The sequence below is a fragment of the Pangasianodon hypophthalmus genome, chromosome 15 (assembly GCF_027358585.1).
Source record: "Pangasianodon hypophthalmus isolate fPanHyp1 chromosome 15, fPanHyp1.pri, whole genome shotgun sequence".
NCBI classification, from domain to species: Eukaryota; Metazoa; Chordata; class Actinopteri; order Siluriformes; family Pangasiidae; genus Pangasianodon; species Pangasianodon hypophthalmus.
The window spans coordinates 21,174,750-21,388,094 of NC_069724.1; the positions used below are offsets into that span (position 1 = coordinate 21,174,750).

Genomic DNA, 213,345 nt, shown 5'->3' on the forward strand with positions numbered 1-213,345 from the left:
ATGTAAAACATTTCATTTATTTCTTTGTAGGCTATAATTGCTTTTATTTCTTTGTAGGCCATAATTGCTTTTAGACCCTGCAACAACAGAGTGAAGAGACAGTTCCTCTGAAGAGACATTGTGTGTACCAAAGATAAAGTCGTGTTTCATTTTTATGTGTACATTCCACTTGTGTGCCTAATTTCACATAGCTATGCAGGAAATGCAGCTCAGTTTAACTGTGGTGTTTGTCAAGATGCAAAATCACGCTGCAACACATGTAATTCAGTTTGAGGAAATCAGACCACAAGTTATAGAGATAGAGAGACAGAAGTATAAGAGTCCATGTCTAAGATATAAGAGTATAAAAAGGGTTTTCTTCCAAGGTGAAGAAAATTACTTTCTTTGAGACAGCACGTTGTCTGTAAAACGAACCCACTCAGAATTTCTCAGAAATTCTTAACCAGATTAATTTCTATTTTAAAGTATACAGGATTTATATTCATATTTTACTGGTTTTTTTTTTATAGTGGATTTGCTTAGGTTGTTAACTAGATTCAAGTACAGTATGTGTAGCCAAGTTACTGATGGCAAACTACAAATTGCTAATGTAACAAATCATCATAAGATTAAGCTATAATCATAATTTTGCTTGTTGGGTTTGTTGGTTCAAATGCAATGACAAGGCATCTTTTATCACCTGAAAAGGCTGTCTTTTTTGTTGCTGGTTGCTGTAAAGCAATTTTTGATCAAGCCTTGAACAAAAATAAGAATCATTTCTTTGCTGTATGAGAAAAGACTTCCTCATACCTGCATTGCGAACATGAAATATATGATATGTCAGAAGCGGACCATGACACCCTTATCAAAAATATGTATATTTACTGAAGGAATGCGGAATGTATTCAGGAAGGGAAAAAAGACAACAATGATAAACTCGGTCGGTGGTGCCTGATTGAACTGAGTGATGTTACACTGAGATAAAAGGTGAAATAAAGAAGCAAGGTGAAGCTCAGTGTTTTGCCTGAAACAGTGCCTAGAAATCAAACCTGGAAATAAGCAGCTAGACAAATTCATTAATACATCCATTCATCCATCCAAAGCCATAACTTATAACAAACACACACAAATATGTAGCATCTCATAGAATCTTTCTGAGTAAAGAATACAGGTTTCCTCAGGAAATTGTGGTATAACTTAACAGAAATAGGAATAATAGTTAGTGTGTGTATACAATATATAATTGTTTTAGTTTTGACGATTAGTTCAATTACTTTAACTAATATCTTTATTGTGATGTTAATGTTGCTGCATTAAATAACCAGTCTTTCTACATATGTTCAAGCCCTTCACACGTGATTTCAGTCCTATTGCCAGTCAGAATTCTTATCTAGTCATGCTGAAACAAAGTCGACTGACAAAAAGGTGCAAACAGGAGACAGCAGACATACATGAGACTTAATATGATTTTAGCAATCTGGCTTTTAAAAAAAAGTTTCAAAATATAATTGCATGATTTACTCAACTGCTTCTATTAGTTGTACTTTTTTTCAAATGTGTCTGTTAATCGGTCTTTCCGTATATAGAACCGGAGTCATGTTTCGACTTTTGCTGCTCATAGGTGAGTTGTATGTCTTTAATACCAATATTAGTTCACATTATTAATTTGTTTGCTGATTTAAGTGTTTAATTGTTTGTAAGCATATAATATTTGTGTCTGCTTTTTACATATGTACTTTTGAATATGTGAACTGAACAAGAATGTCTATTAAGATAATTTGCACATTTGACTGTCCATGCGGATTCTGTGATTCTGTTGGAGTTGAGCTGTTTGCCTCGCAGCTCCAGGGTTGGGGTTTTGATTCCCGTCTCCACCCTGTATGCACAGAGTTTGCAAATTCTCCTTGTGCTTCAGGGGTTTCCTCTGGGTACAAAAAAAACCTATGGCTTCAAGTGTGTTTTTCTTAGGTGTTTTCATAATAATATATACATTCATTTTCCTTCCTTCCCCCATTTCATTTCAGTGTGGTCAGTTAGTTATTACTATAAGCTAATAGCTTGATAATAGCTTCTTTATGGAAAATATACTTATATCTATAACATGTAATAGGAAAAAGTGAGGCAATCCAATAACATAAGAAACATTAGTAGATTTGTTTTAACAAAGGAAGAAACTTGTTTTTAATTCACAATGTTTTTTAAAAGACTACTTTAATTTCATAATTTCAAAAGTCTTTTATTTAATAATACTACATTTATTTCATAAAAAGTTGTTTATTTCATTCTGTTTTAATCCTTTAGTCAACATCAGTGGGGCGGGGCCAGAGATCATTGTTTGCCCATACAGTCTGGCCAAATCAACAGCACACCAAACACCAATCATTACATAGTCTGTATTCTTTTCAAGTAGAAGTGTGAGGAAAGTGTAGGCTGCTTGACTATATGGCTGAAAAGACTATTTCTGAACTTCTTAAATAGGAATAGGCTGCCAACCTTCTGGAAGGCATTCCTTCATTTCAGGACCAAATACTGTCAAAACAGCAGTCTGTCCTTAGCAAAGGCTTCCATATGAACTTCCATATTAACTTCCATATGAACATGGTGCTCAATCAGTCTTAACTGACAGTCCAAATGACAACTTCATTGTCAATGTCTATATCTTGAAGAGCACTCATCCACCCAAGCACAGGCAGCTGAAGGTGATATTAGATGGAAGGATAAAAACTAATATCTATCAATATCTTTACAATGAAACTGTTAGTATTATTAAGTATTACAGACACACACATTTAAAAAGAGATAGGGAGTTGCATTAATGATTTATAATTTTTAGTGTTTCAAACCTGGAATGCTCTACTGACATAATGTTGTTTTTCCTCTGAATACCAAAGACGGTAAAAAGAAAAGCTCTAAAACTTTTATGTTCAGACCAAAAAAATAATCACTTCTGTTGTCTGTTGATTTGTGTAAATCGTACTTTGTTTGGACAATGTGTGCTTGGCCCATCAACTTTTAATTTTAGTTTTAGTATCAACTCAATACTTTTAATTAGGAATGCACATAGGTGCACCTCAGCTTGTATGAACATGTCTGGAGAATTACAGCATTGCACTATAGAAGATACATTCTTCGATTGATGAAAACAACACCATCAAAGACCCATGGCTGTATTTATTAATGTGTATGAAGTGTGAAAGATTCACAAGGTAATGGATGCATATTTATGTCAACATCTAAAGCAAGTACCAATTTAAGAACACAAGTAATGGTGGGTAGCTCATTATCTTTTTTGGTTATGAGTGTTGATTAACTAGCTATGAGGGTGATTGCGGTAGGTGTTGAGTATTTTCTGTTGGATGAATGTGACAAGCAGTGAATTATCAAAATACATAACTATTATACTATTATGAAAGAGCATGACAGCTGACCTCAGGTATTTATAGCCTAATAGCTTGCATCAGCCAGTATGAAATAACAAGCAATGATTACAAACATTATTATTCATATTGCATGAAACACCATTTAATTCAGTGATATGTGGATTAGCGTGTGCCCAGTCACATTAACTAGCTACCTGGTTACTTCCTGAAACAAACTGAACAGAGAGTGTTAAAGATTGTTACATTACATTCAAATAATGTTAACTGTTACGAAAAGTGGTTTACAAATAGAAGAGCAAAATCTCCTTGTTATGACATACTCTGGCCAAAGCAAGTATATTCTTATTTGGTACAATAAATTAGGGATACGATAAAATCATATCACAGTTGATTTTCCTCAGTTTAAAAAAGTACCTGTTTCTTAGTATCTTGTATTGTAGTTAGCTACTTTATCAAAAGAGTAGTTCAGCTATAACTTAGCTACTTGGAAGCTTGTAGCGTTTCCAAAACTGCTTACCAATGGCTATTATGAACAATTAGCCCAAACATAACTTTTTTCTATGTTTCCCCCCACTTTTGAATCAGTTATTCTTAAATCACCTGTAAATGCCCACTGACTACACACATGGAAATTTGATTTCAAATTAGGGCTCTTTATTTTTTATCTTAATAAATCAGGGCCTCAGTGGTAATACATTTAAATTTACATTCAACATACAAAAATGTTATTGTGCTTTTAATAGGGTTTTTCAGCCTTGGCGTCTGTCTCCCTCGTCAGTATCACTTCATCAATGAGAATAAGACCTGGGCGGAAGCACAGAGATACTGCAGAGAGAATTATGTTGATTTAGCCAGTATTAATAACACTGAGGAGGAACTGACCATTACCAACATGTTAGACATCTGGAACAGCAGCCAAACCTGGATTGGACTGTATGATGATCTGTCCAGCTGGAAATGGTCTCTGGATGATGATTCTTTCTACAAAGAGGGAGAGAGAAGCTTTAGAAACTGGTTTATACAAAAACCGAGGAACTGGAATGGAAACGATTTGTGTGTATACTTTTCAAGTTATTCTGCAGTATGGTGGGAGTACTCTTGCTCTTGGACACTTCCGTTTATTTGCTTTGATGGTGAGCATAGCAGTTATGTATATTCTAAAAGAAAATAGCTCCAAACAATATCTTTAGAATATGTTTTTTAGTCATGAACTTTTTTAGGTTTTACATATTTTTAAAATTTTACATATTGAAACTGTTTGTTTTAGGAAGAGTGAATGCCACTGAAAGATATGTCCTGGTTATTCAGAGCCTGAACTGGACTGAAGCTCAGAGATACTGCAGAGAGCATTACACAGACCTGACCAGTGTGAGGAACGAGGCTGAGAACCAGAAGATCAGATCATTATCTAGTTATGATTATTACAGTGTTTGGATCGGCCTGTACAGAACTAGGTTTTGGTCAGATAAAAGCAACTCTTCATTCAGCAACTGGGCACCTGGACAACCAGATAATTATGAACAGAATCAATCCTGTACTGCTGTGTCATTTAATAGTGATTATTATTATCATTATTATTACTATAATCAGGGTCCTGGGAAATGGACAGATGAAAACTGTGGAGACGTTTTTCCATTCCTCTGTTACAGTAGTGAGTAGATTTCTGCTTTGTGATTAAAAGAAACCCTGTCAAATCACATTTCAATACAAACTGTACAATGTCAGTCTATAGTACCAATACACTTTCATTAGTATTATTTACACTTATTCAATGCAAACCACCTTTTGAGCATTAAAACTAACATTGTTATTCTTCTCTAGCATTGTCATCAACATCCACTCGTCAATATCATCTTATTAATGAGAATAAGACCTGGACTGAAGCACAGAGATACTGCCGAGAGAATTACACTGACCTGGCTACCATTGATAACATGGAGGAAATGAACACACTCATTAATACAGTAAATGGCAGCTACTCAGGTTTAGCCTGGATTGGACTGTATGATGATCTGGACAGCTGGAGATGGTCTCTGGATGATGATGCTTTCTACCAGGAGGGAGAGAGAGACTTCAGAGGATGGGAACATCAACCTGATAACTACAATGGAAAACAGCTGTGTGTTTCTATTCGATCTGATGGAAGATGGTTTGATGAAGACTGTAGAAATAGTTTAACTTTTGTCTGCTATGATGGTGAGAATATAACAACAACAACAGTAATAATAATAATAACATTTATTATTATTATTATTATTATTATTATTATTATTATTATAGAATAAATATTGCTTTTTTTTCTATGTGTTATGGGGCACATTTAACTTTTCAGGAAAAAATGGAACAGAAGATTACACGTTCATTTACTGGCCCATGCCCTGGAGACAAGCTCAGGATTACTGCAGACAGTATTACACAGACCTGGCCAGTGTGAGGAACCAAACAGATAATCAAAGAATCCTCAACGTCACAGGTGGCTCTAATGCTTGGATTGGTCTATACAGGACCAGACTCTGGTCAGACAAACAGCAATCCACATATGAAAACTGGAGACCAGACACTTCGTATATACCTGCACAGCCAGACAATGGTTTATATGCTGAGAGGGAAAGCGGTATTCAGCACTGCACTGCTGTATCATTCACAGATTCAGGCCACTGGACAGATGAGAACTGCTTGGCCACATTCCCTTTTATCTGCTATAAAAGTGAGTTTATCTACTTTTCCTTTACTCACTGATTATTGCAAAAATATTAAGAGATTTATCCAGTCTAGCAAATTAAATGTCACATAAACATGTATTTATCAGCCTTTGTATTTTTTTATTCATATTTTCCATTTTCTTTAATGGTAAAAAGGAACAGTTGCGGGTTCCGTTTCAAATGAATAAACCTGCAAGAAATCAGTGATATCTTCCTTCCACACCTGGGCTAAATTATAATTAATTTTTTTTGTGTAAATTCTTAGAAATTCACAGTTTTCAATACAGCTGCATGTATTTACTATGTATATCTCGAATATTACAAGAACAAAAAGAAATTAAAGAGATTAATAATTTTGTCATTTTTAAGACACTTCCTAAATTGCACAGAATTGCTCAACCTTTGATGATTGGTCTTATCCAAATGTCCAAAATAATGAAATGTTACGGCTACTTACATTATGGTTTATTCACATAACATTTGATTCATACATCCTACATCATACAGTTCATTCATACATCCTTATTGATGTACAAATAATGTAGTTATGGTATTCTGTCCTTTAAAGAATTCTGCACAGGATCATCATGTACACTCCATCAGTATCACTTTGTTAATGAGAATAAGACCTGGACTGAAGCACAGAGATACTGCCGGGAGAAATACACTGACCTGGCTACCATTGATAGCATGGAGGAAATTAACAAAGTCCTTAACACAGTAAATGGCATCTACTCTGGTTTAGCCTGGATTGGAATGTATGATGATCTGAACAGCTGGAAATGGTCTCTGGATGCTGCTTCTTTCTACAAGGATGGAGAGAAAAGCTTTAGAAACTGGTATATAAACAAACCAAAGAACTTGAATGGAAACAATTTGTGTGTATACATTTCAAGTTTTGATGGAGTATGGCAGGAGTGCCCTTGCTCTTGGGGACTTCTGTTTATTTGCTTTGATGGTGAGCAAAGCAGTTATGTATAAGATACCTTTTAAAAAAAAAAAAGCTTCAAACAAAATACATTTAGAACAAATTATATATAGTACACATTTTCTGTAAAAGTACAGTTTTCCCAATAAAATGTTATGTTTTTATAACTGTCTGTTTTAGGCAGAGTGAATGCCACTGAAAGATATGTCCCAGTTTATCAGTACATGAACTGGACTGAAGCTCAACAATACTGCCGAGAGCATTACACAGACCTGACCAGTGTGAGGAATGAGACTGAGAACCAGAAGATCAGATTATCAATATCTAAATTTTTTTATTCATACTATTATTATTATAATTATTATCATAATACTCCTCTATGGATTGGCCTGTACAGAACCAGGTCTTGGTCAGATAAAAGCAACTCCTCTTTCAGCTACTGGAACCCTGGACAACCAGATAATTATGGACAGAATGAATCCTGTACTGCTGTGTCATTTAATGATTCTGGGAAATGGACAGATGAAAACTGCACTCAAGCTTTTCCATTCCTCTGTTACAGCCGTGAGTAGATTTCTGTTGTGTCATGAACAAAACTGCAACAGCACGTTTAAATATGAACTGTACCGTGTCTGTTGATGGGAGTAATAGTACCGATAGTGTTGATAGTGCCTATATACATTAATTTCTGTTACTTACACATAATTGGCCTCATTTATCAAGCTGGATATGAACAAATTTATTTGTAAAATGTTCGTACAAGCATTTACACAAGAAATTTAGTGAGTAGTTTTCTGTTTTCTGATAAAGAAAAAGTACAGCGTATTTCAGTACAGTGTCTATGCATTGCATTAATATACTCTACATTCCTTCATATCACTTACAGTCCCCTCCGAAAGTATTGGAATGGCAAGGCTAATTCATTTGTTTTTGCTATGTACTGAAGACATTTCGGTTTGGTTAAACAACTAGGCACCTTTTGTCAGAACTCACTTTTCAAGTGATCAAAAATATTGAAACAAGTGACTGCCAGATGTTTCTTGCTGTCCAGGTGTGCCCTGTTAGATTAATTGTTTAAAGAATTAATAGCTCTGAATGTCTACTCTTGATTTGAGCCCTGGGTTTCACCTGTGAAGACTGCATATGTTGTTAAAAATGATAAACCAACAGACCAGAGAGCTGTATATGGGACAAAAGCAAGCCATTTTGAAGCTGAGAAGAGAAGGAAAATCGATTGATTGATCTCAATCCGAAAAGTTTTCAGTATATTGCAAAAAACACTTGGCCTTAGGGGACTGTGTACCTAAAGAATGCACTACCTATAATTTAATACTAAAATAAAAATAAAATGAATATCTAACATTTTGTGACCCTTCTCTAGTAATGACATCATCTTCTCGCCAGTATTACTTCGTGAATGAGAATAAGACCTGGACTGAAGCACAGAGATACTGCCGAGAGAATTACACTGACCTGGCTACCATTGATAACATGGAGGAAATGAACACACTCCTTAACACAGTAAATGGCAGCTACTCAGGTTTAGCCTGGATTGGACTGTATGATGATCTGGACAGCTGGAGATGGTCTCTGGATGATGATGCTTTCTACCAGGAGGGAGAGAGAGACTTCAGAGGATGGTATCATCAACCTGATAACTACAATGGACAAGAGCTGTGTGTTTACATGAACTCCAGAGGGGAATGGTTTGACAGTCCTTGCACTGAGACAAAGTCATTTGTTTGCTATAATGGTAAGAATGATATATCAGTAAGTGGCAACATTCATCATTCATGCAGTGATTCTAATATGCTACTACAGCTGAAAATTACTCATGAATATAAACCATGATACAGCTATTGTTTGTAGGAAGTTGTGACTTTTCCAATCCTCCCAACCTTAGATACGAACAACACATATGTGGGGATTTATTACGCAATGACTTGGGAAGAAGCTCAGAGATTCTGTAGAGCAAATCACAGAGACCTGGCCAGTGTGAGAAATGAGACTGAAATTCAGCAGATACTCAGCATCACGAACGGCTTTGAGGTATGGATAGGTCTGTATAGGAACCGATTATGGTCAGATCAGAGCTACTCGAACTTCACATATTGGAGACCAGCGATTCCACAACAGACAGAAGAACCTGATAACGGTGTAAATTCACCTCGACAATACGGAAATCAGCACTGCACAGCTGTGGATCATTCCGGCCAATGGACAGATGAAAACTGTTTAGCCAGTTTCCCTTTCATCTGCTACACTGGTGAGTTTATCTCCTTTCTGAGTAAAATGAAGAAAAATAAACTGTAATCTAAAATATAGTATTAATACAATATAACACAAGTACAAGAATTTAATTTAGTAGTGCTAGTTAAAAGAAACATGCTAATGAAAGTTGAGAGTACCTATGATTCCAGATGTTCCATGAGTTCCAGGTGTTTTCTAATCTTATCTCTGTCTTCCTATTACTCTGACAGCATTCACTCCAGGTGAGGAAAAACACTATATGTAACCTTGGTGTAGATAGCTATGATCATGTTGTATATTAAATTTCAATAGTTAACTAAGTTAATATATATATATATATAAAAATAATTCATTTCAATTCATACGTCAATAATCAAAATTTAAGTATTTTCAAAAGTGTTGGAGATACGCTGCATATCTCAGCTGTATAAAGTTGCATATGTATAGCATACATGTGAATGTATTTACTTTATTGATTATAATGCAAAACTTTTTTCAGGTGCTGTGACAGGATTGCGCATGAAAGTCAAAGCTGAGGAAAGTCTATTATACTCTGAGATGCAAAGATTTTTGTTGATGGAAGTGAGTAACTGATCTTTATATAATGTCTTCCTTTATCTGTAACAGGCAGATGCTTATTCAATATGACTCAATGTTAAATGCTATTATTAACAAGGGTATAAGACATTATATTATGTTTATTTTGTAGATAATGTGTAGACATTTATGTAGCAATATCTTAGGAAATATTTGTTGTCCAACATGATGAAGAGGTATACATTTACATTTGTTGAGATGTGGCATATTTAAGTGTAAAATAGTTTTACAGTACTTGCAGGATTTCTTACATTTCACATTTTTTGTCAGCTTCAACAAGAATTGAGCAGACTGGGACTTTCAAGCAACTTCTCTGTGAATGTGAGAAAAATCCGTAAGATCAGTCCATGAAGGAGAAAGACCACACTGATGTTCAGAATATAACTGATTTTGTTGTGATTTATCTTTCATTTATTCATTTATTCAGCAATCATTCATTCCTAGAGCAGTTGGGAATGTTGTAAAGTTACTCCAACCCCTACATTACTCCATGTATACACAGATATTTAAAATGCAAATCTAAATCACAAATGCAAATTAAATTAAAGACTAGAAAAGCCTTCAAAAGCCTTGAAATGCCTCCTGGCTTTGACCATAACAGTAATAATGACTGTAATTATACTGATTTGTGAGTGAGCATGATTTTCTTAGGTGTAATATTTTATTTGGTTTATTGGAAATTTATTACTGCTTATAAGGGATATTCTTAAAATGAATGTCAACAAATAAAACACTGTACTTATTTCTGCTTGGTGGGATTTATAGAAAAGTTTAATATGTTATATTTTCTGCAATAATCAAATCATCAGTTGGATATGTGTGTTAAGGGATACTATCTGACTTTCTTTTTTTGAATTTTTAAATTTTAGATTAATGTAGTTTTGGCTGTGTTGATTAAATTTTGATTAAAGACTGTTCTAATAAAACAAGCACTGAATGAAGGAATGTGTGAAAGTTTTTGAATTTATCTAATGTGTAAGTGTAAGTGAAGTAATGCTATTGAAAAGGTAAATTAGGGATTTATATTGTTGAATGTTTTTTCTTTTAAATTAAGAATTTAGAAGCGGCACTGTGGTGTAGTTAGTTAGTGTGGTGATTACTTGCTGCACGCTCCCATGGTGACTGCTTATGTAGTGTGCACAGTGCATGATTTTCTCCGCTACAACACCAAACAAATGATCGAAAGCTGCCCCTGTCAATATCATATAATAAGTGGTAAGGAGATATACTAAATATAATATACTAGTACTATACACTAAGTAATCATGAGTATGTAAGAAGCTGGAAGCATCTCATAGACAGTACACCTTGTCCCTGTTTGCTCTGTGGTACAGCTCAGATGTCCCTAACCCAATCACTCCAGGCCATTTCACATAATGAATTGAGAGAAGTATTGAAAATGAATAACTGTGAGTAAAATGTACGTTTAATTAATAAACAATGTCACAGATATTGCATGCAATCTTCCACACTCACAAGCATAAGACTAACCGGTCCTACCACATTTAGAGGAACATACTGAATGAGGTGATCATAATTTATCTTGTTCTCCAAGATTTCTGCCTTGACATTAACATACTGGATAGGAGTACCACATTCGTGGTTAATGTAAGTAGCTTACATATAACCGGTTTTACTGCATCTTACCAAGCCCTTCCCAAATGCTGTCAATCCTAACATTCAGAATTCTTATTTAGTTTCGCTAGTACAAAATTAATCGGCAGAAACGTACAAACAGGAGACAAGAGCAAAGATCCATGAGGTAAGGTATCTGAATAAAACTTTACCATCACCAGAATTAATATGATTTTAGCAATCCGGATATAAATACTCAATTTCATAAGTCATGTAATGTATGATACTTTTGTATGTTTCTGTTAAAGATATTCTGTTTTTAAATATTCCACTAGGAGCCATGTTTCAGTTTTTGCTGCTCATGGGTGAGTTGTATGGTTTTGTGTTATTTTATACAGATTATAATGTTTATAGTTATATATAAAGACTGCACATCAGGTCAATTAATTTAATAATAATAATAATAATAATAATAATAATAATAATAATAAATGAACACAGATAAAGTATTTATATAATCTTGCGGTGCTGATTTACTTGTAAAAAGACATGCAAATTTTATAACCTTTAATGAAAAAACTTGCAAGCTGACTTACTAATAAGGTATATGGAGTATTGTATCATTCAAACGAGCACGTGCCCTAGCAGCCACATTGAGATGTATCACACCCTGAATATTTCTAGAACAAAAATTGTGTGCAAATGAATATGACTGAATGGCAGGTACTAAATTTGCATAAACATGTTTTCGCCATTTTAAGAAAAATACAATAATTGTTTTATTAAACACTCTCAAAAGTACTTGAAAGTACATCAAAATACTGGGAAAGTTTACTGAATTTTGACTTTTTTTTCATGGAAAAGTTAGTTTCTATAACCGTTTTATGTGGGGGGAAAAGGTTTAAGTGTATCAACCATTATCGTTCTAGTATATCCCCAAACACCTCCTTCCCAGTGCAACCCACATTTCCTTTCTTGACATACTGTGGGGTACAAAAATCTGAGACCACATTAAAAATCTGGGATTATTTTTCCATTTACACCTTGAAATTTTTAAAGACAAAATGAAAACAAACAAAGGAAATGTTCAATATTCAAGATTCTGCACAACTTGTAGATCACTGTTTAAACTGAAGCACATTTATGACATGACATTTGTATCTACTTTGTACAAAACTTCAGATTTTCTTTGACACTCTTTCAGACAACACTCCCATGGATTTGATCTAACATAGATCATCAGGTTTTACACAAACTTGTGGAGTCCATGCCAGCTCAAGCTGTGCAAGCTGTCAGTAAAGCAGAAGGGGATAAACAAATAACTAAGATATTGTGAAATTCATGTAAAAAAAAAAAATTCTAAGATTCTGTTTTTCACTCAAGAAGTTCACCAGCTATTACTGATAATATAATTTAATTCTCTTTTTAAAATTTAAATTAGCAAAGTATGCGAAATAGAAGCATTTTCACTTGTAGTCTCAGACTTTTGGACCCACTTTATACTTCGTCAACAGAACAATCACTAACAGAGGGTGTAAAGTGGTACACACAAATACATGGAGTTATGAGGTTAAACCTCCTAATGGGCAAAGATCCGATTATGTCTAATGCTTCCATTGCTAAACATTGTGAAAATTTTACTAGAGCATGTAAAGCAGGCTCAGAAAATATATAAAGCTTAGATGAGCAAACCTACAACTAATAATATAGTCAACATGCCAATGTGTTAGTCAAACTCAAAATATGCTTTTTGATTGATATTGAACAATTTAGAAAAACAGTTCAGACTGTGTGTATTTCAGTGTAAACCACAGAGAACAATTTACTCTAAGCTAAACAACCGAACAAGAGTGTGTAATAACAAAATGTGCACATTTGACCATTCCTGAAGCTTCTGTTATATGGTTAAGACAGTAACCCCAAGAATAGTTACTTTACTTTTCCATTTTTTAAGTAAGAAACCAGAATAGTTCCAATTTCTGTACTTGTGGTGTTTGTTCACACAACAGAAGAGAGTTAATTAACCTAGAACATGAAAAACTGGATAGTCAGTATGTCAATCCAACACTGGAATGCACCAGAAAATCCACTTCCCAGAATACACCATGGCCTATACGCATGCCCACCACGGACTACAATCCCCAACACCACTCCACTGGCACGTTCACGCTCACCTGAATTCTAACCATGCACCCCTGATTCCAATCACACCCTCACCCTATATATACACAGACTCTCACAATAACTCTTTGCAAAGTAACGCTCAGTGTACGCTTACCTGACTTACCAAGCCTTTCGTTTCTGTGATTGCTATTCTGGTTTTTATATTTTGGATTTAGCCCTCATAGAGCTGTTTGCTTATCACCTCACCTCTTGCCTGATTCTGTTTATGATTTTGCTTCAAGTTTTGGATCTGTCTGCCAGTTTTAATAATAATAATAATAATAATAATAATAATAATAATAATAATAATAATTCTAAACAGCAGTTTCATCCGCATTGCATAATGACACTTTTATTTCATTCTGTTGTAATATCAGTCAACACCAGTGGGGCCGGTTCAGAGATTATTGGTAGTTCAAGAATTTCAGTCGGAAAGGAATTTCGAGTTGAACGGTGGGGACAGTGTAGGTTGCTTGACTACATGGGTGAGAAAATGACAGCATTTGGACAGCATTCCTTCATCTCAGCCTCAAAACCTGTCCCTGCCAAAGGCTTCATAAAACTTCCATAAGAACACAGTGCCCAATCAGTCTTAAATAACGACTTCACTGTCAACATTTCTATCTTGAAGAGCACTCATGTGCCTGAGCACTGGCAGCTGACGGTGATATTATAGGGGCCCGAGCATTACTACAAATCTCCAATACAGGTCAAAATAGTACCTGCTGTTAAATCCTGTCTATCTATTTTCGAGCTCATTGAGATCTTCCATATGCCACACAACTTTGCCAGTAGGTAATCTTGCACTAAAAAAAATGTCCTGCCCAGTCCAAGCAAAATAACTGATAGCAAAGGATTAGCCAATCACTCAATATGTTCAAGCCCATTTGTGCTGACTGACAGACTAAAACAGAATGAAATAAAAGTGTCATTATGAAAGCAATGTGTAATTAAGAAATGAAAATGGGAATTATGAAATAAAACCTGTTAAAATTAAATAAAACAAATTAAAATGAATGAAAATACTGTAAGTATGATTAAAAAATATTATATAATAATGAGCAGTATTATTTATTTATTGAATTATTTCACAATATATTTGTTCATCTGTGTATTTATTTATTTATTTATTTATTTATTGTTTATAAAATTAACACCAATAAACAAGGCTCGGAAAGTAGAACAGAATAGGACAGTAACTGAGCTAGAAGACGCTTGGTCAGGGAGGTGACCAAGAACCTAAAGAGCTTCAGAAATCCTCCTCAGGATGGGAGGATACCGAGTTTGGCTGGACAGCCAGCGCCAGGACGATTCTTGATGGTTCTCACTCTGCTCCTTGGAATATTCTAAGCTTTAGAAATTGGTTTTATACCCTTCCCCAGATCTGTGAGAGTTCTTTGGACTTCATGGACAAAAGACTTCTCAATATAATTAAAACAAACAGGATGCACTTGACCTCAGTTTGGAATGCCTTCTCTAAGGGTCTGAATATGTGGTAGAGAAACTTAATGATACAGACACATTTTACTATAATTATAAGCATTATTGTTGTTCTTCTTTTTTATATATTATACCACTGGGTAAAATATTTAAACATTATTATGTTATAGATCAGGCGTTATATTGATAGCATTGTCAGCTACTGCAGGATTACACCATACACTATTTTGTCTATTTTACAAAACCAGTTCAGCATTTTTTTTAATCAAACCAATGGCAATGTGCAAACAATTACCAAGTTCAATACTTAATTACATAATTAATGTAAAAAATGCTGTTTTGAAACTGTTTGGAGAAATACAGCAGTGGACTACAGAGGATGCATTCATCTAGTGACGAAAGACAAAATAATCAAACTACCATGGCCATATTAATCAATGTTTATGAGTGTGAGAGATTCGCATGGTAAGTGATACACATTTGGTTGTAACCTATGCAAATCTTTTTTTTTTCAGTTGAATTCATTTGATAAATTAGTAAATTATCAAAATACGTAACTGTTTTGACAGAGCATGATGGCTGACCTCAGGTATTTCAGCTAATAGCTAGCATCAGCCAGTATGAAATGACAAGCAATGATGACAAGCATTATTATTATTCATATTAATGATTGCATCAAATAACCTTACTTTATTTTTGATCTTAGTAAATCAGGGCCTCAGTGGTCTCAAGTTATATTCAATATGTAAAACTTGTTGTTTTTGCCTCTTTCATAGGGCTTTTCAGCCTCGGCTTCTGTCTCCCTCGTCAGTATCACTTCATTAATGAGAGTAAGACCTGGGATGAAGCACAGAGATACTGCAGAGAGAATTATGTTGATTTAGCCAGTATTACTAACACTGAAGAGCAACTGGCCCTTACTGACATAGGCATCTGGGACAGCAGGCGAACATGGATTGGACTGTATGATGATATTAACAGCTGGAAATGGTCTCTGGATGATAATTCTTTCTACAAGGAAGGAGAGAGAAGCTTTAGAAACTGGTATATAAACAAACCCACAAACTGGTATGGAAACAGTTTGTGTGTATATTTATCGTATTATGACGGAGTATGGCAGGGGAACTCTTGTTCCATAAAACGTCCGTTCATTTGCTTTGATGGTGAGCACAGCAGTTATGTATATGCTTAATGAAAATAGCTTCAAACAAAATAACTTTAAATTTAGTACATAGTTTCTCTAAATGTGCAGTTTTCCCATATTTCATTTGTCTCTTTTAGGCAGAGTGAATGCCAGTGAAAGATATGTCCCAGTTAATCAGTACCTGAACTGGACTGAAGCTCAACAATACTGCAGAGAGCATTACACAGACCTGACCAGTGTGAGGAATGAGACTGAGAACCAGAAGATTGTGTCATTAATATTTAATAATACTTATTATTATAGTTTTTGGATTGGCCTGTACAGAACCAGGTCTTGGTCAGATAAAAGCAACTCCTCTTTCAGCAACTGGAAACCTGGACAACCAGATAATTATGCACAGAATCAATCCTGTACTGCTGTGTCATTTAATGATTCTGGGAAGTGGACAGATGAAAACTGCAGTCAAGCTTTTCCATTCCTCTGTTACAGTAGTGAGTAGATTTCTGTTCTGTGATTTAAAAAAAAAAGCTGACAAAACACCTGTTTAAAACATTGTGTCTATCTATAGTGCCAATTTTCAGTAGCATTACTTGCTCTTAATGAACACAAACCACCTATAATGAATTTTTCCAAAGTAATGAACATAAACAACATTTTTTTTTCTTTTGCTCTAGCAACATTATCATTATTCTCTCATCAGTATCATTTTGTTAATGAGAATAAGACCTGGACTGAAGCACAGAGATACTGCCGAGAGAATTACACTGACCTGGCTACCATTGATAACATGCAGGAAATGAACACACTCCTTAACACAGTAAATGACAGCTACTCAGGTTTAGCCTGGATTGGACTGTATGATGATCTGGACAGCTGGAGATGGTCTCTGGATGATGATGCTTTCTATCAGGAGGGAGAGAGAGACTTCAGAGGATTTTACCATGAACCTGATAACTACAATGGAAAAGAGCTGTGTGTTTCTATTAGATCTGATGGAACATGGTTTGATGGAGACTGTAGAGCATATTTAACTTTTGTTTGCTATGATGGTGAGAATCAATTATAATCAATTTATGATGATTGTGTGATTGTGTGATTTTTGGTTTAGGTGTTACTGAGCACATTTATCATTTCAGGAAAGAATGGAACAGAAAATTACACATGGATAAGCCAGCACATGCCTTGGACAAAAGCTCAGCATTACTGCAGACAGTATTATACAGACCTGGCCAGTGTGAGGAACCAAACAGATAATCAAAGAATCCTCAATGTCACAGGTGGCTCTGATGCTTGGATTGGTCTATACAGGACCAGACTCTGGTCAGACAAACAGGAATCCACATATGAAAACTGGAGACCAGACACATATGAACAGCCAGACAATGGTTTATATGCTGAGGGGGAATACCGTAATCAGCACTGCACTGCTGTATCATTCATAGATTCAGGCCACTGGACAGATGAGAACTGCTTAGCCACATTCCCTTTTATTTGCTATAAAAGTGAGTTTCTAATCAGCCTTACCTATTGCTTTTCGCAAAACCTGAAGCTTTATTCAGTCTAACAAAATAAATATCACAAACATTTATCATTTTTTTATTGATACATTATATGTCAAAAGTACTGAATGTGGACACAAAGTTGCACAAATATTTCCCTTCACTAGAACTAAGAGGCATAGTCCAAACCTGTTCCAGCATGACAGTGCCTTTGTGCACAAAGCAAGATCCATAAAGCCAAGGTTTGCCAAGGTTTCTGTGGAACAAATCTAGTGGGCTGCACAGAGCCCTGAGCTCAACCCCACTGAACACCTCTGGCATGAATTAATGCTGCCTGCACAACAGACCTTCTCTCCTATCATCACTGCCCAACCTCACTAATGTTCTTCTGGCTGAATGGGCACAAATCCACACAACCATGTTCCAAAGTCTAGTGGAAAGCGTACGCATTAGAGTGGAGACTGTTATAGCAGTAAAGGGGGAACCAACTTAAACATTTAAGGGTTTAATTTCATATGAATAAACTTATAAGAAAATCACTGACATCTAATTCCACCCACAATCCAAACGTCAATTATTTCATAATTTTCCTCTGGAAAGTTCAAACTGATTTGGGCAAATTCTTAGTAATTTACAATTATGCATCTGTGTTGACAAGTCATAGAATTTTCACTAGTCTAAATGTGTGAAAAAATAGCAGCATGAATTTGATATGTACATCTCCATAATTACAGGAATATAAACAGGAGGAAATCAATATTGTGATTTCTAAGACACTACCTAACTTGTATAGAACCTCTCAACCTCTGATACTTTGTCTTTAAAGCATATCCAAAAAGATGAAAAAATATGGCCACTTTAAATATTTTTTGTTTATTCACAACAATATTTGCATAGAAAATGTTGTTTATCTGCAGAAAATTTTATTGTGGTGTTTTGTCCTTTAAAGAATTCTGCACAGGCTCATCATGTACACTCCATCAGTATCACTTTGTTAATGAGAATAAGACCTGGACTGAAGCACAGAGATACTGCCGGGAGAAATACACTGACTTGGCTACCATTGATAACATGGAGGAAATGAACAGTCTTCTTAACACAGTAAATGGCATCTACTCTGGTTTAGCCTGGATTGGACTGTATGATGATCTGAACAGCTGGAAATGGTCTCTGGATGCTGATTCTTTCTACAAGGATGGAGAGAGAAGCTTTAGAAACTGGTATATACACAAACCATCAAACTGGTATGGAATCAGTCAGTGTGCATACTTTTCGGGTTTTGATGCAGTATGGTGGGAGATCTCTTGTTCTTCAACACTTCCATTCATTTGCTTTGATGGTGAGCATAGCAGCAATGCTAAATGAAAGTAGCTTCAAACAAAATAGCTTTCAAAATATAATACACATATTCTCTAAAAGTACAGTTTTCTCCCACAAAATATTCTATATTAATACTGTCTGTTTTAGGCAGAGTGAATGCCAGTGAAAGATATGTCCTGGTTATTCAGAGCTTGAACTGGACTGAAGCTCAGAGATACTGCAGAGAGCATTACACAGACCTGACCAGTGTGAGGAACGAGACTGAGAACCAGAAGATCAGATCATTAATATCTATTTTTTATTATTATAATAGTTTTTGGATTGGCCTGTACAGAACCAGGTCTTGGTCAGATAAAAGCAACTCCTCTTTCAGCAACTGGAAACCTGGACAACCAGATAATTATGGACAGAATCAATCCTGTACTGCTGTGTCATTTACTGATGATTATTTTTATGGGAAATGGACAGATGAAAACTGTAGTGAAGCTTTCCCATTCCTCTGTTACAGTAGTGAGTAGATTTTTGTTGTGTCAGAAATAAAACTGACAAAGCACTTTTAAATATAAACTGTACAGGGTCTGCCTATAATAGCAATAGTGTTGATATTGCCGATATTCTTTCTTTACTATTACTTACAAATAATGAATACAAACTACCTTTAATGTACCTTTTGAAAAGAATGATTAAAAGTTATAACTAACCTTTGTTGTTATCCCTCTTTAGCGAAGTCCTCAACATCCTCTCATCAGTATCATTTTGTTAATGAGAGAAAGACCTGGACTGAAGCACAGAGATACTGCCGAGAGAATTACACTGACATGGCTACCATTGATAACATGGAGGAAATGAACGCACTCCTTAACACAGTAAATGGCAGCTACAAAGGTTTAGCCTGGATTGGACAGTATGATGATCTGGACGGCTGGAAATGGTCTCTGGATGATGATGCTTTCTACCAGGAGGGAGAGAGAGACTTCAGAGGATGGTCTCATCAACCTGATAACTACAATGGACAAGAGCTATGTGTTTCCATGGGGTACAGCGGGAAATGGTTTGACAGTCCTTGTACTGACAGAAAGTCATTTGTTTGCTATAATGGTAAGCTCTCAGTATGTGGAAACATTTGTGCTAAATTCTTTTAGCCTGCTATTGTAGCTGATATGGTCATCTGAATCACAATCAGACAGCTAATTATAATACAGCTATCGTCTGTAGGAAATTGTGATTTTTATAATGTTCTCAACCTTAGGTATGAACAATACGTATTTGTGGATTTATGATCAAAAGACTTGGGAAGAAGCTCAGAGCTTTTGCAGAGCGAATTACACAGACCTGGCCAGTGTGAGAAATGAGACTGAACTTCAGCAAATACCGAGTATCATGAACGGCTATGAGGTATGGATAGGTCTGTATAGGAACCGATTATGGTCAGATCAGAGCAACTCAACATTTACATATTGGAGACCAGCGAGTCCAGAACCAACTGCAGAACCTGATAACGGTATAAATTCACCTGGACAACGTGGAAATCAGCACTGCACAGCTGTGGATCTGTCCGGCCAATGGACAGATGAAAACTGTTTAGCCAGTTTCCCTTTCATCTGCTACACTGGTGAGTTTATCTCCTTTCTGCGTAACTGGAAGAAGAAGAATAAACAAAAAAACACAACATAATACTAATGCAACTAAGACAGGAATACAGTTTAGTGGTAGCTGTATGTCTAAAGATGCTTATGAAAGTTGGCAATAGCAATGTTTCTAGATGTAAAGATTACCAGATGTTTTCTAATCCTAACTGTGTCTTCCTTGTGCTCTGGCAGCATTCACTCCAGGTAAGCAAAACCACAATTTATGTGATTATATAAAATTAATAGAGATATCCATGATCCTGTTTTACATTAGAATTCTTCATTAACTAAGTGAATGTTATAAAAAAAAATGTTAATAAAAAAAATCTGTAAATTTAAGAATTTCCAAATTTCACTTTATTGGTTGTAATTAACACTTTTATCACAGGTGCTGTGATGGGACTGCAAATGAAAGTCACTGCTCATGAAAATCTGTTAAACTCTCAGATTAAAAGATTGGTGCTGATTGAAGTGAGTAAACTTTCCTGCTATAATGTCTTCTTTTACCTGAAACAGACAGATGCTTAATCAATGTTCCTAAACATTAAATATTATTAAATATTATTTTTAAATGTGATTAGTAACAGTGTTATGAAGCAGTATACATTTATTTTGGATGAGATGTGGCATATTTGTTTGTAAAAGAGTTTTACAGTACTTGCAGGATTTATATAAATATTTAATATTTTTGCCAGCTTCAACAAGAATTGAGCAGACTGGGACTTTCAAGCAACTTCACTGTACGCGTGAGAAACATCCGTAAACTCAGTCCATGAAGGAAAAAGACTACATTCAAGCTGAGAATATAATTGAGTCATGTTCCAGATTCTGTGGTGAATTATCTTTTATTTATTCATTTATTCAGCAATCATTCTTTTCCAGAGCAGTCGGGAATGCTATAGAGTTCTATTAAAACAAGGATATAGATATTAAAATGCAGATATAAATGTCAAGTAACAAATAAAAAAATTAAACTTTCATTTTTTAACATTTTTGAACAAAAATTTTCCTGTAAAAATATTTACAAACCTTGAAATGCCTCCTGGCTTTGACCATAACAATAATAACGATTATAATTACACTGATTTGTGAATGAGCATGATTTTCTTTGGTGTAATATTTTATTTGGTGTATTGGTAATCAATTTATACTGTTTATGAATCCTATTCTTAAAATGAATTTCAACAAATAAAACACTGTATACACACACTATTTGTGCAAAATGTTGCTATGGGTGTTAAGGGATACTATTTAACTGGGATTAATGTAGTTTTGGTTGTGTTAATTAAATGCTGATTAAAGGCCATTATAATAAACAAACACTGAATGAAGCAATGAAATGTTTCTGAATTTATCTTATGTTTTATGTGAAGTAATGCTATTCAAAAGCATAAAATAAGGATTTATTTTGTAAAATTGTTTTTTTTTTTTTACTGAAGTTAAATGCTCTAATTAAAACCAGAGTTGGCAAGAAGCAGAATCTCAGACTTGGGCCAGATTAGAGATTATATTATTTTAACAAAACAAAAGAACAAAAGAAATCTTCAAATAAAGTTAGATTCCTAAAGTGTCTTTGCATATTAAAGTGACATTTATTACACATAAATGTTACAACTTATAAAACATTATTTATATATATATATATATATATATATATATATATATATATATATATATATATATATATATATGTATATGTATATATGTGTGTGTGTGTGTGTGTGTGCCCCAGAATAATAAACATGTATGATTCATTAACTTTTTATATAATTACATATTTGCCTATAGCCTAAATACACATAATTTTTATGAGCTATTTCATGCAGTCAGCTGATTTTACTGCAGTGTATTAGTGTACTTTAAGTTGTCAGTGTGATCAGTGTGCATATTTTTGGTTTTGCAAAAGATTAACAAATTGATTCTGAACATCATTTGTCTTCCAATGGAAAATTATGTTTGAGTTTTCATTAGGCATGGCAGCCATCCATTCATCAATTCTCTATACCACTTATCCTACACAGGGTCACGGGGAACCTGGAGCCTATCCCAGGGGACTCAGGGCACAAGGCAGGGACCACCCTGGACAGGGTGCCAACCCATTGCAGGGCACAATCGCACACACATTCACACACTATGGACAATTTGGAAATGCCAATCTTATGTCTTTGGACTGGGGGAGACACGCACACAGGGTGGTGGCGGGATTCGAACCCCCAACCCCAGAGGCAAGCCACCATGCCAGAATCAAGAGTTTAAAGAATTTTTTTTTTAAAAATCAATTCCTGCAGTCTGTAGTGAATTAGACTTTTTTAAATTGGAATTCATTTTTGTTTTTGACTGTATTCAAGTACACTGGATTTGAAATGAAATAATGAGGTAAAACTGTCTGAAGTGACAGTCCACTTTAACTTACATCTAAACTGTTCAGAGGAAAAATAACATCCTAAGCATCATAAAAGAAAAATATTGAAAATAAAAACAAATTAGAAGAAAAGATTAGGGAATTTGAGAGACCCCAACAGAAAGCACAGTAACGGAATTAAAGAAACTCAACCTAGAATACGATGGCCTCGTAAACAAAAAACTCAAGTCGTACTCCAAAGACTCAGGCATGAAAACTTTGAATATAATAATAACTCTGGAAAATTCCTTGCAAACCTCACCAAATGAAGAGTGCCAGAAAGAACAACAATTCCAGTCATCAAGAACTCAGCAGGAAAGACCATACAAACCCCAGGTGTTCCTGATGTAATGTCTTCCTTAATCTGAAACAGACAGATGTTTATACAGTGTTAGTAAACGTTAAATTTTATCAAATGTCATCATTAAATGTCATTATTAACAATTAAACTTTACATTACGTTTATCTTGTAGATAATATGTAGCAAGAAGTCTTTGTTGTTTAACATGATGAAGGAGTATACAACGATATTTGACTAGATGTGGTTTATTTACATGGAAAGGAGTTTTACAGTATTTACATGAATTATTTCACATTTTTGTCAGATTGAACAAGAACTGAGCAGACTTGGACTTTCAAAGAACCACACTGTGAATGTAAGGAACATCCTTAAGATCAGTCCATGAAGGAGAAAGTCCACATTCGCGCTCAGATTATAAATCATATGTTTCAGATTTTGTTGTGAATTATCTTTCATTCTTTCATTTTTCAGTGTGACTGTTCTCTTTAATTTACATCTAGAATGCTGACCCATATCTCAGTGCAGTGCTGTTAATGCTTACCTACTCTTAAAATCAATATTTAATATAAATACACTCTTCTTTTTTATTTGTAAAGGGAAAATGCTGCCACCTTGGGACCTTCAAACTGTATAAAATTTTTCGTATTTAATGGTCCTGGCTAATGTTAAACTTTTCTTTCCAAGTTGTGCTTTTATATCCTCAGGAGAGAAAAAAACAGGGCTGTGGTGTATTTCTTCTTCATGAAGAATGCTTTGCAGCATGTATCTTCTCTCCAGGCAGACCTGAAGTCTTCTCAGTAAGTTTAAGCTCACATTCGTATGTCATGAAATGCCACTGGGCACGCCGTTTAATATTATATGTCTGTATATATATACAATACTGTGCAAAAGTCTTAGGTGGTCATCATTTTATGAGTATGTAAGAAGCAAGTGCAATAGTCTGCAAGATTCTCAGTAAAACTCACACCTAAGACTACTAGGTATATAATATATATATATATATATATATATATATATATATATATGTGTGTGTGTGTGTGTGTGTGTGTGTGTGTGTGTGTATATATATATATATTTTATTTTTTTTTTTTTATCAAGCAATGACATTATATTTTTGTCCACGAAACAAGCTGGGTACTGTTTTCACTTACATTATGTCAAAAACTCTTCTTCTCAGGCCTGAAGACAGTAAGTGGAAAACACTGACTGTTACAAAGCACTGACACTGGGGTCTCCTTCCATAAATATTACATAAACATCTCCTTATGAAAAGAAATATTCATATGATTCATATTCATATTTGTTCATAGGGCAGCGGTAGCTCAGTGGTTCAGATGTCTGACTTCTGATCAGAAGGTTGAGAGTTTGAATCCCAGCACCACCAAGCTGCCACTACTGGGCCCTTGCGCAAGGCTCTCAACTGCTCAGTTGTATCAATAAGATAACTTCACTCTGTAATGTAAGTCACTCTGGATAAGGGTGTCTACCAAATGATGTAAATATGAATGATTACACTTTTTTTTTTTTTTTTGCAAATAACATATTTTTATCCACTTATTATTAGCTTTACATTATGTTGAAATTCAGCGCTACAGGTCCCTGTGAATGAGTTGTTTCTATAGAACTGGTAACTTACTAGAATGTGCGCATTATTATAAACCTGTCATTTCAACTGCAACCAGAACTACTCTCAGAACTGCTATTATAGAAAATTACTAAAAACCTTCTGACCAATTAGATTCAAGGATTCAACAGCATACTGGTGTAATAGTATAATAATAGTATTTTGAACTTATTCAATATTTAACCTTCAAGAAATACAAAGGATTATTGTTTTCTTCATGCAGTCTCCAGCAGATGGTGCTTAAGTGACTGCATTTGTGTGAATGAAGTCCTTAAATATACTGAGAAAAACACCAAAAACAAAATGACATCATGACCAAAGACAGGACAAACAATTCACTCGCATTTACTACATTGTCTTACACTGCTGATTATTTAAGAGATTTATTCATATACAAGTAAAGACACCAAACCTTCCATATATATATATTTTTTTTCCAGATTGAATCGGTAAATAAACTAATCTGTTTAGAGCAGTGAGGAAGACACTGGGCTGATTTTATACATCACTTAGTAAGTAGGCCTATCTGTAGAAATTTCCACAGCTTCACTAGCAACCCATGTCTCTCAACCAGAAGATGCTTAAAGGTGCATTAGGTAAAATTTGTCTTTTTTTTTCCAAGTCCCTAACAGTTAGGTGGGTTTGGCATTTGAATGATTCCCACAACGATTCCTGCAGTGATTGAATTATTCGAATTGTTCACAAAGCTCCATCTTCAGAATCTTAGTTGGCCCATATAGCGTCTATGAAACGACTGACAAACACAAACAAGCATTCTGGACTGGAGGTTAGTTTTCCAAATGGCTTTTCTCAGCTACTTAATACACTTTTGCTAAGCACACGGCTTAATCCATTGTTTTTTTATCACGTTCTACATATCTTCCAGGTTTTTTGTACAAGTAACGAATTTTAAAAAATTTACTATTGCACCTTTAATTCAAAAGATGTATTGTCAGATGTCAAGTTGGAGTTTTAATGGTTTGAAATTTTTATGGTATGATAACCTACTCTAAAATTATCACAATTTTGCTGTATCATGGCACTGCCACAGAAACCAGTGGGGAAGTTTAAAGGAAAATCTAAGGTTTTATGTAATCTAAGTGACTTTTTTCCATCCTTAACAAAAACAAAAACGAAGCCAAAAGATCAAACCCCCTAATTTTTTACATCTTTCTTAAAAAGTTATTTCTGAGAATGACTCTTCCATTGTCAGTATTTATCACGTTGTTGGTGGCACACTGATAAAGACAGGAACATGCTAGGACTGGCAGCAGAGGTAGCAATGTGTTTATAGCAGTAGTGCATTACACAGCCAAAGTGTTTTCTGTCACTAATGAACAGTTTTGACCACCAGATTAATGATTTTTGGATTTGTTTGCCTGATCTCCTGAACCTCTGCCTGCCTCTGTGCTATGATTTTTTGGATTTTCCCTTTGGATTTGTTTGCCTTCATGCTTGAACTTATTTTTGGTGCTTTTTGTGTTGGCCTTTAGAACCTTTTAATAAATCTTATGGACACTACCTGTTTTGCTCTGCACTTGAGTCTGTATTCTCCAATAGTCTAGTGGATAGGTGTTAGACTATCCCGCCAGAGACCTGGGTTCAATCCCCACACTATGACAGTTTTCAGTGCAGTCAAGTCCTGAAGGATGGGGTTGCGAAATCTCAGGCAGACACAAAAAAAAGATGAGAACCACTAGTGTAAAGAACTTTCTCTGTATAAATAAATAAAATTAACAGATAATAGAAGGAAATGCATTTTAATCGATACTTTGTAAAAGTCAGTGATGAGGTAACTGTCAAAGAGAACAAAGCATGCAAAAAGACTTTTTGAACAGAACAGCAGGCTATTAGAGAAATAAGAAGAATAACAAAAAGGAAAAGAAAAGGAATTAGGGGGTCATCAAACAATTAAAATTTTACAAAGAACGTTCAATTATTTTTTTTCCATTACATTTTTGCAACTATTTTAATGTTGTAAGAATGTTATATCATTATGAAAGCCCCTATAAAGAAGTGTTTTTAGGCATTTGGTATATGTACCAAAAACTATTTTACACATTTCACATTTTCTTTGTAATCAGTGTATGAAATAATAACATTAAGGAAGTATTAGGCAACAGTTACAGTAATGACTTGATGTCTCTGATTATAATGGACCAGGAGTTACAACAGTAAAAGTGATTGCTTCACCTTTTATTACTCTCGTCTTGTTATTCTCGTTTTACTCCTGTAAAATGTAATGAGATGAGACTGAAGTGCAGCAGTGCAAACTGAACTTTTTATCCTTTTGGAAAATAACAGATTCAAATAACACTAGTACATTTGAATTGAACACAAGTAGGTAAGAAGCTGGCAGCATCTCACAGAGAGCACACCCTGTCCCTGCCTATAATTCATGTGTACAGATACACATGAATCATCCTATTCATGATTAATAAACGGAGAAATAAACGTTTGTCATAATTGTTACATGTCATAAATGTGTCTATTACATAAAAAATGCCTAACTAAATCACTCCAAACAATTTCACATGATGAATAGAGGGAAGTATACAAAAAGAATACAGGGTTTCACTAAGTTGTGCGGAAACTAGTTTTGAGCATTTATGTTTAATAAATAAACGATGTCATAGATATTAGGTGTAATCGTCTACACTAAAGCTAACCAGTCCTACTACACTTAGAGGAAACCACTGGGAGAGGTTATTATAATTAATCTTATTTTTCAGGATACCTGCCTTGACATGAAAATACTGGTTAGGCAGAAAAATCAGTGACTGATGCAACTGGGTGTATTCAATTTTGTCAGAGAGACATGGACAAAGCCAAAACTTTATGTAGGTGAAACTATTGATAACACGTAATATTGTACAATGCATATAAAACTCTACACACCCCTGTTAAAATAGCAGGTTCCTATGAAAAAAAAAAAAACCTAAACCAAGATAAATCATGTCAGATTTTTTCTACCTTTAATGTGATATAACAACCAACAAAACTCCAGTGAAAAACAAATAAAAATGTTGTAGAGAAAAGTAGAAAAAACTTTACAGTAACCTGGTTGCCCAAGTGTGCACACCCTTTTATCATGGGGCATGTGTGCAGAATTAACCAAGCATATTCAAACTCATGTTCAGAAGTAATTATCATACAGCTGCCATCAATGGAGTGATTCTGATTAACCCCAAAGAAAGATCAGCTGTTCCTGTAGAATTTTCTTGACATCTTCTTAGTTTCATCTGACTGCTGAAGCCATGGCTCTTAAAGAGCTTACAAAGCATATACAGGATCTCACTGTAAAAGAATTTCCAAAACATGAGATGTACCATGGAACACTGTGAAGGCCATCATCAATAAGTGGAGAAAAATGAGCACCACAGTGAAATTACCAAGAACAGGATAGACGAAATGCACAAGAAGAAAAATTCCCCAAGAGATCTACGGCAGCATTAAAGGAGCTGCAGGGATATCTGGCAAGTCATCAGTCCCTGTTTATGTCAACAGTTTTCTGTATTCTTCACATGGCTGGGCTATTGGGTAGGGTGAGGGAAACCCTTTCTCATGATAAAAAAAAAAAAAACACCTAAATCACCCAAAACCATGTAGCTAAATGTGTTGTAATTCTGATGAGACCAAGGTAGAATTTTTTTTAGAAAAATTCTAAAAGATGGTGAAGCATGGTGGTGGCAGCATCACACTTCTCTTCACCTGGGACTGGGGTTTAAATTAAGATAGAGGGACTCAAGGATAGCTCCAATTTTATTCCACTATTTTGGCACAAAACTGCAAGCTTCTGTTAGACAGCTGAAGATGAGGAACAATTTCACATTCCAGCATGATAAAAACCCAAAACACAAATCCAAGTCAGCAAAGAAATATCTTCAGAAGAAGAGGATCAATGTTTTGGAATGGCCCAGTCAGAACTCAGATTTAAATCTTATCAAAGACATGTGGAATGACTTGAGGAGGGCTGTGCAAAGGATATTTAATAGATCTGGAGCATTTTTCAAGGAAGAGTGGAATAAAATCACCAAATCAAGATCAATGTTGGTAGACACTTACCCAAAAAGACTGAATGCTGTGTTACAAGCAAAAGGTGCTTTAACAAAATATTAGGTAAGGGATGTGCAAACTTGTGCAAGCAGGTTATGGTAAGGTATTTCTTTTTTGGTTTTTTTCCCCTAAAATGTTTCTATTTGTTTTTCTTTCACATGAATTTGTTGGTTGCTATATCACACTAACAGCGGAAAAAGATCTGACATGATTTCGCTTGGTTTAATTTTTTTTTTTTTTACAAGGGTGTGTAGACTTTTTATATTGACTGTACTTAGACATTAAGCAGTACATAATTCCATTCCTATAGTGTTCTAAAATCACTAAATCAGACTTGAACCTTGGAGCAGTTGGATAATGTCATCTATGTGTTGGGTAATAATGCACAAGTACTGTCCTGAGACAAAATAATGATCAATGATCAAAATCATTAGAAAGTTTACTGAATTATGACTTAATATTATCATGTTAAAGCTGTCCTGAGACAAAATAATGATCCAGGAAAAGAGACTGGCATTATGTTATCTGCTGTCCAGTCAAGGATGTACATGATGGTTTGGACCAACGTAGTAGATGCAAATACTAACAGATATCAGATGTCAGACCTACCTCAATATGTCATGGATGGTTTTGTGTCAGTTGACACCTTGACTGTGATTTCCATGATGTTGAATTCAATAACCAGTCTTACTACATCTTACCAAGCCACTCCCACATGCTGTTAATCCTATTGTTCAGAACTCTTATTAATTCTTGGTAGGATAAGATTTGTTGGAAGAAAGGTGCAAACAGGAGACAAGAGCAAAGATCTATGAGGTAAAGCATTTTAATACAAGACTTACATTTCTGTACCATCACCACAATTATTATGATTTTGCATAATTCCTGTAATGCATTATTTTACTCATACTTTGGTTTCTAATATTCTCCCAGGAGCCATGTTTCATCTTTTGCTGCTCTTAGGTGAGTTGTATGTTTTTCTGTATTGTGTTATCTAAAGAAAGTTTTAAAAGTTATTTATAAAGATTGCACATGGTACCGTATTAGAACATTATTTGAAGCAAACTTTGAATTTAATAATAATAATAATAATAATAATAATAATAATAATAATAATTTTACTTGTTAAAAATTTTACGTTTGCCTTGATCAGTTTTTTCTTTAGGAAATTTGTAACTCCTTTATACAAAAAGTCAAATATTCCTTGAGATTTGTCCCTTCCACTGAAGAACATGTTCAGATGACACTCCCATGGTTTTGATCGAACATGAATCATCAGGTTTTACACAAACTTTTGGAGTCAAAACAGCTTGAGTGCAAACTGTCATTAACATACCAGATACTAAGAAATTTTCAAATTCATGTAACTATTCTACAGTTTCTTTTTTTTTTATTTTCACTCAAGTTATTGCTGATAATATAATTTGTAATGAAAATTTTTTTATTACATTTGTAAAGCTGGCAAAATAGAAGCATTTTCTTTAGTGGTTTCAGACTTTTGGATCCCAGTGTATACTTTATCAGCTGAAAAGACACTCACGTGGCTCTGGCAAAACTGACTGGTTGATTGGGATGGTATGCAACTTTACACACAAATACTGTACATGGACATAACCCTGACTCTTTTAGGTAAAACCTCATAAAAGACAAAGACCTGATTATATCTAATCCTCCTGTTACCAAACATTCTGAGATTTTCACTGGAACATGTAGAGCAAGCTCTGAAAAAATCCAAAAGCTTTTACTTTCTTTTACAAAACCAATTACTTACAACAAAAAACAATGAGACAATGAGGCAGGGGACTATAGTGAGATTGTAGTGATTATTAATACTAGTTCACACTACCAATGCACATTTGTTGGCTGATTCAAGTGTGTCACCCATGACTATTGTCAACAATTAGCACAAGCAAAACCTTTTTTTATGTTGCTTCTTCCTGCTATTTTGGTACTTCATTCACACAGGTATTCTTTGAAAATCACCTGCAAAACTTACTACTAACTATACATCTGCAATGTATCTGATTGCACGCGCAGAAATTAGCACTCTTTATTTTAAATTTTAGGGCTTCACTGGAAATACATCTCAAGTTATATTCAACATGCAAAATTGTTATTGTGTCTTTCATAGGGTTTTTCAGCCTCAGCGTCTGTTTGCCTCGTCAGTATCACTTCATTAATGAGAGTAAGACCTGGGATGAAGCACAGAGATACTGCAGAGAGAATTATGTTGATTTAGCCAGTATTAATAACACTGAAGAGCAACTGGCCCTTACTAAAATAATAAACATTTGGAACAGTGGCCAAACCTGGATTGGACTATATAATGATCTGAGCAGCTGGAAATGGTCTCTGGGTGATGATTCTTTCTACAAGGACGGAGAGAGAAACTTTAGAAACTGGTATATACAAAAACCAAGTAACTGGCATGGAAACAATTTGTGTGTATACTTTTCAAGTTATTCTGCAGTATGGTCGGAGATCTCTTGCTCTTGGACACTTCCGTTTATTTGCTTTGATGGTGAGCATAGCAGTTATGTATATTCTAAATGAAAATATCTTAAAACAAAATACCCTTAGAAACAAAAACATATACTACACTTTACCTAAACAAGTACAGTTTTCCCAATAGAATGTTACATATTACATCTGTCTCTTTTAGGCAGAGTGAATGCCAGTGAAAGATATGTCCTGGTTACTCAGAACATGAACTGGACTGAAGCTCAGAGATACTGCAGGGAACATTACACAGACCTGACCAGTGTGAGGAACGACACTGAGAACCAGAAAATAGAATCATTACTATCTAATAATAATAATAATAATGATGATTATATTTATTATAGTGCTGTATGGATTGGCCTGTACAGAACCAGGTCTTGGTCAGATAAAAGCAACTCCTCTTTCAGCTACTGGAACCCTGGACAACCAGATAATTATGCACAGAATGAATCCTGTACTGCTGTGTCATTAAGTGATTCTGGGAAATGGACAGATGAAAACTGCAGTCAAGCTTTTCCATTCCTCTGTTACAGCAGTGAGTAGATTTGTGACCATTTCTACTTCTGCACAGTATCTGTCCAGAGCACTAATATAGATTCCTTAACATTATTTATACCTAATGAATGCCCACTGCCTAACCTATTAAAATAAAAATAAAATGAACAAACATTATAACTAATTTTTGTTGCCCTTCTTAAGCAATGTCATCAACGTTCCCTCGTCAATATCATCTTATTAATGAGAATAAGACCTGGACTGAAGCACAGAGATACTGCCGAGAGAATTACACTGACCTGGCTACCATTGATAACATGGAGGAAATGAACACACTCCTTAACACAGTAAATGGCAGCTACTCAGGTTTAGCCTGGATTGGACTGTATGATGATCTGGATAGCTGGAGATGGTCTCTGGATGATGATGCTTTCTACCAGGAGGGAGAGAGAGACTTCAGAGGATGGTATCATCAACCTGATAACTACAATGGACAAGAGCTGTGTGTTTCCATGAACAACAGAGGGGAATGGTTTGACAGTCCTTGTACTAAAAGAATGGCTTTTGTTTGCTATAATGGTAAGAATGATATGTTCTGTCAGTATGTGAGAACATTCGTGCAGTGGTTCTAACCTGCTACTCTAGCCGATCTGGACTTATAAATATTAATGATGATACAGCTATTGTACCAATGCTCTCAATCTTAGGTACAAAGAATACATATGTGTGGATTTATTACACAATGACTTGGGAAGAAGCTCAGAGATTCTGCAGAGCAAATCACACAGACCTGGCCAGTGTGAGGAATGAGACGGAACTTCAGCAGATACTCAGCATCATGAACGACTTTGAGGTATGGATAGGTCTGTATAGGAACCAATTATGGTCTGATAAGAGCTGCTTGAATTTTACATATTGGAGACCAGCAGGAAAAGAAATGATTGAAACTGAACAGACCCGAAATCAGCACTGCACAGCTGCGGATCATTCTGGCCAATGGACAGATGAAAACTGTTTTGCCCGTTTCCCTTTCATCTGCTACACCAGTGAGTTTATTTCCTATCTGGATAGTACAAAGAATAGTCTTTCAGACACTAAATCTATTGGCCACTGCTAATGTGAGTTTAAAGTACTAATGTTTCCAGACATACCATGAGTTTCAGGTGTTTTATAATTCTAACTCTGTCCTCCTTTTTCTCTGGCAGCATTCACTCCAGGTGAGTTAAAACAGTATATGTAATTGTTCTTAAACCTTAACAGAGATAACCATGATCCTGTCTTATATTAGATTTAATGAATGTTAGTGAATGTTAAAAACTATTAATTTCACTAACCAGATTTTCTAAATATCTGATTTTCCAAATACATACACTTTTAATTTAGGTTTAAACTTACACAACGCTGTGTATCTTTGTGCATGTAAAATTGCATATGGAAAGCATACATGCTAACGTGTTAGCTTTATTCATTATAATGCAACACTTTTTTCGCAGGTGCTGTGATGAGACTGCAGCTGAAAGTCAAAGCTAATGGAAATCCTTTGAATTCTGAGATAGAAGGACTGGTGTTGATGAAAGTGAGTAAACTTTCCAGACATAATGTATTCTCTCTGAAACAGACAGATGCTTATTCAATGTTCCTAAACTTTACATATTATTAATTACTGTGATTAAATTATTATGTAATTATAGAAACTATAAATTATATATAGAAACTATAACCTATAAATAGTATGTTATTAAATTCTTATGTAATTTAAACTTACATTTGATGTGTTATATTTCTAAATGTTCAATTTATCATTATTAATTTGATGTCTGACATGATGAAGGGCATTTGATGAGATGTGGCATATTTATATGTAAAAGGGTTTTACAGTATTTGCAGGATTTATATAAATATTTCACATTTTCGTCAGCTTGGACAAGAATTGAGCAGACTGGGACTTTCAAGGAACATCACTTTGAATGTGAGAAACATCCATAACCTCGGTCCATGAAGAACAAAGCCTACATTCAGCTAGGTTGTTGATAAATCTGCATCTGTATCTGCAAATACAGTTATTCAAAATGCGGATCTAAATGTTACATTACAAATAAGCTAAGTAAATTAAGGATTTGTTAAATGAAGAAAAAAAAATTGAACATTTTACCATAACTAAAATATTTACAGCTCTCAAAATCCTTGAAATGCCTCCTGGCTTTGACCATAGCAATAGCAAATCACTATAATTACACTAAGTTGTGAATGAGCAGGATTTTCTAAGGTGTAATGCAAGGAACTGTTAAATGTTTAGTGGTTAAACACACTGATGAGCTCCTCTTCTCTTAAAGCGTCCATTATCATCCTGTGCTGCGTTTTAAACTGAAAGCTCTGAACTTACATTCAAAAATATTTACTAATCTAGGAAATCCTGAAGACTAGTATGTAAAACAGACCTTTCAGAGCTTAAGGTGACATAAGAGATTTTTAAAATTAAAATGCTAAATGTAATAGGAAAAGTAGTTAGTGTTAGTACTCAATAACAGTCTAGAATAGTACATAAGTATGTGATTTGAGACACAGCAGATGTTTGTTTAGTGGAAGTAGATATACTAATCTATACTATTGCAGCATGTCAGAATAGTGAAAAAATACTAAAATAACATGTATCATAATAGTTTAAATGCAGCGTATCTGAATGTGATTTCAAGTAACATTTCAAAAATTAGCAAAAAAAATCCATCTTTGATATTTCTACTATATTAATTTGTAAAATAAATGCATGAAACAAAAAAGGAGATTGTGAGTTTCTCTTGCGAACCCATTTGTAAATAAAGTGACCCCTACTTTTGGAACCTCTGGTGTAATATTTTATTTGGTGTATAGGAGTAAAATTAATACTGTTTATAAACTGTATTTCCTAAAATGAATTTCAACAAATAGAACACTGTACTTATTTATGCTTACTGTAATTTACAGAAACTTCTGATGTGGTATATTTTTCTGCTTTGCAATAATGATATTTTCTACATTACCTACTACCTAGTTGTGTTAAGGGATGCTATGTGGCTTATTTAGTAATTATTTTCTGTATTTGTAGTTATGGGTATTTTGATTAAAGCCCACTCTGATTACACCGAATGAAGGATTGTGTGAATGGTTTTGGAATGCAGCTTATGTATTGTGTGAAGTATTGCTATTTGTAAAGGTAAACTGGGGAATTATACTGTTTAAACAATTTGTGACCTTGAACAGTTTTTGCCTTATCAAATTGAAAATTTGTATATTACTATACTTGAGTACACATTTGAGGTTTACTAGCCTACATTACAGTACAATTTATGGCATTTGGCAGATGCTCTTATCCAGAACTACTTACATTTATCTCATTTATACACCTGAGCAGTTGCGAGTTAAGGGCCTTACTCAAGGGCCCAGCAATGGCAGCTTGGGATTAGAACTCACAACCGTCCAACATCTTAACCACTGAACTATGACTGCCACCATAAACCAGCCTTTAATTATAGCACTACCTGGATTTTTGACAATAAAAATAAAAAATGTTGACCGCACAAGGTCCCTGACACTAACACTGCTTTCAAGATTGATATGTAAGAACTCATCACCTGTGTCCTTACTAGCTTGTCTCCATCTACCATGTAGATCTAAAAAAACAAAACAAAAAAAAACTTGTTGCTAACATACAAAGGCTCTATGAAATTAATTCTTGAAATAAAACAAATAATGCTGAAGACAAATCTGTGAAAGCAAACAAACATGAAACGCGTTAACATCAAGCGAGCAGAAGAGCTAGCAAGAAAATGGCGACGCCCAGAGTCAGCGCAAGGAGGTACAGCCTGCGCTCGAGCGCGCCTTCTGACGTCACCGCCTTCATTGTCTTATCGCGAGAGTTGGTGGAGGTGTTCACGCGGCCAGCGTGCACGAGCGCCGTGGAGACGCTCTTTTCTGGTGAAGCTGCAGAGAGCGAGAGGAGCGCGTGGAGCACAGACACAGCCTCAACATGGTGAGGCGTCTTTTTACTTTATTATTTTTGTGTAAAAATAGACGTTTTATCGCACAAAAATCATGAGTGTGAGGTTTAAATGTACTAACAGGAATGTTTAGCTCACACTGGTCAGAAATAACTGCGGTTTAAGTTGACCTGTAGAGTTAGTTAGCATAGCAGGCTAGTTAGCTAAAGCTAGTTCAGGCCTGTTTGTAATGTAGCGCTGTTTTTCTTTCTAACATAAAATAATAATAATTTTTTAAAAAATTGTGTGTACTTGCCACATACTAATGCCTTGTTTTTGTTAATTCTTTTGTTGTTGTTGTTTTGGATATGAAAATAAGTTTTATAGTGCAGGCCTGGAGTGTTAGTGAGGCCTCTTCCTGGCTGACTATTTTTTTTTATCACTTAGAAACCGTTATCTTCAGTTAAATACAGTTTTTATTTGTAATTTCTCATAAACAAAACATATTTTCCATTTTGTGTGGTCTGTGACTTTTAATCGTTAGCTTTATTAATTTAAAAAAAGGAGGGGTTTAGCCCCGCGTGCGTGTTTAGCTCTGCAGGAGGAGCACGTGCTCTAATTGCAGCTCAAGTTAGCTGCGGCGCTAATAAGCAGCTTCTGTACAGGACAAAGTTAAATGAATCGCTTTAGATCGCTTATGGTGACTTGTGCGCCGAGATCAGACTTTATTCCACATGCTTTGGGAAAAGAGAGCAGTTTTGCACGCTGTGCTGATGCTTTGTAACGCTGGGAAGCAGTTCGGCGGTGACGCCACGTGGAGCTTCCTGTGGAAGTCATGGATGTTGTCGTTTTTTTTAATAAACATTTCTGAAGTCAGACGCGTGCTGGAATTTTGAGATGTGGATTTATTTCTCCTGTCTGTAGGTGCTGCTACACGTGGTGTTTGAGCACGCCGCCGGATACGCGCTGTTCGCCGTGAAGGAGGTGGAGGAGATCGGCATGCTGCTGCCGCAGGTCAGCCCCAGCGCCATCCACACCACCACCCATGCTTAACCTCATCCACTGCCTTCTCACTGTTAGACCATCAAAAACAAAAATGTAGTTTTTATAGTATCCAGAAAACTGCTAAGAAAGAAACATCTATACATCTTTGTTTCTTTGATCCATCATGTTTTTACTGCATTTCAGCAAAGGTTGTATTACATTATATTATGTCCAGAATGTGGCATAAGATTAATTCTAATCAACATTTTTAACATTTCAGCTCTGTTGAAATTTGTGTGCTAAAATTTAAGCTGATGAGTTTCAGGTTTTCTGTTTTATTTATATATTTTTTTTTTATGGAATAGACTGTCAGATCCATACAACATAAACTTTGTTGCATTAGGGATACAATACAATAAAATTTGTTGCATGTAAACACCTTAATTTAGAAAATCCACTGAAAGGCAATTTGTGTGCATGCTCAGTCTGCAGGGAATTGTGGGTTCTAACAGATGCTTAGCTGTAGGCTAGGTGTTTATGGATGGCAACTCGGGCATAATTACAGGAGTGTTCTAATGCCTGTACATGTATAAACATCGTATCAGGAATATGACTGCAACCCGACTATAGACGGAATATTAAACGGAATTTGATGTGCATGTAAACGTAGTCATTGTTGTGCTGCTGTCCTGATCTGATCTGCGTAGTTAAAGTTAAAGGAAAACTTCACCCTGTATATATTAAAATATTTGTAAAAAGCATTTTCAACGCATTCTATTGATTTTTATTTATTTCCCGTTACGCATGCTCTTAATGATGAGCTATTTTCTGCTCAGGTGGAGGAAAGTGTCCTGAACATCGGCAAATTCAACAGCGTGGTAAAACTGAAGGCTTTCTTCCCCTTTAAGTCTGCTCAGGCCGCCCTGGAAAACATAAACGCCATTTCAGAAGGTGAGTCTTTATTGGCTTGTGATTTCAGAATCATTCATGGCTCAGATGTTGTGATGTGTCAATAATCTGTCAATCCACTGAGTCACTGTGCTGACAGCATTTCATGAAACTGAACACTTGAGAAAAAATGTGCACTGAAAGCAGCTTGAGTGGAAGAGCTTGGCTAACTGTCAATGCCTGTTTTTTTTTTTTATTTGTAGGAGTTGTCCATGCTGATCTTAAGCTGTTTTTGGAGACCAACTTGCCTTTAGGAGGCAAGAAAAAGGCAGTGTTGGGGGTGGCTGATGGCAAGATCGGCGCGGCGCTGCAGGAGGAGCTGGACTTGTCCATCCAGACTGGTGGGGTGGTGGCGGAGATCCTCAGAGGTTTGCTGAGTTAATGTGAATCTGATAGTGTTGTAGCAGTACTGCCTCTGTAGTGATGTGACTACATCCGCTGACATCTGATGCGTAATACTGAAAAACTGAACACTTGGCTGTACGCTATAAAAGCATGACTTCATCACTGTCTTGGTATGGTGCTGATGTCCTGATGTATTTTCTGTCCTTAGGTGTGCGCTTGCACTTTCACTCTCTAGTGAAGGGCCTCACGGCTCAGGCTGCGTCCAAAGCACAGCTTGGTCTGGGTCACAGTTACTCCCGGGCTAAGGTCAAGTTCAACGTAAATAGAGCTGACAACATGATCATCCAGTCCATTGCTCTGCTCGATCAGTTGGACAAGGACATCAACACGTTCTCCATGCGGGTTCGGTATGTCGAGTAGTTTGAATTGTGGTGTTACGCTGATGAACTAATCCAGGGCTCAGCTGGTTGTCTCTGCATGGTGTGTGAGCCCGGATACTAACCGGTTTAAACTAAACCTAAACGGCTGCTTAATATTTAACATAGAATGTGGTTTGCTATCCCTCCATACTCCAAACAAATGTGTTTACATGTGATCGTCTGATATTTGCCAGTTGTAAAACTACTTAATTGGTTGTGTAAACCAGTGGTTCTGAAAGTGGGGGGCCATGAAGCATAGCCCAGGGGGTCAGTTGAATTTATTAAAGGAGTTAAAGGGTTAAACGGTTAAAGGAGTCCCTGTGCTTAAGTTGTTAATCAGTTTATTCAGTGTAATTTGTGACCATAAATTCCCTAATACCGTCCAGTAAAGCAACTTGAATGTATTCATTACCTGAAGTAAGAGTTAGCTGATAGTTTTTCCAAAAGCATTGCAGAACAGAATTCATTGGTTAGTATTACATTGAGTTCTCTCTCTATACCCACTGAACTGATCTTGGACCACAAAATGGATAAGTGTAGATGGTGCATGTTCTGTGTATTAAAAAAAAAAAAAAAAAAAAAACACACAAGGAAATGTTTATCAACTCAATTCTTCTACTTGGTTTAAATAGTTTAGCTCCTTTCAAATAACTGGATGTGCTACTGGAAAATGTTCTGTAAAGTTTCAGTACTCGTGCGTCATTAATCTCCTTTATTTTAGAAGAAATCCGATTAACCATCTCCATGATCCTGATTGTTCCATTTTCAGATTACTTAGTTCCTTCTAAATGCATTGACTGCCAAAATTGGATCAGTTCAGTTATCAGGGTTTTTTTTTGCATGTAAACACATTTACTGATAGAACCTGTGTGCGCATTGCGGTGTTGTGTGATTGGCAGCCTCCCAATGCTTACCACAGACAGCGTCCCCTATAGCGCTGGCTGTATAGGAAGAGGAGGGATACCAAATGCCGTTCTTGGGAACATTCAGTCTGTCAGAGAGGCAGATCACCACCTGAGGGCGGAGACAACCAGCCTGGTTTGGATTTCCTACTAAATCTCTGCCTATGTGGTGATCAGCTCGATTTGTTTTAACACGTTGCCCTCTTATTTTGTGTTCAGTGAGTGGTATGGCTACCACTTTCCTGAGCTGATCAAGATAGTAAGCGATAATGCCACTTACTGCAAGCTGGCCAAGTTTATCGGGAACAGGAAGGAGCTGAGTGAGGAGAGCCTGGAGCCTCTGGAGGAGATCACAATGGACAGCGCTAAAGCCCAGGCAATCCTGGAAGCATCCCGCTCATCTATGGGTGAGATGAATGCGTCTTATTTTTTAGGGATATCATCCGACTCAGAAGTCATGATGTTTTTATAATCTGTCAATCCACTGAATCCATGTGATGACCGCTTATCATTTCACTGAACATCTGAGCAGCTTTAGAATATCACTGAGAAGCTGAGAAACAAGTTTGTTAATTTTGTTTCTTCCTCCCAGGAATGGACATCTCCCCCATCGACCTGATCAACATCGAGAGTTTCTCAAGTAGAGTCGTGTCCCTCACTGCTTACAGACAGGAGCTGCAGGAGTACCTGCGCTCCAAAATGTCTCAGGTGGCCCCCAATCTGGCAGCCCTCATCGGTGAAGTGGTGCGTGACTACAGTCACTGGTCGCTTTAAGTTACTAGAGAGTTACTTTTTACCAATCTGTAGAGTCCATGGAGGAATTTTCCCCAACATGTAGTCGATCAGCCAAGACTGTAGTTTTGCTTTGGAGAGAATGCTGAGAGAGATTTTCAGTCTTTTTCTTGCTAGCTAGATTAGCCTCTTCACTCTAGTGCACATCAGGCACCCAATACATATAGGAAAATTTATGTAAAATTGAATCCTCCTCTCAAGCTATTTTTTTAACGCACTTGCTCTTTGCCTTCAGGTTGGCGCTCGTCTCATCTCCCACGCTGGAAGCCTGACTAACCTGGCCAAGTATCCGGCCTCTACAGTGCAGATCCTCGGAGCAGAGAAGGCCCTGTTCAGGTACTGGGGCTCCCCGTCCCTGCTGGGGTTTCAGGCGGCCGCTGTGATGGCAGGGCAGGGGCAAAGCCGCAGCGGTTGATTTGAGTGTGCTTGAACACACCAAAAGTGATCCCGCTCTTCCATGCTAACCCCCCCAGTCTGAGCAGCCGCCCAGGGCTCTGAGAGGTAGTTACAGTAGAGTTAGTGCCCGTGTGGCCACTGCGTCGTGGGTGGTGTTTCATTTAGCACAGTGTTTCAGTGTGTAGTGTGCTGTAACTTTTTCCCTAAATCCAGGGCACTGAAGACGAGAGGAAACACACCAAAGTACGGTCTGATTTTCCACTCCACCTTCATCGGCCGCGCTGCTGCCAAGAACAAGGGACGCATCTCCCGTTACCTTGCTAATAAGTGCACCATCGCCTCTCGGATCGACTGCTTCGCCGGTGAGACTCTCTCTCAGAGCAGTAATAATTAGTGATGGGTATTTTTAGGAATTCTGAATTAGTTATTGATTCTTTGATATTTAATATACAGTCTGATGCATGAGTTAATTTGTTTTTCTTACTGGACAAAATAGTGCATTCGTGGCAAAAGCGTAAATGACTCGAAGTTGAGTTAATGTCACCACCTCATAGTTTATTAATTTCTAATACTAGCAACTGTTCTGTTCCTCTTAAATCACATTAATTTGCCTAGTTACATTTTCCCTGCAGGCATTTTGTGTCAAGTGGAAAAATACCTTATGGGAATATGCCCATCACTGGTTGTAGCCTGGATTTGCTATGATGTCATTATTTTTCGTCAACAGTATTCCACCCTGTTAGGAGTGGATGTTGAAAAATTAAACTGAGCAAATTCAGCAGTCAAATACAATTGTGTGCTTGGCTCAGTCCATTGCTAACTCTCAAATATCTTTATTCCAGAGGTTCCTACGAGTGTGTTCGGAGATAAACTGAGAGACCAGGTGGAAGAACGGCTAGCATTTTACGAGACCGGTGAGACGCCGAGGAAGAACCTGGATGTCATGAAAGAGGCGGTTGCACAGGTTAGTTCACAGTTGAAGTTTCTTTTGTGACTCTCTGCTGTGAATGATGACTCTTTTTATCCTGACTCTGACGTGGAGGCAAAAAACTGATTTAATGAGCCTGACACTGCACAGCACTCAGCAGTTCTAAAGACTGAACTTTATTTTTGGTGGTAATGAGTTTTTTTTGTTGTTGTTGTTGTTCTCCACAGGCTGGTGAAGTGGCAGCAGAGATCAAGCGCAAAATTGAGAAGAAAGAGAAGAAGAAAAAGAAGCGTGAGAAGAGAAAACTGGAAGCTCTGTCCACAGCTGAGGGAGAGGAAGAAGCGGTTGAAGCCAAGAAGGCCAAAGCTAACTGCAGTGCTGAGACACAAGTAAGTGAGCTGTTTCTCTTGTGCACTCAAAACTGCATGACTAGACTAGAGGCAGGATCTTAACATGGAACTGTCTCTGCAAAGGCCATGCCAGAGAAACGCCGCTCCGAACCATTGACAGGCCCCTCGCAGTGGGTTTGATCACTGAAGTGAGCAGGACAGACTTTTTAGGAGGAAAGGAACTCGTTGGCAGTGTTCTGGGTTTGTTTCTAACACATGGTTTGTCAATCTGAAGGAAAACGGAGACTCTGAGGTGACTGTCAAGAAGAAGAAGAAAAAGAAGGCAGAAGGGAAGGAGGAGGAAGAGGCAGAAGGGAAGGAGGAGGAAGAGGTGACGACAAACGGTGTGGAAGAGGCAACTCCTCAGAAGAAGAAAAAGAAACGAAAGAGTGAGACCGTCGAACCTGAGCCAGAGGTGATGGAGGAAGCTGAGGCTCCTGAACCTGAGCAGACTGAGAAGAAAAAGAAGAAAAAGAAAAAGAAGGCAGATGAATAAGGATGAGACATCCTTTAATAACGAACAGTTTTTTTTTTTTTAATACTGTACAGCTTTTTTTTTTGTTTGTTTTTTGTCTGAATCTTTTTCAGAATGTGCTGCAAAATCTTTCAGTTCTTTATTGCTTTTTCTTTTTTCATTTAAGACTGAGTATAAGTGAGCGCTGTGCCTTGAGAGTTCAGATTAAACAGTCTGCTCGTTTCAGTAGTCCACCTCTTAGCTGTTCTAAATGTTGTATCGTCCACGCTTACTGTGAATATTCTGTCTAGCAAAAAAAAAAAAAAAAGGGTCTTGAGTAAATGCTTCATAATGAAAACATGCATTAAGAGGGTTCCATTATAAAAAATCTATCTTGCTTTTTATTGGTCTGTGACTGTAAAGATCACTGCAGCTCTTTGAACCACCATTATTTAATATCGTCTTGTACAATATTTTTAGATGAAAATAAAATCTGTACAATTTCCCATACCTGAAATGTAGCCATTCATACTAGAGGTCTTGATGTTTGCTTCTTTAAGTTGGCTTTACACTAAGATTTTGCTCTCGCAGGTAAAAATCACACATCCCAAAATAACTCTTTGGCTGCGTGTTGAGAACTACAGCCAGTTTAGTGCCAGTGTGGACAAAGCTGTTTATTACAGTGGCCCTGCTATGATGCAAAGTTAAAAGCCACCAGTAGACAGAGTCTGAGTTTTAGTGACATTAAACTCTTGGAACAGTTAAAATATAGCAGTGGCAATGGGGAAACATAAACGAAACATGCTAATGAACAGGATGAATATCCTTATTACCTCAGGCTCATGTTGGAATATGTTTATGCAAGCCTGGATCATGCTGACTGATGTAAGCAGAGTATAGTAAATTTTGTTTAATCACAGGTCTATCTTTAGTGCATCTTCATTCTATAATCATGGAGAATATGTCCTCATACAATCCATTACAGATTTTGCCCAAGAATTCTCTTTAATGAATTTATCTAATTCTCATAGTGTTAGTCTTACAGGATGGTTGAAATTGCACAGGGTATTTTTCAAATGACTGCTTTATACATAAGGCATAAAAATATGTATAATGTTCTGTTTTCAGATTGTCCTCCATCCATCCAAGATTGTCATTAAAACGGTATTTCAAGAATGAATGGTTGAATGTATGTAGGATTCATGTGGAATTATGACTAACCACCAGATGAACTGATTGGATCAATTTCAAAATCTAATCAAGCAGGGGCAAGGTCAAATGTCGGAAATAGTTTTACTTCAACAGCTTCCTTGTTTGAAGTATATTTTAAGGGTACTTCTGCCATACAAATTAGTAACTAGAAGGAATAGACTTGGTGGTATCGAGTTCTACTTGTTCATAAATTTCATTGTGTAAGAGATGTTCAAGAATCCACTTTTTAATAAAATCTACTGCAAAAAATGAAGTGTCCTGTTTAGTAACTCACAAGAGACGAAAAATAAGACCTGGTCAGATATTTTATTTTGACGACAAGGGTAAAATCAATATTAAAATGATGCTCAGATTCAAAACAATGTTTAAGCCAAATAACGGGATAAAGGAGGGATTCACAATTGAAGGGGATGTGAAAATAAAGTTGGGCACTGAACTTAAAAAAAAAAAAAAAGCCTCCTCAAGTAAAATAAAAATTCACAGGTCAATGAGGTGCATGGGTACAATACAAAAAGAGTTTAAAAAAAGGCTTCACCATCAAATGATGCTTAGCAATAATGTACACCATTGTTAAGTTCATGTATGTATACAAAAAAAAAAAAATCTCCCACATTGTCATGAAGTTGGGTCATGTTCAAGTAATATGCACCTTCCATTTAGTACTTAGTTCTCATCCTCGTATCATAATCCTCTTTTGAAATGAACAGAAACGGTCCTTCAAAGCAAAAAAATGCCGTAAACCACATTTCATATTCTACCAATACATATATACTGTATAAATACATACATAAATATATTTTACATACAACAGCCAAAACTTTTAAAAGGGGTGGATGAGAACTAGGGGATGGGAGATGGTAGTGTGTGTGTGTGTGTGTTTGTGTATATGTGTGTGTGTTTAGCTTGCTGCTGTGCAGAGACTACCTCTGCTCTGATCAGAATGGGCCAGTAACTTGGTATGCATCAGATGGCCAAAGGGCTCTCGCACTATTTAATTGCCCCAGTAGGGAGAGCTGCCGTAGTTGGATTTGTTGACCTGGGTCTTCTGCTGCATGCTGCTGCTCTGGTTCCTCTGATTCGGCCCACCCTGCACACACGCACACAGCACTTAATTATCTCGCATCTAAACATTCTCCACACTACACTGAAAAAAAGTCTTTTACTTGCCATTAATCAAGAGCTGCAGCTTACACAGTCAAGTGATGTTTATGTTCTAGTGTTAGTGTTCTTACAAAAAGCTGTGCTACTCCATCTGAGCAACTGCAAGGTCATGTACGGGACACGACTTTCCCAAACATTGAAATTCCCATCAGAAATTAGCATTGTCTATGTAAACAAAAGTTACATAGAAAGTCAATTACAAGGTCTCGGCTTTAAACGAGTTGCAAATTAATCTTTGTGAGATCTTAAATGGCATCCAAGATTTATTTTGTAAGGAGATTTTTTTTTAGATTAAATTTCTTTCACGGACATCGTTAGTCTGCTTTCGCTTCAGTTAACGGTTTCCTACATTACACACTTTGCTGTTTGACTACCTGCTGATAGTAGAGCCAGTGGGATTTAGCCTTCACTTCTACCTGAAGCAGTGCTTCCATGTGTGTCCACATGCACTCTAATAATCCAATAATTGTCTGACTTGGGCAGTTAAACCATGTTTGGGCTGCGTGTGTGTTTGTGACTGACCTGTCCGTCCTGGGTGAGGTGGTGGTGCAGCAGCTGAGAGTGGGGCTGCTGGTGAGCAGGCAGGATATGCAGGAACGGAGCTGGAGCGTAACCAGGGGCACCGCCGGGGTTCAGAGGTCCTGTACCCCCTAGAGCCGAGGGCAGGTTGAAGGGAGGTGGTGTGCCAGCATGGAAACCCTGTTTATCAAAGGACTGTAACCAGAGAAAGAAAAAAAGAATGCAAATTCTGCTAGGTAAACACTCATCCTAGAAAAACTTATCAAGCATATCAAACCAAACGCGTGACATGTGAGGTAACAGGTGTGGTCACTACCTGAGTCTTGTTGTAAACAGTTCCGCTGATGTCGGGCACGCCAGAGTTACTGGATGTCACTGAGACACCTATGGATATACAACATAGAATATTAATATTTAATCATGGAGGTGATAGGTAAAACTCTAAAACCATGTGTGTGACTTTTAGCACCTTTTCCTGGGCCAGAAGCAGCAGATTTGGCCTGTGTCTGAGAGCTGTTGCTGTACCCTTTACTGTATTCTGCTCCCGCTGGGCCTTGCGTCAGGTCATCATACCCTGAACATGAATTAAATAAATACATAAGACATGTTTATTTCAATGCACACAAAATATTAGTGATTCTGATTGTGCATGTCTACGACTCACCTGAGCTAAAGGTGTGCTGGCTGTAACCACTGGGCTGCTGGAATGGTGTGGAGGGGTTGCTCAGGCCCATGCCATGCTGCTTAGCAGAAGCAGGAGGTACAAACATGGTGGGGCCGTACTGGAAGGCGCTGGGCATGCCGGGCACACCTGGGTAGTAGGGCAAGCCCGTGTAGCTGTAGCCAGGGGGCAGAGCTGGGTTGAGGAAGGCCTGCTGGGTGCTGTGGTGGGCCTGCGGCTGAGGCTGGCTCTGGCCTTGGCTCTGCGCCTGTGGGGGCTGAGCTGCCTGGGGAGCGTGAGCTGCTGACAGGGTAGTAGGGGGTGCAGGTGAGGTGGAGTCGCCCCTGCCAAACTTAGTCACTTCACCTTTATGGGAATGAGTGAGCTTATGTAAGCTTGTGTAACACTCTTTTTCTAAACCAGTGTAACATCTGTATAGCCAAAGTTTGACAAAAAAAATAGCTCATATGAAAGTAAAAATTCTTAATAAAAAGCACAAATGGCACTGAGATGGAAGACACCGGGATACCTGAGTAAGGATTATTGGCTAGGCTCCCATCTCTGCTGGACAGGGTTGCGGTGGGTCCTGGAAATGTGATTCCGTAGTAATCCTGCAGGATGTGGAGCATGATTATAGTGAGACAATTATACCAGACACAAAATCACACAAAACACATCACCTTGATATGATACTCAGTATCAGTCACAAGTTTGGACATATACTTAATACTACCACCTAATAAGTATATCATTTGCAAGACATTTTGATCTAGAGGCTTAAGCTCAAACTTTGTTTCCAACCTAGAATTCACACCAGATGCCACGTGTGTGTAGTAAGCGACATCCAATCCACACTGCTTTTATAAGCACAAGGAGCTGGAATAACATCTTTCAATCTGTAGTATTCACGCTTATAAATGCGAGTGAACCATTATAAACAATATAAATGTGGAAAATAGCAGTTAAAAAAGAAATCCCTCAGACTAGGTGTGCAAGCATTTGACTGGTACTACTTTATACACACCACCAGAAAGAAACAATAATAGTGCTTCTCCACTGAACAGCCAGCTCAGCAACAAATGTGAACCCAGGACTATCCATAACCTTGTTTACTGCGCTCCCAAACACAGCCAAGTGTGCCAACACTTTAATCTTTATTGAAAATACAGAGGAGTATGAATGCAAGCCTTGGGGCTGAATCTCCGGTGTCTTTCTACACCATTTGTGAGGGCACAAGGTTCAGCTCTATTATTGCGTATCCCATGTAGTGCACAAACAAAGTGAATAGGAGGACATTTGGGATTTGTCCTAACTAGAAAAAGGCTGATTTTCCTTGGATCACAGGGAAGAAATGTAACATAGATAAGAAAACATTATTGTGCATGAATAAAAATGAATCTGAAACATTAAACTGCAGGCCTCTTAAATCCACCAGAAAAGGATTTTTGAAGTGATACATTTTGGCAGACACACACTAGCCAACTACTGAAGATTTTTTGCCAGTTCCAGTCAGTGATGTTAACCAGGATTATGCGACTATGTTTCATCCATGGTCTTCCCTATTTTTAACTCCACCCCTGCTCACATGGTACCTGGGTATCTAAATTCAGCACAAGTATCTAAGTAGGGCACAGGTTTGCTTGGAGGTGGAAATAGTAACAATGTGGAGGATTGTGGGCAATTTGGCAAATCGAGTCGTGCCACACCATCTACTGGAAAAGTACTGTAAGCTACTCCTCTTATCAATATTCAGATTTCAATCTCAGCAAAATGCTGAAAAAGATGGGAAAGGACTCACCATTGGTAGCCTGGACTGCAGCATGTGGAGGTCTTCATAGCCATAGATTTGCTGTAGGACACAAACGGAGCTCATTGCATTACAACATTACCTTCACACACATACACACTTAAAAATCACTTTTCTGCAATACACTCCCCATGTTACAGAACTCCAATGATAGTATGACAAACACACTAATACCAATAGAGTATCAAGAGGTTAATACATAAACAAGCCAACAAACAGCCAGACATTATACAGTGTACAGGAAAAGTGAAAGCTGTTCTTTTTTTTTTTTTTTTAAATAAAAAGCCTATAATGGTTACCGGGTATGCAGGCAGGAGGCCTCCAGGCCCCATGATATACTGGTTGGGTAGCAGCGGAGGAACCCCCTGAGACAAGTTAGGGGGCGCTTTTCCTGTAATGCAACAGAGAAAACCACATTAGCAAAGACGAATGGATCCAATGCAGGAAAAAACCCTCAACAAGAAAACTTATTCAGCTAGCACTGTTGCCTCTATCTTCCAACTAATGCATGTGAAGTCAGACCAGTAGAAGAAGAAAGCAGGGGTGCGGTCCTGATGGCTGAGGGTGCGGTGGTTCCATTCCCACTGAGCCCGAGAGCTGCTGAGTGCAGGCTGCTGCTTCCTGCACTGCTCACACTGTTACTGGAAAGAGCCGAGACTGACGCGGAGGAGAACGCCACTGACGACGCAGCCAGAGAATTCACACTGTCCACATTAGTGTACTGCAGGTACAAACAAGTTGCATGGGGATGTCAGAATAACAGCTGAGCAACTGGTTTCATATGGCAGAGAAGAAGATTTTATGACAAACAGCACAGTGGCTAGCCAGACCAAAACAGATAAGTCAATGCATGGTCATAGCTTTACATAATTTTATCTCTGTTATTAATTCAATAGGTAAGAAATAAAACATGAAAGTGAGTTCTGTAATTGGAAAATAATCAACAACAGGGCGGCGATGTGGCCCAATGCTAAGCAGAAGTTGATTATTTTCCTATTATAGCACTCCTCATGGTGTTTCTTATAAAGGCTTATAAAGACCATCTTGTCTTTTCTTAGCAAGAATCCATTTTGTTTTTTTGTTTTTTTTGTTTGTTTTTTATTGTTGTGCAATAAAGGGCTTGATGTGGAGTTATGATGCAACAAAAATAAATAGTATGCAAGTATTTTTGTGACAGGTTTGTGACAACTGGGCGTGTGTGTCTGTGTGTGTTTTACTGTCATCACACTCACCGTTAGTGAAGAGCTGGTACCGAGGGCTGATACTGAGGAAAGCCCACTGCTCACATGGCTACTAGGGAAAAACAGAGGGGGACAAAGAGAAGCAATGTGTCACTCTTCTGCTTCCATTTTGACATGGTGTCCCAGAGAAGAGTCTAAGAGATAAACAAGTTCACCTGCTGAGAGATGGGAGGGTTGCAGAGGGCAGTTCAGGTGCCAGGCTGGATAGAGTTGAGCTGTGGGGCGTAACTGAAGGGGGTAATAGAGACAACGGGGCAGAAGGTGCAACACTGGTGCTACTGCCTAAAGACGGAGACTCTGGCTTTGGAGTGGAGGAACTCGATGTGGCTATATGCAGAACAGAGGTAGAAACGCTTATGGTGTGCTGATGCAGAAAAATCACATCCAAAGCAAAATACAGATAAAAGAGAATCCACTTACAGTCTAGAGCAGCAGAGGTCCTTACACCATTAAAACCATTCTGTTCAAGAAGAAACCAAAAACACTGTCAGCTTTTATCTAAAAGAATCCAAAAAGTCATCTAGAATGCTGAAAATGAGCTATCTGGTGGCATTATCTACTGCGCAGCTAACGGGAAGCAGACACTCTTACTTACTGTCACAGGTCCAGAGGACTCCTTGCTCTGGGAGAAGGTCAGTCGTGAGTGAGGAGCCACTCCACAGTCAAAGCTGTTCCCAGCTGAGGATGCCACTGATGAAGATGAAGAGGAGGACGAGGAAGATGAGGAGGTAGAGGTGGGCACTGAGGCAGCACTGGGGGTGGTAAGGGAGGGAGCGAGACTGGGTAGAGGCACAGAGGGAGGTGGGTAGATGCTGTCAGAGGAGGCCAGAGGCAGCAGCAATGGGACAGGACTGGCCAGAGATTCACTGCTGGGATGAACAAGCAATAGTGTCAGTGTATATACAGGATCATTCAGTATGCTATATTCAGATTAGGTTTTTAAAGACCCTGACTGATGTCTGTGGACCTCCAGGGGTCCGTGAATATACTCAGAGAGAGTTTCAATAAAACTAGCATAAGGGCATTTTAACACTGTAACTCATTTGGTTTCTGTTAATGGAGAATTTATGACTTCAAGAAATCAGTAAAAGGGTGCACATTTGGCTAAAGTGCCTACAATTTAAACATTTGGATTATGTTCACCAAATAATTGGGTTATGCTAATAAAATAAATCTGTGCTGCAGTCAAAGGGGGTCTGAAATGGTTCCCAAGCTCCAGAAGCTTGAGAACCACTGTGTTAGCTGAAATACAGTATGCTCTTCAAACATAGGATTATGTCAGAAAAATTGCACTTGTCCTAACTGACCTGATAGGTTTGGAGTAGAGGCTGCTTTGAGTCTGAGCAACGGGCACAGCAGCTTCTCGCGTAGCTTCACTGTTGCAGTTTTCAGCCTGGCCAAAGTCTGGCAATGCTGACTCCGAGCCAAAATCCAGAGCGCCAAATTGTACATTGAGCCCAGAAACATCTGCCGAGCCAGGCATCTCCACCGCAGTGGACGGAATCTGTATACACAGACAATATTTCCTTTTACATCACAACTATATGATTACTGTTGCAAACTGAATCACTGCCACAACAGAGGCGTATTATTGTTTTCTATTTTTGTAAGTTCTTCATAAATCTATGAATTCAATCCACAGGAAGTGCACAGACTGTGTGCTCCAGAGGCACACAGAACACTGATCTACACTGCTCTCAGAGCGATAAACTGCACTCGTTTAACTTGAACCATACAAAATACTTCTGAAATACTTCTCATTACTGCACAACTATTTTTTTTTAAATCCTGGTGACGAAAGCACAAAGGAGTTACAAAACACACTCACCTTAGATGTGGGAGTTATCCTTCGTTTCTGTGTCTTAATCTGCCGGTGCTGCGTGCTGTTGACCTGCGAGTCTGCAGCCTGCGGAGGGGCCACGTGGGATTGAGAAGGCTCTGGTGCTTTGGAGAAGGCCTCCAGAGTAGCCTGGTTGGCCGACGGGCCATTCTGCGGTGGAGGACTGGGCTGCCTCGCCAGCGATAGAGATCCCGTGTTGCTCAGAGAGCTCTGCTGCCGCTGGCTCAGCTGGCTTAGCACCAACGAAGGCTCTGGTTGCATCTTAAACTCCCCTAGAAGGCACAAAGCACAGTGAATAAGGAGCTAGTTGATTTGATGGTTGAAAGCTGAAAATGAATAGAGGCATAAATAATAGAATGCTGTGCTACTGGTTTGAAAATGATGAAAACTTACGACTGAATTGGGAGGGCAGTGAGGCAGAGCTCTGTGTTCCAGGAGGTTTGATATCCCAGGATGAAGAGGGAACAGACATACCTGTACCCCCCAGTCCCCCTACAGGGGCACAGTTGTCCCCCGAGCTAGGAGGCTGGGATGTAAGCTGCCCAAGACCTGGTCCCTTCAGTTGTTCCAGTATCTGTTGTCCAGCAGTCTGTCCCAGCTTAGGGCCACCCAGCTCCCCAAATCCAGAACCCAGAACTGAGGACTGTAGATACAAACAAGACTCAGTGCAAAAGGACACTTTCATTACTAATAATACTAATAATACTAGTTACAAATAAAAATTTAATTATTATATGCCAAATGATACAAGATAGTTCAGTTTTTCAGTCTATGCTTCATCTACATCTGTACTCTACGCATGATTATCATGGCCATTAATATTAAGGATTCCCAGTAATCAGAAAAGAAAATGTAATTTCACTCACTAATATTCTAAGTCTAAGGACGTACTCATAAGAAAATACTCATATATCTCAAACACATTCAAGTGTGTTGCCGATACAAAGTGGCTGTGTCTGAAATTACTCCAGTGTTTGAAAGTTGGCTAAAATCCCAAGACCATTACTGTGTCATTGTGTAACAGAACTGAATTTGCACTATGAAGCACATTTTAAATGTTTATTTAAATAATTCAATAACTACCCTTAGGCACGCACTATAAGTGAGTTTAAAGCATTTTTAATTAAAATTGTCTGTGCACAGATCTGAAACCCCCTCTTTCTTGTTTCCAGTGGCTCACCAGGGTGGCATGTGCGTAGCTGGTAGTGCCAGTGGTGGTGCCTCCGTTGCGTGTGGGCTGGTGGTGGGAGTTGGTGAAGACGAGGCTGTGGCCGAGCCCTTGAGACGAGGCTGGCTTCAGATTCTCCAACTCTTCCCTGCCAGCAGGCTTCTGCAGCAGAGACGCCAGGTCCAGACTGCACAAGACAACACACAAACACAACTGTTCAGCTGTCACCATCATTACAGGATCTAATCACAACAGCAAAAGCAGCATGGGCTGGTTATAACAAAAGGTCATGTGTATTTGTCACCTTTGGCCAGGTGTGATATGGTTCTCAGCTGGAGGTGCACATGAGGAGGTGAACACTTTGGTCTCTGCGAGCTGAAAGGACAAACCCTAATCATGAGCCACTAGCTGTCAAGCTCTTAAAATCTCTTAATATATAAAAATAAATAGCTACGCTAATAGACGGCTTGACCTACACTCACATCCTCAGTCCAATCTTCAGCTGCCCAGTCTTCCAGAGTGTTGCGCCATGCCACTGTAGAGCCATGATGAAGAAAGCAGACAAGGGTGACATCAGGGAAATCGTCTGCAAACTATTAGCTAGATCCTGCCACTAAAGTAAAAGTGGGTGTGGTTAAGTGACTGTCTCGGTTACCTGTTCCATCTGAGGCATCGTTGGTCCCGGATTCCCAGACGTCAGCATGCGAGTTAGTCGTGCCACTGTCCATAGTGTAGTCCGCTGGGTTAAAGGTCCTGTAGATTGAACGTAAATAAATAAATAAATAAATGAATGAATGAATGAATGAATGTGACAAAAAGAAAATCTTAAATGGAGAGTAAACCACCGCAAAGCTGTGAAGGGCCAGTTGATGTGTGCACATATTATCATACTGACCCCATTCCCTGTGCTGTGAACCTGCTGGCCCCTGGGGCACGGCCTCTCCCTCTGCCTCCAGACACTGCGCGCGCGCACACACACACACGTAATCATTAACAAACTACCTGAGAAACTACAAAGTGAGTGTGTGTCCAAGTTTGCATTTGTGTACCTCGTCCTTTCCCCCTGCGGCCACGGTCAGATCCTTTATCCACCGGTGCGGAATCCACTCCATTCTCCTCAACCCTCACTGACAACCACAAATTTACACATGCAGAGACAGCAAAATATAGGGTCTTCATATGTAAGTTTTACACATGCAAAATCAATATGAATGACTGCAACCAAGAATTTTGCTTAACAACACAAAAGATTCCACAATGACTCTTTGTATAGTTTATTGTATTTGTGCCCTCAACAAAATAAACCATGTGTGAGTCTTTAGCTAACATTTAATCGAATAAATAAACAGACAAGGAATCCTGCTATTCATGCATTAGCTTTATCAGTTATTGCTGTTACTTCGTGCTAGGTCCATTCCCAAAGCATACGCCCAACAGCTGAGTCCACACAATACATCAGTACAATACAAACAAACATCTAGGAAATGTCTAAAAACCATCAGCTTCCTACCCGGCCGATTACGACTGGCCCCCTTTCCTCTCCGGTTTGCTCCTCCACGAGCTTTGCTGCTCTCTTTCTCGCCTTTCTTCTCCCGATTCTCCTTGTTCTCCTTGCTCTCTGAGGAAATGCCGTCTTTTCCAAGGCTTTTCTTCTTACCCACCGTCTCCCAAGAGGTCTAGAGGAGTGCAGAGACAACTTTCATCAGAAAAGACAAATATATGCAGGATCATTAAATAAAGTGTCACGGAATTACATATGCTACGATATGTCAAAGTTATGCCGAATAACGTTAAATTCTATTTGATACTACAATGTAAACAACGTTGCAAACTGCAAAACTGTGATAAAGCAGGAAGAATATTCAGCTAGTCACGCAAACGAATTAGTCAGTTCACACCTATGAGGCCAAATCAGAGTGAAATTAATAGTTTCGATTCATTCGCACATAATTAAACAAACCAAATATAAAATAAAAACTGCCAAGTGCGCACAGAAATCACAAAATTCATCGGAGCACAAACAACATTGCAAATGATTAGGAAAAAAAATAACTGATTAGACAGTTACATAAATAAGTAGATTAAAACATATTGTGTATCACATCCAGTGTTTGTTTTCTCTCTTTGTTTATTGGTCAAAATATCCAGAATACTTCACGTTTCTGCAGTGCTATGCTCCGCATGTCCTCCGGTTCAGTTTGTGTCTCGCAGCTTAGTTTAGAAGTTCGCACCTACAAATAAACACTGCAGCAAAAGTACATGGCATGTTTGGTTCACTTCCTGCACTTCTTGAGTCGAATTGCTTTCTCACTGCAATCAGACTCCACTAAAGTTCACGTGGTGAGACCAGGACCACCGTGCTCAGGTGCTCTCAAATTGCTTGTTTTTGTCCAAATGTGATTGCTGTGTTCTCACCTGCCTGAAAGAGGACAACATGCCACGGCCCGATTCATATGGGCTGAACACTGCATGTGTGAAAGCACTCTAGGAAATATTTGAGTGTCGTCCATTTATTAAAACCTTTAACTGACTATAAACAGGGTAGGAGTGAGTCGAAACCAAGAAATGAGAAGCACGTGAATGTAATTGTAAATGATATTAAGCAGTTCATGATTTGAAACCGCGGCGCAGACACGAGCCTGTTATGACCCAGGATTACCCACACATCAGCTCACAGAAATGACCCACTTCCTATTTTAGAGATTTCCCAGAAATCAAACAGTCTATAAGCATGGGCCTCTCACATTTCACCAGGTCTGTTACTCACATAATGTTAGTCTCAGAAACATCAATCCAATAAGAACTAGTTGTAAAGGCAATTTGATATTAATTCTGAGACCGGGAAGTTCTGAGTATTTCTAATTATAAATAAGAAGACAGTTTTCTTTCTTGTTTAATATCTATATAGACTATATAGCCAAAAGACTAAATTTGGTGTGGGGTGTTCAAAAAGTACGTAACACTTGTATCCCATTCTAAATGTAGTCACCCACTCTTCTGGGAAGGCTTTTCACTAGATTTTGGAGTGTGGCTTTGGGGATTTGTGTTCATTCAGCTACAAGAGCATTAGTGAGATCAGGCACTGATGTTGTGTTGTGCTGGGGTTGAGGTCAGGGCTCTGTGCAGGACACTCGAGTTCTTCCACTCCAACCTTAACACACCATGTCTTCATGGAGCTCGCTTTGTGTACAGGGGCATTGTCATGCTGGAACAGGTTTGGACCTTTTAGTTCCAGTGAAGGGAAACGGTAATGCTATAGCATACAAAGACATTCTACACAACTGTTTTTGTGGCAACAGTTTGGAGAAGAACCACATATGGGTGTGATGGTCAGGTGTCCACATACATTTGGTCATATAGTATAACTTAATTCTCTAAAATAACCCTTAACACTAGTGTGTGTGTGTTTTTACCGTGTCAGAGGTCCCCTCCAACAGGAAGTTGATGGCTCTGTTGACATCCTCATTACAGTCATGAAGAGCGACCATGCACTCATCCTGGTTCTTCCCCGTCACCTCCATGAGCTACAAACACACACAAACAGACACACACACACACACACTTAAATATACAATGGTAGTATTTAAAATACTGACTTTGCACATGTTTATAAAGCTGTACACAGCTTTCTGGTGTTGATGTGACAAACGAAGGTTTAAAGATGAACCCGTGTCTCACCTGGTTGACTTTATCTTCAAAATCTGCATCATTCTTATCGTAAATCATCTGGGCAAGTCGGATCTGTTCGACTGTAGCCTGAGAAAAAAAAAAAAAAAAAACCACACACACAACAAGAATAACAACAAAAATTAAGAAATGACAGAGAAAACCAAGTTCGTGAACACCTCTGCTCATTAACCTAGCCTTTTGGGGTTAAAATTTCATGTATATTTAACTCTTATTCACGGACTTGTAATAATGTAAATCATTAAACCCAGCCTGATACACATGTTGAATGCTGGTCCATACAATAACACTGTGTGTGTACCTGAAGCTGTTTCTGTGGCTGTGTGGTCTGTGTGGATGTGGGCAGCACTTTCTCCCGAGTGCCCCGGGCTCGGTCGCCGCCCAGCGAGGTCATCATATACAGTATATACAAAAGAATGTATGTACAAAATAGAAAAATCTGGAAAACAAAACACAAAAATATGTGGTTATACTTACATACTATACAATCGCACAGGCTGGTTAGCTTCAAATGTGGCCACGGGAGATGTCCATTTATATCATAAATACACACACACTATAATAACATACCATACAGCCACTCCCTGAGTGCATGTGCACATCTGGAAGGAGAGTTCAAGTTATACTCCACTTTGTTTTTTTTTTTTTTGTTTTTTTACATCTAATCTCTATCCATGACATCTGTAATGTATTTGCGATTACCATGGCTAAGAATTTCGACACACTCCCCTGCACAGAGAACAAAACAGAAAACTTGTTCCCCCAAAACTCACTCAAGGGCAGGGGAAGTTGTTGGGGTAGTCAAAAAAAACATGCATTTCTGTCTCCTTTGTCTTTTCGGAAATGGGACTAATTCTTCTTTTTTTTTTTAAAAAAAAAGGCAAATTTGTAGTTAATTGTTAGCAACATAGACATGATGAATATCAACATAGTCACCACAAATATTTAGAAAGTCTAAATACCTGGAATGACTTTGTATTGTATTGTTCCAGTGTTCGAAATTTAAAACTACATTCTCTTATCCCTGTCTCACCCTAAGTCTATTCAGTGTAACTAACAGCTGTAGTTTTAAATTCGCATTATATAGTCACATATTTGGAACATTTATTGACTTTAATAATAAGCCTCCATTATCTAAGGAATAAAACACTTCATGGTGAGCTGAAAAATAATCAACGACTGCTCGTTTCTGATGGTGTTACCATCCTGAAATTGATTATTTTCCAATAACAGCATGTTCAGAAATTATTTTATTCCTCTTACACCACAGCAATTTTACAGTGACATACAGTGACATTTTTGTATTAATAGAAGAACAACACAACATTTTATCTGTTAACAGTTACATTTAATGTTGTGGAACTGTAAAACAAGATAGTGTTTACTGTCATTACTGTACTTTTTCTTTCTTGAAGTATAATAATAATAATAACAATAATAATAATAATAATAATCACAGCTTGTCATGTTACCGAGAAACCAGAAAGCCCTCCGTTTGGAAGACGGAAAACTGACCATTACAAAGCTTTGACACTGGAGACTCCTTCCATAAATGATAAAGAAACGTCTCTTTACAGAAGACGTCACCTTATCAAAGATAACACATTTTTCTTTAATGATGTAGCGCGTCCACCATACAAATCCCTGTGAATTATCTGTTACGAACGAATGCATTAATATAAACCTGTGACAGACCTTCTGACCAATCAGACCAATAATTTTCAATTATTTTACAAATTAATATCGAAAACATTCTAATATTTTGAAACATCACTGGGAGTCACATTCAGACAAGCCATGCTTAAATCAAATCAAATACTTAGGTAGCCTACTAATCTAGACCGCTACTGAGTACTAACACTAACCGAGTTTCCTGTTATACTTAGTGTTTGAATTTAAAAAACTCGTATGTCACCTTCAAACTTAACGAAAAGTCTGCTGAATGTAATTTTGAATGTAAGGTCAGAGATTTTTTTTTTATTTGAGATCATAACAGTAATCAAGACGACGGTGGAAAGTTTTAAGAGAGACAGAGCTTGACTGTAAACACAGTAAATACAGTTTGACTTTGTTAACCTGACGGATAAGGATGTTTTGGCTCTAACGAGCCGTTTAGTGAATGCTGCTTTTAAATCTTCCAGATGTACATAAGATACGCGGCGAGTGTGTGAATAATCATGCTGCTCGTGTTACTGCTGCTTCTGCACGTGCACTCGAAATTGTGTGTCAAGTAAAGCCAGGGGGCTTCGCATCGTGCCGTATCACGCCACCTCGGTGTGGATTGTTTTCCTAGAACACAACACTTCTCAACAGACTGGTAAGTCACTGCAAGAAATATTCCTTTGTTTTTTTTTTAGCCACTTATGTTCCACATACTGGGATAATAAAATATTCAAATGTTATAGTAGTCTTATATTATAAAACTAGAATAAAAAAAAAATTAAAAAATCATATAGTGGCCAAGGCTTGGGGTTGCAGAAAATGTCTAAAGTCCATTTGTCCTGTGATTTACTGTACTATTTATAGAACGGTCTAATGGTTTAATAGCCATTTTTAATAAATGGTGTTTATTGCAGTGTCATTTATCTCAAAGGCATCAAGAATTAGGCCTAAGTCTGGAAAAAGTCACATGCAAGAGGATGGTAAATATCTGTTAGTGGCTTAGCTCAGCAATTTATGATCTTCTACATTTCTACAATTTATGGTCATACACACCCCGCCTTAATGTTCAAGCACATCACGTCATATAATTATGTCCTTCTGCAGCCAAAGTTCCTGTTACCAGACTCCTCACTCTCTAATGAAAAGCCTGTTGTATGGAGGATTACAGGAAGTGACTCCACTGTGAAGCATTTAACCCTTCCAAGTCACATAATGCACATCAGAATTCAATGTAGTATAATAAATAAAGAATAAAACACTTCAGGGCATGCTGTTAGGAACTGTAGGAAAATAAACGATCAGTGACGAGGGAGTGTCATACAGAGTTCCTGTTACCACCCGGAAGTTGATTATTATCCAGTAATAACAGCGCATCCTGAAGTGTTTTATTCCTCTCATACCAAAGTCATTTGCAAGCGAGTACAATTCTGAATTTATTAATGACAATGAATGACATGACATGCTTTTTAACCATTTATAGTTACATTTAGTCTGCAGGACTTGTGTTATAAAAGCTATAAACTGTTGTTCCCTCACCTCACCAGTCTCTCTTTTTGTCTTTCTCCTGAAGTTAATAAGACCGAATAATAATCCCTCTGTCCTGAAGACTTTCCGGTGTCTGAAAACTGACTGAACGTTACACAACACTGCCGCTGGAGACTCCTTCCATAAATGCGAAATAAACGTCATCGTGTTTTTCTTGGTCAAATAACACCACATTTTGTTATCCATTTACAAGTCCCTGTGATTTAGTTGTTACTATAGAAACGATAACATATTAGGACAAGTGCATTAATATAAACCTGTGATTTGAATTACAGCTGGAAGCACTGCCAGAGTTGTGGTTATAGAAAATTAATCACTTTCAGACCAACCAGAATCAAGAATTAAACATCGCTGTGGTACTCAAATACATCTCAAATACATCTCTAGGTTTATCATCAAAGGTTTAAAACAGAAGATATTCCAACATGTCTATGTGCAAAGTACCGGTCCGATACCGAGGTGAAAACCTGGATCAGTACTGGATCAGATTTGACCAAATAGATTGGCTTTATGTCATGAACATCCGAGACAGAATTTGCAATGAACATAATTCACAACCTTCCCGAAATCCATCCTTTGTGTTTCACCTAACTTGCAACAGAAAGTTGCATGAAATTATTTTTGGTTACAAAGAGCTTGGATATTGTAATTGTATCAAAAATATATTTAAAAAAATAATAATAATAATAATAAAATACTGGATATTCACCCTTATAAAAGTTAAAGATACATATCCTAAAGCCTGACTTAAAGCCTCAGCTTAAATGGAACTTTATTGAGCCTCATGTCTCTAAGTATTCACTTGGGATAAATCTGTTAGATACTTTAATAACTTTCACTATAAAATCTAGAAAATCCTCTGATTTCTGCCAGAACTAAAGGAAAAAGTCTCGTCTGCCAAAACAGAGTCAGAAGCAGCTTTGGTAACTCACTGGGCCAACGCAGATTTAATAGTCAACACTTTTCTACACAGATTCTTTTTTATAAACATGTTATTAAGTAATATTTATATAAAGCAAAGCTTGTATTTTGTAAGATAAAACAGACAAATGAAAGCTGAAGCAAGTCACGATTCAAACAAAGGATGGAGTTTATTATTCCATCTAACATTTCTACGAACCGACTCAGCAGACTAACTCATTCTTACCAGTTCAATTAAGAGTCGACTCACTGAGTTGACACACTGGCAACGCTTTGTTTTATAATACATATATATTTTTTTAATGTAGCTTATAAATATGTTTCAACTGCAATTCCGAAATGTAAACAATGTTAGCAAAGCTAGCAGCTAGCTAGGAAGCTAAAGCTAGCTGGAATTCAGGAGTCCTTTGTGTCCGGGCTGGTGCTAACTCGCTGCTGCTAGCTAGCTAGCTAGCTAAGTCTAATTTCCTTTTCGGTTGTTGGGGTTTAGCTAACTAACTAACTAGCTAGCTAACGAAGTTGAGTTAAGCCAGCTCTGGCTAGGTCGTAAAGTCGCGACCGAGTAACGTCCTTGCCATAACTGTGGTGTTGAAATGAAATGAACTGCTCGCTAATGAAGCGAGGGGAGAAGCGCAGAGCGAGACTGTGACAGGCCTATCAGCGGCATTATTCAGAAAATGGCCCCCCACACACACACCGACCAGCCGGAGACGATGCTAGCACTGTGCCGGGAGCATGCTAACATGAACGGCGGAGAAGCTACACACAAAAACACACACACACAAATATTTCCCATTATTAATTCCTTTACACACTGAACAATACAAGAAACATCCCAATCAACGCGTCATCGCTACCCTATATCCACATGCCTAAGAGATACTTTTAAAAAATGTATTTGAGATTTGTTTGATATTTTTTTTAGATATAAATCGATATAAATATATTATTACCTGCTAACACGCTTCCCTCAGCCCAGCAGCAAGCAGACACGGTCACGTGACACACCGGGCGCGCGGCCGCCGCAGAACAACAGCGCCGGGAGCGCGCGCACAGTTTGCAAGGAAACAATACAAAAACAGAGAGAGTGTACAGTACAGGCTGTAACACCAACACTAACACACACACATACATACATACACACACACACACACACACACACACACACACACAGTGTATGCTGCTTATCCTTATCCTCCATAAATACAGTGTATGGTCAAAAAAAGAAAATGCACCGACACTGATGAGTTAAAAAGGACACGATCATGGGTTTTTGATAATAATTTTAATAATTACTTATCCGTTTTAACTAGATAATAGATGCAGTTTCGGAAGTAAACAGTGGAGTTTGAATGTTATTTTAGGTCTGTTAATGTAGAAGACATGTATAAAAATATATTAATATATATTTCCATATTCCATTATTATACTATGCAATATCTCTCTAAAGCTGTGGAATACCTCTTCGTACAAATGACGTTCTTTTAAAATAACTAATAACTATATAAGTCTTATTAAACATGAAGGTGCATGCACTGCAGCTGCAGAATGGCAGTGTGGCGTGCACGCGCATTGCTGAACTGCGCTGTGCGCGTTCACGACACGACTGTCGAGTGCACGGCGCCCCCAACCTTTAATATCCTCCTTATGCTACTCTACTCTGATGCAAAAAAATAAAAAATAAAAATAAACCACCAGCAAAGCAGCTCTGTGCACATAAATAAAGACACAATCCAAAATCAAACATGGAAGAAAAATACATCAATAGACTTTTATTCATTATTTTCTCTTTAAACAGTTTCTTGAATTGGTTTGCCTTGTATATTTTTTTCACACTCAGCAAGTTGTAAAAACACTCAGGTAGTGTGTATAAAAAAAGAGGGCACCACCAAAATAATGACGGTTAGTCCACACACACACACACACACATTTTCAAACATTTACATAAAATGTATTCTCTCTCTATAAGATTTCCAAATATGTGTACACATTTATATATAAAATACATTTTAAAAGTGATGGTTATTCGTTTAATATAGGGTCTTAACCACAATCTGTACTATTTGTTCTAGTTATTTTTCTTAGCAATGATCCATGAAGGTTTCATGTTTAAAAAGAAAAGTCGACTCGCAAAAGTCTTTCACAGAAAGACTAAGGAAAGGCAACAATGTAACGGACTACTGCCCTGCCTCTGCTCAAAAAGAGAGGAAGAGGAGCTGAATCGTCTTCCCCTGACTGGAGCTCAGAAGCAACACTGCTAACGAAAATGATTGTGCTTCAGCAGCATGAGCGCTAGTGACATACAAGGGCAGGAAATAAATTATCGCTGCTGAAAGAAAAAAAATAAAAAATAACAGCATTACCAATGTGATGTGTGCGTTAGTCTTACTCACAAAGCAAAAAGACACAATCCAAATAAAAATCATACTTCACCCACTATCAGAGGAAACAAACAAACAAACAAAAACGATATCCATTGACGGCAATGTAATGTGGTTCATTCAGACATCATCTCTGGGCTTTTGTCTGTTTGCAATCATCAGTCCCTCTGTGATCATCATGGCGTAATATGGCACAACAAAACTAAAAGTTAAGTTCTGCTACCAGACAGTCTTTTTTTTTTCCTTTTTGCTCTTCTTCTATGTACTTCAGTCCACTGCAAGCAAGAGCATGGCAGATCACGGGCTCATCGAACAGTCCATACTAAAATAACAGCCTCCAATCTTCGAGACGCATTACACCAAATGCTACAAAACAAAACAGTACAAACCAAGCGAGCATCCAAGGTCCTGGAGAGGCTGTTAAATAGTTTAATATCTTTACACTTTGTCAGAGTTCTGAGGCGAGTCTCCGACCGAGGACTAGGTCTGAGCACAGGCCTCACTGCTGCTCAAAACTCTGCTTCATCACACACTTAAAACAAATGAGCCAAGAAAGACAGCACATGAATGAGAAAAAAAAGAGGCAGACAAATTTTTACTAATACACAACATGTAAAAAAAAAAGATGAGAAGCATTTTGATGCTCTTGAGTCCAGTGAAAACAGAAATGGACAGATGAAAGAAGACAGACAGAGAGATGCAATGATGATCAGTATGTATAGTGAAGTTTAACAGGGACAGCGAGAGAGCGGAGAAAGCTAGCTCCAGAGGCCTGCGTAATTGCCATGTAGCCCCGAGCACAGAGGTCCACCGGCCACAAACAGCTTGGTTCCAGAGTCATCGTAGCAGTGTGTGTAGACGGCGTTGGGAAAGGAGCTGATATCTGAGAAATAGCTTCTCCACGTTTCGTCATGGTTCTAGGACACAAAGAAAAGAAAGAGGACAATGTTACTCGTGACCCTTATCCAAAATGTCCTGGAGGCTTCAAAACTATTCTTGATAGCTCAAATAACTCGATTTTGAACTCTGAGAATACCTTAATCAGAACTCATCATACAGGCTCAGGTTTATTTCGCATATCTAAGCTGCTTAAGTTGTTCACTTGTTAATGAAATGACTCGTTCTTCAAGTTCCTCAGTTTCAGAGAAGCATGTTTCAGTTTTCTTAAGAACAATTCTGCAAGCCAAGAACTGAGACTACCAGATTTGATCTTAAAATTCCATTGATTTGTTATTGTGTTAAAAGTGACAAAAGACAATCAGAGACAGAAACAGAAACAGACAGAGACAAAAACAGAGAGAAAAAGAGAGATAGAGGCCCTGTTCACACCCTACATTAACATGCATCTTGGGTAATCGGACTGTAAGTAGTCAGTGCTAAGTACGGGTGTGAACGGGGCCAAACGGGCCTTGAAACAGATTGTGATCCAATCCCTCAAACCACATTCGAAGGTGGTGTGGGGATGCATATGGCCACATCACATGTATAGTGTGAACACAGATGCATCTTGATGGACCAGCTAATTGACTGCATCACTGACCTAGATGGACAGTATGCAATCATTGCAAGACTGTTTGGAAATCGTACTCAATGGTAGAGCTTTCTGCTGCTAGGCTAATGGATAAAAACGATGCTATAACAGCATTGACGAAAGCAGCTGCTTTTTCTAGTTTCATTCGTCATCTCATCTCTCATTCATTTATAAGCTTCCTTAGCAGACCACGCACTTAAAATGTTTGAAACAGTTCATACAGATATGATTTGTGGCACATTTCTGCCTGAAACTAAATGCAGCGGAAGGCTGCTGTAATAAATGTACGTGACAGCCTTTCTCCAGTGGAAACGATGTATGAAATCTGATCACAAGTGGTCACTGGAGACTCGTTCATAATGCCAGGTGTGAACGGCTATGCGTCTCGGCTGTCCACTTGTGATCCCATCACCCAGGACGCATGTTAATGCCAGGTGTGAGCGGGGTGAAGAGAAAGAAAGACAGAGATAATCACACAGAGATAGACAGAAAGAGAAACAGACAGAGAAAGAAACATACTGACAGACAGTGAGAAAAGAGAGAGAGAAAAACAGAGAAAGAAAGAGAGACAGACAAAGAGAGGGAGAGACAGACCGAGAAAGAAAGGGGGAGAGACAGAGAGACAGACAAAGATGAGAAAGATGTCCCCCCCCCCAAAATGTTTAAATCATGTTCTAAATACTAATACTGTCAGTCTAATATTGTTAATTACTATTTAGGGTAATATATGTGGAAAAAAATGAAATAAAAACACAAAATAAAAATGCTCTGCAGTCTAATCAGTCATGTAATGTTGACGAGAATGTCCTCCTAGAAGGCAAGAACAGCCATAGAATTTCACCATGCCCAGATTTATGCCTAAGAAAGAAACAATGTGAATCTATGTCTATGTCTGTATTACGTATGCACATGCATATGTATTACATAAGATTATAATACAACAAACAGCTCTGTACCAGCCAGCCTCTCCCCGTGGTGAGCTTGAGGATGCCGTCTGCAGGGGTCTTCCGGTACCCGCCGGGTGAATTGGATGGACCATCAAGGAAACGCTGAGCCCTAATGTCGTAGAAGAGCAGGGAGCCTTGGCCTGTGCCTACTGTCACTATGTGCTCGTAGAAGCTGACGGAGCGAATTCCTGTTCACACATTACACATAGACAGCATTTAGTGATGACATAAAGACTCTGATAAGAGAGAGTGAATGAATAAGAACGATCGTGGAACGTACCACTGCCACGTTCTCTGGAGCTCACAGACTTTATGTTTTGGGAAGACTGCCGAGGATCAAGGAAGGACACGTGTGCCTGGGAGCCGACCGCATACACAGACCAGTCCAGTCCATACGCCAGGCACACGTTCTCCTTGCAATAAGGAAGCTTCGTAGAGAGCTCCTGAAAACCAAGAACAGCATAATAATAAGAATGAGATATTTACATGTTTACAGGTATAAACGTAGGAGAGGGCTATGATGCAGAAAGAAGAATACTCTACCTTACACAGGTTGTCCTCTGCCTTCCATAAATGAAAATATCCATCTAGAGAAACAGCACCTAGCTCCTGATAGAACAAAAGCAATGTATATTTAAAAAAATGCTAAAACATCATTTACATAAATTATAAATCAAGTAGAAGTGATGAGGACGGAGACTGACCTTATGGCTGTTATTGAAGGCCAGGGCACGCACTTTGCAGTTATACGGGTGGGTGTACTCTTTAGGGATATCTTTAAGGGCACGGTGGGAGATGTGGGCGTAGCTGGGGACCCCTTCCTCAACCTGCTGTTTCTCTGCTAGACTTAGCACCTCTTCAGAGACCTCCCACAGACCCATGGAGCCATCCCGAGAACCTAACATAAAACACACCAATGAGAAAAGATTTGATATGGGGTCGACAACACAATAAAACAGATAATGCATCACAGAATGTCAGAAGAATGTATTGGCCTGGGAAAACTCAAATTTCGACAAAAAACATTTCAGACTTTCTTCAACTGAAATATGTTTCTCTTCTGCATGCATCTTAATCATGAGTCTCAGCACTTTAAATGTTCTAATCCCTGAAAAGTCAAAAGGGACAAAACTGCATTTGAAGATGTGATTCGAACTGCGGCACAGGAGCATCACAGACACTGACAGTCTATCTCTGATTACACACTGAACTGATTATGCTTGACATTCACTGTGTGAGAAAAATCACACTTAGCTTAGGAAGGTTAGAAAGCACAGATTTTTTTTTATACCACATATATTCTAAATATTTTATATGTTATATATTTATTATACCTTTCAAAAAATAATTATTCAAAACAGAGACTGAACAGCACCTACTTAACTTACATTGCAACACACGGCCATGATTAATAGTTAGATTTCGAGCAAGCATTACATTTTCTTGACTGAGATTTAGTATCCTGTTGAAACACTGAACAATGGGCCTCATTTATCAAGCTGAATACGAACGGGGTTTATGCGTAAATCATTTGTACGCATAAATCATTGAGTTTACACAAGAAACTCGGTATTCATAAAAATCCCGTAAATTTGAAGGGGGGAAAAGAAAAAAAAAAAAAAAAAAAGTGTATCCCACTTATGCTCCTGAGTGTGTGCAAATTTACACTTAAGACTAACTAATGTAAATCTTGACTCGATCGACATCAAATCATATAATTTGCAAGAATGACTTTACTTTTACATATGGAACATACTGGCAAGTTTAAGTTGCTTATTTTTATGATGTTTACAGCATTTAGCAGAAGCCCTTATCCAGAGCAATTTATACAAGTGCTTTGGAGTCTCTATCAAAAACACCTCCTCATGCTAGTTCACAAGGTCAGGGACCAAGGCCAAGAATACCATCAAGAACATGTTAAACTCAGTCATTTTATATTATTGGCATTAATTAAAGAACATGTAAAATAAAGAAACCAACACAAACCTATAAATTAAGAAAAATCAAACGAATTATTCAATTAGAACAAAAGAAATCCCGCTGTATAAACAGAGAGGATTTGCCGGTCTGTCTGTGCAGAGCTGTAAGCCGTAAATAAATGCCTCAGCTGATAGAAGAGTTAGCACCTGCTATTTATTATTAATATTATACACCGATCAGCCACAACATTAAAACCACCTGCCTAATATTGTGTAGGTCCCCCTTGTGCCACCAAAACATCTCGTCGCAGCATGGACTCCACAAGACCTCTGAAGGTGTGCTGTGGTATCTGGCACCAAGACGTTAGCAGCAGATCCTTTAAGTCCTGTAAGTTGTGAGGTGGGGCCTCCATGGATTGGACTTGTTTGTCCAGCACATCCCACAGATGCTCAATCAGACTGAGATCTGGGGAATTTGAAGGCCATATCAACACCTTGAACTTTTTGCTATGTTCCTCAAACCATTCCTGAACAATGTTTGCAGTGTGGCAGGGCTCATTATCCTGCTGAAACAGGCCACTGCCCTTAGGGAATACTCTTGCCATGAAGGACTGTACTCGGACTGCAACAATGTTTAGGTACGTGGTACGTGTCAAAGTAACATCCACATGAATGCCAGGAGCCAATGTTTCCCAGCAGAACATTACCCAGAGCATCACACTGCCTCCGCCGGCTTGCCTTCTTCCCATAGTGCATCCTGGTGCCGTCTCTTCCCCAAGTAAGCGATGCACACGCACCCGGCCTTCCACTTGATGTAAAAGAAAACGTGATTCATCAGACCAGGCCTCCTTCTTCCATTGCTTCATGGTCCAGTTCTGATGCTCACATGCCCATTGTAGGTGCTTTCGGCGGTGGACAGGGTCAGCATGGGCACTCTGACTGGTCTGCAGCTACACAGCCCCATATGCAGGAAGCTGTGATACAGTGTGTGTTCTGACACCTTTCTATCATATCCAGCATTAACTTTTTCAGCAATCTGTAATACAGTGACTCTTCTGTGGGATCAGACCAGACGAGCTTGCCTTCACTCCCCACACGCATCAATGAGCCTTGGGCGCCCATGACCCTGCCACCAGTTCACCGGTTGTCCTTCCTTGGACCATGTTTGGTAGGTATTAACCACTGCATACCAGGAACATCCCACAAGACCTGCTGTTGTAGAGATGCACCGACCCAGTCATCTAGCCAAAGTCACCCAGATCCTTACACTTGCCCATTTTTCCTGCTTCCAACACATCAACTTTGAGAACCAACTGTTCACTTGCTGCCTAATATATCCCACCTCTTGACAGGTGCAAATGTAACAAGATAATCAATGTTATTCACTTTGCCTGTCAATGGTTTTAATGTTATGGCTGATCAGAGCATATATATTTTTTGCATAGTAGTGATTCAATATAATTTCCACTTCTGCCTTTCAGGGTTTACCCTAAAAATCATTTCGAGTCAAAATAAAGTCCACTTCTGCCTTTTGGTGCTCCCAGAACAGGGAGTTTTGTGGCTTTCAATAAATGCAAATGAGTTGCGTGGAAACACACTTTGCACTTTATGGGTGATCAACATCTGCATGCAAATACGGAGAAAATCAGCCTTTCCAAAACTTGTATATCTGTCCAAAATTATTTTGTTTGGTTTACGCAAATATTTACACACAACTTTAACTGTTGGGAATTAATATAAAATGTTATTTTTATCTTGGATTTGCTAGAAGCGACGTATAAAGAATGGGGCGCAGATCTTCGTGGACTTTGCGTCACTGTATACATTTGCATTACTGAGCAGCTTACTTAAAGGAGGCAGCTCAGAGCTTAGTGAAGCTGGCTTCTTAACACTGCAGATAAATGTTGAGGAAAAATTGGTTACAGTTGACTAGCCGTCATAATCATATACAAACAATAAGCATTCGTAACCTGTGAGCTGTTAAGTACATGTCAGCACAAACAGTGCTGCAGGCAGCGGTTATTTTTTACTCAAAAAAGGCCACGGTCAGCTATTAGCTGCTGTTCTTCATTTTCTCCGGTACATAGATTTGCTGTATGAAGGATTAAATCTGCCGGGCAAGCAGCCATTAAACAGGCTGAATGCAAGCCTGTTACCTGATACAGCCATGGTGTCACTGATCCAGGCAATGGAAAAGATCCAGTCATTGTGACCATCCTGAAAATAAAAAATAAAAAGGAGTAATATTTCTCATTCTAATTAAGCTTAAATAAAATGCATAAACAGGTAACATAAAATTCGAACATAAATTTTTCATTTAGCATTTGTCGATAAAGAAAAACTGTAAGATGTCGACTAAAGACAGACTCACATCGCCGACGCAGACGGGGTCAAGTGTGGGCAGTCGATAGACAGCCAGGCTGTTCGGGTTATCTCCTCCGGTGGCCAGTAGGGTGCGTGAAGGGTTGAGCTCGATGGCGTGGATGCCACAGCCCTGCTGGGCATCCAGTCCACCAGCTAATCCTGGGTTTTGAAAGACCGGGTTGCCTATCACACCCATGCCCAGGGAGCCTCCGCCCTGTCCCTCTCTGTCCTTCAGCATCGGGATCCGGGTAATCTGGCCCGTGAGCACGTCTACCACAAACAGCTGAACAAACAGAAAACAAATCAACTTTCAGTATTCTTTTGGTAAAAAAAAAAAAAAAAAAAAAAAAAAAACAATTATAGTGACAAATTTCAACAAAATACATCAAATACTGTGACAAAAATGGAGGAGCTAAGAAGTGAGGACAGGAAGTAAGACAAAAAAATAAAGAGGCGCAGTAACAGAATTGAGAATCATCCTAAATGTTACACTGATTATCATCTAGCGCTGCTTTCCCAGATTTGCATGTTGCCGGAAATGGGAATATTCAAATCTCACCGTGTTGCACTTGGTCCCGCACACCACCTGACGCTGATTGAGCCACTGAGAGGCAAACACCTTGTTGAGGCAGCCCAGGGAGAACTCGCGCTCTCTGAGGATTCCTGGGATGCGCCCTGCTGCGAAGCCACGCAAGCTGCGCTGGAACCCCCACTCGTGCTGCTTCTGTGGACGAAATTCCCGTCCGCGGATGGCGGACACCATTGACTGACGGCCCTGCCACCACTGCTGGGCATGACGTGATGAAGAGGATACACGGGCACGCTTATACACAGACTGGCACCAATCAAGCTGTCAAGGGGGAAGATAAAGACATGGTTAGTGAGCCTTTATCCTCCATTAATGAGCTTCATTCATATCACACCTTCGTTTAATCCAATGAATATTTTTACAGCAATGTGGCAAACACTAAATAAACTTGTAACAAAAACAGATGGCGTTAACAAAATTTTAACAAGAGGCAACTGACTGCTATACAGCAAGTAAACAATTTACACATTTAGGGTAAATAACTGCCTAAAATAAGATATCATTAACATTTTGAGCAAACCTAAACCTAGTGGTGTTGAAACATTACTTTTTTTTACTTGAACATTCTATAAGAATGGGTAAAGCTTGAGACCTAATTCATGTGATCATGTACTAGTACACACTGACCAAAATAACCAACAACAGGAGCTGATATGGGAAGAGCGAAATATATAAATATATATAAATATATAAGCTCAGTGTATGGCGCAAAGTTATACAACATACTACACAACTATATATTATACAGACAGTCCCTTAAAGGTGTGTTATTTAAGATTAGTCTTTTTCTTCAAGATTAGGGAAAAAATGGTTAGGTGGATTCGACATATGAATGATTTGTGCCCATGTCCACGAAGCTCCGCCCCCAGGATCTTAGGTGGCCCATATAGTGTCTATAAAATGATTGACAGGAGGTGCATCCAAACACAAACAAGTATTCTGGACCGGATGTCAGTTTTCCAAACGTGATTTCTCAACCACGTAATAAATTTTTTGCAAGGGCTTAACCCATTTATTGTATTTAATTTTTTTTTTTTCAATTTAAGTTACTGGTACAAGTAAGGAAATTAAATATATACATATCAACCATTGCACCTTTTAGCTTTGTATTAAGAAGATATCACACAGTTCCACGTTTATGTAAAAATACCATATTCATGTGTTATTCAATCATTAGACAAGAACATCTTTAACATTTAACAGTTAACTATCTTCATTAATGATGCCACCGAAATACGTATTTTTGACCATTTTTGGCCGAAATAACATTCTGAACCTATAAAGATTAAACAGATTTACAATTAAGTCTCAAATCTAACACTTTACAAATAACGTTAATGGTGGTGATGATCATTAGACAGTGACTGTGATGCGCTCAAACACTGAGCAGCAGCAGAACAGTGAAAATGTCGCCCACATGATCTTTAGACAACCGATTTGTAAAAGGACTATATATCGAAAATGTACTGTTGTGGGTATTTTTCACTGTTCACTGCACGTTTCTGCAGAATCACTTAAAAATGTACCATCCCGCTGAGTTTTTGTGACTGCAAACAGTTAGGATTGCACAGCTGGTACAATTAAATCATTTATCAGGGAAGCAGGGAAAAATAAATATTGCACAAGCTCCTATCTTCCAAAACTAGTAAAGCAAATCCACTCATTGTGCACATATCCTCCTTACTGACCTATATCCAAGCAGCCAGGTGAGAATCTTAAGCATGCTTTTAAAAATATTAAGCATGCTGTAAAAAAAAAAAATTTAAATTAAATAATTACTTAATTACTTAATTATTAAATAATATATATATATATTTATATACGTACACAGATGAACGTAATGAACGTGGTCTAATCCCAGTATGAGTGTGTATAATGTGCTGCCACGTGGAACATCCAGTCAATAAACAACTAAAAGGGCTCAGGGTGGCTTTGAGACATTTTTTCCCTCTTCTGCAGACACCAGTTACTGAAAATGCCAGCGCTACAATGCCAGAGCAAGCAGTCTGTGATGAAGTCATATGCAGTTCATTTGAAAGCACTTTTACAGTACAAATAAAAAGATATTTGTGGTTACATCACTGTATGTCGAGTCTGCAAGACAGTGAGTAATCAAAAAAATCCACACTCAGTGTGTGTGTGTGTGTGTGTGTGTGTGTGTGTGTGTGTGTGTGTGTGTGTGTGTGCGCGTGTGTTTTCTGCCACAAAACACCACTTGTGAAAGAAGCATGAGCTCTCAGGAGGTTATCAGGTGATTACTGATGGGCAGTGTCTCCCTTTTAGTTTAAAAAAAAAAAGAAGTTATAGTGTATAGAACGTGACAAATAGCCAGTGGTTCAGAAGAAACCCTGTGATGATGACGCCCTTTGAACACAAACAAAACAAAAATGCAACCGGAGTGGAGATTCCAGTATTTGGATAAAGGGCTATATCTCTGTATTGTGTCTGTAACATACTTGCATATTTTGTACATCCATTTTTTTTTTGTACGTTCTCTGCTTATTTTGTACACCCCTTTTGGCAAATTCTTGTCCATATTTTTCTTATTCATTTCTGATTTCTTTTTTATTTAGTATTTAAATGCACAGTCTAAAGAGGAGTAGCAGGTTTTCATTTCACTGCAAGTTATGTACTGTATATAACTATGTATGTGACAATAAAAATCTTGACTCTTGAATCTTGAGACCAAACAGAATTTCCCAGATAACTCCAGTGTGCTGAATTCGGCTGCTAATTTTTATGACTAGAAACAAATACACCCACACACTTACGTGGCTGAACATCGCAGAAAAGGGTGTGACATTTGAAAGCTTCTGGTACAGCGTTATGTTGGTCCAAAATTGCACTTGTCTCACCTCTTAATGAGAGTTTTAGCTTAGATATAAAAACAAAAACCATCTTCCTGATTTCAATTAGGCTTCAGGATTTTAGGCTTTACAGCTATTAAAAGTCATTCACTCACTAGCCTCTCTTTTAAAGTTAATTGCAGGGGTGTAACGATACGTCATGACACGATGCAAGAATGTGACGATGTGCATCGAGGAAATGTGCGATATCATCATTCTATTAATTATGGATTTAATGAAGGGGTCCAAATCTACACAATCAGAACAGTTAAAACATATAAAGAACATGCTGGTCACATGATCGCGTTCTTCCATGGAGAGCCTGCGAGAATCACCAGCACTTGTGAAGTGACTGATAGCCCGATAGCTCCGGATTGCAACAACCAACACGCATTATATATTATACTTTATGATCATGTTATAACGGTTAAAAAGTAGCTTTCGAACAACACCATCTCCACGCTTCTGTGATCTACGCTGCTGAGAAAGAGGCTGCTGGAATCTGCCATTTTAGCCGACTTTGGAGCTCTTTTTCTGCTACGGAGCTCATTATGTTTCAAGTTCCTGTACCAAACACTTTGTTTATTCAATCAAAATCTTTGGAATTTTTTTTTTTTTTTAACATTTATTTTTAAGGTATGGTAAACCTGTAGTACATTTTGTTTACAATATTAAACTTTTTTTTACTTTATTTAGTTTTACGCAGACAAACCTGCACAATGTTTTGTATTGTTTATGAGTCATAATTCTTCTTCATTCAAATTTCCTGAGAGTCGAATTGAATCGACTCCTGAACGCGATATCGTGAATTGAATAGTGACCGGAGTGTATCGTTACACCCCTAGCAGCTTGTCATGCAAAGCAAAAGTCCTCAGTCTTGAAGAAAACCTACTGACTGTTACAAAGTACTGACACTGGAGACTCCTTCCTTAAATGTTAAATGTGTTAAAAGTGTCTCCTTACAGAAAACTTTGTCATATCAACAATTAGATGAATTTTTGTGTTAAATATATAACTTTGAGTCAAAACAGTGTCGATTGAATGTCACAGTAAAGTGGTGAGTGTTTTTAGGAACTTAAACTTTAGGAAGTACTTCACAAATATTCCAACAAAAACAAATGTGTTTCAGGGTGGACTTTCACTTTAAAACAGACTTAAACATAGTAAAAAATGGCTCAATTTCCCTCTTCATGTCTTTTTTTTTTGGAGGGGGGATAAATTAAAGATCACTGATTCACAAACACAACATTTACAAATCTAAAGATCACCACTGAATTTATACCAAACTAGCAGGTTGTAATCAACACTAAACCTAGCTAACGTTAGCTAGCCACCACCAATTATCTGAGAATGACCTGAAAAAAGCCCACATATTATTCCTTGCTCAGCTTTTTTTTTTTTTAAAGCTCTAGCTAGCTAACTACAGAGCTAACTCAGCAGCTTTATTATTTATTAACTAGCTTCTCAGGTATGTTAGCACGTTAACCTAGCTAATCAGGGTCAGAGGTGTTAGCCTAGTTACATAACCTTTAGCTCAGGTATTAAGCGTTGGATTCACTCGAGGTGTCGCTTTTACATGAAGAGTCGGTTATGTTTAAATGTATTTATTTTTAACTTGTCCACAAGCATTCAGTGAATTAGGAGAATGCCCGAATAACACTCTAGAGCTAGCTAGCTAGCCAGCTAGCCGGTCACTGTTAGCAACAGGACAAGGAAACTCGTTGTTATTAGTATGGTGTAGATAAATTGGTCAGTTTTAGCTGTGTGTTTTCAGCTAATAAACGTCTTTAGAGAGCTGTCAGTTAACGGTAAGCCAGGTTATAGTTTACAATAAGCAGCTAAAAACAGCGCTAATGCTAGCTAGCTAAACAGCGCTAATGCTAGCTGCGCTATCCAGTAGCCCGGTTTAGCCGAGACCTACCTGTTGTTCCTTGAGCTCCCCTGCCTTCCTTTTCCTGCTAACTGTTTTTCTCGCCATAATCCGACACACACAGGTCCCTCACCCACATGGAGGGCAGTTCGGGCGACGCTGGGAAGTGGGGCATATAACGGCGCTGGCGGCGGAGGGGTTTATTTAAGTGATGTGGATGTTAATGTCCTCTGAGGCCTTGTGTCAACTAGCCCAGTTGCTATGGCTGAAATGTTTGTGCTTCGTTACTCACTCCTCCCATCGTTGTGACGTCATCGCCCTCTGGTGGTGTTTTTTTTTCTATTCAAACGTCATCACCAACGGCAGCGCCGAACGTTATTCAGGTCAAACGTCAGCAAAAAAAAAAAAAAACTAAATAAAGGTCTCCCCATCCGTATTGAGATAAATCCCGCTCATTGGCTGACAGCTTGCACTGATGTACATGCCTCGCTCTGATTGGACAATTCATCGTCGAGGACCAATTATTAACCAATCGTAGAGTTGAAGGCGGGTCATTTCTTTTAATACAGGTGGGAAAGAGACACCGTGCGTAGAAGGCTTACATGTGCATTTCCCAGTGTTTACCACAGTGATAGATGTATTCATTTAAAGGAAAAGGAAAGGAATGGGATGTTCATAAAGCACATATGGATGTGATGGTCAGATGTCCACAAACTTTTGACCATATTGTGTGTGTGTGTGTGTGTGTGTGTGTGTATATATATATATATATATATATATATATATATATATATATATATATATATATATACACTCACTGTCCACTTTAATAGGAACACCTGTACACCTGCTCATTTATGCAGTTATCAAATCAGAGAATCATGTGGCAGCAGTGCAATGCATAAAATCATGCAGATACAGGTCAAGAGCATCAGAATGAAGAAAAAGTGTAATCATTAACCGTGGCATCGATGTTGGTGCCAGATGGGCTGGTTTGAGTATTTTAGAAACTGCTGATCTGGGATTTTCACACTCAATGGTCTCTAATTTTTATACAGGAAAAAAAGAAAAAAAAAACATCCAAGCATGGCGAGAATGGCCAGACTTTTTCAAGCTGACAGGAAGGCTACAGTAACTCATATAACTACTCTTTACAACCATGGTGAGCAGAAAAGCATCTCAGAACACACAATATATCAAACCTTGCGGCGGAGGTTACAACAACAGAAGACCTTAGTCTTAGTCTTAGTTATTAGGGTCCACTCGTGTAACCCAAGAACAGGAAGCTACAGTGGGCACAGACTCACCAAAACAGGATAGGTGGAAATTTAAAATAAAATAAAATTAAAAAAAAAAATCATCACCTGGTCTTTTTCCAGTCTAATTTTCTATAACAGCAGCTTTGACAGTAGTGGCAGCTGTAAGACAAATCACATTTATATTAATGCGCTCGTTCTCCATATGGTGAGCTTTCTGTTAAGAAATATTTATCTGAAATTTATGGAAGGAGTCTCCAGTGTCAGTGCTTTGTAACGGTCAGAAGTTTTCCTCCACAGGAAAGTCTTCAGGACAGGACACCCTTTGCACTTTCTTGGTTTCTCTGTAACATGACAAGCTGCAGTTTTTTTCTTTCATGTTCAAGAGAGAGAAAAAAGGGAGTCTGATGAGGGAACGACTGTTTATGAGTGACAACAGGAGCTAACTGGATTTGATTAAATATATCTATAAATGAATAAAAAGTATAACTTCTTGTTCTTTGAAACCTCAATTTTCCATAGAGCCAAGAAACTTGCCCCGTTAGATTTAATAGAGTTTATACATCGGCCTCCATTATGCCAAGATGGAGCTTTCCAATCAATAAATCTTATTTCTAGGTATTGAAGTTGCAGAACTGCTCAGCAATACTCTTAAAGATACTATCTGATAAAACACTGGTTGTCCTGATGAATAAACATTATGAGAAAACAAATATCCTGAGTACATTAAAGGAATATTCCAGTGCATTTCAAACTAAACCTATATTAACAACCTCGAGCACAAGTGATAAAGGTCAGGTTTCGCTACTAGTTCCCTAAACGATAGCACAAGAGCTTCTTTTCTCTTCTCTTTTCTTTTCTTCCCTTCCATCATATTAATGAGAAATCCAGTGTAGAAGTAATGGAGACAGCAAACATCTGGAATCAAAGTCCCAGAATGCAATGCAGCTATACGGTGCAGTTGTGCTGACTTGGCTCGGCTAGTTACTGTACATGATGATTAGCGCGAGCACGTTAGTGTTTAGCAGCGGTATTAGCATGAAAGTTGATGCTGTGGAAGTTTGAGCAGAGTGTACAGACAAGGAGCTGAGAGAGCTGGACAGACTAAAGCGCCGCTGCATCAACCTCAAACGGCATTGTGGGTAATATAAGAAACCATTGACCAAAGTTAAAATAGACCAACATGTTGATGAAAATTTAAATAAATAAATAAAGTCAACTTGACTTGCAAAACAAATCTTGGGCGTCACTGAATTCTAAAATCCAGGGTGGATTTTTTCCTTTAAAGCAACTATAGCAAACAAAAAAAAAAAAATGTGAATGGTTGTGTCTGAGCATTTGAGTGTACATTTCATATCCTCGAGATAATGGCAAAGAATTTCCAAGTCTTTATTACAGATTGAAGGTGTCAGTGTATCTTGAACAAATTTAAATACGTTTATATTAATATCTGTGATTCTTTGTGCCTTTTCAGCCTTGCAAGTCATTTGTACGAAGAAGCATTGACACACATAAATATTGCATTTCCAGGAACACACCAGTTTCTCTTTCCATTCCAGTGTAAAAGCTGTTCGGCTGCAGTTTTCCATTCTCACGTTTTTCGTCTCATTTCTCTCAATGCACTGTGGTCATTAGTTCGGTTAACGCAGTTCCTATAGCAGAGGGCAAATAAACCAGATCTCTAACAAAACGGCTGTTTTTGCTTTTTAAACAGCTGAACAGATGAACATATGATTAAAATGATGTACAGCAGAGACAGGTGGAAGAAAATCAAATGAAAGCCAGGCGGTAGCAAGAACAGAAAGGGCACTTCAAGGTCTCTGGTCAGACATGGCATGTGTACGAGCGAGTATTAAGTTCTCATGACTTATGAAAGACATAGCAGCGCTGTAGCTGTGAGTCCATTTCTTGTGGAATCGCGCTCCCCTTGCACTCCTCTCAGGCCCGTGTCCTAGGCACCGCCCCACGTCCGCCTGTTTCTACGGTGATGGTGAAAGAAGGACGGCTCAGTGTCCTCTTGCCCACAATCACACAAAGATCACTTAATAGGGTCAGAGCTGAGGTCGGATGAATGGTCCGATCGAACCCTACCTTGAAGAGCATGGTTTTTTTTTTGTTTGTTTGTTTTTTTTTATGGGATATGTGTTCACTTGTCCGGTCTCAGACACCCTCACTACACTCCTTCCTCTGCTGCTCTTACTCACACACTCCCCCCTACCTCTCTCCCTCTCCCTCTCTCTCTCTCTCTCTCTCTCTCTCTCTCTCTCTCAGTGGACGCAGTATTGAGGAGTAAAGGAGGGGCGGATCAAGGAGGAGACACTGCTCTGGTTCAGCTTGCAGCCGCACGAGCCATTAAGTCCTCCAGAGCTTTGTCCTGGTCATTATTGTGCACTAAAAGGACCTCTTTAATGGTGTCTCTCTCAAAGCCCATCTCACTGAACCGAGACATCAACTGGAGAAACTGCAGAGCCTGAAAGAGGAAAGAAACAACACAGTTAATATTGCGAGTGCACACTTTTAAAACTCTCAGATGTCTTTGAGGTGCAAGTATATACCTTAAAAGAGCTACATTATGTCCACTTTATGTACATACCAAAAGTTACAAAAGACACTGTTCAGCGTATCAACCAGTGACGAGTCTTTGTACACTGAAAAGTACAGCTTACCACCTTTTTTACCAGCGTGTAAACAAAGAATAAAACACTTTGGGAAGTGCTGTTATAGGATAATAAATCAGTGATGGAGTGATGTGATGTGGCCCGATGCAAACTGGAGTTACTTTTGTCATCCTGAAGCTTATTACTTTCTTATAGCATCATGTCCTGAAGTGTTTTATTCCTCTCATATAGCAGCACTTTGCCAACAATAACGATTTCTTAATTATTAAATAAAGACATGCTATACTTTTCATCAGTTTATGGTTAGGTTTAATATCTGTAAAACACGTTTTCGGGTTACTTATCAGATTATCAGGTTATTTGTATTGCAGAAAAATGCTGTAGTTCCTTCTCTTCATATTTTTCGCAGAGCATAGTTTACAGTCTGTTCTGCTTTGCATCATTAACTGTGAAATAATCCAGATTGCTGTCATTTCGTGTTGTCTGTTCATTAGCGAGACAACACTGGAACGGATGGAACGGATTCCGTCACATAGTATCAGAGCATTTTTTTTATGAGTATGCGTAAATGAGCATGCTGTCAGACTGATACTGTACCAGTTTCTCTAATGATGTATCCTACACTGCCAAAATTTCTATTTTTTGTAGTTACCAGATTTTGTACAGTGTAAACATACTCGCTATGAAATGACTGCAAGTACACAAATAAACTGGTTATCCACAAAGGTATTTTATCTTTTTTGCACTAAATCCTTTGTGTACAAGTGTGACAACAGACAAACCTTTTCCTCTGAGCACTGGTACATTTCCAAACATTCTTCCACCGCTGTGGCGTCAAAGCCTCGCTCACACAGTCGACTGTGGACAAAAAGATACTCCAGCACCTGAGAATGGAGGACAAATCCTTTAGAAATCAGCCACAATAGCAAAACAACAAAGTTTTTTTTTTTTTTTTTTCCACTGACTAAACCAGGGATAGGATCCCATACATGAATCACTTCCTGTTTACTGGAGCTTTCGAAAAGCTGAACGTAAGCCAACCTGTTCGACGTTCTGCCCTTGTCTCTGCATGGCTTTGAGGACGCCTTCGTAAGAGTAGCCCATGCCTACTACCGTCTCCACACACTGACGCTCGCTGGGAGAGAGACTGACCAGGGCTCCACTCACAGGTGCCGGGTACGAGGGAGGACCAGCCGCAGGGATCGACTGAGAGGATAGAGAGACAAACAAATCAACTTTAACTGATAGTAAACCTACGTTCACATTATCAGGTGGCAAATAACTTGAGGTGCTTCATATGGTCATGGTATGGTATGGTATCAACTACACAAAGCTTCTAAAGCTAACTAGTTAAACACTAATTAAATAATGCACTAATTGGTGTGAAAGTTGGTTGTTTGAATTACAAGGTACATGCTTGGCTTCATACTAACTTCATTCCCTGATTAGCAAAGCAAGCCAACTCTCCTAGCTGCATACAATCACCAGAGGCACCAAATTTAATGTGGATGTACATGACAGATGAAACCACGGTTACATGTAAAGTTATAAATTGGGAACTGAAGAAATGTCACCACACGCTGTAGGATTGGTCCAAGGAATCATCTGAGTCAGTGTTTGTCACAGACGTGAGAAAATTGAAATTCAAATGTCGCTTTTTTGCTGAAATTGTGGCTCTGTTTCATGATAGAAGCAAAAGATCGTCTATCAAACGTGGTCATTTGCTAGGTTGAAGTTTGTAGTCAGACTACACCAATGATACAGAGAAGAAACGACAATTCTTGCCCAGTACCTGCTTTGGTGTGCCATTTGGTGCGCCATTTGGTGCATGGCCTGGTAACTCTACAGGTAGTGTAGAACTGGTATGTGGTGTGGATCTCAGCAGGGATAGTAGAGTACCATTGGGTAAGCTTCGTTGTGGGGCTGCTGGATATATAGCGAAGGGAGGGTCTGAGGGGGAATCTCCTGGGTCCGACAGCTTGGGAAAAGTCAGTGAGCGAATGTTACAGGGGCGTTCAGCATCGATCTGTCCCCTGGAGGTTACCACACCACCAACACCTGCTTGCTCCAAGTCCAGCAGTCCCACCAGGCCGTTGGGTTTATGGAAGATACCCACTTTGGCCTGCTGAGGTGGTGCACCACTGTCTTCTGCACCAGTGCTTTCAGGAGTCGAGACAGACACTGATGTCTGCGGCTGGCTCTGGAGGATGCTCCGGAGCTCCTCTTTGTCATCCAGAGTTTTCAGCTCCAGCTTGTCGAAGGGGTCCTCCTCCCGCTCAAAGTCGGCTAGATTGAGGCTCTGAGGTGCAGGGTTGCTGGCTACTGGTTGTGCTGGACCGAAGCTCGGGGCCGGGAGCGGGGTCAGGATAGCGTTGTGCCGTAGACCTGCCAGGACCGGGTTCAGCGCCGGTGGGAGGAGGTCCTGCTCCTCAGCGGGACGGGCTTTCTTTCCACCAGCCAAGCCAGCATCACTGTCCTGTACGGCAGCCTGTCTGTCTTTTTCGCTTTCTGCCCGGCTGGATTCGGCTTCCTGAGCCTCAGCAGCTCGCGCCTTGGCCACTTCGTCCCCCCAGCGCACACTCAGCTTCTCTAGACCGAAGTCATACTGTTGGAGAGACAATGTGATATGATCAGCTACAGAAATGTTACCCAAACACTTTAGGAATTAAACTTTACATATGGGAAAAGAAATAAAGAAAACACTTTGAATTTTTTGAATTTGAATTTTTCTGTTTTTGTTTTGATAACTTTAAAAGAGAGGGAAAAAAAGGCTTCTGTTTCATGTATCCACAACTTTAAAAATAACTATGAACAGATAAAAATTTTTAAAATGTGTACAAAATTTAAAATGCAATCATTAACAACCTGTTGTGGTATAAGAGGAATAAAACACTTTGGGACGTGATGCTATTGGAAAGTCGGGGTGGTGATTATAACGCTGCTTCTTATGAGGCTGCATTCTCACCACTCCACTGTTGATTATTTTCCTATAAATGCACAACTTTAAGCATTTATTCCTTATATGTTGCCCAGATCGAATGTTAAGCATAAGCTACTGTTATTAATCACTTAAGCAAAAATAGACATTAGAAACAAAACAAAACCTTCATGAACATTATCATTTCTCTCAGATGTGTTGGCAAGTTACTGATAAAAAGCTCGATATAACTAAAATGACACTGGCATTTACGTAACCACTTCCTTGATTAGTTATCTATCAACTTGTTAATGGAACGCGCTGCAGCAGTTTTGCGAAACACCTTGACTCACTGTCATCAGCCGTTTATTGTGTAACAAAAACAGGAGCCAAACTAACCTGCATCTCCGATAGCAAAGCGTTACAGTCGGGCAGACAGAAGCCAATGGGCAGACCCACTTTTGCCGGGCAGCGAAACTTCTCATTGAGCTTGAAAGGAACATCATCAAGGTAGCTGACAGGTCCTAGATATGAAGATGATAAGGGGAGAAAGTAGGAGAAGAAAATAACTAAACAGCCAAAAAAATCTCACAGTGAGAGACTGAGAGCTCGGTAACTCACCATTGTTGTGGAGATCTGATCCAGACTTCCTCGCAGCCATTTAGAGTATCTAAAAAACAGAGTGAAAAGACAACGTTTCAGAAATTCAACCTAAAAGTCAGACTCGCAGCCTTAGATCATGTGTATCAGAAACACACTATGACCATAAAAGTCACCAATAAAGAGCCTCCTTTATCAAACAGGATACAAATAAATTTACTTGTCAATCATTAGCCAGAGCATTTTACACAAAAAAGATTTTCAGGAAAATTTTGTTAGTTTGGAAAAACCTTTGTATCATATGTTCACTCCTGAGTTTGTGTAAATTTACATAAAAGGATATTCACTAATACGAACACCAAATGATCTTCAAATCGTATACATGACAATGATTTACTACAATTTATAAACGCATTAAGATGCTAAATCACTTATTTAATTCAATTAATTATTCAGTTAAATAATTATTATTAATGATTAAAGACTTGAAGGAATGCAATCCAAAACGAACCCACAAATTACGACAAATATGACTCACCATTCCATTACCATCAAACTAGTGAATTTTTATCTTGCGAACATTTCACTGGCTGATTAATAATAAGCTGATTGTCATGTCAGCCTAGCATTTAATAATAATAATTTTTTTAAAAAATCATAAATTGGTTGACGTGCGCATTTGTAAACACCCTGGACAGAAATCAAAAGCTCATCAGTCCCAAAGTTCACAGGTGCTGGTTGATCAGAATCCAAACCCTGCTGCATAAAGATATACGACTCTACACAGATGTGTTACTCTATACAGATCAACATCAACTACAAAAGAAGTTCTTAGAGTTATTACACTTTTACACCTAATAGACTGATCACTTAAATTGTATGAAGTTAAAATGATGATAGCTAAGTAACTTAAAAACCTAATATGAATAACGAGAGCCTGTGAAGGTAATAGGGTACAGAATATTTTGAAACTTTTAAGTCTGTGTTACGGGTTTGGTTGCTGTGGAGGAATAAAAATAAATATAGTGGTACGCATTTGCCTAATGTGCCTAATATTTGAATAATTGGGTCTCGTCCATTATTGTGCTGTGATCATAAACCCTGCTGCACAAAGATACCACTCTACACAGATGTGAGGTTTGGGGACCTTCAGGAGTTTGTAGTGTATAATGGAGTTTAAAATAAGAAGAGCTAAATAATTTTAAAAAGAAAGTATGATTAATGTACACAGAGTACACAAAAAAACACAAGAAAAATGATTTTAAAATGCTACAAAATCTTCTGAATATTTTAAGACAGTATAACTGGTTTGGGTTTTACGGGAGGAAGCTCTCAAGGCAATGGAAAATGCACCACACGTCTCACCACACATATCAGCGGCACGTTTTCAGTGATGTATACAGTACAATCACTTTCACACATCTGCAGCACTACTTGCACTACACTGTATGGTGTTTTTTTTTTAGCCATATTACACAAGTCTATGTTCATGAAGTTAAAATGATGATAGTTAAATAACTTAAAAACCTAATATGAATAACGAGAGCCTATGAAGGTAATATAGTACAAAATATTTTGAAACTTTTAAGACAGTGTAACAGGTTTGGTTTCTGTGGAGAAATAAAAATAAATACATAAATGTGGTACACATTTGCCTAATGTGCCTAATATTTGAATAATTGAGTCTCGTCCATTAAATATTTGTGCTGTGATCATAAGGGGATCTGTCTGTTTTTTTAACAACTGAAGAAGTCCATAGTTGCAAAAACATTTAAAATCCCTGATGTAAATAAATAACATCTATACAGTGTGGTCATAAATTTACATACACCTTGCAGAATCTGCAAAATATTTATAATTAAAAAAAAATATTACAAGTATCATTAAAAATGTCCCAAAAAAAAAAAAAAGGACAACTGAGAGACACAAACACAACTATTACAAAAGGTGCAAACATTCACTGATGCTCAAGAAGGCAACACACTACATTAAGAGCCGGGGGGGTGTAAACTTTTGAACAGGATGATCGGTGAACATTGTTATTCTTTTGTTTAAAGATCTTTTTTTTTTCCATTTAGTGCTGCTCTTCAGCAGCTATATAAGACATTTACATGTTTCCCAGAAGACAAAATAATAACAATGTACACCGATCATCCTGATCAAAAGTTTACACCCCCCATTGCCTTCTTGCGCATCAGTGAATGTTTGCACCTTTTGTAATAGTTGTGTTTGAGTCCCTCAGTGTGAAAAGATGGATCTCAGCATCGGAGAGCCACTGTTGGAAAGGAGTCAAATATGCAGAAGATGCTGGAAAAGAAAAGAATGTGCAGGAAACGGAGGATTTTTCTGAAGAACAGTGGGCAGTTTAACTGCTCAGGGTGAACAAGGGACTCATGAACAACTATCACAAAACATAAAAACAGTCGCTGATCATCTAAATAACAACATAGTATTAAGAATCAGGCGTATGTAAACTTTCGGACGGGTTCATTTGTGTAAATTCAGTTATTATTGTGTCTTGTGGATTATATCTAAACATCTGTGATGTGAAATAGCTTATTCAGGGCAGTAGTAAATAAAAAAATAAAATGATATTTTTATGATACCTCTTATTATTTTTTTTATCATTATTATTAACATTTTGCAGATTCTGCCAGGTTTATGTGAACTTATGAGCCCAACTGGAAATTGCACTCAGCTGAGGCAGATCAGGTTAATGAAATGTATAAGTTTTTAACTCTCAGATACTGGAGATCCAGGTCACTGGGAGGGATCTCCAATAGCGAAAGTGATAACAAACCCTAGTGAGTCACTATGTAGCTTGTTTACGTGACATAAGAGGCCAAATCATCACAGGTTAGCTAGCCAAGCTGGTTCCACTTGTTCCTTTACATATATAGCTAGGCAATTCCATTACTCTCAGGACTAAAATAAACATTAACACATCACTACCAAAGCAGGTAAATAAAATATCACTTTTAAAGTTAAAACCGTGTCAAAGACCAAAACGGACAACAGCTGACTTTCTGCCTTTTGACTCGAAAGCGAAGTCCAAACTCGCTAGCTATCATCCAGGCCTGTGGGTTATGTTTTACTACCCATATTCCGACCAATCCCGAGTCTCGCATTCCGATTGGCTACACCACGAGCATTTTCCTCGCGAGCGTGAACTACTGGCCAATCACAGCGCGATATGACTTGCCACGCGCAGATTGCGGAAATGACCCGAATACAGGTAGGTTAAAGCACTAACACTGCAGGCCTACATAGAAGGCTCGCTAACTAACAGTAGCACCTTCACTTCCTCCGCCACCGCCCCTGACTCCAACTGTCAGCGTAGCATTAGCAGTTTGTTTTCAGTACCTGCTCTGTCTTTAGTCGCCAGTAAATCCGTTTCAGCCTTCTTCAAACATACAACTTCCAAACAAACCTCTCCAGTCGCGAATATTATTGAAAGCGAAATATATTTCCTGCTTCATCGCGGGACGCCATCTTGGGTTTGTGTACCTCCCCTTCTCTGGTTCCTGCTTGAGGACACGCCCCCTGCGTGATTTTCAACCAATCAACGGAGACCTATTCAGAACGTTATGTGGCTCAATAGCAGAGCTCATTGGTTAAACATTAGCTTAGGTGAATCAGTATAAATTATAATCCAGTCTTATTTATTGCCTACAATGTGAAGTTCTCAATATTCACTAAAAATACAAAAAAGAAGTAGACTTACTTAATTAATTCTATTAATAAAAATTACGTTAAGACAGTCATTCTATAGATTTACCACTAGGTGGAGCCATTTCATCATAGTCAGTCAGTGCTAAAAGAAAAAAAATATTCTAACAAAAAATTGAAATACTAAATTAATAGATAAATTAGATGTTAAGCAAATATAGTCTATTCATAAGACAATTAATCTCTTTTATTTGTCTCTTTTGTAGCCTACACAGGAATATCAGCCTAGTTCAATATACACTGCCATAACATTAAAACCACTGACAGGCAAAGTGAATAACATTGATTATCTTGTTACATTAGCACCTGTCAAGAGGTGGGATATATTAGGCAGCAAGTGAACAGTTGGTTCTCAAAGTTGATGTGTTGGAAGCAGGAAAAATGGGCAAGTGTAAGGATCTGGGTGACTTTGGCTAGATGACTGGGTCGGTGCATCTCTACAACAGCAGGTCTTGTGGGATGTTCCTGGTATGCAGTGGTTAATACCTACCAAACATGGTCGGTAGGTGGCCATGATGCGTGTGGGGAGTGAAGGCAAGCTCGTCTGGTCTGATCCCACAGAAGAGTCACTGTATTACAGATTGCTGAAAAAGTTAATGCTGGATATGATAGAAAGGTGTAACAACAACACACACTGTATCACAGCTTCCTGCATATGGGGCTGCGTTGCTGCAGACCGGTCAGAGTGCCCATGCTGACCCCTGTCCACCGCCGAAAGCACCTACAATGGGCATGTGAGCATCAGAACTGGACCATAGAGCAATGGAAGAACGTGGCCTGGTCTGATGAATCATGTTTTCTTTTACATCAAGTGGAAGGCCGGGTGCGTGTGCATCGCTTACCTGGGGAAGAGACGGCACCAGGATGCACTATGGGAAGAAGGCAAGCCGGCGGAGGCAGTGTGATGCTCTGGGTAATGTTCTGCTGGGAAACATTGGCTCCTGGCATTCATGTGGATGTTACTTTGACACATACCACGTACCTAAACATTGTTGCAGACCGAGTACACCCCTTCATGGCAACAGTATTCCCTAATGGCAGTGGCCTGTTTCAGCAGGATAATGCGCCCTGCCACACTGCAAAAATTATTCAGGAATGGTTTGAGGAACATGACAAAGAGTTCAAGGTGTTGAAGTGGCCTTCAAATTCCCCAGATCTCAGTCTGATTGAGTATCTGTGGGATGTGCTGGACAAACAAGTCCGATCCATGGAGGCCCCACCTCACAACATACAGGACTTAAAGGATCTGCACAAGGGGAAGCTACACAATATTAGTCAGGTGGTTTTAGTGTTACGGCTAATCGGTGTATATGTGAAGCTCTTATTTATAATGAACGGAGTAAAATAAAATAAATAAAGTAAAGTAAAATCCTCAATCCACTTTTGGTCATTGCCCTCGACATTCACGAGAATGATACAAAAATAGTAATGGACCTAATTATTACTGATAATAAAAAATGATGTTTCTTTAAGTGAATAAGTGAAATAAGTTATTATAGGGATTCACCACTAGGGGGCACCATTGAGGCCTGGAAATCAACAAGCAGTATAACCCATCCCAGACAAGTGCAAAAAACATTTAAAAAATGTAATAAAATAAAAATTATTAACAAAAATGAAAATAATCAATGAAAAATGGAATTAGGAGCTGATGTTTTGCATTTAAAATGCAATTAATTTCTAGTTAATTTATTTGTATTCACAGGAATAGCAGCCAAGTTCAATGTGAAGCACTTGGTATATCTAGTATATGTTTATATAATGAATTTAGTGTCACTGCACGAGGAGGATAATTACCATTGCATATTTAATAAGTCATTATCCAGAATGTAATTTATTTGTCTGTATTTTTCTGTGCATTCTGATACGCCCATGTTGGGTGATTATATTTATTCATACTACAATATAATATGACAGTATAACCATAATAACACATTTGTAACATAAATCTGACAAACAGTGCAAAATGAAATTCTTTGAAATGTAAGAATTTGTATTATATATGTATTGCATCATTGTATTGTATATTCAATTATATATGATGATAAACATGTATTATATGTATATATATGTATGTATGTTTACTATAAATGGACAGAATAACACAGCCAAGAGGTTACATTACACAAATATTCTGCAAATTGTTCGAATGTAGATTACAATTCACTCTCCAGCTTAACAACTCTGAACAAATACTTGGCAATATTCTATTTTTACATTTATAAAGATTACACTTACCTGAAATTATAATTGGGCTAATTATACAATCATCCTTTTCTCAATTCGATATGAATAGTATTAATATTATAATAATATCTAAACTGAACAATTTTCTTTTTCCATACATGGGACCAGAGAAAAACTGCATGAAAAGGCTATTAGTGACTTGCAATTCTTAAATTCTTCCATGACATCACATAATGACCGTCCCCGAACAGGTGACGTGAGTATCTAATATCTTTAATATATCCAGCTTTATTAAATAATGAATTTCTATTGCAAAGTACAACAAACAAAGAGAGAGAGAGAGAGAGAGAGAGAGAGAGAGAGAGAGAGAGAGAGATTTATGACACTGTTACATTTATAAGCCAATGACAGAGGGGACTATATAAAGGCCAAGAGGAATGTAAACACATAAAATAATTAAAAATAATAATAATAATAATTACATTTCTACCATAACCTGCAGTAGGCAATAATGCTTTCATATAACACTCCACAAAACAGTGATTTGATTTTCAGTACCTTTACTTTATCAGTAAATAGGATTTCATCAACTCAAGTTTTCCATTCTTTGTCATAATTAATAAACACATTTATACATCACATTACACCACAGATGAATTCTCCATTCTGATTGGTCAGGAATTGAGGATTTATTTTCCATAACAGCAGCTCTGACAGTAGTTTTGTGCGATTGTTCAGCAGCAGCTCATTCATAGGGACTTGTATGGCAGACATTCCATATAATCTAAGACTAATAATAAATGCTTTTTTAATATAATTGTTGATATGGTGAGGTTTTTCATAACATAACACATAAGTTTTCAGACACTGGGAGAGTTTTCTGAGGACTTTCTCACTTACGTAACAATTTGCGTTTATTTTTTGTGTCTTAACTTCAAGAGAGAGGAAAAAGGGAAGCAGATGTGACAGTGATTGTTTATAGCTGCTATAAAATAAGTGATAACAGGAATCATTTTATGAATGTCCCACAACATTAAACGTATCAGTTAAAAGTACAACATGTCGACCTTTAATCGATTAAAAACTCAAATTGCTGTGGTATAAGAGGAATCAAACACTTCGAGACGTGATGTTATGAGAAATAATCCTCTTTGGGGTGGTAACAGTAACGCCACTTCATATCAGGCCACATCACACCACCACATTGTTGATAATATTCCTACATCAACATGACCCCAAGTGTTTTATTACTTACATCCTGGCAAAAACAGAACATCTCCCTAATGCTGGCAATCTTTTGAGAAACTTTTCATAACTTTCTAATTTGGTTAACAAAGTTAGTCATGTTCCCAAAATGTTCCGGGAACTTTAAGACACCTTTCTCTCAGGTTATATGACAAGGAACTGACAAAGAACATCTGCCAAAGGTTGCTTTTAAGTCTTATTTTTGTAACTAAAAACTTGCGGGAATGTGCCCGTAAAATTCTCATAAGGGTGGAAGTTGCTTTGACATCTTTTAAGTTAAAGATCTTTCAGGTTTAGATCTTTGAAGTTTCGACCTTTCAGGTTTAGATCTTTTAGGTTTAGATCTTTCAGGTTTAGATCTGTTAAGTTTAGATCTTACAGATTTAGATCATATAGATTTAGATCTTTTAGGTTTAAAACTTTTAGGTTTAGATCTTTCAGGTTTAGATCTTTTAAGTTTAGATCTTACAGATTTAGATCTTTTAGGTTTAGATCTGTTAAGTTTAGATCTTTTAGGTTTAGATCTGTTAAGTTTAGATCTTTTAGGTTTAGATCTTTCAGGTTTAGATCTGTTAAGTTTAGATCTTTTCTCATAACGTTTCAAGAACCAAAAACAAACATTCTGGGAACTAATACTTATTAGTTTGAGATAATACATTTTCCAAATATAGTTCAGTTTTGCCGTGGAAAGACTCCAAAATAAAGCCAATTTGTCATCGTCCTTCTAGTGTGGTCACAGAACAAATGAAAAGTGGTCTCCGGATGTGAGTCACAACAAAATTCACACCAGTTTGTAAAATCTGCCACCACTGGACAACATTTTCCATTTTAATCCTCGACTGTGGATTTGTTACCATGTAAACGTCATGACGCACAAACGTCCAGACGTAGCGCGTCACGCGTCCTGCTAACCGGAAGCATCGACAGGGCGATTGTTGTTTAGGAACGGCGAAAGCGATGTTTTAAATGTGGAGTGCGTTATTGTAAACCGTTTTGAGCTTGTAATAGCTACCCACAGCACGGCTGTAGAAGACAGAAATTCTCTAAATCATGGCTGAATGTTTTTAGTCGTTTTTTCCCCCCTGGCTCTGTCTTTAGCGCGAGCGGAGTGTTTTCGGAGGGTCGCTAGCTAGCTAAGCTAATCGAATGTAAACAAGCAGAGGATCAGCTGTGCGATCGGAGAAACCAGGGCGAATCGGAAAAGTGCACTGATGACAGCGAATGATCTGATTTACTCCATCTGTTTCGCATTAAAAGCTCCAGTTGCCATTGTTATTTAGTGCAGATAGAAGAGATTGGGTGTAATATTGGCGAGGACACCTCCCTCCCTTGGCTTTCCGTTTGCTAGCTGCAGTAGTTAGGGCTGATAGCGTTAGACAACTTGTGCAGTTTGGGCTATTTATAGCCTGAGGTTCTGATGAAAAACATTGCAATCAGTTGGTGAAATACACAGAGCATTTCACGCCTATGTCACGTTAAAGAATGAACTAAATACATGAAGAGATTCTGAAGTTAAAGCTGCAGGAACATCTTGTATTTCTTGGGGTGTAGAGTTGAAAGGTAATGACGCAACAACCCTGAAAACAACACTTATTACGTCATTGCTCTTTTTTTGCATTCAGTTGTTGCTAGCCTTCTGCAAGACTTTTTGCGAATAATATTACATATTTACAGCTCATACAGTCAGTTTTGTCTTTATGGCTCAGCAGGTATTACATGTTATGCAGTGACAGTATGACTTTCATAACAGAGTCTGAATTTCTGTCCAAACAGAAATCATTTTTAAATGATTTTCCCCCCATCTTTTTCTCCCAGCTGTTGAAGTTTGGAGAAGGTTGGAGAAGCACGCCTGTCATGGCCCATCAGCAGATGCCCAGCTCTCAGAAAGCCCTAATGCTGGAGCTCAAGTCTCTGCAGGAGGAACCTGTCGAGGGTTTTCGCATAACACTGGTGGCAGAATCAGACCTGTACAACTGGGAAGTGGCGATATTCGGACCCCCGAACACACTTTACGAGGGGGGATACTTTAAGGTACACTGTATGCACGATCAGGGGCAAGACAAATGGATGAGAGAGAGAGATCAGAATGTTGTTTCTTATAGTGGTTGACCAGCATGTCTTTCAGACTGACATTTAAAAGGGCGTACTGTATGCAATTAAAAGGCAGGTGTAGAATTTCAATCAGTAGGTTAAGACAAATAGTACTTAAAGGAGCAGGTTGTCATTTCCAAATCTCACTAATTCTCAGTGGATAAGTTCAACAAACAGACTTGATGTGAAACCTGTGATGAATTTCCTGGTTACACAATTGCACTATTTGTTCATACAGTACACAGTTATAGAAGGGATTTATTTATAATCGCACTCTCCATTGTCACCCAGGTGAGGATGGGTTCCCTTTTGAGCCTGGTTCCCGTCAAGGTTTCTTCCTCATATCGTCTCAGGGAGTTTGTCCTCGCCCCCATCGCCTCTGGCTTACTCATTAGCGATAAACTGTACATTTAAAATTTATATCTTGAATGTATTTATTTCTGAAAAGCTGCTTTGCGACAATGTCCGTTGTTAAAAGCGCTTTACAAATCAAATTGAATTGAGTTGAATACGAAATGCAAAATATTAATTAACCAGACTTTGCTTTTCCCAAATATCCTCGTTAGTTGCCTTTTAGGAAAAGACCAGAAAACAATTAACAGAAGCCTGAAAAAAAAATTTGTTACCCAATATTACAAATCAGTCTTTTATAAAGGCAACTTTGAAAAGATTAAGTAAGGAATAAAACTTGTGAAGACATGCTGTGATGTGGCCTGACTCAAAGAGGAGTTACCGTTATTATCCTGAAGTTGATTATTTTCCAATAACGGCGCACCTTCAAGTGTTTTATTGCTCTTATACCACTTATGGAACGCCCGATAAACAAGTTCGATCCTAGTTATCATTTACATTACAGCAGCTATAAACAGTCATTCTTACACCAGAGTGTCTTCGGATTTTTTCTTTCTCTGACAAAAAAAAAGCAGTTTATCATGTTACCAAGAAACCGCAAAGAGTCTCATGTGGCGGAAAAAAGTCGCTGACTGGCACTGCTGTCAGAGGTGCTCTTATAAAAAATTAACACCTCCTGACCAATCAGAATCGAGAATTCAGCAGCACTGTGGTGTAAATATAGACAAAGTGTACACTATTAAAAAGTGATATGCTGCGTGATGGCATGGAATTTGGTCAGTGTCCTGAAATTTTCCATAGCATTAAAAGATTCGAATATACAGTGATTGTGCAGCTTGCTGTGTGATTTTCACAAGCAATCCCAAGATGAACTTCATACCATGGTGCTTTAGAGTACGTGTCCTGTCGCAATATTACCAGGCTGCATGATCGCGAATAGAGAGCTCCACTTTATACAAATGAGTGCAGCTGCTGCATTGCATTAACCATTTTGAATATCCCACAACCAAATTAAAGTTAAGGTCATAAACAGGTCTGCGTGTATGTTCACTTTGCTTATGCTGACCATCATACTGTAGGCAGCACAATAGTACATTATTTGTCATTAATACGAAGATTTCATGCTAGAAAAATGCTAGAGTTCATTTTGTTGTATGAATAGTAACACATTCTGTAAATTTACAATCCTCTCTCCTCTTTTCTGATTACAGCCACACCCCCAAGTACACCTTAGTGCTGTGTTTGGACAGTGATTGCTTTTCAGCGTGGCACGACTGCAACACAGTGATGAAAGTGAAATGCAGTGCAGTAGGGGAATTCAGTTCACTTCTGCTCTGAAGTCAGCATTTAATTCATAAATAAATTCCCCTGTCGATTGTTTTTAACTGATGAGATAAAGCAATGTAATGAAGGTTTTGCTTTTCAGTGTTGCGCGTTGTCAAAAGTAGGTAGATGGAAACCTAGAAATAATGTAACATAGAAAGTAACATTCCCTAATTTCTTTGATGCAAACTCGATCCGTAGCTCATATTCCAGTGACGTTAACGTTAAATGGCTGTTGTCTTTTGTGTCACAGTCTCAGACCAGTGTCAATCTGCAGTATAACTCGATTCCAGTTTCCTAAGAGGACTACAATGATTGCACTGATAGGAGCAAAGTATTAATAATAGCTTATTTCAGACTACTTATATGTATAAGATGTATCAGTGTGGTTTTTTTTTTGTGTGTTTTCTTAATCCTGGTGTCGCATTTAGGGTGTATTCCTACATTTTCCCGGGATAGACTCCAGATTTGCCGTTAATCTGTTCAGGATAAAGAGACTACTGAAGAAGCATGAATGATTTTATGAATTAACTTATTGCTGTTATGGCTTTATTATATAGTTATACAGTGGCCCCCTTGAGGGGCGTGGCCCTGAGACATAGCTCTCATAGCTGATTGGTTTAACGTGGTCCGAGTAAAAGAAATGATCACTAGCTGTAATCAGACAGAGCTTTTCTGGTGGCGTGAGGTAACACGTGCAAAAAGTGGACACATGCTGCTAGAGCACTAACGGTGAGATCAAGTGATTGCTGGACATTATATTAACACAAGGGGGTGCATGAATATCACATCTTTCACCCAGCCATGTCAGTGCACTGAGTCTGACGTTGCTCATGTGAAAGTGATTCACTCAGCGACGAGTTTCTCATTACTACTCACGTGGGCCACATCTGTCATAGTGCACACGCCTGTACTGAGTCAGGATCTTGACTGTAATGGGTGTGCTCTTTCTATTCTGTCATGTTTGTGATCTATCTTAAGTCACCCCCAGGCCATTTATCCTCCTCCCCCTTCCATTTATCATTTGTTCTTCTTCCTCTGTCCCAGGTGATGTGATCCTTATTCAGCTATTTATAGCGGTGGCAGATAAATGGCATCTCAATGGGAGAGCTGAAATAGAGAAGGACATAGTTAGTCTCTCTCAAGTTTCCCCTCTCAGTGCTCAGATGAATAAAAAAAACCCTGACGAACATCTTATTTTAGCTTACACCACAGCACTGCTGAATGCTTGATTCTGATTGGTCAGGTAACTGTCTATAGCTGCTATAACATAAGCGATAAGAGGAGCTAACTTGTTTCATGGACGTGCCACAACAATAAACGTAACAATGAAAAGAACTGAAAAGTAGGACATGGTGTTGTTTAATTTATAATTGTTGGTAAATTGCTGAGGAATAACACTTCAGGAAGTGCTGTTATAGGAAAATAATCATTTTGGGGTTGTAACAGTAACTCAGCTGCACATTCAACCACCGAGGTCAGAATATGTGCATTATTTTCGTAAGAGTTAGAGAGAGAAAAAAGTAAGACTGGTGAGGGAATGCCTGTTTAATCACGGCTATAACGTAAGTGAGAACAGGAACTAACAGACCTCTCGGACGTTCTGAAACATTAAATCTAACTATAAACCGTTAAAATGCGCTATATTTAGTTTAATAAATAATAACTATGTTTAATAAATGAATCATTTCAATTGTTGGCAAATGGCTGTGGTATAAGTGGAACAACACACGACAGACCATGCTGTTATATGAAAATAATGCACTCCGCTTGCACGTCATACCTCATCACGACCCCTCCTCCATCACCCTGAGCCGTGCGTTACTGACTATAACAGCAGGCGCTGTCGTGTGTTATTCCTTACATTACAGTGTACCACATTGTGTTTTATTCCTTACATGATGTACGTTTGTTGGCTGAAGTACAGAAGTCATTGCAGGAATGTGTGTGATATATATTGTGTGTGTGTGTGTGTGTGTGTGGTCGTGGTCTTTAGTGATTTACTGATATACTGTTCACTCTATGCCAGTATAAAGGGCTCAGTAATATTTTAGTGCGTTTAAATATTTAATCTTTCAATTTGATTTAAAATTTAATGTTTAATTTATTTTTGGCATATTTATTTTTCATCCAAAATATTTGCTTTGACTGCCATCCAATTATGACTCCATGTGCTGAAAGAGAGAATCGTGAGGCGTCTAGTCTTTAGAATGAGTTTACTGTATAAAACATAATAAACAGAAACACCAGTACTCTGCCTTTAAGGGATCTGTATTGTAATTAACAGAAGCTAAAATGAATACTGGAATTAGACTGTAGTAAATCATCAGCATTGCACTGCTGTCGTTGTCAAAGCGTAGCAGCATCCTCCTCATCTGCTAGTATCTGAGCTGTCACTGTTGTATCGTGCACCACGAGTAGTGCTGTAATGCTGTGAAAGCTCTCAGCGATGTTCGAGTGTGGGAATGGAAGCAAGGTTAGGTGACGTAAGCACTACTGAGCGCTTGGACAGGGACAGTGATAGTGGTATCTGTGCAGAAACAGACTCGTGCTCCTCCCATAGCAAACTAAACACACACTGTTCCGTTTTTTTTTTATCAGAAATGAAAAGGCAGTATCCCAATATAAAAGAGGAAAGATCAGTAGTTCTGGCTGTAATTCAAATCACAAGTTTACATTAATGCGTGAGTTATAATACGTTATCGTTTCTATAGTAACAGCTCATTCACAGGGACTTGTATGGCGTATGCTCCACATAATCCAAGACTGTTAATACACTTTTTTGCTGTTATTTAACAAAAAAAAAGTATAATCATTAATATGGTGAAGTAAAAAAAAAAAAAAAAAAATTTTTAAAACATTTATGGAAGGAGTCTCCAGTGTCAGTGCTGCGTAACAGTCAATAAGTTTTCCGCCACGTGGAAGTCTTCAGGACATTGTGGTTTCTTGGTAACCTGAGAAGCTTTTTTTTTCTTGTCATATTAACTTCAGAAGGAAGAAAACAGAGAGGCTGGTTAGGGAACAAGTAATAGCTGCTATCATTTAAGCGATAGCAGGAACAGATCTGTTTTGTGCATGTTCCACATTACATGTAACTATAAAGAGATTAAAAAAAAAAAAAAGTACAGCATGTCACTCTTTAACAAATACAAAAAAGTAGTTGTTGTTAAATTGCTGTGGTATAGGAGTAATAAAACACTTTGGGATATTATTATTATTATGAGAATAAGCAACTCTGGGGTGTTCACAGTAACTTTGCATCTACCCGCATCACACCACCCCATCGTTGATTAGTTTCCTGTAACAGCATCCCCTGCCATGTTTTATTTTTTACATAGCTGTGTTCCTCTTTCATGAAAACCCTGAAACATGGCTTAAATACCTTTTTGACACACATTTGATGGTGTCAGGGCTGAAAGACTGCCAGCCTCTTCGCCTTGTCTGACAGAGTCAGCTCATTAGCACTACGAATGAACAGAAGTGACAACACCACTCAGAGGAAAATCTTGACACCCACATGACACTAACATAACTGTAGCCATAACTGGCTTTAATCCTAATTCTGTATGCATAAACATTGAACGTCTTCCCGAGCTCTGTTTAGAGCTTTGCATACATTTTGTGACCTTTCATTTTTTTTTTCAAATTTTTGTTTATTAACATTTAAAATAATCCTGCTGCTTCTCTTTCTCTAGGCCCATATAAAGTTCCCCATCGACTACCCATACTCACCACCAACCTTCCGCTTCCTAACCAAGATGTGGCACCCAAACATATACGAGGTACGCAACACTACTTTTCATGCATATTTGTTTCAATTTATATTTGAACTTTGTAGAAGAAACGACTGTATATATTAGAATAATAATTTTTTTTTGCGTCTGTACCAGAATGGTGACGTGTGCATTTCCATCTTGCATCCTCCCGTGGATGACCCTCAGAGCGGAGAGTTACCCTCAGAGAGGTGGAACCCTACACAGAATGTCAGGTAGAACTGTTCTCCATTGAAGTGCATGTTTTTCTTTTTACTTTCAGTATAACTTGTATCCAACAGCCTGTTGTTTTCTTTCTTTCTTTCTTTAGAACTATCTTGCTGAGTGTGATCTCGCTGCTGAATGAGCCCAACACGTTTTCCCCGGCTAACGTGGATGCTTCCGTCATGTTCCGCAAATGGAGAGACAGCAAGGGGAAGGACAAGGAGTACGCCGAGATCATCCGGTACGAACATTTCTCGCTAATAACACATACATGCAAACAGACAAACTGCACAGGTTCACACTAGAGAAGATTAGTGACATCCAGCAAATGTTACACACTGAAAAGCAAAACATTACATTGTTTTTCCACTGAAGAGATATAACAATCAGCAGTGGATTTCTTGTTAGGAATTAAATGAGTGTAAATAAAGAAGTGAATGTAATTCCGTGTTGCACTGGATTTCATTTTCATCAGTGCGCTACAGCCGTGCCACACTGAAATGCAATCATTGTCCAACAATCACAGCCTCACTTGATTATAATTGGATGTATTTACAATCCTAGATGGAGCTGAAAGTGTCTTTGTGTGTAGGAAGCAGGTGCTGTCCACGAAGGCAGACGCAGAGCGGGACGGAGTGAAGGTGCCCACCACGCTGGCCGAATATTGCATCCAGACCAAAGTGCCTTCCCACGACAGCAGCTCTGACTTGCTCTACGACGACCTGTATGACGACGACATCGAGGAAGAGGACGACGACGACGACGAAGCAGAGGCCGGCGGGCCGGCTGGGGACATGAGCGCAGACTGCTACGGCGATGAGGAGGACTCAGGGAACGAGGAGTCTTGATGCCGTGAAGTTGACCCTTCCCCCTTTCCGCCGTACTCCACTCTGTGTCTGTTTAAGCTGCTGATCTTTTACAGTTTGTCTGAAACATCATTTCTCCCTCCTGCACACTTGCTGTGTGAGGTGTAACCCTGCACTGGGTTTTTAGAGCCCTAATAATGAGCCCTGGCAGAGCCTTTCAAGCAAGAACAGCACTCTAACACCACTTTCATCACTCTCTTTTTTTAAAGGTAGTCCTGGGGGTTTAGTGTTTAAATGATTTCTGATCAAGAACTTAAAGGAATAGTTCAGTAACAGAAATCAAATTCCCTCTTTACCACAAATGTAATTGATCAGTTTGGTGTCTGTTTGGTGTTCTTCTTTAGCTTTGGAGCGGAGCTGTAAGGCTAATGTGCATAACCTTTACCAAAAGTAATGGCACACAGACTTGCAATTGTAGTTTAGGACACAGTATGACTTCTGTAAACAAAACTTCACGGTGTAGATGAAAGTCCGTATTAGAAAACCAGAATATTTTTTTTTAGTACTTTGGTACCATTCTTCCTCTTAGGTACCACCTTCCAAAATGTGAAAGAAGAATTGTACAAAAAAACTGGATCAGGTATACAGAATACAGTTCCACAAATTATTATTATTATTATTATTATTATTATTATTATGGATTACTTGCTTTTTAATCTAAATAATTTATTTGAAGGTCAGATGACGTATCTGAATGATTTTATTTGAAGCAACTACATAAAGCTTTGCATATGCGTTTATGGATTAGATCATGGATTGAGAGTTTACTTGTTAGCTATACGCAAAAACTATAGAAGCAAACATCAGACACCAAACAGTCCTGGCTGATCAACCACATTTTGGGTAAAATTTCATTTTGAGAATTCTTGCTTTAAAATAAGTCCATATTAATAACCACAGACCTGTCACACTTTCCCAGCATTCATCTTCCTCAGCCTGCCTCAAAACCTCAGGGCTTTTGGATACTCGCGCCTCCCAGTCCAGTCATTTCAAGTGTGTTTTTCTCGTGTCTCCACTGAAATTCCCTAACATTCTCTCCAACGTCTCAGTTTTGTCTCCTCCATTTTCCCTTTTATGTTCCTGAACTGTCCTAGCAGTAGCAGGTGAGGCTAATTCCTCCTCTGTTTTCCTATTTCAACAAACCTGAGTGCTTGAGTGCCACTCAACCACCTGTGTATGATGACTGATTACTTTGCTTTCATATAGTTTTCCAGGTAAGTATTTGAGATGGAAGGAGGAAATGGTGAAAAAGGGTTTCGTTGCATGCGAGTCGCAAGTCTTTTGAGCCATTCAATTCCAGTGTCAAAGGTGGTAATGAAGTTGCTTTCAGGTGCTACTGCAGTATAAACTCAAAACGATCGCAGCATCAGCATGGACACCGGTATCTCAGCTACAGATGGATCATGAAGTCACTGACTAGGCAGACTTTTATTATAATGATGATGCTGTTAAGTGAATACATCCAACTTTTGGCCCTTTTTAAAAAAAAAAAATACATGATTGTTGCTGGTGATGATTTAACTGTGCACAAATTCTAAGTATATGCATTTAGTTGCACCGTGGATTGGTTGCACCTAACCATCGCTATGTTTCATTTTCTCTTGCTTTGGATTTTGTATCAGAGCTGACTCCGTTCCAGTAGTTTGACTATGAACTTGATTTTACCAGCTGTTCAGGTCTGGGGTTGGAGATTACAGACTGCCAAGGACACTTGGCTCATCATGATGTCTTGATGAGCCTTCTTCAGTCCAGACCTAAAATTTTGCTTTGACAGAGCTTTTTTTCCACAAGCATGCATGTGTGTTTGTTTTAATGTGTTTTATATAATGTGTCTTTATGAATTTAGGGCACAAACTGTGCCCTCACTGATAGGCTGGAACGTGGACTTTAATGCACATGGTGTCTCAGGCACACCCTTGCTGAATCCCAGCAAATTAGCCAAGGACGCTGACGATGTTCCAGTTCATAGAACCTCTAAAGAGGAGACGTGCAAATCTGAAAATCAAGTGGGACAACATTCAGCACTCTGAAAATTAGCCGGAGCTAATGGACAACCTTTCAGCCTCTTTATTGTTCTTGGAATAAAGCGGCATGAAAAACGTTTGCGTTCACGGTGGGATGACTGGAGATGCTGCGTACAGACAGTACAAAAAAAATGCAATTTTCAACAAGAAGGTGATCTAAATCCCTGTGAATCATCTAAATGACTCCTCATAACCCTCGAAAACTCTCGTGACGTTGATCAGCCATGGATCGTCTATTATAATTTGTGTGTCATGGGCGTGTTTTGGAAATGTTCACCACTGTTAAGGATCTCTCATCACACTATGGACATGGACGTGCAATCCTTTATCATGCCTTATTAAGGATGCTAAATGATTTCATCATGGTTTGCTTTAAATTCCTTTTGTTTCTCTTATTGTAGTGTTGTAACAAACCGAACCACATTAAACAATTATTCACTTAAGAAAAAAAACAGCAAGAAAGAGCTACAGTTATTATTACTACCTGTACTACTACAGGTGTGCATTGCAATATATAAAAAACTGTAGAGTTAGTAAGGAAGGAATAAAACACAAACTGGGGTGTGCTGTTATAGGAAAATAATCAACGACTGAGTAGGGTTATGTGCTACTACCACCTCAGTGTTGATTATTTTCCTATAACACCAGGTCCCAAAGTGTGTTATTCCTCTACCACACCAATTTGCCAACAATTACACATTTTGTATTAATTAAAGAATGACCCGTCATATATTTTTGTCCATTTATGGTTACATTTAATGTTTAATGGAATATCCATGAAATAAATTAGTTCCTGTTATCATTTACTTCAAGTTAATAAGACATTTGTCTATAAAATGTACGACATGTAGTTCATTAATAAATAAATAATCTAAGCACTGGCAAATTGCTGTGGTGTGACTAATAGAGCACTTCAGGGCAGAGAAAAATAATAAACTTAGGGGTGGTAAGAGTAACAGTGCATTACACCATTGATCATTTTATTATTTTATGTTATTCGTTACATATTTAAATACTAAATTTGGGAAAATTTGTCTGATGATTGTATATGGTTGCATTTATGTTTAGAGGAATACAGCATTCTTCAATCTAAACTCTGTTCACAGCATCTGTAACATAAGTGTGATTATATTTCTCTGTATTGAGAAAAGAACATGATGCCTGTTTACTCGAAACTCGCACATAATAGAAGTCTAAAGGCAACTGTGTGGACGTCAGTAAACCTTTAGCAGACCATTTAAATAAATTCTTCACATACAAAGTAAAAGGAATTTAAAGGTATTTAAAACTCTATGATTAAACCTCACTTTTTCCAGATGGAAGAATTTGAGTTTGCATTGCCAATGTGGACACAAAAACATATGATTATTTGTAGAAAAATAATCAACGATTATTACGATTATAAAGTGGCGTGATACAAAGTGGAGTTTCCGTTACAACTCCAAAGCTGATCATTCTTCAGTAACAGCATGACAACAATTTGCCGTCGATTACAATTTTTATATGAACATGTCCTCCTTTTTATCTATTTATAGTTACATTTAATGATGTTGGACACCCAAAAACAAGTTATCATGTTATAACAGCTATAATCAATTGTTCCCTCACCAGTCTCTCTTTTTTTTTCTCTCTTTTTTAAAAATCAGTTTATGTGGAGCGTCCTTGTGTAAGTGGTTACCTTGTAGCTGGCTGGACCTCCTGTTCGAGATGTGCTGTTAGAGAAAATGAATCAACACTTTCTGACCAATCAGAATTGAGCATTCAATAGCACTATGGTGCTAAGATACCTTAATTTCCACCTGATGGTACATACTACAAAATCTCTGACAAAGTGAATTACTTTTATTTGATTTCTGCAGTATTTGGACCTATGATGAAACTACATAAAAACACTGTTATTGAGACATTCTTAGGGGTTACAGCACATAAAGCATTCACAATTTATGTGAAGAATAGTAAGGGCAAATTAAAAACAGTCTTGACTATGACATATTCAATATATACAATATATCTGAAAACACATTTCATCTCATCAGTGCAACAATGTGGAGTCAGCAGTCACTGTTTCTTTTCTGCCTTCTCCAAAAAGTGCTGCACTTTTTTAAGAGTGTCTTGCAGATCCGTGTACTTCGCAAGCCGGCACGCCTCGTCCAGCTTGACCCAGCGGTAGTCTCGGTGCTCAGCCGACAGTCTGACCTTGATGCCGGGGTCACGAAGCTCAGCCAGCCAATACAGGACCTCCTTTTCCTTACCCCGCACTTGATAATGCAGTCTCTGCAGAAAGCCATCAACCACACGCAGATGCATTTCACCCAAACCCGCCTCCTCCTGCGTCTCTCTCCATGCGGTGGTCAGGTCGTCCTCTCCAGGATCAACATGACCTAAAGGACATACAGAACTGTCAGACCTGGAACGAAGCAGAAATCAATCAATATGACATACTAGCTAGTAGATCGCATGATAGGTACCTTTGGGTGGAGTCCAGTGGTGTTCTCCGTATGAGGTTTGCAGGAGAAGGTACTCGATGTTGTCTGGGGAAGGACGTTGTGCCAGGCGGCGAAATATTATAAAGCCACAAGCACGGAGTGTCATGATCTGAGGAAAAGAATTCAAAATGGGTAGACTTTATCAAAGGAGACACATATACAATCCATGAGTAAAGGTATAATCAGCCGAAACATGATCGAAAGGTAAGTAAACACCAATTTGTTCTGACTGTTCTGATTGTTGGTGGTGCACATTATTTGTTTCATCTTTGTTTACAGAGCCCAGGACGCCACAGAAAACAGAGTATTTCCCCAGGATTGATAGTTTATTAACAGATTCGGGAAAAAAAATATTGCAAAATATTACAAGAAAGTATCCTGACTTAAAAAGGACTGATCACTCCTTAAATGGCGTTCATTACTCTGTTAGTTTTAGCCACATTATAGCAGGTGAAATGGATTTGTTTTGCTTTGTGACGCGCACAGTTTCAAATTCAACTGTAAATGTTTTAAGCCCATTTGTAAATTTGTAAGCCGTAAATACACGTTACGGGAAAAATCACGTCCTGAAAGAACTGAAGGCTATATAGGTTTGCCTACGCTGTGCGTCAATGGAGAGGGAAGATCATAAACCTCAGTGGATACTCTCACCTCGTAGACTGTAGACTTGTACCTGGGAACTGCTGCTGTAATCATAAATCACTGCCCTGTGCTCATCCCAGGACTTATTCACAAAATGCTCATCCAGAACTTCCTTACAACACACATTATTGTTGTTTCACTTTACAGTATCCACTTGTAGAAGAGTAATAATTTGTAATCTCACTATCCAGTGTCACCCAGAAGAGGATGAGTTCCCTGCTGAGGCTGGTTGCTCTCCAGGTTTCTCCAGGTTGTCTCAGGGAGTTGTTCCTGGCTAGATCAGATTTCTGTAAAGCTGCTTTATGACAATGTCTATTAAACTACACTGTCATTTAGTTGTTACTTTTGAAACACTACTAATACAGCTGAATTTGCTCCTAAAACTGGACATTTGAAGAGGTAAATCCCAGTGAGCCACTCAAAAGTCATTCCTTAATGACAAGTCAGGGAACCTGCCCACTGTCAAATAAACCTGCTTCTAGGCTCCACAGAGTGATCAGATCCCTCACAAACACCTGGAAACCTAAATATACAGCCTGCTCTCCTAGATCATCAAGCGCTTCATTCATTTCTGATGTTCATTATTATTGATACCTTTCACTAAACACTTGGCTAGCTGACTAGCAAGAGTCTATCTTGCTAAATCCTTTTTGTCCGAGTTTTGGTGTCCTCAGACAGGATTATTTTACAAATATAATAGTTTACTTACGTCAAAGTAGCTTTGCTGTATTATATCTGAAACACTGTTTGCCTAGTTCAGAGACTAACCGCACGTTTAGGAAATGTACTTCCGGGTTAGAACCCGTCAACTGCGCAGATGCTGTGATGTATTGATGCGCACGAGTGCTTTATTTCCTTCGCTCTAATATGCGCACTTGAGTATGTAGTATGGAGGACAAAAATGACTGAAGTATATATTTAAACAAACAAACAAGTAAATAAATGAATAAATTAAGTCCAGAAATAAATAGATAAATACATGCATACATATATTTTGGTCATGAAAAAGGGTCAACGGTCAATAAAAAATTTATAATTAAATTTCTACAATTTAATACATCATCATTTATTTGGGCTATTTCTGTATTTTTACATTCATTCATTTCATTTATTCATTCATTTCTGTATGTTTGTGTGTGTGTGTGTGTGTGTGTGTGTATATATATATATATATATATATATATAAGTTATAATAAATAGGCCATGACTCTATAATGTATTATATTACAGTATATGAGTACTTAAGCGAGTATCTGATTGGCTGAGGAGAGATCAGTTACTCACAGCCACTGGTGCAGAATAAAAACCCATAGTGCCATGAAGATAAATAGATAAATAAATAAATAAATAAGTAAATACATACATACATACATACATACATTTTGGTCAAGAAAAAGGGTACAATTAAATGAATGCCTTGAATATATTTTTACCTTTCAATACATCAACATTTATTTGGGCTATTTCTTATTTCTGTATTTTTACATTCATTCATTATTTATGTATGTATGTATGTATATATATATATATATATATATATATATATATATATATATATATATATATATATATATATATATGTGTGTGTGTGTGTGTGTGTGTGTGTGTGTATACATCCATACATCCATATATGTTATATATAGTATAATAAACAAGCCATGACTCTATAATGTACTATACTACGGTACTTATGAGTGCTTAAGCGAGTATCTGATTGGCTGAGGAGAGAAAGGTTACTCACAGCCACTGCTGGTGCAGAATAAAAACCCATAGTGCCAGTGAGTACAGTGAAATTAACATTCAACAACAGAATCATGATTAATTGATCAAAAGTGTGTATGATGAGAACCATTTATTGCTATAGTCTATTTTATGCTAATTCAAGATATATACAAATGCAAACAAGGTTACAACATTTAAAATATTTCCCTGGATGTGTGTACGTGTATGTACGTATGTGTAAAACCCTTAGTGTTGAAGTGAGATAATGTCAGACAGGCGGAGAGGGTGATCTGCAGGGTTGATAGGGCTAACTGCTCTTCACCGGCCTGCTCTGATAACAGCTGCATTAGACCGCCGAGGGTCCACTTACATTCATCATCCACTGATACAGCAGGCTGTGAACCAGTTACAGGTAAAAACAACACAAAAAAACAATTTTTTCTAATGAATGAAACAAAAATCTACATAATGCTACAAATGATTTTAGTTTTGATAGTTTGTCAAGCAGTTTGGAAGACCAGCTAGTGGGGCAAGCACTGCAAATTTCAAATCTCCTTTCCTTTTAAACAGGGATGGAAAATACTTGAGTACTTGTACTTTGTTACTATACATAAATATTATTTTGGGTTATTTATACTTTACTTGAGTGGTATTGAATTTGAATACTTGTACTTTTAATTACATTTCCAAGAAAATTCCTTAGTTTTTACTTAGTTTCAATGATCTCTTCATCTCTCATCTAGCCTGTGACTGTATGCTGTACATCAGTAGAATGAAATCCATGCATTTTATTTATATTGCATTTATATTTCAGTTTACTGCATCTGAATTCATGAATCAAATTCATCAGTGAAAAAAAATTATGCCAATTCATTTTCTGCTGTGGACTATTTCATTTCATCAGTCAAAATATTTACTTTTTAATACTTGATTTTCACTGGAGTGCATTTATGCCTAAAACTCAAGTATAATTATCAATATAATATAGAGATATTTTACTGTATTTGTTGATCCCATTTCCAGCTGAACACTATAAGCTTCTTTTAAGAGAGAACTTCTTAGAAAAATACTCTGTAGTGTATTAATGCTTTACTATGGCATGTTATAACACACTAAGTTTGTTATATTCACACGTTATACACACAATACCACAGTAAAGTAATGATTTTACTGCGCTACTTACTGTATGTAATTTTTATGTTACTAATAATACAACTACGGTAAACAGACCATATTTAAAGAACTATATTATTCTTATTACTATATTATTTATTTCAAATTACCTCCTGTGATCTTTTGATCAATTTCATTGCTTAAAAGTGAAGGAGCTGGCAGCTCAAATAGGCATTTCTGTGGAAAGTAGAAAGTAATATACTAAAATTCAGTGTCAGCAGATTATGAGCTCAATACTGGTAGTCAGTTAGATTAATTCAACTGCAAAAGAAAATACCATATCTCATATCTTTTCATTAATTATATTTCAGATTAAATGCAATTAACCTCTAATTTAGGCTCTGCCATGTTCTTCTTGATCCCATTCATTGCTTACTAATATTTTAGCTACCAGCCAAAACAGGGTGGATACACCTGATAGAAATAATTATATAGGCATTTCAGAAATTAGGTGACCATGAAATCTAGTGAAATTGCTTGTTTGAAGAGTATTTAAAGCAGCAGTAGCATTTAATAATGCATGTAATAATGAGCATTTAATAATGAGCTTAGCATTTAATAATGAGCTTAATTATATTGCAATACATCTGCATGTAAGGTTATGAAAGATTATTTTCCCGAACAAGCATTCTCACACTAAGATGCGAGATCTTCCTAATAGACGCTCTGCCACCATGTCTGAAGAGGCAACTGTAGAATCTGGTAGATCGTTCTTAGTGGGGAACAAGAAGGACCTCATCGAGGCCAAACGTACCAGCGTCACCTTGGGTGACAGGGTCGTAGTCGTCATTCATCATCAGGGAGTTTTCTACGCTATGGACCAGCACTGCTATCGTGAGTACTTCTCGTACTGAAACTTCATATGTGTGTATTTTTCCACTTGGTGATGTGCATCATGCTTTTTATTTTTACTCCCTTATTCCTGGAATTCAGTTTAACCAAGAGCAAAGACAGCTGAATGGGTTGAATGCTTTACAGCGTGCTGTACAGTGTACATATAAGCTTATGCATCAGCAACCTTGTTGCTCCCTGAAGGATTCAGAGTTTCAGCTTCAACCTGACGAGATTAGAATGTCAAGTAGGGGTGAGTGGGTAAGAAAGATTCCCATAATACAAGCTAATATTATAAAATTGGCTGTATCATGGTAGGAACTTCATATTTGTGTGTGAAAAAAAAACTACAATACTTTTGTCAATACTATTAACATTCCACGACTGCAGTGTTATTTAGCCCTTGTCTTAAATATTATATTTAAATTTTTAAAAATAATTTTTCCAAAATTGAATCCAAGGAAACGTGCATTTAACCGTTCAACATTTCAGTCAACAAAATTTCATTTTTTTCTCCACACAAGGTTCTTTTTGCTCTTCAGTGAACAACAAGGTTGAAAGAAATATGGTTGAGACATGCAAAAACGTGGTTAACTAGCACCCATGCTAATGATCTGAGGACATTAAGGATATCCTAATGATATTCATTCTTTAAAAAATAGTTTATTTTCAGTTTATACCTGTAATTTGGGTAACACAACTGTTCTTTCACAGTGATCTCATCACAATATCGTTGAAAATAAAATGGAAAAATTTAAGAATGTAGCTTTCTTCTGATGATGATCTTCAGGAAATTCAGATGATGCAAATTCCTGCTCAGCATGTGACTTGTGGAATATTCCAAATATTTCTAAGGGGGTGAATATGTTCAGATACCAGTGTTGAGTGGATTTGAGCTAAAATGTACATTTTTTTGTTATATCCTGTAACAGATGACTTCTGGAAAAAAGATGTTTCAAGCATGAGATGTTGAATGGATTCACACATCATTAATACAAAAATAGTCTTTTGAAGTATTTGAACCCATTCTTGCAGTACACTGGTATTCCATTCTGCTAGGGGAATGGAGATTGACTTATCGGATATTTTCAATCAGTATAAACAAATGAATTATTTTATCGCTGCAAGTCTGTTATAAGATTAGTCAGGACACTGTTGGGTTTCTGTGTGTAGAGTATCATGACTCTGTGTTTAGTTCCTCGAGAGCAGGGCGATGGGAAAAGGGGAGGGATGTGAGCCCGCAGCTGGGCAAACAATTCACCCCTCTCCACAATAACATGGTACAGAGATGAAACAGACAGCACAACTAAAGCGTTATTGATAGTAAAACACCGTATACAACTGCCACAATAAATTCTAACATTTAAATCTAGAGGGCCAGGTTAAAAAAAAGAAATACTTATGAAAATTTGCAAATTCTTAAAACCCTGAATGTGTACTTTCATATGAGCCATTAATGATAATTAATGATAAATAATTTCACATGAGCCACTACTGTGAAGTGTGACATCACAAATAAATTCAAAAAACGGGCATAAATTTACAGTTATTTGACAATTTTTTGGCCTCTGGTAAAAGAGTTTAAAGATTATACTGTATTTCAATGTAAAGTGTAGTTATAGTAGGCTGGAACAGGCAACAATGGTGTTTTCTGAATGTTGTGTTCAGGTTTGATTAAAAATGAAGTTATTTATCTGAAATGTGCTTGTTGTTGTGAAGGACACTTTAAAAACTTTTACCTTTACTTTATATACATTTTGTAAATGTAATATCAGTGGAATGCGAATGGCACCCCATTTATGGAATCACACTTTTACAGTAATGATCTCAAAATGACTTCTTAAAATGATTGCTCTTAGCCCTTTAGTTTAGAAATAATCATCAAATTTATGTCTGTTTTTTTTTTTACATTAAAAGAAGATTAGTTTGTTTTAAAAGAAAGTGAAATAATGAGAATTTTGTTCTGATCTTCCCTCTTTTGTTTCATATTTTATAATTTTAACTGATAATATAATATAATATAATATAATATAATATAATATAATACTGTAATATATAGAGTCTGTATTTTTTAGAAGTTGTGGTCTGACAGGGTTTTCTGTAAGACCTATTCTATCACAAATGGTTCTATTAATCAGTCACGGGTGTCTTTATGTCTCAGAGAGGATGTTTTTCATATGTTATGACCCAATAACACGCCATCCTGGGTCATGTTGACAGGCAACCCTTAGATTTACCCTCAGGGCTTTTTTTTTTTCCCCGCAAGTTATGGTCCAGGATCATTTTTAAAATGTCTTTTTTTTTTGAGGCATAGAGAGGAAGTGAAAAGAGAAGCCCATGAATAGAGGCTCTTGAGAACTCAGCTGGGGTGTTTTCATTTTTCAGAGAAAATGCAGGCCTTCAGAGACTCTCTTGAATCTATTTTTTACCTTTCTTTTTTTTCCTTTCAATTTTTATAACCTAATATAAACCAGTGCAAACCTATTGCCAGATTAGTAGCTGTATCTGTCCTGACTGTTACAAAAGTACTGATCCTAGAGACTTCTTCCATAAATGTCAAATAAACCTCTCCTTACAGAAAGCTTCACCATATCAATGATTAGATATTAAATAATTACACTTTAAGAAAAAAAAAAAAAGTTTATTATTAGCCTTAGACTATTTGGTGTGTCCACCATACAAGTCCCTATGAATGAGTTACTATAGAAAAAAAAATGCATTAATATGATCCTGTAATTTGCCTTGCAGAGCTGCTGTTATAGAAAATTAATCAACACCTGCTGACCAATCAGAATCAAGAATTCAAGAGCGCTGTGGTAAAAGTAATATAACAATATGCTTATGATGCTAGACTGTTATGTGGTTACAGTATATCAGCACACTCCTAATGTCAATAAATATTTACTCTAGCCATTTGGGTAGTCTTTTTTTTTTTTTTTTTTTTTTTTTGCCACAGTGATTGATGGTGGAGCTCAGAGTCAGATTTCAGGAAGGAAGTTGTCCAAAGATTCTGGCAGGATTTTGCACATTTATATAAAAGCATCTGTTTGTATTATGTGATATGTAGAGATGTTGGAACACTCCTAAGGAGGTGGACAACATGAGGTTAGGTCTAGACCTCAAAAATACACATGAATAAATCTGTGTATTAATACATCTCTGTTCTTAACAGATGCAGGTGGATCTTTGTTAAATGGAGATATTGAGGTGAGTTTTCATTAACATAGATTACCTTTAAATGCCAAACTAGAATCAAGTCAGGATAGTTGTTTTTTTTTAGAATTCATGACTTTCTGACTGAGAATTCCTCTAATGATTTTTTTTACACAGGAAATCAACAACAAGCTTTGCATTGTGTGTCCGAAGCACAAGTACAAGATCAGCCTGGAAGAGGGCGAGGGGATTTACAACGCCTCTAATCCAAAAGACAAAGACCAGCCGCCTTGCTGGATGTCCAAAGGCATAAAGCAACGAGTACACAAGGTGACTGAGGTGGACGGGAACGTCTATGTGACGCTGTCCGTAACCCCCGGGTGGATCGAGTCGGACTATTATCAGACTGAGAAGGGCAGAGCGGAGCTGAAGAGAGTGAAGGATTCAGAAAAGAATAAATCAGCGAGCAGCTAATTGCCTGGCATGACCAATGAGAGGAAAGCTTCTGAATGCATGAGGAGACAGTGTGGGGGGAAAAACAGATATTGAATGCTAGCTATTTTACTGATATTTCTTAATTTTACAGACTGTCATTTATTTAAGCGTTACATATATAAGGAATAAAACGTGATAAGGTGTGCTGTTATAGAAAAATAATCCCTGATGGAATGGTATGATGCGGAGGGCTGTTAGCACCCCAGAGTTGATTGTTTTGCTGTAACAGCATGCCCTGAAGAGTTTTATTCCTCTTATACTTCAGCAATTCACCAATGCTAACAATTTTATTTATTAAAGATTAAAGATTTATTAATTGCCTATATAGCCTCTCTTTTCTCTCTCACATCATACCAAGAAACCACAAAGACCGTAGGAAGAATAAGAAAAATTAGTCATGATGGGTAAATATGAAGTTGCCAGACTTTCTGTAAGTGTAAAACAGGGCAGTTCTAGTAAAGTAGGTATTTTTCTGTTTACTGTAATGACTCTGATCTCCTTTACAAACACAACACTCCATTCACAATCACCATTCTGAACCACACCACTGTGTTCTTGAAGTAATTGTGTGTACTGTCAATGTAGTAGCCACTTCTTACATAACTGTATAAGTTTCAATATGAAAATCTATTCTAGCTTAAATTATTTAATAAACTTTGAAAGAAATAATTGATTTTTTTGGTGTTTGGTACAGAGATACACTGTTGATTGGCAGACGGAGCAATTCAAGGACACACTGCCGTTTTATTCTGATTGCCGTTCGGTCCAGATTGAGTGACTCCATGACTGACATATTTTAGTATCAAATACTAATCCTTCACCTTCACAAAGTTAATCGCTCTTCCACTGTAGCATTCCTTCCACCTACGCAATGCTCTTGGGTGCATATTTTAGAGATGAGACACAATACTTTTTCAGCTTTGAGATGAAGTACAATAACTTGACCAAAATAGGCAAACAGAATGATTATTGGCTTTACAGATAGTAATTAATTTCGTAAAGATGTACAGTGCACTAATATAAAGTAATATACATATACACTCACCAGTACATATGCTCAATCATGCAGTTATCCAATCAACCAATCAACCAATCATGTGGCAGCAGCACTGCATAAAATCATGCAATTACAGGTCAAGATATTGGATTGGATATTGGATATTGCTTAAGTTCATTTTCACATGAAACATCAGAATGGGAAAAAATGGGATCTCAAATATTTTGACTGTGGAATGATTGTTGGTGCCAGATGGGCTGGTATGAGTATTTCAGAAACTGCTGATTGCTATGGATCTAGGGATTTTCCCACACAACAGTCTCTTGAGTTAATACAGAATGGTGTAAAAAAAAAAAAACCTCCAGAGGAAACAATTTGTTAATGAGAGAGTTCAAAAGAGAATAGCCAGACTGGTATGAAGGTTATGGTAACTCAAATAACTACTCTTTACAACCATGTTGAGCAGAAAAGCATCTCAAAAGCAACTGACAACAGTTCAAACATTGAGGTGGATGGTCTACAACAGCACTCTTCCACTCCTGTCAGCCAAGAACAGGAAACTGAGGCTACAATGGACAAAGGCTCACTGAAACTGAACAGTTGATGATTGGAAAACCATCTCAGCTAAGCTTTTGTCTCAACACTGCTGCCCAGATTCCAGTTCTTGGCTGATATTAGGGTAGGACAGGAGTGCATCAATGCTTTCTCTCTATCGTCGTCATCAACCAGGGACGTTAGTGTGTATTATTGGGTCAAAGATTCATGTTCTGAATGTGCTGGATTTCATATCCTGAAGCCCAGCAGTGAATAATTCCATGCACAGTTTGTGTGATAATGGCCTTTTTCTTCCTGTGGAGTGGGAGAGTTTAGTGGGTCGAAGGAATGCTGTGAGAAGGAAGTGAATGTGCTCTCATGCAGAAATAAGGCCACTCTTGACACTAACCCACTATGCCCTTCTCTTTAACATGATTCTACTAAAAGTGACCGCAAAAAAGCACCTAGAAGGCTTAAAATTCCTAGTAAATCAAGTCTAATTGCAGATGGAGTGCGTTTTTCGTAAAATCTAACTAGTAAATATTAAACACTCTTGACTTTCAAACCAATTTGGATTGCTATCAGAAAGAAATTGTTAAATAAACATTACAGAGTGTAACCATGAATCCTCATCAAAAAAGCACTGAAGACTCTTATTAATTTAAAATCTGCCTAGCAAAAACACGGAACGTTTCCCTAACATTAGCATTTGGTTCCCCTTTGCTTATTTGTTTGGGAACCGTTTCTTAACACCCTGTGTACATTCTACTTTGGTTATAATATTGGATAATATTCTTATTATGCATGTTATAATAGAAAGTGCTCATGTCTGTTCTGTTTTATTAACTACAAACATAATGAGAACCTTATGAAGACCTACTAGGCTTGTATCAGTATAGTAACATATGTGTATAGGGGTTGTACAGATTGTTCCCATAATGTTAGAGGACCGTCCTCCAAACCACCTGATGGTTCAGAGAATGTTCTTCTAATGTTAGGGGAATGTTAATGCAAGGTTCCTGAGAGGTACAAATGTTATGTGCTCTTATGTGTCACTGTCCTTTACTAAACGCGATTTGAGTCTTTGGATCACAAAGCATTTGTTTTGAACAGCAGGACGAATCTGATTCTGATGTCTCCATATTGAAAATTACAAACAATCAAATCCAATTTGTTTGTTCAGATCGTAGTTCTTTTTGTGTGCAGATCCATTTTTGTAGTTGTACAGTAATGACATGGTGCCTGGTACAGGGCAGGTGAAAGTTAGCCAGTTAATCTTCTACTAACATTTCGCTGTGGATTACATCTAGACATGTTTCTAACAGACTGGTGACTGGTGGTACAGTTATTTGACATTTTCTTTACCTCGGTTTTCATGCACTGCTAAAAATGATACATTTCCACCTTGGGCCCTGGGATGAATTCATTCTTATCAGGCAGATGAAGCATACTGCAAATAATAAAAAGCGTTTGAATTATTTTTGTACACATAAGCTCTGAACAAGCCCACTGAGGGCTCATGTGGATTTGTATATGTAGATTTACTTCCCTCCTGGCCCATGTGTAAACCCATGTTCACTTGGAATGCAAATAGCCCTGTTTTAACCCACGTGGGCCTCAAAATGGCTGGGAGGGTATGCGGTTTGGGACAAATCTTATCTTGTTCTTGTTGTCCCACACACCAAATGATGGAAGAACACATGAAATGCATTTTTTTAAAAAAAAAAAACACTTGTTTTTAATAAGACATGTTTATTTGAGTTGTGTGTTTTAAAAAAAAAGCCCAAACGCATTCGACTCCTTGTTGATAACAGAGGTCAGAGGACAATAGCCAGACTGGTTCAACCCCACAGGAACTCAGATAACCACTCTTTACAACCGTGCTGAACAGAAAAGCATCTCAGAATGCACACCATGGTGAACCTTGAGGCGGATGGGCAGCAACAGCAGAAGACCACATCAGGTTCCTCTCCTGTCAGCCGAGAACAGGAATGCGAGGCTTCAGTACACGGGTACAGATTCACCGAAGCTGGACAGCTGAAGACCGGAAAAACATTGTCTTTCTTTTTACAATCTTCTCCTTTGCAGTTTCAGTGAGTCTTTGCACAAAGCCTCACATTCCTGTTCGGGGCGGATGTTTGAGGTGACCTGTATCTGCATGATTTTATGCAATGCAATGCCAATGATTGGCTGCTTGGATAAATGTGTGAGGTGTACAGGTATTCCTTTTGAGTGATATTTTTAAAAAGTCATAATTCATATGACATCTGAATCTGGACAGCATTTCTATGCATTTAACATCTCTTTGTGTTTTTTTATTTTTTTGCCTCCAGGTTTTGGTGGGATAAGTACATTTTAGTGGAAGCTTTTCAGCTGGATAGAGCAGTGAAATGTGCAGAGTGCAGTTCGGGTGGCACTGAGGTGGTGGGATTGAGGCGGTTGTTTGGATGTGTTGCAATAGTTTGAGTGCTGAGTCAGGAGTGCCAACTCAGAGCTGCTGCTGTCGGTTCATTTCCTCCTCTTATTCCTCTGGCATTATTCAGCAGGCTCCGAGGTGATTCGGGGTTGCATGTGTGTGTGTGTGTGTGTGTGTGAGCGCTGGATTTTTCCACGTTGCTGTGTGGTGAACTTGTGTTTCCCCGCGCTGTGGCGCCGCGCACTGCGGGGGTCTGGACGCGGGATTTTGGGGGCTTCTCGTTTCTGGTCTGCTCACTGGAGCATTGCGCACAGCACACTTTTTTTTTTTCCTGTAAGCGGCTTGTTTATAAGAAGAATGAACACTGAAGCGGGACTGGAGACGGCGAGACTCGAGCGGTTTCGCGTGTAATGTGCATGTCGATGGATTTGTGTTGTCGAGCTTGATTGCGGAAAAAACCGTCTGATGGCAAAACGTGGCGCTTGAGGACGTGCTCACTAAGCTTCATGCTCTCAGCTCAGGGGACCATGTAAGTTAGACAAGGCATGACTATAAACCTGTGCTGCCTTGTATTATAATAATAATAATAATAATAATAATAATAATAATAATAACGAAATGACCCATTGGCACTGTCTTGTCATTCCTTCAATGACACAATGTGATGCAGTTGCATTGTGACAGAAATAGTTAATAATTAAGGCACAGCTATTTGGTCTTCTGTGTAAACCACATGACCGCCTGTTTTAATATGACTATAAGTTATCCAGCGCAGGACTCCGACAGTCACCGTTGTTGTCACTGTTGCCTCTATGCAGGTCTGTCCACATAGTGGCCCTGGGCAGCGAGTGTCCTGGGGGAGTGGGGACAGGCGAGGAGAATGCCGCTCCAGCACAGGTGCAAGGAGGGCTGCTGTGGAGCTACCTGGGCCGTGGAGCCAGAGAGCTGGACCCCACGTCCACCACTCCTTCCAGACACCCGCTGAACCCAGCCTTTATGGAGTACCAGTCTAGAGTGTTCGGAGATGTCCGAGTGATGGTGCGCGACTGTCCTAGCTGGGTGAGTCAGGCAGGGAGAGTGAGCGAGTGTGGCGTGTGGAGAAGTGAGTTAAAGAGCGAGTGATAGGTATAGTCTGGTGGATGTGTGAGGGAGTGAGCGAGTGAGTGGAAGGGTATGGTGTGGTGGAAAAGTAAGTGAGTGGGAAAGTGTGGTGTGGGATGAATGAGTGAGTGAGTGAGTATGGTGTGGTAAATAAGCGAGTGGGTGAGAGAGATGAGCAGCTAAGTGAGTAATTATGGTGTGGTGGATGAATGATTAAGTGAGTGAGTATCATATGGATAAGTGAGTGAGTGAGTATGGTGTGGTGGATGAGCGAGTGAGTGAGTGAGTATGGTGTGGTGGATGAATGATTAAGTGAGTGAGTATCATGTGGATAAGTGAGTGAGTGAGTATGGTGTGGTGGATGAATGATTAAGTGAGTGAGTATGGTGTGGTGGATGAATGATTAAGTGAGTGAGTATCATATGGATAAGTGAGTGAGTGAGTATGGTGTGGTGAATGAGCAAGTGAATAATTATGGTATGGTGGATGAGAGTGGGATTGAGCAATTATGGTGCGGTGGAGAATATGTGAGAGTGAATGAGTGTGTGTTGTGAGCAAGTATTGTGTGGTGGATGAATGAGTGAGTGAGTTTGTGTGGTGGATGAATGAGTGAGTGAGTATTGTGTGGTGGATGAATGAGTGAGTGAAAATTGTGTTGTGGATGAATGAGTGAGTGAATATGTTATGGTAGATGAATGAGTGAGTATTGTGTGGTGGATGAATGAGTGAGTGAATATGGTGTGGTGGATGAGTGAGCGATTGAGTATTGTATGGTGGAAGAATGAGTGAGTGAGTTTGTGTGGTGGATGAATGAGTGAGTGAGTGAGTGAGTATTGTGTGGTGGATGAATGAGTGAGTGAGTTTGTGTGGTGGATGAATGAGTGAGTGAGTTTGTGTGGTGGATGAATTGAGTGAGTGAATATTGTGTGGTGGATGAATGAGTGAGTGAATATTGTGTGGTGGATGAATGAGTGAGTGAATATTGTGTGGTGGATGAATGAGTGAGTGAGTTTGTGTGGTGGATGAATGAGTGAGTGAGTTTGTGTGATGGATGAATGAGTGAGTGAGTTTGTGTGATGGATGAGTGAGTGAGTGAGTGTGTGAGTTTGTGTGGTGGATGAATGAGTGAGTGAATGAGTGAGTGAGTATTGTGTGGTGGATGAATGAATGAGTGAGTTTGTATGGTGGATGAATGAGTGAGTGAGTTTGTGTGGTGGATGAATGAGTGAGTGAGTTTGTGTGATGGATGAATGAGTGAGTGAGTTTGTGTGATGGATGAGTGAGTGAGTGAGTGTGTGAGTTTGTGTGGTGGATGAATGAGTGAGTGAATGAGTGAGTGAGTATTGTGTGGTGGATGAATGAATGAGTGAGTTTGTATGGTGGATGAATGAGTGAGTGAGTATTGCGTGGTGGATGAGTGAGTGAGTGAGTATTGTGTGGTAGATGAATGAGTGAGTGAGTTTGTATGGTGGATGAATGAGTGAGTGAGTATTGCGTGGTGGATGAGTGAGTGAGTGAGTGAGTATTGTGTGGTAGATGAATGAGTGAGTGAGTTTGTATGGTGGATGAATGAGTGAGTGAGTATTGTGTGGTAGATGAATGAGTGAGTGAGTTTGTATGGTGGATGAATGAGTGAGTGAGTATTGTGTGGTGGATGAATGAGTGAGTGAGTTTGTATGGTGGATGAATGAGTGAGTGAGTATTGTGTGGTAGATGAATGAGTGAGTGAGTTTGTATGGTGGATGAATGAGTGAGTGAGTATTGTGTGGTGGATGAATGAGTGAGTGAGTATTGTGTGGTAGATGAATGAGTGAGTGAGTTTGTATGGTGGATGAATGAGTGAGTGAGTTTGTGTGGTGGATGAATTGAGTGAGTGAGTTTGTATGGTGGATGAATGAGTGAGTGAGTATTGTGTGGTGGATGAATGAATGAGTGAGTTTGTATGGTGGATGAATGAGTGAGTGAGTATTGCGTGGTGGATGAGTGAGTGAGTGAGTGAGTATTGTGTGGTAGATGAATGAGTGAGTGAGTATTGTATGGTGGATGAATGAGTGAGTGAGTTTGTGTGGTGTGCAAATTTTGTTTTAGAAAATTCATACACACATTTTCAAAATATATTATGCCATCAGTCACAAACATGAATTCAGAATACTTCTCCTATTAGAAATTCTTCAAAATGCGAAAACATTCAAATGTGTATATTTTGTTTTGAATTTGTACATTATGAAACTGTGAATAGGTTTGTGAACAGTAATATTTGTTCGAGGAGCTGTACTGTGGATGAGTAAATGAGAGATCAAGTGATTAAGATACTGAGGATGGAGGATTAAAAAGGCAGAATTAATGGGTTTGGAGGCTTTTGAGGGATTTTGGAGGAGACTTCTTCAGTCCATCACTGCAGCTTGTTAGACTCTTCAAGAGTTGTGTGTATGTGGGTTCTTTGAATGTGAAGATGTTTTGATGTTGGAAACCCTGCTGCAAAAATGCTCTTCTTTATGCTCTTTGTTCCTCATCTTGATTCTCCCCTCAGGACTTGCTGGACAGTGACTGGGCCAGCGTGCGGAGTGTTTTGGAGCAAGCTGATATTGTGGTCATTAAGTATTCCGTAAATGACAAGCTGGCCTTCCAGCAGGTCCGAAATGGCTACGCCCCTCGACTCCGCCCCCTCCTGCGTCACTGGGGCATGCCTGTCATCCTGGTAGCAGTCGGGGCGCGGCTTAACGGTGAGAGATGATTGGCTTCTGCTATTCTGCTGACTCTATGAGGTTTAAATTATCATGATGGTTCTGTCTCTTTGTCCAAAGTGTTGGGCTGTGCACGTATATCCCGAGGCCCTGCAGCTTAACATATTATTACGCTGTAAATTATTGTTTTGCAGGAGTGGCATCTTGCGTGTCTGCTCATGAATTTTTCATATTTGTCATACGCTAATCTGTTAAGGATTAGGGATCAAAGGCACGCTATACGTACCTGAGCGTGTTGGTGCCGAGGTTGTGCTTATGCTATTATATGGCGTTAATATACTTCTGCACTGCAGCTTAAAGGTGTCCTTCATGAGTCTTCAAGAACACACCAAAGGAGTACATTTTTAAAAATGAAATAAAAGGGGCTTAGGATGTACAGTGAATGCATTTCAATGTATAAAGGCACAGCATTGGCTTGGTTTTGTGTTGGTAAAAAAATTTATTTCCAGCATTTCAATCAACTAAAACTACTACAGGACTCTTAGCCAGACTTAATTAATTAACCAGTCACCCAAATTAACCCAGACTAACCCAGACTAACCTGGTCAAACAAAAACTAACTAAAAAAATCCCGCAAACTAACATAACGTCTTCGCTACCCTTTTGTTGGTTCCACACATTTTTTGCAAAATATTTCAGTGTTTCTGAATTGATGACTTGACCAACAACATGTATTATAAATATATGTTGTGTATGTTAAGAAAATTACATTATGTACTGTTTATGTAGTGTAATGTTACTTATAAGCTAATAGAGTCAAATACTGTGCATGCCACAGTGTGCTTCAAATAATAGACCAATTAATGGAAATTATTAGTTGTTGCAGCCCTGTTTGTGTGTTCTTAATTGATGGGAAGGTGGTACAAAATAATAAATAAGCAGAGTCATATGTCCCTCATCTGTGTTTTTTTTTCCAAAGGACAAAGTTTAAGTGAAGTTAAACACTGAATCCCCAAACTTTAGCACACTGTAATAGCTGAACCATTCAACACTGCAGTACAAAAGTCAATCTTATACCTGCTCTAATTTTAACTAGCAGTTTGCAGATGAAGTATTTGCACATTTTCAGAGGTAACCATTTAAACAGAATGCACCCAGCGCCATCAGCTTGAAGACTGAACTTGAATTAACTGAGCAGCAGCAGCTCTTTGTGTTCTCTATATGACCTTTAAATAAATAATCTATCAAGGTTTGATACTAATCCTCCACTGCAGTGCTGTTTACGCCGAAAGGCTAATAGTCTAGATTTAATGAGATGCCAGGTTAGTGCTAGACTTGAGGAAGGTCACTGTCCTTCATCTGCTAAACTTGGACAGTTGATGAATACTGAGGATGATGGGAAATCTGCAGTGTTTCCTATCAGTGTACGGCTGTAATAGGCCGAGAGCAGTCACACAACAGCGGCGTCACACACATACATATACATAACAGTGGTTAAATAGGGTAGAAGTGGAGCTCTGGCACGTCTGGTTTATGTGACTGCCAAACAGTGATGAGGTCCGGTGCTTTAATTTGATGGGAATGTAAATCATTCCTAATATAATTTTTGTGAAATTCGTTTAACTATTTAACATGATAAACTGCTCTGACAAACAACCCATAGCTTCACTCTCGCCACATATTCTCTCCTTCTAACATTCCATCCATGATTATTATATTTTTTGGCAGTGCAATTTTAAATGGCTTGATGAAGTGACACATCTTGTTCTGTCTTTCATGCATCCTAATGTTTTATGGTGTGTCAGTTTGATGCATAGATTAGCCTTCCTTTAAGGAATCTAGATGATCCCCATTGCTTCTTCATTGTTGTAACATTATAGCTAAATCAAACATTTATTTATTTATTTATTTATTTATTACTTTGCAAAAGGCTTAGGTGCACGCAAAGAAATGCTATAGAGAAAGATGCCTTCAAGAATAATGAAATTAAATGTTTCTACATTTAAAAAAAATACTATAAAGAGCAGTAAACAGTAGAAAAAGAAACCAAGTCAGTATTTGGTGTGATAACCCTTTGCTTTAAAAAAAGTAGTCTCAGGTACAGTTTGTGCAGTTTTATAAGGAAATTAGCTGTAAGTTTTACTGAGCATCTTTCAGAACCAGCCACGGTTCTTCTGGAGACTTTGACTGTTGCGCTTGCTTCTTATTTTTGCAGCAAAACCCAGCAGCCTTCTTTTTTTTTTTTTATTTTGTCTGAAAAGTGGTCTCTTATGTAACATGCTGCTTTCTTTGCTGACATACAAACCTGTTTTTGTACTGACTCAATAATGTAGAAGTCATAAAATAAAAATCTATTACAAAGTTTGTACTGAAAAAAAAAAGTAGAGTGCCTAAACTATTGCACAGTACTTTTTTTTTTAATGCAGGGTGCATGGAGCCAAGAGTTACATTCCTCACTGCATAGCTTTCCTATTAGATTCACTGTAGCTACTGAATAATTCATAGTAGTTACTGAGTAATAGGCTTTAAAATCAATAACAAACCAGGGGTTTATGGGTTAACAGCCAACTTGTAAGTATGTATAAGTATGTACTATAGATATAAATGCTTCTGTTTCCACATTGTTGGCACACATGAAAAACAATAACCTGCTAAATCTCAGTGTAGCTTCTGCACATAGACGAGTGGCAAATTAAAGGGAAAACCCAACATAATGTGTGTTAGTAAGGTGTTAGGCCACCATTAGCCTCCAGAACTGCTTCAATGCACCACAACACAGATTCTACAACTCTCCTGAGCTGTACTGGATGAATAAAACAACATTATTTCAAAAGCTTTTCTTTTCAGTTGGTGTTTTGGTGTTGGAGAGCGCTGTCTTACACAGCAACCCAAAATCTTTCACAGGTGTTCGATTGGGTTGAGATCTGGTGACTGTGAAGGCTTTAGCATATGATTTACATTATTTTCATCCTCATCAAAGTATTCAGTGAGCCCTCGTGCCATGTAGGTGAGGGCGGAGTCATCCTGGTAGAGACCACGCCCATCAGCATAGAAATCTTTCATCAACGCATAACGGTGATCAGTCAGAAGAGCTTTGTACTGAAGCAGAGCATCCAATCATGCAGTACTTTCTATGTCATGGATCACATGACTGTAGTGTGTGGTGTAAATCAGGCAGCGTTTCAATTTTAATGTGTCGTATAGCAACAAGCCTTAGTGACTTTAAGCGTGGTGTGATAGTTGCCATAAGGTGTGCCAATTTTAGCATCTCCCAAACATTTTTTTTTGCGTGTAGACAGAAAAAGCTTGTGGATTAGATCGCACCACTTATCAGACTTTGTTTCCAATAGCAGCCAAAGACAATGCCACAGTGTTTTCAGCCAGGAACAAGTGGGCAAAAAACCATCAAAACTGGACCATTAAAAACTCCACTCTACAGTATAGCGATGTACAATCCAGGCAAAATGATGTCCAACATTTCTTACATAACCTTATTTTAGCGTTATTAATTATTTGAGAAATACTGTTCAGAACGTAACTTAGTTTATTCATTGATTTGGTGTGGTCAATAAATAAACATCTGCAATCTTTGTACGCAGACAAAAGAGCATCTTTGTTTTGATTACCTGATTTGGACTGGGACTTTGCTGCAATCTATTACTGATCACACGGCCATTATTTGACTGCTAAAGTCTTCTCTAGTGCACTATTTGGGCTTGGGGATAAACCAAAAGCTAAATACAATATTTTTTAAGTTGAGGAAAAGCCCTTGGAGATGGAACTGATCGTTTCAGTACGTTTCTTTATTATACATATATTAAAAATATAATTCCTTTGCCTGTGTTTCCATTCTTAACCCCCTCTCTTAGTCTCAGGGATAAAGTTATTGAATGTTATATGGATGCTGTTTCCTCTGCCTCTTTGGTCCATGGACTATAAAAGCTTAATTCTGTTAATTAATTAATTAATTAATAGTGTTATATTTATGTATTGATGTCTAGCCTCGAATGGCATTCCATAGTTTATTTGAGTCTTTTTATAGCCCAAAATATAAATTTCAGCATGACATATTGTGGTTTCATCAAACTGTCAGACACTGGCTCTGGACTCAATACTGCTCCTCGCTCGAGCCGATATTACACAAGATAAATGGGCTTAAGTTCAAGGTCAGAATCGCACATAACTACGACACGGCTTTTTTGTTTTGGCAAACTCCTCACTACACGCACATAACTCAGCTCTGAATACTGAACACAGCTACTTTCTCTAAAATAAATACAGTTTCATCCCTTGACATATTATTGTGACAAAACCCAGACATTGTCCTGTAACATCCTTCACTTATTTTGCATCCAGCCTTCCATCTGGCGCATGCCTCTATTTCCATCACTTGCAGAAATTTTAGTAGGAAGTCTACTTCTGTACCTGTACTGCCTAATTTGCCTTTCAAATAACGGCCCTGGATGTTTTGTGCCTACTTAAGTATTAAAAGTATTCCTGATGAAGACGCTCTGAGATATATTTGGTATAATCTGGAACTGGAAAATCCTCAGTGCAGAATTTCACTGAGCTTCATCTCAGGATTGTCAGATTGAGTTCAAGATCTTTTAAGATCTTTCTCACCTTAACTGTCTACAAGATCTATCCCTCACTCAAGTGGAAGTGAGCTGCCAATTATTTCTTCCTCCCGCCTTTTGTCTCTCCCTCTCACTGTATCTCTCTCCTTACTTTCTCTCCTTGTTGTTGTTTATTTTCTTCCCTTGGGTCCTCCCTTCCCCTCCCATTTCTTATCCCCCTCCTCCTTGCTGTCTGCCTTTCCATCTCTTCTTCTTCCCTCTCCTGCTCCCTCTCTTCACACACACACACACACACACACACACAGACTCATGCTTGTATCAGGTGATTTATATTCGGGGTGGCACTGTGACGCAACTGATTCTCCTGTCTCATATGTTTGCATGTTTGCAAGTCCCAAGATGTCATGTGTTTTCACAAGTAGAGATGTGTTAGCCTTCATCAGTGTATGGGCGAGATGTTCTTAGAACCTTGGATTTGCACATAAAATTAATTCAATATGACCAGTGCTGTATGCAGATGAGATTCTGCTTATATGTGTCTCATTTCTGTCGCTGGTTGTCACTGCATCCAGATGAAGGGCCGCCATGCACATGTCCCCTGTGTGCGTCCGACTGGAGCACTTGCGTTCCTCACGGCGAGGGGCTCCAGCTGTCCCGAGACCTGGGCGCCACCTACCTGGAGTTACCTTCGCTCAATAACTTCTTTGTCGGTCGCTACTTTGGCAGTGTGGTGAGTATCGTTATATGCCAGCCAGTATAATGCATTTATGATTGTGTATATGAGTACATGAATACTGAATATTTAGCATTCAAATGCATTTGATTCTTAAGCTTTTAATTTTATACTGAAAGATACATTGCACTGATTGATGAATTGATAAACTGATAAATTAAATTGTCACTTTGATAACATTTGTCAAGATAAGAAAAATGACAAGGAAACAAAATCATAAACACTATACACCATAAACTGTAATGCTTTCAGGCTTTTAGTGATTTACTGACAATAATGTTTTTGTGAACGATATTTAACTCAATCTTACATTTCTTTTTTCTCTAATATGTCCACCATGTTCAATTTTTCCACGCAAGACTTTTCACTCAGACCTATACAATATTTCATTTCAGCCTCTCTAACACAGTTTTCTATATACGCTCACTACAAAGGGTGCAACTTAATGCTATTGTGGAACCTATGTGGTTCACTGCATACCCAACAGAACAGCATTGGAGATTCAGTCACAGAAAAAATGGAACACCAAGAAGTGCCTGTCTGATATTGTTAACTTCTTACATTTATGATAGATATTTAATAATTTTTCTTCTATAATTAGAAAATTGGTACATAAACCACTTGCTGTAAATGACATGTATTTATTCGAACCCTTTTCCTACATCAAAAGATGTAAGAAAACCTCTTATTGGATAGAGTAATATTGGGCACCTAAAACAGAACACGGGACTGTAGACATTTAGACATGTATTTTCACCTTAGGATATGTAAATATTCTGTAAATCTGAATAGTTATCAAACACTGAAATGCGTTCTGACAGCCCTAAAGCAAACACTGTCTGTGTGTGCTCATTTAGCTTGAATACTTCATGATTCAGTGTCTGAAGCAGAAAGCCAAAGAGAGACCTGACAAGAGGCGGGGTCACCGGTTTAATGAGCCCCGCCCTCCACACTTGGACCAACCAGGTATGAATATGAATATGGAAATACTGTATGTACACTACATCTTACACTGCTGACAGGTTGTGTATGTTCATATGGAGCTATTATAGAAAAAACAATCCATTACATGACATAGAATAGAATAGAATAGAATAGAATAGAATAGAAAAAACAGTAGAATAATAGAATGGAATACTGGAATAATACAACAGAATAACTGTATTGTCACTATAGAAGTACAGTGAAATTTGGTTTGCATGTAGAATAAAACAGAATAGAATAAAATAACAAAATGTAATAACAGAATAGAACAGAATAAAATAGAATGGAATAGAATAACCTAGACTAAAACAGAATAAAATAGAATAGAATAGAATAACCTAGACTAAAACAGAATAAAATAGAATGGAATAACAAGAATACAACAGTAGAATAGAAGAGAATAATTGAGTAAAGCAGAATAGAACAGAAAAAAATAGAATAGCTGTATTGTCACTGTAAAATTATATGTAAAAGAATACAATAAGAGTAGAAGAGAATAATGAATAGAATGGAATAATAGAATAGATAAATAGAACAGAATGAAATAGAAGAGAACAAAATAGAATGGGATAATGGAATAGAATATGAATGTGGTTTAACAATAGAATAGAATAGAATAGCGTCATTATACAAGTACAATGAAATTTGTAAATAAAATAAAATAACAGAGTATTAAAAAAGAACAGAACAGAACAGAATAGAATAGAATAGAGTAGAATAGAACAGAATAGAATAGAATAGAATAACTGTATTGCCACTGTACAAGTACAATGAAATTTGATTTGTGTGTGCCGGTAACTGATGTCAACATACAAAATGACTAACTATTATTAATCATATTTCTATTCTTTTGTATATAAGCACTTTTTAAAAATAATTTTTAATACAGTACCAGCATGTTCAATATCTCTGAACTGTTACTTCAGAGGTGTGATAGCAGTAGTGTTGTATTTAAACACATAGCGATGGCTCACTGTAGTAGTAGAGTAAAAACGAGGTAAAAGTGGTGCTCACAACACGTTCCCTTGTTCCTTGAGCGTTTTTCAAAAGTGTTACTCCTTTTATTCTACTTAACTGATGTTCAATGCCGACATGTAGGTTATATTTACTAACACATAGTGAGAAAGCAACCAGTAATGTAACTAATACTGAAGCCTAGACTGAGCTGTAAAAGAAGATTTATTGTGTGTAAATGGCTAATTTGGCTTCTTTGATTTAAAAGGTGGCATATTGCAAGCAATGCGAGGACTCAAGCTGTCGATTTAATCAAAATGCACATTTCTCGGCTCCGTTGTTAAAATGATTTGCATTTTGTTGATGAGTACTGTGGACTTCAGTCAATGTAAAATATATTTAATAATAATAAAACATTAATTTATGTATTTAAAGGGTTTGTCGTGAGCAGTCGTTGCTGTAACCTGCAAGTGGTTCGTTTGTGTTGTGTCAGTACCTGTAACATGTTTATGGTCTAAAATGTGTTAGTTGATTAGATCTGATGTGATACTGATCCACTGTTTACGGCTCTGACCCTGATATTTTAATGACTCAGAATGTGTAAGTGTACACAAAGAAATATGAGAACATTATTAAAGTATGAGTGTCATAGTATTAGTTTATAGACTGCAAGCCAGAAGAAAAAAAAACACCTGAGATTGGAGCCAAATGCTTTCGGGTAGTTTGTTGAAGCTGGTCCAACACCACTTAACTCTTTTTATGGAGCCTAGGACATTAAATATTAAGGCTACAGTATCCTAGAAAGCCCTGCCAAAATCAGATGGTGCTAGAAACTGATGTGATGATTTATCAAAAGCATGCTTACTGCACATCTGAGTAGCAATTTGATGTTATCTCGACTAGCCCTTCTGTACAAATACTGACTTCTTTATGCTTTCTTAACCTCAAGCCCTCTTTCTATTTTACACGTTTCTAATCCTCCACACCCTATTACACTCGTTCACCCTTCACTTGCCTATCTTATCTTTTTCTTGTCCTCCCTTGACATTTTCATCCCTCTTGTTTCCTCTTTCTCTCTGCTTCCACTCGCATTAACTCAACCCTCACTGAAATCTCTCTTTTTTTCCCGCTTTCTACTTCCTCCCTTGCTAATTTATATGCATCACCCCACCATCCTTTCATCTCTGTGCTGTCTTGCAGCGCGTCTTCCTCCGGTGCGAGTGGAGGAGTCCAGCTTCTCTCAGGACCTGCAGTGGTTGCTGGAGCGTGGCGCGCAGTTTGCTGATGTGGTCTTTTATGCCGGGGATTCTGGGAAGGAGCTGGGATGGGCGCATGCAGCTGTGTTAAGTGCTGTTAGCCCCTATTTCAAGCAGCTGCTGGTGGGGAGGCAGGCGTGGGAGAGGCCCATGTCCCGATGTGCCTGCCGGGAGAGAGACAGCCCCCACTCTCTGCTGTCCACTTGGGATGGTGGTTTGGATGACCTGACCCGGACAGAAGGGCATCTACCTGGGCAAATGTCCCGGCTAGTGGTGAAGGACCCACTGCTGTGTATATGCATGTGGGAGACGCTGATGTTTCTCTACAGAGGTGAGCACATGCAAATACTTGAAATTATATGGATGGGTCTCCACCACTATCAGGACATTATGTGCAGATTTGTTTCATAGCAGCTGCATGGCAGAGAGTTGTTGCTGCTTTTTCTCTTTCTTCATTGCTTACATAAGAGAAGGTTTTAAATGACAGAGACCTTGAAAAAGCACCATGAAAAAGCACCATAAAAAAGCACACTTTGCTCCTGTCCATTTTTCTAGCAACTGACTAGCTTCTAATATTATGAAATCAACTACAGTTAAGACATCAGTGACAGCAAATCCAAGAGCAGAGGGGCATGATGGCTTAGTGGAAAGCCCGTTTGCCTCGCACCTCCAGGGTTGTGGGTTTGAATCCCACCTCTGCCCTGTGTGTGGAGTTTGCATGTTTACCCCGTGCTTTGGGGGTTTCCTCCAGGTACTCTGGTTTCCTCCCCCAGTCCAAACATATGTGTTGTGGGGTGATTAGCATTTCCGAATTGTCTGTTGTGTGTGTGATTGTGCCCTGCAACGGATTGGCACCCCGTACAGGGTGTACCCTGTCTTGTGCCCCAAGTTCCCTGGAATAGGCTCCCCGTGAACCTGTGTAGGATAAGCAGTATGGAAAATGGATGGATAGATGGAGTGAGAGCAACCTAGAGTTGTTTACAAGCTAGCTTTTATGAGTCTGAGTCAAATCATGAGTCGTCCACTATGAGTCAGCGTCAAGTCCCAAACTCTCAAATCAACATTTGTGTCCCAGTGAATTTATGAGTCTTAAATTATTCAGATAAAATACAGCAATATATTGCTGCCGTTGGTGAAAACTGTAAGATAAACTGACAAGATGCAACATGGTACCGTATTTTCTTATGGTACTTTATTTTAATACTTAGGCATAACCACAGCTTGCTGCATTAACTAGCCCTATTCAGAGCACTAACTTGTGTTAAATTGTTAAACCTTTTCAAGTTACTGGTTGTGTCAGTTATTTTGTCACCCTGTTTTGATGCAGCTGCTTTTTTCTTATTTCAGTATCTTTGTATCTAAAGGAAACAACTTCCTCAGTCATGAGTCATAAGCTTTGAAGTCTGAATCGAGTTGTGAGAAATAAGCTTTTAAATCCTAATTGTGAGTGACAAGCTTTGAAATCCTATTCGAGTTTTCGTAAATCGTAAGTTTTGAAGTTGATTTGAGTTGCACATCATAAGTTTTAAAGTTCAAATCAAGTTGTGAGTCATATGCTTTGAAGTCTGAGTCGAATTATGAGTCATAAGCTTTGAAGTCGGAGTCGAGTTTCAGTCATAAGCTTTGAAGTCTGAGTCAAATTTGAGTCACAAGCTGAGTCAAATTATAAGCTTTGAAATCCAGTTGAGTTGTCTCGCTTTGAAATCAGAGTCAAGTCAGGAGTCATAAGATTTGAACACTAAGTCAATTTCCAAGTCATAAGCTTTGAAGTCTGAGTTGAGTTGTGAGTAATAAGCTTTAAAATCTGAGTCATTTTATGAGTCTTAACCTTTAAGTCGAAGTCAGTAATTTAGGGACTTGAGTGCAAATTGAGTTGCAAGTCTGAGACTCAGGTCCCCATTTCTGACAGCACAACTTTTATTTCTCTTCTTGCCTCTGTCATTCTGTATATTCTTAAAGAGACTCTCTGTTATATCTAGTACAATCAATAACTCCCTATCGAACGATGCAAATTCGAATGTCTAATCTACAACAGGTGACAAGACAGGTTAGATAAGGCCTTGAAAAAACTGAATTACATTAAAGCTTACATTAAATACTTACAAAGAATTCAGTCTTAAAACTAGTCACATTGGTCGATCATATAATCACGTAGAAGATGTACTCTCTGCAGGACCAAAATCCTGCACCGCTCCGATCAATGTTGTTAAAAAGTTTGAAAGCAGATTTTCTATTGTTTTCAGTTGAGGCGTAGCCTTAATTAATGCATTCTGTACAAATGTTAATTATTTCATAGCCATGCTGAACTTAGTCAATAGTGGATAAATGGGAAAGGAAATTGGCATTGTTTTAAGGTGCATTAGTTAAAAGACGCATCCTGAGATTTTCACAGCGGGGAGTCGTTTGCCACTAAATCACTGTTCTAAAAGTAAAAATACCACTGGCAAGCCTCCCTTATCTCCTCCATGCCATGCCCGGATTTTTCTTTTGTGTTTCAGCAGAAGGACTTTTTTTTTTTTCGAGGCACTGTTTCATTACTGGGAACATTCTATATGGCTGCTTGTGTGTGTGTGCATGTGTGTGTGAGTGTGTGTGTGAGCGTGCACGTGAGATTCACAGCACTCTGTGTACATGTGATAGTACTCCTGTAACCTGGGGCTGTAAGGCTGATTAGCATGGTCCAGAGGAGAGAAACACAAACATAAACATACTGCAAAGGGGAGAGGGCGGTAGAAAGAAAGAGAGGATGGAGGAAAGGGGTAAAATTCTGATATGGAGAGAAAGGAAGAGGAGAGAAAGAGAGAGGGATTGGGGGTGCAGAGAGAGAGAGAGAGAGAGAGACGTGTCTTCATGTGGGATGTGTTGCGTCTATAGATGTGTGGTGCTGAATGCATAATTGTGATTTCATGCTCACATTAGCTGTATATAAGCCATGGCTAGAAATCTGTCCCAGAATCCAAGATCAAGGAGAGGAAATATCTAATATCGCTGCTATAAATCGTTAATGATCAGGGATTGAGTTGATTGCAGCTCAATCAGAGCTAGAGTCTGGGTTTATGACCGGCAGAATTGAAAGACACATTCATCAGTGTTACGACACGTGTAGCTGTGAGAAGGTGAGAGTCATACCAATGCGATTCAGCCTGCACTGATATATAGTGTCATTGTGCACAGGCTCTTTGTATTCTTTGCTTCAAGGGCAGTGAAAACGCTCTGAAACCCTGCAGTTGGACAGAAAAATCCTTCCACACTGCAAACAAACACGACGAGCCTAAAATGACAATAAGGGCAATATGGGATGCGATAAACATTCCTGACAGGTTGTTGTTCTAATGATTGTCAGTGATAGGGGGTAAAAGGCAAAATCTGCTGCAGCCAGCACAAGCGGCATAAAAATTATGATCAAGCACTTTTTATTCAACATATTATTAAAGCTGTCATACATATGAGGAGCCCAACAGCTTCGCAGTAAGCAGTTATTTCATATATAGCCAGGATACAAGGTTCAGACTAATTTGAGAGTCTAGACAGCCAAATCATGATGCAATGAAGTATGTTAATAGATTGGTGCAAGCAAATGTGTGTGTTTCCACACAGGGGCCTGGGAGTGGGAGTTTTTGGAGGAGGCTTTGGCTGAGAAGCTCAAGAACCCTTTAGCAGTGGCCCAGCTGATGGATCGAATACGCTCGTTTGTTGGGAGAGAAAAGGTAACAGGAATGAACTTACTAGAACAAGTAGATTTGCGAGGAGCTCTGGGCAGCAATGCTGAAATTTTTCTGCTGTATAGTGCATTAAGGCATATTATGGTAAAAATCTGTAATCCCACATTTTGGCATTATTTTCTTATAAAAATACACTAGCTAGCTTTTGTACTGGACAGTACAACACAGCAATTTTCAGTAGCAGAAGGGCTAAAAGCTTGTATCTATCAGTAGCTCGACAACAAAACTATTAGGGTTGAACAATGCATTGTATCACAAGGTCTCATCTATGGAATTCTAAGAACGATGTTGGGAACTAGTAGCCATTATAAAAGGCAGATAGGCAACTGCATTCATGATTTCTAATTTTTTAAGTGTTTCAAGTCTGTAATGCCCTAGTGGGTTCATGCTGTCTTTACTCCGAATACAAGATGTGGTAAAAGGTTTAGTTCAAACATTAAACATGAACTTATGGTCCTGCCATCTGTCCTTTTGTGTAATTTGTACCTGGACTGAACAATATATGCTCACTCGGTATAGTCACATGACACGACTGTCAGTGATAGGCTGCATGAATCTACAGTCTGTGCTAGAAAGAAATCAGCCCAAGCCTCACTTCTTCATATCATTCTGTGTATTTTTCTTATGACCATTGGTCGTGCTGTTCCACAAACATCCAAATTAATCCACTTTCAGACATTTGTTTACTGCACTGAATCCGATGTGGATACCAAAAATAAAACCTTAAGGCTTAGTGCTGCTAGATCATTTATACCAACCATCCCTGGTAGTGAGTAATAACATTCCCTTGGAGCAAAAAAAAACCACATAAAACGCACAAAAATTGGAAAACTGTTTACTCAGCTGAAGTAAATGTAAATCAGATCTTTTTACTACTATTGTTCATAATTCCTGGTATGAACCAATTCCTGGTATGAACCAGTTCATAATTCCTGGTATTCCAGCCTCACCTGGAAAAGGTGAACATCCCACAACCTTTAAAAAACGTCTCCCATTTTCATTAGAGGGAGTGGGAGTACGGATATTTTCGTACTAGAAAAGAAAACAGATATTTTTCTGCTAGAAAAGCGCAACAATAAGATGATTGCTAGCTGCCATTTTCTTTGTGCAGGCCCTCAGGGACACGGCTACTCCGCGCTCCCAGCCTGGTCCTCAAACACTGGGAAACATCTTCAACTCCCCTCTCTACTCTGATGTCATTTTTATGGTGCAAGGCAAGTTCCTCAGTTTATTTTTCATATACACATACCCATGCTGTACATACTGTATTTCCTGGACAATAAGAAGATTTTTTTTTGCCCTTGCTGCAACTTAAAAATCAGCAAAAATGTGTGTTATCATTTGTACATTAGCCTAATTATAATATCAGGACATAATCAGCACATGTTGTGGATCCTGGATTTTTTTTTTTTTTTGTAATATGACAAAATCAGGAGAACTGAGCATAGAACCACCTTGATGGATCTAAACTGTCCACTGAGTAATTCCTTTTCCCTACATAAAGCCCTTGATTTCAGACTCGAACCATGGAAATTAGTGTAATTAATAGAGACTATTGTTCCAAAGTGGGAAAGTGGGAAACATATGGTTACTCAGAGGTATTTTTCATGAGCGAGGAAGAGGAACATCTGCAATAATTAACAGTGTTTTGTTTTGTTTTTACACAGAAGATATATAGTCTTCTTGTATGTGATTCTGGTCTAGTATCTTATATTTTATGTTGCAAGTATTTGTGATCATACTAAAAGGTATATATAAATTGTGGTTAGTATAAAGCACGACTGTGAGATAATATTATTTTTTATTTTCTATTCGTCCAGCCCATTTGTTAGCAGGCGTACTACTCCAACAGTTATGGGAAGGATTTGGGAACATGAAATTGAAAAAAAAAAAAAACAATGCTGCACTGGCGGAAATTAGAATTATCTCAGCATTGGACTAACAAAAAAAACCTTCTAAATTAAATAAGTTTTCAGCAATACACAGTACAAGATAATGACTTCTTCATAAGGATGTACTTACAGACATTTTTCAGGCCAAGCAGTGGGATTAAGATAAGAACTGGAGGAAAAGCTTACACTCAGGAAAAAATACAGCATGAAATGAAGCAACACTGAACAAAACGAGCCAAAAACTTAACTAAACTACACTGATAGAGGTTTCTGAAGTAGCATTTTAGAGGCATTTCATACATTTTGTAAAATAAATATGCTTGGAACATTAAGTATTAAGAATTAAGAATAAAACATGACAGATGCTTATTCCTCTTACAGTATATGACAGCAATTTGCATACGAGATTCAATACACAGGCTGGCAGCAACAATCTAGGATAATCCATAAACAAAGTCCAAATAGGCAAAGGTCAAAACCAGGAAGTAGGAAAAAAAACAGAACTCGGAAAATAAGACTCTAGGAAAGATACTATTACTAACTAATTAAGGACTAAACACAGAACAGGTGAACACAATCAGGCAACAAACCAGTGACAGGACAGAGACAAAAACAGAAACAAAAGCACATGGCGACATGAGAACACGATGTGCGCTGAGAGGGAATTCATGACAACATCACTGTGTTATAATGCCACTTATACATAAGCAGAAAGTGTTTTTTGATGGGGTTGGAGACATCTTCTACCACAACTTACTGTCCAGAAAATACCATATACACATGTATAGCATTCAGTTCATGTCGGTGTATGTTATGGGCTTTTCAGGGAGTGTCCTGCCTGCACACAGAGCCGTGCTTGTTGCTCGCTGTGATGTCATGGCGGCCATGTTCAGCGGCAAGTATGCAGAAGCCCGGAGCCGAGTAGTACCCATACACGGGGTCTCCTCCGACACCTTCCTCGCCTTCCTGGAGTATCTCTACACAGACAGCTGCTGTCCAGGTCAATCTGCACCCTCTGCTTTTATTTTGATCCTCTTGTCTTGGATCATTGCATCCTCAGTTTCTAAGTGTGGAGGCTTCTATAAAAGGTTCAAACCAGAAAATCTTTTTTTCTTCTATCTGACAAACACATCCTCAGACTGAATTAAATAAAGGATGCTTAACTTGTCTTTATTGTACCACTTGTTCCATCATAGCGGGGCGTTGATGGATGTTGATGGATGTTGTACTTCTTGTACTGAACATAGCAGGCAGCAAATATTCTTTCATAGAAAACTGATTCAGATTTGATTGCCAGTAGATGAATATGAGCACCAGTACAATGTGACACAGGGGTCCGACAGCTGCCAGGATGACTGATGGCAGAAAAAAAGAGAAGCTGGAGATGATTGACAGACGCATGTGTGTGTATGTGTGTCTGCATGTTTAGCCAGTGTGTTGCAGGCTATGGCGGTACTCGTCTGTGCAGAGATGTACCAAGTGAAGCGTCTGCAGCACCTCTGTGAGGTGTGTGTGTGTGCGTATTTGCAGAGCATGCCCAGCCGGGAGCTGGCCTCCACCAGCATCAGTGTGATCCGGTTACTGAGGAGAGCAAAGGTGGGTTCAACCCTACTTCTGAACTCCTTAATTAACATCCTGCTGCAAGAATTGCATTAGTGGCACTATGGCCACTGCATTTGTAGCATATGTCTGATTACTACGGATAATAATTTCAACACATTAAAAAATTATTTCAGCACATAAGAAACTTGCATATCATTTAAGTGTCACGGAGGTCTAAGAGCACTTGTGGATTTGTACTGATAAACACTTAAAGTCTGTGACTATATAACATAAATTTACTACAATTGCTACACTTTTACAACAAAAGACTTAGGATGAGAAAAACAAAATCACAGGGTGACCAGCGGAAATTTGGTCTAGTGCATTATTTTGATAAACTGTAAGTGGATTTCTAATGAAACCTGGGTTATTAAAAAAACGTGGTTGCCGTCAGCCAATCAGCGTTCAGCAGGGATGAGCAGTATGTTCATCTACGGTCTCTTTAGTGTTGTGTGCAACATGGCAAGAACTGGCCACAGGGGGCGCTACTTGTGAAAAGTGCTTGGACCCCACACATCGCTACTTTCGGCTATATTCTATATTGATGATTATACAGATGCTTACTTGCTGGATTCTGACATCAATTTTTTTTTTTCATAACTTACGCTAAGCATTACTAAAAGTGATCATTTTACCTGCCGGTAGTTAAGTGACCCAAAAAGAACATAAAACAGAAAAAAGCACAGAAACACGTCTAAACCATTGTGCTCATCAAGAAACCCACATTCTATGAATAATCAAATAAGAAACATTACACATTCCCAACTCTTTTGCCTTGTAAACTGGGCTGGCATGACCTGTGTTTGCATACTCGAACATGATTGGCTCTTATACTTTATGATGCAATAACACTTGCCAGTCATGTGTGCAGCATTAACTCAGACTTTCCAGTAAGATCTTCCAGGGGCATGACTTAACAGAATGCTGTCTTCTATTTATTTTTTCACATAGTCAGTCTTTCCCCCTGTTGCATCACTGTAGGAATAGCTGTGACAGTATGTTTCAACCACTTCTTCCCTCTTCACACAGTGTCACAATGCTGACCAGCTGTATGTCTGGCTCCTGCACTTCATTGCCAATAACTACCTGATCTTCAGCCACAAACCTGACTTCCTGGAGCTATCAGGTGAGCTGTCTGAGACCGTCTGTAAAGCTGTTCTGTTAATTACTACAAATAAGGTGTCCTTGTCTAAAAAAAATCTGACCAAATGCCCTGAACAGATGTTAAAGTACATAAACCCTTATACATCACCATATGCTAGTCATGACACAACAAGAAATGCTAATGCAGGTTGAACCCCGGGGCATTCTGCTGTGTTGTGAATAATAATTCAAGGCAGAATAGTATAGGCAACTCTTAAAGTACCCCTGAATTTAAGATGGGATTTATGAAATGGTTAATTCCTCCTGAGGATGGTACTCCTCACAGCTCCAGGGTCCACTGTTCGATCCTGAGCGAGGACGCCTGGGGCACAGTCTGCCTAAGAGTTGATGTTCTTTATTTTTAGCAATATCTTTAAGAATATAACATTGTTTTAATACTGATCTATTAAAATGTGTATCATATGATCATTGAGTAATAAAACACAACATTGTGTGGAGTTACTGTTACCACCCTGAAGTTTTCCTATAACAGTAAATCCCAAAATGCTTTGTTCCTTTTATACCACAACCATTTTTTCAATTATTAATTTTTTTAATTTATTTTTAATAATAAATTTAATAATATTCAATATTAATGAATGTCACATCATATTTTTTATATATTTAATGCTGTGGAACATCCATTAAACAAGTTAGTTCCTGTTATTACTCTAACCAGTCAATTTTTTCTCTCTTGACGTTAATAAGACAAAAACAAGACAAGCATTTTGTCATGTTACTGAGAAACCATTAAGAGCAAAGTCCTCTGTCTAGAAGACTTTCCTGTGTCAGATAACTTAAAGTTATGGCTTTACCTGACACCAGAGGCTCCTTCCAATAAATGTCTCCTTACGGAAAGCTGCACCATATCAAAAATTATTTGATTTCATTTGTTAAATACTGTTTTTAAATTCATTTATTAGTTTTAGATTATTCCATCAAACGATTCCCTGTGTAAGTTGTTACTATAGAAACAGTAATGTATTAGAACAAGCACATTAAAATATACAAGACTTTCTGGTAACGATAGTCATGAGTTTGGATTTTAATACAGAAATTTTTTGTTTTGATATTGGGCTGGTTTTTGGGTTTGTATTAAATGTATTAAACCATTTGGCTGGCTTTGTCACGCTGGCTACACATGCACACTTTTTTGTGTTTAGGTCTGCAAATAGCTGTACTGTGCAGCCAGTCATATTTTCATACAGGTACAAAGAGGCACTACACACTTTTTTTATTCTTCACACATTATTTTTTTATTTTTTTTTACTGATTTCTAACATGTTCAGGGGTACTTTAACAGACATTTCAATGTATTTCAACCCATAACATTTAACATAAAACAGATCATTAAAAAAATAGATGCAAAAGATGGCTTCTGTCTTACAGGAGATCCATGACAACATGCAAGTGCTATACATTAATGCAGGTTTATCATCATGTACTGTCTCAATGTGTTTTAGCAGTTAATATTATAGAAAGAGCATAAGGTATATGGTGAACAGGCATTGCGTGGGTATTGGCGGGGTGAGGGGGTGTTGCTGTGTCTTCTTCATGGTCACAGTGCTGCTGTTGGACAGAGGAGGAGCGGGAGCAGGTGGAGCGGCTGCGCTGGCCCTCCAGAGGCTACCTGCAGGAGCTCAGCGAGTACCAGCAACGCAGACGGCAGCTGCGCAAGTCCCGCTGCAGCATCATGTGACCTCCCGGAGTTGCCGCCCTGAAGATGATGACAGAAGGACACGAGAAAGAGGAAAGATGAGTCACAAACATGAAATATGCAGGCAGCGCAATTCTGCCGGACAGCTGGATTATGGCTTTAAAAACTTAGACCTTTGATCCTGTGACATTAGCACACAGTCATGTGATCTCAGAGACCCCGCGTGGACACTGTGGCCACAGACGTACTGTGTTTCTCTTGGTGCCCTATGACACGGATCTGGCTTTGTGTACACACAGATAAACTGTTCCTCCAAAAGGAGACTATTTACTACAACAACTGTGGACACGACACTAAGTGAGTGGACGTGAAGGAGGATCTAAAACCTGGAAGCAGAATATGGAGCTAAAATCATGCCATTAGAAATTTCCATTTGAACAAATATTAAATCCGATTAAATTCGATTTAAATTGGATTTGGAATAGAGTGTGAATACTGAGGTTTGTAAAGTAAGGCTCAAGATAAATTTCAAGCTTGAGGAAATACAATTACAAGGTTTGAAATTTACAATGATGTATATAATCTAAATGTCCAGATTTATAATATAACATAATCATAAAGTCTTCTCAAAGTTCTATGAGTCATTCACATTCTTTGCTTTGCTTTCATAGTAACGTCCCAGTAACATGCAGGAAAATTTGTTCAAAATCATTTTTGTCGCGAAACTAGTGCATTTACTGATAAGGTCCAAACAATGAAGTGTTGAAATCAGTTATAACTATATACGAAATATGATCATTACTAACTTCCTGGAGTTGCCAGATTTTGTCATGTATACAGCACAGATTAATAAACAGGATTAAACTATAAAAACTACCCGATTATCAGGTTATTCAGTACATCTATATTATTATTATTCAGGTCGAGAAGAGCTTGTGTTAAAGAAAACACACAGGAGGCAATTTGAATGTTATGACGTGCTCTCCTGTGGTGGATTTACTGAGAGGTTGTGATACATTACCAGGTTCATACATCATGAACCCTTCGTTTAAAAAGAAAACTGATTATTGACTGACTCATAGGGTGAGCTCTCTCATTATCAGATTATGTAAGTACCTGTAAGTTGCATTACTCAGCTAAATCTATTGACATATCACTAATGATCCTATAGCAAACCTGTCTAAATTCATTTATTCATCTCCAGTAGCCTCTTTATCCTGGTCATGGGTTGCGGAGGATCTATCCCACGAACACTGGGAATACAAGGTGGGAATACACCCTGGATGGGACACCAGTTCATCACAGGGCATCACACAGACATTTACACACATATTCACCATTTAGAGTAATCAATCCACCTACTGGCATGTTTCTGGCAGTAGGATGGAACCCACACAGGGAACCCAAGCTCAGGATGGACCCCTGGATCCTGGCACTAATTCCTAGTCTCCTCAAGCATGAAATTTAGCTTCACACTTTGCATCACACCTTTACAAACCCTTTAAATTCATCTTCAGTTCACAGCTCAATTTCAAATATGATCAAATTCAAAGCAATATTCAAACTGTAATTTCTGATGGCATGATTCGAACTCAGTCGAAGCTGGAATATATTCCCAAAGTGTTAAACAGGGTAGGGTCAAACACATCCTCTCCAGAGATGTTTCTCACATCCTCATGGTCTGCCATGGTCTCTTCATGGTGAGAATTTCTTTGATCCGTGATTACTCTTGCAGAACTTCAAATATTTATTTTTTTGCCATGAGATTATAATTTTACGGCGATGCTAACTATTTTTATAACATGTACATCCGAGATTTTTATTTGGGGGAAATATGTATGTATGTATTATGTATCCAGCATGTGGATTGTTAAGTGCAGTCAGTGTGTTGGATTTAGAGCCTGTTTCTGGCTGTCTGTAGTCTAGTGCAGTTCTGTCGATCTTCATCTCAAAATGAATAAAGGCATTTTAGAAGGATCCAGATGTGGAGCGCACTCTGAGCTCTAGTCTGTGTCTAACCAAGACAAAGCAGCCGCATCAGCGGGTGCTGCCCTGGGCTGCAATGTATTTTTTATCTTATGAAGAGCTGAGCGCTGCGAGAGAAGAATGAGTGAGTGAGCGAGTGAGTGACTGAGAGAGATGAAGAAGCACACAATATTTATGTTTTGATATATGTGTGTGTGTGTGTGTGTGTGTGTGTGTGTGTGTGTGTGTGTGGCTTACTTGTTACTGCAGTGCTCCGATTTTCTGCAGCATGCCTTTTAGTTTTCCACTTCTGTCAAGCTCTTCCACGTCGCTGCCTCCTCCGATACACTCCTCGCCTATAAACACACGCGGCACCTGCGCACCACAATAACAACACCGTACCAGACAATTAGTTCCACACACCTGGAACAGCTGGCTTACTTTTTTAAAGCAGTCATTCATCCAAAAATGACACTTGCACTTCCACACATTTCCCTCTTACCCCACGCATATTTTGATCAGCGAAACACTTTTTTGGTGTGTGATGTTTGCTTCTAGTTTTCCACCAGAGCTACAATGCTGATTTAGTGAACAAATAAGTGATGTGTGTAGCCTCTAGTGTATCACTGTGCAAATTCATTACCCACTAACCTCCAACCACACTGAGTTGTTTAGTATCTTAAACAGTTTGGCTTATGATACTGTATACACACTTATATATTTTAAAGAAACTGAAAAAAAAATGACAACACAGAGCTCAACACTGGAGCAGCCATATTGAAAAAGAATGAATTTCTTTCTCAGCAAATTTGCAGCTTTCAAATTTACAAACTTTACAGATGAATGGATTTTTTCTAAGCACTAATTCAGTATTATTATTTAGTTCCAACTTGATTTGTTGGAATTTTTTTACATGAACTTATTTTTTTCTATTTTTTTTAAACTGTTTATGCACAGAGGGTAATCCTTAGCCAAATACAAATAATAAAAAATAATCCTAACATGTAGATAAAAATATTACTGTGGGTAAATAAACATGATTTATGATTTTTTTTCCACAAATGTTTATTTTCACCTCTCTATTGACTGTGCATTCTTTAAAGGGGCGTGGCCTCATCGCTTCCGCTACAAAGTTTAAAACAAAGCGAAATACATTTAAAAATGAGATTTTAGAAAGTTTTTGAATGTTCAGAAATGCGTTAGGGTTATACTGCGGAAACCTGTGAGAGCAGAAACGTGTAAAGTGTCTCAGGAAAGTGGAAAAAACAGTAAAAAGCTACAGTTGAGCAGTCACTCACGGTCCTAGCGCCTGTAACGCGCTGGAAATAATCCTGAATGGCGGCCATGTTGTCTCGAGCGCTGATGTCAATGAAGTCTAAATGCCCGGATTTGAAGCTGTACTTGGACAGCACGTCTTTAGCGAGCACACAGTAAGGACACGAAGGTTTCAGAAAAACAACCACTTTGTCTCCTTTAATCTGGGCTGTGACAAACTCCTGAGCCATGATATCAGTCACCCTGTAGAGCACAACTTCTCAAGAAGACTAAACACCACTGTTCAACAACAACCGCAGTCCTGAGGGGGCCGTGTCCCAAATAGCACTACATGTAGTGCACTAGTAGGAAATGAGCCGTTCTTTCATGCGCCCTCTTTTATGTAAAGTCCAGGGAGTTAATTTGGGACTTAGTCCTGTTGCTTAAGGAGTGACCGATGTATGTTCTGTCTGTGTACTTCCTCTTCCTCTTCCCAGTGTTGCTCTGTTCCTGTCCTCAAAAAAACAAGTTCCTGTTCTCGCTTATGTTCTAGAAGAAATAGTCAACTCCATCAATTTCTTCTGAAATTAATAATAATAATAATTAAAAAAACAGCTTCAGCTTTTTTCCCATTGTTAAAAAAAAAAAACAGTAGAAACCATCACAGAAATTCTAATGCTTTCTACTACATACATCATTACAAACCATCGGCTAACCATTAAAACCATTACCATTACTGGTCCTTAATGGTATCCACTAGACATTACACACCACCAATAGAAGGCAACAAATTACCAGTCGAGACCCGCAGGGTCCATTACAGTTTCCATTAAAACCAGTATGGGGTTTCTGTTGTTTTTTTCAGCAGGGACTGAGAAACCACAAAACTCTCTGTCTGGAAATTTAAAGTTACATCTTCAGCTCTCTGCCTGTTGAAGGCACTGACACTGGAGACTCCTTCCATCCATCCATCCATCCATCCATTCATCCATTCTCTATACCGGTTATCCTACAGAGGGTTGCGGGGAGCCTGGAGCCTATCCCAGGGGACTCGGGGCACATGGCAGGGGACACCTTGGGTGGGGTGCCAACCCATCGCAGGGCACAATCGCACACACACTCACACACCCATTCACACACTACGGACAATTTGGAAATGCCGATCAGTGTACTATGCATGTCTTTGGACTGGGGGAGGAAACCTGAGTACCCAGAGGAAACCCCCGAAGCACGGGGAAAACATGGAAACTCTGCACACACAAGGCGGAGGCGGGATTCGAACCCCCAACCCCGGAAGACGCCACCATGCCCCCAAACATCTAAAAATGCTAAATAAACATCTCTGTTACGGAAACCCTCACCATTTCAATACGTTTTTCTTTGATAAACAACACATTTTCATCCATTTATTATTATCCGTAGAACATGTGGAGCGTCCGGCATACGTCTCAGTGTACGTCGTACTAGCACATTAATATAAACCTGCAATTTGTTTTACGGCAATACATGAAATGGATTCTTTTCGTATAACAGCGTGGTCTGTACACTGTTTTCCCACCTTATACCACAGTGATTTTCCAGCGATTACAATTTTAAATTTATTACTGAACATCACATCATGCTTTTTAACTGTTTATAGTTACATTTAATGTTATGGAACGTCCATGTGATGAGAAATTTCCTGTTATTATTTACATTATAGCAGCTATTTACTGCCGTCTCCTCACCGGCTTCTCTTTGTTGAAGTTAATAAGCCAAGAAAAGTGGGTCACGTGACCAAAAAACTAGAAAGGGCAAACTCTTCTTTCCTGAACACTCTTCCATGGCAGAAAACCTCCTGTCCATTACAAAGCGCTGACACTGGAGACTCCTTCCATGTTACTTAAACATATACTAATAGAGAACTTCACCATTTCAATTATACTTTTTCTATGTTAAACAAAAATCTGTTTATTATTAGCCTTAGATTATGTGCAGCATCTTCCACACAAGTCCCTGTGAATGAAATAACATTTTAGAATTAATATTAATCTATAATTTATGCTAACGTGCCTTAGCATTCATTTTGAAAGGGTTATTGAACTTTAAATAAACTGCAAGTCAAATTCTAGGTTTGTCTGAGTTAGCAGAATATTTGCCTTAAAATATTCCACTTCTTTATACATGTGTGTATGGAAGTTTTTTTTATTGTGGTCCTTCAGGGAATGGACTGATGGTTCTCGTATTCACAGCTCCGTCTGGGAATTTAAATGTGATGCCCCTATAAAGTACATTACTGGCGATTTCACTTTGTAGTTGTGATGTGACATCAGGAGAAATGGACAGCCTAATAACTGAAAGCAATAGCCAGAGGGAAGAAATAGGATATGAAAATATGAAAATATGAATATCTGGGACGATGCTGCCAGTGTCAATATCTGCTATTATATTAAAGCAGAAATGAAAACAATGGCAGATTATTTTAAGGAGATGCATCGGACCTGTTCTGAAAATAAATCGTCTCTGATCACGTGTCATTCTGTACACAGCTAGAAACAGTTTTAAGCAGTCACTGCCGATACTAGTGCAGAACAGATCCTACTGATTTGAAATGAATTCGATACTAAAATTTTTGCTCTTGTTGACTTCACTGTCAACCTGAGACACTTCAAATTCCAAATGTTTTCCCCACATATTTTATTCCTCCCCTATTCACCTTCTCTCTTACTGCTTTGTTAGTTTTACCAAATGAACATGACATCAAATTAATAATGTCAGTTTCAGCAGTTAACATTTCATTATGCCATTTTATTGATCTGTGAAATAAATGGCCAGGGGCATCGCAATGTTTCCACAGAACTCGTTCGCATCAGAACGAATTCTCCTCTCTTGATGTGATGAAATAATGAGGTCAAAATCTGCATTTCTACAGCACAGTGAAGTGATGGAGACTTGAGATGATAAGGTCAACATGAGGAAATGGGCACCAGCACTGGTCCTTCTCAGCTGTGCATGTGCAATCATGCATTCTGATGATGCTCCCATGCAGAAAAAATAAAAATCTATGCAGAACACTGACACCAAAAAAGTGTTAGTTGGAGTAAGTGACAGATGACTGAAGTGTAGTTTGAACCAGCCATATGTACACTTGTAGCTAGCTACATCAGCTGATTTTTCATACCAGAAACTGAACTGTGTTTCTGAAGGGTTCGAGTAAAGTGAGTGGACAGATGTATAGCATCTTTAGCAAAACCTCTGATGTCAGTATTTAATCTGGTTTTAAGTTAAGAGAGATGACCTTTTCCCCAAATATATTAATTCATATGCAGCGTCTTTCATTAGTCATTATTTTGTTCCAGATTTTGCATTTGTTTCTGAAGTTTCTTGCTCAATAAACTACTACAGCATTATGTTCATATTTTCATATAATCAATGACCACTTTATCAGATAAACCTTTCTTGTAATAAAGACAAATAAATACACATCAAGGAAGAAGTGTCAATATTTTGCCAAGTTCACATTTTATTGAACTCATGTAATGCATTTCTCAGATGAACATGTTGGAAATATAACAATCTTAGTAAACCCCATCCCACTTTGAAATCATAAGAGGGAGATTGATTTTTTCCAACATCTCTTTTTTTTTTTTTTTGCATGTTTTGATTTGTGCCTTAACTAGCACTTAATATCCCCTCCCTCTCTAAATGGTTAGTGTCAAACACATTTAATGGTCTCTTCGAAAAAAAAAGCAACTGATTTCAAGTTTAAGTATGAATGTGTTAAAGAATTTGATCTCTCTGCATAAACCAGCCTGAGGGTGGAGTTGCCATGTTCAACGAAGGGACACCATTTGGAGAAACACGCACTGGGGCTCAGACTAAAGGAGGGAGCGTGTGGGTGAAAGCCGGGGAGATAAAGAGCTGCTCGACTCCACTAATTAATCATTACACACATTTGGCTTTGTCTTCCATCATCCAGTTCTGGACCGCAAGACTAATGTAAGTGAAAGCATAAGCGTCCGGGGAAAAAAAAAAAATGGGTAGGAGGAAGGAAGGACGCATTTCTAATCGACACAACACCCAGCCTTCTCTTATTCAACCCAGACAGCGACAGAGCAAAATACTGATCGGGATTTATTCATTTGTACATCCAATTGTACTCAATACTCCTTATTCTTAACAAACAGAATTGACAATACTACATTCTGGGCTGATTGCTGCACAGTTTGACCCATAGCCGGTTCTTTTCCACACATGCTAGTGTAAGAATACTAAGAAATAAGAGCATCTGCAGAATCAGCTCCCACATCCACTAAGACTTTGCATATATCCGTAGTGATCAAATATTTAAATTAGACCCGACTGCATGACAAAGCGGCACATGCATTCCCCCATCAGATTAATTCTGCAGTTTTACTTTCTTGTTTCGATAAAAGCAAGAAGGGAACATAGTGATCCATGATACTAGCATTTTCTTTAAGGAAACTCATTGCGTATCGTCGTACAGAAATAAGCTAAACCAACAGATGCAGTTTATTTCAAATCATCAAAACAATAGATTTTTCCCCCCCCAAAAAAATATTTTAACACAGGTTTTGTAAACAAAGTTTCCCTTAAACCTTAAGCATCTTTCTTTTTTTTTTTCTTTTCTTTCCTCAAATGTATTTCATGAAAATAAAGGCTTGCATTTATATCTGATCACCATACATAATTTGCTTATGTCAAAAGTAAATCAGCAAAATTCTTTCCTCCTGAATTAAAAAAAAAAAAAAAAAAAAAAAAAAAAAAAACTTAACAAAAACAGCATGCTAGTCATTATTTATAAATAACTATGTTTTGAAACTTATGGAATAATTAAGAAGAATACATTTGAAATTGTAATATAGGTATGGCTCTGGTAGTTCTGCCTTGTTTTTTTTTTTTTTTCTTCTTCCAAAAACAGAACCTTGTGTTCTTTGTGTTTGTCTGGTGCTGTGAAGAGAACACACACATACACACACACGCGCACACACACACACACACACACACACACACGCCATCCTCTGTCCTTATCATTCAAAGTTAAGAACATGTAACATGAGCCAGGTTGATCACCAATGCTCTGGTGGTTCAAAGGCTATAGCAGCTTTTTTTGGTTTTCATTTTCTATTTTTTTTTATCTCCTTTATGTTCTTTTGTCTACATTTCCACTCCTTACTCTCACAGGCCCACCTGGTCACCCCTCCCCCCTGAAACTAAAGGAAAAAGAAGAAAAGGGGAGAAAAAAACAAAACAGTACTTCCCTCTCTTTCACTCTCTCTCTCTCTCTCTCTCTCTCTCTCACACACACACACACACACACACACACACACACACACACACACACACACACACACACACACACACTCTCTTCTTGATCGCTCTTGCACACACTCGCACATCATCTCGAAAACAAACACTGACGATCCGTCGCTATTTTCCGTTGTCTCACGAATGTGAGCGCGCTACACACACGCACGAAATCACACACACCTTCCACGGATGTGTGTCTGAACTTTGTCACTAGGTCACAGTCGTTTCTTCTGCTCCGGGCCCCTGGAACACGGTCGGACTCCACATCCTTGTGTGTAAACGAACACATTAAGGCACCATTTGCACGGTGAGCGAGAATACTGCTGCTGCTCAAGGCAGGGTCCCGAGAGGAAGGGAATCTTATGGCTCCTGGCTCCACACTCCCCTTTGCCATGTACCCTCTTTATTTTTTTTTTTAATACGCACTGGCTCAGCTGCCCCTGTGCAAAAGGCTTCAGGAAGTCAAATAGACACTGTATATTGTAAGGCCCCCGGCAATGCATTTGCATCCAGAAAAGAAACTAAACCTTATATCATCCGTGGACTCAATCTTCTCCTTCCATTCAAAATAAATAGATCTTCCTTTTTTTCTCTTTTAAATACAGGTAGCTATATATATAGTATTTTCTTTGCTTTGAAAAATGTTTAATTCTCTTTGTTGTTTTTTTGTCCTTTCTTTTTTTTTCTTTTAAAGTCTGTCCAAAAAAAAAAAAAAAAAAAAAAAGTTATCCTCCTGGACATGCTTGACATCACTAGCAGGAAGAGTGGCTCTCTTCTCTTAAACAGTGGAGGCAGTGGTCAGAAGGAACAACAGGGAAGGAAAGAAGGGAAAAGAGGCAGGAAAAAAATATATATATTTATGAAATGTAGGCTTGTTAAAGGGGAATAGGGAACAGGCAAAAAGATCAGAAACGACCTATAGGGAAAATACAAGGAGGGAGGAGGGGAGAAAAAAAAAAAAAAAAAACTCTAAAAAAAAAAGCTGTCTAATCCCCTGGCTGCCACTGGTTGTGGTCTTTAGGCTGAGAAGAGCTCTGATTGGCTGCTGGGGTCCCACCGCTTAACGCCAGGACTGCGCCCTCCGCTGGTCAAAGTCAGCAATGAGCCTCTTGATGTGGGCCAGCTTGTTGTGCAGGTACTCGCAGCGCTGCTTCTCTTCGTGGTAATTTGGGTTGTGCTGTAGGCAGATGACGGGCAGAAAGACAGTTCACATTAAATAACTGGATTTACCACTGATTTACATTTCAAGAGCTTTAATAATGATTAATCTTTTAATCCAAACTCACTTGTTTGACTTTCTTGTATTCTTGAAGCACCTCTTCGTGCACCTCCTGCAAAAGAAATGTCAAAAACAGTTGGTTAGAAATTAGATCTCGAGCCATCTGCTTTTTCATTACAAACAGATGCAAAGGTCTACAAACTAGAGCTTGAAAAGAAATCACACCAGGGATACAGTGTGAAATACAAAACGTCTTGCTTTTTGATTTGTGATGAGTGAAAAGTAAAATCTTCATTGCATTGTTCTTACATTGCTTCATCTCTGAAGTGAAAAACAAATCAGCATGGGATTGCTTTTTTTTTTTTTTTTAAGGAAGTAAATGCTTACTTTTCATTAAAATGTAATGGTGCAAATGTAAAATTGCATGCTCTGTTGCACTGCATTTCACTTGCGTTAGTTCACTGCAGTCATGCCACACTGAAATGCAATCACAGCACTAAGTCACACTCTGGGGTGTGGCTGTATTCAGAGAAAGGCCTGAAATCAGCATTTTCCAGAAGGTGTTGCCATCCTTATAAAGGAACGCAGCCCTCATTGCTTCTTCATTCCTGCTGCATTGATTCTTTAACCCTTAATAATGAAGCTTTTCGTAATTACTACTAAAACATGATAAAAGTCATATGACTAAAAATATTTACAGCAGATCCTAGGACTTATCAAATTTCTTAATTCTTAAAAACGCAACTCCATGTGAAGTGAAAGTCTAATTTTATCATCTTTTTTTTTTTTACTCAAGATAGCAAGTGACAAGAGCAATGCAATGTTTTGCTTTTCAGTGCAGAACATTGTCCTCATGTCACAAATGAAAAGCAACACAGTAGTAACACAGTATGTCATTTTTTTAATTTATCTAAATACTTTCAAGAACATTTCACTCATTCAGTACAGGATTAAGCTAATTGACCACAAAGACATATTTCATAACCCTTGTAACACATTTAAAGTGTTTGTGCATGGGAATTAAAGGGGAATGCGGGAATTGCTGGGAATGTGGTTGCGTGTTAAACTTGCATGCGAAGCGAATGATCACTTGTCACGTTACAGTGTGAGCGCAGGGTAATACAGGGCTATAAGGCTTTTACGGCTTTAGTTAACGGTGAGTATGTATCCATACCTGGTACTCTTTGGTTCCGGGTAGCAGGCGTCTGCACTGAGCGTCCAGCTGTGTGAAGCGCCGTGTAATGTTCTCCACACGAGCGTGAAGAGTGCGATATTCATCGTACTCTGCGTTAAAGGCGTCCTTGTAGCGCTGCCTCTGATCCATAGACACTACTGCAGTGTATTTACTGCCAAAGATGGTGAGAAAACACATGCACACACACCATTCAATTGCAAACCATTAAATATTATTCATACATATTTACTGAGGCTCTAAGCATGTTAACTACCAAAAAAAGAAGAAGAAGGAAAAAAAATAAATAAAAAAAAAAAAAAAAAAAAAAAAGAGTAAACTTACGCTATGTACTCAGGTATCACTGGGGTGGAAAGTTCAGTGAGCTCAGGTTTGCTTGTTCTGTCTATAGAGAGAACAGAGGGACAAATAAAACATCTTGTAAATGGAACAGGACCATGAGAGAGAAAATACTGAGAAACTACCCATGTAGACACACCTCGAGCTGGAATTTCAACAATTCAGAAAGATAAATAAGCTGGAGTCATATAGTAAGTGTCAAATATTATGTTAGAAAAACATTTCAATAAAAATGGGTGTTGCATTATTGATTCTTTTATCACCATTTTACTAGGCAAACAATAGTAAACTTAGTGTGCAGTAAAACACCACAGACTAAAACAGCTTGAACAATATGTCAAAGCTCACTTTACTAGCATGGAAAAAAGCACCATGCGAGAGCGTGACCAGCAAAACCCCTGTTTTGCTATGGCTGCTATAGTGATGTGAACAGCTTCTCACATATCAGTTCCATGAGCAGTGAGTAAAGACCTCAGCGTACTTCATGCAGAGACGATGTTCGGCTGGCTTCCATGAATAATGGTTTGCTTGGCAATAACACCAAAGTTGTGTGGAGGCTTCACACGCGGTATCGTGCACAAAGCAAGGCAGCTGAACGAACTCCACGGATTACCACGCTATGCAGCCAAGCCTGTGACTGGCCATTACAAATGAGTACATGAAACTGTCTGGAGTACTCGTATGCGATGGCTAATACAAAAGCACCAAGTATGCGAGTTTGTACACTTCTAAAGGTGGCTCCATCTTCACACAACCCTTGCAGATATCGTCTGTTGACTAAGGCCTTAAAGAAAAGGACGAGTCTTGACCTTTATAAACATTCACTTATATATATAAATGGTATATAGAAAAATGTTTTTGAGCAACCACCACTCTTCTATATGGACTATCTATTCATGATCTATTCATGACTGTTGAGAAATCAGTACTGAATTCATGAGCTGATGGTGTAAAATTACACTATACATATGACTACAGTCCTGTTTAAGTAAAACTTTATTTTTCATCAGGTAAAATGGAAGAAAAAGACTTGAACCCCACCTTCTCTGTGCAGTTCTGCATCTGATGGGCTGTCCACATTAGCTGGCGAGTGTTTCTCTGCCTCGGTGCGGTGTCTCTTTCTTGGCCTCTCTTCTTTCTCAGCCTGTCCCTCCCTGTGCCGCACTCTCTCGTCCTCCCCTCCCCTCCCCCGCTCCCGCTCCTTGTCTTTGTGCTTCTTTGACTTCTTTTTAGGTTTTTTGCTACTGTTGGCTGCTGGGGATATGGCGGAGGCTGGGAGAAAGTTGGAGCTGGGAGTCAGGGAGCGGGGTGCGTAGCGTTCGGTCTCCTCCCCACATGTGGAGCTCTGGTCCAGGGGCAGGTCCTGAGTTCCGCGGCCCTCGGGTGTGCTGGGCGAGTTGGAGTTCGAGCCAGAGGGAGGATGGGACACTGGGGGCTGGGACGAAGGGCCTGGGCAGGCTGCATTCACTGGAGGAGCTGGTCTCTTTTCCTCACTTTCTGTAGGCGGGCGACGATCTGACGAGCTCTGAGCTCCTCGGCTGCTGAGATGGGAGATACGGGGTTTCTTGGACATCAGAGGGTCAATGAAGTCACCCTGAGGCTGGCGCTTCTAAGAGAGAAAATGCCCAAAAGAAATTTTAACTACATATTAAGTAAAATACATGTCTGCAAGAATAAAAAACTGAATTGCCATAAATATGTTTGTAATTCCATTTACCATTATGGGATTTTCCATACCTGTGGTGATGTTGGTTCTTTTGGAGAACTGCTGGATGAGAGTGAATCTGCAGGCAGGCCCAGTTTACTGAAAAAAGACACAAGAGTTTCCACTTTCCTATCAGGCTACCTTTGAAAAGCTGTGGGGAAATGTGGTCAGGCAAGCAGCTGAGAAAAAACCCAGTCTCTGAAATATACATCCAAGTTGTCCATCCACCTCCACAGGGATTGGACATGAGGAACTTTCGCAGGAGCTTGTCATCTTGATGAATGATCATTTGTTTCAATTTCTGAATGTAATCTACATAATGTATATTTTTAATCCATTAAGTACTAAGAATAAACAAGGTCTTTTGCCTTCCATTTCCATCCCATTCCCACCGCAGCTTTGTGCTGCGAGCTCTAACTCCAAATCAGTTCCTCTCTCAGGGTCATTCGTCACCAAACGTGCTAGTACTCTCACCAGGCTGAGGGCTTACCGAGCTAAGATCCGGTCCAGCTGAACACGCTCATCCTCCGAGTAGCCGGGCCAGTCTCTCTGGACCTCACGGTAAATGAAGTCCTTTAAGGAGTACGAGTTATCCTTTGGGTTCAGATTGGCAACCTGAAAGGAAGGTCAGAGAGAACAGACTATAAGAATTTTACCATACTGAGCATGTTTACGCTGACCTGCAACACCTCACTAAAATTTGAATTGCCCTTCAAAACATTTCACTTACACCTGGCGTGAAAGTACAGTGGCCTGAAGAATTAGTGCTACCCTTCAATTTTTTTTTTTTGGCGGCCAAAGTGTCTACTGAAAGACCAAGAGAAATGGGGGGCTCCTGAGTGGAGCAACAGAAAAGTGTTTGCCCCTTCGTCTGAATCCCATCCAGGGAGCAAAATTGGCCATGCTTTTGGGGTGGACAGGATACACTCTCTCTCCCCTATCAGTGAAAGCGACACTAGTATCCGTGAGCTCATGTATGTGGAAGGGGGCAGACAGCGCGTTCCTCCAAGTGTAGTGAACGGCCCTGTGCTGTACCCTGAGCAGCAGTGTCTCCGGCCTTACAGGAGTCTGTAGGAAGAGACTCAGAACTGTTATACTGTGTTTTTATTAAAACCTGAACACAGTTGAACTCTGAATTTCCATCCTTTGACTAGGAAAAAACAACAAAAAAAGCCCCCTCAGAATTATAATTCCCACTCAGATTTGGGAAAATCTCCTCAACTCTGAGTTCAGTTCAAATCAACAATTTCATCTCACAGCATCAACATAAACAAAGTAGCACTTCTTTATTTTTTTAATGAGTTATAACTGTACATACACTAGTATTTGCTTTAGACTGATCAACATCCAGACATATTCACTTGTTAAATCTATAACAATGACTACAGTTAGCTGAGGAGGTAAATATACATTGTTCATAATCAGCTTGCTAAATTTTTGCTAACAAAAGAGGAACATGGAGGCACCCATATTTTTTCCCCACACTGTAGCTCGAATTCAGGAAGGTTGAAAATGACGTTATTCCCAGTTTCGACTTCCCACTTGCAAGGTAAGCTGAATGCAGCATTATTCGCTACAGGCTAAACAGACAAAAAGACAAATAACTGATCTTGGAATTGTCCGAAACTGTAGTTTGAACAGTCCTGCCAAGGTTTCGTTTGTCTGGTTTGAGGCCTTGGCATGCAAAATTAAATAACTGTAACCAGGAATAGAACATAAAATTAAACGTCTGCCAAAACAGAACAGTTAGAACTCAAGGAGTACTCAAGTTGCTTTTTACCATAAGCACAGAGGCACAAATAACGCATCTAATACAGCGTTGGCCAAATCATTTAATGGCCAAATGATACAGTGGTCAGAGGAATTTTATCCTCTGTGATGGGATACACACAGCTCATCATCTGAAAGGCTTTTTGCCTTCAGGAGGAGCTGCCAGACCTCAGAGGTGAGCCATGTCTGCATGTACAACTTCTATTATTTACTACAACAAAAACAAAACAAAACAAAACAAAAAAAAAAAAAAAAAAAAAAAAAAAAACAGATTACACTGACTTGTGTATAATTATGCAAAATGCAATCGCTCATGGCATGGCACCTTTGTTATAAATTTGCTCTCTGGTTTATTTTGTTGCTGGTTTCAAAACTGTCAAAAAACTTTTGTTTATTGCACAATACCTTAAGCTTGTAGAAGACTCCAGTAATTCTGCTTAGTTTATTATGGTGAAATCCATGTGCACAGTAGCCAGAGCAATATAAAAAAAATATATATTTTTTACATGTAACTGAAGCCAAACTCCACTTTTGTCAGATTCGTGTTGTCATCTTGTCGACTCATTTCTGATATATGGGTCTCTCCTGATTTAAGTATATATGGAAGCCTGACTGAAAATAACTGTCTGGGAGCTTTGCCAAGATGCTTTGGCTGCTGAGTGGACAGACTTCACTTCGAAATAATAATTCTGTAAACCTTACTGACCTATTAAACATCACACCCATCCGGCAATAGTGTTAAACATGGTACCAGAAGCGGGGACAACTATCCAACATTTTGGCACAGTAAGAATGTTCTGTGTGAGCGCTGCAGGCAGTCCCAAAGGAAGCAAAATAAACAAGGCGCATGTTGCATGATTAGTATGGCATGACAGTGCTTAATGCAAACATGCTTGCACACAAATAGACAAGCCGCAAACCACTGAGGCAAATCGATACAAAGTTGCTTCTCACTTTCCACTGTAGCAGGGAGAGAGTTTCAAATTCTCTTCTCATGCTCATGTCGTTCTCTCATGTCCAAACAAGGAGAAAGCCTTGCCCTCGCTTCCTGCTGAGATCACTTAGTGGTCACTTGTACTTTACACATAAAGTACCACAAAAGAGTGACAATTCTGCACAGAAACCAGTAGGAGGAAATGAAAGAGTCCCTTTGCTAGAATTTTCCCCATTTCAGACAGTAAACAAAGGGAGCAAAAACCCTATCCAATTCATTACACTAAAATATTTTCAAAGAAAGCCTGCTTACGGCATGTACTTTAAATCATGTGTGTGAGCGAGTCTAATTCTGAGACCTGGACAGGATTAATCTATAGTTTACTAGCTAGTCATGCCCTATATTCAGCAACGATGGGAGGAGACACATGTGCAGACTGCTTTAGCTGATTTTATTACATAATTTCATGCTTCAGTAGAGTACAAAGTCTTGCAGCTTGCAGTCTTCTCACTGAGCTGCGAGTGCTACCATTCTGATCTGCTGTGCTGTGCTGGATGAAATTTGCCCCGTCTAAGTCAAATCAGTCAAGGTTCATGCGATAACAGTCGAATATCTGTCAGGAGTCCACTGTTTCAGTGACGTGAAACTGTGCTTGTACCAGGTTACATATTTGCTGCTGTTTTATTCTCACAGCGCTGAATCACCAACCCTTAAATGCATCATACCTCATTTTTCTTCCCTGAAACTTTTCCAGTTAGGCTCCCACCAGGGATATTTCATAGCAGGTTCTCTGGAATTGCTGAACTATCCATAACAGGGGCTATACTACAGACTCCATGCAAGTGTCATGTACAACAGACTTGAGCCGTCTGATGTCACTGGGAATCTGTCCTGGATTCTGATATCTAATAATGCCACCAACTGCAAACTGATATTCTGAAATTTCTTATTTAAACTCAATTATTAATGCCATTAACTGATATCACTATTTTCCATTTCTCAGAACAGTGTCAGTTTTTTTTTTTTTTTTTTTTTTTTAAGATTAACTGGTGGCATGCTCCCAGGCTTGCTACGATTGCCTGCTATTAGCAAGAAAGCCCAAAAACTTCATAAATTTAGACAAGTTTAAAATGCTTGAAGCACTGATAATACCCTTTAACTGTAAAACATCATTTATTGATTTATGTTTGATAAGTGCTGACAAAATAATTGTTGTAAAAAAAGAATTTTGTAAATGGTAGGGCAATGCAACCTGGTGAACAAAAACATCAGTAAAGACCCAATTTATGTACAAAAGATTGGCAAAAACAATACTAAAGTGCTAGATAAGCAGAGACACCAAATCCTGCATTAATACCTGACGCATTCTCATAGCTTGAGAGCTGCTCAAAATTCAGCACTGCTACATTTCTCACCTTTCGCAAGTTGCAATCACAAATTGGAGATTTTCTGCAAATCTCTGCCTACTGCACTTCCTTGATCTCCTGCCACTGCCTTTCATGTGCCCTTCTCACTTTAATACCTTTTTATTATTCTCCCCATGTCCTAGTCCTTGCTGTCTTGTTACCTGCTGTAAGGTGCTCCCCAGCGAGTTGCGGTCCTTTTGGCTGATCCCGTCTCGCTGCAGCCTGCCCAAGACCTCCAGCTTCTTGTAGGAGCGCAGAGCCAGGAGGTGGATGATGCGCTCCCGGTATGGCCGCTGGGACACCGGGTTGCTGGTAAGGCACTTGCGGATGGTGTTGGCTGGATTCATGGGGGTCGACCGTTTCCTCTCTGGGACTGGATCGGGGGCAGAGGGAGCTGGCTTTCGGATCTGCACCTTTGTACCTGTGTGAAGGAGAGAACCAGCTGAGAACAGTGACTATAGAAAGCAATCAGTTAAAGTCCTCACGTTAGCGGATAAGCAGCTTTATCAAACGCCCAGGCACCGAGTTTTGCCTCACAGCACTATGCAATTCACTCTGTAGGAAAGATATCTTGAAGAAACGAGTTTAACGGTAAAGCCTCGGGGACAGCTGCTACACTGGACTGACTCAATATTTCCGCTCCTTTTCTTTCGCTTCCCCACTTGGCTGCTTGATGCAAATGACCCTCACTTATTCCCCAGGTGCAAGAAGCACACAAACAGTGAAACAAACTTTTCTAGTTACTAGTGCAGCACCCTGCTGTGGTCAGAAGAGCCGGGCCTTCATGGTGGGGGGTGGGGGGGTGGGCAGAAAGTCCTGCTGGGAAACATTAGGAAAACCAAAAAAAAAAAAGCTTCTGGTGTTGCCTTTGTGTTTTGTTGTCGCTTTCTATGTACTTCCTACAATTATCTTGTACTTGTTTCTGGTCAGCTACAACTGTACTGTTGTAGAGGTCTGGAATGGACTGTGTCTAACCTGTAAAATGCTTCGAGGAAAAGCATCAAATGCTGCAGAAAAAAATTAACAAACTCTTCAGGACTCAGTAAGAAGAGGCTGGTTTAGTGGAGAAAATAAGTAATGCCTAAAAATCGCATGATTTGTTATTGTCTTTGCAGAACAATCCAAAAACGTTCACATTTGCCCAACCAATCCTTCCTCCACATTTTTCTCTTATTTCCCTTTTTCTTGAACTTTGTTTCTGCAGTCATTTCATACAGAAACAAGGGGAAAAAAAAAAAATAAGAAAAAGATATAAAGAATGAGCAATGAGCATCGCCTGTTCCGCAAAGAGAACTTGAGACACAGTGCAAGGAAGCATACCTATTTTTATACTGCGTGTCACCAGGAATCATGTTGTGTTTTTAATTTTGCAATATTATTGGCTTAAAATTTGCCCTCACCCTTGCACGCAAATAGAAGAATGTTAGCATCACTGAACCGCTCACACGACACGGGCGGGTGCAGCACGGGGGTGCACAAAGAATTATCTACAAGCTTATTTATTCTAGACCAGCGCACTGACCAAATGTATTCTGAGGTGCTGCAAGCAGCAAGTGCACTGCTTTAAATCTACAGCTGATGAGCTTTCAAGAGTGAGAAAGAGGTGGAGCTTAGATGCAACAGTGAACATAGAGAAAATGAAAAAGAATGCAAAATTTCAAGTTTCATTGACTAACAGTTCCAAGACAGCTGTCTTTGAGTGAAACTGCAACCTGTAGTTCCAGGACTTCACTTTAAGTCACTGTTTATGCCGCAAGCACAAGCTTCCATTAAACAGTGTGTGAGAAGCCAGATTATCTTGAGTAACTTACTTTCCTGACCCTCTTCCACACTACTAGAACCAGCTAATGAGTTTACTGCCTATTCTCATGTTTGCATTGTGTAGATAAAGGGACCTGCACATAAGTCCAAACAGAGCCACCTGCCTCTGAATTGCCCTCCAGGTTTGATGACCTTGGTGCCCCTCTTGCGCGTGTCCTCCTCGGCCTGCGTCATGCGCTCTCTGGTCACCTGGTAGGAATCGTTGGTGGCGCACACTGTGATTTTGTCCTGGATCGCCCCCAGAGAGGACAAGTGGGGACCCCCGGAGCTAGACGTAGCAGACATGAGCTTAAGACATGGAGCGCTCACAACAATAGCTAGAAGATATTTCTTGGAAATGGCCTTTTACCTGGACACATGCTGTTGAAGGCATTCAAAGCTTCCCTGAGGATTGTCCTTGCCGACATTGGACAGGTAGAAATCGAAGATGTGAGATCCATCCGAGACGTCAGACTTTGGAATCTTGATGCGCTGCGGAATTGCAAAAGCAAGACAGGATAAACCTGACTGATAATGCTCACAAAATGATACATGAAAAGAAGACGCTGGACCATGACATGTTCTTAAAAAAAAAATAATAATAATTTGCTGAGAAATGTACAACACTTACCCCAAATGTAGGCGATCAGCCAGTGTCTGGTTTCTACTAAGACTACAACAAAGATGTATCTAATAAGACCATCTCTCCTACAGTCGTTCAGGAATACATTATCTAATCCAGCAGGCAACTCAAAGTCCAATGTGCTGCCCATTCCCACGTTATACCCAGAAGTCCAATTAACTAAGCTAAAAAAAGGCAACCTGCATAACTCAAAAGTATGACAAGCTAATTATGCGCTTTAACATAGAATATTGAAAATAAAAAGCGAGTATTTGTATTCCTGGGAGAGACGACTTTACGTAGCTGCAGTCTTTCTCCTCTCTTTATAATGTCTCTGGTGATGAAGCATCAATGACAAAATGTCTCTGGCTATCATTTCAGCTATGAGCTGCGGTGTTCTTGTCACGTGTAAATACGTCTGACTAGTGTGTCGATAATGCGAGGTGACTGTATTGCGTGTTCCGTCACGGTTTCCATGTCCCTTCACATTTCTGATGCTGGAAAGATTGTCTAGCATCTGTTCCAGCTACCCTCTAGACACCTTGGTTTGGGTGTGTAGTGTAGCAGGTAGTGGGATTTGGTAAAGAGTAGCGAGCCGCAGCATCGAGATGCTTTGCGGCACTGAGCAACACACGAACCAGCTGGTGGTGCGTTTAAACAAACATATCAAACGAAAAGTCAACAGGAGGTAGTTTTTATTTCTCTGGAAATGTTTTTTTAAACAAACAAAAAAACACAACCAACTTACTCTTCCTGAATCAGTTAGCTTTATAGTGCATTTCCACTTTCAAACTACGGTAGTGGGATGAATGCAAACTGCACTAAAATAATATATGTGTATATATTACTACAGGACGGCTGCCCCTATAATATTACAGCATTCATATACACAGTCATAAACCATTTTGGAAGGTTCACTAACCAATATATTTATGTAAGATCTTGGGTGAGATATGTTGCTATTACTTTCTAGGTACAGTACAAAACTAAAGAAGCAAACACCAGACATTGAGCATATTTTGGCTGATCGCCTACATTTTGGCTGAGCGATTACATTGTGGTAAATGGGAAAATGCACAAATTTAAACTGAACATGAGGAGATTAGATTAAAGTGTGTGTGCGCAACAGAAAAAAAAAGAACTAGGAAACAGACTTTGAGCATAACTACATAACCACAGGGTGGTATTAACAGCCTCAGAAGAGCAAACTCTGGCATGGCGTGCAGGGTCAGAGGTTAACCAGCTATTTTTATGGTCGAACAGTGAAAGCTGAAAAGCCTCAGACTCGACCCTCAGGCCAAACAGACAACTCCTAAACACCAGGAGTAGCTTTAGGAGAGCTGTGACATGCTAACACACACTTTTGCCTGGTTGCTGTTGTTCAGAAATAAACTGGGTTATATGCTTTCATGCAGCTTCGCTGAAAAATTCATGCAGCGTAGGATTTGAAGGTTAGCACTGAGGAGCACATCTTGGTGTTAAGTGTCTACCTACCCCTTGCAGTCCTTGGAAATGTATTGTTGGCCGCGAGGACGGTACATTCTGGAAAGGAAAAAAAAAAAAAGAAGAAAGAAGGCAAAGTAAACATCAAGTTCAAATTGTAGGCAGCCCAAACCAGCCTCTTGGGTCTACACAGTACTTCACATACAAATTATAATCGACCGTTTATTTAAATCAGGAAGAAACAGGAAGGAAAAGGTTTTCTAAATCTTTTCAAACTATTCTGACCAAGCCCCACCTCTGAGCTACTACACTGTATTTCTTCCCCTGGAAAAAGCCCTGACTGACTTTAACTGACCCTTATTGTTGAAATGGATTGCTCAGGATATCCGTACTGTACATGGCAGTAAATCTGTGCTGTTTCACATAGGTGTGTATTCATTCCAGAAGCATTACTGTAATAACAGTATTTCTCTTGACTGAGTCCATGCAAGTAATAAAATACAACATGGTGCGCAGTTATAGGAAAAAAAAATATATATATATCAATGACACTGAAGTGTGATATGACCCGATGTCATGTTCCATCATGTGTTTTGTTCACCTAATGCCAATTTTTTAATTTATTGAAGAACGGCACAATGGACCTTTTATCCAATTATAGTTACATTTCTTGTTATGGACCGTCTGCAAAACAAGTTCCTGTTATCACTGACTTTAACAACCATAAAAAGTCATCCTTTCACCAACTTCTCTTTTTGGTTTCTCTTTAAGTTAATAAGACAAAAAAAAAATTCAGCTTATGTTAACGAAACTGCAAGGTTCTTCCACCTAAAGGCTTACGGGAACAGCTTTACCTCTAACTCTTACAAATCACTGACACTGGAGACTCCTTCCAACAATGCCTCACAGAAAACTTCACCATATCAACAATTAAAAGGTGCAATTTTTGTACAATTTTTTTTTTTATTCCTTACTTGTACAAAAACCCTGGAAGCTATGTAAAATAAAATAAAGAAATAACTAAATAAATAAAACAATGGGTTACGCTGTGGTCTTGGCAAAGGTTTATTAAGTCGCTGGAAAACTGACCTCCGGTCTGGAATTCGTGTTTATGTTTGGAGCTGTGCTGTTAGAGAAATTTAATCACACTTTCTGACCAATCAGGATTGAGAATGTGGTATAACAGTGACTAGCTTGCTTTTGTTCTCAGTAGAAAAACAGATGAAACTACACGAGTGAGTGATTTTGCTAAACTGAAGCCTTTAAGATCTCTTGGCACAGACACTAAATTGCTGTGTGCTTGAAGGCAAAATCGCTAAACTAGGCTTGTCTATACGTGTTTTTCTTTTACAGACAACATGATAAAAAAACAAGCTCAACCACTATGAAATTTAAGCATGCAGAGTGTAAGCATGTGCAGTGGATCAATATATAGGATAATATATTACACACCGACTCGGTGTGTAGGTTCTGAACAGAAATAGGAGTACATCTTTACGGTTAGTTGAATCATTGATCGCAAGTAGACAGCCCAGACACCATCAATCGGTCATCGATTACCAGTAGACGGCTGTGACACCTGTCTCCAGAGACCACATGTGATTGGACACGTTTCCTCTATTTCTCAAACAATTCCACCTTCCTGAATGAGTCAACTAAAGGCAGTGAATCAGTATTACGTCTGTCATGACGTCATTCGGTTGCTGCTGATCTGATGCAACTGCAGATCACAAAAATGGAAATGTGCAAACCAAAGAATCACATTTCTACACATAGCCATAGACTTAGATTTTAGGTAGGTTTATATGTTTGTTACAGAGGTCCAGAAATCCTAGCAAGCACAGAGAAGTGTGTGTGTGGGGGACACACAAAATAACCTAGAGTATGTTGGCAGACAGGAAGGCTGGATGATAACAGCATAAATGATTAAACACGTAATTGGCTGACTTGATATTTACATGCAATCAGAAATGTTTGGCTTAATAAGCAGCCTTTTGAGTGTATAAGCTTACTTTATATAACTGATTTTATAACTGTTCATTCTGCAGCCCTGTTCATAATCACCTCTTGCAAACAACTTGTCTTCTCAAACACAAACACAAACACAATACTCTATATATTAAGAAAATCATGATGGCCTGCAGCGTGAAAATCTTAAAAGGGAACACACAGAGTGACCTGTCCATCACTACAGAAATGCAAAACATTCACATTCCTGATAACATTGCCAGGCTTTAATTCCCCGACTCAGATCCAGCCAGACTTTTGTTGCTAGCATGCACAATGACTGATCAGGTGATCCCGAGCTGGACAGGTCAACGGTATTAAAACAATATAATAATTTCCCCCACACGTGCAACATGCAACAGTAAAATAATAATAATAATAATAATAATAAAAAACAGCTATGCAAAAGTCCGGTGTGAGCATATCCATCTTCTTTTTTTACTGACCAGAGAGACCACAGTTGTTCTTGTTCTTGTTTTCTACTTGCTCACAAGACCCAGGTTCATGAATTCACAGGTCAAAGTTCACCTAGATAAAGTCAGCACAACATGAAAGTAACCAGAAAGCCACCAGAAACGAATGTGACTTTCAGAGAACTGGCTTTTCTGCCAGATTTTTATTTGTGTTTTGTCTGAGTGATAATTTAGCCGAGAAAGCAGCGTGGTTTTCGGGCGTCCTTTGTATCACTGTATCAAGGGCTCGCAGATCATAAGTGCTGTGCATAGTGTAGTAGGTGATAGCACCTCTGCTATTGGTGCTTTTTTAACCTCTGAAGTCGTATTTTCCATTGCACGTATGCCGAACCTGATCCGTCACCTTTGAGACAGTAAATTCTGACTCAAATAAATCCTGACTCAAATCTCTGACTCTTGTGGTCAGCAGATCGGATGAGTCAGTGAGTTGAAGGAGTCTGTTCAGAGCTGGAGATTTTCAGCATTTCACTGCATGCAACAGCAATCTGTGTTGGGCTGGGTGTGAAAAGCAATTCTTTTAATTAACACAAAATAACAATGATTAGCCATTATTCCATTGCTCAAGCTGTTTGTCTGCCTGAGTTGGCTACATGATGAGGCTCAGGAGTGAAAAATGTCTTTTTCTAAAATGCTGTGCATTCAAGACAACGAAACATATAACTGAGAGACCTGATCATTTGATGTAGCTAGAACTGTACATTTACTTTAACGTTTAAAAAAAAAAAAAAAAAGTTGTCAGTATAGTTCTAATACTATTTTATTCAAGTAAAAATGTAAAGTCAAAAATGCATGGGTAATTCATTACATTCAATCTAGTTTCACAATCTAGACCACTAGTATTTGCTTAAGAGTCTGGAAAATGTAATCACTAATCATGACCATGACCTGCCTACTGTTCCTGGAGGTACAGCAGATTATCAACCACAGACCTTTTCCCATAGTCTGTCAGCAAACCCACAAGATCACCTCAGTTATTCATCACTAACCTCATAAAAACTCATTCTTATAACTTCTCTTATAACTTTTCAGTCCAGTGACTAATATACTCTGAAATGCTCCTTGTGTCACAGTGTCCAAAGCTGCTTGTTCATGGAAGCTGAATAGGCCTTGCCTTAAAGATCCTGAAGAAAAGTGTACGAAAAAACGACATACTCCATGGGCGACCAGTTTTCTTCCGTTACATTTTCTGTGATTGAACCTCGAATGGAGCCATAGAGGGCATATGGCGCACTTTTTTCAAGTTTTATAGCATTATCACATCGCCCATATCAGGAAGCAAAAACGAAGGCAGCTGGGTTTCAGCTTAATTGTGTGCTCAAAGGAGAAAAATTATCTACATATTCCTGTCTGAAAACAATTTGGAGATGGTAGATTAATGTTTTAAATCTACCTACAGTAAAGACAGTGCCTCCTTTGGTTATGCTTAAAAAAGCAATTTGAACAGTCTGACGTTTATGCAAACACAACGTAGAACTACTGATAATGTTTGTGCTAATTACAGACTAAATATTCAAAAGTATGTTAGTGGATATGTTTAAAACATTTCATTCATTCACTCACTCCATTTATTTACACAGAAAGTTTAATAAATCTCAGGAAATCTTACAGGAAAGGGCAGATAAAGTAATAACAGCACACAAGTCAAACATACTCATACAGACAAACTAATTGGCTTTGCATGTAGAGAAACAAACTGAGCCAAGAATAACCTTTAAATGATGTCCAAGTTTAAATATTTACCATGAAAAGGGGGGTGCTACAACAACGAGAACACACTAACTTAAACCCATAATAATTTCACAAACACATGCACCACCACCAGCCTTCAGTTATATTCAAATGACAGTAGGGTGCTTTTGCAGAGACTTGTACAACCAGATCAGTTTCACATTCCCCACCCTCCAAACACAGTCTTACTGCACATATCCGCACAGCGCTGCTCACGTTACAGAGCAGCAGGGAGAACCAGGCCCAGACGGTTCTCCTATAACTGCTAAATCACCACGTACGAGCCAGGACGATAGGAGAGAGCAAGAGAGGGAGTGCGAGAGCGACAGGTCTGCAGGACTGCAGGCTCAGCATTAACCCCGTTCTCTGCTTAACCAAGCAAGATAAGCTACCAAGATAATATCATAAATAAACTCCTTGCTTCAACATGCCTGCAGGTCAAAATCAACCAGAAAAAGATCAGATTTCTGGCACGAAGAAATACGGGCTCAAGTTAGCATTTACTGTCACAGGTTCATGAGTTCCTTCTTTTCTCTTTGCCCCTGCAGCTACAGCTGGCCCTGGCACACCTCCAGAGAGATTAAAAATGACTACCAATGATTAACAAATGTTCTTCACGGGAAGCAAGCTAGAAGACAGCACACACGCCCAAACACACACTTGTAAACAACAGATTAGTCACATAAATCCAGGTCGCAATATAACATACTGGGGAATGTATAAAGGCTAGATAGAAAGTGTCACATTTCTCAAGGAAAAGAAATGCACACTTTCTAAAGCTTATTCACCAGTAAGCTGACTATAGGCTCAACATAATGCAATCTGGCTAAATCAGGTAAAACTTTTACTGTTTCATGTTACGAGAGGACGGAGACACTGTGGAATTCTGTAGGCACAAAACTTATCCTTTAAAAAAAAAAAAAAAACACCACTTGCAAAAGTATTTACACCGTGTAAATATTGTTTTAGGGTGCCAAGTATAACCTGGCAAATGAGAAATACCATTTCTACCGCAGTAGAGAACAACTACCACGGGTAGACAAATGGTATGTTCATTAGCTAGCCAACAGGCAAGTAAAAGTTGTACTGTGTTAAACCCATTCAAGCATTAGCCAGATCACACCTCAGCTGATGTGTTTAGTGCAGCAGGTGGTGGGATTCAGAAACACAGCACCGTGAGGCACATTATGTTTAAATGTTTGCCAAATGAAAACTTTTGCTCTGTAAGTCAGTAGTATGTAGAGTTTATTATATTCTCTGGTTATCAAACCAACTTAAACTGTTACAGGTTGCAAAACCGCTGCATGCACAGCAGTGGGATTGCTGAAAGAAGTCGTTCCAACTGCTATAAGGCCGCTTGTTATGGAATTTTTTGTTTCATTTTTCCAGTGCATTTTACAATATCCATCATGGGAACTCCAGTATCTAGCACTTCTCTTTGGTTCCCATCAGCGTTTCTCTGTGGTTGACCCACCCGTGGTTAAGACTAAGTGACCGGCGTCTGGTGACGCAGAAGCAATGTGACGAAGTGGTACATGACTCTTTAACCTTTTGTGAACTCGTCATATTTTATGTTGAAACCTGATTCACTGCTATGAGTGTAAGCAAGATTCAGCAAACCAAAAGAAGCATGAGTGTTTAGTTTGACAACCAGGCTGCCCTGATGGGAAGCTGTCAACCCAGCTGTCAAAATCTTCAAGCCTGGTAGGCCAGCCACTAGATCTGGGGTTGTCAACTGGAGGACAACGGTTCGGTTCGGAGGACGGTTCTCTGGATCTGGAACCAGCAAAGAAAGCCTTTCAGCGGACTGAAACGAGCGCTTGGGGAAAAAAAAATACTGTAGCATAGCAGATCAATGTGTGGAAAAAAAAAAAAAAAACTGGCTGTAGTTCAGAGACTCCAGTATTTTAAAAATGATCCACTGCGGCTTCTGTAGATCCTGTCTTGTCAAATCACATGGATTCGTGCAAATTATTCACCTGAAGGTAACTCAGAGAAAGCAAAGATTTCACAGACGTCCACTGATGGCTTTTTAACAGGAAAAAAAGGTTGATGAGAAATAAACTGGTTAAAGACGACTGGATAGAGAGGTATGCCTTTATTTCCCACTTCAAGTTCAAAAGAGGTGCATCTCCTCAGTTCAGGGTCCATGACACTAGTCAAAATTGACAAGGTCTGGAACAAAATCACTTCAAACTGATGTGTCTTATTTATAGCCATGAAGAGTTGTGGTTAATGGTTAAGCAGTAACTCTTGTCACCATGCAGTCCTGTCAGTTGTATATCCGGACTTTTTTTTTTTTTTTTGCAATTGGACCTTCATAAAATTTAGTTGAATATCCTTGTTCTAGATGTTATCAATGTCAATCTGACTACACCTTTTCTGAGAAAAAAAATTGTGCTTATATGAAGTGAGCAGTGCATAAACAGTGTTCAAAGAGGTGAGAAAAAAAAATCATGCTTCATCATGTCCTTTTTGGAGAGTGAGTGCATGTTGAATAGTGAGTGCTGTAGGCCTGCTGTGGCTTTAACTCAAAGACTGCCTCGTAAGCACTTTGAGTCAGTATAGAGCTTTAAAAAAAATCAGACAATGTAACTGTTCATGAGGCCATGGAGCTAATTTCTCTCCGTATGCTCACGTCGAGCAATTCTCCTCTCTTTTAAAGCTACAGAAATATCCAGAAGAATTCAAATTCACAAGCTAGCAATGAATTCGTTTACTATTTACCTCAGGAATCGCTAATCAGTCATGACTTGCCGAAATTACCTGTTGTGGCAAACTTAATCATTTATTAGCTCTATATTTAACAAGCAAGTAATTTCTATTTTTACTATTTTGTTGACATAAAAACACTTATTTAGCTTGCAAGTTAGATGTCGAATTGGTAGCTAGCTAGCTGTTTAAATTTTTTGCGTATGGGAAGTGGGTAAGTATCAGTTTAGCCAACTAGCTTACCAACGAACCGTTAGATAAAGATAAAAAAAAATACAGACGAAAAGATAATAATAATAAATTAATTGTTTTTGGTTAAATCATGGAGGCTAGCACTGTATATTTATGCTAGCTAGAATATAGGTCGGTTTGTGAAATACTTCAATTAATCCTCTTAGCTAAATTACCTCAGGGCATGTCACCTGGCTAGTCCGGTTAGCAAAAAAAAAAAAAAAAAGACCAAATAAGCAAAACAAACCGATTTATATAGCAGCTAATTCAACCTACCACTGGGTTAATAATATTTCAAAACTTTGCTATGTATATACAAACCGTATTGAAATACCAAACACTAGTTTAAACCTCGGCTAGTGTGCTTTTTTTTTTTCCCGAACCCGTTAGCTAACCATTGCTTTCTTCAGCAATGCTAGCAAATCAAGCTTCCCTTTACTTCATCTCAAAAGGCTGCTATTTTATACAAAAATATCCTACATAGGGTGCAGAAGCAGTTATTTTAAACCCTGTGTAGCACACCTATATAGGGATCCAGTTGGGGTTCAGACTTAGCAGGCTTAGCTTACGAGCTACAAGTATTAGCACGGATATTTAAAAAAAAAAAAACGTAGCTTTAACATTTACAGATTGACGCTATAAAGTGTCACATTTCTCCTTTTCGCTTCTTCATTAACGGTTATAATGTCTCAAACAAGCAATCCTGTTAATCCTGAAATTACACCCTGGCTGTAAACCTCAAACTCAATCAGCTAGCTAACTAGCTGCCTACAATTAGACATGTTAAGACAACTTTGTGTTGTGAAATACCACGTAAAAACAAAACACACACAGATCACGATATCTTTAAAACCACAATTAACTGATTACAACTCATTTCATTTCCTGATCCAGTTGCCAAGTCGTGTATAACTGAACAATCACAGCAATAAAGCTGATTTGAACAGAAAAGCTAGCTGAGTAGGTGCTTATACAGATACAGACACAGACACACAACAGTTCACAAAGTTTGTCTAGGTCGCTTTGTGTGTCTCTGACAACCATTTCACGATCATCTGGTACAACTTTAGAAAGTAAAAAAATACAGTTTGGTGTTTTTCTTTATTAGAATCAGATGAGATTAGAGGATAACTGAGTATTGCTAGCTAATATTAGGATTGCAGAGCTGGCACAAACCAACATTTAGCAGCTTTTTAGTTAGCTGGACTTTTCCAATCCAGAAATCTAACGTTTATTTCATTAAACGTTTAAAAGAAATACCGTTTTATAGTCTGAAGGGTTTTTTTCCCCCATGTCATATAAAAGATTATTTTACAACACTTCATAACTGCGTTTGTGTGTTTTTTTTCTTTCGGGCCAGCATATTATAGTGCGTGGCACTGCTGTGTCTTCATCCAAGTCTGGGGAAGTTTATTAGGCGACAGCGCCATGTTTCACATCATCCGGACTTACCTTACAGTTTTGGTAGTTTTCTAGCGCTCGTATGGCCGTCTCGGTGAGTTTTACGTGCAAAACGGTGATTCTGTCGGCATTGCGGCCGCAATTGAGTCCGTATCTCCCGTCCTCGGAGAGAGCGGCCATCTTTACCAGCCTGCCACCATCGTCCCTCTGACGTAGAGCCTAAATCAGCCAGCGCTTCTCTCTCTCTCTCTCTCTCTCTCTCTCTCTCTCTCTCTCTTTCTTTTTCTCTCTCTCTCTCTCTTTCTCTCTCTCTTTCTCTTTCGCACCGAAGGAGGAGCTCACGCTCCCGTTTCTCTCTGTTTTTTCTTCAGTCCTTTATTTACAAAACAGCAAAAAAAAAGGCAAGTGTTTCTCGGTTGATCTCAGGCTGTGAGAATCGTCACAGTCTTTCCCGTGCTGTAATCATGGTGATGGTGAAACCTCACGTATCACAGAGCGTCTTCAGTGTTGCCAAATCCTTTCAGGGGAAAGTTAACGCATGCTCAAAAAGTCACTGGACGTCGCCACATGACGGCATACATAAATTTGCATATTCTTTCGGTCGTCATGCTCATTTGCATATCCAAAGGCGTTACATGAAGAAGGAAGATTTCCTGGAGATTCATTTCCTGGAGATTCAAAATATAGTAATAATAATAATAATAATAATAATAATAACAACAATAATAATAATAATAAGAAGAATTATTATTACTATTTAATATTTTATCTTTTTATTTATTTATTAAAAGAACACATCTACAACAGTGTTTTAGGACCACTGTTTAAAAACTCAAAAATAAAATCAGAATATTTTGAGAAAAAATCAATAATAATAATAATAATAATAATAATAATAATAATATGACCTAATGCATATAACTAATGAGACCCCTGATCATGCATAATTTCTTTTATCTCCATTTCATGGACTCACACTGAAAAGCCTACCAAGTTGACTGTACTCAAGTGATTGAGTAAACTCGTTCCCTCAATTTAATTGAGTAATGTGGTCTCCCAAAACTTGCATATGTAAGTTCTCTTAACCTGGTGTTCATGTAGTGTACTTTACAGTTTACTGACCGTGAATCGAACCCGGGCCACAGCAGTGAGAGCACCGCATGCTAGTTATTAGTCCACCAGGGAACCGGTGTGCTGAGATAATTGCTATGAGATAAAAGTTGACTTAACTTGGTGTTTGTTTCAAGTGTACTTAAACATGAGGTGTCCCAAAAGTCTCCATACATAGGGGAAATTAACACTGTTTAGCAATATGTAACTTTATTTATGAAACATCCTCTACATGACTGCCATTTCTCTGTAAATAAACCCGGAGTCATCTCGCCTACTCATGATGAACTCTTGAACTTCACTACACCAGTACCAGCAACAGACCTGAGGAAGAGAACCGCCTTTTGCTATTATCTACCAATCAGTGCATTAGTTCTCTTGTTGCCAGGCGGAATTCCTTGCATGGCCAATCAGATCAAAGAAAGACCAGAGTGAGCTATTTTAATGAATCATGATTTTGAGTTCACAACACTTGAAATCTTACGATTATGTATTTTGCAGATAAACAAGTTAACAAACGTAGATTTTTGATTTATTTTTTGATTACGCAACATTTTAAGTAATGTTTAGTCACGATTACTTGATTGCTTAAGTAAACACAACATTAGGGTTTACAATGCACACACACACAGCTGCACCTACGAGGACCTGGACTGTTCTAACATATCATTCGTTCCAACAGCACATCACATATCAGATGCACTTGCATACTGCAGTTTGTATTCTGTACTAAGATATTTATTGTTTTCCCCTCCAGTAAGTTTCTATGTGCGCATGTGACACGGAGCTGCGATTTCTGCGACAGAGCTACAGCGCTACATGTGAGTTGAGATATTCTGAACTTTATGCAAATTATATATAATTTAACTAGGTATAATGTGGTAAAGTGACAAATGATTGGCTCGAATGATTCCTCGGACCAATCACATGGCGCACATTTCTTTTATCTCCATTTCATGGACTTATCTCCATTTCATGGACTTGTAAATATAGCCAAGAAGAGAAAGGACAAAGAAAAGTGATGGTGGGACAAAAAAATGATTGGTTGCTGAGAACGTCTGCTCAGTCAGGTTTCACACACACTGGTTTCAAGTCGATCAAACCTGCTCTCTCAACTCGTATATCCAGCAGCTGTGTTGTGACCTGGAGAGCCGAAATGAGTGCAGCACAGTCGCTAACATCAGCTCCAAAAATCTCTAGATTTCTCACTAGCTTCCTTTTGTAAATAAAGATTAGATCAGATTCAACTTTATTGTCATTGTGCAGAGTACGAGTGAAATGCAGTTTAGCATTATGTCTATAAATATATATATTTATGTATATACATGTGCAAGGTATGAGGTAGAGAAAGTAGAGACCAGCTGAGTGCAAATGACAAGGTGTACAAATATACAAGGTGCATTGTACAGAGATATGAGGTCTATATATCTGGTAGAGAAGGTAGAGACCAGCTCAATGCAAATATAGAAGGTGCATGTAGTAATTAGTCATTAATGTGCAAGGAGGCAAGTTCTGAATGAGTTGTAAGGGCAAGTTACCATAGTAAATAATGGTAAAAAACGTAGCTTTAACATTTACAGATTGTCGCTATAAAGTGTCACATTTCTCCTTTTCGCTTCTTCATTAACGGTTATAACGTCTCAAACAAGCAATCCTGTTAATCCTGAAATTACACCCTGGCTGTAAACCTCAAACTCAATCAGCTAGCTAACTAGCTGCCTACAATTAGACATGTTAAGACAACTTTGTGTTGTGAAATACCACGTAAAAACAAAACACGCACAGATCACAATATATTTAAAACCACAATTAACTGATTACAACTCATTTCATTTCCTGATCCAGTTGCCAAGTCGTGTATAACTGAACAATCACAGCAATAAAGCTGATTTGAACAGAAAAGCTAGCTGAGTAGGTGCTTATACAGATACAGACACAGACACACAACAGTTCACAAAGTTTGTCTAGGTCGCTTTGTGTGTCTCTGACAACCATCTCACGATCATTTGGTACAACTTTAGAACAACTAAAGTTGCTGAATCTAGAGACACTTTATTTGGCCTAATAAGTTTACCTGCTTAAGAGGATTCTAGTTAATCTAGTCTACAATCTGAATAATGCTTATATTTTGGCTCAGAGCTGTTCCTCAGAGACGCAGAAATTAGTCGTTCCTGTGGTGTGTGTTGCTGCTAAAAAGCTAGTACAACAAGTTCAACTGCTTTTTGTGGTAGTTCTAAGGTAATTACTAAAAATGATTGTCAATTATTTAAGGAATGAAACACATGCTAGGATGTGCTGGTATAAGAACATTATCAACAATGGGGTGGGTATTTTCCAATAACAACACATCAATTACAAATATTACAGTTACAAATGTTAATTTATTATTGAATGACACACTGTACTTTTTATCTGTTTATAGTTACATGTAATGAGAAAAGTTAGTTCCTAAATTTGAGGTAAATAAAACATTTTAGGCTAAAGTATTCCATTAAAATGGCGTGTCCATACAAGCGCTGTATGTTACAGTGTATTCACATTACATCATGAGTACGTTTGGAGCTGCATGTCATTACAGGTTACCTGTTACTGTAGGATAATTCGTTACTTAGCTTTGTGGCTTACTTAATTAACATAGGTTACAGTTTGTCCAATGGTAATGATAGTAATTAAATGAGCATGTTTTCCAACCTTGGCTCACATTTAAGGAATCTAATTGTATTTTTTTTTTCTACAATCAAAAGTCTACATGGAATAGTTGCTCATGCACATGTGAGATCTTGTGAGAAAACCTTTTAGCAAACTCTTTTTTTAATATCATACCGCTACGACTGTAGTAACATTTGGAAGAAAAAAAAGTTGTTACTTTTAATCTCAGATCTAGAATACAGTATCATGCCTGCTACAACACTCAGAAAAGTGCTTCCACATGACAGGCTTCCACATGACAGATGTCAAGGCAGGCCTCAAGGGCATTTTTTTATACCCGCATACACACCTGCACTATCTCACGAAGCCAGTCCTGGCAATGTGCTCATGTTTTGGTGTGGTGCAGTGAATGGTCTGAGACTGGGTGTGGGGAAGGCTGTGTGAATCCACCAGATTAGGCCAAGCTTACAAAAACAAGCTGCCACACCCTAAACTTACTACATGTGAACACACAAGGAGCTGTAGGAAAACAAACGCATGTGTGTATGTGCAGACTGGCATGTAATAGAGTAAGAAAAAGAGGATTAGGTCCTTCAAGACGTGATTTACCCTGGTGCATGTTTAGATTCGAAAAACGCTAGAGGAGCTGCCAGGGCAAGCCTCAGTACCTTACAGTATCATTTAATTCTTCAGTTTGTGGTTATTATAGTGGTGCAGTGTAAAGGAATACTTACCTGCTAGCCTCAGGTAGTGCATGCAACGTGAACCTGACAAGGCCAAATGCTCATAGGAGCATTACTTTATTATGTTGTACTTTAAAAGATGATAAACATTTAATTATCCCATGTTAGTATTGAACTGTGGACAGTTGCTTGAAAATTTAGAATTTTTTTGGCTGATTTTCCCAAAAGCATCACAGCACAAAGATCACTGGCTACGTTTACATGCACATCAATATTCTGATATTAATCGGAATTTGGAAATATTCTAATTAGTATTGAGTCATGTAAATGCCGCAATCCGATTGCCCGATTCGGATTAAGACAATATTCTGATTCCCCAAATTCTGATTCCCAGCCCTGGAATATGCCTCTTTTAATCGGAAATTTGTTGCATGTAAACACCTTATTCAGAAAATCCACTGAAAAGAGACATACGTGCATGCTCAGTCTGCAAGGAATTGTGGGTTCTAACAGATGCTTAGCTGTAGGCTAGGTATATAGGAATGGCATCTCAGGCATACTTACAACACCCATGTATACAGGAATATACTAATGCCTGTACACTATAATCATCATATTCAGATTATGGCTGCAACCCGAATGTAGACGTTAAACGGAGTTTGATGTGCATGTAAACATAGCCATTGTGGTATCTCTACCTCTTAAGATAATCTTAATTTACCTTTATGATGCTTTTGGGAAACTGGATTAAATGATATGATATAATATAATATAATATAATATAATATAATATAATATAATATAATATAATATGTATCCATTTGAATATTTTTGTTCTCTTTGACCCTGTTTGACCCAGGAAGCCAGTAGTATTTTAGGTGAGTGACAGTCAGCAGCTTTATCCTAAGTTTCAACTAAAGAATATTCCGTTTCTTATTGAATTCTACATTTACAGAAATTGTGCGTGCTCATTGTTTCTATAGCCTTAAGTTGTTGCAGTATTGAAAACATGCTGGTTTTCTAACGGTATGCTCCTTTACATCATAGTAGAAGAGTGATGGAGTTTTGATTAGTTCTTGACTTTCTTTTCATATTAATGGGAGATCGTCCCCATGTATGTAAGCAGAACAATAGCTGAGGACTGAGATGATTCAGACATGTTAGAGCCTGATCACATTTCCTCTCCTGAGCACCTCATCTTTGTTGACGCAAGGGCTCATCGTAGTGAGTCGTTAGTGCACAGAGCTGTTGTGTAGTCGCCCATCACAAAGCCGGCCTGCTGGGGGACATAATGAAGAATGGATGGGATTCGTTCGTTAAGATCAGTACTGCAGACTTGCTCAAAGTTAACAAGAAAAGATATAGCAAAGCAACCTTCTGGTTTTATGCACTACAATTCAAGATCAGACAAGCAATGACAGTAAAAGAAAAAAAAGACATATATTTTAATCCTATGTTGTCTCTCTATATACATGTAGATTCTATTTTTTTGTTTGATTTTTTTTCTTGTTTTTGCTTTGCACTTTTCCATTTCCTCTGTTTATATTTAATGTCATTCTTGTTTTTCTATTTACAAACTATTATATGGTTTCTTCTATTTTTATTTACTCTTAACCCTAATTCAGACCGGATGCATTGCGTAAGCATTGCATCAAGCATCGCGTCATCAGTCGTGTCTAGACGTCAGTCAATCCACACCGGACGTGTCTCACATGCGATGAAGTACTCACTACTGGCAGCAGAAAGACCAACAGCACAGCTCCTGTTGCCCATTACCTCCTTGGTTTCCTGTATAAATGTCCCTTAGTTTGTAAATCACATTGCTACACACAATTATATAACAGGATACAAGAACAAGAAGAGGAAACCTGCTCTATACTTCACCAAAGTAGGCCAACAGCTACTTAAAAGTTTTTTTTATCAAACTGTCATGAAGAGGGTGTGAATACAATGGACTGGATGTAAAGTGCCCAAAAAAACCAAAAAAAGAGGATAAACTCAGTTTGCTAAGTCTTGTTTGCTCTTGAGCCTTCATCCGTTTTATTCATAGTGATCTGCTAGCTGTAATTAGAAATGTGTTCACCTAAAAACATGACATGAGACAATGGGACAGTGAATAATCTGTATATTTGTGTTTATTTTGTTTCCCTTTGTGATTGGAAAATGAGTATCGTACGACACAGACACTTTGTTATGCAACTGCAGGTTGCACAATCTTTGTAGATAATGATTTTAAATAATGTGCACTGCATATATATAAAAAGTGCAGCTTTGAGATTTCAGCTGATTTCTATGGAGCTGATGTTTCACACGCTAGACTGAAATAAACGACACAGAGCTTTTAATGAAAAAAGAGCACCACGGTTTGTTGGAAATGAGCTACAGTGACTTAGGATATATTTAATATTCAGTGTATGACATAAACATCATTTCAAATGCGCTTTTTAAGGAGACATGATGTAGACGCTAAATTCGTTTTGTCCAGTTGATGATCATATGGAAGTATAAATTCTACAATGACAGTAATTATGCTATAATCAAATGTGGATTCTTTCCAACTTTTGTACAGATTTAAGATGACAACATAATCTTAAAAAGGAGCATGTGCACGCTTGTAAGCTGTCGAGTCAGTATGCTGTACCATAGTATGGTGTGGGACAGAGACACATGTTTTCCTGACTATAAAGAAAGTAGGTGAGAGGGAAGCACATGGGATGGAAAAATGATATGGGACAGGTAGGAAAAAAGGCATAAAAATAGAAAAAGATTGCACCATATGGTGCTGGTGGTGAAACAAACAAACAATATTACTGCCCCTGTGGTGATTTTTTTGCTAGTGGAAATCCCATAAGCACTGAATCTATTCTGTGCAAGATGGATGACTCCCCCTCTCTAATTCACTGTTTACGGAGTGCACAATGACTCACAATGACGCACAAATGCATCCCAGAGCTGTATATCAGAATAGCCAGTGTTGGGATAGAGTCAAGATGAACTGAACACGAGAGGATATGTGTGGAGCAGCAGTCATTTTTTTAAAGGTATAAAGACCATGAAAAAGCAGGTCTGGTTAATGTTTGACCAGCAGAGTCAGTCAGCTCGGGTACCAACTCCATTAAGCCCTTATCACATGAAAACACAAATGTTTGAGCTATATCACTTAGCAGACACAGCTGGTGTGGCCGGTCGCTTGTTTAACCAGAGCAAACCAGGTTATTCCTGTTCCATTTAAAGGGAAAGATACACAATGCTCACGACTGGAGTTCATTCCAGTAACTTGTTAACACTTAAGGGATTAAGGGAATAAAAGAACCATAGTAAATGTTTGTTTTGGTGTTATTAAGGCTTGTTCAAAGTCTTTAAAGGGGTCCTGAGTGGCTTCTGGAGAAATTAGACAGAAGAATGAGGAACATGCAAATGTATTGTATTTCCTTAATTTAAAAAATCCATACATTCAAACGAAAGATGTCCCTGGAAATGATCTCTACTTTGTGTACATTTACATTCATTCACAAGTTTATCACAACAACTTACAATTGTTGAGAGGATACAATCTAAGGAACTGAGTTAAAGGTTTTGTTTAAGGGCTCAACAGTTGCTTAAGGCAGTCCTGGGATTCAGACTCAAAACTGTCCAATCACTAGCTTAGAACCTTAACTCTGGAGCTACCACTACCATACAAGAATGTCAGTCATGAATGTCAGTCATGCCCCAAACTCTGGAATGCAGAGAATGCATTTTTGCTGGTCGTAATCTTGATGGTCGTAATTAAAAGGTTCTTATGGTGCCATTATTATTAGCCAAGGTGTGATGTATATTCCAAAATTGATGAATACATACTAGTTTAACTGTTTGTTTACCAAAGTAACTCTTTACTTAAATGAAGTGCAAAAGTATCTTGTACGACCTGTAAATTACCCTATTAGTTAGCAAGCTATTCAATAGCTACTAAACTGGCTACAATAGCACAAAATTAGGATGTTCTTTTTTTAAGCAACTCTCATTTGTGAATAAATTCCAGTAAGAATATCTCTAACACTAGCATTTGGTATACACTGATATCATCACAGCAGTCAAATATCCCGTTTTATGTCATCAACACAAGTGTTCTGGTTGTGCTCTTCTTTCCTCTCCTCAGCAAGCATTTGTATCTCCCTTGTAGTTGCCTGATGATAAGCATTGTCTCCCTATAGAGTGCAGCCTTTGAGTGGGCACATCAGGGACTCCAGGTGACTCCCACCAGTTATACTCTGGTGAAAGGACACAAGTGGGTCTATGGTTGATCAAATAGCGGTTCAGGTAACTCTCCTCTAATTCCTGGGCTCGAACCCCCTTATCCTGGTCCTGTAGGATGAGTAGGGAGCATGTCTGAGCCATGGCTAACACCTTGGAGCACAGGCCTCCATAGAACTCAGAGCTGTAGTAATAGTCACCTTCCCCTTCTGCAACAAAAGCTTGTGAGTCTGGGTTCTTCTCATAGGGGTAAGAGGACCTAGGTTTTCCATAGAACAGAGGATGTAGCGTGGCTGTCAGCTTCCCCAAGATCTCTGTGCCCACTGGGTTTGTGAATTCCTGGTCAACGTCAATGCAGTACACATAATCCACCTCCAGATTTATCTGCTCCTTGATGAGGGTTGCAAGCAAAGCCATGCGCCGCAGACCGAGCCTGTCCCAGCCTGGCATCTCGGCCACAGGAATGACACGCATCTCTCTGTTTAGCCCCAGCTTGAGGGGAGGATGCAGCTCTCGTGGTCTGTCAGTCAAGATGTAGTAAGTCACGTAGAAATTGAGCAGGAAGTAGAGTTCGGCAGAAGACAGGAGGCGTTGTAAGTAGTGATTGTAGTTCCCGATTGCCAGGATTGCCAAGCCAGTGCGGGCACCAAGATGGGCAAACTCGTCTCTGCGCCAGACCGAGGACTCACTGTCCCCCCACACCAGAGGGGCACCCCAAGGTGTCATCACAGGAAACTCTTTACCATACAATCCTGATCGTCGTTGCTCCACTCCCGGGAACAGAGACATGGAGAAGATGGGAACAGCAGACATTCTCTTCTCCCTTAGAAAGTCTGAAGAAAATTGGAAGAGTAGAACCATTTCTCAAGAATTCTTAACTTATGTCAACTTATTACTTCAATTGATTGTAGCTACAATAATTTGTTGTTGCCCATGCTTTGGTTCACATATTGGATATTGCATAATTGTGTCTATATCCACAACTCAACCTTGATTTGGCCATATGGACCAAATGCATGTGTATATACACGTAGCATTAAGAGAACATGAGTAATTGGAACTCAACTATAATCTTTCGTTCTTCTGACAAAATGTCCAGTGGAAACCATTACGCCAGTTCCTATTAGCAAGTACAACAATACTTATAATGTTTTGCTCAGCAGGGTTGTTCCAGCAGGTCAAATAAACATAAACATATAACTTCCGTGGAATACTCCTTCTTGCTTTTGACATTTAAGGCCCTTAAAGTGATATTTTACTCCGCGACAACGTGAGACTCAGTAACTAGAGCGCCAGACAAAAATAGAGACGATGGTCTTTTCCTTAACAGGGATGACACAGTTTTAATAAAATGGCTGTTGCTCTGTCTGTACTTATCGATGCGCTTTGGTGCAACAACTCCCCAAAGTGCAGACACAGCGAGAGAGATTTTATTAAAATGGAGTTAGTCCACAAAAGGAACTCACTAATGTTTACATTTAGCAACAGTTACTGAACTTAATGTTGTTTTAGGGTGAACTATCACTTTAATGACCCAGATTCTGCTTATTCTACCAGCGTCTTAAAGTTTTATATCCTGTTTTTGCTGCAGATTCTCAGGATCACTTGTACCTCAATTGATGGAAGATCTAGAAGCTCCTAAAAATACAGTGTTTTAGACAAAATTAGGAATACTATTGATGTTTTTTAAAAGCTAGCTCAAAAACGTACTTGATTTCTTATACTATATGGCCAAAGGTTTTGTAGACACCTGACCATAATACTCATATGTGCTTTTTGAACATCCCATTCCAAATTTAGTCCCCTCTTTGCTGTTATAATAACCTCCACTATTCTGGGAAGGCATTCCACTAGATTTTGGAGCGTGGCTGTGGGGATTTTTGTCCATTCAGCCATAAGAGCTTTAGTGAGGTCAGGCACTGATGTCAGGCAAGGAGGCCTTGCATGCAGTCAGCCTTCTAATTCATCCCAAAGGGGTTGAGGTCAGGGCTCTGTGCAGGCCACTCAGTTTCTTCCACATCAATCTTGGCAAACCATGTCTTCATGGATCTCCCTTAGTATGCAGGGGCATTGTCATGCTGGAACAGGTTTGGGCCCTTAATTCCAGTGAAAGGAATTTGTAACGCTACAGCATACAGAGACATTTTATGCAATTGTGTGCTTCCACTTTTGTGGCAACAGTTAGAGAAGGACCACATATGGGTGTGATGGCCAGGTGTCCATATACTTTTGGCCATATAGTATATATTGCTGCTAAACTCCTTCGGATATTTGGAATGTAAGTTCTACACTCTCAGAAACAATAGTTCTTTAAGTGGTTCTTTGGATAATTAAGCTTTTTTTGCTTTCTAAAAGGATTAGATAGGGAAACAATGCTGTAGGATTTGACAGTGCCATGCATAAGTATTCATACCCCCAACTTGAACATTTTTAGTGCTTTAATTTAATTGGACTTGACTGAAATTTTTACCACTTGATTTACACAATAAGTCTAAGGGTACTTAAGCAAAAAGCAGACAATTGTTGTTTGCAATAAGTATTCACCCCCTGGGTGAATGGTATTTGTTTCTATCAGCTTTACGCATCTGGATCTGAAAATTCATAGAACCTGTAAGTGTCCCAACCAGAAGGACAAGCCAACTACCCATACGGGTTCTACAGGGTTAAGTACAGTTTTAAATATACCTCTTTATGCACAAGCTGCTATATATAAACAAAGATTCTTATAGATGATAAATAATGGTCAGCTTATAGATTAATTACAGTATAAGCCTCATCAGATTTGTATTTTATGAGGCTATTGCTACTTATTGTTTCTTTTAATGACATCAAATCCTTTATCATTCGCTCTTTTTTATGTAAAGCACCTTGATTTTGGAAACGACTTTTTTTTAACTGAATTATTTTGAGGTAAAACCTTTAAAAAGGGAATCTTGTATAATCAATTAAATATGAGAGAAATTAATGTGAATTATGTTCATTTTACAGTAATATATAAAAGCCAGTGACAAATTATTGCCCTAAGCACAAATTACCCTTTTTGTGTGTTTGGCTCAGGCATGCGCCTGTGGGCTAAGAGGCCTTGGAGCCTTGATAGATTTCAAAATTGTGACATAGACAAGATTCTGCACTTACAGATAAATCCAGCGAGAAGACATACACCCAGCACAAGCAGTGGTTTGCGATTCCCAAAAGAAATTCCTGTAAGAATATACCATTAAATAAGCATGCATGCACTTCCATACCATTCTGTAGTGTAACACATATGAAAATGGATATAGAAGTGAACATAAGATGTCATGCATATAAGACCTTTGATGTCATATTAAACTTAAATGCACATTGTTGCACAGCTTTAGGCTCATGTTCATGTATGACAATTTATCTTGTGCATTAAACTTGTTGAACCGAGAGCATTTGGTCAATATATCAACATCTTTCTGTGTGCCGAGATCCTGCAGTGAGCAGAAAATGAAAGGAATGCACATTTCAAAACTTCCCCACAAGTTGCTGAGAGATAGCATGCATCTGTTTTTCTAACTTTTGAAGAACTGCTGGATACTTGGAATGAGACGCAGTGTAAATGCTAAAATATGTTGAGGATTACATATTGAAAATGCAAAACAGAAATATTACAGATTAGCAGTGCTAGCATAAAGAAAAAGATGAACTCTGGATAAGTAAGCAAGCCAGGAAAAAGTGAAGGAGAGAGATTAAGTAGCAGAGTGAAGTCTCACTGACCTGAAGGCAGCCTGCAGTATGGGAACGGTGCCATATCTCTCTCTTTCCGTCACTCTCTCTCTTTTTCTCACTGCTGTTGCCTTAGTTTAATCCAGTTTTCTCTATCACCCCTCTCTTATGTTTCCCTTCTTTCCTGATATCCTTAGTTACATTCTCATTTGTTGCTTTCTTCACTCTCTTTCTTCCGTCTCTCTTTATATGGGGGGTTAAAGGAATCTATTCTGGCTTTAACCCACAGCAGCCAGATGTTTAAAGCATCCTGCTGAGCAAATTTCAGACTGAAAAGAGAGAGGAGTGCAAAAGGGGGGGGTGGATAGACTGCACTGAAGGACAGCATGCAGCTCTGGTGTGGATAGTGCAACATAATGTAATAGGCTATTATGGCTTCAGTGGTGTGTATGACTTGATTTTTTAAACCTCTTTCAATGACAGTTTTCTACCTGCTGATACTGGAGCCTGTGGGATTTAGCAACCTAAAGAGAGTGATGCAGCAGCACTTTAGTGATTTCGTCTATCCGGTTCTCACCCTGCTCAAACAGATCAGCTTCCAAATCTTCATCTTTCATGCTAATATCTCTGTCAACACCATCACGCTGGTCATCTCATAGATCACTAACTACCTGAGTTGAGTCTCTGCTGTAACTCAACTTAACTGTGTCATGTACTCTAGCTGCACTGCATTCCGGAGTCCAGTTGTCTCCAATACTTCTGTGTCGGATTTCTAATTAATAAGAGGATAAACCTTCCTGGAAAAAGGTGGGTGAGAAAAGAAACCATTAAATGCCATTGTATCTTTAGCAATGACCCCCTGCGATGGCAGTGTCGCACACAACAGCTAACTTCTCAAGCAGATCACAAATATTTCAATAAAAAATACATATTTCATGTGTTTCAGGGTGGTGTTTCTCATGTGTACACCACAAGATGGCACTATAACCTTTTATACAAACAAACAGACTAGGAAACCATCTGGAATTTTAACATGAGCTCTCTTTCCTGTATGTTTTTTTTTTTTTTTTTTTTGCTTTTCATTTTGGCTCCTCTTTTGCAGTATATGCACTTGCACTCCAGTGGCACTTAAATATTAATGACATTGGAGCAGACTTTAGGAGGGAGAAAATGCAGGACTCTCTCTCTCCCTGTGTGTGTGTATGTGTGTGTGTGTGTGAGTGAAAGTGACTGGGTCAGCCCACAGACTTATAAGAAAGAAAAAAAAAATCCTGCAAAATCCTACACACAGACCACAAAGCGTTCGCTTGCAAGATAACTTTACAGTTTATTAAGATGAAAAACCATATATTATAATATTCATACATAATTGAAACTATATTGGCTTTTGTAAACAACTTTAATCAATCAACATATATAAACACTGACTACACTGAAAAATGAATAAATTACAGGATGTGTGTGAACGTTCTTCATTCTCTCTCTTTCCATCGTTATATTCTCTTAATTTTAGATTCTCTCAGCTGGCAGAGAAGTGGGGCTACAATCACAGAACCAGGCAAACTCAAACTAAACCAGGCTTTTGAGGTACACTCCTGCTGTAAACATAAGTGTTAGTGCGTTTGTCTCATGAATATATGATCCAGGTGATTCACTGAGCATCATGATGAGCAAACATTGCAGCATTCAAGCTTGTTTTACTAACATCAATCATAGACAATAACGTTCAGGTCTTTATTACAATAAATATGTTGGATTTATTCATGTATAGTTCTGAAGTGATTCAGGAGCCACACATAACACAAAACTACCTGCAATAAGAGCGGGTCTTACATGAGGTAAGATGATGTCAAGGTATAGCAGGATTCGATAGATGTTTTCTATTCATTTGCATAAATTACTAGGAATCCATAGAAAAATAAATCTTTATTTCATATTATGAACTGTTGAATATACAAAATAAGCTGATAGTCCCCTACATACGTCATGATTTCCATGGCGGTCTAACAGCTCTTTTTATATTTCATTGTTCTCAAATCCTTTGAGGATTTTCCAAACCATTCACCCATGTGGCCTTGGAAAATTAAACATTTTAATAATCTGCTTGGGTGAGGTGCAATGAGGTGCTTGATAAAAAGAAGTTGTGCAAAAAACCTGCAGAAAACTGCAGCACTAGAGCAGAGTTGAGTTTATAAAGTGTCGATCGGAACCAAATGAGGGATGAGCTCTGGTATATCAAAATATACTGCAATAATGAATTGATAATAATTATAAACATTATCTACCCTGTATAAAGAATCTAATGAATCTCTTGTTAATTGTATGCATATCTGTGTTTAAGGTTTTTTTCTTAATAATTTGTGGAAATAAAACAGACTTTTAGTAACAGATGAACGTAAGAGAGGCTGAACAGATTTACAACACAACTTTATAATCACGTTTGCATATTAAATAGAATACTATATCATTAAGTTCTAAAGAAAATTTCATTGAAGTAGCGCATGCAGAAAGTGGTGGCAGTGAAAGCAGCATAATGTAAGCAGCTATAGGGCAGAGAGGGCCTGGAATGAGAAAGGACATGGTCACAGGTCACATGACAGGAAGTAAATCAGCGTGTTAAAGGAGCACCATACATCCAGCCGTAGGCAATTACCACATTCACGTCATGTCGGAATTACTGTGGGTTAGAGTTTTCACCTTGTCACGTCGAACAAATAAAAAAATGTAAAAGGTATAATTGCATAAGTATTCACCCCATTGTTGTGAAACCCTGAAATTAGTTCTCGTATTACCAGTATGAGCCATTAGAGGCTCTTGAGTGGTCCAACAGAAAAGCGGTCACCCTATTGTCGGAGGATCTCGAGTTTGATGCCACAGCCATCCATAGCCAGGACTCAAGAGAACAAAATTTGCCATCCTGTCAGGGTGGGAAGGATTGCATTACTCTCTCTCCCCATTACAATCGTGGGCATCTGTTAACTCGTGTATGCAGAAGAGGGCAGATAGCTCACTTCTTTGAGTGTGTTACGCTACCCTGTGATGCAGCATGAGCAGCAGTTTGAAAATATATGGAGATTGGCTTCACATGGCTCAGAGGAAGCACGTTTTTGCCCCACCATCCCCAATTAGTAGCTGCTGTGTGATAGGAGAGTGTTAGCTAGTAAGATGGAAACAGGCAAGACCAAAATAGGGAGAAAAAAAAATGAAGTCACATAATTGTGACATAAGTGGAAGTGTCATGACCCAGAGTTTATTAGAGAACATAGACAAACAGCATCATGAAGACCAAGGAGCTATCAAAATAAGTCTGGGACAAAGTTCTGGAAAAAATATCAATAAGGGATTGGTATAAAAAATATCCGCAGAGCACCTTTAAATTCATTTTTAAAAAATGGAACGTATATGACACAACCATGACTCTACCTCGTGGAGGCCATCCACCATATGTCAGCTGTTGACATGGCAACCATACCCCAGACACATGTGAAAGCTGGGCTTTATGGAAGAGTGGCAACCCATGTGTAATCCTATTTGGAGTTTGCCAAAAGGCAGATTGGAGTATTTGCAAACGTGGAAAAGGGTATTCTGGTCCAAAAAGTTACCTTTTTGGCCTTGGTATAAAGCGCTATCTTAGCACAACACTGCTCATCACCCTGGACAACATCCCTACAGTGAAGCATGGTGGTGGCAGCATCATGGTAAGTTTCACTTTGTAACACTATTAAATGTGGAAATGGTTAAGGGGGGTGAATACATATGCAAGGCACTGTATGAGTCATAAAATATACAATATTATTTTAAGATTTTTTAGATGCAATGTGAAGGTTTCATATTTTTCCGAGTTGATGTGAATGCAGCAATATATGATGTGGAATGAAAGCCGGTCATGTGCACGGCACAGTAGATGGGACTGAGACACAAAACACAAATAGGCCCCAGAGTGATTACAGGTGAGAAAAGGTGGTGACAAAAACTATAAATGTGTGTGTAAGAGTGAATCTCTCGTTCTGTGCCTGGCTCTCATCCACTTATCCATATGCTTTTTCTCACTTTCTGCCATTACAAATCTTCCTTGCCCAAATGATGCATCATTCTACTTTATATTATCTCACTACATCTTTTTTTTTTTTTACCCCTGTACCTACTCCTCTGACCTTCCCCTAACCTTCTTTTCCCCTCTCCAGCACCTCACTGCTGCTCTCCTCCAAGAATGTCGAACAGAGCCTGCATCAGACGGTCATCTCTGTGCCGATAGGCTTGTGCTCTGTAGAAGTTGTCGCTGTAGTCGTTGTACAGGTTGCTCTCAGGAACTGTGTCCTGTTTGAGCCAGTCCATGGCTTCGAACAACTTCTGCTTAGGGATCCTCTCTCGGGTTTCAGCTCGGCTGAGGGAAGCCATGGAGTGAGGATAGAGGGCAGGGGTCTGCCTGTTAAAAGCTGACTGGAGGAGGTGGAGAAGTGCTAAATTGGGGGAGGACGAAGCCTGGGACAAAGCAGGCTTTTCTTCTGGGCCAGAAGCAGAGTCAGGAGTGGAGGAAGTGAGTTTAGCTGGTGTCTGGGGCTTCTCAGGTTTGTTAGGAGAGATGGCGGCCTCCTATAATGAATATACAATATAATATTTGATTTTAACAAATAACAAAAGAGCATATCTGAAAGGGGCACATTCAAACGTTGCAGGAATTTAAAGGAGCAGTTTGTAATTTCTTCAGTTGCAATGCAATTTCTTTGTGCACTCAACAAATTTTACCCTCTCTATTAGAACTACAAGGCTAAGAAGCTCTATTACAGCTGGAATGGAGCTCATGTCTGGGCCATAAAAATATAAACAGAAGCCTGTAACAAAGAAACTAGCAACATCCATTGCACAGAAATTGTCAATGGTATTATTTCAATCTTTGAAATAATATGATTAGTATAGGTCTAGAAACAACTACAAAATTACAAACTGCACCTTTAAACAGTTAGTACATAGAACAAACGCAGTGTCACACAGTTACTCTAAAAGAAATGCTAGCATACAAGCAGAAAGTATGTACTGTACTGTATTGCTCTTACCTCCATCATGTCCTCCATGTGTTCCACTCCTCTGCGGTCATTCTGCACAGCGTTGTAGGACGTGTACACTCTCGGCTTTTTCATGTGCTCTGACTTCTCAGAGGTCCCGTGCAGAATCAGCTTCCAGCTTAGGATCTGCCCCTCATTCTCCATCCTCCCTGACTGGAAAGAAAGCGCGAAAGAGTATAAATGGAAAATACTGATACAGGAAACATATATATGTTATATTTGAGCAGCTGAGCATCAGTGAAGCCTATTTCTGGGCCAGAAAACAAGTAAACAGAAGCTTAAACAAAAGACACTAATAAGAGTAATTGCATGGCAATATTCTGAATCACTGCGAACATATCTTTAAAATTAAGTCATTATTATATGTCTAGACTAAAAAAATATGTATTACACCTTTTAAACATTTTGTGAATACAAAAAAGGTAATGTCATAGGATTATTAACAATGTTCTATGATTATTAAAGGTCCAGAAAGACTTAAAATGTAGTGTTCAGGTTGTTTCAAAGAAAAAAAAAATTACAATTCACATATTTCACAGGTGGAGGAAACCCCACTTAAGAAAGACGGAGGTCTTGCTATTTACCGTGTCAGTGATCTTCAGGGTCCAAGTGCCGGTAGGGTTCTCTCCCCAGGTGTGCACAGACATGAAGGCCCAGTTCCTGAAGCCGTTAGAGGAAGTGTCCCTCTCTCTCTCAGCCAAGAGCACTGTAGTAGTACCTGAGTGGACAAACACAGTGTTTTACACTTGCAATAGTATGTAGTAGATCTGGACTGGAGCCATGGACATCTTCTAAGTATGAGGGTATATCTCACCTGATGGAGAAGTGAGCGTGATGTGGAGGTCTCCTCTCCTGGTGTACTCAATGCTTGCCTCCACCTGCACGTGCTCTAATGAGACAATAGCGTTTGTCTGGCCAGTGCATGCTTTAGTGGGGATCTCAATGCTGATCTCCCCTGCTGCCTTCAGAGGCCTGGAACAGAGAGGAAATCAACGACTTTAATATATATGTGTGATATTATGGAGTACATACTGTATGTATCATGATAGTAGGTATGGTGATAAATATTATCTCTTATGTTCTAGGATTAAACTGTATGCTATAAAATTGTAACAGACCCTATAGATAACAATAATATACTGTATGTTACTGTCACACATCAGCAGAAAGATTGCCTGTGAATGTAAGTCCTGTACCTGGGCTGGAAGGTGTCATCTCTGACGATGCATTGCTTCTTCTCAGGCACGTGCTTCCACACTTTGGGATCGGCCAGGTCTACCAGAGCTTTAGCGTTGAGCAAGCCGAATCCGAAGCGGCTGTTCACCATGAGACCGGCGCCGTTCCTCTTCCAGCCAGGGTTATTCGCTAGAGGGTCGAACTCAGACGTCCAAACCACCAAGTGCTGCAGGTCCCTCCATGTTAGATCAGGACTGGAGACATTCAGACACATACACTTCAGTCTGAGCTCTGAGCAGTCATACGGTGTTTATGCTATATCATTTACACATGATGTTAAAGAAAGATTTCTTTAAACCTTATAACTCTACCAAATTGCAGCCCTAGCCCTAACCTAAGGTTAGTAAAGAGTTTAAAGGCCATATTAACTGTGCTTGCTTGACTATGTATTGAGTACCTGTATGATTTATGCAGGGCCATTTCTAGTTATGTGATATAAGCAGTTTCTTAGGACCCCTAAGCCACTAGGGGGCTTTTTTTTAATTTAAAAAAAATTATTTAAAAAAAAACAAAACATTAAAAAAAGCATTATTGTTTATATGATGAACGTTTCTGTGAGGAGACATTTATTTAGCATTTATGGAAGGAGTCGCCAGTGTCAGTGCTTTGTAAGAGTCAGAGGTAAAGCTGTAAATGTACGTTTTCAGACATGGAAAAGTTTTCGGAAAGGAGAGCTTTGGGTTTTCTTGGTAACATGACATCTTTGTTAGTTTTTGGTAACATGACATCTTTGTTAATCTGCATCTTTGTTAGTTTTTGCACAGTTTGTTCTAATTAACTTCAGGAAAAAGAAAAGACAGAGGTGTGTGAGGGAACGACCATTTATAACTGTTAGAAAGTAAGCGACATCAGGATCTAACTTGTTCCATTGATGTTCCACAACATTAAATGTAACATATTAAAAAATTGAAAGAAAAATACAAAAATGTATGATGTGACATTTTATAAAAAATAAACTATTGTTAACGCTGGCACATTGCTGTGGTATAAGAAGAGTAAAACCCTTCTGTAAAAAAATAATCAACTTTGGTATAGTGTTGGCTCACGGTATCATGACACCACCCAGTCGTTGATTATTTTCCTATACCAGCATGCTCCATCATGGTTTATTCCTTACTTGTTATAGTAATTGGCAGTACTCTAGAGATTAGGTTACAGGTTATACTTTGGAATAATGCAGGGTGTCAGTGCAAGTGTGTTTAGTAATATACTGTATATACTGTAAATGCTGTTATGATAACATCTGTACATACTTCTGTTCTAACGCCAGAGCGAATATCCCAGCTGCCAGTGGAGCAGAAGCAGATGTTCCAGTGTGTGTCTCTGTGCATTCATTGTGAAGGTCAGCGCTAGTCTGCAGTAGAATAAATGAGGCAAGGGGTTTAGGGCATGCAGATATATGTACATCCATTAATTATTCACAGGACAAAGCACCAACCAGGAAGATTGTAAATGTAGTATTTCAAACAACAACACTACATAAGTGGTTAGCTATATTTTGTATGTCAGGCTGTAATAAGAAACTTAAATTGGGGCTACTGGTGGTTTCTGAGGTTTGGGTCAATAATCAAATTGAGGAATTTAACTGACTGATCTAGTTTCTGCATTTACATTTATAGCATTTGGCAGATGCCTTTGTCTTATCCAGAGCGACTTACAGAAGTGCTTTGAACTCTCTATCAATAAATATATCCTGATTCTGGTTCACAAGGTCACGGACTAAGAGTACTATCAATCTAATCTGACTACATGTAATCTGAGTCCAGGATGCGGAGTGTATGTGTTTAAGTGACTCACAATCCTCTGGTCGGTGTAGTCTCCACTGCTGTAGGCGGTGGCGAGGGTGGATGAACATTTCTCAGCGTACCAGGGTGAGAGGCCCTGCTGTGACGCGCTGCTGATGGAGATGGTGAAGATGCTGTCCGTATACCCGTCACAGTCACAGTTATCACCCTGACGCCCACCGTTACCTGATGCCCAAACAAAGATGGAGCCCTTTCCACCACGGCCCTGAGGAGTCAGATGAAGTCTTTCTTATTCCTATCTCAACTGTATTCCTATCTAATTCATTTTTACACAGGGAGTTGGTGTAATGCTGATATTTACAGGTGAGTGTCAGTCTTTTTCTCTCACCTTCTGGATGCCATACTCGAAGGCTTTCTGTGCCAGACGACCCGGCCCCTCTACTGTTTTTCCGTCGTCATTCGGCCCCCAGCTGGCACTGTAGATGTCAACGTGGTCAGGGTTAAACCCTATAGAGCTCGCCTCAATGGCATCTGTCACAATTCCATCCAACATTCGGATTCCTGAGGATCAAAAAGAGGTCAGGAATGGGAACATGATGGAACCATTTTTTTAATGTCTGCAGGAATTTTCAATTCAGTTTGTTAGCATAATGTATTCTTTTTAATATATCAAATATAATAGTTTGGAGACCCAAATGGACTTATAACTTATATCAGTTGGTATAGAAAAGTCCAAGCAAATTGATTCTTTTGGTTCATTTGCTGTTTGGTTTGGTTTCAGACTGTACATAATTCAATGGACTAATCATCATGCTTAGTTGATTTTTGTGAATTTTCTATGTTTACCTGTTTCTTTCATCATATTTCTGATCTAAGAATGAAAGAAGTTTATGCGCCAAAGATTTTCTTGGTTTATTTCATTACATTTAGTGTGACACCAAACCAAACCAAATAGCAAACAAACTAAAAGTATGAATACAACTCAGATGCAGACTTGGGGAAATGGTCTAATAGGTGTGAAAGTGGCTTTATGAGTCCCAAATCTAAAAGTGACAGAATAACCTATAGATATAATTTATGTTATGGTATTTCATTTCTTGGGTCCCTGGAGGACTAGTGGTTAGGCCACAACGCTCTCAATACTGCAGCCTGGGTTCGATTCCTGGTCAGGGAACCCAGTACCAGTCCCAAGCCTGGATAAAATTGGGGATGGTTGCATCAGGAAGGGCATCCGGCGTAAAAACTGTGCCAAATGAAATACGCAGACCAGTGATCTGCTTTGGTGACCCCTAATGGGAGCAGCCGAAAGAGGAACAACAACAATGTGGTATTTCATCTCTTATATCAGAATGGCTAAGGCACTCATTTATTCAGTGAGATGTTTAAAACACTGTACACACATCTTCCTCTGGCACACAAGGTCTTTTTTCTAAATCCATAACAAGAATCCGATCTCTCACCTCCGACCTTTGAGTTGTACGCCACACCGACTCCACATTTCTTGTTGTCTGCTTGCATTGCTATTTCACCTGCACACCTTGTTCCATGTCTGAAGAACAATATCAAAAGAAATATCTTAATCTAACATGGTATATTTTATATGTTTATTTATAGAATTAGCATATTTTCCCAATCCGCTGTACACACTATTCTGTATTTACACACATGTATTGTGCGTTATACCACAGTGCCTCTGAATTCTCAAATCTAATTGGTCAGACGGTATTGACTAATTTCCTATAACAGCAGCTCTGACAGTATTTCTGACTAAAAGGCAAATCACAGGTTTATATTAATGTGTTCATTGTAATACGTTATAATTTCTATATTTACAGCTCATTCACAGGGTCTTGTATGGCAGATGCTCCACATTAATCTAAGCCTATTAATAAATGAATTAAAAATGTGGTGTCATTTAACAAATACAGATGTATAATCAGTGATATGGTAGATCTTTATGTAAGTTTATTGAATGTTTATGGAAGGAGTCTCCAGTGTCAGTGCTTTGTAACAGCCAGTAAGTTCTCTGCTACAGGAAAATCTTAAGGATGTGGGGCTTTTTTTGTTTCTTGGATGTTCCACAATGTTACACATAACTATAAACAGATAAAAAGTGCAACATGACGTTTAACAAATAAACAGTTGTAATTGTTGGAAAATTGCTGTTGTATGAGAGAAATAATACGCATACTGTTATGGGAAAATAATAAACTTTAAAGTGTTAACGCATCACACCACCTAGCTTGATTATTTTCCTAAAACAGCATGCAATGTCATGCTTTATTCCTTACTCATAAGTCAGAAAAGCAGAATTCACTGAAAAATATATTTTCACAGTAAGAATCTGAAATATGTGCATTATTGAAAAAAAAAAAGACTGTTTTATAAAGTGTTGACCAAAACCCTGCTCAAAGTATTTAATTTCATTTTTTATGCTTGATAGCATTAAACCATTTCAAGAATATAATTAGCAAAAACATACGAACTGAATCTGGATAATTATTAATGGGTTAAATCCTTTTTCATATGAACTCTCTTTCAAGAATAATTGGACTATTGACAAATGCTGCACAATACAGCCAATTATAGTGAAGTACTTATAGACAAAACAGAGCTCTCACAGGTTTGTGTGTGTGTGTGTGTCTTCACACAAGACCTCAACCTACCACAGTATGAGTCACTCAGATGTATTGTGCAGGAGCTGGACGCTGCTTTGGTGTGGGAGAAGAATGATTGTTTTCCTTTTTTTCTACCACCTGTGTCATTCTCTAAGTGGCAAACAGCTCAACACTCACCATTTCACACTTGCAGAATGATTTTGGGGGCTCAAACAGTTGCATCACAGAAATAACACATTGTCCAATCGGTCCATAAACAACTTCTCCAACAACTTCTCTAATGATGCTTGTATGTAACAAATGTTTACATGATGATGCTTTCCACAGTAATTTAATCTATAATTACATATCTTTTTTTTCCAGTGGGGGTCTGCTTTTTTTTTTTAATGAAAACCCAGTAGAGAATATCTAGTGCCCATTTTTAATCCCATAATTCACAAGGATAGGTAGTGTACAAATGATGTACCCTAGCTATATTGTAAGAGTTTAATTCTATTATCTCTGTTTGTATCTGTATCTGTTTAGTGCTCCATATATCCGTAGCTGTATCTTTATCTGAATTTAAACCGGAAGTGGGCGTGGTCTAAATCAGAAAGGTAGTTTTTCTTCTCTTTTTATGAATTAAACATGAACCCTACCATTATGCCCCTAGAATCACTGGAAAAAATCCAGATGTAGAAATGGCTGTATTGTCGGCATGATGTATGAATTCCATCTCTGACAGTTCCTCAACCTCAGCTACAACACGGGACTGTTTTATTAATCCCGTTATTACTATTTTCATTTGTGCCTCTTTCGATATTGTCTAATGAATTTATTTGGTTTTATTTCCCAAAATACAAACAAACTAGTAGCCTAATTTAAACCTCCGCAACCCTGACCAGGCAGTTACTAAGGATGAATAAGAATAAATGAATGCTACAAATGCATTGCGCAGCGACTCACATTCATGTTAATGAATGTGGTCTTTGATTGTCTTTCATATCTGACCGCTCGCCCACATGAAAGTAAAAACCTTACACTCTTTAGTTGCGTCCCCTGGGATCCCAGTTGCCACCCACATCACTAGTCTCAACCAGAGGGAATAGTGCACACCTTATTCATATCAAAATTCATATCGGTCATATCAGTTACATCCCTACTGTATTGCACTGCATTGTTTCGTTCCAAATGGCCAGGGTGTCAGTATCAGTTTATAGTGTTGTAGTTGGTGTGTTTGAAGTGGATGCTTTAATCTCAATTACCCCCTCATTTAAAAGTCTGTATGGTGTAAATATGAGAGACTGGATGCCACATTGTAATGAATTACCTCATATTTAAAACCATTATCATAATAACAGTCAATTTCGCTTCGGGGTCGGTGAAAATTATAGCATGCTCGTATTGCAACTTTATTTTATTTATACTTATACACTAATGCATCAGTGTGTGTGTATGTCTGTGTATCTCTGTTTACCTTCTGATATAAACCTGCATCCTTGCAGTTATTCCTATTACTATAATATTGTTATATTGTTGTACTTTGATTGCTATGACCAGGGACAGATTATTACTGGGCCTACTGGGCATGCACCACTAGGGGGCCTTGATGAGCACAGATTTCAATTGAATCTGGTCATTAAACAACAAGATACATAGAACGCTAGCCAATATAGAGTCACAAAAATCTGAACATGATGCTTGATTGTATTCTACTGTATCTCACTTGTATCAAAGTGTCTGCCAAATAATAAATAAATGGAAATGGAAATGTAATCCTGTTACACAAGAGTGGATGAGAGACCTTCCTAAAGCAGACAGACAGTTTTTCTTTAAACACAGCTGTCATTTTCCCAGCCCTGATGACGTCGAATCGCATCCAGCAGCAGCGATCCTTGTATTGTTGCCCTAATTCTTGATTACCAAGTGCTAATCCTACTCTGAGCTGAGAATTATGACGGTAAGTCACTCACTTGTTCTCATTGGTGGAGTCGTATCTGGGGAAAGGATCAGGATCGTTGTCGTTGAAATCATAACTGGCGTCAGGATCCTGGAAGAGACAGAGTTTTTGCATTTAAGAAAGTGTCCATGAAATGTCACTTAGCGAAGCCAGAAATTTGGTTCCAAATATGGTGACCACAAACAGAAAACTCACAGGTCTGAAACGTGAGTATGACTACAGCTTTATACTGTAAAATTCATTCTATGCATATAACTGAGCAGTTGAGGTGGTTTTCTGTCATTCTTTGGGATTTGAACTCACAAGCTTCCGCTCACTACCACAACACAGATTAAACCAGTTTTACACTATGTTGGTTAGGCAGTCTTTAAGATTATTACATCCCAATTGACTGTGCAATAACGTGTTCTCCATGTCACATTATCCATCCAGCCATTCTCTGTACTGCGTATCCTACACAGGGTCGCAGGGGAGCCTGGAGCCTGGAGCCTACCCCAGGGACTCGGGGCAGAAGGCAGGGGAGACCCTGGAAGGGGTGCCAGCCCATCACAGGGCACAATTGCACTTATACACACCCATTCACACACAGTTTGGAAATGGCAATAAGCAGGAAGTAAACCCACAAAGCACAGGAAGAACATGCAAACTCCGTGCACACAGGGTGGAGGCAGGATTCAAATCCCCAACCCTTGAGGTGCGAGGCAACAGCGATAACCACTAAGCCACCATGTCCCCCATCTCACATTATATGATGTGTTTTTATAAGATGTGATTATAAGATCCTCTAAAATTACTGTTTTGCTTACATCATCAGTCAGTGTGATCCAGGCTTGTGCAGGAAATAAGGTTACATAAACAGAAACATTTTTGAGCTTGAGGTAATAAGGATATTTTTCCATTTTCCATTTATGTTTCGCCATTGCCACTACTGTATTTGTAGCTGTCTTGTGAGTTTTGCGTAATCCTTTGCTGCTTTCCTTTTGGTGGCTTTTAGACGAGTGCTGTAACAGTGATCACTCTGAGATTGTAGTCATAAATTTCTGACACTGCCAGAACATTGCTGTCAGCTAAATTACTAAATTATGTGTTCTAAGACTGCTGATCTCAAATTCTTTTACGATTTGTAAATTTTTGTCTGCAACAGCAAAATCAGGCTGAAAAATTGTACAGTGTAAAGCTGGCTTTACTTGGGATTTCTGGACACACATTAGATGCCATTTACTCCAGGACAAGGCTCAATCTGTGACTGGAAAAGCAGCCTGTATTGATTATAGAACATAATGCTTGAGTACTCCTATCACTGTACAACGGAGACACTAAAGGCCTTCTGATTGATTAAAGATAATTACAGACACTATAGCTCCAGCTGTGTGGAAACACAGACTCACTCTCCATCTCTGCCTCCTTCAGCCTGTGTGTGTGTGTGTGTGTGTGTGTGTGTGGCCTCTGATTGCAACACATCTATTCACTATCACACAAAAGGCCTGCACTCAAATGAAAAGCGGCTCTCCTCCAGCCGCTGCAGTTTGTAAACATGAGACGGAATACAACACATCAGAATACAGCTCATGCTAGAATGTAATATTTGCACGTTGACACATATTTCCATATTTCTCACTGCACAGAGGCCTTAAATATATAGCACATCATTAGACGGCTCTGTATGCTCCAGTGACGGTCACTACAGATAATCGTTCGCCTGGCTGGGGGTCGTTGTCACCATGGAAACAGCCGAACAGTGTTGTGGTGGTGGAGCAGCCTGTTGCTATGGCGATGCACTTACGTAATTAGGGTAGATGTCAGTGTGGTTCCATTCCAGGCCGTCATCCAGCACGGTGATGACAACGCCTTTACCTGTGATGCCTTTCTTCCACACAGGGATCACATGAAGGTCCAGCTTTGGCAGCGACGGCGATGTCCGCGTGTCTTGCTAGAGGGCAGGATAGAAGGAGCGAAATGGTTACAAGGGATATAAATATAGTCTTATTTGGGTCTAAGCATGTGTGTGTGAGTGTGTGCTTCTCTCTATAGGCTGTAGTATCTGGCATAGAATTCCCAATAGTCAACCATTCATGATTACACTTTTTCTAATGTGAGTGACCATGTTAGCTAATATCGTTTGTAAGCCAAACATTGGTTTATTATTATTGTTTTGGCAGCCTGATATGAAAAACCTGTAAATCCATGACATGTGCCAAAATTGGACCATGGTTATGTAACCGCTGGAGTAAAAACTGGAGCGCTATTTTTAATTCCTGAGGTAAAAAAAAGTTAGTGCTTCACTGAAACAAAATACTGTCACAATTTCAAAAAAAGGGTTTTCCTTTTATTTTGATGATTTTCTCTGGTTCAAAAAAGTGATCTCCGGCATCGGCGGAGAAAAAGATGCCAAGTGGCTAACTTCAGTGGCTAATCTCAGTGGCTAATGGCTTATGGCTTATATGTTATACTAGCTACAATGATGAGGCCCAGGCTGGGCAGAAGTAAGTTGCTCTTTTGAAATAAAGGCACTGTATCATGTAACTAAAAAAAATTATCTAGCTGAATACACATTGAAGAATTCATTTAAAGTTTGTCAATTTAATGTAGTTTGAAACATTGTGTAGCAAGAGTAGACCTTCTATGACATGCTGTTTTATTTATTGTAATGAACAATTTAACTTTCTCCAAATGATTGTCTCAGTGTTAGTCATGATTTTTCATGTGCTTTTGTTTATGTTTGGTCCTATCTCCACCTCTGTCCTGTCACTGGTTGATTACCCTATTGTGTTCACCTGTTCTATGTGGATTAGCCAGGTTATTTATTCCTTGTTGTATGGACTTCTAGTTGCGAAGTCTTGCCAGTAGTATTGTCCAATTCTGAGAGTTATTTCCTTGTTTATTGTTTCTGTTTTTCTGACATGTTCCTGTGTTATTGTTTTTGAATATGCATTCCTCAATGTGGCCTGAATGTGTACTGAGCCCCTCTATGGACTCTGGCAATTCTTCTTGATTTTCTCCCTAATAAAGCAAATGCTGAGTTTATGCACTTGCATCCTGCTTCACTAACCACATGTTACAGTGATACAGCATACTACAGGGTGTCCGAAAAGTCTCAATACATATGGGAAATGAACACTTTTTAGCAAAATGTCTTCCAAAAATTTTCATACTTATATATATATATATATATATGTATATATATATATATATATATATATATATAAGTATACATATATATATAAGTATACATATACATATATATACATATATATATATGTATATATATATATATATATATATATATATATATATATATATATATATCTATATCTATATATATATATATATATATAGATTTTTTTTTTTTTTTTTCAGATAGCCTTTAAGAATGCCTTTGACAAAAGTGGAATGTATTGAAATCATTCTCATGGCTGGATCGAAAGCTGTCGCTAGGTTGTGATGGACTTTAACAGGAAACATGGCAAGCACATCACACACGACACTTTTGCCAAACTTATTAACAAATTCAAAAAGACAGGAAGTGTTGCGGACCTACCAAGAAGTGAACATCCACTAACATCCTCTGCCGAAGGCACAACTGACGTGGTGCTGGCAGACATAGTTCCCAAGGTATGGAGACTTTTGGGACACCCTGTAGTTAACTGAGGTTAGCTAGGAATAAATAAATCAAATCTACAAGTAAAAATAAATGAATCGTGTTAAAAAAATTACACTTAAAAAAAAAACCCTGAATCATCAGGACAAAAATAACATGTTAAAAATAAATGAATCATGTGTTAAATAATTCATATTTGGAAAAATAAAAACCTGAACTATATGTCAAAATTTCACTACATGAGATAAACGTGTCATAGATCATGTGAAGTGTCTAAAAACCACATGTGTATGTTGATGTGATTTTTATTTAAGGGGTGTGTGTACAGCATTTTGGTTTGAATATGCTTTACAAATAAACCTGCTAATAATCAAAAGGCTCTGTATTAATCCCATTGTTTAGCCACTCCAAAGCTGAACGGCTCTTGTTTAAAATGAAAAGCGACTGATATAATCTTCCATGTTGACCTTTTAGGAGACTATTCTCAGTCCTTGCTGTGCCACGAAGACATGCCACCTTTAGCCAGATTATTAACCGTTAGAAAGAGAAAGTGCAAAAGTGCAGTCACAGCTACAATACAGAATGAAGAGGAAGTCATCAGCTTGATAAAGAATGTGTAATTTATGTAAAAAGCTCAGCATGGAAAGTAGAAGAGAGCTCATTAGTGTCAGCTTTAATTGGTTAATGGACAGAGAAAGGAGGAGGAGTGAAGCCCTGCCCAACGTCGCTGATGACTCAGAGCTGAGAGAACGGTTAAAATAAAGAGCTTGGAGATAGAGAATGCATCGATGTTACACAAGCACGACCCTCAGGAATGACTCATAACTCAGATCTCTAGGCTGAAGGAGGGGGAAGGGAGCAAATATGATGCGCATGGCCACATGTATCAGGATTTTTAGATAGGATGACCACAGCCCTTAGATATTCACACATAAAATAGTATAATAGCTTTTCTGGATTATGCTAAAACAGCAAAAATCTGTCACACCACAAAACATCTCAGCTACCATCTGCAGATTTCTTCTATGATAGTTTGCTCTGAAAAACTACCACACATCCAACCATATGCTCAGTCTCGCCACACCCACCCAATTACAGTATGCGGCATTCTGTAGAAATGGAGAGAAACGCCTTGTGAGTCATCTCTGATTGAATTATCAAGAGCCACAAGGTAATGTATTCGCCACACTCCATGACAATCTATCTTTTCGCTCTGCCCTCCCTTCCTTCTCGGCACATCCTGTCTCCTCTCTAGACCTCGCACGTCATCCTGACTCTCTCCCTCTCCCCCTCTTTCTCTATGCACCACTGCACTACGGCGTCTCGTACCGCACACGAACATGCCACGCAAACCAGGCCACTTTTGCAAATTGGTTCTTTAAAAAGGACTTGCCTTTTTTAGTGGGGAGAGATCTTAGACTTATCACTTTGATCATCTTGTCACTATGTCTGAAGGTGACTACAATATACACGTGTAGCAAAAACGTGTAGTTTCACTGAAAACAGCCATTATATACTCCAAACATCTGAACATGAATAAATCATATTAGAGAAAATCACTTACAATTGTTTACATATTGAAACTCTTTGCCCCAGAGGACTCCAAAACAAAAGCATGAAGCATGAAGAGTGCAATCACCCACAAGTCAAGAAATATCCTGTGGTTGATTTGACTCAAGAGATGTAGATATTCTGTATAAACAGACTGAAAAACATATGGCAAATCAAGCGGGAGTTTATTTTCTGAGGTGTTCAATTAGGACTCCGGGAAGCGATTCCTTTATGTGCCTTTTATGGGTGACTCAGATTTTCCAATATCCTGTTTTACAGCCATAAACGCAAGATAAAACAGGAGAAACCCACAACACCAGATATATTGCAGAACGACACATAAATATGACAATTACTACACTGACGAAAGTGCAGAAGAAGCCATATGCAGGGAATAAAACACTACCAGGCATGCTGTTATTACAAAATGACTAATGACATGGTGGTGTGTTGTGGACCAACGCTAATATATTTTCCTGTAACATCTTGTCTTGAAGTGCTTCCCTCACCACCATCTCTTTTTCATCTCGCTTGAGGTTTTTTAAATAAGACAAAAAAATTTTAGCTTGTCCCATTACTGAGAAACCAAATAACAATCACACTTTCCCATCTCAGAAAACACAAAGTTACATCTTTAACACTGGCTTTTACAAAGCGCTGAGACTGGAGACTCCTTCCAAAAATGCGAAATAAAGGTTTTTTCACAGAAAACATTACATGTATTAGGAAACATGTCATTGTTTATATGGTGACGTTTTCTTTTCCATCAAATGGAATACATTCTATGACCAATTCATTTTAGTTATACCACAGTGCTGTTGAATTCTCAAATCTGATTGGTCAGAAGGTGTTGATCCATTTTCTATAACACCATGATAGTAGCCTCCAGCTCGAAGCTTTTCATTAATACATTCTTTCTAATACCCGTTTCTATAATAACAACAAATCCGTGTGTATTAGTTATTATAGAAACGGGGATCATCACCTTCTGACCAATCAGATTTGAGAACGCCACAGCACTGTTTTATAGCAAAAAATGAATTGGTCATAGAAAGTATTCCATCTGATGGAAAAGTGGGTCAAAGCTGAAGGCCTGATTGGATGTAACTGTATATCTGGTAGGGACATCTCTGTACAATAACGACATTAGTCCACAGTGCTAAAACAAATTGAGTTGGTTTGGTTTAGCAAGAGCTGCGTCTCTCCTAAATATCTAAATGTGTGATCTTTTTCCTTCATCTGTCTTTATCTGTCTGTCTATCCCAGTCAACCAATTTTTTTTTCAGAATATTTCCCATACTTTCCCATAGCCTATTGGATAAGGCATTTCAGAGTTATGGTTTGTGGGGTCACTTAATGGGGCAGTGATGGCTCAAACAGTGGCTTTAGGTTACTGACTGTAAGGTTGTGAATTCTAATTCCAGCACCACCATGCTGCTATTGTTGGAATCTTGAGCATGGCTCTTAACTCTTAACCCAGTAAGCCATTTTGGATAAATGCATCTGCCAATTTGGATAAATGCATCTGCCAAAATAAAATCAGCTCATAGAGAAATAGTTTCTAAATATCACATCTGAATCCAGTGCCAATCCAGGAGCCACCACAACTCCATATCTGATTCCAGTCCAGACATTATAAGAAGAAATTCACTCTGTTGAACAGAGGTGAGGCTTTCCTTTAATGATATGACCATGATCCATTTGGCATTATCAAGCATATTATACATACTAATTGGCTAATTTGCCTGCTCTAAAGTGCCACTTGTCACAGATAAATGGAGAGGATAAATTATAAGAAAGTTGATTGAACTACACACAGTGATTATGTCAAGCTAACCAAAGGAAACTCACCAAGTACCACTGCTGGTTCCACATGGGGTCGTCAAAGAGTTTGTCCACAGAGCAGTCTTTACATTCTCCCCCCAGCGGAGCACGCTTACTCCGTTTCATTTCATACTGCTGCTCTGCCCAAGACACCTTCAGGGAAAAAAAGACAATAACACATTGAGATATATTCTCAATACAGACATTTGTGAATAGGTGGATGGATGGATGGATGGATGGATGGGTGGATGGATGGATGGATGGGTGGAGAGATGGCAGATGGACGGACAGATGATTGGATGGCTGGACACATGGATAAATGGATGGATGGTTCGACAGATGACTGGATGGTTGGATGGATGATTGGTTGGTTTGGTGGATGGATGGATGGATGGATAGATGAATTTATACCAAACATGAGAAGTGGTAGACATTTAAATGTGTTAAACTTCAATGACTACTGACAATGCAACAGATAATATATATTTAACACACGAATGTTCAGAAATAAGGAATTAGTAATTGAGAGATCTTACCCTGTCATCTTCTGACAGCCTTTTGGTAATGTGATCTGCACTTCTTTTGGTCCTGCTAGGATGGTAGTGATGTTTGAATAAATAATGATTCTCTAAGGCCCCAATCTGCAAAAGGAAGAGAAGAATAGCATGAGTGGAACCTGATGAAGTGCCCAAAGATGATTCATTCTTACTCATTAAGCTTCCTATCCTGTGGGTTTGGAATTTGGGTTAACCATTTTCAACTTACTTTTAGTGTGATAAAAAAAAAACTCCTGAGATAACTCCTGAGATAAAAACCCAAGTAAGTACATTTTTGGTCAATCAACACTTAATCAACACTTAAACACAGGTTACATTTGAATGAGTGACTAAAGCCAGAACCACATAATGTATGTATTACTTTTACATTTTGATTTGCAGATACAGTATAAGATTTAGACTACAAAATATAAACCTGTCTAACATATACTGTAATTTGGCACAATTAGAATAAAAATAAATGTATATCAAAATGGTAAGAAATGGCTATATTTTCTGGTGAAGTGGACATTTTTAATTGAGGTTGTTCTCGTGTTTGGTAAGATTCTACAATTTGGTCAACATCTCTTACGTCACAAGATTTATTCAATCATTCATTTGTTATTGATAACCAAATACCACTCTGCTGTATATATATATAAGGGTAATAAAAATAAACCATGGCAAATCTATAAAAAAGTAGTTATTTATAATAGAATATAATGAATATATAACATAATATAATAATGAATATGTCTTGTTTCTTAAATAATGCTCGAATGTTGGCCCCTTTAAGATTGCTTATAGTTATGTAAAGATATCATAAGACATTTTGCTGTTGCTAAAAATCCCACAAGAACCCCATGGACCCCATTTGTGGAGTAAAAGCCCCCATTGCTCTTTTCTGTTAAAGAGAAAAATCAATAAAGGTATCATATATCTTGTTCATATATCTTAAAATTTCTTAAGGTACAATTTAGCCTACACTCTGAAAAAAAGGGTACTATACTGTATCTTTCCTTGTCTCTGGGGTGGACCTCAAGGGTTCACCTTCTGTATCTTTCTGTATCTTTTGCCTAGAAAGATGCCTGTTTTCCTTTAAAGCTTCACTCGTAAAGGTAGATTTTGTACCTTCAGTCTTTTTGAAACTACAATATATCCATGTTTCCAGGTAAAGTATACATATTAATCGTACGCAAAATAAGGGTATTTTTTAGTTCTTCAGAGCTCCAGGGATGTCATACAAGGCAACCTGTGGAATCTTTCAAACTTGCTAACTAATTTGTCCATTGTAAAGGTCTTAAAGACAGATATACACATAGTTCACAATAGGAGATTATGTTTAAACAGAAATGCAATTAATTTCCACCTGAAATGGCTGTAATTTTCCTACAGTATGAGTTCACATAACCATAACTCGCCTATATTCACTGGCAAAGATTCAGCATTTAGAGGAAATGCATTCCTTGTATTCCAAAGAGCTACAACAAAAACCAAAAAAAAAAAAAACTCATGCATTAAACAAACAAAATTCCACGCATGAACCAATCAAAACCCCATGCATGAACCAAACGAACCCCCATGCATGACCCAAGCAAAACCCCATGCATGACCCAAGCAAAACCCCATGCATAGACCAAACAAACCCCCATGCATGAACCAAACAAACCCCCATGCATGACCCAAGCAAAACCCCATGCATAGACCAAACAAAACCCTATGCATAAAGCAAGCAAAGCCCCATGCATAAACCAAAAAAAACCCAATGCATAAACTAAAGAAAAGCCCATGCATAAACCAAACAAAACCCATACATAAACCAAGCAAAACCCTATGCATAAACCAAACAAAACCCATACATAAACCAAGCAAAACCCCATGCATAAACCAAACAAAACCCCATGCATAAACCAAACAAAACCCCATGCATAAACCAAACAAAACTCCATGCATAACCCAAACTCGGATGAATATGCGATAAAACGCTGTAACGTGAGCCGTGAGTGGTTTCCCATCCGCCTACCTGTCGCACTAACTCGTAACCGAGCTCTTCTGCGATGGTCCGGGCAGCTTGTAGACCCCCCGGAACCTCCACGGCCCACTCGTTCAGGTATTGTCGCTGGGAGCGCGCGCACACAGCGCACAGCAGAACCGCGAGTGTCGCGCGCAGCATCATCACCGCCACCGGAGCCCGACATCTCACTTCCATCTCAGATTAAACACCAGGGATGAAGAAATGAAGGCGTGCGTCGACAAGATCCCGACCGATTCAGCACGCAACCGAGGGAATAAATAAATAAATAAATAAACAAGCAAATAAATAAAGTCTTAATAAATAGGTTAGAATGTTTTGTTGCCTTGCTTTTTTCAGGCTGAATTCCGGTTTATTCTAAGGGAGGCTGGTGCAGCGGTGTAGAAGGAGTAAGTGAAAGCAGGCGTGGAAAAGCCACCAGTGAATGACTCGGGGAAGGGGAAGGGATGTTTACACGTCAATTTGCGAAAACCTTCTGACGTCAATTTCTACCTGGGGTAGGATGCACGAGCCCCGAGAGAGGAAGAGCAGGAGGAGGAGGAGGAGGAGGAGGCAAAGAGGAGGGGAAATTTCATCTATAAATAACCACAACACTTTTTTTAAGCTAAGTGAAGATGGAGAGCCATTGGAATCTCTGTTCATTAGGTTTTATGAAAATGTCAGAGCTCATTTTGTACAGATGATGAAATAATTCGATCCTTCACTATTCAATATCCTTTGATTTAAAAAAAAAAAAAAAAAAAAGCCAGATAATTTATAGCTTATGTTTTTTTTTCTCTCCATATATTCCACTGACGACAGGATGCACGTCATCAAGTCGATTCAGCACCACAGCTTTGGACAGCTCCAGGCAATGATGCATTAACTAACGTTACCTGCTGCCTAACACTGTTATTCCTCAATATTCAGATTTATTTAAAATATTCATTTTCTCCCTTTATTATTTTATAAAGTAACCAAATATATCAGGTGGTGTATAATCTTGACTTTGCTATCTATTTGGTTACCAAATTATGCCTCACATGCAAGAATGTGTGCGTTTATAATGCAGTGAGAGCTTGAAAAAGAAAGATGGCACAAGCAGTAATGAAATGCAGAAGGATTCAGTATTCAGTTCATGCCACCAAGATAGAATGGGACTACAAATAAGGGTTCTTAAAATCAAAGACATCAAGCCCATAGGGGAGAGTGGGGTCAGTTGGGGTTCAATTTCTCACACATTTTGTAAATCTTATAAGTAAAATATTCTAAAGCTCCAGTACTTTGACACATGATAGGTGCATTTGTCTGTTCACTCTTTAATTAATGGTGTTAATTTTTATGTTATGTCAATAATTATGTTAATGTCAGAGAATATACTGTATAAAGGGTCAAAATGTTACAACAGTCTCATTGGTGTGGCTTCAGTTCATCCCAATTCATTAAGTCTGTGGGAGATATAAGTATATTTTGCCAAATTGTTTTATCAGACAGGAAGTAAGTCTTATGTAGTGCACCAGATGAAGAATGTCCATTGCTAAAATGTGTTCTTAATTGGGTGCCTAGATATTGGCCACCTCATGGCACATAAATAAGTATAAAATCATTTCTCACCTCGGCATGTTCAATGTATGAAGTGGGAAAAAAAAACATGGACGCCTCCATGAAAGCGTCTCTTTTGTTTGTGCTATCAGAGCCCATGAAGCTCATAAGAAGCTGCTTTAACTGCACTTTTACAGTTACAGGCCTGAGTGGCTGATGGTATTGATCTATTATAGTGAACATCAAACATTCATGTAAATGGAAAACTGAAATTGCAGCACAGTGGACAATAGCGAGTACCATTAGCAACAAGCTAGCCGGTTAACATTAGTGACAGCTCTAATGGTGATGATTATCTTTTCAAAACAAGGATTAGTATGGTCAATGTTATAGACTTAACCACCTACTGTGTCTGTGTATTACCTGATCTAAAGCCAATACTGTTATAAACTAATTTAAAAGTAGAGAAGTGGGACTTTACTCTGTTCACAGTGTGCACGGCCATGTTCATTTGATGTCACTCCGTAAACAGGGAAGGAAATGGTAGTTGAGACGACTATCCCAAGAGCTGAAATTGCAAGTTGAAGGGATGGTGGCTTTTACCGGTTGTAGGTGGGGAATCACAAGTTACAACTTCACCTCAACAACAGCACAATTTTCAAGTAAGTGAAACTGTCAGCCATCTTGAAATCTGATATGCAAACTAACCATCTTAGCATTATCCATTAGACAGTGATCAAAACTTCCCTAGTTTGGTTTCATTTGCATACACAATGAACACATAATTTAAAATGTTCTCCAGATGTTCTCCAGAAAACCTACTTTCAAAATTACTTTTCTATCTCAAAATCTCACTTTTCAAAATAAATTCTTCAGAGATGTGATTAAGTTGCTGTTCCTTTGCAGGCATGCAGTGGACCCTACTGAGCATGTGCGGAGTGAGTGTCAACACTGTAGCTTGTGGCTGATTGGTTTCAACTGACCCCAGTCTCCCCTTCAACTGTTTCTTATGCTATTAGGTGTACATGGATTGTGTTGGCTCTGAAGATAATTCAGCTGGGGCTAGATTTACAGACATGGGACAGCAGCTTCAGTTCTCCCATCTGCACTTCCTGTTAGTTTTTCCTTGCGTTGAGTGTGTGCACAGCTGTCATTTATACAAGCAACCCCTCTCAAACAGTGATTTAAGAATAAAAGGTGCTTTTATTAAGTAGTTTCCAGGATGAATCATATCTATTAGAGCTGATGATCTGATGCAAATGAAACATTTCCTTACCCCTTTAGCACTGCACAAGTCATACACTAAAAAAAGTGTTCGCTCCACTAATAAAGAAAACATTCCAATTATCTCAAAATCTCAGCCTCAGTGAGAGTCAGAATTTAACTTGAAAGAAGAAATGTTAATTGAATTTTAACAAAAAGACAAAAGAAGTACATTATAAGGGGGAAATCTTTATTTTACAGTGGATTTGGTAAGTAAGTGAGTTAAATATCCAGTTGGAGCGCATGGTGTGGTAATGCAGTACTGTGCCTGGAGTATAATAAGGGTACGTGAGCAAACATTGCATGTAGCAGCTGCTCTCTGCTTCTACCTGGCAGCACTTGTTTGCTTTAGAGCCTTTATAGCAGATAGACTTTGTACTGAGATGAATTAAAGCAAATGAGCTTTACACTCTGCAGTATTTGGAGAACGGAGACATTATGCTGTCTTTGGAAGAAATAAAAATAATACATTCTTTATTATAAAAAGTCTATTTTATTTTTAGTTCATTTTAAAATATTAAAGCTGCAATCTGCAACTTATGGAGAAAATTTGGAGACCTCTCTGGTAGTCCACATGGATTACTCCGGTGGCTGCAAGCAGCAAGTGGATACACACTGAAGGAGTATTAAAATTGTATGATTTTGTGACTATCTTCTGATGTAATTATGTAATTATCTCCTCAGTGTTACAAATGCTTCATTATGCTCATCAAAATGACCATCAGGTGCTGAGTACCAGGATCCCATCTATGTGGAGATGGATCTACACATCTATTACATCTATGTGGAGTTTCACATGTTCTCTCCATGTCTGTGTGGGTTTTCTTTGTGTTAGCTGTTTTTTCCCACCTCCTAAAACATGCTGGTAGGTGCATTGGCTAAGCTAAATCACCCCTAAGCGTGAATGAGTGTGTGAATGTTTGTGTATGCATGGTGCCTTGCGATGGCCTGCTGTCCCATCCAGGGTGTATTCCTGCTAAGCCTCTTCAGTCTTTAGATTGAGCTGGTATAGACCTTCTGAAGTTATACTTCCATTGGCGAAAAAGCTGATCTGAAGATAAACCAAACGTGCAAATAAGCATAGAGAATCTGAAGATCAAACCCTGTCTCTTGATTAATCTTTGCTGATTTTCTACCAACTTGGTGTGATGACCCGGATGGCACACTAACACTTCTCTGGTGAGTTATGCCATTATTTATGAACCAACAAAAAAGTTGGCTGGGTTCCTTTCCTTGTAAGATAGTTGGAAAGGAGAGATGGAATCAGTATTAAGAGATTGAGAGAAGACCAGTTGTTTTTCTTGCATTTTTGCTGATGTAGTCTGGCTTGTTATCCTGTTAATCCACCACTGACTAGTGAAGGCCAAAACCCAGTGAACCAGCATATTAGTTAAAGGAAAGATAGACTGAAGGTGCCTGATTGGACTGAGATCGAATTTAAGGAGGTAACAGATAATGTTAGGAAAAGCTCACTGTTTTTCTTCTAAATCTTTTCCCATAGACAGAGCATGGATGGATGAGTGTAAAAAAGCTTTAGGGTATGCCATCAAGCATTATTCTATTGAACAATGCCTTCATGTTTTAAGGCAGTACTGGGAGTACAAATCCTCAGAAAAGGAACATTATGCTTTAATGTGTACTTCTCTACTGTGTAAGTAATGTAAAGTTACATACCACAGCTTTAATATAATGTTTTATGCACTATTAACCAACAGCCCAAGCCCACTAAAACAACCATGAGCACACTCTGGTGCTTTCTTGCAATAGGCAGTTTAAAACGACACCATTACTAAAACTATTACCTGGTTTCAGGAAGTGTATTGATGCTTGACTGGGCTGCATATTTTACTGACCATCAGTCATGCAGGACACAGCTGGCTGATTACAGAGACAGCAGGACGCACACATGAGCTGAGACACACACAAACAGAAATCCTGACAAAGCCAGATGAGCCAGTATACCTGACTGCTGTTTGACTGCATATGAGACGTGCTAATGTGTAATGATGTGTGAAATAAGGTCCCTACTATGTAGGTCTGAAGCCTTAATGGAAGTGGAAATGAGAGATCTGATAGAGCACGGGTTACTCTATGTCATAAAGACGTCATGATGACGTTCTACCCTGTGTGTACATTACACGGAGGTGGGAAATCAATGGAAGAAATTCACTGGCATGTACCGTGTGAGAGGGAAAGATTTACTCAGCTTTGACCGGCTGCTAATCATCTTATAATACAGTGATGTACGTCAACCTTGCGTCAAAATGGAAAGAAAAACAGTGTACTCTACACAATACCACTGCTTTTCACATCATCAGTTCAATTACAGCTATTTGCACTTAACTAATTATGCATTTAACCCATTTATTTAAGATTTGAGTCTATTATATTCGTTGTATTCTTACCTTTTTTGCTAATAAGAATTTCATTTTTGGCATAGAGAGGATCTGTTACCTCATGTCTTCTTCTCTCTCTGAAGCACACAACATTTTTTCTAGCTGTCTCAAAGAGTGTCATTTGTCAAGGATGTGTGGTCGTCATGGAAACCTCATTTTCCTTCTCTCTTTCTCTCACTCTGTGTCATTGCAGCCAGACCAGTCTGGGAGGAAATTAATGTATTAATGTGATATCTCATGCATATCTATCTATCTATCTATCTATCTATCTATCTATCTATAACATGACTCAGATAGACTTTTAGAATGCCTTTGACAAAAGAAGAATGTATTGAAATCATCATTCTCATGGCTGGATCGGGAAGATATCGCAAGGTTGTGATGGACTTTAACAGGAAACATGGCAAGCACCTCACACACGACACTTATCATCAAATTCAAAAAGACTGGAAGTGTTGCAGATCAACCCAGAAGTGGACATCCACCAACATCCACTGACGAAGGCACAACCGATGTGGTGCTGGCAAACACGGTCCCCTAGGTATGGAGACTTCTGGGACACCATGTACAGTACTGTGCAAAAGGCTTAGCTGTTATTTTTTAAGTATAACTTAAACGTTAACGTTAACTTTGTTATAGAGTTTTATTTGATGACTTCTACATTATGGAGTCAGTGCAAAACATTTTAGATTTCCAAACATTATTTTTCCAGCACAAAATTAAATGTTACAGTAAAATGTATGTATTGAGTAAAGAAAGCTCTTTGAAAGCATCTTTGCCCTGTAGCATTTCTTTGCATGTGTCTACAAAAAACATCCAGTAAGCAGTCATTCTGCTGGCAGAGCTCCGAGGAAAATGTCCACACTGGTTCAAGCTGGTACGAAGGCTACAGTGGCTCCCAAACAGGACAGCCACCAATAAGAGGACGGCATAATTACATAATTATGCAAAATTCACAGATCAGCCACAAATACAGAAGTGACAATGACAAAACATAAATGAAATGGACAGAAAAAACATCCTCATTACCGCAAGCTCACTTTAAAAGAATGTTTCCTGTTTATGTGTTCCTGTTTTCTGCATGAGCCCAGATAATGCAGATTTTTTTTTAAAAAAAGTACAACATTCTTCTAAATATTCATATTTATCTTGATTTCATGAAAAAAGTCTTTTTAAATAAAATGAATAAAATATAATGTTCTTAGAGAGCTTTCTACCAGTGCACACTCATGCAACTATAAATAGTAATAAATTTAAAAAAGTGAATACATTAATAAATAAATACAGACATACATATCTATTAGCTTAAACAGAATTTAATTAATTATTCCCACATATTTCTCTTTCTTTATATACACGTTAGTAAAGGTGCACATTGTACGAATTTGCAAATAAATGAAATTGAAATGAGAGGAATCCCAAAACAGTATTAAACACAGATTTTGTTGTCTTTTTATCTCTTTAAAGTGTATCAAATATGTATATTTACTGTTCCTACTTAGAAGAGTGAATGCTGGATTAAAATCTACAATATTGATGTTGCCATCTTGCTGATATCACTGATATATTCTATCCCCATTCACAGATCACATGCTTCTCTATACTGACCCACTCTTTCAGTACAACCCCCTTCCCCATTACCCGTATTTCCGTGTATACACTCAGTAGCCACAGGACCACAGTAATCAGGTTTGCTGGAGTGTTGCAGGAGAGTCTACATGCACGGTGGGTTATAAGCAGATCTCTAAGGCCCTGTGGTCTCTGAGGTAGTAAGGTGGTATAGCTCTGTGGTGTTTCTATAGCAAATAATGACTGAAGGCACCAATTAAAGGCCCAAGCAAGCAATGCAGCTGATAAGAGGGATATGCAGAGGACATGAGAGTGAAAGAGATAAAGAGAGGACAAATAGCAAATGAAGTCCATTGAATCAATGCTGTGCATGTTATCCTTTTCACTAAAACTCAGTTCACCCACTAGGGTTCATCAGTTCCTCAGATTCACTAGGGTTCATCACTATCTTTTTTTTTTTTATAATGATGGAAACATAACTGAAAAAAATAAACATGACTTACAAATCCATTTTTCATTTTCTTTATTTTTTTAAATGCTGTTTTTAAAGCAGAGTCATGGCAGACATCGTAAGAGACAGCACCTTATTCAGAGACGACCTTACTTCAAGTAAGCTGTAAGCATAACTTGTCCTTCAAATTTTGGGCACATTTTCTTTACAGGAGAGCGCATCGAAATAACCAAAGCATTGCCATTATTTTATTAATTTCACAACTCATAATACCAAATTAAAATCATGATAAAATAGTTTACATCCCACGCACACATTACAATTTCATAATCTTCAGTTTGGTATCTCATGACATCATTCAACTGTACACACAATTAAGTATCGGTGCACAAAAAAAAACAAAAAAAAAACTAAAATGCAAAATAATAGGATGAGATGGATCAAGTGCTATTTTAAAATATTTGCACTGATTACTGTGATAATTACAGTAAGGTCTATTCATACAGAAATAGCCTATTTTGGCAATATACTTGACTCCTATTAGATGTTTATTGAAGTGGTTGCCCTTGTCTCATTCATACTGTATATCATCATATTACTCTGTTTTAATTTTTCATGTTTAAATTGCCACTTGCTTTTATGCCTCATTGTATTACATTTGACAGCAAAGAGAAAAAACACAATCACACTGTCTATCCCCTGATTATTATTTTTTTTCAGGCTTATTGGCAAGCGCTTGTGTTTAAAGGTGGTGAACTGCACTCAGGTAATTTTAATAATCTGAATTGGCTGCCCATAAAATCCCAGATTTATGTACCTGCATACCCGATTCTGAATACGAGGAACTTTCCCCATGTAAATATTGATGTAACTTTTGAACTTAATTCACTAACTCTGACTACAACCCATCATGCTGAACATAAGTGGCTAGCTCTTACTACAGCCCATCATGTTTCTAGGTATTAATAATGTTTACATTAAGCAAACATTTTGCTATCTAGTAGCCAATAGGTCTGTGTGTTTGCTAAGTAGATAACTGATATGGCTTGTTAACAGATGAACAAACAGCATTTGCCACACAATTTAGTCGTGGTCCAGCTAAAATGTGTTTGGCTTTGAGAACTAATATAATTCTTCAAAAACAAATTGTTAACAGTTGCGCATTAAGAAACATTGGCATATGTGCATATTACACATTCATTTAGACTACTATTCATTATATCTTCTCTTTGCAATACCTCTATATTAATTATCCTATATTATTTTATTTTATTCAATTCCTTTCTCCGTATATATATAAATAGTGCTGTTTGTTTATCTGTTTAATATGATCCATGTGCATTTACCAAGAAAAATTCCTTATGTAACAGATGTGATATGAAATATGGCCAAATTAACATGGTCAAAAGCAAAGAATCATTTTCCCTTTTTTTAATATAAGATTTTTAGAGTCATAAAGTATCCTTCTTTTCTGAGAAAGAAAACAAAAGCATATCCCTTTTCTCATTCCCTCTCCTCATCTGGAGGATGTCTCTTTCCATTATCTATTGGTTTGAAAGGTCATGAATGACGCTGACACGTGAGGACCACACAAATATCAGTGATCTGAGCTGTGCAAGCAATTAACCTGCTGATAGCAGGACAGTGTGATGGCTCCATCTCCAGTGATGAATAACAGAGATCCAGGTGACCTTCTTTCAGCAGATTATGGCCAATATCCGCACACAGAGGCATTCTGATTTGCTTTGGTGATTCAAACATGAATCAGAAGAATTACTCATTTCATATACTGACATACACTCACTGTCCATTTTAATAGGAACATCAGTACATCTGTCACCTGCACATTTATGCAGTTATCCAACCAGACAATCACATGGCAGCAGCATAAATGCTGCATAAAATCATGCAGCTACAGGTCAAGAGCTTCAGTTAATGTTCACATCAAACAGTAGAATGGGGAAAAATGTGACTTTAACCGTGGCATGGATGCTGGTGCCAGATGGGCTGGTTTGAGTATTTCAGAAACTGCTGATCTCCTGGGATTTTCACACACAATAGTCTCAAGTGTTTACACAGAATAGTGTGAAAAACACTGAGTGAGTGATAGTTCTGTGGGTGGAAATGCCTTGTTGATAAGAGAGGTCAGAGGAAAATGGCTAGATTGGTTTGAGCTGGCAGGAAGGATATAGTAACTCATATAATAACTCTTTACAACCGTAATGAGGAGAAAGGCATCTCAGCATGCACAAAACACCGAACCTTGTGGTGGATGGGCTACAACAGCAACATCAGGTTCCACTCCTGTCAGCCAAGAACAGGAATCTGAGGCTATCATGGGCACAGGACAGTTTCATCGAAACTGGAGAGTCAAAGATTAGAAAAAAATCACCTGGTCTTTTTCCAGTCTTCAGCTGTCCAGTTTGGATGAGTCTGTGCCCATGATCGTCTCAGATTCTTAGCTGACAGGAGTGGAACCTGATGTGGTCTTCAGCTGTTGTAGCCCATCCACCTCAAGGCTGAATGTCTTCTGCATTCTGAGATGCTTTTCTGCTCACCACGGTTGTAAAGAGTGATTATTTGAGTTACTAGAGACTTCTCGTTAGCTCAAACCAGTCTGGTCATTCTCCTCTGATCTCTCTCATCAACAGGGTGTTTCAGCCTGCAGACCCTCTGCTCACAGGATGAGCTAAGCAGTTTCTGAAATACTCAAACCAGCCATCTGAAACCAATAATGCCATGGTTAAAGTTACTGACATCACATTTTTCCCCATTCTGATGTTTAATGTGAACATTTACTGAAGCTCTTGACCTGTATCTCCACAATTTTATGCATTGTGCTGCTGCCACATGATTGGTTGATTGGATAACTACATAAATGAACAGGTGTACAGGTGTTCCTAATAAAGTGGACAGTGAGTGTACATAGATGTTGGTAACTAACAATGCCTCTTGTGGTATGTTGTGTTTATATTGAGGTATTGTTTCTGTTATTTTTTAAAGAATAGAATAGTTAATAGTTAGTAATAATGGTTAGTTAATCATTAGTTCTACTCACTTTTTCATTCCGAAACACCAGAACAGTTTCCTTCAGAACTATTATTAAAAATTATTCTTGTTCGATGTTTCCTATGGAGCATATCCTTTCATGAACCCCTTATATTTAAGAAATGAGTATACATTTTTCAGCAATTACAGTGAAACTACTAGAAAAATGATTTTTAACTGGTAAATGGTTTATATAACTTATGTAAATACAAGGCATTGAGATGCATTAACCGAATTGTAATATGCCTGTTTTTTAGCATCATCACGGTAGGTCTGCTACTCTAGAAGTTTTGGGAAGCATGGTGCTAACATATAAATAAAAATCTTATGTACATTATGTAAGTGTATCTGCAGATACTGTATAATTTATATTAAGTGTGACATACAAATAAGCATTGTATATATATTTTGTCTCTTAGCTTATCTCTAAGTAAATGTTTAGGTAGCAATAACTACAGGCACTAACATAGCAGAATTGTGAACACACGATAAAGCCAAGGTGAGTAGACGTCACAACAATGCTTTGAAAACAAGTGAATGAAATGGCAAGAGCTGGCTCCTTATCTGTGTTGTGAAGGACTACACACCAATAAAGGCTCTAGCTGTTGACACGCACTGCTGTAGCCTCTGTTGCCTTTGTGTGGCTAAATGTTATCAGAGCCACAGATTGTGATGCACTGCACCTTGCACTTATTCAATGCATCCAGCAATTACCATGGCACAAAGGCTCACTGGGCCAAAAGGGCTCCACTCTGTACTGTCAGACACTCAACCACTTTCTCCTCAACCCTTTGTCGAATTTATTTCAGCTCTCCAAACTGCCGTGAGGATGAGTCATACAGCTCTACTTTCCATCACTGCCTGATAACTGCAGAATAAAAACAGTAAGGGTCAGGTTTAATTATAGCACATGTTGTGTGACACCAAGCCATTTATGCAGCCATTGTTTTTTTTTTTTTTTTTTTTTTTTTATTAAAATGAATAAATCATTACATCATCTTTAAAAATGTTAATCTTAATCAGACATAAAGTGTGTTCAAGTAGGACTACTTTTTAGCCCAGCAATATAAGCATATTATCATATATAATGTTATAAAGTGTAGTAATAATAATAATAATTATTATTATTATTATTATTATTATTATTATTATTATTATTATTATTATTATTATCAGGAGGTCTGGAATCAGGTACACTTATAAGCATTTGCACTATCGTCAGGAGATTGTGAGTTCTTATCCTGATGATGCCACAACCATCTGTGACCAAGAGAGCAAAACTGACCATGCTCCTTGGGTGGGAAGGATGGCATACTGCAGTTACATTTATGGCATTTAAGGGCCTTGCTCTAGGGCCCAGCAGTGGCAGCTTGAACTTATGACCGTCTGAGCAGAAGCCCAACATCTTAATCACTGAGCTACCACTGCCTACTCTTACTCCCACGTCAATCACAAGGACACTAGGCAATCGTGGGAGCGTATTAGCTCATGTATGCGAAAGAGGGTAGATAGTGTTTTTCTTCGAGTGTGTTAACTTGCCCTGTGATACAACATTATTTAAAAAAAAAACATTTATGATAAATATATGTAATATTATAAAAACCTAATAACAATGCCTAGGTCCACTTTTGATTATTAGTCTGTTTGCCTAGTCTGAATCAGAGTATTTTGGTTAATTACTTTTTTTTTTTTTGGTTGTTTTTTTTGCTCCAAGGAAGCTGGAGAACGAATCTGGCCCAACAGGCTAGTTCCTAAACAAATGAGTCCTAAACAGTTCCTGCGGGTTCCTGTTGCTGTGTGTAAAGAAACAGTACTGAAGAAAACAAAAGGCCGCAGTTGGGTCGAATCAGGGTTGATTCGATTCATGTTCTCACTGCAATCGAAACACTCTAGGATTCACTTGGAAATCGCCACCTCTCAGTCTCGTACAGGTTGTTTTGGTCCTGCCGAGGTGCCATTGCCGTGTTCACACCTGCTTATACACATGGAGTAAAGAGGAAGGGTCAAGTCAAATGGTCCAATAAACTAAACAGCCTGTTTCATAAAGTGTACTCTAGGACCACGACTGGGAAACACATGTCCATCTGAACTGAGACTGTCCCTGTCTTTCATCTTCTAATCTTCAGGTTTATACAAGATTTCTGAGACATAAGGTATTTTTTACAAGTGATATACTGCCACCTACATTAAATGGGTCTGAAAATGACAATAACAGTTGAAAATGTTAAACCACTGCCACCTGGTGGGCTGTTGCTCTTTGTGAATTTGAAGCATATGTCTTGCAATATGAATTATTATTATTATTATTATTATTATTATTATTATAGGGAAAACGTTCATCTATCCTAGGTAAGGGTGGAAAAGACTTGAGTTGTTCATTACTCTAATTAAGTACATTTTGTACTTAAGTGTTACAAATCTCAATATATATTTTTTCTATTTTTTTTTAAGTCATTTGTTGGGGTTACTGATTCAAACAGGATGAGGTGTCTAATTATACCTCTCATGTAAAAATGCAATATTGGCCTTTAAAATTCACGTCCAAAGATAAAGAAGTCTGTTAAACTATGTTATGTTTAGGTTTGCTAAATTAGCTAGTTAAATTAGTTAGCTAGTTATGTTTTGTACATTACTTTGATATATTAGTTAGCTAGTTATGTTTTGTAAGTTACCTTTTTCAATTAGCTAGTTAGCTAGTTATGTTTTGTAAATAAGCTTGTTAAATTAGCTAGCTAGTTAGGTTTTGTACACTGGTTTGTTAAATTAGCTAGTTAGT

General features: G+C 38.5%; 14 protein-coding genes, 2 long non-coding RNA genes and 1 other non-coding gene across 23 annotated transcripts; 9 read left to right on the forward strand and 8 right to left on the reverse strand.

Moving 5' to 3' along the window:
* Nucleotides 1–1,346: 1,346 nt before the first annotated feature.
* Nucleotides 1,347–22,066, forward strand: LOC113535571 (macrophage mannose receptor 1-like). Its single transcript, XM_053240421.1, has 20 exons — nt 1,347–1,600; nt 4,103–4,492; nt 4,627–5,010; nt 5,181–5,555; nt 5,692–6,066; nt 6,630–7,019; nt 7,170–7,553; nt 8,371–8,742; nt 8,893–9,255; nt 15,791–16,177; nt 16,296–16,649; nt 16,833–17,207; nt 17,295–17,660; nt 18,607–18,996; nt 19,125–19,487; nt 19,701–20,075; nt 20,227–20,589; nt 20,798–20,809; nt 20,994–21,076; nt 21,301–22,066. The coding sequence occupies exons 1-20, from the start codon at nt 1,492–1,494 to the stop codon at nt 21,379–21,381; spliced, it is 6,291 nt and encodes a 2,096-aa protein (XP_053096396.1). The 5' UTR covers nt 1,347–1,491; the 3' UTR covers nt 21,382–22,066.
* A 7,677-nt stretch (nt 22,067–29,743) lies between these two features.
* On the forward strand, nt 29,744–35,488 carry LOC113535731 (macrophage mannose receptor 1-like). The gene is made up of 9 exons (XM_034311315.2): nt 29,744–29,803; nt 29,921–29,950; nt 31,119–31,508; nt 31,650–32,024; nt 32,189–32,563; nt 32,692–33,030; nt 33,190–33,201; nt 33,478–33,560; nt 33,903–35,488. The coding sequence occupies exons 2-9, from the start codon at nt 29,926–29,928 to the stop codon at nt 33,981–33,983; spliced, it is 1,680 nt and encodes a 559-aa protein (XP_034167206.2). The 5' UTR covers nt 29,744–29,803; nt 29,921–29,925; the 3' UTR covers nt 33,984–35,488.
* A 378-nt stretch (nt 35,489–35,866) lies between these two features.
* nop56 (NOP56 ribonucleoprotein homolog) lies at nt 35,867–43,004 on the forward strand. Of its 2 annotated transcripts, none has more exons than XM_026928643.3 (12): nt 35,867–35,990; nt 36,862–36,951; nt 37,758–37,872; nt 38,073–38,237; nt 38,423–38,621; nt 39,755–39,942; nt 40,128–40,279; nt 40,563–40,663; nt 40,937–41,085; nt 41,566–41,687; nt 41,879–42,040; nt 42,276–43,004. In XM_026928643.3, exons 1-12 carry the CDS (start codon nt 35,988–35,990, stop codon nt 42,534–42,536), a joined length of 1,707 nt encoding a protein of 568 aa, XP_026784444.3. In that variant the 5' UTR covers nt 35,867–35,987; the 3' UTR covers nt 42,537–43,004. The 2 variants fall into 2 exon arrangements, with proteins under 2 accessions (XP_026784444.3, XP_053096394.1); XM_053240419.1 differs by having other exon boundaries at nt 42,125–42,323.
* LOC113535825 (small nucleolar RNA SNORD57) lies at nt 41,726–41,794 on the forward strand. Its single transcript, XR_003403640.1, has one exon. It is a non-coding gene; the product is annotated as a small nucleolar RNA SNORD57 (small nucleolar RNA).
* A 989-nt stretch (nt 43,005–43,993) lies between the features above and the next one.
* ubap2a (ubiquitin associated protein 2a) lies at nt 43,994–60,829 on the reverse strand. 4 transcript variants are annotated; one of them, XM_053240417.1, is made up of 27 exons: nt 58,989–60,829; nt 56,092–56,229; nt 55,782–55,859; nt 55,517–55,627; nt 53,614–53,779; nt 53,153–53,230; nt 52,999–53,062; nt 52,759–52,856; nt 52,586–52,638; nt 52,408–52,478; nt 52,116–52,290; nt 51,329–51,578; nt 50,924–51,207; nt 50,403–50,599; nt 49,691–49,964; nt 49,516–49,555; nt 49,251–49,422; nt 49,087–49,147; nt 48,377–48,575; nt 48,154–48,245; nt 47,846–47,896; nt 46,577–46,658; nt 46,051–46,413; nt 45,856–45,960; nt 45,703–45,770; nt 45,390–45,581; nt 43,994–44,793 (listed from the first exon to the last, which is right to left on the reverse strand). In XM_053240417.1, the coding sequence occupies exons 1-27, from the start codon at nt 59,181–59,183 to the stop codon at nt 44,698–44,700; spliced, it is 3,753 nt and encodes a 1,250-aa protein (XP_053096392.1). In that variant the 5' UTR covers nt 59,184–60,829; the 3' UTR covers nt 43,994–44,697. The 4 variants fall into 4 exon arrangements, with proteins under 4 accessions (XP_053096392.1, XP_053096390.1, XP_053096393.1 ...); XM_053240415.1 differs by having other exon boundaries at nt 52,580–52,638; XM_053240418.1 differs by having other exon boundaries at nt 49,087–49,144; nt 49,691–49,961; nt 58,989–60,827.
* An 835-nt stretch (nt 60,830–61,664) lies between these two features.
* dcaf12 (DDB1 and CUL4 associated factor 12) lies at nt 61,665–74,679 on the reverse strand. Of its 2 annotated transcripts, none has more exons than XM_026929151.3 (9): nt 74,417–74,678; nt 69,620–69,910; nt 69,068–69,343; nt 68,853–68,913; nt 65,482–65,675; nt 65,321–65,386; nt 65,058–65,220; nt 64,787–64,965; nt 61,665–63,216 (listed from the first exon to the last, which is right to left on the reverse strand). In XM_026929151.3, exons 1-9 carry the CDS (start codon nt 74,471–74,473, stop codon nt 63,058–63,060), a joined length of 1,446 nt encoding a protein of 481 aa, XP_026784952.1. In that variant the 5' UTR covers nt 74,474–74,678; the 3' UTR covers nt 61,665–63,057. The 2 variants fall into 2 exon arrangements, with proteins under 2 accessions (XP_026784952.1, XP_053096395.1); XM_053240420.1 differs by lacking the exon at nt 61,665–63,216 and adding an exon at nt 63,223–64,688 and having other exon boundaries at nt 74,417–74,679.
* A 2,307-nt stretch (nt 74,680–76,986) lies between these two features.
* On the reverse strand, nt 76,987–85,287 carry ubap1 (ubiquitin associated protein 1). The gene is made up of 7 exons (XM_026929205.3): nt 85,120–85,287; nt 81,778–81,826; nt 81,556–81,680; nt 80,032–80,844; nt 79,281–79,445; nt 79,022–79,123; nt 76,987–78,091 (listed from the first exon to the last, which is right to left on the reverse strand). The coding sequence occupies exons 2-7, from the start codon at nt 81,815–81,817 to the stop codon at nt 77,951–77,953; spliced, it is 1,386 nt and encodes a 461-aa protein (XP_026785006.3). The 5' UTR covers nt 81,818–81,826; nt 85,120–85,287; the 3' UTR covers nt 76,987–77,950.
* On the forward strand, nt 82,919–83,666 carry LOC128320515 (uncharacterized). Its single transcript, XR_008304035.1, has 2 exons — nt 82,919–83,151; nt 83,375–83,666. It is a non-coding gene; the product is annotated as an uncharacterized LOC128320515 (long non-coding RNA).
* Nucleotides 85,288–89,799: 4,512 nt separating the features above from the next.
* ube2r2 (ubiquitin-conjugating enzyme E2R 2) lies at nt 89,800–100,361 on the forward strand. The gene is made up of 6 exons (XM_026928983.3): nt 89,800–90,477; nt 90,733–90,948; nt 96,378–96,464; nt 96,573–96,670; nt 96,766–96,900; nt 97,252–100,361. The coding sequence occupies exons 2-6, from the start codon at nt 90,772–90,774 to the stop codon at nt 97,505–97,507; spliced, it is 753 nt and encodes a 250-aa protein (XP_026784784.1). The 5' UTR covers nt 89,800–90,477; nt 90,733–90,771; the 3' UTR covers nt 97,508–100,361.
* A 1,010-nt stretch (nt 100,362–101,371) lies between these two features.
* On the reverse strand, nt 101,372–103,529 carry nudt2 (nudix (nucleoside diphosphate linked moiety X)-type motif 2). Its single transcript, XM_026929075.3, has 3 exons — nt 103,387–103,529; nt 102,018–102,144; nt 101,372–101,930 (listed from the first exon to the last, which is right to left on the reverse strand). Exons 2-3 carry the CDS (start codon nt 102,139–102,141, stop codon nt 101,608–101,610), a joined length of 447 nt encoding a protein of 148 aa, XP_026784876.1. The 5' UTR covers nt 102,142–102,144; nt 103,387–103,529; the 3' UTR covers nt 101,372–101,607.
* Nucleotides 103,530–104,394: 865 nt separating this feature from the next.
* Nucleotides 104,395–110,959, forward strand: rfesd (Rieske (Fe-S) domain containing). Its single transcript, XM_053239998.1, has 4 exons — nt 104,395–104,811; nt 106,234–106,406; nt 109,576–109,610; nt 109,734–110,959. The coding sequence occupies exons 2-4, from the start codon at nt 106,247–106,249 to the stop codon at nt 110,028–110,030; spliced, it is 492 nt and encodes a 163-aa protein (XP_053095973.1). The 5' UTR covers nt 104,395–104,811; nt 106,234–106,246; the 3' UTR covers nt 110,031–110,959.
* A 3,026-nt stretch (nt 110,960–113,985) lies between these two features.
* Nucleotides 113,986–138,280, forward strand: rhobtb3 (Rho related BTB domain containing 3). Of its 2 annotated transcripts, XM_053240275.1 has the most exons (12): nt 113,988–114,527; nt 114,817–115,057; nt 117,630–117,822; nt 122,933–123,090; nt 123,951–124,059; nt 126,232–126,618; nt 129,885–129,994; nt 131,121–131,227; nt 132,732–132,901; nt 133,331–133,497; nt 134,533–134,629; nt 135,810–138,280. In XM_053240275.1, exons 1-12 carry the CDS (start codon nt 114,505–114,507, stop codon nt 135,917–135,919), a joined length of 1,872 nt encoding a protein of 623 aa, XP_053096250.1. In that variant the 5' UTR covers nt 113,988–114,504; the 3' UTR covers nt 135,920–138,280. The 2 variants fall into 2 exon arrangements, with proteins under 2 accessions (XP_053096249.1, XP_053096250.1); XM_053240274.1 differs by having other exon boundaries at nt 113,986–114,527; nt 134,533–138,280.
* Nucleotides 135,876–139,878, reverse strand: glrx (glutaredoxin (thioltransferase)). The gene is made up of 3 exons (XM_026928947.3): nt 139,567–139,878; nt 138,527–138,643; nt 135,876–136,363 (listed from the first exon to the last, which is right to left on the reverse strand). The coding sequence occupies exons 1-2, from the start codon at nt 139,771–139,773 to the stop codon at nt 138,530–138,532; spliced, it is 321 nt and encodes a 106-aa protein (XP_026784748.1). The 5' UTR covers nt 139,774–139,878; the 3' UTR covers nt 135,876–136,363; nt 138,527–138,529.
* Nucleotides 139,879–145,819: 5,941 nt separating this feature from the next.
* On the reverse strand, nt 145,820–166,304 carry ell2 (elongation factor for RNA polymerase II 2). The gene is made up of 12 exons (XM_026928773.3): nt 165,866–166,304; nt 157,314–157,361; nt 155,568–155,689; nt 155,323–155,486; nt 153,559–153,818; nt 149,778–149,902; nt 149,320–149,386; nt 148,624–149,191; nt 147,568–147,628; nt 147,226–147,397; nt 146,119–146,163; nt 145,820–146,009 (listed from the first exon to the last, which is right to left on the reverse strand). The coding sequence occupies exons 1-12, from the start codon at nt 165,992–165,994 to the stop codon at nt 145,893–145,895; spliced, it is 1,878 nt and encodes a 625-aa protein (XP_026784574.3). The 5' UTR covers nt 165,995–166,304; the 3' UTR covers nt 145,820–145,892.
* On the forward strand, nt 163,439–184,625 carry LOC128320430 (uncharacterized). The gene is made up of 3 exons (XR_008303945.1): nt 163,439–163,560; nt 167,682–167,745; nt 184,485–184,625. It is a non-coding gene; the product is annotated as an uncharacterized LOC128320430 (long non-coding RNA).
* On the reverse strand, nt 172,368–178,563 carry LOC113535471 (globoside alpha-1,3-N-acetylgalactosaminyltransferase 1). Its single transcript, XM_026928774.3, has 3 exons — nt 178,231–178,563; nt 177,625–177,690; nt 172,368–175,322 (listed from the first exon to the last, which is right to left on the reverse strand). The coding sequence occupies exons 1-3, from the start codon at nt 178,262–178,264 to the stop codon at nt 174,391–174,393; spliced, it is 1,032 nt and encodes a 343-aa protein (XP_026784575.3). The 5' UTR covers nt 178,265–178,563; the 3' UTR covers nt 172,368–174,390.
* Nucleotides 179,482–200,799, reverse strand: pcsk1 (proprotein convertase subtilisin/kexin type 1). The gene is made up of 14 exons (XM_026928772.3): nt 200,313–200,799; nt 198,290–198,394; nt 197,781–197,906; nt 192,564–192,710; nt 190,794–190,870; nt 187,684–187,772; nt 186,612–186,784; nt 186,276–186,488; nt 185,732–185,832; nt 184,439–184,672; nt 184,057–184,214; nt 183,827–183,960; nt 183,234–183,395; nt 179,482–182,772 (listed from the first exon to the last, which is right to left on the reverse strand). Exons 1-14 carry the CDS (start codon nt 200,496–200,498, stop codon nt 182,368–182,370), a joined length of 2,310 nt encoding a protein of 769 aa, XP_026784573.3. The 5' UTR covers nt 200,499–200,799; the 3' UTR covers nt 179,482–182,367.
* Between the last annotated feature and the right edge of the window lie 12,546 nt (nt 200,800–213,345).

Coding starts and splice junctions, on each gene's coding strand:
- LOC113535571 (XM_053240421.1), top strand. CDS start 1,492: ATGATTTACTCAACTGCTTCTATTAGTTGTACTTTTTTTCAAATGTGT. Junction 1,601..4,102: donor TCGACTTTTGCTGCTCATAG/GTGAGTTGTATG, acceptor TGCTTTTAATAG/GGTTTTTCAGCCTTGGCGTC. Junction 21,077..21,300: donor AAAGATTGGTGCTGATTGAA/GTGAGTAAACTT, acceptor TATTTTTGCCAG/CTTCAACAAGAATTGAGCAG.
- LOC113535731 (XM_034311315.2), top strand. CDS start 29,926: ATGTTTCATCTTTTGCTGCTCTTAG. Junction 29,951..31,118: donor TCATCTTTTGCTGCTCTTAG/GTGAGTTGTATG, acceptor TGTCTTTCATAG/GGTTTTTCAGCCTCAGCGTC. Junction 31,509..31,649: donor TCCGTTTATTTGCTTTGATG/GTGAGCATAGCA, acceptor TGTCTCTTTTAG/GCAGAGTGAATGCCAGTGAA.
- nop56 (XM_026928643.3), top strand. Junction 37,873..38,072: donor CATAAACGCCATTTCAGAAG/GTGAGTCTTTAT, acceptor TTTTATTTGTAG/GAGTTGTCCATGCTGATCTT. Junction 39,943..40,127: donor AGCATCCCGCTCATCTATGG/GTGAGATGAATG, acceptor TCTTCCTCCCAG/GAATGGACATCTCCCCCATC.
- ubap2a (XM_053240415.1), bottom strand. CDS start 59,183: ATGGATAACAAAATGTGGTGTTATTTGACCAAGAAAAACACGATGACG. Junction 51,208..51,328: donor ACTGCCCTCCCAATTCAGTC/GTAAGTTTTCAT, acceptor TGTGCCTTCTAG/GGGAGTTTAAGATGCAACCA. Junction 49,148..49,250: donor ACCCTCCCATCTCTCAGCAG/GTGAACTTGTTT, acceptor GTTTTTCCCTAG/TAGCCATGTGAGCAGTGGGC.
- dcaf12 (XM_026929151.3), bottom strand. CDS start 74,473: ATGGCGAGAAAAACAGTTAGCAGGAAAAGGAAGGCAGGGGAGCTCAAG. Junction 69,911..74,416: donor GGGAGCTCAAGGAACAACAG/GTAGGTCTCGGC, acceptor CCCCCTTGACAG/CTTGATTGGTGCCAGTCTGT. Junction 65,676..68,852: donor TGACACCATGGCTGTATCAG/GTAACAGGCTTG, acceptor GTTTTATGTTAG/GTTCTCGGGATGGCTCCATG.
- ubap1 (XM_026929205.3), bottom strand. CDS start 81,817: ATGGCTGCGAGGAAGTCTGGATCAGATCTCCACAACAATG. Junction 81,681..81,777: donor ATCAGATCTCCACAACAATG/GTGAGTTACCGA, acceptor CTTCATATCTAG/GACCTGTCAGCTACCTTGAT. Junction 80,845..81,555: donor CTTTGCTATCGGAGATGCAG/GTTAGTTTGGCT, acceptor TCTCTCCAACAG/TATGACTTCGGTCTAGAGAA.
- ube2r2 (XM_026928983.3), top strand. CDS start 90,772: ATGGCCCATCAGCAGATGCCCAGCTCTCAGAAAGCCCTAATGCTGGAG. Junction 90,949..96,377: donor ACGAGGGGGGATACTTTAAG/GTACACTGTATG, acceptor CTCTTTCTCTAG/GCCCATATAAAGTTCCCCAT. Junction 96,901..97,251: donor GAGTACGCCGAGATCATCCG/GTACGAACATTT, acceptor CTTTGTGTGTAG/GAAGCAGGTGCTGTCCACGA.
- nudt2 (XM_026929075.3), bottom strand. CDS start 102,141: ATGACACTCCGTGCTTGTGGCTTTATAATATTTCGCCGCCTGGCACAA. Junction 101,931..102,017: donor CCACTGGACTCCACCCAAAG/GTACCTATCATG, acceptor TATGTCCTTTAG/GTCATGTTGATCCTGGAGAG.
- rfesd (XM_053239998.1), top strand. CDS start 106,247: ATGTCTGAAGAGGCAACTGTAGAATCTGGTAGATCGTTCTTAGTGGGG. Junction 106,407..109,575: donor TATGGACCAGCACTGCTATC/GTGAGTACTTCT, acceptor TGTTCTTAACAG/ATGCAGGTGGATCTTTGTTA. Junction 109,611..109,733: donor TGTTAAATGGAGATATTGAG/GTGAGTTTTCAT, acceptor TTTTTTACACAG/GAAATCAACAACAAGCTTTG.
- rhobtb3 (XM_053240274.1), top strand. CDS start 114,505: ATGCTCTCAGCTCAGGGGACCAT. Junction 114,528..114,816: donor CTCTCAGCTCAGGGGACCAT/GTAAGTTAGACA, acceptor GCCTCTATGCAG/GTCTGTCCACATAGTGGCCC. Junction 132,902..133,330: donor CACAGACAGCTGCTGTCCAG/GTCAATCTGCAC, acceptor CTGCATGTTTAG/CCAGTGTGTTGCAGGCTATG.
- glrx (XM_026928947.3), bottom strand. CDS start 139,773: ATGGCTCAGGAGTTTGTCACAGCCCAGATTAAAGGAGACAAAGTGGTT. Junction 138,644..139,566: donor GCGTTACAGGCGCTAGGACC/GTGAGTGACTGC, acceptor TGTGGTGCGCAG/GTGCCGCGTGTGTTTATAGG.
- ell2 (XM_026928773.3), bottom strand. CDS start 165,994: ATGGCCGCTCTCTCCGAGGACGGGAGATACGGACTCAATTGCGGCCGC. Junction 155,690..157,313: donor ATTTCCAAGGACTGCAAGGG/GTAGGTAGACAC, acceptor GCAATTCCGCAG/CGCATCAAGATTCCAAAGTC. Junction 146,010..146,118: donor AATACAAGAAAGTCAAACAA/GTGAGTTTGGAT, acceptor ATCTGCCTACAG/CACAACCCAAATTACCACGA.
- LOC113535471 (XM_026928774.3), bottom strand. CDS start 178,264: ATGGCACCGTTCCCATACTGCAGGCTGCCTTCAG. Junction 177,691..178,230: donor ATACTGCAGGCTGCCTTCAG/GTCAGTGAGACT, acceptor ATATTCTTACAG/GAATTTCTTTTGGGAATCGC. Junction 175,323..177,624: donor TCTTCTCGCTGGATTTATCT/GTAAGTGCAGAA, acceptor AATTTTCTTCAG/ACTTTCTAAGGGAGAAGAGA.
- pcsk1 (XM_026928772.3), bottom strand. CDS start 200,498: ATGGAAGTGAGATGTCGGGCTCCGGTGGCGGTGATGATGCTGCGCGCG. Junction 187,773..190,793: donor GACTCCACCAATGAGAACAA/GTGAGTGACTTA, acceptor ATTGTTCTTCAG/ACATGGAACAAGGTGTGCAG. Junction 182,773..183,233: donor ACATGGAGGACATGATGGAG/GTAAGAGCAATA, acceptor TATTCATTATAG/GAGGCCGCCATCTCTCCTAA.